Below are 242365 nucleotides of genomic sequence, written 5' to 3'. Positions count from 1 at the left end.
CATATTAAAACTCACAATTAATCAGCCACTACAATGTTACTATCCATAAAAAATATATTGAAAGTTCTGAATACACTGAAAAAAGTATGTCTTAATCCTGTTAGTTCAAGCTACCTCCCTTAAGCACTACGGAGATGGGTCTTCGCTGATGTTTTGCTGTTTGCTTTGGTGTTGTCTTTTCTTTCATATTTTCTCTAGAATTCACTTCTTTGAGCAAGGAACTTTGTATATTAAATTTTAATGTAAGCCTGTGTAGAAGCTCAGCTCGGCTGTGTAGAAAGGTAAGGGAATGGAGGATTAGGACTGTAACTACAGACTTATCCTTCCAAAACATTAATGGATGTGTTTGTCAGTATTCCCACCAGTGGTCCCAAAGACTCTAGTGAGACTGTTTACCTGCCTGAAGTCAAACAAATGCCGAAGTGGATAGATTCTACTACTCGTTGGAAAGCAATGCTAAAACAGAGGAGAAATCCTTAAAGTCTGACTTCCTGAAGAATTCAAAAATCACATTTTCTCTGCATGGTTAGGAATAATGTGGGTGAGCTCCATGTTCTTGAACACAAAGTCTTCTATTCACACAACTTGAGTTGGCATTTTTTGTGTTCATAAACATCCATATGCTCAGTTTTCTGTTCTGAAATTTTATTTCTTGATTACAACCACATTAAAGCAATATTTAGATATATTAAAATTTAAATGTCTTGAGAGCATTCCATATAGACTCGATTTGAAGCTTTGGTTACTAAAGTTTTGTTTAGAAGAAAGATAAAGGTTACTGGAAGCATTCTTTAAAAGCAGGTAATAAAGTTTTATACACTTAAGTTTTGCAATAATCAGCTTAGAGGTTTATTATTTAAGGTTGAAGTATTCTATAAAAATTTTCTGTGATGAAAAATAAGGTTTTTTTAAATCCTCATGGAAAGGAGATGTCTTACTGAGCACATGAACCTTAAAAGCTTGACCTAAAGGCTGCAGTGTCAATACCCTGAGGGAGAAAAAGTTGTCATGAAAGCTAGCTTAACAGACTATCAAACTTAAAGCATCCATCTCATCAGCTTGTGGAAAAATAGTAATAGTGGTTTTCTGTGGTTTTGTTGGTCACATATTTTGGGCCAAACTGTCATCTGATCGGTATATGCAGGTCTATGGAAGGCTGTGGGGGTGCAGAGGTGCAAGTGGAAGCTGGAAGAGGGATATTCCCTAAAAACGGTGCTTCTGCATGGAGTGGGCAGAGACGCTGTCAGCGGGGGATTAACTTGCCTGCTGCAGAGTGTTGAACTGGGGCAGCGACCACTGCATTCCCCGGGGTCTGCTGGTTCTTCTCTAACAGGCTGGGGCTGCCCCGGGCGCTTACAGGTTGTTACCGTGTCCTGACCCACTGCTGTTTGCAGCGTGGTTGTGTTAGAGTAACTGCCAGACTGACCTGTCCTCCCTCCTAAGTCGAGCTGGCAGGACAGGTACACACACACAAAAACTTTCTGCCTGAGGGTTTCTAACCCATCAAGATTATTTCCACTGTCACCATGAAACTCCATTTGACAATCTTTCATTTATAATTCAAAAAAGCTTTTTGTGCTATGAGAAACGGCTGATAGTCTGCCTTACCCTGTCCCATTCTTTTCAGTTAAGAGGTTGCTAGCTAATCAAAAATTCCTCTTCATTAAGAAGTTGTAGATCTCTTTTAAAATGCGCACTTTTTGTTAGTCAGAGGAAACCTATTTTTTGTCGTGATGTCTAAGGGCCTAATTAATGATTTAAATTTCCAGGCTGATTATTAGAAAATTTTGAAATATGAGAGGTTTTAGATTATTTCCTATTTCTAATCAAATGGATGATAAAAAATAAATTAGGTAAGTTGAGTGAAAGTTTAGAAAAATTATGAAGCATTATATTTCATTCTGACCTTCTTATTTTTGACTCTTTAAAGCATAAGTCCAATAAAGTTTAGGAATAGAAAGGCATTAATAAAACACTTTTCCTTTAAAAAAAACAAGTAGAATGGATTGACAATATTGACATTTTCCCCAGGTTTTTCTTGAGTAAAGAAATAAATTGAAACAAACCTTCTCTACAGTCTTACTTCTGAAAAAAATTACTTTCCAAAGCAAAATGTCTAACCGGACATTCCTAACTAGCTCCAGGAAGAAGTGCCTGGTTTGTTGATTTTTCCAGATCAACAATACGTTTAAAGGTGAGCAAAGCTGGTTTTGTTCCTGTAGCCAAAAAGGCAACTGAATACATTAAAGATTTATTTGAAGGGCAGCATCTACATGATGCCAAGTTGAACGGAGTAAAACAGAACAATTCCTAATCTGCAAAGGTCACAGTTCATTCCAATCATACTGTTACATATGGAAAAAGTATTCCACTTACATGTGTATATTTGAGAGAGAGATCAGATTAAAAGGAAAAATTATCAATGACTGAACAACAAGATTCATAAGGAAATATAAATATGTTTCATTTTTAGCTTAGTAATTATCAAGGGGACAGCTGAACATTAGAGCAAATAAATGTTCACTCTCAGGAACTGGATTAATTACATTGCACCTACCTGCAGGACGCCATAATTTTAATTTCCCCTTTCTGTTCTAGGAGTTGAACGGTGATGCCATGTGTAAAATACCTGTCCCTTCCCATTTCCATGGCTGCACTGGGGGTTGATGAGTGTTGCAGCTGATATTTTTAAACCTGTTTTTCTGAAGTATCTATTAATTAGGATAGCTCATCTGCATCATTTTATCTTCAAGTACCTATTCCACAAAACAGCTCCCACTGCTATCTGTTGGTGTTGTGAAGTCTGAGTATCACTGGAAACCAAACTTCTTGGAGCAGGAATTATTTGAAACTGGACCAGCAGAAATCAAAACATCCAAAGCAAATGAATAGTTTAGAAAATGTTGATAGTAAAATCGTTTGGAATCTTTCAGCGCAGTAGGAAAGCCTGGCACCTTCAACGCTTGCTCATACGTGTTTTTAGAATACAGTAGAATAAGTCATTATATTAAAATAATGGTTGTAATATACTTTGTTTTTATATGGTCTTACTTGATAGCCTCAAAGCAACACATGATTCCCCAAAGAAATTAAACTTCATAGTATTGTAGAAGGCAAGTAGGTGAAGGAGATTACCTCGATCTTATCATCAAACAGCTGAAGTGAAATTACACCTCACTTAGTGTAAGCGATATCAGAAGTACCCCATTGACTCTGGTGGCAAATGCATTCCCCAAAGCGATGACAAAATTTGGCCCTAAGGGTTCCAATGAGTGAAATCAGTGTAAGATTGAAGTGGCATCCTAAATCCGACTAAAAGTGAGTGTAAAAATAAAATGCCTTTCTCCATGTTTTTGAAACAGTCATTGGCAAAATACTAGGTATTCTGTGACTTATTAGCTCTAGTATTTCTGTAAGAAAAAGTCCTTTAGTACTTCAGCAGCGAGCAAAGAACTATGTTGCTATGGTGACTTTTTGTTGTATGGCAGGCAAATGTAATAATCAGTTGATTTGTTCATAATTTCTAACATATTTGCCAATCTATATTTTGTAGGGGTTTTGGTAGCTCTATGAAAGCTAATACAAAGGACTACTGGCAGAGGAAATTACTAAATCTGGGGAAAGCAAAAAATAGAACTGATGAAATATGAAGGTAAGTAAACTAACCAGAACACAGAGTTCCTCACCTGGCCTATTGCTGATGTTGGAAAGGTGCCAGCACTCCACACTCCTCAGATTCAACCCCTTGATACACTTTTAGTCTAGGATGGTTTTAACAAACTGAATACTTCTTCATTAATTACATCAACATCCACATAAATTGAGTTTGTTCCAGAGCCACTTTGCACGACCCAGTTAATTGATGAACAGAGGCACTGAAATAATTTTCATGGCAAGAGGAAAACATGAAATCTTCTTTTCCCTCATTTCGCAGAATGTGGTATTTCTAAAGACACATATGAATGCTTTCTAAAAATTATATCAACTACTCAGGCTGTGAGTATGAAATTCTTAGACAGTAATAGCTGTTTGCCAAGTCAGTGTGCTCCATTTAATTATTAACTACTAATGATGTGTATGTTTTTTTCCCATGAAAGGGCAGAGTTGTTGTAATTACTTATCTAATGCTGTAAGTGCTCATGCTTTGCAAAATTCAAGTAAGGCGTTGTGCCTGCTCCACAGGGCTTATATCCTCACGGTCTGTATGGTTACAGGAGGGAGGACGGAGGGCAAAGCACATCAGCACAGAAACACCAGCAAAGGATTCATTAAAGACAGCAGTTTTGAGAAGAGGCTTGAAGTCAGAGAGCGCTTAGGGACAGTCCCAAAGCCCATTGAACCAGATGGAAAGAAAGGCTGAATCTAATAATGAATAGCGTAAGTGGACTGAATGCACCAGGGTGCATTAAAGAGAAGCAGAAAGAGGAGAGAATGGAGAGAACTACAGCTGGTGTAGTAAAATGGGAAGGCATTGTCTGAGACATCAAAAAAACAAGCGCAATAATCTTAATGTCTCTTATATCTAGGAGTCAGTAATTTCACCACCTTGCCACTGTAATTAAGCTGAAAATATGTTGGTTTTAATTGCTGCTCACTGAAGCACTGGTTCTGCATTAATCTGCTGGCTATAATATAATCACTCCTGTCTGTCATTTCCTGCAACATTGTAATCTAATACCACACAAGCATCTCACCATGTTCACATCCTCTATTGAATAATTGTGGCTTCAGTTTCATGATGCATAGTCTGTTCAATCAATCTCTAATTGCAGTGCCATCTGAAGCTATGTTTGATACACCTATGTAATTATGTTTACTGTTAATAATGCAAATGGAATCTGAGTTAGTCAAATCAGCCATCCTCGCTTGCTAGCAACAGTTTCCACAGCTGATTTTTTCAGCTGCTGGGAAACTGTTTTTTCTAGTTCTACTTTGCTCACTCACACAAAGGATACTCTTATTGAAGGAAATCTGTGAAAACAGGAGCTAAGAACCCAGTGTGGAAATGTCCACACTTACTATAGCGGCTGCGCAGAACTTCTTGCCTATCTAAAACAGCTGGAAGAGGCCCTGAATTCAGTGAAATTAATGTGGTCCTGCTGTGTGTAGTGAGAGATCAGAAGTACATGAATTCCTGTTTGCTTTGGATATTGCCTAATTTGGGCTCTTCTAATAATGGGCAGGATAATTAATCCAAGAATGGGCGGAGATGCCAGTCTCCTCTGGAAAAGCTCAAGAGGAACAGAAGAAGTAGGCAGGGGGGTACTGCGGCTCTGAAGCTGTACTATCTTTTACAAAGAAGTCTGTTGAAAAACCTTTGTCCCTCCCTGAGGCAGATTCTCTCCTGTACCAATCCCATTTAAAGTTAGCCTTGGCAAAGGATTTCAGATTTTCAGAATCCTTATTTTGTCCTGTAAAAATAGCTTTCCGCTTCAGTTTCCTTCTTTTTCATCCACAGCAGTTTCCTTCATACTGTATTACTCAAATATTACATCTATCAGGATGATATAGTCTATAAATTAGTGTAGTATGAAGTGTTTAGAGACACACATAAGTTTGATTTTTAGGATTTTAATTTTCACTGTTTTTCATCAACATCAAAGTACGCTGGGGTCATATTATGGCATTTTGTGTATCACCCTTTTCTTTCAGAATATTTTGCTTTGGAAGCTGTGCAATTTATTCTTAATTTTATTTGAAACATGTAGAATTACCTGTTGTGTTAATGACTTGTTGAACAGCAACATGAAGAGGTTGTAGTGCTTTGGCAACAGGCTGATGTGCATAGTTCTTCACGTGCAAAAGTATTACACCACATCACCCAAGGAATGCAACAGTTTGTGCTGTGATCATTTTGTAGGATTTGTGTATTTCTCCTCTAGCAAAAGAGAAGGCTTAAGCCAGACGTATATAGAGTTATACAAGTTAGAGGTAGAAGAGACCTCACTTTTTGCAGAAGAGGTTTCTCAATTTGCAGAAAGAGCTAAATGTGGTTGGTAACCCATTAGCAGTAGGTATGGTGTAGCCTATGAGAGTGCCCAGGCTGAAGTGACCAATCTCACTGGAGCCTAGGACTCCTGGAGGCTACTCCTAGCGCTCCAGCTACAACCTGTTGCAGCAGGCTATTGTTTTTGTTATCTGGACACAGGGAAATGTATATTACAATTAATTTCAAACCAGCATCTTTTTGTGAAATCTTTCACCCCTTACTGACATAAGCTACATGTGAATCAACAGCAAGATGCAAAGTTCTCTAGTCTGTTGTCCTGCTCCTTTCATCACTCTCTTAACACCAAAAGACAACTTTCTGCAGCTGCTGTATATTACCAGGTCTCACATCCAAATAATGATCTAGCCCAGGCACATTTACATGTGAAATGTGATGGGATCACAGTACAACCATAGCTGCAGACACCTCATGGAAAGATTCCAGTTAATTAAACATGAAACAGGGATAATAGTTTATAACAATGTCAACATATTCTGCTGTCAGCTCTCAAAAGGGGAGCTCTTTAGCCCTTGGTAAACCAAGCCTCCCCAGCCTGAGAATGGAAAAAGCAGATGCCCACTCAAAGGAGCAACGATCCTTTGCAGAACTAAAAGAATACCAGCTCAAATGGTTAAACACAAGTGTTGCAGCATTGGCAATAATTATACAGCACTATATCTATCATTGGATCTAAGAGTATAATTTAATTTGGAAAATTAATGTCTTTCCTTCACCAAATGTATTTTTATCAATATCTGTCTTTGTGAGTGTGTGTGTGCTCCATCCACCTCTGCTTCCCTGTGATTAGTTTTAGAGATAACATGGTGTTTAACATATATCACCAGCCTAGTGATGAAGGATTCAGAATAGAAAAGCATTTGCCATTTTGAAAACTGTCTGGTTTTGAATGTCAGGTTTAATTAAGTTGTTTCTGTTGAATTTCCTGAAGGTCTGGCTCCAAACTCAGCTCAGGGCCAAAAGTAAAATAAGTATCATGTCTCTCCACATCTCTCCCAAATCCAGTATGTCACAAAAGCCTTAATTAACTCCAAATACATTTTCAGTTTATGCTGTAGAAAAAAAAACAAGATCTGGAAGTATCAAGGACAGGGTCTGCCTGTAAGATTAGTTTTCTACTTTCACCAGATGGAGTTGAAAGACAGCAACATTTTATACTTAGCATACTAAAGACAATTCTGACAAAAGAAACAAATACTTGATTTGAAGAAAGTTTAACAACTCAGTTCCTACAGATACGCTACATGTGTGCAAACACATGCAAAGGGTAAGATAACTGTGCAACTGTGAGTCCAGAGATGGAATTTGAGAAGGGGCTCCTGGCAGGCAGGTAGGGGGAAAAATGGTAGCAATGAGTAGGCTCTGTATTGCTAGGGAAGCAGTGGAAAAAAACTGCCTAGACTTTTAAAATTAGATTAGCAGTATATTATGGTAGAAAAACAACATTAAGAACAAATAATGCACTGTAAGAAAGAGTGCCATGACAACCTGACAATATTGCTCCAACACAGACAGACACGCAGGTGAGATTTTTTTTTTTTTTTTGGTTAGAACTAAAATTCCTTAAATGGTTTAAAAGTTTTAGGCTCTCATTCTAATTTCAGTGATTCTTGAGTAGAGCTTGCCAGCAGAGACCTTGTGTGTATGTGTATTTTTGTCCTCATGAAGAGATGTGCTTTCCTCTAGGTCATCATGTATTTCCTCATTATTACTCATTTATTGTTTGATGTGCTCTTACTGACAATGCAGACCTATGCAGCAGTCATACAATCTAAGTAAATTGTCTCCCTAAACAGAAAAGTCACAGCTGCACAGAAAAGTAAGTGAGACCCCTATAAAATATAGGTCAGCTTTGGACTGTCCTAGCTACATGATAAAGTGAGAGAGACTAAACAATGACTGGCGATGTGATAATACAAATCAACAAGGAAGAAATATTTAACACTGCAAAACCCAATAACAGAGAAATAGAAAAGAAGAAATATCTAAGCAGTGTCTGTTGTATGTCTGGGTATCTGTATGGCAGGGGCTTGGGAAGAGCAGAATAATAGTTCGTAAACACTTGAAAAATATACCACAAAGAAGGGAGAGGTAATACGTAATTAGAAATAGTGACATGACAGAAAGAAGAACATAATCTTACTACCAGAAAAAAATAGGCAGAGATGAGTCTTATACACAGAGTATTGGAAATCTATATCCTAAAGACACTTAAAAGGATAATGAGCCAAATTTTAGGGCACATGCTGTTAGTCACATTCTTGGTCTGGCAGTGAGTGGCTCAGGGTGCGGGGTAGGTACTTTCTGCCTTCCAAGCAGTACGTGGCACGTCGCTTCATCCTGCAGAAGCCTGCTTGGCTGGTGCTTCCACATTTAGAAGAATTATTCACTTTGGGGTCTTTTTACCTAAGAATGTTCTTTTCTAAATGCAGAGTTGGTCATAAAGTATGAATAACATTTGAAAATGGATCTCTCAAGTGCACGTTTAATTGAGACTGAATACAGCACTGTTACAGTAACATAAAGTCAGTTTTGCCTCCGATTGCTGGCAACACTGCACGGTTTATGACGAACAGTCTTAGAGTTCTCCTCCCTTTTCTGTATTTAGGTGGTTGTAGGAAACTGTAAATGCTATATTTTAGTTATTTCTGGGCAACTGTATAGCCTAAGACTCTGTATACTCCCTGAAAACAATTATTAACCACTCTGAGTATAGTTATTTGCACAATGACTGTGGAGTTTTCTCAAGAACTGCCCTTTGAATATGTAAATCTCTCTTTATGATGGCTATATGATACCCCTGCTCTGACTGACTCCAAACATTGCTTCAGGTTCTCATGTGAGGCAAAACTACATAAAGGAAGAACTGCCGAAAATGCAGCTTTCAAAGAGTAGTGTTTTTTTTTTTAAACAAAATTTGTAAGCACCCCTCACGCCATTTTCCCTCCATCCTCCAATTTCACAGCAAGCCAGCAAGGTCCACTTGTTTAGGATCGTGGCCAGACCGAAAAGTCCCTACCTTTCTGGTTGCAGTTGTCCCTGGCTATGCAGCAGCTCTGCCAGGGAGAAGAGCTGGGCTGGCTTGAATGGAGCGGGAGAGGGTCAAAGAACAACAGTCAAGAGGAACCTATTGGATTTTGTATTTGTTGCTTATTAACACTGTCAACCTGTTTCATACTTCATTCTTGTGTCCAATATAAGCTTTGAAGCTTCACTGTACTAGTAAGAACTACTTTGTAAATTAGAAGTACTTTCAAGTTAGTATTATAGCAATTAAATGGGAACTATTGCTGTTTCCCTAGAAGCTAGACAAGAGCCCTCTCCAATTGCTTCTGATTTCCATCTCCACTCTACTCGGAAAGTGGGACTTCCTCTGGAGATGAACTGTTTTTGTCTACAATATGGGTGACAAATAACATTGTTATCTCTTCATTACATCTCCTTGATAATGAGACGTTGTTTGCCTTTATTCTCCTGACATGAGTGTAACTCCTCTGGACCAATACTGGATTTCCAGGTCCTTGGAAGCGAGCATCCAGCAGAGGAGAAATCCCCATGTCAGGGCTTAGGTAAGTGCATATCATATCATCTACAAACAAATCAACTCCACAACAGAGGTGGGTAAGCAGGGCACTTCTCTGAAACCTAAACACCAAAGGTGTGTTTCCAGAAAGCCAGTAAGCCTTAGGAATCAGCTCTGATCAAAGAGAGTAAAAGCTTTTCCTTTTTATGTACTGATCTGTCATTTAAAGATGTGTAACCTCTTCTGTCATACACAGCATGTCTTCTTAAACACAGCCAGACATTTGTGAATTCTGTTCTGAAGGTCCTGACTTCTCTAAGCACTGCCCAGGGGAGTCCACACACATAATTCAAGGTCATGATTTCCAGTAGATGACTAGAAAAGGACATCACAATGATGTCGTTCCTGAAAATTTTGGTGGATGTCTGAACCCCAGCTTGGCATTTCCCTCTGTGCTCCTCTGTGGATCTAGGTTTATGGCCTTCATCTCTACAGTGACTACAAATTGCCCTTTACAAGCACAAACAATATCCAGGCAGAGAAGAACTGGAAATGTTATTGTAGGTAATTATGATAATTAGCTAAAATTCTTAATATGGGATGCGTGTTCTTTAGTCAGAATAATCTGTAGCCTGTATAGCCATAGTCCTTTTCACTGATACTTGATCCCCAACTACTAATATGCTCTCTTTAAAATATAAGAAATTTTTTATAGAATCTAACATGATTCATTGCTTTGCATGGAGACTGTGTATGTTTTTATTAACTAACTGCACTCCCTGTCTCCCCAAGGTAATTGGCGCTGATTTGTCTTTGACCTCATGACTAAGTTTACAAAGATTATTGGTTATATCACAACTGGATAAATGGTGTCAAAATAAAAACTATACAAATGATAAATTCATATAGTGAATGGTAGCACTGCCAATTATGGCTTGCATGGATTTCATCGAAAGTCTGGAAATTGTTCAACATCACACAAGACAAACTAGAAGCAGGAATTTCTAGGGGAGGTGGATTTACTCCCCCAACCAGATGCATTTTTTAGAGATCCTACTGCCAGTTAAAAAGTGATTGGCCTATGTAATTATGGATATGATTACGAATATTAGATAAAGGGCTGACAACAATTATGGTAGCCAGATTTCAGTCTCTGGCACAAATGAGATTAACAATTGAGAAGTCCACTCATGGACACTAACCAGATTTCCTGTACAACATAAGCTTTCTTATTAAGCTTTTCAAATGAAAAGGCCACAAGGCACCCCAAAATAGCAGTTCCAAGAAAACTATCATTTCGCCTATTCTTCTTTCTCTGAATAGGTCAGTGTCTGCTGTTCCCTCATCAGTTTGTTCTATGTTCCGCTGTGCAGAGTGACAGACTCGGTGAACAGTCCAGACCCAGCAGGTAAGGTAGCAGAGCTGGATTATTGCTAAGTGAGGTATCTGGCCTGAATCTGGAGTAAAATAACTCAGTTACTGGACAAGCAGTGGGAGGCTGGTGCAACGGCTGTTCTGGGCAGCAACCAGACTTCATTTGCAGTATCCAGAAGTCACCAAAGTCCCATGCCAAACAGGCAAAGGTTTTGGCCAAGGGCAGCGCAGTCCCTAGTGAGGGCAGCCAGCAGCATTCACTCCAGACTCTACATGATCATAGCACGGGGTACCTTCCCTTCCTGCCAATTTGCAGAGTCCAAACTCCCTCCCCTTAGGCAAGCTTGTACAGGGCTCTTCCCAGAGTTTTCTGTTCCCTCCTCCTGATGATTTGTCTGTGGAGGCTGCTGACAGCCCAACCCCACACTAACAGCTGCAGACTGCAGTGCTTGGGTATAACATTCACAGCACTGCCAACTGAAAATCCCAAAGCGAGGCTGTAAAAACCAAAATGAGAATCATGATTTTTTCTATGACTTTTAAAAACACATCTTAATGGTCTCTCTGCCTTCTGCTTTGTGACCCTATAGAGTGCACCAGAGCCTTCTGTTCAAGCTTTTCTTCGCATGACAGCATACTTTCTTTTATAAAAGAAAGCTGAGGTGCTACTGGATCACAGTAATGCAGGGGCTGGGAGTTCCAAGGAAAGTGTTCAATATCCTCAATACATAATAACAGTGGTGACAGCAGTGACAATTATTGATCACTGATGAGCGTGACAATCACTCCAGGAGAAAAGTAGTGACCTTGCAAAGCATGGATGAAACAATAAGAAAAGCATGGCTAGACCCAGGGCAGCAATAGCTGAAGTGATGAAACAAGAGGCAGGAGCGGAGCTTTATAGCAGCGCGCTGCCTGGCTGCTGGCTGAAGCAGGAGGGGGTTTCAACTGATTCCTGTCACCAACCGCCAGAGAAGGAATTTCCAGAAGAAGAAAGTGATGGTCTGAAGGTGATGCATAACAGCGAATAAAACAAACATAGTTTATTTTCCATCACTTGCTTGTGGAAGGAACCTTGGAAAGACACAGTTTGCATGTACCCCAAATAAAAAAGGGGTGTTGGGCAGGCAGAGATCTGACATGTCCTAAAAGGAAAAAAAAAAATCAGGGATATAATGTCACTGTCTGGCTATGCTGACAGACTCCTTGGAGGAGGATAAAATTGCTGGGGGAAGCTTTAACCTTTAACTAGTGTCATAATGTCTTGAGTCTGCAAACAATTTTATTCCTCCTCTGGTAAAATAGAAGTCAAAGGAGGAAAAGGAGCTGCCAGGTTTCAGTTCTGAGGTGAGCTGTCCTGATGGCACCACACACCTGTCTGAGTCCAATGGCAACAACCCCTCTGGAGCCAGCCCAGGCACCATCCCAGGGACATGGGCCCTCTGAGGAGCTCTGGCACTCACTTCTGGCAGCTGAAAGGCAAGGTTACACAGAAAAGTGAGTGGCCAAATGAGTAGGAAGACCAGGAAGGCTTCTTTCCTTCTCCTTTCCATTCTCCGTGCATCATTACTGAACATATTCACTGGTCTGATGACCTGATGACTGAAGATTTCTATGTGTGCAGAAGACAGCCTGGATTTCATCCCTACTGTGCTACCTGGGAGCTAGGCTACATCTACAAACATGAGGAAGAGTTTGGTTTTCATGACCCTATCCCTCTTTAACCTTTCTGCTCAGCTCATGTGGTGGCCAAGCATCCCAGCTGCAAAATAGCCTGTAGTAGGAATAACAGCCCCAGAGGACCTGGGCACAGAGCGACAGCTCACTGCACAGAAAGGCACAACCTAGGAACAACCAGCTAGTGAAGACACCCAGACCCAACAGCCACGTGGAAACTTGTAGTGACTGGCCAACAGGGAAAGTCACCAGCTCCCACCCTCGTGCTCCCAGCCCTCCAGAACGGACAAGCAATAACGAGTAATGCAAATGCACACACAACAACATATGGTGTGTCAGGAAACTCCCTGTGCACACTGTCCGATAATACACATATATATACACATATGCACAGTTGGACCATTCGCTGCACGAAGGCACCAGCTCACTGATTCACATTTTAATTGGTGCACTGTGGAGAAAAGAAGAGATGAGCTTTCCTCCTGATATCAATTCCCATGCGAATTGTTAGAACTGATTATTATAGCCCCTAACTGGGAGACCATAGAAAGTGTCAGATTAACATCTTTTTTATATTTAAACACAATACCTGCTTGTAACGTGATCTGTTTGTCAGTTGTCTTTTCTGCCACCTCCAGATTACCCCAGGCACTGCAGAGAGGCTCTCAAGTCCTTTCTCTACACAGGATAATTGAAAATAAACCACCACTGTCTGAGCATGAGCACAACACTTGGGACCAGAGCTGTTTTTAGCCATTAGGATAATTAAACTTGCTGAAAGCAAATCTAAACCAGGGCTGACTGTAAGAGGTCTGTCTGCAAGTTGTGGCCAGGGCTAAGAACTCAGATGAAAGTCCAGAAGCAGCACTAATACCAATATTTGATGTTTCCTCACTTAAAAAAAGTAGACATTCATTACATGCATGTAAATTGTTTTTGCTAGGCTTAGGTGCATGGGACCAGAAGCATTTCATGCTGCTTGAAGACTGTGCTATTGAACAGCTATTGTTACAATTAGCCTTAATAGAAAAATTCTCTTTAAAGTTTATTTCAGTTCATCGTCTGAACTCTGCCTTTAGCTCAGTTATTCATTTCCTATCTAATTACCAAGTCATATTTCCTGTTTGTTACAAATCTCCTTCTATTTTATCCCCAATAAAGAGCTAGTATGAACTTTCACTTCCTTACTGCTATATACCTAATGTGTAAATTGCTCCAGAAATTCACTTGGGGCAGTTTGTTAAGCAAAGCTCATTAATTTACTTTCTTGGATTGCCTGCACACTATTCTACAGCTGGGAGTACAGGTGCAAACAAAACACCAGTAACATTGGTGACCCCAAGCCTATGAGATGCTAGATATTACTTTCCAGCATGCAGCCCTTGCTTTCATTGCAACCAACCTGGTGCCACTCAGCAAACACCAGCACAGTGAGCACCTGCATTAGCAGCCTCTTCAGAGAAGGAAAATACCAAGTTAGCTTTGAGATGGGATCCATTTAGCAGTGATACAGGTGTCTCCTGACTGCAAGATGCTACAGTGTTGGGGAACTACAGAAGGATTTGCAGGGCTGACTTCAATCTGCAGGCCAACAAATGTCATCTGGCACTTTCCCTTCCTTCCATTGCTCATCCTCCCCATAACTTATGCTGTTGGATTCCATTTCATTGCACCTTTTTTGAATAATGTGGACACATGGTGTTTCTTTGTGGCTTCTTGTTTCTCACAGTCACCACAGGAAATCCTTAGGTAGAAAAATCACTGGAGGCTGAAAGGCTGCACAGAGGAGACACTGCTAGCATGATCCCTTGGCTTCTGCTGTTGATTGCTGTTGGAAACAGGGCTGGACCTTTGACTTGATCTGGTAAAGCTTCATTAGGACATCTTTTATGAGTGGGTTTCCCTTAGTTTTTAGTGCACTGTAATATAGAAGCTGTTTTTTATACAGGGGACTGTTGAAATTAGCATGCATTGCTACCACAGGACAATTGCATGTGTTGTTTGGTGCTGCAGGAGGAACAAAAGCTCATTTCTAGCCACAGAAAAGCATAGCACTGCGCAAGGAAGGAGCCTTTTTGGTTTCTCAGCAGCTTTGTTTTAGGAAGGTTACTAGGGATCAATGTTTGAGTGAGACCTCTTTAGCAGAAGCATACCAAGGAAAACTTCAGGAGGCCTTTGGTTTGCAAGTTGCCTTTCGAGGTGCAAAGCAACTTGTGAGGCAGGAGGCAACAAAGCACTTTTGTGGAACATGCTCAGTGGCCTGGTTTCATACTAAAAGCCTATACTTACATAAAAGGAGGGAGGAAAAACAATACTTACTCATAATGTGCAGGTTTACGAGGAGAAGGGGCTAAAGTGGTCTAGTCCCTGTTAGCATTCATTGACCAATGAAGCACGTGCTCCCTTATGTCATGACAGCATCTGTTCAGAGCAGAGCTGCGCTCCCTTCTCCCGTGCTGGCGGCCACAGAAACCGTCTGTCCTGTGTCAGATACAGCCAGGGCTGCCTGCCTCTCTCCTCAGGAAATTTAATTTAGAATCAATCAACTCTGTGTACTTTTGATACTTTTGTGTATCAAAATCAAAGAACTACCAAGCAAGTAACGTATTCCAATAAGCTCGAAAAAGTGAAAGGGACCACTTCAGTCATGAAACCCAGTCCCTACAGTCCCAGGCAACTACATAATAGACATTTAATTCACTGTATTCTCCAGAGCATTCCCTCCTGCCATAGCTCTGGGCTGCAAAACATTTCCCCACAGCATGTGATAAATTAAACCTCTTTAGTACAAAAGGCCCAAAGTCCACAAGACTGTAACATGCCACGGCAAAAAGGCACAGGAGATACGCAGGGAGTCACCGCAGGCCAAGGTCACTGTAGCAGTGGGGCTTGCTCAGGTGAGCATGCCAGCCTGACCTGAGAAACTAACTGCAGCTCCTCGCATCAACCTTTCAGTTTGGGTTTTCATCTACAGATTCTTCCTTTTATCACTCGAGGACAAGGGATTCCAGTGATTGTTTTCTCCCTGCAAATTGCACCTATCCTGCATAACATACGGTTTGGTGGCTGTGGCATGTCTTGCCCTGCCTTTGCGCTGCTGGTTGGTTCTAACAGATTCTTCCCTAAGCACTTCTGACTGTAAACTCCAGATTGTTTACTTGCATTTAATCTGGTTTCTCTTACAAAGCCACAGCCAGAAGCCACATCCACAAGTGAGTGAACAGGGCTGTGTTGCTAATTAATACCCTGCCAATTTATCCTATTCTACTAAGCCTACAGCTCCCAGCACAAGTGGTGCGTGTTACGCTCTGCTCTAAATTTGCCCAAGAGATCAAATGAAAACTACACTAGTTCTTTTTTAAAAATGGAAAATTAAAATTAAAGCAAATGTCAAAGACAGTCTGAGGCTCTGTCGCACTTAACAATACTTTACTCCTATTGATTTATCTGGAGCTCATGAAGGACGTTTAAACCAAGGCACGGAGCAAATGCTGCAGCTTCTGCTATCTATTCTTGATTCCAAAGAACAACTTCCCACCCCCGCCCAGAAAACCCCACCACCAGCTCCTTGCAATCAGATGAGTGGGTTTAAAATGTTCCCTCTGCATCTCATACAGTCTGTCAGGAGGGAACTGAACCGTGCAAAGAAAAATGATGGAAAGATGAGCAGCAATCCCCAAATTCCCCTGCACTGCAAGCAAACCACAGGGGCACCCATTGCACAGGCAGAAGTATCCATAAAACTGGCCATCCAAAGGAAAGTAATCCTAAGACAATGCTGGAGCACAGGACAATGCCAACACTCCCAAACTTTCTGTTGCCTTTCTGCTTTATGTGTTAACCCCACAGAGATCAGCCTGAGCTGCACAGATAACCCTCTCTTCCTACAACCAGGGCTGGGGTGGCCACTTGTCTCCCTGCAGTGGCTGGGAGTTGTCTTCTCATTAGGACAAAAAGCACTGCTGTGATAATACCAGGATTTTTTACATTTGGTTGTCCCCTGACTTTGCACTCCTAGCACTGAGGTGTGAACTTGGAGCTAGAAACACAAGCTGAAAGAATAACTCCTTCCCATAGCAACGATCCCGAAGCCTTCAACACAGAGTGAGACCCACAGGAAAGCTGCATGGCAGCAGAGCGGCTCCTAGCATTATGCAGCACACGATGGTGGTATGGCTGCCCATCTGAGGGAGATGAGAGAGTGCTTTGAGGTTAACCGCAGTGAAGCCCCTTACGTCTTTTCCATACCTCTGGAAATCGCTCCGAGGAGTTAGCACAAGTACAGCCATATGTGCTGCTACTGCTCACAATGCCAGCTGGGGAGAGCATTTGGGTAAGAAACCCACGGGATGGACTGAACAGACTCACAAAACTGGGACAGCCATGCCTTGAACATCTTGCACCCCAGGCCACCAGCTGTTCTACAACATCTGTTAAACCTCACAACATGCTACAATGCACATTTTTATTGCTTTGTTTTTATAGAGATTAAACTGCTCAAAAATAGGCAATTGATGCCTGAAAGACAGCTCTGTTCTACATAATTTTACCAAGTTTCTAGATCCCCTTCTTAAACTTTGGAGAAAATTTTACATTCCGCTGCAGAGCTCTGGAGCTGGGGTGGGGGCCGGCATGCCAAAAGGGATCAGCAGGGGCCAACTGCCGTGCCCCCCTTCCCCACCCCCCAAATGTAGCTACATCGCAGTTGGCAGCTAATGGGGCCATCCATTGGCACAACGTGGAGAATGGAGGCTTTTAGAGAGAGGATTCCCCTGCTCAAAGGCAATAGCACTTACTTAGATAAGTAAAAAGCGCATTCATGTCAATCTGATGCCATTATGTTTAATGGAGCTGAATCTGTGACTTCTGCTAAAATAGAATAGTCTTACAGCAGTGGGAGGAGAGAGACACACATTTTACATTGTAGCAGCCTTATGGGAAAGAGAACAAGGCTATAGATGCTGCGAGGCTAATCACAGAAGTGTAGTCATTTTGTGCTTGCAAAAGTGAACACAGGATTGTTATTTACATAAATCCCATAGGAAAGCTGAGCAAAGGCACAGTGACTGACTTCCCCATTAGTACAGCCTAACAGGCACATGCTTTTCTGGTGGCCTCTTTCCTCCTTTGTGATTTCTGTTTGCTTCCCATGTCCTTCCATTACATAGGATATCAGAGCATATATGAGGATTTGGGAAAAATTAACCTTCCCAGCAAAACAGCTTCTCTCCTAAAAGATAGAATTTTAAAAATAAATAAGATTCGCTGGTCAGAGAGGAAAATATAAATCTTCCTTTTCCATCCCCATACACAGTCTACGTTGGACTAACGCACATAGGAAAACTGTGCCCAAATTCATGCAAATGGGCATAGCATGACAATATAGAAAGCCTGAGATGCTAAACTTTAAATACAGTCACTGCCAAGCCCTGGAGATGCCTGAAGTCATATCTATTTTCTACATCCTTACCGGTGACGTCCTTAAAGCAGGCCCCAAACAGCTGCATTTTGGCTGGGCACCTGGCTTATACCATAGGGCATTTAGATGCTGCTCCAGCTACTTTGCCTGCAGATATTTTTGAAGCGTATTTGATTGGGCTCAGGCCAGAGTGAACCTGGAAGCAACGGGACGTCTGAACTACCCTTCCTCCAGTTGTGGCAGTGGCTACAGCACTCTATACACATGCCATTAATGTGGATTTGCCTCAGATGTCAAACAGATATGTCCTTTTTCTGCCCACTCCCAAGAGCAGAAAGAAATCTATATTCACAGATATAGGAGATGGTGAGGTAAGAACAGCTGAAAAGAGTCTCTCACAAAAGTTACCCTGGTTTTCTTTTGATGGTTAATTAGAGGAAGTAGAGTCCTGATGTTTATGGTCTTCTGCAAATTATGGATATGCTGCTACTCCCCTAGATCAAAGTCCCATTCATAGACCACTTAGTGATCGTGGCCTTTTTTTAACTGCCATGTATATGGGCAGATCAGTGATGATGGGAGTACAGGGCAAGAAACATCCCAAACTAAATGCAAAAGAGAAATTTCCCACAGGTCTTCTTCCAAGGTTGGGCAGCTGAAATCAAATCACATGATTCTGGACTGTTCTCAGAGGAAATAACATAGCTGCCATCTGGCTTTGTAACATGGCTCACTGCAATCACTCTTTTCTCAGTGTATTTTTTGCATGTACTATTCAAATACATTTTGGAACAATAGATGGTAATGCGACTGCCAGTCAGTTTTTTCCCCCACCTCTTCTGTTATAATTATGGATCTCTGTTCAGTTCCTTATTACTAAAGGAATCTTTGGTTTTACATGACTATTTAATTAATCCAATTATTTTCAGAATTACAAATCACATTTTCAATTTCTGCATTTATCAGTGTTGCAAACTACTCAATTAGTTTTACAGTACAGAATTCCCATAATGTCTGACAGTCATAGATCAGCTCTGCATCACTGTGTTGCATCTATCACTTGAGGCTCATTCATTTCAATAACAGCAGGAAAAGAAAACATTTGCATTTAAATGACATCATTTTGGTCCCAGTTCAGCAGAGCATTTGAATCCATGCTTGTGGCCCAGGAGGTCACCAAGACTCAGCAAGTGTTTCAGCAAAAAGAACAATGCGTTGCTGTGCCAGGGAGGCCCTGAAGGAGATCAGCTGTACAAAACCAGCATATCTGCACCTTACAGCACATGCCACATAGGTGAGCAATGATGCACCTCCAGCAAAACTGCTGATCTCCCAAGTATTACACAGCTGCTCTCTGCAGGAGTTAAGGGACACTGGTATAGTCAGCAGCAACATTTTCATCTCCAATTCATGTTTCTAAGGGTTTGGCCCCAGGTCAGTACAGCAAAACCACACACTTAAATCCCACTGCGGATAATTGGGCTGAAAGCCATGCCGAACTGAAGGTCCGTGCTAGCAGGTACTGCTGCCTCCCACTGCAAACCCTGAGGGGCTGCATTTGCTGTCCTGCACACTGCAGTGGGAGCTGCCAGAGGCCTGCAGTGCTGCAGTTGCTCGCTCCGACCATAACACTGACAATCCTAACATATTTTTTCAGAAAAACGTTTGTTTCTTTGCTGGCTTTTGTTTCAAAGAAAGAAGAACAAGCCATAAAAAGTGGCTTAGAGTGAATCCCACACAGCACCATTTTGTCCAAGCGGGGTGTGCCATGGACACCGCTAATGCTGATCTCAGGGGCAGGAGATCAGCTGAGGGCTGGCAAAGTCTGTGAAAACTCATCGGTGCAAAAGGCAGCAAATGCCATGCAAAACCTACATCTGACTTTGTGGCAAGCTGTGAAAGACTCAAGGCTGCCAGCTTAATTAACTCACCATTTGAGAGACTGAGATCTTTCTTTCTTTTTTTTTTTTCCCTTCAATGAACTCCTCGCTCAAACTTGCCCACAGATACTGTATTGGTAAAGCATTTAAAATTAGGTTATATTTGATGAGATATCCTCAATTCTTCAGTGATGAAAATTCAACTACAGCTGAGTATCCTATCAAAGGAAGGAAACTGTACTTTTTTCCCCTAACTCATTAGTGACCTGACTTACCATAGCTATAAAAGCAGACCACCCCCTGGCGTCCTGGAGTGAAGACCAATTTAAACATTTAATTTGTACAGTCAGTGGTTTCACCCCTATGGATCACAGCTTGACCTTTCCTGTGAAATTTTGTTGGCTCCAAGGACCACACTGTGTTCTGCCTGGGAGCTTGTTGCTTCCATGCAGTGCATTTGATCTTGAAGATTACAGTCAGATGCAGGCAATATTCATTTAACAGTATCCTGAGCCAAATCCTGCAAGAGCACCAAGTGCTCCCACAGCTTGCTGAGATTCTTATTTTCCAATACCCTCAAAGAAATCAAATGACAGCTACAAATTTAGGAAAAAATGTCTCGTCATTTGGGCTCCACTGTAAGCCTTTGCAGGTCTTGGCTTTATATGTCTGACTTAACCCCCCTTGTCTGATGAATCAGAGCATTCACTTTATAAAGGGAGGATCCCCAGCACTGCACAGGCAAAACAGCGAGGTGTATTTGGGGAAGAAGCAGCTGGGAGCAAAGTGCTCTGACTTCTGCTTGGTTATAGTTAGCAAGTCTGCGTGCAGCTCCTGTAATTCAGAATAGCCTCTCCTGAAAAGCTTTGGTTTTGTTCAGGGACTTTCAAAATTAACAACATTAAAGTAGCTGCTACTATGAGACGTACTTCAACCACTAAGCACACTGATTCCCGAGTGACATGCACTCTGCTTGTTGAATCACATAGTCTGTATAAACAGGGTTTCTCTCAGGAGAGACTGCATTTCCTATTCCCGCTTTTGTATTTATTAGTTTTAAGAGACTCAAAGTCTTCAAATAGAGTACATGCTGCAATGGAGTAGAAAATATACTGTCTTGACAATTATGTTCATTTGGGAAGATAATTTTCCTGTCTCAGAATTTGTAATTATTTTCAGGTCCATAAAGATAAATCAAAAGCACTTAGTGCACAACTGCTGTGCATAAATGCTGTTTATTACCAGTGCTTTTCTTCTGTAGGTTTCAATGCACCTTAGAAAAGTAAGATATCACAAACCAATCTGCAGATGGGAAAATTTAATAACAAAGAAGTTAAGTGACTTTCCCAAACCACTGCTCTGAACATCATCCAGACAAAGTCCAGGCTTCATAATTCCATATCTGACACAGCATAGGGCACGAAGCAGTAATCACATACAGAAAAGCATTAGAGTCGTGCTCCGAGCCACAGATTTCAGATCTGAGTTTGGAGCCCAGCCTACCCAGTTCCCAAGCCTTGGGGGGCATTGGTGTGTTTGTGTGCAGGTGTGCTGGGAGTTCCCAACTAAAGGCCACTAAATACAAAATGGAGAGTTGCTTGGATGTTGAGGTCCAATTTTTCTGAGGTCCAAGAGAAAATGAGTGAAATAAGTAGTTTGAGTCCCAGCTTGGATCTGCACATCTAGAAATGATCAACACCTAAAACATCCATAGGACTCAAGATTCATGTTGAATTGACTGTGGGTGAGCTGGGATCAGAAGATAAATCTAAAGGTGTGGTTTTGCATCATATCCAGAGGAAGCTGAGCGTGGGCTGACAGTGCTCTCCCTGCTGCCAGGTGTGTTCCCGTTCCCTCGTTTGTTCTTAGCAGTCCTGTGGCTGCAGGGTGAGCGGCTGCATGTGCTTACTGCATCAATGAAACTATTAACTGTTCTCTTTTTGGAGGGTTAGTTTTCTATCACGAAAATCCAGTGCAGCTTCTGGCTTTACAATTGCTCTTCTGCTGTGAGAACAGGCAGGTTGGTGTGAGGGAGGTGGGAGAGCAGGGCCCTGTTTCTGAGCAGTGGGCCCTGAGCTGCTCTGCCCTATCCCCCCTGCCGAACGGGGGGTCCCTCCCTCTCCCCTCCACCGCTCCTGCACCTCCCCTGCTCCATCAGCCTTGTCTCGTCCCTCCTTCACCAAAGCTCTGGCTCTTGCTAGACCTTCCCATGACAGCTAGCTGAGATTTATGTTGTTCTAGTGCTGTTCTACCTTTTTTCCCCACTTTGCTTGGAGGATGGACATAAGCCCTCCCTTTCCCTGACAGCAAGCTGTTGTTCCAGTCCGAGCCGTCTTGTTGAGCTGTATCCCGAGACAGTCTGCAGTTAGACTGACTGTGGTTTGACAATCTAAAGCTGGATTTAGCGACTCATAATGCAGATTCAAACACAAAACAGATCATTGATCTGGTAAGAATTCACTCAAATAGCTGTAGTTTCTTCAAAATATTTTCCCAAGTAAAATTTGCACTGGCAGGCTTTATGCCAACCCAGAATGTGTCGTCCATGAAAGCATGAAGCTGCCATGAGCTCCTTATTCTGCACTTTGGCTAATTCAATAGAAGGGCAGTTGCATGTCTGTGCCTGATCTGGATCAGTCCTGGACTGAAGTATTATTGATACATGGATTTAATGTTAATAATCACAGACCATGATAGTGGGTCTGATCACAGTAATATTTCCTACAGTCTCTTCCAGTTGCTCAGTAAGGAAGGTTATTCAACAAATAGTTAAACTAGAATAGCTATTATGAACTCAGACAACCACCTAAAGCATAACATGCTGTGGCACCCTCACTGAGTGGGTGCCACAAATAACACAAAGAGAACCATGAAAAAGCCACATAGCCAGAAGATGCATATTGATTTCTTCATTGTATGGTGGGAAGATAAACACTCATCTGCTTTTACATCTCAAGCACAACAAGCCTCATTAGAAGTCTTTTCACAGCTCATTGCAAGCTATAGACTCAAAAAGAGTCAGTGTACTTCAAGGGAGCTGTAAAGACCATTGTCAGTCAGCAAAGCTATAATTATCCTGATCATATTCTCTGCTGACTAACTGGGAATTAAATTATGATATTATTCTTGTTTTTCAAACAAACCATGGTATCTTTAAACTGCTGAACGGAAATATTAGCTATAATCTGAAGGTATTGAAATGCTCTGATATATTCTAGATTTAAATGGTGTTATCATTTGTTTGAAATCATTTACTGTGTATAGCTCGCTCTTGAACAGATGGCAGGAATTTTTGTTTCTGAATATTGCTCTGACAGTGGAGGGTCAAAATCCCTCAGTTACAGCAAACCATTGCAAAGGTTAACAAGGAATGGAAAGCAGGCAGGGCTGCTTTCCTTTTCTGCAAAGGCAACCAACCAGCCTCTGCACAAGCCAGAGCGTGAGCGTATGGCGAGACAGCCACCCATTGCCGCTGGCCACCCACATCCCTGTTTCCCAGTGGTAAAGGGAGAAGACGGAAGTAAACAGAGAGTCGACAGGATAAATATGTTTTGGCTACACAAGCAAGAGGTCAGTTCCAAAGCTACTGGCTTGATTAGAGATATCTTGCTGGGCAACACTTGTTTTTACAATTGGAGATTAACTCTGTCAGTCACAATAAAATCTTGACTCAGCCATGGATGTGCCTAAACATAAATCTCGAGAACAGGACCTAAGGCTTATAAAATGAGACCCAAAGGTGACTCATTTGTGTATTTGTTAGAAAGAATTGAACATTTCTTTTTAAAGAACATCCAGTATTATCGGTATTGTAGGAAATAATTGCCCAGACAGGCCCAGTGGGATATAGGTGCAATAGGAAGTAATTTATTAGAAGTGAAAATGTATTTCCCCTGTGAATATGGAAGGCAGGATAACAGGCAAACCAGTGGAAGTTTTCTGGGTCAGCTGAAATATCCCCAAATGAGAGTGAAGATGGTTCAGTGCTTAAGACACTGGAGAATTTTGATCAGGAAACTTTTCTCCAGAAACGTCCTGGTCACATAACAGCTACATGTCCCAGATAATGTCACCCCATTATCTTCCCATCTAAAGTGGGAATAGTAGTATTGCCTTAATTAGCAGGGCAAAAATAAATATGCAAAGAGCTCTCAAACAGCAGAAAAAAAAAGGGGAGGAGGTTTATATATAAAAGAGAGAGATACTTACTAAAAGCACAGAATAACAAACATCTATTTTCCACTAGATGTGGTGATAAGAGATGCTTCTGCTTCCCAAACCTGTTGCTCTTCTGTTAAAGTTGTTATTTAAATCCTGATGCCCACCCAACTCAGGAGATGCTTGTAGCAGTTCTGTCTGTACCATCAGGGCCAGAAATGTTTGCATGCAGGAGATCCTGTGAAAACTTGGTTCCTGAAAGAGCTGGTGCCATAAGAAATGCAAACTCAGAAGTCACAAAGGCTGTACGAGAGGTACATGGACTGGATCCTGCAGCATGCTCCTACTGGCCCGAGTCCTGCTGGGGCAGATGGAGAAAGCCAGCTGGCTGCTCAGGAAAAGAGCTATTGGACTGAAAGTTTGTCTCTTGTTTGGGAAGTCATATCAGAAGAATCAATGTTCAAATTTTAAGATACTGAAGATCTTGATTTCTGAACCACTTGGCTAAAGTTAATCCCCACTGCCATGTGAAGTTACCTATGATCACCTGCAAATAATCCTGTAATCCTATAGAACATTTGGAAGCAGTTGCAATACTGGTGCCTTGTCTGTTGCTGCATTTATGCATGAAAGCATGTGTTTCTCCCTTTTGACTAGTACATTCAGCTCTTGCAAGGAGATTGTCATCGTCCCCCCCCCAACCCGATCACAGAAGCACATGAAAGAAAACATACAGGAAAGGCAGATAAAATAGCCAGTTTCAGTACCATTGGCCTTATTCTCCACTGCTTTCCTCTTATGAACTTTGCATGCATGCTTAAAGTGCTACACTCAACCCATAAAAGTCAGATGAAGGATTTCTTCCACACAGAAGAAAGCAAGACAACAACATCCATGTTGACAGGATCATTCAATATTAGACATGCTTATTTTATAAGTAATATAAACGTTAATGTTTCTCAACACAAGCTACATTCTAAGTGAAAGACATTAAAGAGAAGTTTTCCAGATAAGCAGATTATTTCCTAATTATCCATTAACAGAATTCAGACACCTTTAAAGCATCTTGCACTGTATACTGCCAGACACAGATCTAAATGCACCATTCATCTGATCCAGTATTATATTCCCCTCCTCCCATAAAGATAGAGTGAAAGTCCTAGGGGGTTATTTGGGATGAGATAGAGGTAGAGGATTTATGTTTCTGAAGGTTTTGCCTCATGATTCTTCCTACCACCTCTTTACTTCAAATATGTTACTTTTAAAATAAAAATAGTTTAAAGACATTAATGACACTTCAAAAAAGGTTTTGAAGAATTGAGATATAAGGTGAAGCATCAAGTGATAGGTCAGTGTGGCAAGAACACCAGGCGTTGGTGTTGAACAGAGGCAGGCTGAGGAAGAGCGCTCACCCAGGAGGAGCGACACAGAGAAAGCACACACACACACAGCTGCAGATGTGGCCACACGGGCAATGAAGCTGGCAGGGCTGAGGGCTCTATATGACAAATAGGGATAGTGCAACACACCTGACAGCCAGCAACACGACATCTAAGTCTGGCATACTGGCTTCCCGGTAGGGACAGAGAAGGATAGAGAAAGGACTCAGGGGAAGGGATATGGTGAGAACAGAGCTGGACTAAAGTGCTTCTGTAGCTCCTGTCTGTACTTGGTAAGGTCAAGGGAGTTTTGTTTACCTCTGTATAATCTCCAGTTTGAAGACATCGTGCTAAGCTCAAGCATTGCAGAAGTGTATTCCTGTCCATTACAAAATATTGGCACAATGTGTAGAGCACTGAAAGGAGAGAAGATGAGATGTTGTGTCTATCCATTGGAGCAAGTCTGAACTGAAGCAGACAACTGCTACTGTTTCACCACAGGTAGCTGGAGAAGGGGTTTCCAAGTGACAGGGAAAAAAAAACATTATTGCTCACTAAAACAGATTTTCAAACCCACTCTTCCAAGTAGCCAGTGTTAACTACAGACAGTGTGGCACTAATCACCATATTTCAGCTGTCTGTATATGAATGAATATTTGAAGAGTCCAGTTAGTTAACAGGACATCCATAGGCACGCAGAAGAGGCAGGCAATATGGTGTATAATCTAACAGTTTCCTTCTGAAGTGTTTATCTGTGGGACAGAGAACACAGTTGAGTGATTAGTGAGAAATGGAATTACTTCCCTCCCCTTATGGGCCCCATTTTGTAATTGTCAGAGTCAGGCTGCACTCCGAAGGCTCAAAGTACCATTGTGTCTTTCTCTGAACTCAGATAATTTTTGCCAAGCAAATATTCAGAGGAGCCACTTGAGATTGATGAGATTTCTGAGTCTTGTCATGGAGGGATGCAGCTGCTATACTTGGTGGACAGAAATTGCAGGGTCTTACTCTAATAAACAAAGACAGTCCAAGCTGCTGGAAAAAAAAAATCTATAATTCAGTGGCTCCAAAACACTTCATTAATAAATAGTTTTGAATTACATGTCGTTTCACATTCATAACAGATGGCCTGGCAAGGTCTAAGGATGTTTAACCAGGCTCTGTCTTTATCACATTTGCACTAGTGTAACTATTAGTGCAGAGCCACTTGGCTGTTTTGAGTCAGATTCTGGCAGAAGTGACCTTTCCTTTCAGTGTCCTAGGAGGATTTTCCTCTTCTCTGTCCACAACCCAAAATATGGAACCTTGGTCAGTGTCCCTACCCATAACCCAAATTCACTATGTCCACTAGAACTGGGGTAAGTCTGATCTAATTTCTCCTTTTCTTAGATTGATCGGTTTGTTGGCTGAATGATTCCTTACCAAATCTGAGTCCAGGACTCTCCAGGGAAGCACCACTAAGTGTATGACAAATACAAAACACTTAATACACTTTATCCAAATACGAATGTAACCCATTACTACTCATGGTTAAATTTAATTCCCCTCCCCCAGAACTGCAAGACACAGAGGAGTGGAAGCCAATGTTCTCAGAAGAGATTTATCAAGATAATCACCAGTGATAATAAAAGAAATGTCTTAAATACACCAGGGAACTGCCTGCACTGTGGTGCTTTATTACAGTAAAGTGCTAAAGTAAGTACCTAAACCAACTTAGCAAGAATCAGAATATCTACAAATTATCTTGCAGCTTTATGACATATCCTCAAAATATTAGAGCTGTTATAGATCAAAGCTTTTTAACAAAATGTGTGCTTAAAGTAGTGCTGCTCCAGTGGTAATTGTACAGGTACAATAAGTATATCTGATTAGATACATAATATTAGATGTGTATTTGGCTTAAGTCTTCTTTCAAGTACGTTGTGCTGCAAATAAAATTGCTCAACTTTGTGCCATATTGCTAAAGTTGGGGCAAAAGTTACCTTTTGTTCAAGCAATAGGAGTCAAGTGCTCTTGAAGCGAGATGATCAGATTTGTCCACTGTCACTGAGAAGTTACAGATGACCATGACATGCTCTATGGCAGCAACCACAAAAGTGCTAGGCGAATATGGGCTCACAGGTAAATGAAATGTTCAGCCATTTTCCTACTACAGATACTTCCGTTACTTAAAACTACTTGCTCTACCATTTCATCTACTGAAGATGGGAAGTATTTTTTACCATAGAACTTGTCTGCTACCAAGTCATTAAAAGGCAAACATTTCTGAAGGTCAGGAGAAGAGCTACATTGCAGTAAAAACAGCACAAGCTTGAAAAAGGAGTAGGCAAACTGGACACATTAAGATTTGGTTAAAGCTAATATGAGGTACACACAGACAGGTGCAAAAAGAAAAAGCCATGCAGTTTTCAAAGAAGTAAAGTCGAATATACCTCTGGGACATATATCCAGCACTCCTCTTGCATAGCCTGGACTGTGAATTTTTACCAGGAATTGCAGTTCAACCTCATTTCCTAGGCTGCTACAGATGCAATATGAAAAAAAGTATAGCCTTACATAGTGCTGCCTTCTAATCAGTGAAGTGTTATCATTCTCTTAACATTTGGCTAAGAAAAAAAAAAAAACAGAAAAGCACATAGCTAAGGGAAACAGGTTTGCAAAATAAAGAAGTATTTTAGGAGTTAATTCAAATAAGTTAAACTGGATTCTCATCTGTGCAAATCTTATAAAATTGGGTTGCATAAATTTAGGCAGCTTTAACATCTAGGAGCAGGTTAGATGTTTTTACTTTAGGTAAAACTGCAGCATGTGCAGATAAATCCAGGGCTAGTTTCCAATTAGCTCTCTCAACAGGGGCAATGAAAACACAACCTTTAAAATACACTAGCAGATTGCCTGCACATACTGAACGGCATGGGCAGAATCTAGGCACTTTGTGCTCTGGTTCTCAGCTCACAATAAACCCAGACTGTCAGATCTTTACTCTACTGTTACCCCTACTGCAGTCATGCCTGAGGTTTCTTATCTGAACAGACTGTGGATCTCCTCGGTGTTGTTATTTTTACAGTAACTGTTTCTTGTACAGCAAATAAAAATATCTAGTGCTTTGACAGCTGTTGGCTCACAGACTTGCAAAGCTGGGCACTCCAACACCCAAAGGTTTTCACAGAGATCCTCTCTTGGGGAGCAGGGAAGGCCTGCAAATAATCAGGTTATTTTCTATTGCTTTGTACATGCACTAATTTCAGTGGAATTATATGGACATGAATTTAGACTGACCATTTTTTTCTAAAAGAGAAAGTCCACCCCCCTGCCAACTTTTGCTTAAGAGCCACTTAAGATTTTTGCTGCATTTTTGTGAAGACTGTTACTAAAGTTTACACCATCATCTCCAGGCTCACCAGGGAGAGAAGCCTGAATGAAAACTTGCACCCAGTTTTTGGGTGCTGGAAAGCGTGACCTGCTATCCTGGGTGGCTGCAGAGGCAGTGACATTGCCCAGATCTCCTACCACAGCGTCACTGGCTCCTGGGACTCCCTGACTCCTGCAGCAGGGAGCTAGAGCTCCATTTGGGAGCATATTCTGGACAAAGCCTTTCCAGATGCTGCTTGCAGCCAGGGTCCAAGAGCTTGAGAAATTGTATACAGAGGTCCAATCCCTTCAAAATCAAAGGCCCTTGCCTGTCAGAGAGGCCTTAGGGGAGGATGATGGAGGAGAGCATCTGCTAAGACTGCATACACATCCTCACCTATAAAGTGTGCAACTCCAAAGAAAGATGCTAGACTTTTGTCTAAGACAAAAGACTTGACGGAAGAGCATATGATTCAACACCACTTTTTCCTGTTGTTACCAGAGAAGACAGAATGAACTATTCTGTATTTTCTTCAAACAAAGAACAGAGGAGCAGAATGTTTCTTTGTTCTTTTCGAGGTCATCTGCCCCATTGCAAATCCCATTTAAACAGGCTATCAGAAAGAAACAGAACCTACAATCATCTCAATTTCAATCAGACATTTTAATCTAGTAGTAGAAGAATGTAGTACAGGAAGATATGAAAACTCATTTTGCCTCTCAGTATCGGATGATTAACTCATAAGGGGGGTTACATCTGCTATATGCAGGGAAAGGATAAGGAGGGCCATAAATGCAGAGGAAACTGCAAGCATGCTAAGCGACAAATTTCCATGAGCATCCACAGATTTCTATCAATCTGCATATGCAGACTTCCTCTGAGCAGAGCTTCTGATATCCAGATCCAAAATAATGGTCAAGAAAGGTAAATGAGACCACTTACATTTATTTTCATCAGCAACAAGCAGCTTTAAATTATCAGTGGCACTGGCATGAAATGAAAGCCTGAGTCAATCAGGAAGTAACCAGTAAATTCTGTGAAACTTAAAAATAGAAAAGGACAAGTTTAGCAGGAGGGTCCAGGACAGGAACGTTACATGGCAAAGGATTATATTCTTCCCCCAGCTGCTCTCATTATTGGTACAAAATGCATTGTCCAAAATCAATTTACCATCCTTGGCTACCTCTTAGAGTCTGAACAAGACTTTCAGAAGTCATTAGAGTAACTAGACACAAACCAGAATATATACAACAATTCATAAAATGGCTAAAATCTATCTCACCACTTCAATGCAACTATACTAAGAAGCACTGAGAAAAGCAAGTCACCCAATAAATGTCAGAAGTAACACTTAATTGAAAAAAAAATGGAAAAACTTGTGGTCATTTCATTTGAGGACTGAGATTCTTAGAATTCAAAAATGAACCAAACAAAAAAGGTTCTTACTCATGAAAGAAAGCCAATTTAGAGTTAAAACAAAACAAATTCAGAATCCAAAAGCTATTGCATAACCTCTTCTATTATCTTGCTAGTGCACCAGCCTTGTCCCAAGCTTTCTACTCTAATCTTTTGGGACGGGCTTTCATTCCCACTCTAACTTTCATCAGATTTGACAGTGGTTGTTGGAAGACAGGATCCTAAACTCAGGATTTGAAGGCTCCCCAAAAAGGAGCACTAGCTTTTGATACCCATAGAGTCCCAGAAGCTCTTCTAGCCTCCTTGGCATTGATGTGAACCAAGGATAATACTAGGTAACAACAAGTCAGTGTCATGTACTCAAAGTTATTAACATCAAACAACTCTGCTGCTCAATGTAAAGCACAACAGATTCCTAGCAGATTACTTGTTGGTTGGTATCAGTTGAATTGGAAATGAGGAACAGCGAAGGGAAATTAAAAAGATAAAGTTCAAAGATACTGACAAGCAGTGAACAAAGAACAACCAGATTCATACTGACATTTATATGCACTTCTCCTTCTGTCTCAGCTTGGTAAGTATTTATCACGCCTGCTCCAGCATGTCAAAGACAGTGGGCTACAGTCAAGATGAAAGTGGTTCTTTTCTTTTTTTCAGCTAGCACAGCAGAATCCCTCACCACCTCAGCTATTCTCTAAAATAGATCCCACAGAATTTAATGCCTTTGAACAAACACTCTCTTGGCCAGAAAGACAGTGAGTAATGTCTCAGCTGTAAAGAGGAGCTGCAATAATTCATCTCAAGTGTGCTAGGAAGATGAAGACAGCGTAGGTGTGAAACACGCTGAGTCCAGGCTGCAGGACAGAGGTTTTCTGTACTGCAGTTCTGGTCCCCAAGTTTTCTCTGGCCATAACTGGTCACGGCCTGTAATAACATTTTTCTATGATAATATACCCCAAAGAAAACAGTCCATGAGCCAGTGACTGGAACACCTAGCTAGGATGTAGGAGACTCCTCTTTAGAGCAAAAATCAGGTCTGATCATTTGTTTCCAAAAGGGATATCTATTAGAACATTTGTCCTGCACTCACGCAAAACTAATACATTTTCCTGCAACATTTCTTCTCTTATGCGAAGCACTGCAACAAGAGAAACGTTCAGGAATTTCTCAAACAAAAGCCCCAGGTTATACACTGAGGGCAATGTAGCTCCTTTATTTCACATGTGGGAACTGAGTTCTCCCTCACCCAACATGGATCCCATATTTGTCAGGAACGTAAACACAGCCACAGGAATAGCTTCCTAAAAATAGAACTGAAACGAAGATGCAAAAGTCATCTTAATTACAGGCAATGAATTTCAATGAATAGAAATATCTGCCTTCCAGCAAGTGGCATACACGGGAGCTACATGCACAGATTTGATACACTGCATTAGAAGGGACAAGTACCTAATTTAGCTGTTTGCCGTCATTGCCTCAACGCTCTGTTTAAATCACAAGTGCGTTTTGACAAGCTGTGTTAACACAGTAATAGACCGGGTTAGACACGCTCTCACACAGAATGGCCTGGGTCAGCGACAGGCAAATTAAATTAGAGAGCATTTAATTGCTACGCGAGGCGAGCTGTGGCGCCCCCCGCCACGAGGAGACGCTGGCTGGGCCGCGTAGCGCTGCCCGGACGCAGCGGCGCGGCGTGGCTCTCCCCCCTCAGCGCGAGGGGCTCCTGCCCGAAATGGCTTCGTCGCCGCTCGGCCAGCTCGGCACCCCGGCGCAGAGCAAGCCTTTCCCTCGCAGCGTTTCCACCCCGGGGCCCGGAGGCAGCCCCGGCCGCCCCGCGGGACCGCGCGCGCTTGCCCAGGCAAACCCCACGTGTCGGGCACCGCCAGCCCTCCCGGCCGCTGCCCACCCCCGGCCACCTCCCCAGCCCCCAGCCCCCAGCCCGCGTTAACGCTCACAAAATGTCCCCCGGCCGGCCCTGGGGGCCCCGGTCATTCCCCTCTCCCGCCTGCGTGATTTTGCATAGCATATTGTTTCTCCACACCCGCGTTATTTTAGGCGTTCCCCCAGCCTTCACTCACCGCACTTACCGTGTCTCCAGCCCCTCCGGCCGCCCGGGCAGGTCTCGCACACGGCTCTGCCAAGGTGCCAGGCGAATTCGGGTTTCTCCCCCGCCATGCCTGCTAAGCGCCACGCCGCAGCCCCCACTGCAGCCTGCCCACGGCCATTCCCCCGGGCAGCTGGGTTTACCAGCTGGGTTTCGTCCTCTGTGTCCATCAGGGGTTCGCTGGCTCCCTCCGGCCGCCCCGAAACCCCCGGCAGCTGCGGGGCAGCAAGGCCCACGGGGGAGGGAGCAAGGCCCGCGGGGGAGCAGGGCCCATGGCAGAGGCAAGGCCCATGAGGGGAGCAAGGCCCACGGGGGAGCAGGGCCCACGGCGGTCTGGTGGGCTGAGAGCATCCCTGCCCCATTTGGGGGCTGCCATGGGGGACCAGAGCGTCCCCGTTGCAACACAGGAGCAAGGAAAAGCTCATTCACCTGAAAGGTTTAAAAAGTTGGCAGTGACTTGAACAGTTTAAAAAGTGGGTGCTAAGTGCTGAGGAGCAGCCGCCACTTGCAAGGAGGAGCGAGGAGCGAGGGCGAGCGCTGAAGATCTTGGTGGATAGTTACGCAGGGTGGGGGGAGGAAAGAGCATGGGTCACCCGTGAGTCAGGGGCTGCCTCACCCCTGGAGCGTCCCTCCAGCGTGCGGCAGCTGCTTTTCTTTCCGTTCTCCTCAAATCGGCTATTTTTACCTTCTCTCAAAACCAAAATGATTGATTGATCTGTGTTTGTACAGTGCATTTACCACAGTCTTCTGACCTGTGCGAACACTTTTATTTTTCATTTCAAGCTGTAATCTCCTGTCTTCGCTCCCAAGTTTCTATGCCTTGTAACAGTGCTGTTCTTTCTGCCCTATACAAACTCCAAACTGGCATTTGAAAAAAAAGCCCAGTTTGCTAATGGCTGCTTGTTTGTAAGGTTAAGCAAGTAGCCACTTTGATCAGTGTTATCTGAAAAAAAACAAAAAAACAAAAAGCCCTTACGCACATACGATTGCCATCTTTTATTGAATAGAAAAATATCAGTATCTTAATTTTTAAATAACTTACAAACCATTTCTGGCCATGAAAATAAATGGATTGCATGCTATCAGATACTTTCATAGCTTTTCTTGTTTGACAGCCAAACTTGGTGACAATAGTTCTTCTATAGAGTCAGATTTTATACTTTCTTACTGCTTTTCAGCATAATGCACCAATCTGTCTAATAGCTGGTCAGTAACTGAACATCTCTCAATGAGAAAGTGCCATCTAATGAATAGGTAATTCATAAAATGGTGGAAAAAACACTTCAAAAGACTTGAATATGATAAAATGTGAGTTTTAAATGATATCTTATGACAGTCGCCTATCTTCATGGAATATTAGCCTCATCCTCCATGCTAAGCCTATGTGCCAGTTGCCAAACACTGCAAAAAGTAAATAGATGTTAAAGTAGAATAGGATGAAGGAATACAACACCTAAAATGTAGTCCAAAAGATTCATACAGATATATATATAAAGCACGCTAGTATTTATTTCCTTACAGGTCTTTTAACGTAAGTGTACTTCTGCATTGTACCTCTACTGTCACTGTAATATCTAACTGCTGCAAGATTCAGAAATGTGGGCACTACAGAAGTCTTCAGAGAAATCAGTACATTACTTTAATAGGAAAGAGCTGGCCTAATACTTGCGCCGTGTAGTGCCAAAGGCCAAATCCTTCTCTGGTGTAAATCTGAGTTAATGGAGTATTGTCAGTTTACCACCAGCTGAAAAATCTCCCTTTATGTAACTACTTCTCCCTTAAACGGGGCACAGCATTTACCAAAGCTGAAAAGGAACTTGGTCATTTGCATAAAATTCTTACCAGCCTGCTGCTTTCTTGGCCATTCTTTAGCAAAGAAGAAAATCTTTAAATGCATGATATGGCTGCAGTATATGAAGATACATTCTGCTGTTTCAATAAATACTTCACTCTGCTATGGGATCTATACTGCTTTACCAGAGATATATTTCTAAAGTAAATTTGCTTTGCTCATGTGTTTCCTGAGCAGTTTTAGTAACATGGGAAACAGGATTCAGGAGAACTGTAGGGGTTTATTGGTCTGGTTACAAGTCTTTAATGTCATCTGCTAAAGGGAAAAGTGTAAAACCTTCATATAAGTTTTGTGCAAAAATTTGTGTGTTGCAGGGGAAGACTATTTTTGCTTAACATTATCTGCCCAGAGGAATGAGGATTCAGAAGCCTTCTTCTATATCAGCTAGCACAATTATCATTTATGTAAATATCCATCTTTTAAATTCTACTACATGCTTTACATGATTAATGTTCTGCATTAACTAAATACAATGTTGAAAGTCTATTTTTTCCTTTTATTTGCCTTTTTATCCAAATCAATTCTTTTTAATTCTTTCAATGGGAATGGCCAAATGGGACCTAATATTTACCTGCTCTGTTCTTTTTATTCTGCAAGTGGTCATTCTGCCAGACACCCCAGGACTTCTGTGAGATGTGTGAGACTTGCTCATGTTGTGACTGGACAGGAGAGAAATAAATGCCCCCCTTAGTACCCAGCAGAGCTAATACTGAAGAACTGACTCTATCAGTGTGCACACTTCCCATGCACCTTGTTTTTCCTCTCCTGTCCAGTCATAATAAGCAAGGATCAAACCTATTTAATGACTAGGATCTGCAAATAGGTCTGATATTTTTGTTCTTTATATGCATGTGCCTCTTTCTCTTAGACCTTAGCATTTAGGGACCTCTGATTTCAATATTTTTATTTATTTGCTCTTCCTTTGGCCTTTTTTTCAGCTTTTGTAATCATCTTTTTGTCAGACAAAATTATTATTATTATTACAGTAATAAGGATGAGGACTTATATCCGATCTATATAGCACAATAGCACAGATTCTTAATATGGCTTCACATTCTGCTTGTTTTTCACTTATTCCGCACCTTGAGCAGATGTCATGATGCAGCTACCTTTGGAGATACAGGCAATAGCTTTTTAACTTGCCTATATAAATATCATTCAGAACACATCTTGTGCAATTCCATATTTTCCCTTTGAAATAGAATATACTGAAGTGGTTTGTGATATTACATCTACTAATTAGCAGTGTTTCTGGAGTGCCTCAAAATTATCTCTAGCTCTGTGTATGTGAAATATTTTACTTTCTTCAGATTTTCCACTGACTCTTCACCCTGGAATACTCTGATATTCTTTCCTGGAACACTCTGACTGATTAGTTGTTAGATTATTTGCGCTGGCAGCTGGACCAAGTCAGACACAGATTCCTTTCCCTCCTTCACAAGCTCGTCACTCTTGTGCTTGTTAACCTACCTGGTTAGTGTTAGAGATTTGTCATAGTTAAGTCTCCTGCTGAGACTTTTTACTAATAACAGCTAGGAACACAACTGTTTGGACTCTTTGAGTATAAGGCCAGTCCTGCTTATAGAGCTTTTCAAATACATTATTTCAATGGGAGTTTGGTACCAAGACCTTTTTGAACTGCCAGGGTCTTATATGCAAAGGTATCAAAATACCTTTGAAAATCTGATTTGCCAATAATTAAAGACCCACAGTCTGAAAGCAGACAACTGAAAGTGTAGAAATGCAGCTCCCTTGAGAAGCAAGCAGGCTTCTAGTATTGTGGTCAATATAATCCTATAGTTTTGCTAGCTACCTTTTCATCTGTTTATCTGTCAGTTTGTCAGTCTTCCTGAAATAACATTTGCACCTCTTGGCTACTTTCAATCACATTTGAAGCAGGGGTAGAAATCTGAAAGATATTAAATTTCTGCAAGTTTCATGAGGATAAGTGACTAGGGAGAGAGGCGTCCCCGGGAGAAAGAGGGGGCAGGTTGCTACTGGGGCTGCTAGCAGCCTGTTCCGCTGCCTCCAGCTTAGGACACGCTGGCCAGGGAGCAGGTGCAATGCAGGAGATGGGGCATTAAAAATATGGAAAGAAACCAGGGGCTTACACAGGGATGCAGGAGGGCTTACAATGGGCGCCCTGGGACTCGGCATGTGCAAGGGACCCAGCACGCAGGCTGCTGTTTGGAAAGACAGTCACTGTTTCAAAGCAGTCTGCTGGCATGAGAGTCTGACCGAAAATAACCATTATATCGAGACCCAGCGTCCTAAATCACCCAGATATTTTGAAAGTTTTACTATTTGGGAGGAACCTGATGTGTTTAAGAAACTTATGTCCTTCTCTTCCCTTTGATACTCTGTTTCTGTAATAATAACACAAACATGCTTTCACTATCACATGTTCCCTCTGCTACAGTTCACCATTGCAGTAGAATCACCAAGATGCTGTATGCAGCAGACACTTTTGCTAACAAATTCAGGACAACTTCTTGAAAAAGCAACCCTACAAAACTTCCCACTTTACCATGAATATGAAAAGAGACCAACACTTCCCTGGGCTAGAAGTCCCAACCTTTATCCAGTCCTCATCTATATCCAATGTCACTTCCTAATGGTAGTAAGAAAATAAGAAGTATGTTTTGTGAGATCTCATAACTTTGCTCTCTGAGGTCTTGCTCTACATTGTCTCTGTTATTTGCTGTTATTATTAATTTATATTATGCTTGCTTCCAGAGACCCCACTCAGGTCTGTGCTCCTCTGTGCTGGAAACTGCTTATTTCAGTTATTACCACTGACAAACAGCCATAACATGACTCTTCTCAGAGGCCCATTCAAAATTTATCAAAATCAAGAGACGGATGAGTTCACTGTATTGACCTACTTCCTGCAACATAAATATATTTCATATATTTAATATGTAATTCTCCATGGTTCTGAGAAGGATTGGCACAATTTCCCTTTAGCAAGTCTTTGCAAAGCCAGACTTCACTGCAAGGATAATTTCCTTAAAAGGGTATCCAATGGAAAGGCAAAGTATATTTTACACATTTTTTTTCTTGTCAGTCAAGCATTTTCTACAGGTCTAGGGGCTGAGGTGCCTTAGATGAATGAATAATGAACTCCCTCACATTCATCGCATTCATTATAGATCTACAAGGCTAATCTGGGAAATGAAGCAAGGATGTTTCTATGATCTGCTGGTCACATGGCTCTTTTTCTGCTATCCACCACAGAGATCACTGGTTCAAAATGGTAATCAGCAGTCTCACACATGAAGGGAAAATGGTTCTGGAAAAACATTTTTGTCACAAAAAAATAGTTGTTCCGTATTTCAGTACTTTTAGCCAATCAGGTTAAATATGTCTAACATAATCTCACCTAAAATGGGATTTGATGTACAAACTTAAATTAAAATTGAACTTCTGCTTCTAAGAAAGATTTTTCATGCTCATATATGACTTTGTTTTTATGGATTTTAACCTTTAGAATAGAGATGTGTGGTGTGGAGAAAAAAACAACCAAACAAACCCTATCATGTATTGCCAAAGTACTTTTTTATTTTTCAGATTGAATTCTTCCAGGTGATCTTTCAAATAGTTTCATCTACTTCACTAGCTTTTGGAAAGCAGTTATTTTACAAATTACTCTAAAAGGACAGAGTGTAGGTTGTGTTTGAGGCTAAGTAAATCAAGATTTACTTTTGTTTGATTTTAAATTAAAACTACTTTTTTTTCTTAATAATCAGCTGTGCAAATTCACTCAGGGATCTGAGTGAATTTTTTTCACTAAAAGCTAGATATAAGACAAAAGCGTAGTTGTGTGATCACTGGAACACATGAAGCTGTTTCCCCTTTGGATCTGCGCTGAGAGTCTGAGGAGGTGTAAGCTCTGTTTGAAGCTTTTTCTGTTGACAGGCCCTTCGAAACATCATTCTCTCTTTTGTCTCACTCCCTCTTCCTCCTGACCTGCTTTATGTGGATTTTCTAGAATATAATCAGTTGTGAGCCTGCCTCTCAGACTTTCTCTCAGGCGGGTGCTAACATTTCACAAAATGTGTAGGAAGTTGATTCTGTTTGAGACCTCTCTCCCTTCGGCAATTTTGGTTGAAACTGGCCACTGTTTAAAAGTTACTGGGGAGGAGCAGAGGCACACAGCCACGTGTACAGCCTGATCTCATATATTTTGTTTCCCTAAGGCATCAGGCAAAACCTTTTTAAGAATGTCTTATTATTGCCCCTGGTATTGGTGGGAGCAATTCCACTCAAATGTCAGTGAGATCATGGCAGAGAAGCTGATGAGATAAAATCTGTGACATCTATAACATGGCTGCATTTCCTATCAGCCTTGAAGGTTAGTCCTTACCAAAGAGGAAGGTTGAAGTCAAGGCTGTTGTTTCTCTGATACCTGGGGAAGTCTGGCCTGTTACTGACTGTTACTGTGCTGACAGAGCAGCACAGACGTATTCATTTATTAAAAATGTAGTAAACCAAAAGCAACAAATACTGACTGCATGAGGCTGAATGAACTCAGCAGCCTCTTCTACTGAAAGTGTGTTTAGGTTACAGAAGCATCTGTGTAAATCAGATGCTAAGTGTAAATCGGTACAGCAAGAGGCAGATTACCCCCTCCAGCTGCCAAGGAGCCCAAGACACTTGTGCCGCTCTCCATCCTGTGCGAGTCTGAGGACTTGAGCTGCATCTTCTGATTTGCTGCTTTTTTCTGGCACTGAACCAGAACTGTCATATGTGTTGGAGCTGAGCCTAACTCAGCTGAAACAGTGGTGGAGAGGATGTTGCCCCTCTCAAAATACACCCACGCCTGCTTTGTCAGCTCTGGCTCCATGAAACTCTGCTGTCTGGATGCTATTGCTCTATCCAGGCCCTTCACAGAGGACTGCAGAAGGGTGGCTCTACAATAGCCAACAGTCTCTTACCCTGTGTCCTGCTGTGTTTTATTTGCATTAGTTTTTGATTTAAAAGACACTTGGGAAGAGATGGAAGAGTCTCAGAAGTCAGACCGTGACAGCAGGAGACAGATCCTGACATCAGACACACGACTTGGGGAAAACTGCCATCATTTGGGTGAAGAAAATGAAGGCCTGCGATCCAAATACCTGTATGTGAAATCTTTTTTCCAACTTCCTAATAACTGTCTTGCTTTTCTCACTGGAAGTCAGAATGAAAAATAGTAAAAACAAATTTGTATCAGTAAATGGAATGCATGAGGTATAGCTCTGAATCCATACTGAATAAAGACGTGTTTGTTTTACAAGAATCTTATTTTTGACAATGAGTCCGCTTTAAAGTGCAATGTTCAAGACAGGGAATACCCCATGGTATCTTTGGCTAAGGGTTTGATGAAGTGAGACTAAGATGAGTGGAAAGAAAAAAAGAAGGCAAGAGGATCTGGCACATGTAGAATGAGTGAAGAAAGTTGAGGGAAAGAAGAGGCTCACAGAGGCCGGCAGCGCAGATCAAAACCGGCCCTTGCAGAACTGCAGTCAGTTCCAGGGAAACTTCCACTTCCAGCACAATTCCATCTGAGCAGTGGCAATTCCAGCCTTTTTAACTCTAACAGAGCTGGTAAGCTACCATCGACTATTCAGACCATCAAGTCATTTCCAGCATTTGGAACAAAAGAAGAAATACAATTTTAAAGTTATTTAATTTGAACTGTAATTATTCACTAATAAGACCAAACCTCTTCTGTGAGCTGGAGAAATTAAACTCTAATGCAAACTTTGAATTAGAAGAAAGGAAAGGATTTGAGCAGCACCAAGCAGGAACATTCTCTATTAAGGCTAATAAGGCTTTTTTCATTTTGCTTCATGTGCATCTTTTTTTTCTAAAGGTAACAAAGAGCAATGCTGAGTTGTCTCACCTAAGACACAAGCAGAAAACACTGGCAGTGTTCCATTGCTTTGAAAGCAGGGATAGCTTTGAAAGGCATTTCAAAAGATAAAGTTTGAAAACTAGGCCACCTTGCCTTTCTCTAACAGCTTCTGTATGGGCACCTAAAGGGAAAGCTGTTAGGAATCCAGGCATTGGCACACACAGGAAAGCAACCCCATTAACTCTGCCCTTACTAAAACTTTCCCTTTATAAAAAGTGAGGCAGACTGAGGAGAGAAAAAGGATATTGCATTTTAAACAAATCCCCCTAGTACACCTCTCAAAATCTTTGCAAATTTATGGATTCTTTTATGTAATCACAAATAATTTCGAATTATGAAAACTGTATGAAAATATTAGAGCAGAAATGTAGAAAAAACAAAATATAAAATAGCATATATATTCCACAGGATTCTTCTTATGTTTACTAACACTTTTAAATGTCTGCAGTGCCAGGGTTTTTCTCTGGTTTGATATGAAACAGCTCTATAAACATGGGCTGTACCAAAAAGCTTCTGACTATTTGGACCTGAAGTGCCATTCTTTTTGTTCACACCATATTTCTATTGAGGCTGATAGAGAATAGTACTGGGCTGGTCCACCTAGATGAGCAAAGGTTTTAATTTTCCAAGTGAAGTGTGATCTTTTAGGCAGTAAGCACATAGCATTATAAAGGCATTGCTGTCAAGTGATGTATGGAAAATAGGAAAGAGGGAAGTGAGTGTATTCTTATTTTCTGGATTAAGCAAAACACTCCTGCGAAAATTCTCAGATAGACAGGTTGTACTGGTATGTTTAACAGTATTTTCTGCCAATGGAAAGCCTTCACTTAGTGATTTTCCACAGCTTCACATGGAATTATACAAAAGAACTTTACTCCTTCTTAAAGGAGTCCAAGAAATTATGGCATTTGTCAAATTTTGGTAAATTAAATCAAAATAACAAAAGATGCAAACTGGACTGGTTGAAATTTCAACCCTTTTCTCAGCTAAGGCTCACTGTGCTGCTCTTCCAACAGAGGAGGGCACTGGCAGGTCACAGCAAGTGGTCCCGCTTGCCCAGCCACTGCAGAGCAGCCGTGCAAACAACTTCACACCCTCCACCTTCAACTGAAATTTATTCAAATATAATGTTAATCAGAAAGCTCTTTCCCCAGTATGGCCTCTTTCTCTTGATTAATTCAATCTGAGAAATGGAGCCAGTTTGTTTTTCATGCCCAGCCCAACCTTCTATCACTATTCAATTTCTAAATGTGTAAAATATAATTAAAACAGGTGGAGGGCAAGATTAAATGAAAGAAGGAAAGTGTAAACATTGCTTTTGCTATTCAGTTGATGCAAAGCTTTCACCATAAAAGGCTTTTAAATATATGAATTCAGCTATTATGCTGCAGCACTGAAACCCTGCTCCAAGTGCTTGAGCTTTTCAGGGACACTGTCAGGTCAGCTTAAATTCAAAACAGAAAACTTGGCTGCACTTCTGCGGTTGCCTAAGGGAATTAGGTACCTAACTTCTACTGAAAGTCCATGTGTGGTAGGAAGTGAATTGACTTTCAGGAGGCATTAGATGCCTTTGAAAAGCCTGTTCCTATCCTCATAAACACAGGACCGTGTCCTTGGCAGAGATTAATGTAATGCCTTTGACACCTCCTTATCCAGCAAAGATTTTACAAAATCTAAGACTAGCCAAAAATACCTAAAAACTACTTTTAGTTAATCTATGTGATCGTATTTTGTTTAGCATTAAATATTTCTTTTCAAAATACAATAATTATATTGTAGAATAATGATATTATTACAGTGTGGAATAACTTCCAGGAAACTAGTCCATTAAAACTTTCAGTTTTAGTCCGACAGCCTGCAATTCACTATTTAATCCACTGATTTTAGTGGTACTCCTGACCTGTTAATTGCAGATTTAGAGCTGCAGTATATTAAAATTTCACAGAAACATGTTTCCATTTAAAAAAAAAAGAAAGACACGCACATCTCATTAGCCATAATGCAAATTTATAGCAGGCAATGGGGAAATTCAGTAATATAAAAAGCAGGTTTCAGTCTTGTTGACTGAGATTGCAGTGCTATCTAAGCAATATGGAATAAAAAATCATATTAGTCAGCTTTGAAAAATACATCCCTGACTTTAATTTGACAGCGTTTCCTTTAATTCCTCACCACTGCTTAAAAAAGGCATTTACAAGAAATACGTTGCTGTCTGTTGTATTTTTGCCGTGGCCTATTTTTCACACAGGATGGGCATTTGGCACTCCTATGATAAATTCTGGGTTTTTTTGGCACATATATGCTTATATCCCTCATGTTCTAAGACTTTAGTAATGTGCTGCAACATTATGAACTGAGCTCTTTGGGATTTCTCTGTCCAATTCTTTAAGAAAAACAACTATGGTAGTATCACTGGACTAGAGATAGAGTTTTCCCTTTCCAATCCTAAAGATTTCTTTTCAAATCTACAAATATTTTCTGTAAGAATTCTTCTAGCCTTCCAGGTTAAGCTACCTCATTCAACGGTCAGCATGGCTTCTAGAGGTGGGACTCCAATTACCAAGCCAGAGGTGTTTTGGGGATAGTATCACCTCCTGAGGCAAGATGACACAGTCATAAAATGTGCTGCCCCTTCATCTTTGGAACTGCAATTCAAATCTGAATAGAGTTGACTAGACAAAATTAGTGCACTTATTCCCTTTATGTCCCCTTCAGTGGACGTGCAATCAGACCACAAAAGCACTGCAGAGTGCCTTGGGCCCGACAGGCTTGGGTCATGGAGAAGCCAGCGCTTGGGAGAGTGGAAGGCCCAGTGAATGAAGGCAGAGCTAGTGTACACAGAAAATCTCATACAGCTCGATAAATCCATTTCTTTTGGTCCAGACTACGTGTTAGTCCTTTGCTTTCATAGCCAGGATGTCTTCAGATCTACTGAAAATAGCTGATAAAGATTCCTCTCTGATGATTAACCGAGGGTTAGTATCACAAAGACTGGAAAGGAGTAATGTAGTTGTATCATATCTTGGGAACAGCAGAAACAACCCAAAGACCATCTTAATGATCTGATACTTGGATATGACATATTCTAAAAGCTAAATAATCTCTGCTGAACTGACTTTATAGATTGTAATGTTTTACCAGTTTCCATCAGTGTATATATGTTTTTCTCTATATTTTTTTTCTCATCTATTCTCCTCAAATCATATTTCAACTGTCTCCTTTGTGCTGTATTTAGACTTCCAAAACCAAATTTTGAAGACTAACTAGGTATGGAAGGATCTGGGTGCAAAATCTAGATGGAAGCCAGAACCTTCATTAATGATGATACAGAACTACATAATAAATGGACTAATAAAACTTGCATGTTTTGGTTATTTATTTAAGATTATAATGTGGCATTGCCTTACTTATCTGGAAAAGGAGGTATTGTTGGATAACTTCTTGTCTTCACTGCTCAGCAAAGTCTGTCATTTGCAACTCAGAGTTAATAACTAATACAAATGGCAAAGTAAGCCTCACTTTTCAAGATTGTGGCTATTCTGTCTAGGATGAAAGCCCTGCTTAAACAAAGGGTCAAGTCCTAGACTGTTTCTGATAGTTGGCAACATGAGGATTACTTTAATTACAGTGAAATCTTAGGGTTACAGGCAGTGAACAGAGGCACTGCTGAATGAATTTGGAAAGAAGGCTACAGAGCGGTACTCTTCTCTTTTTATATCCATGTATTTTAACATTCAGTAAGGATGAAATGAAGTTATTGGGAGAAAAAAAAAAGCACAACAATGTAATGGAGCTTGGGTATTATAATATCTTCTAAAATATCTCAGTGGCAATTTTTGCTAATACTTAAGAACACCAGAAACAAATCAGACTGCTTTGCTCACCAAAGTTAGGGTTTGCGAGATGATTCTGATTTTACATGAATGCAAATGTGGAGGGATCCCCCCAGGGACATTTTGCTGCTGCACAGCTGAGTGATATCAGAATCTGGATTAATGACTTCAGCTTGAAGCTGTCCTTGTAAGCAAGGACAGCAGGATTTGACTTTTAATCAGGACTTCTTAGCTGTAAAATGTCAGAAAGAGCTTGCAATTCTTTTCACTAGTTAAGTAGAGTTGTTTAATCTAACGTGTAGGTTTTATTCTGTTATATGAAAGGATTCCGTGAGGTACATTTTTCTTTTTAAATACAAATAATGTTTAAAATGGGTATTAAAATATTATCCTATAGTATTAGGAACCCTAAACACAAGAACTTTCGGCCGGGTGTAAGAAAAAGGATATAAAATCTATTCCTACTACAAATTAAACTGAAGAGGCTATCTGCATTGTTCCTTATAAGAGAAATTAAGAACTGCACGCTGGTGTTGTACATTCCCTAAAACTGTAGTATTCAAAAAGTTTTTCTAGCTGTCAGAAGTGAGAAAATATTTAATCCTGATTCACTTGCTGTTCTCTTCAGGGGGAATTGGATCAGGTCCTTTGTGACCAATTCTGCTTATTTTCACCCTCATATACTGTTTAGCTTTAATGCACTGCACAATTAGAGGAGAACCAGGAATTCAGCCCAGGCTTCCTTAAATTCTTACTGAACTTTATATTAATTTAATCCCTTATTTCTCCAGTTACCTAATATAAAGCATCATTTCACTGTCATTAAAGATCATCTAGTTTCCTGTTTTCATATTCTTCTCACTGTTATTACAGTTCTCCTTGAAGTCTCCTTTCTATTCATAATGAACATTCATAGCATTTCATTGAGAAGAATGAGGAGTTATACATTTTCTATTTCCCTAATCAAGACCTTGTCATTATCACCACTGAATACCAGAAAAGAGGTGAAGAATAACAGAATTACATAAAAGGTAAAAAGGACATTGCCAAAGTGATTTTGTGATCTTAGTTGCTTATAATAATACACTGGAAAGTTGGCATGGCAATCTAATTGCATGATAAAACCTGTTGTATAAACACAGTTATTAGTTGCGTTACATAATGTTGATGCTCAATTGCTACAGTCACAATTGAGCATAATATGAGCACACATTTGGAAAGGTCTCTGATTGTTACTGTGGAATTGTTCATACAACTTGTCAGTATGGCGATTTTCAATTTAATTTGATCTTTTTGAAACAGAAAACTGGAGTGATTCAATTCTAGAGGAAAAAATAGCCTAGGAAAAAAATCACATGTGTTTTGAAAACAGGCAGGAGAAAACAAATGTAGGATATATTTTGATTCTATCACTTTTGACAGTGTCCTTTTAATGGGAAGACTAAATTAAATTCTAATGGCCAAATTCTCCTCTCATTTATATCACAATAGTTCCAGAGTAGTTCTACCAACTTTAATAGAATTACTCCAGATTTATACAAACATTAATTGCAGCAGAACTTGGCTTCTCATGCATAGCTGTTTCACAAGAGGAATACATTTTAAGATGTGAGATTTAAAAGAAAATAGTTTGTTTTTCTATTCTATTAAACTAGATCTGCATTATCACAGAGAAAGGCTTATAATGATTCCTCTTTTGGTCTCAGATAAGCTGCATTTGGAAAACAGGTCTGAAGAGAATAAGACAGAAAGGTCAAAACAATCTTTGAATTAAGAATGTGTTCAGCAGACACTCTCCATTTCTTCCAATACCATCTATTTCTTATCCTGAAGCCTGTGTTTCACATAAACGGAGGAAAACAGGGCATGGAAAATTGATCTGAAGGCCAAATGAAATTTCTCCTGCAGTAGTCTGTTTGAGGAACGGAAGGAAGGGTAAGAAGGAAGGCTGAGACTGGTGCAATTCAAAGAACAAAGATATTAACCGACAGCCCAAAGAAAGAGTGGGAGATCTTCAAGCAGAAGGTATGCTGGCCATGTCACTCTCCCCCGCCGGTGGCACGCTGCCCCTAGCTCTTTCCACTTGCTGCATGTTATTTCTATACTTGTTGAAATGCTTCACACGGTTTCATTGTTATTATTGTTAATTTTACCTATCCACACTTGTCTCTGCCAGTCTGTTATTCATAATTGCTAGGGCTCCAACCCCACCAGAAAATCCATTTTGCTTTGAATTAGAGCTCATTTGCCTTGGATAGCCATTGGCGGTTTCTGACAACTGTTTCTGCATGATGGCCAGTGAAACTTTGTTGGAGGCCAGGAAGTCTTTCATCGAGATCATCTCGCCTGACAGCCGGCGTCCATCTGTGTCGCTCTCATTGATAATGTCAGTCTCGATGGAGATGTTTCTCCGGCTGCGCACATTGCCCGGCATTACCACGTTCCTCCGTGACCTAAATAATTTTCTTTGGCATCTATGGCAGCACCTGCAGTCCAGCTTCTTTAATATCCAGTTTATGGATTGTTTGATGACAATAGAGATCACATTAAATAAGGAATAGATACAGCAAACCCCCATGAGTATGAAGACAAAATTGCCAAAGCGGTAAAGGCCTTGGCTCTCGTACTGGACGTTCTGGCTACTGACCAGATCACCAAAACCGATGGTGCTGAAGGCCACAAAGCAAAAATAAAGTGAGTCAAAGTAACTCCACCCTTCAATCGGTGTGTACATGGCAGAGGCACAGCAGGAAATGATGAGTGATGCTACACATAAAATGAGCATGACGTAGTACACAGAGGGCTTCCAGCCCGCCAAGCTGTCCACCTCAGAGCCCCCTGAGCCCCGCCGGCTGTCGTGAGGAAGGACTCCTTTCCTCCTCAGCTGTCTCTCGTGGCAGGATTTCATGACATAAGCTATGACTGTGATCAACCGCTCCAGGAACAGGTTAAAGAATAAAATGGTCCCCGCACATCCTATAAGGCCGTAAAAGATCAGAAAAATTTTGCCTCCAACAGTGGCTGGGGTGGTCATGCCAAACCCTGGAAGACAAAACAGAATAGTTGAAAAAAAGAGAAACCATTAGTTATTACATCAAAGTCTTGTCACATGCAAACCGGAAGAAATGGCAGCAAATCTCTATGGCATAGTTCAGCTCTGGAAAAAATGAGGACACTCTCCCAGACTTTTACCTACTTATGTCTCACCTTGTCCCAGGCCTGGAAATAAGGGGAAGGAAATTCATGCCAGCATTTCCTCCAAAATCAGAACAAAACAAAAAACAAAAGAAAACACCCTGGAAAGAAAACATAGTTTACTGAAGGCTTGAATTTTGGTCTGCTTCTTAGGCTCGCTCTGTCCCTCTTTGTGCCTTGGTTCATTTCTAGGCTTCAGGGTTACTGCACTAACTCCTTACTCTCTTAGCTCTGCATCATGGGTCTGATCCAGGGGTGGCTCTTACCTCACAGGCAGTCGGGTCCATCCCCACCAGATCTTTACAGTGCGTGGCAAAATCTTTCCGAGTCCACTTCCCTGCTGCTGTAAGTGCAGATGGCCCCTACGCCCAGCAGCAGCGCCCCGGCCTTGGCAGCCGGCGCTGGCAGAGCACACCAGGGCAGCGGCTTGGCAGCCATCCTTCGCGGGGATCCCAAAATGCGTTAGAGCAGCCCCTCGTCTGACCCCTCTGTGGGTCGCACATTATTTGACCTATTTGAAATCAGCATTGCTGCAGTTTTCCTTCTTTCTTATTTCTCCATGTCCTACTCCAGAGCTCAAAATTGTATTTGAGCCTTAATGCTTGCCCCCTCTGGTCTCCTTCCCTGCCCATGGCATTTCTCAGGTCAGGGATGTTTCAGTTTTCCCTCATCTCCCACCCTTCCTAAAGCCTGCAAATACGAATTTTGTTGCAGTTAAAGCTATCAGTAAGACCATCTTGCTTTAATAAGGTATGACTAAAGAATGAAAAGTGAGTCATGTCCAGAATATGACTGAACAAATTAGAGTAATATGCCTGATGAATATATTTGCTGCTGCTTGAACAGGGCCTGAAGAAGATTAATAAAGGATTAAATAACTGATCAATTAAGCCAAAACAATCTTGCTGAGAGGACAGAAATATCATGCTGGACAAGACATGCAGTTGCTAGTTTCCCTCTCTTTGTAACGGTGAAATATTAACTTTGAAATAAAGAAACTAGGCTATGGCAAATAAGGGAAATTGTATTCAAAGTGTGATAGATTTCTGCTTGGAAGACAGACAAATGCACTGTGAAGAGACCATCATGTTTCCAACAGAGCTAAATTACATTCATTTTCCTTTCATTAGAAAACCTGCTATGAGCAGGGCTTCATGTCTCTCTAGCGCTGCTCAGTTATACATGAGCCCTTGCCTCAGCCCTGCTGGCACAACTCCCTCCTGCCCCAGCTGCGGCTGCTCAGGTGGCAGCGCCCGAGTGCAGCCTCCTGAGCGTTGCCACGGCCTCGGCAGCAGCCACCACCAAACTGCAGCTTCCCGACAACGCAGAGCTCAAATCTCGTCAATGCTGTTGGCTAGAAAGAGCTGGACTGCAGCTCTGTGTCATGGGGCACGGCGCAACCAGGTACCTTTAAAGAAATCACATAGACAAAATGCTCTTCGCGACAACTTTTTTGCTGGTGTTCCTCTCAGCACAGAAATATTTCCGTTCACGTTCTACCTTCCCCTTCTTCTCTATGAACTGATTCCCTTATAATCCTAATTTTGATGCTGACTTATTTGCTGTGCAGTCTGTTTTATATGCAAGTAATGACCTCCACCCTGTGGACAGACACGTAAAGACCAACAGACAAGGGGGAGCCTCTGGGCAGCCGGTGGGGACGAGCACTGAGACGACCTGCAGCCTCCCGGGCACTCTGTTCCTTAAAAAGGAGAAGGACCTGCAGGCTGGGCAGAGGCAGAGCAGGGGAGCCTCAGGCCAGGGAGGAAGGAAGCAGGTGCTGGCACAAAGTCCTGCCACCATGCAAAGCTCGTTGTCTAGCAGGAGGAACAAAGCGATGGCAAATGCTGCATGGGCCTGTGCTCATGCCTAGCACAGCGTGATGTCTCCGGGCTGCCTCCTCCTCACCCATGACACCACTCAAGATCATGGCCAGCACCAGAGCTCACCACCTTCGTGGGTCTGGTCTATTAGGATTTGTCTCTGAGCTCAGATTTGCATGGGCAAAACCCCACTAGCAAAGACATGCTGGGAAAAGCAGGGTGAACCACAAATGCTAAAAAACGCAGAATATTGAACCAGAAAGGTAGTGAGCCCTGAATCTATTCCTTGTCAGTTCAGTGCGGGCAGTGTGAACCTTTTGGAGAAAATGGAATTTTTTGTTTGTTTTTCTCTTTACAAAACTCAATATGTAGCAATCAATACTAACATTCCCAAAGAAGCACTAAAATGGAAAACCTCAAAGTATTATAGAATAAAGATATTAATTTAACAATTTTCCTTTTGAGATTGTCTGTCAAAAATGAGCTATAAGCTTTTAATCCCAGAAATAGTCTTAATTCTTGAAATGTCTTGTATTTCCATGTATTGGGCCACACTGAGCCTGGTTAACTCTGATCATCATGGTATTACACCACGGATTAATTTGACACATAGTGTTACAGAGTAAGACTTTTCTGACAGTAGGTAAATTTGCCTTCAAAGGGAGTTTTAGGAGGTTTGAAATTATTCACAAATTCATGTACTTGGTGAATTGTTTCACCCAAGAAATGCAAGAGGGAAAATTTATAAAAGGCTGAAACACGTGAAATGAAATTAAATGTTTTCCTTTGTTTTTTTGTGATAAAACTTTTCATTTCAAAATATCAATCAGCTGTTGGTTAAAACCAGTCAGACTGAAGTAAAAAGAATGGAATAGTCTTAAAATAGAATGCAACATTTCATTAATATTCAAATCAAACCAATCAAAACTTTCATTATATTTTGTCTTTCTGAAAGACCTATAAAAAGAATCTGTTCCAATATGACTTCAAGTTTCTTTTTTTTCCCTAACTTTTCCTCCTAGCCATCAAAGAAGCACACTGTTCAGTAGTCTCTGCTGAAGAAGAAAACTTTTTCAGAAACCTTCTCATATAAAAGCCCTGCAAACACTGTCTGGCAGTAATTTTTTTCCTTGTTTTTCTTCTTTTTTTCTCCCCCAGAATTTGTATAAGGAAAAATGTAGATCATTCACTGACTAAAAAGCAGATCAATAGGACTCTTTCTTGTTTTAGTAAAATTACAGACAATTTTGTGCTGTGCAAAAATGATGATCACAGAAGATCTATGACTTAGCCACAGATGATCTATGGCTAAAATCAGATCCTTCATGAGGTCAGAGAAAGCTCTCGCACCAAAACTCTGCCTGCTAACCAAAAACCAACAAAACAAGCCCGTTGTTTACTTTCTGGGTTCACGAACACTCCTCAGACATGCACCTGTGCCCCCCTACCCAGACACCGCATTAGTGTCTCACCCTGCTATCTTCAAGGAGCTCAGTGAGACGCTAGCAAAACCAACATTTACTGCCACTCTTTGGATTCAGATGCCCTACAGTGCAATGGTCCAAAGACATGGAGTCCCTACTTTGCCAGTAAAATGCCCCTTTTTTTGGCAAAATATCTACATTTTTCAATTCGATAACGCAATTCTCAACTGTGGGCTAAGCTCTGTGGTGGACCTACAACCCACAAACCTTCCTTCATCACCAGGAGAGACTATCTTCCATTATCTATAAGGAGAATGGGGCCTTCGGTGCCATTACAGCATTTAAAACTTGAACGATTGCAGTGTTTAATTTTTTTGCAAAAATTTAACATGAAAACCTGCCTGGCAGGTCTCTCCATAGCAACTGAGGCTTCCTCTGGTGTGCCCTGTGAGGTGCTGTCTATCTGACAAACTGAACCAGAGAGGAATAGGCCAGGAGGTATCTGAATTACAACTGACATGCTTGACTGAAGCAGCATTTCTAAGCCAAAATATTTATTTTTTTGCAGCTGAAATACTTCAGTTTTAACACAAAGTCTGAGCACATGTTAGGACACCCATTGCTCTGCCTGTTGACTTTCTCCTGTCCCCACAGTATCCTGGGAAATTCACACTTCTGCTGTTTCCTGGTGTGGTACCAGCAGGCAGCCAGCATTGCCAGGCCTGTGACCACACAGGCAGAACTGCCCTCCACCTGCCCTCTCTTGGTAACAAAAAGTACAGCCCTACAAACAGCAGATTCTTCATTTCTAATTTCTTAAAACCGTAACTGAAGACAGAGCCCTTATACCTTTAATGTTTCCTGCAGAGTCCAGATAAAAGACTGTATGTATAGACTTGCCAATTTATTTTTTGTTGTCTGCTTGAGATGGCTAAGATTTGTGCATGCAAGTATTCCTCCACTGTAATTAAATATCAAATATATTCACACACTGGACCTACATAGTGTTCATAGCTGCAAATCATGTTTGCCAGCACATGTAGGTCTTGGTATTGTCATCGTCAAAGCAAGTATCCACATATATTCTATTCTTCAGTTTTGTACCTAAGCTTTCCGTAGTGGCTTAGTGTTTCTTACAGCAAAAATGATGTGTTCAGGAGCAGTTGCCCTGCGTTTTCTTTCCAGCTTCCTTGCAGGAAGCAGTCATCTGCGCTCTGTGCAGCAGCTGGGGCTGTCAGTGGGGCTGGGGCCAGCGCCGCGGCCGGAGCCTGGGCGAGCAGGACGCAGGCGCCGCATTGCCCCTTGGTGCCAGGCTGCTGCCTCTGGCAGTGCCAGGTGGCTGGTGCACAGAGAAACAATATAAGAAAGTATGGATAGGGAAGGAAATAAGAACAGGGCGATCTTTCCCCAGCATGTCCTCCCAGCTTCCAGAAATCAGCAGTTTAGGGGCTTTCTGGACATCACGTTTAATACTTCTGCCATCAATCTTGTCAAATTCCTTTCCAAACCATAGGTTGGGTCTCCACTAAGCCTGAGGCAATACGTTCCTCAATTTTACACTTTGTGGAAAAGAAGTCTTGTTTGTTCCTTCAGACCTGCTACCTGACAGTTCATTTGTGCTTCCTACCTTCTGCACTGTTAGTTGCAACCATAATCACTCTCCCTTCACCTTCCCCCTTTCCGATTTTATAGACTTCTTTCATTTCTTTCTTATTTTTTTTCCAGTCTGAAGAGTCCTAGAACATTTAGCCTGTAGCTTTTAGTCTGCTAAGACATACTTCTGACCACCTCTATTTCCTTTCTTTATTTCCTTTCTTGTGTCTTTTCTAGTTTTAATATAATCTTTCAGAGATGAAGGAGCAGGACAAGAATGACAAACTGTATTTGCAATGCAGAAGCACTATGAATTTACACAGGGCATACTGATGGGTTCTGCTTTCCCCTCTATTTCATAATAATAATGGTTTGTCTTTTTAATTGCTACTGACCACTGAACTGACATTTTCAGAGACTTATCCACAGTGAATCTTACATCCTTTGCCCAATGTTTGTTAGCTATTTGATAGCTATTTTGAGCTTGGCAATGTGTGGGTGTATTTAGGTCTATTTTTTCCATGTGCATTATTCTGCATTTGTCACCACTGAATTTCATCTATTATCTTATTACTTAGTTATTCAATATTATAAGACCCTTCTGCAATTCTTTATAGTCAGGTTTCTATTTGACTATCCTGAATACTTCTCCATCCTATATAAACATTAGTATCTCTCTATTCATCTCTTTTTTATGTTATTTATGATGATGTTGAACTGCACAGGTCTCAGCATAGAGCCTCAGTGAACCCTGTTGAATGTCCTCTCATTTTGAAAACTGAACACTGAGACCTAGGCTTTTTCTTCCGTCTTTTAAACAGTTATTTACCAATGACAGAACTCCAGTTTTTATCCTATTAGAGTTTTATTTCTTTAGAGGTTTTGATGAGGGCATTTGTGAAAAAGCCTGTTGAAAGTCCAGGTATGCTGTAATTTTTGTGAGACTGCAATGATTTCCCTCTGCAAAAGCTGTATTATCTTTATGAATGTCCCTACTAATTCTATTCTTGTTTACAGTCTCCTAATGTGCCTGTATGGAAGACAGACTTACTAGCCTATGGTATACCCAGGAACAGGTGTGCAGTCCTTTTTAAAAATTGGTGTTACATTTGCCACATTTTATTCTCCTTGCACCAAAACTGATTTTAGATTATAAACCACACTTAGTTAAGAAGCAATTTCATTTCTGAGTTCCTTTATAAGCCCTATGTGAAAACCTTCAGTCCTGGCAGTTTGAAATGGATTACTCAAATATGAGAAATAGATGAGAAGCCAACAGCCAAATATAGAAAGGAAATGACTTAGTGAGCAATTAGAACAGCAGTCTGATCCATACGGCATAATAGTGAAAGAACAAGAAGTTAAACAGCAGCCAGAGAAGCAAATGAACAGAATGAACTTACAAAATCACATGAAAGAAGAAATAAAAGCAGTGGCTGACACCTGGAGATTATTTGAACATACAAGATTACTTCTTGTGATGAAGCAATAAAAACAGGAAACAACTGCAGGGAAAAAAAAACCTGCTAGTGAGAAACATTTTTTTATGGTATGAGTGAATACGACTGAATTTTATTTTGCAAGTAAGGTGACATTTCTTGAAAAACAATTATTTCAGGGCAAAATATGCAAAAATCAAGATTATATTTAACAAAGTGGGAATCAGATCATTTTAAGTTGCAAAAATTGAATGTTTTCAAGCTGCTGGAAAGTATTTCAACTGACTTGTTGGATATCTCTGTGAATATGACACTATATTATTGACATTGATAGACATGCATGACAAATCTTAACTATACCAGCACAGAGGTTTCCAGTGATGAACAAGACCTTCAGAGTAGAAATTTCAGATTTTTATTCTGAAATCAGAATGATACTGATTTGCCTGTGTCCCATGATCCATTGATTAATGTAACCTGGTATTACATTTCATAATATCCAGCTGTACTAAGCTACTACATTCCTTATACTTTCAATTTTCCTGCATCTCTTGTCTTTTTTCCCCCACTCACTGCTTAAACAAGAATTCAAAATGGTTTGCTGAATGTTCATACTGATTCCGAATTTTTCTTCTCCTCTGCTCTCCTCTCTAGCAGTGTCTTATTTTTCTCCAGAAAATTCTGCCAACTTCTTAAAATCAGAAAAGGGAAAACTGGATCTAAGCAAGCACAAACTTCTAAAGACAAGCCATTACAAGGCAAGGCTATATGGCAGTCCCACTCATCTGCTTTCATCCTGCCCTAGTCTCCCAAGCCCATCACATCGCTCTCCCCAACACAGTCAATGGAACACAGCCTGGGACTGCAGAATGCGACAGACTGCAGAAGGCAAAAGGGCAGAACAATTGGACCTCACGAATCCAGCTGCCTACTCCAGGTCAATATTAGGTCATTTCATCTTTTCTGCTATAAACTACTCCAGAGTTACCAGATTGCTTGATCCTTGCTGTAAGAATTTCTCCTGGATCACTACCCACACCTATCTCCCTCTGCCAGGTGGTACATGGTATGGCACGTATCTTAATTCTGGATTTCCTGACATTCAGAGGTTAAATTAATTAAACCTTCAGTCTTCATTTTATGGTATACTCGATGCCATGAAAGCGTATGAAAAAACATTCATCAAACCTAATCCTGCATGAAAGAAGCACTGAATATAATGTGTTTGTAGGAAGATTAGGACAGACATATAGATTTTACAGTTAATTTTTGGATCATGAATATCAGGTCTTTTTACTGTGCTGCAAAATATCTCTCTTTTCTAAGAGGTTTCATTTCCTTTTTGAAACGTGTGAGTTCTGTGCTATCAGTATTACGGTTAGCTGCTCCTGCCCTTTTCCACAAAGAGGAAGTGGGTAGAAAGAGAGGGTAACACTATAACAACAATAATGTATCACTGTGATGTTACAAATGTAAATATCATCAGGAAATGGCTTTCCAGTTTAACATACAACCAAAGCTCTTTGTCTGTGATGATGTGGCTATGTTCCTAATACCTTTTCTATTTATTTGATTAACTGTTTGCCTTGTTTTTATCTATCAGCTCTTCTTCTGTCATGACTAACTGGGGAAATCATGAATTTCACCAGTGGAACAATCACAGGAAAACAATTGGGGATCATGGAAGGTGGGAACCAAAGGACCAAGACATTCAACTGCACTGAAAAGATCATCAAGAAAATAGCAATTATTTAAAAGAGAAATATCTGTCTCTTTCCTTTCTTGTTACCTGCAGGAAGCCCTGGTTATCTGCAAAGATGCCGATCCTTTTTCCCTGAGTATAAGTTCTACACTGAACTATCTGCTAGAAAGAAGAGAGGCAGAAAAAACAGTCTAAGAGAAGCTGTACTTGAAAGACTTTTCTGAGTAAAGGTACTGTACTGTGTACTGTTCATACAGTGTACAGATGCTCATGATCTGGCAAAATTCACTTCTGCCATGATAACTTATTCTGGTGCTCTCTGAGCAGAATAAGTTGTCCTAGCAAAACTCTAGTTCTGCTTGAGTAACTCTGTCTATGGTAGGAATTCTTGCCTGAACAGCAGAAGCACCCTCAAATCACGTCACATCACTCCCCTTATGACACTCCTATGCCAGCAAGCTTATAACAGAGATCTAATTTAAAAAAGAAAGAGGACACTGAATCCTTCCCAAGAATAGAAGAAAAAGACACATTTCTGTGGAGGCATTCATTGTGGAAGAGGACATGTCCATGGATGCAGGCATAGTACTGTCACAACTACCCGACAGCAGTAAACCTGGACTTGGGTCCAACTTCTGATGGAGGAAAAAAGTGTCTAGCATGGTCCATAGCTGTGCACAGAAAATAAGACACACACACACACACACAAACACACAGAGTCCTTTGATTTCATATCAGTGGAAACTCTACATCTGCACTTACTGGTTTCCTGGTGAGATGGTTATGTTCATACACATGGACAGAACCATTCAGTTCTGCATCTTGACCTTTTCTCTGACTTGTAAGGGGAGAAGGAGCTAGCCAAGTCCTGAAACTCTGCTTTACTGTAGTAATTATTTGACAAAACAGTATTTTATCAGGGACAACCTGGTGTGCAGTAGCATTTATGTCATTGGCTAATGCTACTTATTCTTTTTTTCAAAAAGCTATGTGGTGGAGAAGGGCTCAGGCTGCCTGGGAACACTGGGAATGTATGCATATAAGATCGCTCCTTTGTGCTATATTGCTATTCTGTTTCTAGATCTGCCTGCCTGAGTTCTGCGCCTCCCTCCCTGCAGTCAGAGAACCCTGCGAAGCTGTAAAAGCTGGAAACTTCTCCAGGGCTATTACAGTTGAGTCATAACTGCAGATATACTGCTATGCTGAGTGATCTACTGCTCGGTGACCTGGGACCCTGGCCTTGACAAGCACTGCTGCTACTTCATTCTGTGCCATTCTACATCTGTAATGTCATGCATGATGCTTAGACAGACCTAGAGAGATTGTAACCTTCTGTAGAGCTCCTAGTGGGGTTAAATCCATTCCTTAAGTGCAATATTGGTGTTGAAACTAATGGCATAAGATGTTCTGCTGAAACAATAAATATAGTTCCCTTGATACAATCAACACTTTCTCATATACTTTGAGATTTTATTCTCTCTCTAACTTCAGAAATCTGCTGTTTGGAGAGTCTTCAAATCTGGCATACACCACTATATCCACTGTTTCAAAGACTGTTAAATTACTTCCAAAGAAGTGAGACCAAACCATAATGCAGAAAAGTTTTTCCTTCAGCTAATGGTAGCCAAGTGCTCAACCAGTGAAAGTTCGCCTCATTCCAGCAACTGGAACATCCTATCTCATTTACATGTCAATCTTAACTATCAACAGTCACAAAAAATTACTACAGGAAAGAATTATAGTATTGGAGTTCGGTATTTACAGTCCTTCTGTGGTAGAACCACATATATACTTTGGTTGGTCCATATATACTTTTGAGCTACTTGTGGCATGCAGGAAGGTCTGGTGTGACTCTCATGCTGAGCTAGGGAGACTCTGCTGGCATGGAGATCTTGGGTGACCTGAGTCCTTGGTTCTGCAAAGCCAACAATGCCATATTGTCCTGGGCCCTACCTACATGCCCAACCTGGCCCCATCCTACAAAGGAATGTTGGGATCCTGAAATACCCCATCATCTCCCAGGTGAACTAGTCCCTGAGCTCTCTCTCTTCAGCTTCGCATCTCCCTGAAGGTGGTAGGAGTGTCCTGGCCCTCCACCATATGAACCTGTCGGTAGGATCAGCACAGTCAGCCATTCCTGCTGAAATGTTTGGGAACTTCACAATTTTTAATGTCTTCCCCCTCAACATGCCTTCAAGAGATGGAGGCAACAGTCCCACCTTTGAGTGACTCTGCTTCCCCAAGATGCATGCTCAGTGGGGATTCCACTCCAGGCACACATGTGTGTGCATATGGACACATATGCACATGTACACATGTGCACACACTTAGAAACCTTCCCGAGTGGCAGTGTCAGGGCTGCTCTGCCCTTTATACCCAGGCACAAGAGCACAAGGAGACACAGGAGATGAGCTTGACCCAGGGAACCAATGTCCTGAGCCTGTGTGTCCCTCACATAACACCCACACTGATGCATATTTTAAAGAGGAAATGAGGCTCAGAAGAATTAAAACTGTGTTAAAGCAGGGACTTTTAGACTTCACTCTCTGGAGTCCTGGGTGAATGGCCCGAGCCATACTTTCTTCAGCTTAGTAACTCCTCATCTTTCCCAATCCACACACCAAATGTCAACACAGCTATTCTTCAAGCTATGCCTTCCCTAGCCACCCTTTTGGGCAAACAGATGGATCTTGGTGTCTTGGTCTCTCCCCTTGACCAGTCATACCAAAATGGAAAGATGATCACCCAAATTCTGGGTTACTATGAAATGAGAACAAGTACATTAAATGAGTCAAAATACAGAAAGGAATTTCATGTAAATAAACTGAAAAATGTTGGCTGGTTTGGATAATATAGGAGAGAGAAAATGGAAACAGAAATTGCCTGTGACTACATAAAACCCTAAAATCATGATTTACTGGTCTTTCTTTTTTTGACATCTTTTAACAATTGAGCGATGCTTTATTGAGTGATCCCAGACCGTCTGGAGAAACACAATAGCAGCAGTTGTCCTGCAGTCAGAGATGGATGGGGCCAAGATGCTTGGGCTTAAGCTAAGTGCCAGAGTGTGCAAGAAACCACAGACGCTGGAGCAGAGGGAGATGCTGCTTCGAGAAACGTGCCAGTCATATGGTCAGCCTGTGCCACACTGGGAGCAAAAAAGAGTGCGAGAGGCTGTGCATAACATTTCCTTGTCTTTGAGTAAAAGCCTTCAGAAAACTGAATCTTGTAACACGGATGTAGAAAATTAGTATTATGATGAGTGTGTGAATGGGACTTTGAGGGTATAAATAGCAAAATCTCAGGGCTCTCAGTGTTTTGTGTTTGGAGAGCTTTAGGAAAGCTGTTACTGTGTTAGTGCATGCAATGCAATATCTGTATTCAACACAGTGAAGTTTAACTCAGTGAGTCACTGTTAAAAACTGTCTAGAGAGCAGGATACCTGTTATTGCCACTCTGTTTTCATTTCAAATATATAAACTGCCATGTTTTGCATTGAATTTATGAAACTTAGCTGAAGAAAAGCTTCCAGTTTTAAGAAATCTAAAAGGCTTAAATCAAAAAATGCTAAAGGGACAATACTGGCTGTTAATATAATAAAAATTCAATATTAATAGAAAAACACCTTTATGTGTCTGTTGATACCTCTAATACAAAGACTAGGTCGCCCTTAAATAAAACATCAATCTTTGGGATGGAGTGCCTATGTAATTTTTATTATTGCAAGTCTTTTGCATAAGATAATTTATGGGAACCATGCCATCTGGTTTTATACAATTAAGCTTATATTTTATTTAAGTTTCATGACAGGTTTTGTGTAAGATATGCACAAGCTTATCACAGCTCCATTGCCATCATATATACTATGCATAAATATTTTATGCATACCTTCTAGTTTCCCATTATAAATTTTGTGTAGTTCTTGGAGCCTGAGGTGTCATGCACCTCCACCCTGCTTCCCCTCAGCCCTACATATATCTGTAAGCATGCATGTGTTACCACGGGGATAGAACAGGGCTGAGCTTTGAAAACACATTATTATTGTTAAAATTTTTCTAACTTGCTGAACAGTCATTTAAAGGTTCATGCAATTTTTATTTAATTTTAAAACATGAGGGTGCTGGTGGTGCCTCCGGGGGTGCCAAGGCCTTGCGGGCAGGGTTGAGGGGGACGCTGGGGTCGGCTGTGCCGCTGCACACGGCTGCCCGCGCTCGGCCCCTGCTGCCTCCCGAGCCACGGCACACCAGTGCGGGTGTCATCCACCACACCAGCAAGTGCTCCTGAAGTGCTAAGGCGTTCCTAAAGCCTTAAGCATACTATAACGCCCCTTAGAGCCTCCCCAGCTGCGGAGAGCTGCCTTTGACGAGCGCTCGGTCTGGACCAAACGTGCTGTCAGAGCTGTATATAGGGTTCTGTACCTGTCAATATGAAATGCTAATTTTAATATTTAATTCAATGTCCACTTTAATAATATTTGCATTATTTCTAAATATTACAAATTTGAGTGTATTTTAGGGCTATTCAGAGGTTAGTTTAAATTTGGTTGTTGTGAATTGTATTCTTGGCATGTATATAAAAGGTAACTTATTTCTCTTGGAGAAGAAAAAGATTTATGTGTCTCCTGGAAGGAATTTTTCACCTAATGTTGTAAGAAAGCAACATATGTGTGCTTCTGTGATTTGCTTTTTCAATGCAAGACATTAATACAGCTTTTCTCTGGTGTACAGCTTTAGTGTTTCTTCTCATTTCAGGGTAAACCTACAGAAAGCAAGAGAGGTTTTTTGGTTTCCTACCATGGAAAAAAACAAGTGGGAATATGTGGTATGTGTTTTTATCCTCTTGATAATATGAGTGTAAGGAAACAATGTTGGTGGTGTTTTAGAGAGAAGTGGATTTTGTAAAATAACGCTCTTCCATACCTTCAAATACCGACAAAATAACAGCAATTTTATGTATGCAGCAGGGTCACTTGCAGTTCTGCTAAGAAGAAAGACCTCTGTTTTATGTACTAATAAGCTCAAAAAAGAAAAGAGAGGAATAAAAATCTCCTTCACTATAGGCTGGCAGGAAGCTGGCCACAGACAAGGAAAGCTAATTTTTGGTAACTAAATGAAAAAATAGTATGTGTGCACGTGTGATTACGTTTTCCTAAACAAGTTTGAGCTTTGTGTTGATGCCCAAGAGGAAGTTCGGGAGACACCAGGACCAGAATCACCAAGTGCCAAGGGCCATCAGCATTTCTACCTCAAAGTAACAGAAATCCTCACCTGATGCTTGGATACATCAAACTGAAGGACAGATCAAAGGAGCATAGTAAAAAAGACAGCACAAACACTGCTCTAGTTCCTCAGAGACTGACACCACAATAAAGCCTCCAAGAACTAAGAATAAGGACAAAAAAATCGCAGTTCCAAAGCAGGTGCTTCATAGACTTCAAATAAAAAACAAGGACTAAGAGCTCCCACCATATAGAAAAGGTTGTTGGTACAGCTTCCAGTAAGATTTTTGAAATAAAAGGGGAAACAGACATTATTATTGTCATTAAAACTATGAAACTGGTAGACAATTCTCATAGTTAATGTTATTAAAAACTGCAATGAATATTTACCATTGGAGAAGTGGCAATGTGGAGCTGACAATTCTGTGAACACGTCTATGAGCATATGATAAGGAACTTGAACACCTGTTTTAACAACTTTGAATTTCTTACCTGTTAATCTTTGTAAGGTATCATCTCAAAAGCTAGAAGTTACGAAGGGAGCAAAGGCTATTTCCTACCCTTTTTAACATTTTAAAAGCAAGAACTTATGCTGGGGGGACTCATAGTTGGACACTTGGGAATAAAAGGTGAATTTGTGAAATAACGTCAGGCTAATCCAAAGAACATATCACCTAGAAAAGATGCATTTGTTGCCACCAGGAGTAAAAATGTCAAGACAAACTTGGAACTCTATATAGAAAAAAATATCAAAGAAATGTTACTGATAGTGATAGAGAACACAGTGAATTTTGGTTTGGAGAAAAGTAAGTCCTTGCCAAAACAGTGTGCTGGGTTCCATGTGCATAATAACAAACAAGTGTATAATTTTGTATTGTAAATGCAATTTATGTCTGGCTTTTTCGTCAGGCCAGGATCTGAGTCAGAATCCTGTTGAAGCATGAATGGACGGCAGCGGGACAATCTGGCATGCATCTCCCGGATTTCCTAGGCAAAATGTAACTGCCCCTTCCTGTGAAGCCAGAGACACTCTTTTAGTGACAGGACTAGTGCTATATACCTGTATGACAAACCTTAGTCCAGTGACTCATCCCACTTACATGATTTTACAAGTCTGAACCTTTCTGTAAAAATGGACAGGGAATTTCACATTGAACTACTCCAGATCTTCCCAGATCTACCAGATAATAACTTCGGCTTGCTGTCAAAGTATTGTGCAATTGTAAATGTTAAAACAAACAGTGTAACATCTACTGCAAGGACTGTTTCTCTCTCCTGTTATCTATCTGGGTGATGACAAACTCCTGCTCTTGGTTCATCAGGAATACTCAAATCTAAGCCAGATGCCTTAACCATGTAAACAATTATGAAGGAACAACACATGCATACAGGGGAGGGTAGAGTTGAATGAGATTATAACAAGATATTAAAGGGTGGTCAAGAGCTACAAAGCTGGGCATTTTCTGCTTTAACTAGACAAGTGGTGTACTGAAGCCATCATGGAGTGGTTGGGGTCGTAAGGGACCTCTGGAGAGCTTCTAGTCCTACCCCCCAGCTCAAAGCGGGGACACCTAGAGCAGGTTGCTCAGGGCCATGTCCAGTTGGATGTGAAATTATCTAGAGGACACAGGAGATGTCAGGCTTTCCAGGCAGTTGTTTATGGGTTCATGGAATCAAAAATCACACTTCAATGATGTCTGCAAGAAAGGGAGGTGTTCATTTATGCAAAGATAAAATAGAAGTGAATCCTATTAGAAGAAAAATGTGAAACTGCTGCTGAAACACTTTTGATCAAAGGTTTAAACACACCTAATAGTAGCCTTTGAGAGAGCCAGAGAAACTCTTTATTTTGCTTTTTCTCCCCTTTATGAGGTTTTTCTCTGCAAGTTTGCTAACTGAATTAACAGCTTTTGTTTGTGAGAAGAGCATGACAGAGCACTGCACTGTCTTTGGAAACATAAAGCATTTCAGAAGGGCTTTCACCTCTGCTCACATGTATATATAGCTACGTGGTCCAACAAATTAGATTCCTATCAATCAGAGTTTGATATTCATGAACCCCAAGGAAAACTAAACCCTCCTCTGAGTGACTACTTGAATAGTTAACAATCTCAAGTCGAAATCATAAGGGTGAAAAATGTAAGAGTAAAAACTTTGGGGGGAAATGCCTGCCTGAACACTAAAGGGATTAAACTGAACTCAGGGTACAGCACATGAAGTAACTTTGAAAGTTTGAAAGATCTAATCTGGGGCTATTTCCTGGTCTCTGTGCTAGACTTGGCTGAAGAAACAGCCACATAAGAAAGGTTCATCATTTCAAACATTGGTGTCTAATGGAGAAAAAAGCATTTCAAAAAGCAGAAAATGAAGTCTGTCACAAGAATCACCCTAGAGATTTCAGATTTTTTTGGAAGATAGAAGATAGCTTTTTCCAGCCTTTCAGAAACTGTTATATCTAGAAGTAGAGAGTTTCTTTGCTTTATAAATATTTTTTTTGCAGATGTGTGGTGGTTACCTTGTATTTTCAATGCTGACCAATTGAATAGCTATGGTTAATGAAAATGATTTCACAGATTCTGGCTATGAAAATGGTGAAGCTGGGAAAGCTGTTACTACATACGTTTATGACAAGAACTGAATTATCACATATTTAACTCATAAAGTATTCAGCCAGGGGAGGAAGAAATGCATGAATACCTCTTAATACAAAGTGCATGGTTCATTTTAAAACCATTGGAAAAAAGTTATCATGAAACAGCAAAGTCCTAGCTCTTTCTAGAAAATTTGAAGATGCCACCTGTTCTGAGTAAATGGTGGTAGATTTAAATGTTTTTGACCTCATCATTCACAGTTCTTATTCTGCAGCTGAATAGCTCTTCATATCTTGGAAAAGAAGCATAGAATTAAATAAAGTAATTTCTCAGCAGTGCAAGTGACCAATACCTTGGCTAACTACACGCAAACAAATCTGGCAGTATTGAAGCTATTTATCAAATCCTTTCCACACTACAAGAAATCTGTACAGTCTGTGGTCTCTCTGTGACGGCTTACTGGCAGCCATATCCAAAACAGGTTGCCATACTTGAAAAGGAAATAGTGCTTTGATACAGAATATAATGCACATACTGAATAACAGGCGAAAAAGCCCATGTCATAAAAGAATCTCTCTTAAACTAAAAAGGCTGTCAGTGAAGTAGCTGAAGGGAGGGCGTTTACTAGACTTCCATTACAGGCCAGTTTTCCTCTGAAAACAAGGCCTGTGAACTACATGAAACAAAATACCTTTGTTTGGTATGCAGCCAGGTGCTGAAGAAATTAATGGTTTCAAAATCACAGCAACTTTCTTAACAGGTACTGAAATAAATTACATTCTCCAAAGGACAGGTTTTAACTGAATGGGAAAAGATTAAGCTTTTATGTTGCTACATTTTGAAAAAGTTCTCAACATTCATAATGCAGAATGATGTAGATAGAGAAAAATTAACCCTGTTTCAAAAGAATAGGCAGACCATAACTGCCAAACTCCAAAAAAGGCCAAAAAAGCCCATTCTGTTGTTGAGGACTACAGTATAGTTCGAATATGTACTATCAGAAAAATGCTGAAAGAGCAAGTTAGTTGGGACACTATAAAAATATTTCATGAAATAACAAAGGGGAGTTGTAAACCCGCAGGTGCTAAAGAGATTTCTTTTAGCCAGGAATTTCCCTCTTTCACCCAGGCATCCTCTTAGGCTTTCCTTAATGGCAGTTATAGCATTTAAAGGATTCAGAAAAAAACCAGGTGTCAGCATCCACTTAGCCCAGTTCCTTCGTGTTATTCGAAAAAGACTGGGCAAAGTGACATACTATATCCTTGACTATTTTGGGGATGCTGTTTTTTACGTGTTTCCCGCTCTCAAAAGAACTCTAATATTGAAAGGAGGTACTGAATATTCCTACAAAATGCACTGATTCCAGGCAGCACAGGTGGAGGACATGCCCAGCCCCTTAGTTGTCCATACAGTATAATCACTACAGATTTTTAGGATCTCCAGTCTTTTGTTTTTAAAATCCTACTGCACTGGAGCAACTTGGCTAAAGCAAACGGAGGTGTGCCTGTTCTAGTCTTTTCTGAATGGTGATTGTGTCAGGGTCATGTTTAGTTACAGACATGAGCCAGTTTGCCATAAAAGTTTATTATGCAGTCTGATAATATATTTATTATTTATTCTTTAGCTGGGGAGGTGATGCAGTAGGATACCAAAAATTCCTCTATAAGCTGTTGTTACTTGATTGTGTACAGGAACAATCAGTTTAAATGTGCATTCATTTGTACTGAAAATAAAATGTTGAATAATCCCAATAAATAAAAGCAATAGATAATTCTGAACTACTGGCTAATAACCCACTGTATAAGAAGCATCAAAGGATTGGAGTCTGACTCTATGAACTCTGGGTTTTCTTTCATACATATAATAATGCAGTGTTGAAAGGCTTTCCCCCAAATGGTATATTTATTGGATCATTCAGAATAATTAATTAGGAGGCACTTTTAAAGTGCCTTTTCTTCTCACCTGGAACATTTTAATCCCTGTGCTCTGTGGGGCTAAGTAATTCCTCAGTCAGAAACAAGAATTCTCTTATTCCTATAATCTTTGAACCTGCATTCAGGTCTCTGTCTCCTGCTGCGGCTATCATCTGTGATAAATATTTCAGCAGTAAACATTTGTTCAGGACACTGATTACAGGAAAAAGTCTCAGATGCTCTGCTTTTCAACATGGGTAACAGATAGGACAATCTGTTCTCACAAACCATTTCCACTCTCGCAGACAATTTGTAAGGCAATGTCAGTATATGTGTGAAAGGTGGTTTGACAAACTTCATATTAAAAGTTTTACACAGTTCTGGGGTCGAGCCAGCGTGCATGCGCATTGCGTAAAACACTGCCAGAAACATGCCCAGGGAGGGAAGCGGCACGGCTTCAGGTCCTGCTTCTTCCCAGCACTCGCCCGGCCTCAGTGCGGCCACCCACCCCTCCCAGCCGAGGCCGTGAGCACCGCTCACGCCTGCACTGATCCTCTGCAAGCTGGATCAGGTATAGTTTCACAGACTGAATTAATTTAAAAACTTACAACCTCAGTTAACTGCTTTGAGTAGGAAGGTATCCATGAGTATTTGAACTTTTTTGCTCATTGCACTGGCTATGGAAAATCTAGGTTCCTGCTATAGTTTCCATAAGCTTCTCATCTAGGTTTTACACATATACCAGGTATTTTCCTAGCATCTCCAAACCACAGGCTATACATAACAAACAGAAATTCACTTTCAGTTTGAAAGGCTGTAAGATACTTCCATTTTATCATATTTGCTAGAAGTCTGCCACATGCATTTCTTTCCTAATTTGTATTTGGACATGAGAATAGCCATTGCTGTAAAAACAGAAATAATAATCTCCCTCAGCAAATCATTACCTGTGAAGATAAATCCAGTGTAACAAACACAAAATAGGAAAAATAAGGCATTATTAGCATTGACCAAGGGCAGGCCTGAGGACCCTGAAGCTTCCTTATCAAGTTCTGAGCTGCACCACTGCTCTGAGCTGCAGCATGTTAGCTTCAATAGTTCTCGCTCAGAGACCTGACCATGTCGAGCCATGCTAAACGTTGTCGTATTTTGTTATTTGAGTAAATGGAATTCGTGTAATTTGATGGATTAACAGCTACAGATCCACAGTTTCACACAGCTGGCAGTTGGTGGCATACATTGCAAGGAAGTTGGAAGCACAGGGAGGCAGAAGGAGCTTAGCTGTGAAGATGAAGACCTGATGCAGACAGCTTAGATCTGAGTCCAGCCATCCCCAAAACTGAGCCTGGAGAGCCTGGAAGCCACCCCAAGCCACAGACATGACAGATGCTGGAACCATGTTGGCACTGGGAATCTTTTACCAAGTCATTTATACTTTCAGGTGATGGGAGATGCGAGTGCAGGACTCCGGTGCAGGTTGGTCCGACACTACCAGGTTCTGTACGACCTCTGTTGCAGTAGTTACGCCAGCTCTGGCAGCATAAGTACGTGAATGCTCAGCTATACTGACAAGAAAGGTAGGTTTCTCGGTTTACATCAAAATCTGACACACATTTACTTCAGTGGCAATGGCAGCAGAAGCAGCTCTCGCCCACCAACTCCAGCATCAGCTTTCTAGTTGTACCAGTGCGATTTTCTGTGGCCACACATTGATCCAGAGGAGTGATTAAGAATAACCTTTTTTGTCAGGTTAGTTTTAACTGGATCAGTTTCTTGACCCAATTAACTGCATAGCACCACAAGAAGGAAGTAGGTGGGAGAAGAGAGGTGGTGCTGAGTATTGGACGTGGCAGGGATTAGGGGCTACCAGGTGCACCACTGCCTCTGAAGAAAACTGCACAACATTAGGGAGGTAGTGTTTCCACCAGAAAACTGCCAGTGTAGCTCTACTGTCTTATGACTACGTGATTTGTCAAATGGTTTCACTTTTTTGATATGTGGTCCTACCACTCTTGGAAACTCCTGTTTTCTGAAAGTTTGTTTCCTTTGATCCCTGCTCACCAGGGAAGGTCCAGACCGCTGAGTGCATTCTGCTGTTTCTGCTGGCGCCAGCAGAGCTCCTCTGTGGAGGACCTGAGTGATAGCACCAGGGGCCATTTCAAATGGGTGTTGCTATGGGCAACTGTATATAGGAGAACATATGCCAAAGGCAGAGAAAGCCAGAGGGATGGAGTAGAAACAACATCCAAGCAGGAACAGCTCTCTCAGAGCTGATATAACTGCTAGCTGATCTAACAGCAATGCAAGCAGTCTGCCAGCAGCTGCAAAAAATTGCAGCCGAAACACCAATGGACTTGAGGTCATCACTCCACCCTGACAGCACCTGTGAGTTTTCATGCTTCCCAAAACAAGGGCATGCAGGCATCTGTCCCTCTGAAGATAGGGAGCAGGTGGGCAGGTGGAGACACAGCAAAGCAGCCAGCTCAGCATGTGCCTCCCCTGTCTTCTCCCCTCTCCTGAAAGGCATGGAGGAGCTGAAATCTGCTGAGGGAGAGCTGTCCATTGTGGTTGGTTTATTACCTTCCTCAAGTCTCGCTAAGCACCATTAATTTTTTCTATTTTAATTTGGAACCACCCAGGAAATTTGTGTTTTGTTTCTTTTAAGGCACTTGCAATGTTTGGCAGGCAGTTACACAAGCTAGTTTAGCCTTAGTAATTTACCTGTCCAGGAAAAAAACAGGTATCCCTCTGTGTAACCCTCCATTGAAAAAAAAATTAGTTCTTTACATTAACATATAAAGTAGCAGAAACAGCTACTATACACCTGAGTTAAAGACCTGACTTTCACCTCCAGTTGCTTTGCAATTGCATTTAAGATTCTAAGACGGACAACTCCATACACGCCACCATGCCTCCGTTTTGGAAACCTTCCTATGACTGTACAGCACCAAGCCAGAAAGCACCGGGAAAGCAAGATATCACATATATTCACGCTACTTCTGGAAACATGTGAAAGAGCTCTTTTTCCTCTGCCTCCTCCGGGTTGCCTTCCCCTGCTGCCATTGCCTCTCTCTTGGACACTGCTCAGGCTGTAATAGTGCGGGTGGGGAGCCAGGGTGCAGCACTGCAGCTTGGATCTCAAAGGCCGCCTGGACAATCAGGTCATTCATTTTTCTTACTTTAGTGTTTCATGCTGTTGATGTTGCCTTTCTCTTCCAGAGGAAGCATTACTTTGTATGTTCTGATTTTCCTTACACGCTTCATTGACAGAGGTCCTGTCAGCTCAGGAGGAGAAGGATGAACTACAACGTGGTACAGCCAGGGTCCTTCTTCAGGACACAGAGTTGTGCAGAGTAGATTACACCCACCTCTTTTTATATTAAAGCAGTTTGCCTGAATCAATCTTTTTTTTTCAAATATAGCAACTTACTTACTTTTTAACACTAACCCAAATCAGACTAAGGTCTACTGGGATCTCATTCAGTCAAACTCTATTCATGTGTAGCTTTGAGATTCATCCATCATGACACTTATTTCTAAGGCAAGAAATCAATTGCAAAGATACACAAGAACTTACTCTGATATTCCCAAGCAACTTTATAATTTCATACAATTTATTTTATTCTTCTCTTTCCCAGAGGATATAGCCAAGCTCTACAGAGAAATATGCATTCCCAATTTACACTTCATTGCAGTTTTTTTCAATGAAGGATGATTTTATGCAAGCCCAAATTTAATAAATAATTTAATTTACATGATTTAATACAAGTAAGTCATGTTGGCAACTTTGACATCTTCAGGTCTCTAATTATTCTCTTGCATCACTAAACAAGGATAGTAAGAAGTCTGCTACCACCTCTTGGAAAACCCTGAGAAGTCATCTCATTAGACATGATTCTACTTAAGGACAACATTCAGCTTTCCTGCCTGTATTTTTTTCTCTTTTCACATTTGATACATAGTTCACTGTGAATCAAGAATCTCCCATTCTTAAGATTTTAAGCTTCTCTTCCCTTCTATTTATGTGCATGTAAACTAACTGGAACATTGCAAGTAAGGATTATGGCTTTATACAGGATATACAGTACAGGAGAAAACTACACTTTAAAGCATATGTGCAACACATTCACATGTACTGTGTTTATGAAATATTCTGCTCCACCAACATGAGAAAGTACTGAGGAAATTCACTGATTGAAATTAAAGTACAACAACAAGGGAATCTGAAGTTTCACACTGCGTGATGTGTGAACAATTTCATTAATACAAGCTGAGTTTTGAGAATTCAAAATAACAGGATTCAGGCAACTGCCATGTTTTCTCCTCATGGAAAACTAAACACAACTCCATGGGTTAATGGACACTTTTATTATTATTTAAGTTCCCACAGCCTAAAAGTCCTCTTTTTCTGACAATGTTTTTTCTGTCTCCTAGGTTGAATCCCACTGCATGTCAATGAAGGATATTGAATTGCTTCCTTTTAGCATGACAGATAGAATTTAAAGTCTTGTGAAACGTGCACAGATGGTGTGGGGTTTATGCCTTGACAAAAGTGAAGTGGTGACAGGAAACAGGAACTTCAACTTTTTTAAAAGGAAAACAGTTGTTGATGGCACATTCAGATAATAATTGAGTGTGCCATGTGGGCAATGAAGCTGATCCTCCAATACGCAGTCTTCCCCTTGAGTTTCTCACCAAAAGGTGAATGACTGAAAATATTGTGATTGCTTTCAAATATTTATACATTTGCTTAAGTTAGCCCATGGTGAGCACCTACTGGCTTTAAGTCACAACAAATTGAAGTGCATGCGTATACCTTTGAAAGACAGGGGAGTAAATGATAAATGGCTATTCAGGCTCACTAATGATTTTCAGTGCACTTCCAACTGCAATGAATGGGTCTGGAATTTCCTTTCGGTGATCCAGAAACCTGACGTTTTGTGCTTTTTGTTTTTAAGGGGTTAAACTGATCCTGATAAAATCCTATGTAAATCACCATTGGTTTGATCAGAGATAAATTTTGCCTTTACAATTCAAATCAAAAAGCAATTTGAAAGTCAAGCATTTCTATTTCTTCTTCAATGTTAATAATATAGTCATGCAAAACTGAAAGTAAGAGAAAACCCATCAGCAAAGCATTTCAGTAATTGCCACTTGTGCCCCCCCCTTTTTTTTGCTATTTTCCACTTAGTGAAAAGAAGTATGAGTTCTGCTTTTTATATATGAACAAATTCTCAGGCAGCAATATATAACGCCATGATATTTTGACTGCAAACACTACGGAAGAATGATCATTTAAAAATATTTCCATTAAATAATCACCATGTTTGACACAATATGTGTTCATCAGCATATGGAATGATAACTAAAGGACCCTGAAGAAAACATTAAATTAGCTTCCTTTCTAAGATTTAGACTGTCTCTGGAGACAAACATCTTCCACAGAGCATCTCCTCATATACTTTGATACCCAGAATGCAGAGAAATATAGGAGGAGTCACCTTTCTCCCCTATATCACATGAAATTCAGAAAACATGATAAATAAAAAAAGTTTGAACTTTCTAAGTGTATTACCTTGCTCTTCATGTCTGAAAAGGAGCATATTATGCAACACAGAAGACTGTGTTTAAAGCAATAAAATTGTTTAAATTAAGAGAATATAATACCTAGTAGTTTACTTTCAGTTATATTGATATTCTTGATAGTAATTATTCTTTCCACGGAAAGGCAATGAAATCTTCAGCAGGCAAAAATTCCTTCCTCACAAATGCTGAATGTAAGAATCCTCCACTGTGAATGCTGCTGGACAAATCCTGTGCCAACTCCAGCTGTCAAAAAGACCATGCAGAGGCTGAGGTGGCCAAAACACACTACCGCTGGTTAACCAGGCTTTCCCAGGAGCGGCTTGGACACAGCCAGAGTGCTCATGTGCTCCCGAGCCAGCTCAGGGGCACCTGGTCCAGCCCCACGGGCACTGCACCAGGCCCAGTTTCTAGCTTGGATGCTAAGAGCAAGGGAGTTGCTAACGAGAAAGGGCGATCTAGAGATGGTGAAGGGAGGAGGATGAGGAGGGAGTACAACCCCGACAAGGCTCTTGCTTTGCTATCTGCTAGATGGGCTATCTCTATAATCAATTTTCTGTTCCTCATGTGGTTATACAAGCATCACACCCTTTCTTTAGGGAAACTAGACAGAATGAGCTCAAGATTTCTCTTAGAAAACAAGTTTCTCGATACTCTACTTGTTGCCATGACTCTTTTCTAAAACTTTATCTCCCCTCTTTGCGCTCCAGAATAACATAGTGGCATGGCTGGAGGGACTATAACATCCCTACTTTGTCTCAGTATCTCCCTGCTAAGACAGTTAAAAACCTTAGCGCTTTCAGCCACAGACCCACACTTGGGCTGTACGCTGAGCTGCTGACCTGCGCTAATCCCCAAAACATCTTTGGGTCATCTCCCATTCTGTGAATGTGAGCTGCAACCTTGGCTGTGAAATGCACACACTCTGCCTTTAGCCCTGTTGCAAAGCGTGCTGCCTGCTGGGACACATTAGCCACCGGGAGCATCGGCTTCCCGGGAATTCATCAAGTTTCCAGCTCCTTTCAGGAACATGCTTTTTTTCTCCACCAAAGGAGTAGCCTGTTTTCTCTTGCAATTTCTCTATTCTTTAATGTATTTTTGAAGCAAGAAGGACAGAGCAAAGACTTGACCATGAGACAGAAACCCAGAGAAGAGTTTACTAGTACACTTCAGGTGTTCTATTAAAAAAAAAAAAAAGAAAAAAAAAGAAAGAAAACCCCAAGCAATGCACAGGACATTAAAGAGAGCTTGTCGTAACAAATGGCTATCAGTTCCCCAACATTACTTACTTTCTATCCATGTGAGGCTATTGGAGGGGAACTTATAAAAATACTTCTCTATAATCATAAAGCTATATGGGATAATCTAAAGAAACTGTTCTGTTAGGTCAAAATGCACAAGAAAACTGCATTTGGAGTGAAACCCTGGCTAGACTGAAAGCAAAGGCAAAGCATCACCTTGAAAACCAAAGAAGCTGATGAAAATTATGATTAGCAAGTCTTAAACACTGTTATTTACTTGTACTTTTCAGAACTCATAAAATTAAATATTACATATGTATGTAGTTAAACTGAATCTCACTGTACTTGTGTTATAGTTAAGCATTTTCACATAATCTTCCAGATGTTTAAACTGAGGCAGAGGAGAGGCAAAAACCTGCCTATCAGTTAGTGGCAGAACCTCAATTAGACTCCAAAAGTTTTTGACCACCAGTTCTCTTCTTTAAACAATCTATAGCACTAACTCCTTGGATAAGCAGCTTTCACATGAATATAAAATGAATGCATAGGAGGCAAACATATTAAAATACTAACTGCAACAAAAAGACTCTGCAACTCCTATCACCTGACTGATTAATCATATTGAAAAAGGTCTGGACGTATGTCTTTCCACTTAGAACATACATTTGTGTGTCTCTATACTTGATTACAAAGGAGAATTATGCCTCTTTAAATTAAGTTCAGTTTGCATGGTGTCTGTCCTGTGAGTTAAGGAAACTGTCACCCTTTAAAAACAGACATTTTTATTATGGCATATAAGGGAACTCATGGCAGAGCATAACTGACCTTTAACTGACTTCCTACAGACAAGTTATTCGATATTTGACTCCGCACAGGACTTGCATCCCTAAACCTGTAGTACTTTGTCAATCTCGCAGAAAGGATGAACTGCAAAAGAGCCAAAAGCAGCAATGGTCTTTCCAGTCTCTACAGTGCAATATTGCTGCGTTCCCAGCTTCCCTGACAAGGTGGCATGTTGACCCTGTAGCACAGTTAAGATTTATGCCTGTTCAGGTTTGGAAGACAGTTTCGTTGGCTGCCATCAGCCTTGTGTGCTGTTCCCCTGTGTTAGTACTCCTTAACTACATCTACAGTCTTAAAACAGACACAGGCATTGATATTCAAATATTCTGCCTGTTACACAGTATAAAGCACTATACTTACTGTGGGAGCCCTGCACTAGGTCACAAGCTGGAAGAGATTGTAGATGGCATTAAATAAGGAGGAGACCATTGTTTAAAATTGCACCCACTTCACTACTCTTGTGCTTCCCTGTGAAAATAGTTACGGCATCACAACATCTACATGTCTAACACTGTGTATCATCTCTGAAAAAAACCCAAATGTCAGTCTTCAGAAAGACTGCTGATGACTTGTTAGTAGGAAGTTTCCTTCTATCTAGGCCAGTTAGAGATCAGTTTAGACCCTACAGCATAATGACTTACATATCTTATGAAAAACAACTCTTGAAAAATCCTCTCTTTATATTTGCGGATACTCTCATTAGCCATGTACAGATAGTCACATGGGAAAATCTTACACTAGTCAAAGAATTTGGTCTAGTGCCATGTTACTGCATTTTTATGCCTTTGTAACTCCATTACAAAAAAATCTGTTCACACTGGGGCAACACAATGATGAGTCAAACAACAGGAAAGCAAATTCAATGACATATAAATGTGCTGTAAACAACAGATGTAAAACTTTGCACAAATGACTCAGAATCTATGAACAAAATAAATATTATCTGGTAGGGATGACTAATATTGGGGGCAAAAAACACCAAAGTCCCCAAGTCATTTTGATAGCATAGTTGATGAGTAATTAGCTATATAATACTTCAGCTATATTATTTTTACTTTACATAGAAAAAAATGAAAAGATTCAGTATTCTGAAACCTAATTGTTGGGCATAACTTTTGTATTAAAATGAAGTTAGATGGTATAGCACAATTTAAAGTGGGACACTTTCTAAATCAAGAATTTGAATCCACTGAAGTTATTGAGCTGGTTAAAACATATCAGTAGAAGCATTCTCATAATTTCTAATAAAATACTCCTCATAGACTCATAACAGATTGTAAAATCTTTTCCTATGCAAGAACAACATTGTACTAGAAGTGATTTTCCATAGACACCTCTGCTACCTGTGACTGAGCGCATCAATTCCCTTTGCATTTGCAATCACAGACCATCCCTGTGCCAAGCTTGGTGCAGCTGCAAACTTGGAAGGAGATAAGAAAGATTCAGAGTACTTTTAACTATCTTTAACACCACTTAACAGATTGAAACAGATAAAACACCACCAAACATCTTGTAGACCACTACTGATTCAAAACCACAGTTTGACAGCTAATGGTTAATACTACTTAATTTCCAACACTTTTTTCCTGATACTCATCCTAAATTATTCCTTGCTTAATTTCAATGCAATACTGTTTATCATACTCTTTTTATTATGCTAAGTAATTCGTCTCCTCCCATATATCTACATTTTTCAAATATTTGTAATTACTATGAGTTTATCCTGTATTATCCAATATCTGCAGGCTGTTCCTTAACTGCCTCTTACCATGGTATTAATACTTGCCTTTCTTCATCCTCCCTCATCTATCCGTACCTCCACCCCCTGAAAATTTGCGTGGGTCTCCTCGAAACTTCTTTTATTTTGCCAAAATGACACTTGAAATAGAAAAAAATACAGAACGGCTGCGGGAAGCTGGGCCTGCTTCCCCCGGATGAAGCTGTGGGTCAGCAGCTTTAACTGGCTCCTGCTGGGCTGCCTTGCTACTGAAGTAACAGAGAGCAAAGAGGTGCTCTAGGAAGAGCTCTTGACTGAAGAAATCTGCAGAGCGGGGAGGAAGATATCTTTCCTTCCGTTCCTCAGAGCTTTGTCACCTCCACACAACTCTGTGAATTGACTACAGGACAGCTGAGTTGTCCAGTTTCTCAAAGTACAACAGAACTACATAATCTGCCTTGCAAAAAACAGTGCATTTTCCTTGGTCCCAAAGCATTTATTATGAGTATTATTATGGATTATTATCGTTTTTAGTGTTGACAGCTTGAGGGAAGGGAAATTTTTTCTTTAAGGAAATATTTGCTGGAAGGACGAGTTTCTTAGAAGAGAGAGATTTTATTTAAAAAAAAAAAAATCATGTAAAACTCAGTTAGATTCCTCACAGTTCCTTCAAAATTACTGAGAACTGTGATATCTTTGTACCCAGAACAGTCAATCACATTGATTGGGAGACTCCTGCTGTTTGCAGACAAATACTGCCGTCTGCTCGAAGACTCAGTTTCCCCTGCCGCTTGAGTTGGGACAATCAGCTACCCGCAGAGTTACCTCAGAGCAGCTTCAGCTAGCACTTAGGAGAGGAGCTGAATGCAGATCCCTGTCAAGTCTGTGATGACTCTCCAAAATCTAAATACAGCCTCGGTGATAAAATGCACAGTTAGCAGTAAAATTATCCTAAACTCAAGATGGCCTGTGTTTTAGACTGAATTGCATTTTTTCCCCCATTTTTCTTAGGTGAAGACATGCTCTGAATCAAAACTTTATTTCCAAGCATTGACTTTAAACCACCATTCACATGTATGCCCTGCAACCAGCATTAAGGGCTAATTTATAGCCTGTGGCATTTCTGATTCCATTATATGATCTGGCCATGGGCAAAGTAAAAAGCCATACCAAGTGCTAAAATGGCAAAAATCCAAAATATACATAGACTAAGTTAATTTTACCACTCTCAGTTTTGCTGTTACTATGGCAAGTGTGAAAGCATTCACATTATTTAAGGCAGAATATTTCTATGCTCTAAGTACTCACGCTGTTATCCACCCAGTTATGTAGGTGCAAACTATCTCGGAGATACTTAAAGTCCCTTTTCCATATACAGATCACTTCTACACCTACTCCTGGGTCTTTCCTTCTGAAAAATATTGTCAGCCCGTGCTCTTGTGTATGAGTCAGAGCGCTGAGGCTTTCCTGATAATTTCAACACAGAACCTGGCCCCAATTCTTTCTGAAACTTTGTAGGTAGCACCTCTACCCCGATTTAATCCACACTGAGTAAGACCTGAATCAGGCATTGTCTTTTTGCCCAGAGAGTAGGCAAATACCAAACTATTTTATCATTAAAAAAACCTCATAGCTCAGCAACAGTCGAAATAGCCAACAAATGCTAGAACATGAGGAATAAGAGATAGAATTGTTCTAAAAATACAGCAGCTAAGGTATTATGTATATAATTAAAGTTAAGCACATATTCTGTTCAGGTCAGAGTGTGCAGCACGGTGCAAGATCATACTCTGGATCAGTGGTGTGATCTTCTCACTGTTATTATCTTCAGCTGCAGGCTGCTCTCAGTGTGGGAGAAAAAGGAGTCTGGGTAAATAACAATAATGATGAAAAGTACAGGAAAAGTGCTGAATGAAGAGAGACTGAAAAGGCTCTGACTTTTGAATTTAAAGGGAAGATACATTATGAAAGAGTGAAAAAACATTAAATGGTGTAAAGAAAGTAAGTGAAGCATTCTTGCGTATGCCTTCCTCTAACCGAAGAACAAGAGGATACTTGTTTAAATAGAAATACATCCTCAAATACTGATGAAGAAGAAAAAATATTGCCATGTAAATCACCTGGGACAGGGGTTGGACTTTACCACACACTTGCACAGCACAACCCAGAGGTGGGCGTCTTCTGGGTACGAGAACTCTATTGCCATATAAATATAAACAAAACTAATCAGCAGAAATATCAATAGCATATCATGGAGCAGTATCATTAAAATAAATAACAGTCATTCTGGTAATACTGCCGCAGGACTTGCTGCTTTATGATAACATGAGTTTAGCAAGGATCCAAAAACGATATTTGCACTAAAACTAATACTCACATCTTCATAAAAGATGATAAAAATGTATAAGATGCATAAACTTCAATGCTTCGACGTGTGAGCAAAGTCATAGACTCACCGAAGCAGAGAAAATAGGGGTGGAAGGACCGAAAAGGTCATCTCCTCCATCACTCCATCACACATGCAAAGCAAGGCAAACTAAGATTGTTTAACTGCTTAGTAAGCTCCAAATGTCACTGGATTACTTTTTTCCTAATATCTTATTTGAATCTTTCTTAATATGATTTGTGCCTAGCACATCACGCCCTGCTCACCCAGACAGAGAACAGAATATTCCCTCTGCCTTTGCAGTGTTCAATACCATCTTAAATCTTCAGTTCTTGGTAACAGGACAAGTTTTAAGGCTTTGCCTGTTCTCCGTGACCTCCTCTGGTCTCTCTCCAGGCTAGGTCCCCCTCTTCGTTGCAGTGCGGTGCCCAGAACCACCCTGGGAACCCAGACAGGCGGCAGAGGTTGCTTCACATGCTTCATAGGCTGTATTCCTGCTTACACCCTCCTGAGCCTTCCTTTCCTTTGCAGCATGATGTTCTTAACTCTCGGTCACCTTGAGATCCTCTATTACTCCCAGATGTGTCTACTGAAGGACTCTATCTCACCCGCTGTCCAGCATTTGCATAGCTGGGAATCTCTAGGGCAGGATTGTGCATTTCCATCTATTAGATTTCATCCCATTTTTGCAGATCCTTCCTCCGATTTGAATTTTAATCCTATCATTCAATAGGCTTGTACCCCTCTTGCATTTAGGACAACTGTGATTTCAGTAAGTTCACTCTCTCCTTCTTCACAGAAAAACTTCTAGTACAAATAATGAATAGTGTTGGCACCAGGCTACTCTGCCTTAGGTACACCACTTCAAATATTTATACATATTCATAGTGCTAACTTCTGTCTGAACGCAGTTTTGCAAGCAGCTTATACTCATTTTATAGTAATTTCATCTAGACCAAGTTTATTCAGGATGCACATGAAAAGCCATGTGAGGTAATATCAAAATGTATGCTAAAATGATGACCTCTGGCATCTCCCTGGAAAGGCCTATTACCTTGTCACAGAAAGAAATTAGGTTTGTGACAATCCATGAGGCCCTTCCTCATATATTGTTTTCCTGTGTTTTTGCCTCTCATTTCTTTCCTTCCCCAGGTTTGTCAGCTACAGGAAATAAAATGATTTTATTTCGTTTCCATTTACTGTCGGTATATCAGTATATATACGTCTAGCTTAAAATGCATTTCTGCTCTTCTCTATTCCATATTTAAAAAAAAGAGGAAGAAAAAAAACATCTGGTGTTTAGAGAAGAGATTCTGACTGTAACTGCAGTCCCTGTAGACACAGGGATCCAAACTTCAAGCTGCCTTTTTTTTCCTGACATAATTACAGGAGACGAGAAACTGGCAAAATATTTTCCTGAAATGATCTAAAATTGGACTTATCTAAAATTAAAAATACAAAAGTGTGACCAGGCGGGAATTTCCAGGAAAAAATAAGTTTTGAGATGCAAAATACAAATACTCACAAAAAGGAAAAGAAAAAACAAAAGCAGTTAACTAGGAGAATTGCCGCAGGATGCCCATCTCACTTTTCTAGTTCTCAGACATATTCTTTCTTCTCCCTGGCTGAGATTTGTTTTCTGTAAAATATCCAGCAATTTTTTTTCTACAGGAAATCCTTATTTTTTTAAAAGGACATCTCCTAATCATTTTAATGGAACATTTTCAAAAAAAACCTACATAATATCAGTAATAAACAGCTGTAACTTTTTAACAGCCGTAACTCAATGCCACGTCATTCAAATCAATGACCATATGCCAATTTATTTCAAATGTCTTATCACTCAATCCAAAAATGTTCCTGCAAATTTGCTTTGTTATTTAAATGGCTTATTTTTTGATATTTTGGTTATCATTGGGAAAACGTACTTTTTACCTAGTTTCTTTTTATTCCAAGGGGACAATAAACATCAGAGGTTTCTTTTTCCAAATCAAAAATCCAGATCTGGAAAAAACATCAAGTGATACTCTTGTGCAGTTTATAACATCTCCTGAACTAGCTGGCTAATGATTATTTTCTATAACTATCATGAATTAGTTTTATTTGCATTAATAGGAGCTGGCCAGCTCGAGTCAGCTTGCATTTGCCACAGCTTAACTCGTCAAGGATTGCACAAACGCTCCTAAGAGCTTCCTTGCCGGAGAAGGCAACCAGCTGCTCCGTGTTTCACTGCTCAGACAACAGCAACTCCGCAGCTGCCTGGCACTGCGGCACTCATGGGTTGGCTCCCAGTCTGCCTTTGGACCTGTTAGTAATGTTTTGGCATCTTTATCTCAATATTCTTCGTAACTCCTACTACGTATTTATGTAATCTGGTTGTTGTGTGTCTCAACTGTCTAACGATTTCCTTTGTAAACTGCGTCCAGCTGCTCGCTGCCAGCTTGTTCAGTCGGACTCCAGCCCTCCTCTTCTAGGAAAGCCGTAGCAAAACATTTTTCCTGTGGTTTCATGGTTTCCTTCTACTTGATCATTTTTAGCAGATAACTATTTGCTCTTTTATGGTCCATCTATTGTATTTATGTTCCAAGTGAGTAAAAGTGGTTATTCCATGCCAGGAAAGCAATAAAGTCTTCACATGAGGTAATAAATATTTAAATATTGGTAAATGGCAAGCCCCAGATGGCCCGCTTTGTTTGTGTACCTGCCACTTAAGGGTATACTGTGAAGCAAACAGTTTCATCGCTGCATATGAAGATGTATGAAGACAAGCTTGTAAATGGGAGCATTTTTCTCCTGATTTTCTTTTTACCCTAGCAGACTATCAGAAATGATTTCTCTTCTTTTTGGTTAGCGAAGAGCTCAGCGAAGCAGGGACAGACAACATCAGCAGACTGTTTTTCAGCAAAGGCCTAGAGGCCCCAAATCAACAGCATTTATGCAAGTGAGATATTTGTATAAACAAACGTAACACCACATTTCATGAACAATTTTTGAACACGGCTTTTGGTCTACACTGAAGATCTTATGTATAACATGAAGGTTCAACTTCATGAATACCTCATAAACACTCCATTTGTATATAAAAAAATTACATATATATAAAAATATACAATAATATTACATATAAATAAAATATACTATGTGTATCTATACACACTACGTGTGTGTGTGTGTGTGTGGTTTTTTATATATATAGTTAAGCCAAATGTATCTTAGAAGCATGTAAGCATTTTTTCTTTGTATTTGTATTACATACTGGGTTGATTCATAAAACGCACCCGCTGACAACGTGCGAGGCGGTTTCCTCAGGGCGCGGGACCTGTCCACGAGCCTCCCCGGCGGCCCAGCAGCGCCCCAGGGTCTGACGCGGTGCAGCACCGGACCGGCCCGGAGCTGGAGGTGCTTCCCCGCCAGCAGCTCAGGCACGGCCTGCCTGGGCCCTCCAGGAGACTAAAACTCCCCAAATCAGAAGGCTGCCAAAATACTTGGGTGATGGTGGGCCATATGAAGACCATAAAGAAAATGACTTTCTTTAGTTTTACCAGGAGCAAGAAGTATATCTGAGAATAGTTCCTGGTTTTCACTTGTAGCAAAACGTTGTGTTATGTCTGCTTAAATTTCTAAGGCATATCCTTTTGCAAACTCAGCTTTGCCTCCCACTGACAACGGACTTTGCACTTGCTTCTCCTCAGTGTATTTAACCCTTTGGGATACCATGCTAGCCAAACTTTGCATTAAAGATTTTGTTTCATTGGTATTAGCAAGATATAATTGCTGAATATTTTGGCTTTCTTGTAATTCGTAATTCCAGGATCACTTTCCTAATATACTCTTTATTTTGAATTATTCCTACGAGGAAAGATGAGCAGTGCTTACGTAAGACCAGAAGGCATCAAGCATTTCTTCTCATGCTGAGACATTATGCCAGCGTTGCTTCTATCTGTGCACGGTGGCTGTGAAGGTGGAATGTAAAGACCCCATAGCATTTAATAGGCATAGGGGGAAGTCCTGCAGTCCTAACCAATATATTTTCCCTCATCTCTTTTTCCATATGCATATCTGCTGAGACACAGATCACTTTCATTCTTAGAAGGGGAAGCATAATATTGCTATTGAGTTCTGAATTAAGTACGATATTAAATTCTGAAGACAGAAAGATCTACAGGAAAATGACAGTTCAGAGAACTGACATTCACAAACTTTCAGTGCTTTGCAAATCATCCCTGATGTTACATCAGTGGGAACTCTGAGGTATCTGAAACTCAGATCATAGCAGTAATCCACTTCAATTTTAATGTTCAAGACTATCTGTAAGCAGTAGATGATAACACATTGGCTGCCACATCTGTCCAAGTGTGAAAAATAATTTCAGGCTCTTGTTTCTTGCACTGAGATAACCGCGTCCACATAGTCCACAAGGACAATTCTATTCTAATTTTCTACTTCAAATATCTTGTCAAGGGAGGTTCCTTTGAAAGAGGACACTGCTTTCAGGAGAAGATCTCAATCAAGTCATACCTTTTAGCACTACCTGCCAAGTGCAGCCTGCTGATTTTGGGGCACATTTCCCATTCCATTGCACAGATCCAATCCTATGATATTGCAGGATTAAGTACAAGTCATTACAGCTAACACATGGATTAGGATCATCATGAATGATGCATCCTCATGAAACAGATGATGATGAAGGATGCATCATCATGAAAACCTGAAATCATCCCTTCCTCAAGGACATTTCTTTCCTTCCAGATCACATATTTATTTATAAGAACAAAGCACCACTTTTCAAAGAATAAATCCAATAATGTAGAGTTTGAAACAAAGAAAAAATATATAATGCAAATTTGTGTAGGTAGGAAACTGTGATGCTATTTCCTTTTCCTTTCTTCTTTCCCATATTGCTATTTGACTACTAAGAAATAAAAGCACGGTTGAGTTTCCAAGTTCAGGACTTTCTAGGCACAGATAATTGCCATCAAGCTCTGACCTAAGACAGTAGACCTGTGGCTCAGAGCACATTCAGCTCTCAGCAAAGATCAGTGGCAGAGCCTCTTTCAGTGAAGAACTGAAATCAATGTAACAGTGAGTTTCATATCCCAATGTGCTACATACGCTAGCATTGCAAAATGAATATGCAATGACCATTTTTTTCCTAATGTGCAGAGATACTACTTTCATTGCTATATGGCTCCTGAAGCGAGAACAGAAGTAACGTCTCAGGATGATTTGTATTTCAATATGGAAACTTGAGGTAATTGAGAGCTGCAAGCTCAGATTCATAAAGTCATATTGCCATGGGCATAGGATGGCATTAGCAGTAATAATTCCTAGTAACCAACGAACATTATCAGGAAATAGGCTTTCCTTCCCTGTGCCTGTGTTATGATTCTTCCAGATGGTACTATGCGTTGGTTCTGAATGATGAGGATGCAAATATCTAGGTGAATCAATCAACGGTTTCCATTCTTTGAATTTCAAGGCTGATAATTTGTCTTGGATTTTCCTTAGTGGGCACTGAGGACTCTGATAATCTGCAAGTCCATGATTATATTGGTGGAAGGAAGAGTGAAAATGCCTACAGAGTTCTCTTAGTGCCTTTCATCAGCTCACTCAAAGGTTGTTTTGTCCAGTAACTCTCATCTTACGGCTGCTGAGGAAGATCCTTTGGGCTCTTGTTTTTCATTTAATGTGTTAATGAGCAATCTGAAAGAGTCCAAGATGATTCACTGCACTTCACTGAGGGAAAAAAAATACAGTCGTTCCATTTTTACCCAGCAAGTTTTCTCATAGTCCCCTAGCAAAGAGGAGAAATGGAATTCCTCCTCAGTAGAAAAACAGTGGAGGCAGCAATAATGATTTCAAATGACAGTATTTAAAAGATGAAAGTAAAGTTTTGTCTTACTCATTTTCATAAAAGATTGCAGCTTTGTCTTACTCATCTTCATTCGTTGCTCAAAAGCAGTTCAAATTTTAATCCATACGTGTACAGGGACTCCCACATCCTATGTACTTCCTGCTAATTTCTTGCATTCTAGTTTATTAAGAGGTGATTTACAAAGCAAAATACTTGTTAGACAAAGATTATGTTACTTTGTAAAGATCTAGTACTCATGGCTTCCATGCCTAATTCTGCTATGAAAAGTCGTCTATCTCTGTAGCACCTACGTATGTACATACAGAATATGTAAATACAAAGACATTCTTACCATACCTAGCCATGAATTAATAGCAAAATGATTACACCCACAGATGTGTTGTGAAACTCAAAGCCTTCATAAATCTAAAGAAAAGTTTGATGTAGGAAAGTCCAGTAGTGATAGCAACTGAAAACATAAGCACATATATATTTTTAGTTGGGTTCTGCAACAAAATAGAGCTGTGTGCCCATCTGCCCCCCTCTCTGATCTGTCAGTCGTACCCTGCTCGAGTAATTTTTGGAGCTGCTGATCAGTCTCAGCCAAATCTGAAACAGAGCTAGAAGATAATTATGCTCCTATAGCTTTTCTGACAATAAGAGGTTGAGTAGCAGAGAGACTGTAACTCATGCTGTGCTGAAACAAAGGCAGTCTGAAAAGAGCTTCTATACATTTTGTTTGACAGCAATCACCATATACATATTGGCCAACCATTTAGCAATGTAGCTGGTGATAAGACATAGATTGTGCTGGCTTTTGCCAAGGGGAGGGGGCCACAAGATATGTGGGGACAGTTGGAACTACTGGAGAGTGGGTTGGCTTATGGAACAAGAACACAGACCAAATGAAACTGAGTTAAAATAAAAAATAAAAATAAAAAATGGACTTCACAGTCACCACTAGTCTAGGATCTTGGTAAGACAGACAAATTTGAGGGTTCAGTAAAGGAATAATTGGATGCCTTTCAGTTGTCTATGAAATGCAGAAGTCAGCTAGATGATATATGGTTTCTATCGGTCTGAAAACATGAAAATCCCAAATCAAACACTGATAAACTTGAGGAAAACTTTGCGGGTTTGGCTTGTTTCTGTCTCTTAATGCACATACATGTGTGTAGACGTGTATATGAATGAAAGGCGTTCTGTGGCATGGCATGTGTCAAATTTATTCATGTAGGGTTGTCCAAAGAGTCTAGGCAGCCCTTCTCTGAAAGGAAGCATTTTTATAAGCTGAAGGTTTCTAAATGCTGATGCACTAAAAAAGTGATTTTTACCAAGTCTGAGGTAATATCACAGCTTTTTACTTGTGGATTAGCGTGGTTCATATGCACAATGGCACTGGCAGTCAGGCTCCAGGCTGCGTCAAGGAAGTCTTTGGCACTGTGGCCTCTTGTGCTGAGAGCTGGTGATTTAAAAGCAAAAAGCCATGCATTTTAGTCTTCACACTTCATGTATACAGTTGACTAATGACCATGAAACTGTTATTGCCATGGTTCATTATATTATGTCAAAGGGGACAATAATTGTTTACCCAACAAAATGCTCTTAATTTAGTGAAACTAAACTGGTATCAATTACAATCCAGAAAGGTTTAATGGAGATGATCATCTCTAAAATGTGAAAGGGTTGTTGTTTTTTATTACTAATTTGTGCATGTTTTGACAGTAATCACTGAACCCTTTGAAGATTCCAGAGGTTCCCATGGTGCTGTTATGAGAAGTTTTGTCAGATTTTGCAGTGCTCAGATCAACAGCAGGAGGATTTATTCAACAGCAAATATTTCTAGAACTGCATTGGATTTATTCTTTCACTTCACACATCAGAATTTCAGGGCTATGTATTTTTGTCAAAATAACTTTACATTTTTAAAAATATAAATGTAAATGGACACTAAAATCTTGAAATCTAATCAATTTTAAAAATAAAGGTCTTTTTTCCTTCTGACATTTTTTTTGGTCATTTTACAGAAGCCTTCGCTTGCTCTTTTGTTTCATCTTACTATAAGAAATGCCATTGCAAAGGAAACTACCTATACTATGCTATCCTGTGAGGAATTAAAGTGAAAAAAGCAATTTCAGCCACATTAATTATATGCTTTATGTGTAATTGCAGAAGGTAAATTTAAAACTCATTTTTGAAGAAACCTGTTTATACATATTACTTGCACAGAATGAAAAAGTGAGCAGTGTCTGTTACTTCGGGGAGATTACTGAGGATGTGTAAGGTTGAGCATCTGTAAACATCTGGACTGTCTCAGACACCTGCCTACAACATCATCTATTTCAGCCACATTTTCTCCACAAAATCTCAAGAGCACTGTTCAGACTCTCTCCACTTTGCAGATACCTGATTTTTGGAATTCCTAAAGCCTAACTGTTCCTCCACAAAGTTCCCTAAGCATCTACACGAGTGATGATGCATACTCTACAGTGTCTTGACCTGACCATCTAAACTTCATTGTGTTTCAGAGTCTTGTAGAGAGATGTCTAAACTCTAAGTCTCTTGACAAACATCTTCTGACCTTACCAGGCACTGGCAACTGTGAGCAGTGTTCAGCATCACTTGTGGTGGTACCTTATTATATGGGACACAACAGGCAGTGCTTGAAGCACTCACCTAGGAAGTGAGAAACTTCAACTCTAAATCCCGCACAGCCACAGGGAGGCTTCAGGCATTGCTTCCCTTCCCCAGAATGGTACCTAATCCAACCATCTGAAGACAAGGCTGTGACAGGGCCCGTCTTTTGCCCTCTTTGCATGGTGGCAAACTGAGCCACCATGCAGCAAAGATATAACAGAATGAGAAGGAGAGTGAGCAAGTAGAGCCACCGAGGAGATATTCCCCTTGGCTAAGGAAGTGGCAGAGAAGATTCAAAGAGATGTAATAGCTATTTTTAAAACTCTGTGATTCTGATTATTGGACAAGAAACAGTTGACAAAGCAGCCAAAGTCATCTGCTACAGCCAGGAAAATGTACCCACAGAGCAAGGATCCTGAAGGATGAATTAAGATTAGACATAACCAGCAGAGAAAAAGAATATTACCTCCCTTTCACCCGATTATCTGGCTTCTGCTATGAACCTCCTTTATTAACTGTTATGTTGCTATTTCAATCAATTAACTTTGTCATGACCAAATGCTAACTGCCTAATGCAACTGGCTTTTGAACAGAAAGCAGCCAGATCCAGACTAACAGCAGCCAGAAAGTCTGGGTTGAGCCTGGGTTGTCATCAAGAACAAGGTAATGGTCACTTACAACAACAATAAAAAAAAAAGAGGAGGGAAGGGGGGAAGAGGGGAAGGGGGGCGAGTGGAAAGTCCATGGTTGATGAAAGCAGCTTTATATAAAGTGGAAAAAACATAAGAATGAAACCATTTGTAGCAGTGGCTGTTGGACTCTTCTGGTCATCAGATACCAACCACAGCTTTACTGCGTTCTGACACAAAAACCAACTTCCAAAGAGACTGTTGAGGGATTTACTTCTCTGACCAGACTAGTTGTAGGCATTACATTCCCCATCCAAAAATTAAACTTCTGAAATCAAAAGCCCCACTGCTACTGTTTCTATTCGGCCAAAACCAAATTCATGATTTTAGAAAATGAAACCAAACCAGTACATGGTATTTCAAGGTCTGACCCATCCTATAGCATTAATTTTTCAATGTTCAACTCTGCATCTGCTCTGCTGAGTACCTCTTTCTCTTACATTGCTTAGTTTTGTGTGATCTTGCGTAGAGTTACTTTTTTTGGACCTATTATGAAAGGGCAAGGACATTGGTGGTAAATGAGTGGTCCCATTTGAAGATGGTACAGTTAAAAAAAAATCTCTGCCCCTTCTTTGAAACAGCTGTTATTCTACATATTTAAAAGTTGTATTTGGTGTCATTGGTGCTTTTGCTTCTATCTGTTGGTCCTTCGATCACCTCCTAACTAGTGAAATAATGATAGCCAATTAAATTTACATCTAATACAAGGCATATTGTTAAAGGCTGTCATATCCACTCAATTTTCCTGTCTTGCCTACTAACAATGTTGTAATCTGAAACATTTCTCATTGCTGCATGGTGCATTAATCAGCAAAGTTATTTCATTTTAATATTTTAATTAAATGACAGTTAAATACGATTAAGCTGAAATGTTTGCGTAACTCGCTTCTCCCAGTGTGGCTCCTTCCCAGTGAAGCCTACAAAACACTTCAAATGCATTAGGATGCTGTTGTTTTGCTATGGTCAGAGCCTCATTAAGGCCTTGAAAGGGAGCTACCTATACACCTCTGCGTCAGAGAGCCCTGGCTCCCAGGAAGGCACAGTTAGTATTTTCACAGTCATCAATAAAACAGAAAAAGAAAATCAAGGGGGATAATTGAACATGTATGAACACACTTTTTTCATGTTTACAGCCATACCATTACCACCAGCATGTGAATACTGTATAGTACAAAAGAATATGAGAAATCAAACCAGATTCCTGGACATACACATTGCCACAGCAATGTATAAAGTACGTACACTTGTTTGCATTCATGCACTCCTCCAGCTTCAGATAAATAAATGAGAAAAAAATTATATAGTTCCTGAAAATTTGGAGAGCCTGTAAAGTTCTGCCATAGGCAACTCAAACCAAGCTGATTAAACTCGTCTGCCTAAAGTTAAGAGTCTAAACACACGGTTTAGCACAGGTTTGAGTTACCTGTTCACTGAGCCCGAGCACTGCAAGAACACAAGGCTCAGAAACAGTGGGAAAGCCCCGTACACTTTCCTCTGTTCATATCCTTTAGCACTCTAGGGTCTTTTGTCAAGGAGAATTGAATTTGGCCTGTGGCTAGGGTAGAGGTTTCTGACACCCTCTACGAAACAAAAAAGTTTGTTTGTTTTCTCTGGATTCAAGCAAAATTCTATTGGCCACCACAGCTTAACTTCACAGGGCAGAGCAAACTGACCTTCTACCAAGTCCCATAATAGTTACTTGACAGGAAAAAAAGCCCTTGTTGCCAGATGCCAGATTCATTTCTAATTTTAAAAATAGAATATCTTGAGAAAAAAAAACAATAAGGGAACAAACAAAGAAAATGACTTACATCCTAATTGTTTCTATGAAGTAGAATCAACTAGGAATTTTCTATCAAAACATTTTTTCACGGGGAAATGCCAAAACATCAAACCCAAGTGCTTCATAGGAACATTTGGTTTTGGCATATTTTTTTCCCAAAACACAGATGGGATTCTGACAATTGCGAAGCCATCTGCTGCCCTGCATGCCTGCTTCATGGTCTGCTGGAGAGCCCTGGTTTCCACCTGTGTAGCTGCGAGACAGCCCTGCGTGCGGGCTCTCCGGTGACGAGCATCACACTCCCAAAACGCCCTGGCACAGGGGCAGAGGTTCGTGAAGCCCCAGCAGCACTGGAGGCCCCCAGGCTCACGGTGCCCCTCAGACTCCCTTTGGCATGGGCAGGATCAGTCCTTGCTCTGGGAGAGGGCTCCACTTCTCCCAGTGCCACAAACTTCCCAGAAACCAGTCTCCTGTTTAGATCCAGCAAGTGGAGTCCCTGGTGCACTTGGCAGTGTGCAAAACCCCTGAGGTTGCATAGCTGGCTGCTTCATGTTGTTTTGAAAGACAAAAAGAAAAAAATATACTTCTGCAGAAAAATTTATGCAGGTGAATTGCAGAAAGTTTTGGAATCTCTATTCAAATGGTATCGCCTGGATAATGGAAATCCTGAGTCTGAACCAGCTCCAATTCACCTGGTTCCCTTAACTCCTTTAAACTGGCTTCCTGATTCTCTTTTATTGCATACTGTCCTCTAGAAATCCAACTGAGCATTAAAGCTGTGTCCTGGGACAGTTCCTGAGATCAAGTGATAGAGGATCTATTGCTAATTACTAGCTAGCACCTTTCTAATAAAGTAGAATATCTATTTTGTAAATAGTTCTGCTAAGAAATGCTTTTTCATTTTATAACTGAGTCTGTAATTCTGAATTATCCACTAGCATTGAAGAAAAGCACTGCAAACTCAGATATCCTACATGCCTAAATTAGCATTAAAGGGTAGATAAAATTACAACCAAATGTCTGTATTTACAAGAGCTCAGAAAAAGAGGAATACTCATCATTCCTGGTCAGAAGCTGATACTCAGCTGGAATCAGGTAGAGATTGCACCCTGTAATATCCATGTCTACATAGCTGCTTAGAAGCCCTCCATGATTTTGGCATTACAACAGAACACAGGGTCAGGGCCCACTGGGCGCTACACAGGGAAAAACTGTCTGGAAGAACGGAACAGAAGAATGTTTTTGCAGAAAATAAGCCCTTCCCCTGCTCTTAGGGGCAGTATTCTCTGGCAGTGGTGGTGTAATGGGCTTGGTATCGTGTGCCAGTAAGACAGATCCCCCCTTCCTGGCTACAGGACACCTGCCCAGCAGCCAGGAGTAGACATGGGTTTCTGCGTGCTGCCTTGCTGGGAGCACCTGCCTTCCCCCAGCCACATGTGTCCGCCTCTACAGTAGGAGCCTGCAGTTTCCAGTTACGTGACTTGGACACTGCTCCAGTTCACAGATAGGACAACAGTCAAAATGCGGGGGGAGAAAAAGGGACTGCGTTTGGAAGCAAGATGCTGTTTTAGATGAAAGGGAAATAACTGATGTGGTTTTAATGTTTCAGCCCAAACGATTGAGTCCCCCCTGCTGTGGATGACTTTTTAGTTTTCCTGTAAATTCACATCCCTTCACATTTATTCCTTTCTTCCACAGCTGTTTTGACCTACAGCTTAGTTACCCGATCTTTCCAATAGGACAGTGAGGCAAAAGCTAGTCTTCTGAACATCGCAGCCTCCTCAGCTCAGACAGCTGCATCTCAGACGCTCGCCCGCATTAGCAACAAGGCTAGCGCAAGCGCTCTGAAGTGCTCACAGAGTTCAAAATAGCTCTTGTTCTGATTTTTCTCCATGCTGAACAGGCACTGATTCTCTAGCAACTCTAAGACACCTCAAACTCCTACTTAAATGAATTTCACACCATTGTTTTTCTTTATTGCTCATGATGTCAAGAGCTGCTGTAATTTTGTCAGGATTGCAAGCACTTGCTGATGCTCCACCTTTAACCTGAGGGGACGGCAACTCTAGGTTTGAGCCTGTTGTATCTCTCAGCTCTAGCAGCAAATAAACACAGCAGAAGCTGAGCTAATGTTTTTGCATGCTTCTGATCTGTTCATTTTCATGCTAGATTTGGGCTACTCCCTATGACTTCCTTCTTGTGCAACATCTTCTGTCATGGAAAAAATGATGTGCTGCTGATATAATGCATTGCTCTAAGAAAAAAACATAGATGAAGAAATACTGTTTTAGGCTATTCATTCCGGCCAGCACTTGATTTATTCTAGTGGGGGACAGAGGGGGCAGCTCAGCGCAGGTGACCAGAGGGACTGCTCTACCTCCAGGGAGTTTTCTCCCGAGCGGCTGCAGCGGGGGAGGCTGCAACAGGATCACCCCGGGGGTCCCACTGGATTGAGGCACTTTTGATTTCCAGCTAGGATTGCACAAGAGACTTTCTGAGAAAGGATGCCCAAAAAGGATGAAAAAATCAGTGACATTTAACACACTTGTTCTACCCTTCCCTCAGTCAACTTCAGTGACTGCTTGAATACCAACCTCACTGTCTCAGACCAATGCAAATAGCAGCCACTGTCTCCCCTTTTCCTGCAGGAAAATTTTTTGCCACCCAGGGTCTCTAAGGCAGGTCCTGCCAGCAGCACTCACGGAGCAGCTATAGCTCTGTGACCTAGGTCTCTGGAGCCAGGATTGTGCAGAAATCCATGTAACATTTTAAATATGTAGGAAGGTTCCTGCCAGGCTGGGACAGTCCTGGGGAAGGGCCTCAGCAGGACTGCCAGGCTGCAGCTGAGAAAGAGAGAAGCTTAGAGGGGAGAGATTATTTGTACTCTAATTAGGTTCCTGGTTCACGTTAATTCCTTGTTCATGAAACCCTTAAAATGGTCATATGACTGGTCCCATCCCTACCCATACCTATACAGGAAGTTTTACCTCCTGTGCTCTTGATTAGGATGAGATTATGCAAATTTTAAGCCTTTGCCTTAGGTAAGAAAAACAGCCAACCGTACCTACTCCAAGTGACTACATTTTCTACAAATGCTCTAAGTGATTAAAACACTTTCCACTGAAGCCTTGTGAAGAAAAACAGACTTTCCATGTATGAAATAAATGGATAGACATAATTAATGAACGGATCCTTTCATTATGTTAAAGGTCTTTCCCCTCCAGGAACTACAGATTTGCCACTTAACAAGAAAGTCTCAAGCTCTAAGTCTCTAATGAAGAAATGAAACGATGCAGGACCAAGCGCCAGTGTGATGCAGGAATTGTCATGCACATGGAGCAAAATCTGTCTTAGGACTCATTATAGCAGGCACTCTAGGAAAGGCTCTGGGAACATGCAAGCCAAAAGATTTTGGAGCATAACTTTGTTGCTGGAAAAGGAAGTGTCTAAGTTAAACATGCTCTTTTGCCAGCCAGACCTGTGTCTTCATAACATCTGGAATATCTGCAAATGAGGGGGAAAGGCATTTAGCACAGGTAATACTCAGTGCCACTGAAAGGCAGCTGGATCAATCCAGCTTGAGCAGAGGGCAGCAAGTACCCGTGCTGCTGCTGAAGCTCAGCAGCTGACGCTAACCCTGTGATCCCAGCCCTAAACACTTGCCTTCCCACTGGGGAGCCCCTTCTGCTCTGCAGTTTCCTTCACCATTTCTGCTGGCAACCTCCTCCTCCTTTCTGCCTGCTCCCTGCCCATGCACCCACTAAAAAAAGAGTGTTGACACCCAGGTGACGGCAGCTCTTCCTTGGAGCACAGACAGCTGCCACAGATTACAAGTAGGATTTCAGTCTTCTTTTCTGATGTGGTCATGTAGGTGAATGAGCCCCAGAATTAACAGGAAAGAGCTTTAGGAAGTACAAATAAATAAACTAGCAACAATAAGTAGTGTTTGACGTTTTTAAAAATCAATTTTGCTTCCATTGAATAAAGTGCACGTCTGCTCGGAAACATGACTGTAAAATCATCTAGTAAACTGAGCAGACCTGGTCTGTGTGTATTTTGAGTAAGGGCAATATTTTCTTTAGGGCTAGAAGGCTCTACAAACAGCTTGTGTAAAACATATTGAAATTACTTTCTTGAATTCTGGTAAGATAAAAAATTAATCTGAAAATTATTTGCCCTTCAGTGTAACAGCCTCTCCAAGATATGACATAGACTTGTAGACTAAATAAAATGTTATTTCAAAAAACAGTACTCTGTCTTTGATTTGAGGATCTCAGCACTTTAAAATCTGCATAGAAGTACACTATAAAATGTGGCTTTTAAACTGATTGCAAGCTCACCCACCCCATTATTTACATGCTCAACTTTAAACACATTGGGAAATCAGCTCCAAAGTTTCCACAATAAAACCTCATCCTGGTAATTTGCTCTCTCCAGTACCCTCCTGAATCAGTTCTCTAAAGAACAGATAATTCTTTCTAGGGGACTGGCAGAGAAAAAACATTGCAAACAGGAGCATTTCCCTTTATGAAAGGACAATTTGCAAAGCAATAACCCAGTTCTCACTGCATAAATTACAAAATATTTAATATCTAGTTATGACAAAACTATTATATACTACCTCCTATTCTTCTGCTTTTTTGGATTCCAAACAAAGAAGTTGGAAGGAACAACTCTAGGGAACCTTGAAAGCATCTTCAATGGGATCAAAACTTGACCCTTAACAGTAAATGCTGTATTTGTTTGCAATATTAGTAATACTAATAACTTCTGAAACACATTTCTTAACAAAATGTTTTTAGACTTTATACTGGTGTCTTGTTACCTGCACTGCACTATAGCAGCGTTGTCACGAGACAAGGCTGTGATGCAATGTGATAGCAAACAAAAAACCGCTGGGTATCAGACAGCAGCCAGAATACAGCATTCATTTGAAAACGTGAGGACAATTCCTGTTAAGTACACGTACTGAAAGTGCCCAAATCAAAACATGGGAGAGGCTAAAATCTTACACTCACACAGAGTGCCAGGAGAAGTCTAATGACATGGGGGCTTGGTCTACAGCTCCTCTGAAAGGCAATGCCTCTTGCAGCACAACTATGTTTAAATCTGTGGTGAAACAGTATTTCAGAGGAAAGAACAGCCAATATGGCTCAGTGAAAGACATTGGATGGTCTAAAATGATTTCTCGTTAAACTACAAACCAGCCTTGTACCTACTTAGTCTATAAATTAGAAATATTGAAGCCTGAGATGGACAATGGAGGCTCTAGCATTTTGGGCAGACAAAAATTCCTATTTACAGCATTATGCATAAACAATGACAGGAGAAAGGACAGCATGTGCAACAAAAGTAACTCTTACTTCTAAAAAGAGAGAAACTGGCCATTACAGAACATTTTTCTGACAATAAACAGCACCACAGTACCACTGCATAGTGTATAAAGAATGGAAAAGGAATGTGATGTAGGAGGAATGCAAAAGGAACAAAAAAGTGGAAGGAATCAAAAAATGTAATTACATTTGCAATATAAAAGAAAAGTTGCATTTAAAGACAAAGTTCTACACTAACAGCACTATCACATTTATATTTTTATAGAAAGATCTTCAGGAAAAAAAATCAGTTTTTGCTTCTAATTGAACTGCAACGTTTCCTTATTTTCAAGGCAATTCATGGAGCATGACTGCTTTGCTCTAATTGGCTTTAAAAGACATGTTTAGAAGAGGATTTTTGAGCTCAACTATAAGTAACTGCATGTGTGTGCTCAAGAAAGAGAAATTCAATTTCATGCCTGTTTGATAGGTGCTTTCCTCTATTAGAGAGAATCAGCAAAGCTCAGGTGTGTGTCACAGGCTGTACACACACTGCTGACAGGTAACAGGATCACGGGGGTGCAGATGTATACAAGGAATATTCTGTTTCGCAGGAAGGCTGCACGGCTCTTGCTGTGAAGTTCTGAGTAATTACTGTAGGCAAAAAAAAAGTGCAAAATGAATGCAAATGTATGCTTAAAATAGAAAACCTTTTTTTAGTTTATATCTTTATTACATTTAAATTCAACATTTTACCACCTCTTGCTGCTACTTCGCTTTTTTACAATGTTGCAGTCTTAAACTGACACAATAAGTACTTTCCACTTCTGAGTTTTCTAATGACTGAACTGAAGACTAACAGATTTTAAACAGGACAGCTTTCTACTAAGAAGTGTCACACTGAAAATGCTTATAATTTCTTCTGTGTGAATAGAAACAAATATAGGGTCTAATTAACATTCTTACTGTGAGAACAAAACTACTTCAAACTCAAAATTTGTATACAAGAAGCCTGGGCTATATTTGCAATCAACACTACCTTCTGATATATTGAATTTTCACAAACCAAGAAAACTGAAACGCTTCCACCAGCTATGTTCTGCCATCAGGGATGGCAGGGTGAAACAGTGGAACACCTCAGCCTCCTGAATGCTGTAAAAATCCCATCCTTACAACCCTAAATATGTTCCTGGCAATCTAAAATAATGTAATAATAGTTCCAAGAATACTGCTACTATATGAAAGGATTTTTTTCAGTTTTAACACTGAAACAATTTTGTTCTGAAGTGAAAATATTTTATACTGCTCTAAAAAGCTTTAACATAATATAGTAACTGCTCACGCCTCAATCATCTGAACAAATGCTTCACTTAAAGTGCAGAAGTAATTACTCTGTACTAAGCTGTACTATTCATATGAGAAAAGATAAACTTTCACCAAAATCTTTATTTTCAGTACATCTTGACTAAACTGTTGTAAAATTCAGTTAAGACAGTAAGATAATATTGCAATTTGAATTTGCAACCCTTCCTCCTGCAGCATTTATGATTTATGAACTCGCAATAGCACAACTTTCTTATTCTTTTTACACAAGTGCATTCAATCCAAATTAAAATAATTATTTTATATTAATGTAATAGCTATAATATAAATAATTATTTGAACTGATTTGTTTTTAATCACTTACTTTAAGCCGGGAGAGTCTCTCTCCTATTTTTTTGGAACACTCTATTTCAGATACCTGGACCCTCTTTCCTCCTAGCACTGATCCACTGCACAAATTAAAACTACTCCAATAACCAGCATACAATCTGTCTAAATTAGCGTTTTTCTTTTCTCCATCCAACTCATCCCACTTCATGGCATGTCTAATGTTCTCAGCTCTGATTAGGCTTTTGCTTTCAATTAAAAAAGTAATTTTCCCTCCAGGAAATAGGAAAACTTGGTACCACATGTGTCACCAGCTCCAGAAAGAAAGCCCTCATTTGCAGCATGCTCTAATATGTGGCATTAATCCCCAGCACAGCTTGCAGCATGCTCCTCAGGATGCTTCCAGCTTGGAACATTACAGATGCCTTACAATTAAGTATTAGGCAGAAGTAGTGCTTGCTCGGATATCTATTTTTCAGGTCACCATATAGTGAGCAAGTTAATCACCGTTAGATCAGAAAGTGCGGAGAGCCAAAGCCTCCGGTCTTTCAGGGGGCATCCCGCCAGAGTCGAACCCGTGGACTAGATGGCACAGCGAGGCAAGGCTTTCCTTGCTCTTCTTAGCTACCCCATCGTGCCTACAGCAGTGAAGGACACCCATGGCTCCCTGCACCACCTGAGCCAGTGCGACTGCCCGGGAAAGGCAGGAAGGAGCCTTTCTAGCACGGAAAAGATCTTTGCACATGGCGAACAGACGGGAGAGCGGAGGGTCTACCCAGAGAGAGCCAGAAGCAAACTATAAATATTTAAAACCTCTAGCTCTAACCTGCAGTTACAAATTCATGTAGGGCCAGAAGCAGGCCATACTTAGGGCAACCGTCCCTTACATTTTGCATCATTTGAAGAGGATATCATTTTCGCTGCTCCAGATGTTTTTTCTGTTTAATACTTATACAAAAGGTAATCTAAAAACCAACCAAATAAGCCACATAGGTGAAATATAATGTTAACCCAAAGCTCATCACTTAAATGGTGTATGTATTACATTGCTCATGGGTAGATCCATTAGAATGACTAAAGTCACCCACGCTCGTTCAAATGAAACAGCCCAGATCTACCAACAGAGCATAGGTATAGCATGTTAAAGCAGGAGCATTTTTGGGTGCTTACTCACCTAGTGAACTCACAACACTCCCCTTGGACAGACAGACTTCCTACCAAGCTCACTGCTGCAAGCCATTGGAAAGGCTACGTACGTCCCATCTTCAGCAGTGGCTGTGCAGAAATGCCTTGGCTTGGGAGTTAGGTATACTGACTTTTAGAAAGTGCAATTGTGTTAAATCACTTCTGAATAAAGGATGTGGCCACCCAAATCCTTTAAGCCTTCCAACACTTTCAAATATTTGAGATTTATTGTCTGTGGGTGTCTGATGGGTGAGGTCTCTCAAGGGTGACCTCGGCCATGTGTCACCACCACATGCAGGCAAGACCTGGGCATCTCCAGCCCTCCTTCCTCTGCATATTTCCACCATGCCTGGCTGTCTGAAGGAAAAGCCTCAAAGTGAACAGACCAGAAGTGAACTATGGGTTATTCCATCATGTTCCCTCTTCTGATCAAGTGGGAGACTAAGACCCTGAAGGGCACAATGGAGCATATCCACTGCTCAGATAAAATGGAATTTCACTGCCTTAATTCTTCATCTGTTGAATAAGAATAACAGTACTTTCCTCCCACTCTTCGTCTCTACATCCTACTAGTATATGTAACATGAGGAGAAGGAGGCAAAATAAGTAACAGCTGCCAAAATAGAGACTTCCAGCAAAGTACTTAGTACTTACAGGAGCAAGTTCTTCAAAGTAAAGATCTGTTTATTTTAAGTTGTGTTTTTGATTAATCTTTTTCTATCCAGGTTTTTCCATTCTAGCAGCAGTAAAGATATTGTTTTATCTGGTTTCACTGCTCTAATTAAATGCCTCTCAGTGCATGATCAATTCTATTTTTAGGTTGTTTTAAAGTTTATTTAATTTGAGACGTACACTTAGCAAGATAGCATAATTGCACATGTCAAAGACTGCTTCATTCTAATATTAAAATGTTGCTTTGATTTCCTGAAAGTTTAAAACAAAATTTTAAATAACCTGTGAGTTCCCTGTAAGCTTGTGACAAAATGCCTTATCTGCATTCTAAAAATACAAGTGAAAATTTCCACAGAACAAAATACTATATGTGCTGTGGTGAACACCCAACCTTCATTTTTGGAAGATAACAGGGATAACAAATATATATTACCATACAACCAGAGACAAATAGCTCTGTAGAAGGCATAAAAAGATCACCTCACCAGCGACAATGACAGAATTAAAGATTCCAAAGTCATTCTTGAGAGAGTCTGGTTAACCTGTTTTTAACAGCCTGTGATGGTGGAGTCTCTATGGCATCCCAAGGGAGGCTATTATACAACTGCTTCACTTTACTTAGTGTTAGGAAACTTCTCCAATGTATAACCTGAATCTTCTTTGTTACAGTTGAAGCCCATTAACTTCCCTTCTATCTGCCATGCACTTAGAGAATACAGTAATAACATCTTCTTGCATTAGATTTTCATATATTATGTTCTTCCTCACTATTCCTTTCTACCAACTATGCAGGTTCCTTGATTTCTTCCAATTTTTGCATAATTTATGTTTTCTAGATGTCTGATCATACATTTACTTCCTTATAGTCCCTATTTTTAGAAGTGCAGCAGTCCAAACCTGAACACTGCATTCCAGATAATGCTTCTCAGTACTGAATATAGTGGAAATATTACACTTGGGCTATAATCTTCTTTATAAATTTCAGTGAAATGTTTCCTTTTTTTCTTTTTTTCTTAAAAAAAAAGAACAAACCCAAAGGCAGACTCCTGTAGAACCCCATTTGCTACATCCTTCTATTTCGACACTGACCCATTGATAACTATTCAAGGAGTACAATTTCCAACCGATTCCATAGTTATTTTCAAGACCACATTTCTTCAGGTTGCTTATAAAATGTGAGACAATGTCAAAAGTCATGCTAAAGTCAAGACACCCAATATCAATTGCTCCTTTCTTATCTACAGGGCTCTTTACCTTATCATAGAACAAAATAGACTGATTTGACAAGGCTGACTTTTGGAAATTTCATGCTGCTCATTACTTGTCTCCTTGTTTCTATTTTGATGTTTACAAATAGTTTGTAAAGATATGATTATCCATTCACATATTTTTTAGTGAATTAAGGTTAACCTTATTAGCCTTAAGGGCTATAATTTCCTATTATAATTCCTTCCCATCATTATCCCCTTTTTAAAGACCAGCAAAATGTTTGCCATTACAAGTTGTCCAGATTTGCAGCCTCTAATGTGAGTTCCCAAAGGGTTCTTTATTGCTTTAGTCATTTCTTCGAATATTCTAGGATAAAGCTGAGCTGTCTCAAATGATTTGAAAACATCTGATATACTTAAGTATTCCAACCCATTCTTTTACTTTCTCTTCATCATAAGTGTTAATCGTACCATGCCTCCGTTCAGAGTTGACTTTTTAGTAGACTGATGCAGAAAAAGACATGAAACATTTCAACTTCCTGAAGTCTGTTGAGAGCTCTTGCTCTTTTTTGTGCAGCAGGCCAATATCTTGCTTTGCCTTTATGATCAGTATTGTACTTATGAATGATTTCATGTCACCCTTGATATTGCTTGCCATCAGCACCACATTTTGAAAGCTGGACTTTCTATTCTGTCCCTGTATTTGCATATTATTCCTTTTATTTGTCTTACTGATCTGACCTTCTACTCATATTCTACATGCTTCCTTCAATAACAAACTTAAATCTCAGTCATGTTGGTCTTCTATTGTAATTCCTGTCCTTCCTCTACACTTGGATCCCTTGAGCTTGCGTCATTAGCACCTTTAACCTGAGAAACTGCTCACGCTCCTTAACTCATTTTTTCTTTAGTTTTGGTTCCTATGAGATTGCACACTCCAAATCTCTGAGCTTATTAAAAGTTGTGTTCTTGAAACCCCCTGGTTTTCTGTTCTTCCTCCTTCTCCTCTAAAGGATAATGAACTCTGCCACTTTGTGGTCACAGCAGTTTCCTTCTACATTTACATTTCAACTAGCCTGGAGTCAAATCTAGATGGGTTTCCTCTTTAGCTACTTAAATGTTTCGAAAGCTTGTTAGAGAATTTGTGCTCTGCTCTATTAATCTCCCAGCACATAAACCTGCAAGTAGATAAATCTCCTATTATGACCAAGTCCTATGGTCTGGAGGATCTTGCCAGTTGTTCACAAAAAGCCTCATCCCAATCTTCCTGAGAGGGGGCAAATGATAAAATTACTTCCTCTGCATATTTCAGAGTGCTTTTAGCTACTTACTGACCTCATTTAAGAGACAGAGAGCCTGTGGCGCAGAAGTAATATTCAGTGTTTCCAGCAGTGGCATATTATTTTGCTCTGCTACTTCCTGGGTGCCCACGTTCATATTGCTAGAGTGGGATTTATTTCACCTAACTTTCAACACCAAAAGTATAAATATCTGCTTTTGCACTTGGCACCTCAGCTGTTTTTTCTAGTCAGGGAAGAGAAATAAACACATCAGGACCTGTTGATTCATTTGACCTATTTTAGATATCTTGTTTAAATTTGGATGACTTGAAGGACACTTGAAGACTCTGGCACTAACTGAAGTAATAAGACTCACCCAGGAGAACTGACCTGACTTTTCCCCGAAACTTGTGGGTTACAACCATGAGGTTTAACCTTACGCTTTAACCAGAGCCCAAGAGAGAAAAGGCCAGGCTACCATTCCTGTATTTTTTGAGATCTTCCTTGTAAATGGCACAAAAAAGGATTTCCAGTTTGATTTAATTTCCCATTTCATCTCTATTACATGGTTTACTCTGCTTGAAAAGTTCTGCTTTGTTCTGCATATAGCAGAGACTGGTGGTCAGTCTGTCATTATAACTGACAGATGTTTTCCTTCTCACCTTTTTCTCTACATCTTTGCTTTATGCAAATCTCTCATATATTACGGAAGCCTTTCAGTAAGAGATGTAGTGAGCTGTTCACTTAGTTGGGCAAATTAGTCCTTCAAACATTGGCAATATTCTAGTTTTACTACTAGATGCAGTCCTGGGCTGGTAGTAACTAAAAGTTAACTGAGTTGATGACTCCTCTCTAGCCTCTGTAGAGCAAGTAAATAGCATTAGTCTACCTGCAGCGTCCCCAATGGTTCAGCCTAAGTGCTCTTATTGGCAACACCGAACAGAGAGAGAGAGAGGACGGATGGGAATGGGAAGTGCATTTTGCGCTGGAGATGCCTTTCTCGAACCCCCTTCCAAGCCCAGTGGAAGGGGATCAGTCCCACAGTCATTCTTGGAGGCTGCAGGTCTCCTAGGCCCCCAGGACTATCAATTAGAATCCATTTTTAAGGATTACCTATAACTAATAAAAGAAAAAGGCTAGGCGCTGTCACTATTTTTTTATATGCTAGAAAAAACTTTCTCCTCGGAAAGTATCAAAATGAAAGAGTAATGATTCTTCCCTTTTTCTCTCTGCCAGTTGCCTGCGTGTCAAATAAACCTCCTTGTTTTTCACTGCTTCTAATTTCATGTTTTCTGGCTGCTATCTGTTTCCTTTTGTTGGCACTGAGCAAGCCATGTTGTTCCTCTTTCTTTTGCAGCTCAGTTTTTAAGACATCTATTGAGCAAGATATTTTTTACCTTTAATTAAAATCCTCTTTGTAGTCCTCTAAATTGAACTGCTACATTATTTGAAAAAAAATGTTCTGCTCTATTTACACAGTAAAGGCCAACAGATTTGTCTCCATAGCTTCTGAAAAAAACAGCCTCCAAAGCAATCAGTGCAAGTTTTTTTGCATTTTTGTTTCTTGTGTATATGTAAAATATTTCCTGAGCAAAATGTTCCCTTCTCAATTTCAGCTCCTTGCTCAATTTTATTTGCTTAGCCAGACCCACTTTTCACTTCTAAATTATCACCATACAGTTATTGATACACTGCTAATTACTGCAATGACGTTTTTACGAAGCCCTTTCTTTTATACTATTTCCAGTAATCAGAATTCCTGGTTTTCTGCACTGAAAGTATGAGATCTTCAAATATCTACCATACTTCATTATCATGAAAACTAATTATAATTTGTAAAGTATGCCACAAGGAAAGGAGCAATCAGACCTGATATTCATCAACCTATCTTCCACTTTTTCAGGGTACAAGTGCAATGTGCTTGTCAAGTCACAGGATGCAGGATGTTGTAGATTCGGAAGGAATGAGAGAGGGGGTGTCACAATAACTCAAGCAGTCATGACCTACACTGATATTTTGGGTATTCCTGTCCTTCAGGCCACTCTACATTAGAAGAAAGCAGGGAAACCGTCAATATGCTACCCTTTATCAGAGCCTGTTGGACCTAAAACTTGAATTTCTAATTTTTTAACTGAAAGAGAATCTGAACAGCCTGGCGCAATTTGTTGGGCTTCTGCTGATGAATATGGCAAGATGACAAAAAGCACTTTAGATCCAGTGAAGGACTTAGACACTTAGTGTCTTAGACACTCGCACACCAGTGCTGTGGTTGCAGGAGTGTAATGAAGCCTCCTATGTGCTCTGGTCCTATACAGTACATGGGAGTCTTCCACATGGAAGACTCTCCACAGTACGTGGGAGAAGTTAGGCACAGGAATATCTCCATAGCCAAGAGGAGCCTTGGTGAAAAGTATCTTCAAATCAGTAAAAGATCTAGGCAGCTGAAAATTACCCTTCATTAAATACAGCTGAAAGGCATGTGGACCATGCCCTCGTCGAGAATAGCCAGAATGCAAAAGACACTGACAAAGCAGGGAACTGAAACCCAAACTTCACTTCTTGTGTCAGAGCTTTAATCACTAAGCTGTTATCTAACAGCTACATACCACCATTTTTGAGGAAAAGAGCAAACCCAACTGAATTCTTTAAAAGAAAATATATAGGGGGTTTCATTCAGGACAGGATTCAAAGTCTGATGATGCCTTCCAAAGTTCATGATGAAGCACCTGTCATTCAGGAACAAGAACCACAACACAGTTTATGTGCATAAAAATAAGCTTAGCCTCTCTCAGAGTCAAAGAATAGTTTTATTCTCTTTTCTAGGCTGGATAAAGTGAAGCAGAGAGATGATGTTCATGCTTTATTAATGAATGAGGAGCAGAGATAGGAGCAACACTAAAAACACTGACTTCCTTTGGTTTCCTCTAAATAGAAGGACACACTTCCTGCAAACGCACAACTTCTCTTGAAGGGGCAGCTCACCAAGAAGAAAAGAGTACTCCAGAATCTAAGATCAGAAAAATTCAGAAACTGAAAGAATCTATTAAAAAAAAAAAAAAGATAGCTCCTGTGAGCTTAGTTCATCATCCCACCTGGGATTACTGAGCCTTGGTTATAACTCAATGGCTAAAGAAGGCCCTATTTTGAATTATTAGGACTGTCTGCAGTCTAAGCAATATTCAAAGAAGAAAAAAACTAGCTTGGAGAACAATGCGCTTTGTGTTGCGCAAGTCTGGACAGGTTAGGCAGGCAGATCAGGTATGGGCAGCTAAGGGTGCATCCGTGCATCCTCAGGAGTTTAGCCGCCAGCGCCAGAGGGAGCAGTCAGCGCAGGTGCCACCCTCCGCGCGTTCTGGGTATGGCAAAGACAGGGTGATTGGCAGGCTGCAGCACAGTAGCCCAACTCTCTGGTTCCTAATGGGCTTTAACGACCTTACTGCTTTGCTGGGCAGTATTCCCTCCAACCCCCCTCTTCTTTTTTTTTTGCAGTGCAGCAACTCCACTCAGCAGCAGGTACTGCAGGTAAGTGAAAATGAGAAAACCAGCACTCCCCCGACATTCACCCGCACCCCCTCCTTCACACTGCGACAGGCTGCTGCATCATGGACCCGTCTCTGCCTCACTCTATGTGAACGACGACATTTCTCTCTGCAGCTGCTTAAAGAAGACGCCGTGACCCCTTTTTACAATACGCTGTGTTGTTGCTGGTGGCTCTCTACTTCAAAAGCGCCCCCTTCCCGGAAACGTTACCTCCTGGAGCCTCAGGTAATGTATGTGGTGCACAAAAATCTTTTCTCACCTTGCACCAAGACTTTACACCTCCAGAACAACCTGCTGCAGCTGCTTGCAGAGGGGAAGGATGCAAATTTTGAAGATTTCTCCAGAAAATGTAACCTCATTTTATGCAAGTGGTATAATTTCCTCCTGCTCATAAACAGTTCACACAGAAAAGACAAGAGGCAATGGGCACAAATTGCAATATAGAAAATTCCGTTTAAACATAAGAAGAAAAACTTTTTTACTGTGAGGGTGGTCAAACACTGGAGCAGGTTCCTGGGGAGGAATGTCTCCATCCTTGGAGACATTCAAAACCTGACTGGACACAGCCCTGAGCAAGCTGCTCTAGCTGACCCTGCGTGGGCCGGGGGTTGCACTAGATGCTCTCCAGAGGTCCTTTCCGGGCCTGACCATGCTGCGATTCTGGGAAAAGGGCAGCCATCTCAGGCAATACATCAGTCCGATGAGTTACTTCCTTCAGGCTATGCCTTTATGACAAGATACATTTTTATTTCATTTACAGTTACAATAACACCTTGTAATCAAGATTAAGATACTGGCTGGGATGGGCATTTTGTTTGTGTGTGTGCGTATTTGTAGGAACACAGTCCTTTAGATTTTGCCAAGCGATATTACTCAAAGAGAAACTGAGCTGTACATAAGCAATTTCTCCATTTGATGCAGCTGAAGTCAGGAACTGTTTTTTTCCAATGGCTGCAAAGGGCAGAGGAGGATCGAGACACTGCAAATATGTATGCCGACCCTCTGCCTTGCTCAAGGATAGTATCGTCCACCTACTTCAACTGGAATTGCAGTGCTCAGGTGTCTATCACGAATCCAGTGTGCGGATCCAGGGCACCTGGGCAGCTGCTGCCTAAATCTCAGAGGCGCCATCGCCCAAAGGTACCAGGGAGGCCCATAGATATCGGAGCACCTGCTGATGACTGCGACCTTATAACCTAACACTGCCAAGCACCTGTGGCCTACCAAACACTATACCACTTTGTATAAAAGGCATAAATATTCATTGAAGTGTGAACTGAGACCTAAATTTTGTTTTACTTTCTGGCCTACAGAATTTTTTATTACTCTATGCAAAGAGATTGCCTCCTGGCTCGGTTAGGTAGCCTCCCAAATGGACAGGTATTTGTGGCTACCTTCTTACATTTCCAGTGTTTCCATGCATTGTATGGGTAACCTTAACACTGGGTCACACTAAGTAAAAGACACATCAAAATTAGGAGTTACAGGCTGAGCAGTGATATGAATCCTTTTATGGATCCTGTTATGGAACAAACTCTAAATTATTAAACTAAAAAAAGACAAATTATTTATTTTGTATTAGTTAGGCTCTGTTTTGTATTTGCTTGACAAATGAAAAGAGGTTTGTTATATTTAGTTCAACCTCTTGACTCAATGCACTCATATGATGCTCTGATATCAGTGACAAACATTTTATGTGAATCTTAATTAAAAAGACAGTATTATTCCCTTAGATATTGTAAAACTGTCTTCTTTCCTCTCCAAGCCAAAAATACATGATAATATTTCTTCTTAGCTAAAGCACAGGTAGGCAGCTGATGCTACAGATAATGCTTCAGTGATGCTTTAGCAGTACATCAAAGTGGCCAGGTTTGCCTTATTTATTACAGAAGAAATACATTTACTTGAGTAGCAAAACAATTTGTTCTATGGAAAAGTGAACAACGTAACACTATATAAAGTTTATAAGAGAAATAACAGAGACCTGTTAGTACAATAATTCACCTGCTAAATCAATAGCTTCTACACCAGCACTTAGTACTGAGTGTGATAGGTTAGCTGATAATAGCAATGTGAGATAAAAGCAGAATGGGTATTCCTGGAAAAATGCATGTAAGTGAAGATATCAAATTTTATTTAGCTCTAGAAATGTATATAGCTATCAGAAGTATAGACTGGAAAACACACGTAACAATCCTTCCACTTTCCTCTGAACAGTAAGGTTGCAGCTAGAGCAATACATTAATTTTGGAGCGCTGCACTGGGGCATGAAAAAGATGTGGACCAATCCAGAGAGGGCCCAGAAGATAGCAAAACGATGGATCGGAGAGGTGTAAAACATGACCTGTCACCAGGACCACATTATGGTCAATGAGAGCGAGTGTGTGCTTGCAGAGCGCGGGGGAGAGCTCCTGCACGGCAGGGAACAGCTCCAGCCTCGAGGTCCAGCCAGGCAGCAATAACCTCCTGGGCACCCGCACAGTCCGACCCTCAACACTGACTAAGAGAAAGAGCTGAAACACACAGTCGGTCTCACGTAACAGCAAAGAGACTGAGAAACTGAGAAAGCAACACCACTGATAAGACTAAGGAAGAGCGCTGCCACTCGAGGGCAAAGGACGTCAACCTGCAGAGGCTGCAGCCATCCATAGCTGAAGGAGGAAAGGGTCTCAAGATGTTCTCTACAGAAACATTGGCGGAGCAACTACAGGCAACAGAAATCGGTAGACCAGACAAATTACCAGCAAGTGTGAGCGGATGAGTGGATGTTTGTGCTTGCAAGCAATTTCAGCTAATAATGTAATTGCTCTTCTCCCTTAACAACCTCATTTGAATAAGATAAAATAAATATTAACATTGAGAACTTCTGGCAGTAGTTATTACATGTAAAGGGTGACTTTAATGCCGCAAAGGAGGGTTACAATAATGAGGCTTTTTGAACTGAAAGAAGACTGAAGGCACACATGATAATAGTCTTTGAATACCTAGGAGGCTGTTACAAAGCCACTATTCTCTGCGCCTGAAGGATGATAAGACAAAAATAATGAAAGTGATTAAATTGCAGTAAGGTAGACATCAGGAAAACCTCTTTTTCTGGTGAGGATAATAAGGCACTAGACAGGATTCCTTGTGGAATCTGTGGAATCTCCCACAGTGCAGGTTTGAAACATCTATCACAAAAAATTGCATATAATTGATTTTATCTTGCAACACAAATGGACGAAGGAAACTTTTGCACTCTTTTCCCAGCTCTGTTTTCTATGACTTTATGGCAGTAGGGAAGGTTAGGATCAACACAGTATTCTGATCATGCAAGAAACATACACCTTAAAGAAGATATTACAACAGTCAGCAAACTACAGCAGTTCTCGAAAATAGGCTTAACAACGTTATAAGTTAAAGTACCAGTTAAGCAGAACATTTAAACATAGCTCTTCAGTCTTACAGACTTGAGGTCTAAGGACGCAAAGCACCCAAACCTTGATGCTCTGAGGTATACCAAAACCAGCCTGATTACACCTTGCACAACAAAAATCAATCTTAAAACCAAAGAAACTCAGTATCAGGAAAAGATTCAGCAGAACCATCTGAAAGCGTCAAATATCCTCAAACAGCAGGACAACACAAAGTCTCAAGTGCCCAACATAAAGCAAGACTTCTCAAAACTGCTGTTCGGGGAGAAAGTGTTAATGGAGATTTCTTGAAGAATCGCTGTTAATTATTAAAGTAGCCATTCCACAGCGTATCTCAACACATGCAGAATAAACTGACTTGAGTTGGAGATACCATTATAAAGATTTAGTGTCCCCATTTGTCACAGGAGTAAACGCATCCGAGACTGTCTGTGTTTAACTAAAGCAAGCTCAGTTTCTTCAGGGCTTTTAGCTGTGGGCAGCAACCTGAAAGCAGCTTCTGTTGACACCCACAGGCTCCCTGGGGTACTTATGTCAGTTCCTGGTGCCGTCCCTTCTCATCTTAACGTACTCTCCTCTGCTCCTCCAGAATTGCTATTCAGTATCACCTTCCCCTGAAGGCTCCTCCAACCTGAACAAACTTGGTTTATTCACAAACGGAACATGCAATACACACCGACTTGTTGATTCTGCCGGAGAAAGCCAGGACCAACCAAAAGCTGAGCGGCCTGAAATCCCACCTGTTAAAGTCAATTCCAGATACTATATTTTGCAGCTGGACACGACAAAAATCGTTTTATGACCCCTGTTATGACAAGATCAGATTAGATCATCGGAAAGCTCTCTTCCGAACTCACAGCCTATGAAACCTACCTCAGTCCAGATCTACCTTTTGCTCTGATAAGAGTTTACAGAATTTAAAAACACAGAAGTGCTCGTTAAAAAGCTTTCGTCTGGGTGTGACTGGTATCCCCGAGTGTGCCGCCACGTACCGCGGCTATGTTCCTCTGTGCAGACAAGTGAAACTCGGGAGGAAAAGCAGAGCTGCTCGCCTCCCTTCCCCCGCTGGCTGTAATGCCCAGAAAAAAGGCGGGGAGCAGGGCTGCCTGCAGCGGGATTTTACAGCTCGCTATATCCGAGGCGCTTAACAGAAAAGCACTTTTTTACGAATGAGGTGTTTCCCGCGGCTGCACCTTTTAGACAGGAGAAAGAAAAAAAAAAAAAGGAAGGAGAAGCGAGGACAAGGAGCAACTTCGGCGCCGCCAGGAGCCCGCCGAAAGCCGCCCGCACCGGGCGCGCAGGGGGCCGGCGCTCGCTCCCCGCGGCCGCGGCCGGTCCCGGGGTGCCCCGGCGCCCGGCGTCGGCGCTCACCTATAGTTGACACCACGGTGCCCACGAAGTAGAAAGCGCCGGTGAAGTCCCAGCGGGGGCGGACGTCGTCGACGCGGATGCCGGCCACGCTGGCCTCCTCGTAGGCGCGCAGGAAGCGGCGCAGCTCGGCGCGGCTCAGGTTGTGGCGGCGGGCGAAGCCCTCCAGCCGCTGCGCCCAGCGCGCCTTGGCCGCCCGCTCCGAGGGCAGCTCGATGGCCGAGAAGACGGCGGCGCCGCACAGCATGTACAGCACGATCAGCACCGCCAGCAGGAGGAACCGCGCGTTGTCCGCGTTCAGGTGACCCGCGCCGGAGCAGCAGCCGCCGCCGCGCGCCATCCTCCGCCGCCGCGCCGGGCCGCCGCGCAGCGCCGCTACGTCGGGGCCCCGCCGCCGCCGCCGCCGGGCATCACGGCGCCGCCGCCCGGCGAGCGCGGGGCCGCGGACGCGGGGTCAGGGCGCCGCGGGCGGCGTCCCCGGGCGCCGGCCGGCACCTCGGCCCCGGCGGCAGTGCGCCGCGGGCGGCGGAGCCGCGCTGGTGCCGCCCCGCCGGGGCCGCGGCCGGCGCCGGGGTCAGGGCCGGGACCGGGGCTGCGGCGCCGGGGTCGGGACCGCGGCGCATGGCGGGGGCGCGGCCGCCCCGCCCGGCCCCGCCGCCCGCGGAGCCGCCGCCCGGGGGGCGCCCTCGGCCCGGCCCGGCCCGGCCCGCCTCGCTCAAGGGAGCCGAGGGGCCGCCGAGGGGCCGCCGCGGGCGGGGGCTGCCCCCGCGGCGGGACGGGGCGGATCGGCGGCCCCCGCACCCGCCGAGCGGCCCCCGGGACCAGGCCGCAGCCCGCTGCCCTCGGCGCTCCGCGGGGCGGGAGCCGCCGCCGCCGCGCGCCCTGCCGCCTCCTCGCTGCGCGCCGCGCAAGTGCTGCCCCTCACCGCACCTGCGGCTGCGCCCCCCGACCAGCCCCGGCTGCGCCCCCCGCGGAGGCAGAGCCGCGGGTTCATCCCTCAAACGCAGAACTCGCGGGACGCTCTGGGGCCGAGGTGCTGCAGGCTCTGCGACGCCCGGGTGCCCGGGCCCCTCGCTGGCCACAGCCCCACGGCAACCGGCGTCTAAAGTTAATGATACGCCCGTTATGTCAAAGCAAGAAAAATTACTCCATTTTGCCAAAAGAGGGCACCGCTTTCTTTACAGGCCCCATTACAAAGTCTTTTCTCAACAAGTTGTTAAATCTCCCTTCTCCAACACCGAACAATTAAAGGGAAATCGTGTTTGAAAGACAGGTGCAGTTCTCCAGTTGCAATGTCATTTAAAATAAATTATTTTCAGTGTCAAAGTGCTCTCCATCAAAGCCTTCTGGAAAGATAATTGTTACTATAAAAAGAAAAAGCCAAACTCAGCAATATCTGGCAGTTATTACAGTGCTGAACTATACTTTAAAATGATTAAGGATTAAATTCATACTATATTAGTATATAAACACTCTTTCCAATGAAATACAAGTTAAATATATATTATTTTTAAAAGGAGCTTAATAAAGTATTACTACAACATTTACTTTTTTCATTTTGTATGAATTATGTTGCAGCTAAAATGCAGTAGCAACTAATACTAACTATTATGAATCTTAGTGGCAGATAATCATGCACTTAATATGAAACTCATCAATCATCTCAGAGTCTGAGATGCATTTGTGTCTTGGGTATTCGTTCAAGTCCTTGGAGTGGACTGTGCAAATCTGCAGCAGGTTTCCGGAGAGGATTGCAAAGGACTTGCCAGAGGATCTGCTTGGGGAGGCTGGCACAGAGAGGGGACAAGTCCTTTTCCCAAGTAGCAGAGCAAGCCAATAGCAGCCGAATATGAATGAGAGTCAGGCTTCCTGTTTGTTTTTCCTTCCTAGTTATTGCTACTCATAGGTGATAAGTAACACATTATGTTGCAGGATTTTATTCCTTCTTTACTCTTCTTCACCATAGACTGACATATGGCAATTAATATTAGCAGAGATGGAGGAAGACATTAGTTAGCCAAAAAAAATTAAAAGATTAGATGCTAGTCATACTCTGTGCTAAGTGCAAAAAGACAACCACATGCTTCCATAAACACACACTGGTATATCTTTAAAGTTATTGACAGTTTCTATTAAAGGAAAAAAAAAAAAACCCACACTATTTCCCTGCTAGTCTTTGCCAGGCAGAGAGACCATGGATCCAAATCAATACTCTCCCAGCACGCATGGGTACTGACTGAACACTCTTGGCCTACAGTGAAGTTTCTGCCCACCAAAATAGGGCTTCTGTGGCTTGGATTAGCACAAGGTGAACAACAGCCTTTAATTGCTTGTGACCATGATATCCACGTGATCGCCCAAAGAAATGTGAAGTGTGATCCAGGGATAATCATCCATGAATACTGAGTCTTCCCTATTATTTTTTTTTATATATATATATATATATATATATATATATTTTTTTTTTTAAAGTGAGAAATAGTTACTTTTGTGTTGGCTTTATCTATATTAATGTGGCGGTCCCTCCGTACACAAGAGCATCTGGCACATGTCTGAAAGACAAAGAACTACTATCATTAAGCATCAAAAATTGCAAGTTACCTTGTCAAATCTGATCTTTATTAAAATATTATAAAGGACATGAAGCGATTTAATCTCTTGAGACAGATGTCCAAAAGGCCCAGTCAGCTCTAAGGGCATGTTCCCTATTAAGGGATAGAGTGAATGTGAGCTTATATTGAGGGAAATCCTTAAGGGGAAAAATGAAAAGATAGCTGACAAATATCACGCGTATGGTACCATTTTATTGATTTAAGAACCCTTTGTCTCTTGATTTCCCTTGTTTAAATTAAGGTGCTTATTCTAAATAATACATTCCTGTAAAAAGGTCACTATTCCCATTGCTCTTGGGTAGATAGCTGGGAAAACTTGAGCATGCAAAGAACAGAGGGTAAAGATGCAGTCGATTATCCAGAGCATTTAAGCTGGGCTGAATAACCTCCATTTGATGTCACACTGTACTGTGCAATGCATGAAATTCAGCTGTGTATCCTCTATTAGCACTCTGCTTCCCAAAAGGCACATTCCTATTGCAATATGGCTAGGGTTCAAGTGTTTCCTCCCAGAGAAAATAAGTTATTTTTCAGTCCAACATAATTCTATATTGCTCCACAACACAGTCAGCCATTTTCTTACTCAATTATTGGGCATGGAGTTCAATAAATGTTTCAAGAAATGCAACGTGTTCACTAGTGTAAGAACACAAGTTAGCTTTTAGTTTTGGGGAGGGTGAGGAAAAAAGGGTTAAACATCTTGCTGACATTTTAATTAACAAGAAATCCAAATTAACATCTTGTGAGCCTGAACTCTGAATACACTACCATTAACTTCAGTACATTCATTTGTGGTACTATATCAAATTAGCAACACATGCCTTACCTCAGCAGCACAAGCACACAGTTCCATCGTGTTTATATATGCCGATATTGAGTGATGAAAAAAAATCAGTGGTGGTGAGGTTTAGAACAATTGTAAGTAATACAAAAAACCCATTGAGTTTACTAGTTCTGTTTCTATTGTTAAATTATAAGCCCTATAATTAGGAAAGCCAGTCATCCAGTATTCTAATAACAATTAGCAACAAATGTCTGGCTGGAACAGAGCTGCTATTAATGCACCAGCAAATAATGTGGAAGACTCTCAGAGATTTGGTTACTGTATCTCATTGATAGTGTCAGTGCTTTTCAATTGAACAGCACATTTGGAAGTGTTAACCTGGTACACTTAACTAAAATGCACTGCTTGTCTTTGGAGAAGCTACAGAAGAGCTCAGTATACTGCCAGACAAGATTTACATCTAATGAAACATCTTGCCAGAACAACCAAGAAACCAGCATTCTATCACCTTTTTCAGCTGAACAAAAATTTTTCAAACTTAACCTCAATGTTACCAAACTAATCTGAAAAAAAAAAAAAAATCACTTCATAAACACGTGGCACTTGGGGCATCTAGACTCATCTGTTGCATTAAGAGTTTCAGAGAGGTTACATCCATCAGGGAGTCACACTGAATGCAAAGTAAGGAACACAGTTTCTTGCCTTTATCTAGTGAACTCATTTCGCACAAACCAGAAGACCATTCAACAGACATTTTCATGGTAGTTGTCTCCAAAGTAATAAGACTTTTTTTTAAACTGAAAGACAATTTTTTTACTCTGATTAATACATCTGGGTCATAGCACCTTGAAAACACTGCAGCAACATATGGAAAACCATAACTGGTGATTAGTTTGTGTGAGCAGAGATAAAGTTTTCATAAATGAAGAAACAGAAAAGCTAGAATATTACAAAAAATAGTCAAGGACAGACTGTAGGATAAAATAGAAAATTATTTCTTTAAACTTACAGCTCTTTTCAACCTCATTAGTACTTTTTGCTATGTTCCTTTTGCCCTTCAGGATGCCAGTTACAGCTGTTCATATTAAAAGAAACTCTGAGGTCACAGAGATGGCATGGTGTGAGGTAACGTCAGTCTTGGGGCTAAATTCTGACATCCTGGGTCATAGTGATTAATTCTATAGCAGGAAAATGACATAAATTTTATTGATGTCAACAAAAAAGTCTGTGGGATTAGGTAGTATCCAGCATAACAAAGAACATTAAAATCTTTTCTGGCTTGTTCCAGTATGCACATTGGGTAGCTGGAATATGTCAAAGTGAATACATTACATTAATCTACTGACCTCAATGTTCAGTTTTCAATACTGTATCTGTATTTATTCATTTTTATTTACTTGGAATTTTGAGTACAGATATTTTTCCCTATTACTTGTTCATATTTGATGACTGGAAGACAGGTTGAAATATCAAAACTGTAGAAAGCTTTAACAGAAGAAAGCACCAGGAATTAGCATATCACTAATTACTCAAAAAAGCACAGTAACACATTTAGGAAAGCCACCAAATGAGTCAACTACAATATTGTGCGTTTTTGTAATCACAACATGTGAAACAAAACACATCGTACCTTTTGCACCTTTTTACCTTATACAATGCTGGATTTCATCTCAACTGCAGTGAAAGTTCTCCAGATAGATTCACTGGATCATGGCCTTAAAGAAACCAAGATTAGATCACTGCTTTACTATGTGACTTTAGTAAGAAACTGCACAGTGTTGCACTGCCCCAGATTGAAGATAAAGTCTTTGCAGAATCACAAGCAACCACCAACTCTCCTTTCTTGTTCCAGAACAGAGTAAACTGGTATTATCACATTATGTTAATGGCTACAGCAATGCAGTCCAGTACTGAAGTGCAATTACGAAACCAAAGCTCCAGTCCTCCACCTCGCTCTCTCCTTCTGCAGCGCGAGTGGCAGCTCTGCAGAGTTTTCTCCCCATCTATGCTGTGACCTCTGTGATGGACAGATGGCTTATAAAAATCAGTATGGGACCTGGACAGCCAGGTTAAGAGTCAGTTAAGCTTTTAGGAAAGGTAACCAATTGCATTAGCCACTGAAATTGGCTAGAGCCTGGTCAAATCATTTTAGCCATTTAGCCAGAGAAAAATGCTTTACTTTTTTTCTTTACAACCTAATTAGCAACACTGCAGAAATGTATGTGCATTATTTGCACTGGCATATATTGATGAACATTACCAATGAATCCTTTCACTGATGTTGTAATGAAAAGCACTCAATTCTGAAGGGGCACCAGATCAGATTCATTCTCAGCAGGAAGAGAAAATTCATCAGCAATTTATTGAATAAAAAAGATGTGCTGAATTCTAATTACTTCTACAGACAGCACTCTTGCCCCCCCCCTTTTTTTTTAACCCGCTCCAAGCAAACCATCTTTTAAAAATAAAGGAGAAGCACATGAGTCTAACAGATCTAAATATCACTTTAACCAAAGACCACACACTGAGTGCAACCTGAATTACCCAATTACCCATTCAGCTGTGGGTTAGACTAGGTTGCCTGTTTCCTCCTTTGCCTTTTTCATAGGTTCACTTTTGAAATGTGAGGACCCCTACGTTACCCCAGACAAAATTCTGACACAAATGATCATGTATGGTTTAACTAGTTACCAGAATCAAATGAAATGCAAGTGAAAACAGGAACACTGTGAAATAATGACATGTAACAAAAACAGTAGTAGGAAAAATGGAATTTTAAAAGTACCCTGCACAAGAGGAGTTCTAAATTTTTATTCTAACACTTAGGGAATGTACTTAAGTCTGTCCTGGCACCTGAGAGGCTGCACATCTTAAGAATGCCTGTAGAAACTTTCAATTAAACAGCATTTTCTGGCTGTTGATGTTCTGTCAGTAGCTTTCTGGACAGCTCTAATACATCATCAAGCCCAGCTGTGTTGGGGTTCTGTTATAGGCTTGACTGCAAGACTGTTGCCAGCCTGAAATTTTAGCATCTTTGGACAATTTCTTCAAAACAAGTTTTCCTTATTCTTCTGGAAGAGCAGAAGTTTAAATAGAACTACATGCATACCTGTTTAAATCAAGCCCAACCTTTGTTTGAAACATGAATTCACCTCACCTGCATATTGCTAAGCAAGTCAAACTAACAGCCTCTATTCTTTCCTTCTAACTCTGCCACCCAGCAGTGCCTCACTTCACAGGCTTATACCATAGTAAAAGTTGCTTTGAGTCACAGCTTTGTGCTGAAAAATTTCCCAAGTTTTCTAGAAGAATGAATCACTCTATTTGTTCCCACAATGGACTTTGGAATGATCTTCTGACAGTGGATTAATCTGAGTGCTGGAAAACTGAAATAAAATCATGCTAAGTTCCTGGAGACCAAAAAATTCCATCTGGAATTCAAGCATGAATGCCTCGCAGCCGGTCAAACCACTGTGTGCAAAACCAGAAATGTTCATATATGTAACATTAATAAATCACAACATTCTTCAAATTCATGATCAATGTCTATTAATTATTAGCCTAACTTCCAGGAGTCCTAAAGTTTTCTTTGTATGAAGACATCTGTATACTTAGAACTTCTTTAATTCTCAGGCTGAATCATGAAAATAATTAAAGTGAGAACATGCTCTGTAAAAAAAGAATATAACAATGGCTAGGAAGTTGTTTATCATCTGTTTTCAGAGCACACTTCTCCGTTTACCAGTTACTTTCCCTGATCCCCATCTCTTCAAGCTCATCAGGGACAGAACCAATTATTGCATGCAGTATAAATAGTAAAGTTTATGCTTATGGAACTGAGGAGAGATGGAAACCAGAAAGCAATCTTCTAGTCTGTTCCACTGACAACCCAACAGCATCCTGCCCTCACTCTGCTTGCATTTTTTGCAAAGTTCTCAAAACTGGATAAAGAAGTAATAACAATTACAGGGACCACCTCTGAATTGCCAACACTGGCTAAGAACTGAACAACCTAAGTTACTGGTATTTGCTGTGAAGAACGAGTGTAAAACTGTTATAGGCAAGGCTATCTACCTCTACGCTCTGTAAAAAAGAGACTGTAAAATAAAGCTTCCCAACCATGACCCAAAGCCATAAGCTTTTTGATTTGAGAGATCATCTCAAAACTGCAGAGAAGTTAATTTAACAGAATTTAACTAGAGAGGGCACGAAAGGGAAAGAATATGAAAGACCGAAAAGAAGCAATACTTTTTAATGTTGCTCTGTCGATTGGTATGTGACAATGTAGGAAAACAACAAAAAACTACTCATTTCTAGGCAGACGCTGTGACAATTTCATGAAGACCTACCTTTTCTAAGGTAGCTTTTCAATAAAACAAGGATAGAATTGCAAAATAAAACAACATTAAATAAACATTAGGCAGAAGTACACTCCCAGCATATGCCAAACCATCTTGGAGAATGAGACTGCAAAATGAAAGATGTAGCACTAGAACAGTTACCCAGTCGGATTATTTGGGAACCAGAGGGAAGTACGAATAAAATACTGCATTGTACAATAAGACTTTCAGAACACAGGACCATACATCCTATAAGCACTATTAAGACTACTCCTCAGCATCCAAGTCTATCCACTCGAACTGTTTTGGACAGTACTTGGACATCTGCTGCAAAGAGAAAAAGAAAAAAAAAGAAAAGGATCGGGAAATAATTGACATGACATACTGCAAAAAGCCAAAACAGCAAGTAGCATCAGATCTTGTATTAGAAGTGATAATTACCAAAGCAAGGTTCAATGCAATTTGAAATGTGCACACACTTAGAAGATAGAACAAACAAGATATATCAACAAGATTGACTTTATTTGTACTTTAAATATTACATTAAAAAAAAAAACTTTTATTAGAACTAGCAGGGGCCAAATGACAGTCTCGTAGCACAGCAAGTTTTAAATCCATTACAGCTAAAAATGCAGAGGGAATCTCTGAGAACAGTCTATGCTCATTTCAACCTTGTAAAGCATATTGGGAACCACAGTAAGGAAAAAAAAATACAAAAGGTATTTAAAAATGCAGTGTTATGAGTTATTATATAAAATAACAGAGTCACAAATTCTCCAAAAATCTCATTATCAATATTTAAGTAATTCTTCCGAGCTAGCCATTACAGCTTAAAAACAGAAATAGGCAGTCTCACATCTAGTGTGGAAGGCTCAGTGTCGGCAGATGAAGTATCACAGAGCACCGGAAACTTTCATGATGGAACCCACATATTCCCATGTGTATCAGGGGCGTTAGTGTAAGGAATATTCCAAATCCATGGGCGATCTGTAAACCAAACCAAGAACATGTTCATGAAAAATTCACTTATTAAATATGAAATGTTGATCCTCCTCCTCCTTCTCCCCCTTGGGAGGAAGAGGAAGGTTAAAACTCCCACTGGTTATCACATCACTACGCGCAATTTCAGCTTACTGAAAATATTTATCCAGCTTTTTTGTTGTTTTTTAAAAGGTAAGATTTAATTATAGACTTTTTATAAAAGGCTTTGCTTTTCCCCTAAATGTTATTTTAAATGTAAATATCACAACCTGACATCATCGCCCCAGCTGTAAGAGAAGTTTATTTCAAACAGCATACAAGAACTGTAATGCAACCAAAATTGCTTTGGCCCAGAGGCAATAAGTTTTGTGCTGCATATCTCTTAACTCAATGGAATTATAAATAAGGATTATAGTATTTTTTCCACAGGGACAATAAGAATTTAGTTTTTAAGAATGACCCTGCACAAACTCAGAAATGTTCAAGTTCTCACCTCACTTCTCCAAACATTACATCTTTAGATGAGCAATAGGTTTGCAGCAGATGGTTCCCTCCCTCCACTTCTGCGAGTACAGAAGATATTCCCACTTTCACACTCTTGGGAAACAGAAAAGGCAAAGCAGCATGAGCTAACCGATAGCTCTGTAACCTACTCTAGGCTCTTCCTCCCACCATATACATGTTGCAGAAGATCAGCTTGTTTAGGAAGCCAAACTATTATTCTACTTCTCTCAGGCTACTGATATACAGAAAAAATTCCTTGATTCCTTTCAGAATGATCTGTCTCAAATAAGTTTACATAAATCTAGCCTGGTTCATTTCTCTATCTACAAAATGAGCCCTGAAGGAAGACAGTAACAGTAATCTGTACAGTGGATAGATTCAACTGAATTTACGGAAGATGACAGTACTTCATTTATCAAAACCAGGCTTTTCTATATATGATATACGTGTATTCTAGATAAGGAAGATTGGCTACATGCTTGTCAATCTAAGTTTTAGGTAATCTATTGACTATGGTTATTACTGTGCAAATTCCAAGTTTATGGGATCCAATACCAGTTCTCACAAAATACAAAGTGAGAATTACTGGTAGAGAGAATAGGAATAAGAAAGTGACAGGAGCAATAACGAATGGATCACATTATACAACAGTATGCTCTGCCACAGACACCAAGCCAGCTAAACATGTGGCTGGGAGAGCATTTCTGCAAAGCACCCCTTTTTCACACGCTGCTAGAGTAAGTTCAATTCTAGGAGTACTGTTGTTCTGTATGTTGCAGCAAAACATATCCCAACCATGAAAGTGTTTTACAAATGTGTCCATTTATAGTGGTAAGAGGGTAAGATAGAATAAAAACTTTAGATTACAACAAAATTGAATCTGCTTGACATGGAGAAAAAAGTCTCTACATTTAGATTTTATAAAGACTGATAGGGAAGTTACAAGTCACAGAAGCATAATCACTAGAGAAAGCACAGCCTACGCAACAAATGCCATCTTTCACATAATGTTATAAAAGGACAACAAACAAAGCAAGCATTGATCTCTTCCCCTGTTTTAAAACCATGATATAGTTTCTGGATGGAATAAGTAGTTGTCTGGCTTTTGGTAACCCTGGATAGGTGATTTCCAAGAAAAAAGAATTAAGAGGCTTTAGAGAGTTGATGGAACTTTAGCATCCAATTGACAGTGCATTGCCAAAAACTCTCTCTGGTTTCTGGGATACCTAGACCAAGTGATCCCTTAGAAGAAGTAGCACCATTATCTCCCTAAGCTTCTTTTATCCGCCTCTTGCCTGAAAGCCATGTGTACCTTTTCTATTTTAGGTGAATACCTTACTACAGAGCAAATGTTACCTTTCCAATCCCACTATAGTAAACAACAATCCTGAAATTAAGCCCAGAAGTCTGGGCACAAAATAAAGTTAATGTTGGAAGAAGCATTAAGGCTTACATATTTTCAGATTTGATTACTAACCTTTATATATGACATCAGAATAAATCCAGTCCCACTCAAGCACTGAAATCTGGGATCGGGAGTACATTATGCAGCTTAGACCTATCCATCTTCACTACAATTTGCAGTTACTCTTTAATTCAGCAGAATATACAGACAGAGGGAGACTCAGAGGTACAAAAATAACACAAGTCACCCTTTAAAGCACTCAGAGGCTTCAATACCTAATTCAATAATCGAGTTCTATTCTACTGTGCCAATCCTAAAAAATTAAGTTCTTCTTAGGATAGCTAAGAATGTACTTAGCAACTTGTTCTATTAATGGGGTGCTGTTGGCTTTATAAAAAACATCTGATGCTACTATAACAAGGTATGTGTAAAATTATTACTGAAACAGATTAAAATTCAGTTTAGAACACATCAATTGAGGCTTCCCACATAAAGTGGTTGCCATATTTAAAGTGTACAGCCTGCTACCTCCATATACACACTTAAAAATAGTCACAGATCCTCCTGTTCCTTGTGCCTCTTCCCCCTTTGTGCAGCTCTGGACCTTGGAAATTCACCAGTCACTGGAAGAGGTCCTCTGCTAGGATGGGAACTGAACTTTAAGAGGGTGCTTGAGTTATTGAGGGAACTAGTAGCAGAACGGCTTGTACAGCTGTATATGTTGTATTGCAATTTAAAAGCAGAATTTGCTTTGTTTTTCAAAGTGTTGATGTGATGACAAAAGAGTCCTTTGCACGTCTGTCAGACCTTTCCCAAACTATGCTAAAAACTTAATGACTGTGTATTCAAGTTCCTCTTAGTACAGCAGATTTTCTCAATCAGTAAAGTGTGTGATACCTAAAAACCACAAATTACATTATATTCCCTGACTACAGTGAGCAGCTTGCTCCTTTGCCAGTACTAAAAACTGGAGCTATATCCATTTGTATAATATGAGTCTGTTGAAAAACTTCTCAAGGGGGTGAAACCAAAATGACATGAGAATCAATTCTCAAGCCTTCCAAATGAAAGGCTGTGCTTTCTCAAGATCAGGCCAAGCTGTATAGGCAAGAGATGTACTAGCAATAGTGCAAGTGAGATGTGACAATGGAGCTGTAGGAAAAGAGAACTTTATATGATAAAATAGCAGTACTCATCTGAAAGATTCTAAAGGGAAATAAAAATCTAAATATTACCAGCAAAACACAAGGAAATTTTCATTATAAATATCTAGCTAAGATAGGCTGTTGTCTCCATATCTCCCAAATACTAGGCTGAATCATTATTTGTTTTACTTCCAAGGAACTCTTGAATTATATACATGATCTATAGATTTTGATTGGCTTTCTCTCATCTTAGTACTATCAATACAAACATTCAGTTTTTTCATAGTCTTTTTTGCTGTGGCATCCTGAAACAAGTCTGACCTGTTAGTAAACTAGAGAGGAGTTCAGGAAATTATAGTATCAATATAGTTTATCTGTCAAGATATTAAACAGTTCTATCGTCTACCAGATAAATTCTTTTTCTAAGTTCCATAACTGTTCTGTACTGAAGATGTATCTGCTGCCCTCAAATGGGTTTCTGCTGTTCAACCAACAAGTGGAAGTGAACAACTACAGTTGTTCAAAGCAGCAATTTGCAAAGAGTTTGTAACATACAAGCTGTATACAACAAATGTTATCTGCTAAAAATTAATGAGGTCCTGTGTCACTTCAGAGTGGGAATGATCTTTGTTTTAAAACTGCCAAATATAAAATGTGCATGTTATTCCCTGCAGCAAGAGAAAGATGTAAGCTACATATATCACGCATAATAAAATTGATAGTTTCCTCCTGCAACTCCATTTCTCTCATTTTGTGCTGGTTATTTAAAACAGTTTGGAAGAAACAGTCTAAAGGAAAAATGCCAAAGATTTTATGTGCAACCTTAATTTTAATCTCTTAGGATAACTACTTATTGTTACATTTCCTCAAATTTTAACTACAGATTTTGCACTCTGCAGAAGATGAATCAAAACACATGCAAGATGTGCAAAAACTAAACTGTACATCATACACCTGCCCTGAAAAAGAATAACCAAAATAGGGTGCTTTTTTAAACTCTTGGGTTGACTAACTGTTCACGCAAAATATTAAGTGGTGAATTTGTCATCTCATGATGCCCTCAGCTAATGATCTGAAGCATATTCTAGAAGACCTCTCTTAGCCCAGAGAGTCTAGTGATCTTCAAGTCTGTGACTCTACTAAAACAATACATGGAAGTGGTAAAGCTAAATGGTGATTTTGTGACTCAAATTTCCTCTGGTACAAAATGCTAATTTCTTCATGACTGTTATAAACTATAATAATAATTTGGGTTACACCTAAGAAGGAAACTGATGCCAACACAGATCTAGATTTGTCCCAAAAAAATCCTGGTATGTGAACTACAGTGACACTGTTTACTTGCTGCTTCATACATTCAAAATTAGACTTCTAAACATATTTATAATGTATGTTTACTAGACTGAACACTCAAAGCAAGGGTAAGTGAAATATTTTCTATTGGAAATATTAGTATTGCTAGAAAAAGGACAGGCTTCTAATTGTCGTCATCTCAGAAGGAAGGGTGTTCTCTTAGGGTTTCTACCATATTAAACATGCTGAGAAGTTCTCTAATAATTCAAATACAACACTTCGCAAGTCAAGTTCTTTCAAACTTTAAAAAGTACACAAGTTCCATGTAGCTATGCAATATCAATTAGAAAAAAAAAAAGGAAGTTACTGAAAAATACGAGTGACTTCCCCACAGGTCATCTTCCCTAATTTTAATTCCTTCACAAATATTTTAATTGCATGGTAGAGGAAGTAGAGAATTCTAGGACTTTTGGAAGAGAAGCAAAGGAGGGAGAAAGGTAGAGACAAAGGGCAGTAACATTTTTCCAGGGCTTTTCTGACCTCCCAAGGATACAGCAGGTCCCTGTAGGGATGCTCAGGGCAATAAAAAATTCCTTTAGCTTAGCTGGACAAAACACTAATTTTTTTTAGGCACTCAGTCACTAGAACAAAGAAAGACAAATGAAAGTTATCCCAAGTCATTAAGTAATTTGTTTCTAGTCATAGGATAAAACCAAATATCTGAACACACCAGAACTGCAGACAAACTTACAACACCCTGAAGTTTTTCCTGTTTTAGTCCACACTGAACACCTGCTTGAATGTAAAAAAAAAAAAAAAAAAAAAAAAAAGTTACTGGTTTCCTGAAATCACTACAAATATCTCCTAAATGTAATTTCACCATACTCTCAATTCCAACTCATTGAAAAACTGGACAGAATACCAAGCGCGGAATATCTGAAGTTACAAGGAAAAGGTCAATTTGCTCTTCATTGCAGCATGGCAATGGAATATTGAAGTGAGCAGGGCTCTTCACAAAGGAGAGAGACCTGTTCATGTGAGACATGTTACAGATCCTTTTGTACATTCTTAAAAAAACTGAAATAATGGCTGTCATAGGCTGCAAACATTAGCTAGTGTGTAACTAATAAATTGCTAAGTGAACTGCTCATTTTTTCCAAAATGCTTTAACTTGTATTAAAGCAAATTTCCATCTTATTTGACCATTGTTCTTCAAGTCTCTCATGGCATGGGATTATACAGTTTTATCCCACACTTAAGGGTAAAATTGATTTCTACTGGGAGATAATGAAATGCATTTTCATACGTTTTCAGAAATTGTTAGAATGGCTGAGGAAAAACCCTCTATAGTTGCTGTGTATATATAGTATACGTAGTTCCACTCTACCTTTAGGTTCATCTGAAGTCAGCTGGAACACATCTTGACTTCTTGTATGAACATATATTTTCTGTATGCTATTAAGTCAACTGAATAGCCAGGTTCTTTCCTTGATTTGAATACATACACTGAAGAGAAAACTGAACTGGAAGTAACTGTTTATCAGAAACTACTTAGCCCCTACTTTGTAGGTTCTTTCAGAGGGTTTCAACAGTTCCTGAACAATTTTTTAACAGCTTAGAAAATGCTTATATGAATTCCTATCTTGTAACCCAGTCACAATTTAAAGAACTACCCATAAGTATATTATTTTAGCTCATCCCTTTTTCAGTAACACTGTAAGAGAGTTCCATAACATGTGTACAAGATTAATAAACCTGAAATCTGGCAGACCAATAATGCAGAGAAACTGTTGCAGAAGTGTTTCATCTGCTGAGGTCCTCCTAAAAGAGCAGAGCCACTAAAGCAAAATCTAATTGCACTTAAACATACCTTTAAAGTTAAGTGTAACTCACTACAAAAACCAACCAAACAAAAAATATATATATAGGGCAAGCAGCCCCAAATACTTAAGCTTACTATAATAGAGCAAGAAGCACAGATTCACTGATTCATTGGGCTAGTTAAACTTATAACCTCAGTTTTCCAACAATTTTTAGGTCCAAAACCCAATTTCTCAAGCTTGTCCCCCCCCTTTCCCCCAAGCAAAATGTCATCCTAGGTAGTTAGAATCAGCCACCACTTGATACTAAAATATTCCTGATCTGATTGCTCTGACAGACAGCTTAAACTTCTCACCTCAACTTGAAGCAATTATACTACTGCCAGCAATGGTTTGAGACAGAGTTTAATGTTATTCCATCTTCCCTTCAGAAAGATCTAAGGACTTCAGCTGACACAAGCAGGTGGAATTTACCTGCACATGTATTATAAAACATGGCCTTCCATGAGAGTACATAGGAGGCAAAAGTTAGAAATACAACTGCAAACTATGTGAAAGCCACAGGAAAATTTTAAATATGCTACGTGCCACAGAGAGGATAAAGCATGATTACCATATCAGAAGCATCTTAAAGCACATCAATACATCTTTCAGTGAATAAAGCAACAGCTTAGCCTACAATTGTATTTCAGTGGAGGATAACCCATCCTTCTGGGAGAAAAAAAAAGTGCAAAACCAAGAAGTTATCTGTCTCACAACAATCTCAATTTATATTGTTTAAAATTTTTGGAAGAAAAGGAGAAGGAAGGAGGAAGAAAATCTTCATAATTGTTCCTCCAAAAGATCCTATCCTTCTGTTTTGCCTAAACCTGGGATTTAGAATGAAACCCACTCTCTGACTCATGAGGCAGATGAGACCTACAGGCAAAGGTAGAAAAGATCTTCCATAATTTTTTTCTCCTTGCAATATGGGGTAAAGAAAAAGTAGGACAGGGATTAAATTATTTCACTGTTATTGAACTTAATAAAAGATGTTGGATCAAACCCATGAATTATCATCACTGAAATCAGACAGACTATTTAATCATTTATTGATGAGTTTACCAGTGTATCTCCTGAAAAGCATTTTATTGCTTTTCAAGATTCAAGATACATTTATTTCACTGTAACAGTTTTCACACTGGAGCCCAGGTCCCATCTGATGAATAGTAGTTCATATGACAGATAAAGGCATTGTGGCAGGATAACAAAGAAGAATCTGCTCAAGTAAAAACATTTTCACAAATTAAGGACCAGCTTTTCTTTCACTTTGTCTGTTACCGTTTTATGTGCAATCTAGACTTCTGTTACACTGAGTATGTCTCATCTAAGATTTGAATTTGCACAAGTACAGCAAAATTGATTTTGGTATACCTAACTTATACTTGGAACATTCATGGCAAATGTATGGCCCTGTTCCTGACCATCTGTTCCTCATTCTCTCCATTTCTCTTCCATCCTGCTGCTGAAAGGGATTTTCTGATTATATGAAAATGTGCTGCTTGCTTTCCCATGTTTAGAGAATCTGAGTTCGTGGAAAATCCCCTGGAGCATTCTCTCCTTCAATTATAGGGATCAGTCAATATGGTTTCTTTAGGGAAAGGATAATTACTTGTATTTCTGCTTCTCAAGGCTTCATTAAAATGAATCTATTTATATCACTGTCTAGAGACTTTGGGAGTTGATAACCATACTGTTAAGGATAGATTATTTTATGATAACTCCATCCCATAACATAGACATTCTTTAAACATCTTTTCCACCAGGAGGTTTAAGAACTGAAAGAGAATATTCAGAAAAGATATGTGAAAAGGTATAGGTAGCTGACTTTGCTTCCACTGAAAGGAATGCCTTTCAACTCCATTCCTTTCAAACACTGAATTCTGTCCTTTTCATGGGAGAAAGCAGAGACCCAAAAGCTGAGCTACAACCAAATTCTCTCCTCAAAGAAGCTTTCCATACAAAAGGGAAAGAGGGGGAAAAAAAGTATCTTTCATGTATATTTTGACCAAATGGAATGTCACCAATGCAGTAGATAAAAATGCCAGAATTAAAACAGAAACAATGTTAATTATATTGCTAAATTTTAGTAGGAAGAAGACAGTGTATGTAGCAGATCTGAGAATACACACATATGGATTCTTATTTTTAGTTTTGGATTTTTGGAAATTTTAAATCAAAGTATGGCAATTTAGAAAAACCTTTCAAAAAGCATCAGTTTGGGCATTAGCTACCAACCAGACATCAGTGCTTACATGTCCCAGAGTGCAACAGTTACAACTGGCAGTATATAAGGATTCATCCACCAGTACAGATGTTCACAGTACTCACTGGAATATCAGCTAATATATGACCACTTACAGCATATTTATAAGAAGAATTGAAAGCCAACTCGGTAATAACGGTAGTATGGAATATAGTCTTCCCCTTTAATTAGCAAGTAATCCAAGCACAGAAAAAAAAAAACACCCCCACCCCTCCCCCCAAACAATACTAACAGTATTTAAGCAGACAATGTGTTTTTACCTGGTAAGTGGTAATGATACATTGAATCAGCATTTCTATATTGAGCCAGTATTTTTTCACTGGGAAAACTGAAATATCATATATGAATTCTTTTAGATGGCTTAAGAGAATGCAGTAAGCTCTTAAAGCATCGTTGCAAGTTATAAAAGTAACATGTATTACATCCTGCAGACTCAAAGTCTTGTTGAAGCTGCTATAAAAGTATATAATATATATACTTTTAACTTTCTGAAGTCATGCCTTACCTTTGCTTCCATACTGTTCTGGGGGCAAGTCATAAGGTACAGGAAAAGATGTTGCTGGATCATTACTTTCCGAAAGCAGCTTCCCTTTTACATGAAAGTAACCTTTGTCCAGTCCCTATAGAGGAAGGGTAATATAAAGGAAAGGACTTATTAGTTGAGGGGGGGGGGCGACCCAAAAACCAAAAACCTTAGTTCATTGTGGATTCTCTTTCAACAAAAAGTTATTTTATAAACAAAATACTTTGCTTTCCTTACTGAGACACAAGATACTTACTAAAGCATCTTTCTGTCTTAAGAATTCAGCCTCTCTTATCTCTACTACTTCAGTCTCTTCTTTCTTTCACGTTCATTGGTTTGGCCCCATAGGTAGGTCCACATGGAACATGTTCTACCTTCCCAGTCCCTTACACATCTACCCACCTATTTCCATATTCAGGTGGAAGACAGGCTTGTGGTCTTGTTTCTGTGAGCAACAGAACTGAGCACAGCAACGCGTGAGCACAGACCTCTATTGCTCACAGAAGCCAGACCAAAATTGCCTAAGGTCTTTGCTAGTACCATATAGGCAGCGTATCCTAATACAACAAGCCGTTGCTTCTTTTGCATAAACACCTAGGGACACTGGAATCAAATTTTAATTATGACTATTAAACATAGTGTTTAATATTTAACTAATGGGAAAAGCTTTAAAAAAATTCTGTTTAATTTCATCTTGACCATATTAGATCTAAGTGTGTTTTGTGAACTGAATTAAACTTGTAATACACAAGCAAATCTTCAAAGCCATATTTTTCAGATAATTTAGGTAATGCCATGTATACTAAAAAAATCATATATAGATTTGAAAGTGCTTGAATTTAGAGTTTGACAGTGAATTTCAAGAGTGAAAGAGTACAAGTTAAGGACTGCAAAAAAAGATATGCTACAACACAATGCAATACAAGGGCAGATGAATTTGATGCAATTCAAGTAGCTTTGGCAAATAATATTGCTTAGCCATTTCTCCAAAGGAATGGGACCCCATTTGTAAGTTTTAACAAGTTTTTCAGAAGCAATCTCCAATGCTGAGATGCTATGGTGGTGGACATGACAGCAACATAAGTCCATTCTGATTCAAATATAGTTTGATTAGAATAGACTACAGATTTAAAATCCATAAGTTTTTTTTATTCCAAAAGCATTCCTAAACTCAAGGGTAGTTTTCCAATCCTGAACATACAGACCCCTAAAAAAAGTCTGAACAGTAATTTATATTTTCATCCATGCTGTAGCACCCATCAGTCCGAGTTTTACTAGTCTACTGTTCTGTGACAGTAGAAGTAAGCTTCATTACCACTAAATTAAATCAGTTTGAAACGTAAGTGTCGATTGAATAAATAGCACCATTTATAGACATTATTTTTACAACACTACAAGTTTTTCTTTACTGAATGTTCACTTCATCAAAATGTTAGCGTTGTAAATAAGTCAGGAGAGGAGACAGCCATCTGACCACACAGTGCACAAGAGGCTATGGAGCCTCACACCTTTCCTTTGATATTCTGGAAACAACATAGCAGAGAAAAGGGAGAGCTACTAAAGACAATGTCAATCTATATTAGAGCAGCTCTAGCTAGCCAGCCCATGATGCTCCTTTAGAATATAGGACCTTAACTTATCTCATGACCCAAAGTAAAAGGAGATTAGTGTTTATGAAGTAGGAGATAGCACATATTACTTCAAGGACTAGGTAAAAATGCAGCCTTTTAAATGAAAGAAGAGGAAGGGTGTGTGGGGGGTGGGTTTTTTTTTTTGGGGGGGGGGGGGTCCATGCTAGAGGACTGTCTGTACCAGTGATCTGCTCTGAATGTCACTTTCTTATACCTTTAAGGTTAGTGGGATTTTGATAAAACTTCATTAAAACCAAGCTACAGTCCCTTGTAGAAACTAGCGTTTAGAGTAACAAATAATGATATTCAAAACATCAATGCAGAGATATAGAAGATTATTTTAAAAGTTCATAGTTGACTGAATAGGAAAATACAAAATTCAGAATTACTTAGAAAAAGATGTGACAATCAAGTTGTACAACTTCACTTCCAATGATCTTGAAGCACTCAGATTGATAGAAATTTCATATTAAAATGCAAATAACCATACTTAGGTCAGTAGCAGAAAGAACACATGAAATATCCCAGGGATGCTAATGCTCAAACAACAGGAAGTATATAAATGTGGGATGATGGATGGGGAAAAAAAAATGAGCTGCTTTTTGCAGAAAAAGTAGTAGTAGCTCAGCTTCATTTGGTGGGGGGCAGGGGATGTGCATGACACTGGATACTGCTTATCGGGTAACATTTTTAGTTACAAGCTAAAATGGGGACATCGAACCTCATACAAGCCAACTGTCTGCAAGCTTTTCACTTGTCTTCCATGTGCAGTCAGTGACAGATGTGGAATATCAGAAGATGCTTGTCTGGTGTATCATGAATTATATACATACTGTATACTACACAGTAGTATACACACACATCTATAAAACAAGCATGACCAAGACCAAAGTTATACAATTATTGCCTTACATGATCTGAGTTTGAAATTTGTAAAATCATTGCTATTAAAGCACACAGTGTATGTACAAACTGCCACTCTGGACTCTAAATAACATAATCTCAGTGAATTTAATTCAAATATCAAAAACTATTTCACATCTATTCCCCTCTGAAGTTCAAAGCTATGGGTGCTTTTCAGACAACATGAAAGAACAGGCACCACAGAGTACAGAGTATAGAAATTTGCAGGATCTTTTTTCAACCCATTAACCTTTTCCTTTTCGTCTCCATTTCATTTCTGCTACCCACCCTGTCCCATGACTATTTCAGTGCATTTTCTTTTCAGGCTTTTTGCTTCCCTCTCTTGCCCTACACCTTGCTTTTGTCTTTTCCCTGTTCTTTCTCAGTAGTTACACAATTACATTTTCTTCTCCTCTGAGCGTCTTATTCTCTGCTGCTGCCTCCCCACCCCACCACCATTGGACTCTATCATTTGATCCCAAGAATGTCCCATTTGTCCTTCAGTATTTAACTTTTTCAGATTTTCTACTTGGGAAACATCCCCCAAAAAATATTTGTAACTTTTCCTCAAAACATGCTGGTGTAATAAAGTCTAGGTTATGGAATACATTCTTTAACAAGGCTCTCTAAAGAGATTCACATGCTTTTAAAAATAACTTTCATATGGCTATCTTTACACAGAAGATCACACACAAATTGAAACTAGTCACACACTTTGTCTGTTTTGAGCATTTTCTGGATGTTGACAGCTCTCACTGTTTCCAAAAACAAGTCAGCAGGGTCTTGCCTAAAAAATGCTGCCTTACTTCTAAATTTTCCTCTGCAGCTATATTCTTTCTTCCAGAATTTTTCCTCTACAGACATATTTTGTTCTTTAACATTGCTGTTCACAGCAATGCATTTTGAAATGTTATAAAAGATATACTTCCTCAAGTGAGAAGTGCAAAATTTTTGTACTTAGGAAGGTTCAGATGCTGTCATGACCTTTTCTAGTACTTTAGCATGATCCATTGTAGAAGTAGGCATGATTGGGAAGGAGAATGGGAAGAGAGGGAAGGAGGGAGGACAGCTTTTAAAATCCTGCTTTCTCTCATTCTTTGCCTCAAATACCAGGTAGGCTGCAGATTTAAAACCAAAAAAACCACACACACACCCCCCACACAAATAATAAGGTACAGCTAAATATTGCTATCTTTACTAGAGTGGGAATTAACACTGGTGTCACTACAATATTTGGATACTACTGAAATAACTCCAACAGGAGCCTGCTGACTTAGTTACCAGATGACAATGGGATTCCCCATTCTTCCCCATTTCAAAAAAAAAAAAAAAAGTGCCATTCTTTAGCAACAGTATCTAAAACCCCACTGGTATGAGAAGTAAAAAATTAGGGACCCCCACAAGTTTCACAGTGACCATGCTACTCTGGCCAAGAGAAAACACAATGAAATCCTCCCTCAACATTTTGAGAGTCATTTATTCAAAACACAGCTTTATTCAACTGTATCAGTAAGTTTTTTGTAAGAAGCCCACAGTGACAAATTCAGGTATCTACACTCAAAGTTCCTGGGCCTGGAAACTGTGCCTCCGGATGCCTTTACCACCAGAATTTTAAGATCTTGTAGCAGTCTATAAACACCAAAAGCAAGTTTTAATATCCTGAAGTCCCTACATAAAAATTCTAGTTCATCCACAGTGTATTTATCTTTTCCCACTCAATTCTATATGGGATCACAGAATCGCTGAGGTTGGAAGGGACCTCTAGAGATCATCTAGTCCAACCCCCCTGCTCAAGCAGGGTCACCTAGAGCACATTGCACAGGATTGCATCCAGGCATGTTTTGAATATCTCCAGAGAAGGAGACTCCACCACCTCTCGGGGCAACCTGTTCCAGTGCTCTGTCACCCTCACAGTGAAAAAGTTTTTCCTCATGTTCAGATGGAACTGTCTGTGTTTCAGTTTGTGCCCATTGCCTCGCGTCCTGTCGCTCGGCACCACTGAAAAGAGTCTGGTCCCATCCTCTCGACACCCTCCCTTCAGATACTTGTACATGTTAATAAGATCTCCTCTCAGCCTTCTCTTCTCCAGGCTAAACAGGCCAAGCTCTCTCAGCCTTTCCTCATAAGAGAGATGCTCCAGTCCCCTAATCATCTTTGTGGCCCTTCGCTGGACTTGCTCCAGTAGTGCCACATCCCTCTTGTACTGGGGAGCCCAGAACTGGACGCAGTACTCCAGATGGGGCCTCACCAGGGCTGAGTAGAGGGGGAGAATCACCTCCCTCGACCTGCTGGCAACACTCTTCCTGATGCACCCCATGATACCATTGGCCTTCTTGGCCACAAGGGCACCTTGCTGCCTCATGCTTAACTTGGTGTCCACCAGCACTCCCAGGTCCTTCTCCGCACAGCTGCTTTCCAGCAGGTCAACCCCCAACCTGTACTGGTGCAGGGGGTTATTCCTCCCTAGGTGCAGGACCCTGCACTTGCCTTTGTTGAACTTCATGAGGTTCCTCTCCGCCCACCTCTCCAGCCTGTCCAGGTCTCTCTGAATGGCAGCACAGCCCTCTGGTGCATCCGCCACTCCTCCCAGTTTTGTATCGTCAGCAAACTTGCTGAGGGTGCACTCTGTCCCTTCATCCAGGTCACTGATGAAGAAGTTGAACAAGACTGGAGCCAGTACTGACCCCTGGGGGACACCGCTAGCTACAGGCCTCCAACTAGACTCTGTGCCACTGATCACAACTCTCTGAGCTCTGCCATTCAGCCAGTTCTCAATCCACCTCACTGTCCACTCATCTAACCCACACTTCCTGAGCTTGTCTATGAGGATGCTATGGGAGACAGTGTCAAAAGCCTTGCTGAAGTCTAGGTAGACAACATCCACTGCTCTCCCCTCATCTACCCAGCCAGTCATTCCATCATAGAAGGCTATCAGACTGGTTAGGCATGATTTCCCCTTGGTGAAGCCATGCTGACTACTCCTGATCACCTTCTCGTCCTCCACATGCTTGGAGATGGCTTCCAGGATGAGCTGCTCCATCACCTCTCTAGGGATGCAGGTGAGGCTGACTGGCCTGTAGTTCCCTGGGTCCTCCTTCTTGCCCTTTTTGAAGACTGGGGTGACACTGGCTTTCTTCCAGGCTTCAGGCACCTCTCCTGTCCTCCAGGACCTTTCAAAGATGATGGAGAGTGGCTTAGCAATAATGTCCGCCAGCTCCCTCAGCACTCGTGGGTGCATCCCATCAGGGCCCATGGATTTGTGGGTGTCAAGTTTGCTTAAATGATCTCTAACCCACTCCTCCTCCACCAAGGGAAAGTCTTCCTTCCTCCAGACTTTCTCTCTTGCCTCCAGGATCTGGGGTTCCTGACAGCTGGCCTGAGCAGTAAAGACTGAAGCAAAGAAGGCATTCAGTAACTCTGCCTTCTCTGCATCCTTCGTCACCAGGGCACCCACCCCATTCAGCAATGGGCCCACATTTTCCCTAGTCTTCCTCTTGCTGCTGATGTATTTGAAGAAGCCCTTCTTGCTGTCCTTGACATCTCTCGCCAGATTTAATTCCAAACGGGCCTTAGCCTTCCTCGTCGCATCCCTGCATACTCTGACAACGTTCCTATATTCCTCCCAAGTGGCCTGTCCCCCTTTCCACTTTCTGTATACTTCCTTCTTCAGGTTGAGTTTTGCCAGGAGCTCCTTGCTCATCCATGCAGGTCTCCTACCTCCTTTGCCTGACTTCCTACTCATAGGGATGCACCGCTCTTGAGCCTGGAGGAAGTGATGTTTGAATATTAACCAGCTCTCTTGAACACTCCTTCCTTCTAGGGCCCTAACCCATGGGATTCCTCCAAGTAGGTCCCTGAAGAGGCCAAAGTTTGCTCTCCTGAAGTCCAGGGTTGCGATCTTACTTGGTGCCCTGCTGCCTCCTCGCAGGATCCTGAACTCCACCATCTCATGGTCACTGCAGCCAAGGCAGCCCCCAACCTTCACATCTTCCACCAGTCCTTCTTTGTTTGTTAGTACGAGGTCCAGCAGCACACCTCTCCTTGTTGGCTCCTCCACCACCTGGGTCAAGAAGTTGTCACCAATGCTCTGCAGGAACCTCCAGGACTGTTTGTGCCTAGTTGTGTTGTCTCTCCAGCAGATATCGGGGTGGTTGAAGTCCCCCATGAGAACCAGGGCCTGGGATCGTGAGGCTACTTCCAGCTGTCTGTAGAAGGCCTCATCGACTTCCTCTTCCTGATCAGGTGGCCTGTAGTAAACACCCACAACAGTGTCACCCATGCTAGCCTGCCCTTTGATCCTTACCCATAAGCTCTCGACTCGCTCTTCATCCACCCCTAGGCACAGCTCAATACATTCCAGTTGCTCTCTCACATAAAGAGCAACTCCGCCACCTCGCTTTCCTGGCCTGTCTTTCCTAAAAAGCACGTAGCCATCCATTACAGCACTCCAGTCATGAGAGCTATCCCACCATGTCTCTGTAATGGCAATGAGATCATGGCCCTGCGACTGCACACACATCTCTAGTTCTTCCTGTTTGTTCCCCAAGCTGCGTGCATTGGTGTACAGGCATTTCAGGGAGGTGATCGAGCATGCAGGTTTCCCAGGATATAAGACCTCATCTGAAACTAGATAAATCAAAGAGGAAAATGCTACTACATCACTTTGCAAGTTAAGGTTCCAGTCAAGAAGCAGAATCTACTTTGCTTTGGTTTTGGTCTAAGTTAACGGCTGGCCACCATCTTGACACAGATTCAGTTCATACCCCTCTCTCCGCAGGCAACTAAGCAACAGTGTTTTACTCTTTACCAGTGATCAACTATCTACCAAAATGCAGCCTTTCAGAACCTGAAATACTCATTAGATGTCTGTGACTGATTTTCTAGAATAACTGTAGCATCTGATACCACTAGGTAGCAATATCTGATTAAGTGCTCAGTTTGGTAGCAACTACAATATTCCTCTGACTTTGTATTTCCAAACGTTCACTGGCTATTATCATATTCTTCATTAGGCCTTTTAAAAGTTAAGTATTTCACAAACATTTTCATGCCATTTTTACAAATCAGTCTCAGCTTATCCTACAACCTTATCAGACACAGCAGCTGTGATGGTGGAAGGTTCTGCTTCAGCTGCTTAGAGGAACCATTTACTTCAAGAGCTTTCCATTAGACACTCCAGGCTCTTTCAAACATGGAATAATTATTACTTTAATGCGGTTCCCAGAACAACTCCATACTGTTAAGGTCATTGTTGTCTCAACACGTTCTAGGTGCTAAAGATACAATTTATGTTAGCCTCTGGAAAGGAATCCCCAGCAGCTAAAAGAGTGAGCTGAACATGAGTGAGAGTGAAGACGTAGGAGGTGAGAAGTAGAAATGGCAATAGAAAGGGAAATGCAGTTCAAACACAGGACACAACCATTTTTTAAACATTGCTTTTTAATCAAGAGAAGCTTGTGATCTAATGTCAGCATCAGCTGATTTTTCCCTAAGCACTAAAATTGTAAACGATGACAGCTGCTGCTATGTTGAGAACAACCATTCAACATAATTCTGAGAGTCTGCATTAGTGCACCAGGCCAAGACCCAACCTCAAAGAATAAGTTTTGGAAAGCATTTAAAAAAAAAAAAAAAAAACAGAAAAACTGGCAAACAATGGCAAGTGAGAAGTGATCCATTTCCAAACTTTTATTCAGCAGAAAATAGAAGGCACACAGATGATCATGACTAGTGAAGTTATTTCACTATGATATAGTAAGTATGTACTATGCCAGTCTTAACTTTGACAAAAAAAACAAACAACCCACATCAATAACTGATCAAACCACATGAAACAAATCAGAAAAAACAGAACTATTAGGAATTGAGTTGGCATTCCAACAGCTAGAATGTACTGAGTCTCTCCTGAGATGCAGGAATGCTTCAGTTATGTTTTAAAGCACTTCATCTACTCTGTATTCTGTGTATTTCTAATGGTAAATATGCATTTAAAAAAATTCAGTTTACAAAATAAGTTAGTCTATTCCTAGCTCTCCATTACCCTTCACCTAACTAAGTCTATTCTGCAATATGTTAAAATCATACTGAAGAAATAAATGGTATAAACATGGTACAGTCTTTACATCAGACTAAATTACCTAAAAAACTTTATGGAGAGTGAACTACATGGCATATGCATAAGAGATTCACAAGTTAAGCACTGCAGCTTGAATACTGGATGACAGCATATATGCAAAGCAAGTATTTGCCATTGGTCTCTACAACTACCTCCTCAATATCAGATGCCTCTGCAGGCACTTTCCACTAAAGAAAGGAAAGAGCTGCAGTCCTCCTCCCCACTTTACTCCCATAAGCACCATATCATGCAGCTCCTGAAGGTGACTTGTTTTCTTTCCTGGTTGCCACAGACTTCACAATTAAGTATCAATATTTAGGAAGCTGGGAGTAAAAAATAAAAACAAGTATTCACTTAAAAATTTTGTATTATTGTTAAATATTCTTGCATGCTTTAGATGAGCTTCATTAAGTTGTGTTCTGAGAGATCTGAAACTTGAACATGAGACTCATGCACCTTCACAGTGAATTTTAGTACAGCGACTCGTACGGGAGCACATGTTTGCATGCATTCTGTAATTCATGTAAGGAAAAAACCCTCAAAGTTAAAAGGACTGTAGAGAAAGCACTGAATTTACTTACAGGAAGCATCTTTATATTGCACACATTTTAATCACTAGTCAACATAAAAATCTAATTAAACTGTTTTATCATGAACTGTGATATATTAGGAGTTAAGTTTCTCACATGCACACATTTCTGGTAATTCTGGACAAACACCCTTCTCATTCACTTGTTGATCAGAAATTAAAGGCTAACCTATTACATAGCACTTCGTATAAACACAGCAGACCAAACTGACTCAGTGAGAAGAACCTTGATAAATTGTGTCATCTACTGTCTTTCCTGTAAAAATGATCCTAAAACATATGTTAGTAACCTTGATAGTGTGACAATAAAAATAGCTGTTTTTACAGTGGTTGCATTTTTATATCATTGAATATCAGCAAAAACCAAGCACCTTCTACATACAGGCAAGTGAACAATGGCAAAATCGTTAATGTCATTTTTAAACTGCTACATTAAATAGGACCATAGAGTAGGCTTGAGCCCTGGGATCTGACTGTCCATGCTGTCTAATTTTTTGTGCAACTCTTTGTTACTCCATTGTTAAGTTATTAAAATAAGCCAACCTCACTTTAGAGTCCACTGATAGCAAAATCAATGTTTTCTACTATAAGAAGTTGTAGAATTTTCTTGTTACATTCTCTGATCAACCCATTTTCTCTGAATATTTTCTTCCACATAAACCATACTGAAGAACGACGTCTGAGATTAGTATCATGAACCTTATAGAGACGAAGACCACATTACTACATAAACTGCTTAATAAATGTCAAGAGTGAGATACAGGAGCTCTTTTTTGATAAGAAACTACAGACAAACTATCAATCCTAATGTTGCAATCAGAGACTGAAGTTATATAATTATGGTAGGTAAACATTTTCATGTCAAAATATTCCATTCATTTGGGATTACATTATTAACCAATAGAAGTGCTGAAACATTATGTAAACACTTCTGTGAACATTACCTAGGAGAGAGATGTATTCTTCCTCAGAAAAAAAAAATATTTCTAATGATTTTTAACAATTTTTTTTCTAGACAGACTTGCAATTCCTTCTCTGGAAGGGACACTCTCAGAGGAAGACATTTGACTGCATGCTCATTGGAAACTAATTGCTATTAATAGCATCTTAGTACCAATAGATCCACCATAGGAAGAAACCCAACAGCAGGGACAAGAAATACTGATCTCCTCACGATTAGACAGCAGATGTAAACAAAACAAAACAACCTAAGCAAAAAAGAAAGCTATTTCTTCTTAAACACAGTGCACAATTTTTTCATGGAACTCTACCACGGGATTCTGTGGGGGTTACAAACAGACAAATTAGTTCAAAAAGAAAACTTGACAAGTCAATTGGAGTAAGTCCAGCTGTGGCCCCTAACACACTGGTCTGATACAACTTGCAACCTGCGAAGTCCTTAAAAAATATCATAGGGAACATACAGAAGAGATGACCATATACATGCTCATTCCCACAGCATCTGCTGGAATTGCACTCAGATGAGCTAGATGGCCCTTACATCGCACTAAGTAATTCATGTCTCCCAGTACTCTGCTGCACACACTAGAATAACAGACTTTCTAGATAAAAACTTGTCTTCTCTATACAGAGATTGTCACAACAGTTTAGAAAAAATACATTCCTTCAGCTTTTAAACTGTCTTTGATGAAGAGATTCTCAGACTTGTATCCCAGATTTTAGAGGATGCATTCAAGAACTTGTTCTCAAAGCAGAAACTATGAGACGAGACAGTCATGTGGCCTTATAAGCATATTTCAGGGAAAGAACAAAGACGGCAATCAGTGGTAAATTAGGAATTGTTTTTCAAGTTACAACTCATATACATCACTTCAATACAATCTGTACTCACAGCTTTTTTTAAAAAGTATGAAAGATTTAATCATCTTTGCAAGCAACATTTAATTTATGTTAACACATTAAAATATTATTGTTTCAATAACATGATAAAACATCTTATCAAGGCCAAATCCATACTTGCTGGGTGGGTAAACAGACTATATCTATTTTGAAAGAATAGCTTGCGTAAACTCCACTTGCTATAAAGTCTCTAAACGGGAAATGCAAACTAGTAACTAGATTATTCAATCACATTTGTATTTACGAAAGTTTGCAGATTCTCAGAGTATCCCAGGATTGGAAGATGAACCATGAACTTACAAACGCTGAAGGCAAGAAAAGGACTCCAAGTTCATAAGAACGGATCATCAGTTGGGTGCCATTTTTCTCCAGAGCTCCCCAAGCTGCTTTAGATAGATTGGCACTGCAAAGAGACAGAAAGCATTTCAGTGAGGCATAACTTCACAGCAGCAAATGCTGATGTACTACAGTTGTAGCAGTGCACTTTAGTAGGAGAACTTGACTTCAATCAGAACAGTCTTTTCACAAAAAGCAATTTGGCCATTCTTCCTTATTGCTATTTTTACAGCACAGTGGGAACAGTAGAGGCACTATTTAGAAGGGCATTCATACAACACATGTGGATAATTATAAAAGTCTGCAAGTATCAGTTCTACAAGATTAGTTCAACCTTTCGAAACTCATCTGCACATTTCAGAAAGATACAGGGTAAAATAGCTTTAACCTTATGATTTAGGAAGATTAAAGGCTTACACAATTATGACTATAAGATGTTTAGTATTGAACATTTTTGGAAGTATTAAAAGTAAAGGAAGTATCTCCTGCTTCCAACATTTTGTTCTTTGATGCATTTATAAAAAACAAATATTTAAGAAACTTTTTTTTTTTTTTTTTAAACGAGCCATTCTGCACCATACTGTAGTTAAACCTTCAGCTGCTATCTGCTATGAAGTAGATCAAGTTGGAGTCAAAAAGTGAATGCAATGCTATGGTCAAAACCTACAGAAAAATACAAAGCTTAAACATTAAGTTTTAACTGACAGACATACTGGATGTTTTCTTGATAGTAGCATATGGTAGAAGAAAAGAACATGAGAAAAAAAACCTCTAGTATTTCAATCAGATCATGTTTTCTCATGTTAGCTGACTTCAAAGAATGCTAATAGGCAAAGTTTCCCTATTAATTTGTAGATTAATGTCAATTTGAAGTGTGCCAGGACACAGTAAAGGCAAGAGTTAATGACATAACCACTTCTAAAGCAGTCTAGCATGTCTTTTGCCCCATAGAATATCTATGAATGATATAATTTCTAAAAAAATATGAGTTAACTCATCTGTGTTCCACGTAGTGTTGCAATACTGGCATCTGCTGCTGCTTCCAGAAACTAGAACCTCAAAATTCTACAAAGACTTGTAGCAAACACAGCAAACTCAGTAAACAAGACAATTTTGCAACAGTTAACTATGAAGAACGGAGCTGAGTCACACAGCTTCTTTCTTTACATATGCACTATTTGTATAGCAACATGGATGTTTCAGATTGCAACTCCCCAAAAGAATCTTAATTAAAATTGAAATACTTCAGATGTGAAAAATGGAAAGGTTCACCACTGTATACCATCCTTATCAAGCAGGGATGTCCAATATTACAGATTAGCAAGTGCAGATATCCAGATTAATTTCAATATTCACATCTACCATAAGTGGTATCAGTCCTAGTTAGCTTCACACTTCTTAGTATGCTTGAAAGTAGTTCCATATATGTTGTGCAAGTTTTACTGTTGCATAAGGAATGATCACCTGAAACAGAAAAAAACTTGCTTCTTAATTGTCCCATCCCCACCCCCCACTTGTCATACTGGCGTTATATCCTCTCAATCTCATCATGTAGATGATAAACAAAGAACAGGAGCTGTATAAAACTCTTATCTTTCTGCTTAGTACTGTGTAAGAACTTAAGAGCAGACATACTGAGGCACACCAAAGGTCCAGTTAATCCACCTTCTAATCTCTGACAATGGTCAGTAGCAGCTCCCTCTATAAAAAGCATTACTATATTCTTGCCCTGGTTTTATAACTCCTCTAACATACCCTCCTAGCTTTCTTCCATCTGCAGTTCAAGGATTCTGGGCCAGATGAGGTACCTTTGTCAGTTTACCACCACTAAGTCACAGTTTCTTAAAACTAAGAGCACATCGCAGAGTGTCATATAAAGTTGTGTAGAGGTTCCTAAGTCAAAGGCGGGTGTGTGCACCTGCCCTAGAACAGTATCAAGTTGAAAGCCTAGGTCAGGTCTTGTGTCAATGTCTGCCTTGTGTAACTGTGTACAAAGAAACTGTATAGCACAGAGACTGCTTTTAGGCAAAAGAGCCCTTCCAATAGATGAAATCGGTAACTGCCTAGTTAACAGCTGTTTTAATTTTCAGTGGTGGTGCCAGGTTACACTTTGACAGGTGGTCAACACTAAGGGTTCTCAGAGGTACGAGTGCTGAAGCCCACCGCCTTCATGCTCCTCATACAAAAGAGGACTGAAAAACTACTTCAGTCTTAGTTTCTTCTTATCCATGTAACAAAAACAGGAAAGAAGCATATTAGGCTCAAAGATATTGAACAAAGTTGCGGGCTTCTCAGAAACCCATCCAGGCTTCACAGAAAAGTATTTCAAGTGAAACAGGAAACACATCTTTCCTTCTGTCTCTGATTTTTCTTGACAATTCTTCACTCTGAAATCTGCAGGATAACACTTCACTAAGAACAAAAAGCAGATCTGTAATGCTTTCATCCCACACACACACACACACAAAAAAAAAGCCTCCATGGGTATGCCTGGAAATTGGATAAGTAAAGGCAGCCAAACTATACAGTCAAACCCAAGCTCAGCTTTTCCCTCAGAAAAGTTCTCCAGCAAAAAGATTTGGCTTATCCTTCAGCAACAGTATTAGTAGGAGCATGAGAAGGAAGAGACATCTTCCTTGACATTTTCATTTTACTAGTAGCAAAGACAATTTGGTTCTGGTCCCCAAAGTATAATCCTACTGAAGCACCATAGTAAAAGTGCAGAACAATGAGCAGAACTGATTTTTGATTTACACACCTATAAGCAGGTGAATCTGATCTGCAGAGTCAAATCAAACCCTGATACACCCACACCTTGAGTTCTGTTTTCAATTCTGCTTTTCACAACTTGAATAGGACCTATGGAATTTAGATATATAGAGAATGGCAACTAAAACAATTAAGAAGCTGGAGCAGCTCCTTTCAAGGAGAGATTAAAGAAGCAGAGAGTTCAGTCTGGGGAGAAGGCTAAAGGTGGATCACAATCAAGTTTATAGAAGTTATTAAGACAGTTTAACATGTTGGAATATTCTAACGTAGAAGGTATTGAACTTCTGGAACTTGTCACAGGAGTTTGCAGAGGCAGATGTTATCAGCAGGTTTAAGAAAGGATTAGACAAGTTAATGGACAACAGCTCCATAAATAAATTCAAAATAACAGGCAGAGATGTACTCTAACACCTCAAACCCGGTGATCATGGCTGCTGAGGAAGTACAAAGAAAACAGATTGCAGAAACTGGACAAGCTTACATACTCTTCCCAAATAACACCTCCTTTTTGCCACTACAAGAAAGAGTACTGGGCTAGTCTATTGTGAAGTTGAATATACGTAAATGTGAGATATTACAGAAGAGAAAACTTTATTAAGTCTAGAATTTTTGATAACTTCAAAATATACCACTACCATTCCATTTCCTCTCCTAAAGAGAATTAAGAATTTGCTTTGTGCAAACAGCAACATATTTCCACAATAATAGAAGTTTTAAACTGTAATTACAAGGTCATCTGTCTAAAGAGATAAACAAACATAAGATGGTTTAAGAGACGGAGTTCCATGAAACTCAAAGTGAACTAGGTATAGCAGGAATAAATATCTGCCCCTTCCACTACCCTTCCCTTCCATACACTCCTTATTGACAATATACAGAAAAGTAGGTTGTACCGTGTCACTCTGCAAGTTCAAAGACAAAGACTTCTGAGTAGACTATTTCTGTTCATCTAAAGAATTCTGAATAAATATGAATAACCTGCAAGAGAATTAAAGAAGCGCTGCTTCTCATCTTACATAGGTGAGCTCTTGGTTGCTACATTCAGCAGTCAAAACACATACCAGCTTACGGGGAGCAATCTTGTATGGGGAGCACAAGCTTAACTTGTATGTTATACCTGTTTTCCTGCCTTAGGCTGCACATTCTTTGCAACCATCCTATCATTTCATGCCTGTGAATCTGATGCCAAGAATAGGATTCCAAAATGAATTTGCGATTATTTTTAATAGGTTATTAAAGTTAACATTCAAGTCTCCAAGAGATGTTAGTAATATCTGCAAGGAAAACATCTGGCCATACACCACAGAAAGTTATTTTCTCTTGCATTTAAGCTCTCGCAATGTACAACTGACTGATTCTGTTTGCTATTTAGAGGATCTAGAATATCTTGCTGCTTGCGAGTTTTCTAACAACGGAAAATTTATAATCTTAAGGTTTGTTTTTGTTTAACTACTCTCTAGGGCCAATTCAGTTTCCACTAAACAGAAAATTCAGTAAAAGGATCAAACTTTCTAGAGAGATCACAAAGTCCCCAAAAATGCAACGGAAAAAAATCAAGTACGGACTAGAATTCACATCACTAGTTTTGGTATTATAAGGAGTACAGAGGTAACTCACCTGGGCCAACAACTAATGAGAACTTTACACATTACAGCTTTGAGAGGTATATAGTTAGCTGTTTACCTTGTAACTAAAAACCATGCAATCTTCTGGAAATCAGGAGATGGTCTCATGTATGTCTTGATATGAGGCATGGCATGACTTCGACCGGAGACTTCCGCTGACCATTTACTAGGAAGAAGAGAAAAGGAATGTTTCAGATAAGGTTTTGTTATGATGTCTAAAAAAAGAATCACCATACTACAGTACCATGTTTTTGGTAATACTACCCTTCTTTACTCGGCACTCTTAATATTTGTGTAGTCTACAGAAAGGCTAAAATACTGTAATAAACTGAATTTTTATCTTGAAATCCAATCTTACTAGAAGCCAGAAGGGCAGGGATGTTTTCTTAAAAAACAAACCAGACGTTCTCAGTTTATCATGATCCTCTAGCAAGTTTTCCATTCCTCTACTCCAGCTAGCACTTGAGAAACCAAGTCTAAACTTCTAGCCAATTTTTCTTGTCTGAAGACAGTCAATGGTTATGGCTTTAAGCAAATGAGCTTTGTCTCACCACCAAAGTAAGCCCTGCAAAATTCCCCAAGCTTATTAAAAATTAATTTCCCATGAAGCCAAGGCAGGGAGCAACTGATAGACTGCTGATACTACCTGCTCTCGTCCTTTTATCTGTGCCCCTAAGTCATTGAGAAATTTGAAGGCTTAAGACAGTAGAGGTCAGATATATAAATCATCTTGAAACAACAAGCCATTGCTGGAATAATTCAGCAACACTGTTACAGAACATGAACAGTAATCCTGGTACACAGAAGCACTTTCCACTCAAAGCTGTTAGTCCTCACTAAAAAATAGAAAGTGAAAGGGCTTCCTCCATCTAGAGACTTGACTTTTCTGTGTTTGGATTGTAACAGGCTCTGGTTTGGGTTGTCACAACCTTGTCTCCCTAATTTAGCATCCTTTTCTAAGAGGCAGATCAAAATGAATCAATCAGCTCTGAAAAAAATCTCTTAAGTGAACTGTGCTCATTTAAAAGGCTAATAAGATGAAAAAAGTGAAAGGTCTGGAGTTATAGGTTTACCCAAGCTGACTTTCAAGACTAACTTTCACATGAGTAAGTCCAGAGACTTTGCAGTTCAGGAGTCAAGACATGGTTACTTTAACATCCCTACCCTCAGATGAAGGGCAGAAAATACCCTTTTTGAGAACTGGTGCTGCATTCCCAAACAGCAAGAGCTGAAACGCTGTACTCATGTTTTGAGCAAACCAGATGTCTTTATGTTTAGATGCAAGCCACACCGAAGGCAGTTTCTGAAGAGTAGGCTAAGCATGTATGATACAGACGCAGCTAACTAAGCTCATGTTCCCCTGTAGGAATGCTACAGTTTGCATATTTACATACAGACTGTAAGGCTATACTGCAACTCAACAATTCTCATTAACAGCTTCATCTCAATTGTGTTTAGGCATCTCTATCTTATCTCTAACTAATCAGAAGAAAAATTAAGGCACAGAAAAGTTAACTTCAATAAGGTTGTCAAAAAAAAAAAGTCAACTGAATACAGATCTGTAAAGTGTCTCACTGCCTTACAAGAACAAACTCCCCCCCCCCCCACTATTAGCTGCAGTTATTTTGAAATACCATATCTACTTTCTTTTTGTCTCCCAATCATTGTTGATGGATACAATTAAATATCGCATTTCAACAAGAATATTACCACTCTTCTTCCATTTCCATACCACAGTAAACTAAATGCAGTTAGTTTCAACTATAGAAGATTGAAACTAGTACTCCAGAAAGTTACAATCAGGAAGAGGAATGTATGTTTTGGCCATATTTCCTTTAACAGGGCAGCATAAATATGTAAGGACAGAAAGAAGTGATCATGCTCTATCAGATATTTTCTTCTAAATTTTTTTAAAAACAACCTTATTACCTCATTCAAAACTCAAATGATTTTAGTAAAAGCATTATTAAAGAGGCATTTAAGAGATGTTTCTCCTTCAGCCGCAAAAATCAGCACATTCCTCTGGACTGCATAACAAACATATAACCAAAAGAACTAGAAGGGATTTCAGACAGGTACAATATCTGATTAATCCATTCTTAAATCAGCTAAATTTCAACTTTATCATGGATCTGTTCTGACATATTTTAGAAAAAAAAAAGTAGATTGTAAAAAGCCTACTGTAAAATATAAGAGCAGTTGCTTCGCACAGTAAGAATGAGAGCATATGTCAATGTAACACCTTGAGGGTACTTCCAGTCAAACTGGCTTAACACATTTTAAACTGTAAACTTTTCATCAGAATGCAACTGGCAGAGGATGCGCTAAGTACTGATCCCATGCTGCAGTAAAACTTCAGGCATGTTCAATGTCTTAGGAGTTCAACGAAATTAGCTTTGCAAAATTTTATGGATGTAAATAACCACAGCTTGAAGTAGTTATTTTGTTGACAGTTAAATAGGTCATGATATCATGTAACCTCAATCCTCAAGTGTGGGATGAGGAAAAGTAGTAATGTGAATAATTATCAAAAACAGCTGTTTGAACAGTAAAACATGAAGCATTTTTGCTGTCCCCCCACCCCTTTTTTAAACTCCTAGGACTAGGATTCCTTATCATTAATACTGCTTTACTCTGACACTAGACCACTATCCCTGATATTTTCATCAATAACTTGCAGCTACCTTCTCCCCCCCTCCAACTTTTGCAGCATCTCCATCAGCACCTTGCCCCCCCCCCTTTTTTTTTTTTTTTTTTTTAAAGTTATGCAGCCTCTAATGTGAGGATAGTCACTTTTAGGTGCGACTCCACGATGATGCAAAGCACCGAATTAAATAGCCCATCTGCTTTCTCACCCTGGTAAAACAGGATTTTTGCCTCTCCTGCCCCTCCAGTTCTACAATAGCTGCTTTAGAGTTTAATTTAACTTGTTGCCCCTACCGGCCCCGCCCCAGACATTACGTACTGTGAATAAGGTATCTTTTGCAGTACAGAAAGTACTTCCACACACACTCACTTGCACTACAAATGAGAATTCTAATGAACTGTCGCTTTTATATCCACTTTAATCACTTGCAAAGTTTTAGAAGGTTTTTTTTTATTACGTATTTGATAAACACTTTCTAATCTTCACTGAATTTGGGGGTTTGAAAATAGAACTGCAATCACTAAATTTAAAAGGGCACTTAGAGACATACAGTAAGTCATTCACCACTAACACATTGCTTTTTTGGCACAAATGAGACAAAGAAGCAAATGTCGGCCCCTTTACAAGTGGAGCTACTGAGACAGGGAAGCCAAGTGATCGTAACACTGAAAATTAATCCAGGCAAACACACACAACACATAAGCAGAGCCAGGAATAACTCATTTTCTACAACACCATCTCTTTCATCATTTAGTTCTTACTTCAAACAGTCAATGGGCTTTCCATTTCAAGATAGCAGCAACATATCTTGAGTGTGGTTAAAACAACTGCTGCCATTGGTCTCAGCCATAAGAGAACAGTAGGTCTTTGTGCAAGTGCTCTGTATCTCTGATTTTTAGATCCATAGAACTTTGTTTTTTATGAAGTTAGGGGAACAACACTGTAGTTCAAGGTGAGAAGCCAGTTAATTCTTCTTCAGAGGACTAAATTCTTCTTCAAGAGGACTAAAGCCCAGACAATGCTTTAATACAATTAAGCTTACGGACTTGAGAGACACCAATGCCAATCAAAGAAGGTCTTGTCAAAGCAATCCCTTTCATTCTTTGAAAAAAATTTTACAAGGTAACTGCATAAGACACATGGTATTACATGGCAATTGATTAAAATTAGCATTAAAAATACATTATACGCACTGTTAGAGTTCATCAGATGTTTCATAAAGTAACAATTAAACCACTGTGCACTGCAAATTTCTTATCAATAACTGGTAGTACTTACTGAATACTGAACCAAAAAACCCTACTCTATAAGAGAAAACTGAGCAAATTGTACTATCTACACAACAGCTAATTTAACAGAGTAGCCTAGTATTCACTTGCTGTGACCAGAAAAGTGAAACCGATATTAAGTTTAGTCATCTTATTCTTTTGAAAAGTTACTTTAAGAGTTATTTCAGTTCAAATGTGCATTACAGAGTAGTTGAATACATTCAACTGACAGAAGAGTTAGACAAGCCACCCACAAAATGCCAGGGATGCTATAAAATTAGCATGCCTGGGGTAGAGGTTCTACCTCTGAGTGGGAATATAGGACACCATTTTCCTATCCATTAATCTCTCCCTGCTTCTAAAAGGAGCTATTCCTTCTCCTTCACTGTAAGCATCATCTACCACTAACCGTACATGTTCTCTGATGCAACGTATCAAACTTGGGGCCGGTAGAGTCTAATTGGCAGATGTCTTGAGCATGGCACATTTCAATGCCTGAAAGTAAAAGCCATACTTTGAGTACAATAGTAGTGTCAGCAATACAACAATGAATGAGCACAGCAATGGCAATATTCTGGAATCTATACTACAGACTCTGTAAATAGATTTGTCAGTGTTTGTAGACTTGAATGCTTCAATACTGATGACTGTTACAGTTACCATATTCACCCAAATCCAAAAGGCCCTTATTTTCTATAACAATATCCCAAAAGAATATGTAAGGTTAAGACCTGGCATGTGGTCACTATGGAGAAGCTGATATAAATGAACCTACCATTTTCTCTCTCTCTCAGGTTACCAGGGACAAGAAGTTGCTGTATGTCAACTGCTCTATGGTAACAGCTTACACACAGGCTCTCTTTGAGGGCTAATGCCTTGCATTATTGCAGGATAAGAATCTGCATCTGGCTAGTCCCTACAAAGCAGATGCAGGGCCACTTGTCATCTGCAACTACTTCTTGATAGACGAATTTAAAACAGTCCTTTTGTTGTCAGAGAAGGACATGAATATGCTCATTGAGACAGGTATGAAAGTGGTTTCCCATTAAACAGGAATAAAAAATTGAACGGTCTCATTAACAAGTCAAATTCCAGGCACTAAATAAAAGACTAACTTGGAAGCGGGGGGGCGAGGGAGCCACCACACACACCCCACAAAAGTTACATTTTTCTTCCAATAAAGTTGTCATAAGGTATTATGATTACAGAAGCTGAATTAAAGCTGCACAAACATCCCCTTTTGAATCTTGACTGAGCGATCTTAAAGCATTCAAGGTCATTTAACTTCTGTTTGTAGCTTTCTTCCTTTGCTGAATGTGCTCAGAGGGCACACTTAAAAGGCAGGAGACACAAAACCCCATGCTTTCTGTTCCAGTTCTATTCCTTGGATGTTGACCAGCAACGCTCACAGCAGCAGTCACAGGACTATTCACTCCAGAATGGAGGATGCTCTCTGCAACTAGCAACTGTATTCTTGGCCATCTGAATATGAACACAACTTTGTCAACTCTGACCATGCTTAGAGATGGGCAGAGTCAAAGCACAGAGCAGCTTTCACCTGGAACAGTTAAAAGTTGCTGGTGAAAGGAATGGGTGGCTGTGGTCTTGAAAGGTTACCAGAATTTTCTTGATCTGTGCAAAACAACTTTTCCCATTGTTCTCAAAAAATGCTTAAATTTTTAAAAAGATTCAGCCTGAGGGAGACATCTGGCATGGAATGTGTCAGATGGTTAGAATCTGGCAAAATTAGAAGCAAGTGAAAATAGAAACTCCTAATAGAAAACGTCAGGCACCTTTAACAAAAGATAGTATTAACATAGGGGACTGGCAGAGGTTTTGCAACAGAATTGCTGCACTCCAGAGGAGAAAAACAAACATGAAAAACCACCCACAACCCACTGTCCTAACATCACTTCCTAACACTAACCCTGCTATGAGAAAGTAATAAGCTTGGCTGAAACATTGAACACTGAGGCAGAAGCGGGAAAGTGAAATGTAAAAAAACAAAAATAACAATAAATAAATACAAAGGAATAACATGATGCCATTACAAAGAAGAAAAGCTTAAATAGAAGTTTAGAGAGCCCCAAATCTGACACAGTCTTCCATTAGCAGTAGTAGCCCTTGTCATTTTAACAGGTTGAAAACAAAGAAAAGCTCACCACGTTTTGACTATGTTCTGGACACAAGACCACCAGATTTGGAACTAAAGGCATTTATTTTAAGGAGCTGAAGAGTATCGTGTCCCACCACTACCCCTTAACATGCTATTAACACTAAAACATTACAGCAGTATAAGTTTAAACACGCAGTCTGAGAAAAAGCAAAGAACTGAGTTTTACTTACTGAAAATAGGAATGCAACCACAACTGTTTCTGCGCTGTTTGTATACTGTATGGAAGCGAGCCACCAGCTTAAAGAGAAAAAAATTACAGAATATTTACATTTGCTTTTTGAAAGACATTCTGAAGGCAGCAAGGGGCTTGGGGAATAGGTTATCTGTACTATCATCATGACTTATTTTTGGAAAACAATCAAATGTTACAGTGGTATAAAACGGTATACAGTTTTTTCATTCTGACAATTAAACAAGTTCCCAAACTAGGTAACAGATTTACACTGGGATAAAGAGAATCATTATACAGGCTCTGGAAGTAAGCCCTCTTTTAAAGAAAGATGTCTATGGATATTTTTGATTACAATATCACTTCATAGCTACAGATTACAATTATTACTCACAAGCTAGCAGGAATAAAACAGCATCCAGCAAGACAGCCATTTTATTTAAAAAAAAAAAGAGAACTTCTGTGATGAAATTGTATGCGGCTCTCATCTGGTCTTTGGCTAATGTATATTATGATTTCTTGAAATGGATTCTAACTAAGAAGAATCAGCAACAGTATACTGAGTTATATCAGTGCTGTGTATTAAAAACATGATGCAAGACCTGTTCTAGAAGAAGCCGTAAAGGATTATCACAAAAGCTTTACTACTCTAAAGGATGCGCTAGCTACAGAAATCCATGGAGCTGTTCACTTGTACAGATAGTTACATAATTCACTGAGTTACTTCACAAAATGAAATAAATCACAGCAACAGTCACACAGATTGCACTTCCTACTTTGGAAAGCAAGAACTTTGCTACACAGATGCTGTAGACAACCAGGTGCATTTTAAAAGAGCCTAACTTACTTGCTGAAACCATAAAGACCTATAAACTCACTGGTCACAGTTTATATATATATGATCAAACACTGCTCAGTTCAGATGAAAGATCAAGACAGCTGGTAACAGTCCTGCTAGCCTTGTGTTCAAAGTTCCACTTATGGTTAGAAGACTTCAACAGCTACTCTAATTCATACTATATAGGAGCAGAGATACCTGGCCTGGAATGGAAACACATATTCATGGATTCAACAGTGCCTGAGGCTCAGAGTCACAGAGGTTGGAAGGGACTTCTAGAGATAGTCTAGCCCAACTCTCACTCTCAAAGCAGGGTCAACTAGAACAGGTGGAAGGGACCATGTCCTATGGGGTTTTGAATATCTCCAAGGATGGAGACTCTACAACTTCTCTGGACAACCTGTTCTAGCGTACCCTTACAGCAAAGTTTTTTTCTTACATTTAAACGGAATTTCCTATATTTTAATTTATGCCCGTTGCCTCTTGTTCTTTCACTGAACACCACCAAGAAGAGTCTGGCTTCATCTTCTTTACTGCTTCCAATCAGGTATTTACACACATTGATAAGATCCTCCGTGAGCCTCCTCTTCTCCAAACTGAAGAATTCCAGCTCTCTCAGCATTTCACCATGTGCCAGATGCTCCAATCTGTTAATCATCTTAGTGGCCCTTCATTGGGCTTGCTCCAATATGTCCAATGTCTGTCTTGTATTGCAAAGCCTAGAACTGGACACAATACTCCACGTGCGGCCTTACCAGGGCTCAGTAGAGAGGAAGCATCACCTCCCTCAGCCTACTGGCAATGCTCTACCTAACACAGCCCAGGATACCGTTAGCCTACTTGGTCACAAGAGTGCACTGCTGGCTCACGGACAACTTGTTGTCTACCAGGACTCCCAGGTCTTTTTCTGCAAAGCTGCTCTCCAGCCTCAGTCTGTCCTGGCGCTTGGGGCTATTCCTCCCCAGGTGCTGGACTGCAGGACTTGCATTTCCCTTTGTTGAACTTAAGGTTCCTGTTCGCCCATTTCTCCAGCCAAAGTCCCTTTAAATAGCAGCACAACCACCTGGTGCATCAACCACTTCTCCCAGTTTTGTACTGTCAGCCAGCTTGCTGAGGGTGCAGTCTGTCCCATCATCCACAATGTTAATGAGTTAAACGGTGTTGGATGCAGCAGCAGCCCCTGGCATACAACACTGGTGACTGGCCTCCAGCTGAACTTCATGCCGTTGATCACAACCCTTTCAGCCTGACAGCTCAGCCAGTTTCCTATCCACCTCACTGTCCGCTTATCTAGCCTGCACTTCATCAGCTTTTCTAGGAGGATGTTATGGGAGACAGTACTGGAAGCCTTACTAAAGTCAAGATAAGCAACATCCACTGCATTCCCCTCATCCATCAAGTCAGCCACATCATCACAAAAGACTATAAGGTTGGTTAAGCATGATTTCCCTTTCCTAAATCCTGCCAGCTACTCCCAATCACTTTGTCCTTCATATGTCCAGAAATTGTTTACAAGATTTTTTGCTCCATCAGTTTCCCAAGGATCAAGATGAAACTGACCAGCCTGTAGTTCCCCAAATCCTCCTTCTTGCCCTTCTGGAAGATAGGGATGGCATTTGCTTTCTTCCAGTCCTCTGGTCCCTGATCACCTTGACTTTTCAGAGACCATCCAGAGTGGCCTTGCAACGACATTGGCCAGCTTCCTCCACACTCATGGTTATTTCCCGGATAAGTGCTTGCTTTTGTAAAAATAAAAGCTTCACTGCATTAAACAAGATATTACAGTATCTCCTCTTCTCCAAGGTTGGTCTGGGTCATGCTTTTACACATGTACACTGACCTCATGAATACAAACCTAGGAAGATTGAACTGACCAATTGTACTGTGCAGTACTAAAAAAAAAAGACACAAAAACAACACACACACAACCCACTAGTGAGTACTGAAACTAACATTGTCCATTACTTCTGGCACACAGAACAACACTGCAAGGAAAACACAAAGATAATTTGGCATAAGCACAAACACTCAAACCTGAGTTTTCTGCCAAAATGAACATATGACTCAAGTTAGAGTTTTTCTCCTCTCCTATACAGTGACATATGAACATGACTCTGCAGGCTTGTACATTACATACCAATGCCCACAAAGCTTTTCCTATTTGGTCACACAACAGGAGAGCTAGAGCCAGAATATCAGTAACAGAAATAAAAGGACTCTACTGCCACCTATTCAGAGCTCCACACAAGATGACAGCTCCAGGCTGATGCAACAGCAACCACTGAAATGAGTCTGCAGGACATTATGATCACAAAGAGCCAATAAGGTTCCCCCTGCCCTTCATTCCTTTGCTTACCAGGATAGCCTTCCAGACTTTGTCTCACATTGTCCACAGTTGGATAAACCTGCAGGGAAAACAAACAAAACCCCACAAAACCCACAACTTTAATAATGCAGCTCTAAATACACAGCTGACAATTTTCAAACAAAAATCCCTTTAAAAAAAGAAAATTCTTGAGGGGAAAAAACCCAAAACACTAAAAGCTTCATTTTTCAGAATGAACAGAACTACACAGCAGTTTAAACTAGACATGGAAAAATCAGTCCTGTACCAGTAACAAAGAAAGCCTTTAATGTTTTTAGCTGTCTTACATAGCTTAACAAAAGTCAGCAGGCAAAAGGTAGGAACTGAAAGAACCATGGTTTAGCTAATTTCACTTTGATCCTAGTAAGTTCTTAACATTTATTATATAAAATTTTAGATTGCATTTCAAATATGACTATGTGGGGCAGTTGGTGCACAGTGAGGGCACAATTTGGCAACATTTTCTTTGATTTAACAAGCTCCTGCCACAAACTCTTGTTTCTACTCATCCCCTTAGTTGTGCTGATAACTCCACCAAAATAATCAGTTTAGAAAATAATTTGTTTTAAGTATGAATCACTTGGTGGTTCAGTTACACCTCAGCATCACAAACAGCTGCTTCTACTAAACTCAATGGAAGACAAACTATAGAATGAGGATGAGAATATTGTAATTTTTTTGTCACTAGAGGAAAATATAACCAATCATACAGATGGAATTTATAGTACATCAAGTTTCTATGAATACACTGTTCAAACATGAGGCTAGTGTTACTTTAAGTAGCTTTCATAATATAATAATAATCTACCATAATCTGCTGCATAATACTTATGTCAAGTAGAGAAGTTAAACATTTGTGAAAATAATTCAGATGGTAAAAGCTAGAGTAAGAGCTAAAATATACTTGCACAGCAAGCATCTGGGTTTCAACATTCAGAAGGAAAAACAGATCAGGGAACTACAAAAACTTAAATCTTCTAAAGTATACATCCAGGAAGCTGCTAAACTAGAATATATCTTTCAATCACACATGACACAGAAGACCATGTCCAACAGCAATAGTAAAAACAGGTTTTAGGAAATATTAAAAACATTGTTCTGCTCTTGGTTTCTCCCATCTGCCATTAAATTCAATGAAGTTATTTAAGACCCAGATAAGCAGACAGCATCTGGGTAAGTGATAGGGAGTTAGCATCTTGCTTAACTTCAAATGTCCACAAGACAGAATCCACATCTACTCTACTGTCAGCAGACATCTTGAGCGATATTTATCTCATCCTAAAATGGGTCAGATGACTCATTACCTGGAAGTGAATCTCTCTTCCCAATGACCATAAAGGAAGCATAAGTGACTGGTTCCAATGATGACATTTAAGGCAAAGTGAAATGAATTCCCCTTAGCTTTCTTCACTCAACTCTAGCAGATTTTTTTTTTTTTAAATTACATTACACTGTTACAGTGCAACAAGTATTTCGTACTTTCAGCACTGATGAACTGAAGGGGAAAGATTCTTCCACTGATTGCAAGATGAAAACTAGGTTAGCTTCTTCCAAAAGAAAAAAGAAAACCAGTGACTATGAGATTAAAGAATAAACGAATAAACATTAAATGGAGGCCACCAGCACCTAAAAGCATACCAGGTGAATCGGAACACCATATTTAAGGAGAGTTGTCACACTGCTGCCCGTGGCCACCAGGCTCTCCTGGAACTCTGAGCACAGCCACTTGGACTCATCCACTCCCATTGAGCCAATGCTTGAGAACTGTCCAACAACAGGCCAAGATTCCTGTGCTGGTACCGATGAGGCATGCTCTTTCAAAAGCTATTGAGGAAGAATTAAAACATTGTTAGATTTCAACAGGAGAAGACAACCTTAATTACAGGTTTGATATTGCTTCTGTCAAAAATGAATTGGGGAATGTGTCAAAGAAAGATTAACACTCAGGCTATGTATTTAACTAGGCAATATTAATAAATCATTAATTAATAAATTAATTATCATTAGGATCTCCCCAAAGCCCACTACTCCTTCAAGAGAAGTCACAAGACAAGAGTCACAAGACAATCAGACAGCCATTAATTAGATAATGGGTAAAAAGAACTCTAGAAAGTCTTCCTAAAAGAAGAAACACAGAACATGGGTTTAAGGAGCCAAAAGAAATTAAACGATTAAACTCTTTAATATTAGATAGTTGTTAACCATCCAATTCCTTTCATATCCCCAAACCCCAGCTACAGTAGAACCCTACAGTAAGTGGAAAAAGTGAGCAATTAAAAGAATTTTCAGTTGTATTTTTTACAAGTTCTTAAGCTGTGAATGGAATTTAAAGTCCAATTAAAAAGAGAAAACAGAAAAACACAGACACTCCTTAAATTATATGTAGTAGCTACCTTTTCTCCCCTCTTGGGAGGGCTCTAATTGGCTTCAGTCATGAGAGTGTAGTGTCACTGGGTTTATCTGCATTTACACTAAAAAAAAAATCTAAGCTTTTTAATCACAGAAGCATCTGCCACAAGACAGTCCATAGCCTTTATAGGTTTTTCTCTTTTGGTTTGTTTTCATTGAATGTCTTACTGGACAAAAAACACTATACAGTAGACATCTACATCAGAGATAGGATATGCTGCTTACATGCAATGTGAGATCTAAAAGAATAACTTTGTATTGAAAAGTAGCGTGATAAACAGACACTTTACATGTCACTGACATTTGCAATGGACTGCATTAGAATTTCTGGATCACATCATATAACATTCATTGTGGAATTTGAAATAATACCACTTTACCAAGTGATACAGGTTGAAAAATTCTACAATGGTGAAAGGAATTTAAAAGATGATATGAAATAACTTATTTAGAATTAAGTACTGAAACAGAGGGGACCCTACAGTAACCCAAGACGTGCATTTTTGTACAGACCTTTACCAGTGTAGCTTATCTAAATAATGGAGAAAAATTAGTATTCCTAATTATTCTGTTAATTAAGGTCACTAAATAATCTTAGAAATACAGTAGAACAACAAAAAGTGTGACTGAATGACATTAACTATGAGCAAGCTGTTGTTTAATTCAATTATTTTTACTGGCTCATTAGGGAAAAGAAACTGTAATAGTCCTTAATAGTTAAGTAAATTTAATAAGCCTATTTCCTATGTGTAAAAAAGTCTACATCAACACCCTTTTCCTCAGTGAGTGTCTTTGAAAAAGGCTGTTTGGCTCTCAGTCACAGAAGACTGGATTGTGAGCATCAGATTCATTAGAAACATCAACAGCAGACAAGAAGTCATTTTAGCAGTGGCGACTTCTCACATATCTGTAAACATATGACAATTCAGAATACAAGCTGACCTTGGTAATAGGGCCCAGGAATATTACACGCAGCCTCTGTACTCTGAGTTGCAAGTTTATGCTTTTGCCAACTGTAACAATACATTAGAAGATTGTGAGAATAGCAGGAAGAACTGAAAGGAACTAAAGAATGCTCCCCAAAATGGTACAGCTAAGAGGATATTGACAGAAAAACCCTATAGTTATAGTACCTTTCTGAGTCTAAGATGACCCCACTTTTCTTTATCAATACCTTGATATCGTCCAGGGGTAGAACCAAGTAGATACACTCTACAGAAACAAAAAATACCACCAAGAGATTATTTGGAGCTCTGCTACTCAAAAGTACACAGTCAGTGGAAATCAAGTCAATCTGAAAAGTTACTTTATGATGACCAAGAAGTGTAAGGTCATGCACTTTATATCAGCATGCCATATCTTCCATTTAGCATCAGAATAACAAAAGCAGCACATAAAACACCATGCATAATTTTTGGAATGTTTTAGTTTGTAAATTATTAAGACATGCAAGTAAAAACCTATCATCATGGTTTATACACACAAGTGCAACCATTAAATATTTAATCTTTTGCACTTAAAGCTTGCAATATACAGAAAAGTGGATTTTCCCCTGTATAATTTATTATCAGGATCTCATATGGTTGTCATATACCATCAGGCTGTTCTATAGCATCAACAGGAACTATCTATTTCAGTGCACAAAAATGCAGGAGACAGATGTTGTTAGCAATAAGTGTAAGTAATTCTTGTTTGGCACAGAACTGGGCATGTGATTTTGGGTGAAGCAAAACTCCCAATCTATTGCTATATCCAAATCAACAGATCCAGGTATGAGATTTTATTTGGCTGCCTAATAGCTCAGAGGCAGCAAGGAGCAAGTTTTCAACTGTAATGGTTTAGTTGTCTGTTTTCAGAGCAAAGTCAAACAGATAAGAAACTTGCCGAGAGACTCTGCTGATGGATGGTTTAAGAAGCTCTTCCTCACTGCATTTTATGCCTAGTTTCATCCATGAATGAGTGTCCCCTAGACATTACATATAGGACAGAATTGATGCTCATCCTAACTAGCAGCTCTCCCCTAACCTATGCATAAACTCACATCAGCTAGGGCTTACCCAACTGACCAAGCTCAGGTTATAGAAACCAGGCAGATGATCAAGTGAGTAAGAGCATAAGCTCAAGCCAGCTCACCACAAGCTACATCATCTTTTTATATATAATCTTGTAGGACTCCATGTGAAGAAAAAGGCACATTTTTCTATTTTGTATTATCAAACCAGGCAAGGTTTCAGTCTCTATTTCCACCACAGTTTATCACTTTTTTCAGCTTTTCTTTTCAATGAATTTGTTGCCAGCTTATAAAATTGCTATTAAGTAGCCAAGGAGATTTACACTTTTTGAAGTAAATACCCTATTTCAGTAGAAATGCAAGATGAATCTATTAGAAATTACTTAGCATTTCATTCAGGATGTTTAACTGATATCAAAGTGATATTAGAGAAGATTATTTCAAGACAAATTATATTATTACATAACTGCATTTTTATTATACCACATACCTTGCTATAGAATACTACACATGACCCATGCTTGTAATAGGCCGAATTCTGTACACATATAAATGGATGAAGCTCTGACTTAAAGCGTAGAGGCCTATTCTTAATGCAATCCCACTACAATAACCTTTGCTTGTATGACCCACTCATACATGACAAACCCAGCACAACTCAGATTCTTCAATGGTGATTTTACTGAAGCAAATTTTTAAGCCAGACTGACTTAAAGTCAGTGCCCCCAACACTCCTTACAGCTACCTCTATCAAATTACTGCTAAGAGACTTTTTTCGTTCCTTTAAATCATATGCTTGTAAAACTAGAAATTGCTCAATTCACCATAATCTCCATAAGACTATTAATGTTCAATTTAAATGAAACTCATTTTTTTACACAGCAGAATGCCAAAAGCATTATTGCAAATATAAAAGTGATCATTTATCAAGATACAAAGGCAGCTCATTACTTAGAACTTTAAGAAAAATCTGCAAGAGGTTACAGTTTATTTAAGCAGGCCGATTTCTGCTTTAAGTTTAACCCAAAGCATATGACAGTTCAAAAGCATCAGCTTTGGACTACTGCGAAGTATTCAGTTTCCTGAGCAACTAGCCCAAGAAGTCAGCCCCACTGAAAACTGCCTAAAGTTAGAATCACATTTGAATGCTGTTAGTCTGCAACAGGGTAAGCTTAAGAAACAAATCCATGACTTAATGGATCCTGACAACAGAGATGTTTAATTTTTTGGAAAAAAGCATGCAAGTTATTATAAACACATGATAGTATATACCTTGTCTCTGACAAATCATGTTCTTGAATCTTATCTATCCATTCCTTGAGTGTAGGAGAATTGTAAGCCATCAAGTAGCTTATTAGGTCAGATTTAAAATTAGTTTCAGATTCACCAGAAGAATCAGTTGGTCCCTGAGGTAGTCTTGGATATAAAGGGCTTATCCATATTCTAAAAACAAAACAAAACCATAAAACAAACAAAACAAAAAAACACACCACACATTAACACAATGTTTCAGTAAGTGATTAAAGCAGATCTGGAGGTCCTAAATAAATACTGGACAGATACAGTTTTACTGTGATGCTACTAACTACAAAGTAACTTGCCTTTACTTTACAATTACAGAGTCATTGCAAGTCTCATACTCAAGATAAGAGCATAAAACTAATACTCTCAAATCAAGAAGACAACGTACATATTTATCCATGCATATGTTTACAGCTTTACATCACTGTTAAACAAGCCAGACTTGGACTTACCAACTAATGGTCTTTTCATTAAGATTCTCGGTGTAAATAGGAAAAAAGTTACACTGCAACACATTCTGCTGAGCTACTAGTTTGCGTAATGACATAGAAAAATTCAAACTATAGATTTTGAAAGTTCTGCATAATTTGAAGGGTAGAGTACAATGATATTTCACTTCTCCACAACTTCCATCAAAATAAAGTAGGGTGAGCTCTACACAGCAAAAACAGCTGGTAACCTCCACAAATCTTTCACTGAAAAAACCCAAGCCAACAACTTTAAAAGATCACATAGCTCCCAAAATGAGAAAGCAACTGGTGAACCATGACAAGACAATATTTCAGTACTCAGAATTATACAGGTTGGTATAAAAGGATGAAGCTTTCATAACATCACGCAGGTCTAACATGGCACATGAAGTTCATATCCCAGGATGCAATAGCATCCTAGTATGTCAGCAAAGGGCAGTTGAGATAAAGCGATAAGATTAGTAGGCCTTAATTTGCTTTTCTGCTAAGTCAAGATGGACAAATCCCAGAGGTTTCCCTTGCTTTCTCATTTGACTAAGTCATCTTTGACGATGACTAATAAACTCTCATACTTTCTTCTTCTGCTATCACTGATTTTGGGTCCACCTCCTTCAGCCCTCCACTATCATAAATTCCTTAAGCAGCAAAATACGGTCTACTGAGTATCTAGCATACTGCCCAATTTTCACTGCCTTCATGCCTCCATTGCCCTTTCTCCAAGACAGAAGAGAAAAATAGCAGGGAACTGAATGATCTTTCTTATACTATTCTTTCATCAAGGTAGGATAAAGATTATATTTGCTAAAATCCTATTTGCTTTATGCAAGCAATAAAAGAAAGAAAATATGCTACGTACTGTCTATCATGCTAGCACTCTGCTCTTAAGTTATAGCTTCCCTCTAGTCCATCATTTCAAAATTTTGAGAGAAACCTTATAAACACCACAGGAATAGGCCAAACTTTATAAATGTTCATTTATTTCAACTGAGCTCAGCCACAAAGAACACTAGCAGCTAAGTGGAAAGAAAGAAAAAAAACAAAACAAAAAAAACATACTAGTTTATTCCAGTTTCATTAAAGCTTACTAAAGGGGATGAAAATTAAAGCTTTACATTGACATTTACAAACTAGAAGTCCTATGCCTTTTAAATTCAGGAATAACTGCATCACACACACATAAACATGTTTTGCTTTTGCAAAGCTATCTTTAAAAAAAGAAATCTTGGACAAAGATCAGCATGGTTTACTGCCAATTCAAACTACTACCAGTACCATAAATTGCCAGTAAACAAGATCAAGCAGTCATAAGTATTGTAAAACCAAAAAGAGTTTGAGGTATTATTCCCTTCTCAACTGAAAACAACCAACCTAGAGGTTAATCTGCATTCTGAGCAAACTGACCTGAACAATCATTTTCAATCTACCATCTAGCAGTTCTTTCCATTCATACATTATGTAGCTATAGTAACCAAAGCATCTGCATTAACAATTTTACATAAAGTTCATACTATCCTTTGCAATTCAGAGGCCTACAGAACATACAGAAACCTATGAGCCATCATACCAGTAAAACTGCATATTACTACCGCAAAGTTAAAAAGAAGAAATATTTTTTCATGTTTGACAAGTATGGCAACTTGTCAAGCATCGCAAATGGGTATTTTCACACCCCCTTGGTCTTCTAAAAGATTATCTGCCAAAAGATACTAAAGCCATCTCTTAGTAAAAGATCTCAAAGTAAGAAACTAGCAGTTGCATTTCTGCCACTCAGCCTCATGAGAGGTTGCTTCAGACAAGTGCAAAGGTTCAGAACCATGCCATGTTTAACAGCAATGAGATGCGTGTCCAGAAGACAGCAACTTCTGAACAGCCACTTTCAAGTAGTTTGACAAAGAACTCTAATATCATAAGTTACTGTGGAGAGCTAACTAAAAAATTCTCACGGGGGGGTGGGGGGGAGAGGGTTAGCAGCAGGTGTGTGTGGGGGGTGTTATTATTAACATGCCACTTTTAGTACTGTTTTTCAGGAAAGCCTTGTAAAAATCTCTATAAAAAACCATGCATTGTTTCCTTGGACACTGGGTCATTATTGACTGTATTAATACATACTGCAATCAGGAAATGTATTAAGGAACCATGTTTCCCACAAATTGGTTTAAGGAGATTTTAAGTATTATTTCAGTTTGTCAGGCAAACACTTCAGTCCTGTCCATCATCAAGTTACACTCTAGATACAGTTACAGCAGAAACAGAACATCTGCCCAGTCACATTATTCTTGCAACATTAAGGTAATCTTTAAATAGTTGCTTGAGCTTTTACAAAGAGCACCTCACAGTTAGTCTTTTCATAAAGAGATAGCGTGGCGTAATAAAAGAGCTGAAATTAGTCAGAACAGGTTTAAGGTAATGGCCAGCTCAAAATGAAGTTTTGTTTAAAGTAGAAAGCAACTAGAGTTCAGGCCTAGACAGCTATCACCTTTCTAGGTGTAGTTTTTTGCCGCACAGCACTATCTTAAGAACACAAGACTTGCAGCACCGGATAAATGAAAAGGCCCATTTTGTATCCTTGTACTAGCAGTACCTTGTATCCTGTCTCCAGCAGTGACAGTAAGCAGATGCCCAAGTATTGAAGTAAGGTGAACACACACAATACTTCCTCCTAGGACTCTCCCAGACTCCAGCTGTTCTCAGCTGAGCAACTACCCCAACTCAGGAAGTTTCCACCTATTTTGCAACCCTCAGTGGACCTTGCCCCCATACCCTTTGAATCCTTTTAGCATCCAGAACACCCTTTTGCAAGGAGTTCACAGATCAACTGCATACTTCACAGAGAAAAATTCCCTCTGTTTATCTTGAATATATCTTCTGACAGTCCCATTTCATGAAACCTAGTTTTTTATTTGAAATTAGAGCAATCTATCATCATTCTTCTCCATGACATTCAGTTCTTTAGACCCTGTAATCTATTTGTACAGCACCTAACAAAAAAAAGGAGTGCTAAGGCTTTAGCTGTTATATATTATGTTTTTATTATATTATTAGAACTAACCTCAGTCGACTTTGCTGAACAGCTGTTTATTCAAGCTAAAAAAATAGCTGGGTTTCAAAACTGAATCTGTAAGAGAAACCCCTAACCCTGAAGCTGTGGCTCATGTAACACTAGCAATACATGTGCCACTTCAAAACAACGTAGAGCCTGGCACAGAGCTAAGAATTTTTGTTGCCAGTGATAGTAACAAGCAAAGAAAGCTTACAAGTGTCTGCTGTAGGCATTTCATTTTCCAGACAGACATCTTTGATTCCTCAAAACAGTCATGTCATTAAATACACAGGTATTCCCCTAATCTGTATCAGTCATTGGAGAATTTCTGTTACTGTTGTGTCCTGCATCTCCACACACACTCAGAGCTCTCGGGGGAGAAGTCCTTATTGCCTGCTTGCATAGATTTGTAACAGGTCTTTGCGCAGTTGCAAGCGCAAGAAGGATCTCCACATGCTTATTATCTCATCATGCCAATTAATGTTGATACATTCCAAATGCTTATTATTTTCCAGTGAAGACAGTCAGGCCCAAATTATATTTTTCTAATTGTTTTAACACCCTGAGATCCCAACAGACACATCACAAGCCTTAGAAAACAGTATCTGTGCCCAATTTGTTTAATTCCCACCAAAATAATGAAAATTAAGTCTCTAACCTGCTTTAATGATTTTTAAATTCTCATTAATGCTTATTTAAAGCCTGATTTTCAAACATATTTGGGTGCTTAATGACAGAAAGAGTTGCATGCCTAGTGCAGTAAAAAAACCCACACAGATTTAAAACAGATTAGAAAGTGTCACTGAGATAAGTCACAGTATTTAAAGATAAGTTTTCAACAAGTCATTTTTCAAAGTAGAAGCAGCTTCACAGGTTTTATCATTTTTTTCCTCAGTTATTTCCATACTGAGTTTGTTCCATGCACAGTTCAGAAAAATATTAGCCCACCTCAGGTTTTAGCTTGGCTGTATTACAGCTATATATGCAGGTTAGCATCTAGGCATCTAATGTAGGTCAGCACAATTTTGAAAGTTGAGACACCTAGTCCTCCAAAAAGGTCACTTACACATAACATGAGCTAGATCTAAAAATGGTTAATATCAAATGCTGAGAATGTTAAAAACAGTTATTTTTTGCAATTCAAACCAAGCAAGTTCTTATTTCAAATACTTTTCCCATTTATCTGATAAAACATAACTAGCATAATCCAGCTCTTCAAATGCAGATAATCAATTCTGCTGACAATTCAAAAAATTAAGTCCAGCTTCTGATTTAGTACAGCACAGTCAATATACTTAGTAAAAAAAAAAAAAACTGTACCATACACCATCTATACATTCTCTTATCAAATCTCTGTTGTTCACCACAAGGCAAATGAAAAAAACAGATCTATCATTACTTACACCTATCTTTCAGATCAACGTATATAACCCAGAACAACGCATGGGCTAACTACTTAACAAATCTCGTTTCCCTACTAGTAGTTTAAGAGATTTTTGCTTACCCCTGAGTTTTCTGGTGCCAATCTTCAGCAATAAGATTAGATGTATGTATCACAACTCGAAGACCTTCTTCATATAACAGTAACATCATTTTCCTTAAAAATAGTGTGTGTATATATATATTATACTTTATTTTCTACTCTCAGGATACTTAAAACAAATGAATTAATAATCCATTACAATGCTCTATTAAGAGAATTCCTTTCATATCATTTGTTCAGTTCTGCATAGCACAAACAATTAGACTTCAATTTATGTGCATACTATTCCAAACTCACATGGCAGTCATCAGAATACGCACATACATGTTTAGTAGTGGCATCATACAATCTATTTCAGGTTACCTCTTAACATCTCATGCTACTGACTTCCAAGAGCGACAATGAATACTTGCAGAACACTTTCTACGTTTCAAATAGACTCATTCTTTTGTTGTTTGTTAAAAAAGAAATTAAGGTATACCAAAAGGTATTTGCTTATAGTTGAATTTATTAAAATCTAGTTCTTCTCTCAAACTAACAACTTTAAAACAGAAAAGGTACCTAGATAGCTCTTAGGGTGGTGAAGAGGTATTCATATGAGTTATCCCTAAGTCTAAACTTGAGCTACAGGACAAAGGAGTTTTAAAACTAGTAATTGAGTTCCAGAAAAAAATATATACATATACTGAAATGTATATTTTAACATAAGCGACTAAGTTTCCATATACAAGTTTTTACAGTTGTGTCAAGACAACATATACATGACCTTGAGGAAAGAGCACAGTTGCCAGAGAAACCAATGATCAAGAATTAAAGTCATAAGGAAAAATATTCCTATTTTCATTGCTGTCTCATGGCAAGATCAATACTAAGCAAACATCAGGCTCAAATTCAGGCAATGACTTACTCAGAAATCTGTTTTTAATGTTAGAATTTAGCAAACTAGGATTTAAGTACCTTGCACTGAAAAGAGACAAATTTTCTGTTCTTACTGAAAAGTAATATGCAATGCCTCTAACTATAATCAAAACAAATCTGGAAGCTATTTTGACTTGTTTCAAGCACAGACTGAGTTGACAGCAAAGCAAGAATTTTACAGCAAAATAATACATTAAGATTAAGGTATATAAAAGTGATAACACTGACCAAAATACCACTTCCTCAAAATTGCTGGCATGTAATTAAGTTTTACATCATGCAACATGAATAAAGTTTAAATATTTATATTTATGTGGTAAAAATCTGTTAAGTTTCTCTTGGAACAAACGTGTTCTGTTACCTACCTTCTTTAAATTGCTAAAGGTTTAAAAATGTTAAATATAAAGGACTTCCAGCATTTAAAGGGGTTGTTTTGGGTACTCTACCTCTGAATGCATGTTCCAGTGCACCTGATTTACTGTTCTGCTGTGTCCCCACTTGCTGTGTTCCATCTACACTAGAATATGCATTCAGAGGTACACTACCCAAAACCCCATCACTGTCACTTATTAACCTCAAATACTGGGGCGGAAGAAGAAATTTAAAATGGAGCATATGGAGAATAAGACAGCTGGTGCTTACACTACTTAAAAGAAAGCAAGCTGAAGCTTTAAAAATGATCAATCTAACAAATCAACCTTAATACCCTCAGTATCCCTCACTTACATGAAGGGACTGGTAGAGAAGCCAGATTCATTGTTAAAAATGTTGATTTCTCCCCCCCTCCCCCATTTGCATGTATTCTTCTCCAAACAGGTGAAGATAAGGTCACTATGCATTCTACCATAAATAGAAGAGTGCCTTAAATGAGCATTTCAGATCTATGTTTTAATTTAATGTCACCTTTTATAAAGGCTTATAGAAAAAGATTAATTGATAGGAAAATTTGAGTGCCTTGAAACCAAAGACTTTTGCTGTATGAAACAAAAGATTACATCTCTCCTTGTCTGTAGCTTACAAGCTACAAAATTCCCTTCACGGCACTTCTGTGATATCCAATTCAAGCTTTTCTTTGAAAATAATTAAAAATGCAGCTACTGTTTCCAGATTTTCCATATTAACTGCAAAAACAGAGCAGCAAATCAGTGTTCTGTCCAATCTGTCAGTGACTAATAAAGTCTGCATATCGTTTTGGTATGAGTTACTGACAACCAGTATCTGCAGTTCACTGATTCCAGTTATCTAACTTGCACATCTCCCATGTAGTTAATAGCTGATTTGTTTCCTTAAACTAGAATAATTCTATAATCAATAGATAGAAAATAATGAAAGAAATTTGTCTTTAAGACCCAGCAATTTCTATAAAATCCAGTTTTATGGTCTTAAAACAACTTGCAGATACATGAAACAGATGCATGTAGAATACAAAAAGACAATACTACTTTTAGGTTTGACCTCAATGCATAGTAGACCTTTCCTTCCTAATCATGTCTTCAGACAGTAACAATCTAGCTTCCTGTCCTATAAATTAAGGCATTAGACGCTAGTTACTACTCCAAACATGGTAATTGCACACACCAACTCTATGGTCATCTTTAGAGGCGTAGCTTTCTGCTTCACAACAGTTACTTACGTATGGTGAGTTCCAAATGCAATATCCAGTTTAGCCTATAAAATGAAAGAGTTGATCATCATTAGAAATTTCTATTGTGCATTTTTACATGTAACAATGTTAATGGGAGGAAGGTGCTCTATGTTCATTTTGTTTCATTTCACTGCTCTCTAGTGGAGAGATCATGAACCATATACAACTTTTTTCTCTTATTATCTTTAAATATACTTTTCAATTGCCAAAAGTTATACTTTAACTTGCAATGCAACTTTTTTGCTGCTGCAACTGCTACAACAGACTTTCTAGTCTCTTGCCAGCAATATTTTCAGAAACAGTCAGTCTTCTGAAACTTATAAGCTGCTTGTAAGAGCTGACAATGGCCAACACTGCAAAGAAAAGAACCAGAGGAACCAGAGACAGAACTGCCTTTTTCTATTCAGTGCTTTCCTCTTATTAAAATCGGTATTTGCAACAATTTCTAGAAAAAGGATGAAATACTTTCAGACCATTTAAAAGCCTTCCCTTTAGAAAAAAAAAGTACTTCAGCTTCATATATGGGATGGTCATAACCACGATAATGTAATTAAACTTGATAGCTTTTATCAGACACGAGTTACAGATGCTGTTAAGTAATTTCATACAGAGATGGCTCCAACATTGTGCCTAGTTAATATTGGGGGGGCATATAAGATGAAAACATTAAAGTTTCATTTTAGGATACTGAAATAATGGAACGCACACAGACTACTAGAAGACTCCGAAGCAGTATAGCTGAGTAAGAAACCCATCACCAATATCACCTTCCCCACAACGTTATGATCCGACTATTAACTACACTGACAGACAAGGCTATCATATGGGAGATAATTACACTTAAATTCTTGTTATGCATGAAAAAGAAATACCTTACATACAAAAACATGAATTTACTGTTAGTGCAACCAAAATCTTAACAGTCAAATCAAAGCATTGTTGTTAGTCCACAACTTAGTGCAAACACCTGATTAGTATAGCATAATGCAGCCCAAAAATCCTGGCCTTGGGAACTCACTAAGTTTTGCACCAATATGATTATTCCTGGGGAGTTCAGTGTCACCAGTTTGCTGAGGAGGAAGAAAACTTCAGCATCAAGCTTCTCCCAAAAAGGAAGAAGAAATCCTCAGCACTGAGGACATACTTCTCCCAATAAAACCCCGGAGCATGGGCACCTTGCCATTAACACTTCCCTCCTCCATGCTGGAGCCAGTTACCTTAAGACTCAGTGACAGCAAAAGAGCGAGTGTAACAGGGAAAATGGCAGACGCTAGCAAGTGCATGCATAGTGATTTCAACTGTATTGTTGAAATTCGCTCCAACAGTACTTTCTTGTAACACATATCCAATCTAATAACAACTTTGACGAGCCTGAAGATTACAATTACACTAACAACAACAATAATAAAATTTTTCGCTTTGTATATAAACACGGCTTCTTTTCATCCACAAAAAGAATTTGAGTGTAATAAATTTGTGGAGAAGGTAGGCAGCTCTTCTACAAGCCCTACAGCATTTCTGTGGGTAGCTATTCTGTGCAAACTTTTTGTGGGTGACAGCCTACAGTAATCATAAAAGACCAGGAACACAGTTAATCTGTTCCTATAGTCCTGGGAAGTATCCTGCTTAAAGTATAACAGTAAGTTTTTTGGACTTCCCATATAACACGTATAAAATACTCTTCTTTTTGTCCATAACAAGGTTTGGAGCACACAGATTGCTTAATTTCAACTGAAAGATGATGCAAAAGTTAATTACCTGACAAAAGCTAATGTTCTCATAAGGGCGCGCTTGTGCGAGCAGTTCAGCTTTGGATTCTCTCTTTTCACCATGAACTATCAATAATGGCTTCTTCCTTAAATAAAAGGAGATTATTTTTAAAACATCCAGTGAATTAGTCATTAGTCCAAACCACTCTCCCACACAGCTATGACTTCTGGCTCCTAAATCCAATGGCCCAGCAGGATGATGGCACTAGAGTCTGTACGGCTTATTAACTTAGAATCTGTATGGCTTATTAGCTATCTCAAAAAAAAACAAAAAACAAAAAACAACAACAACAACAACAAACAAACAGCTACTGGGATACAGACCTCTAAGATGAAGATGCTAGAAAACGTTGACGGAAAAGAAAAACAGGAAGTGTGTGGAGAAAAATCCAACACGGAAATAAAAGCTAGTAATACACAGACAAGTGTTCCTTACCAGAAGTTTTATCTGGAAACAGACAGATAATCACTTACAAGTATTGATATAGACAGTGTTGGCCTGTAAGTCAATTTAATTATTGATTTGTTATGGAGGAAATGGGGAGAGGAGAGGGAAAGGAGAGGGCAAGGTTTATTCTTGTGATAGTTTCAGGTTCACTTCCTAATACTCAGTCTACTGCACTTTTAGTAAAATGAAAAAAAAACCCAAACAAACAAAAAAAACAAAAAAACCCCTCACACACCACACAAAAAACCCCACACCAACCCAAAAGAAACTCAGTTATAATAAAAGTTTCCTTCATGTATGGTAGAGTTGCAATTATCAGAATGGAGCGTCAAAGAAACATGAAAAAACTGCTATCATGACAACCCCCAGCAACTCAAACCGCTCCATATCATCCTGATCATTTTCACGCATTTTTCTTGTGCTCTTCCTATATTCCCTCCTCTCTCTTGCATTATTTTGCTCTTAGCTCTGTAAACTATACAGCCTAAAAACTTGCTGTTCTGTCTTTAATATCCTCTAGCACATTGCTGTTTTGGCCCATGATGGGGCCTTCTAGAAGTTAATTAATAAAATCAGAAACCAACCATACTGAACTCTGAGCAGCTAACACTGCCTCAAAAAGATGCAAGAAATCGATGGCGAGCTAAAACTGTAGAAAAAGTGTACAAGGAAAACCAAGAGCCTACACATACACAATCCGGAAAAATAATTTGCAAGTGCAAACAAATGTTTATCACTTGATTATAAAACTTGCAAGAAATGTACGAGTCGGAAACTGTATCACTTCATCTATGTAAATAAACATACCTGAATTCTTGTGGATACTGTCTTACAAGCCATTCCACATCTATACAGTAATTAAACTTGCACATAAGAAAAAGAAAACAGACTCATTAAAAAGAAAAAGCAGAGTTTGTCAAAGCAATGACTACAGCTAAAAACATTTCCTACACAAAGGTATTGATCAATACTTCTTATAACATATGAACAAGTATTACTAAACTGCAAATAGCATGTTTTAAAAATAGGTATATTTTTGAACTTCACATGCTTTCTTTAATGTTTCTTTTAATAATTGAAGGATGAATTTAAATTATTCAATACTAAATATTTCATAGTCAAACTAATTCATAGTTTGACAGGCAGACAAAGGAGTCACGTATGCATAATGTAAAAGCTTTGCTGCAAGAACCATTTCTTGCTCTGTGTTTGTACTGCGGATGATAGCTAGAGCTGCCATGCAATAACAAAAATATCATCCTAGATTGCACTGTATACTACTCATTTCCACCATCACCTACATGCACACAAATATGCATTTTTCAGTTGCCCATTCCCAGAAAACAGGGAAAAGAAAGCAGTCTAATAATATCTGCCCTAATTCAGGGCAGGACATGGGATGATTTCCTTTTTATACTTCAGTAAGCTGTTACATAGTTGAAAACAGTGGGGACCCTAACTGTATTTTAACAGAAGCTAGTTATCAGGTACATGACAAAAACATGGAATAGCAGGCTTGAGGTCAGAGTTACATTAGGAAGTGAAATTGATTCAGCAAAAAGGAAACTCACCTGAGCAGAAGACAGGAGAGTCCCAAAAAGAGGAGACAAAATATCTATCAAAAATATTAAAGCACAACAGAGTTATTAAAAAAAGTAAACATTTCACATCTTGAACAGTTTGACAACTACTATAACACAAGTGCTGCACTGTTCACAGGCTTGGTGGAATAGACACATTCACGATTAAATCTAATGGTTTGAATATTCAAGTCACTGATGCTGCTGTGAAGCAATTCAGGTCTTATGGTCCTAAAAAGAGTAACCCCTCTCAAAGTAGAAAAATCAAGTTAAAAACTCATTAGGAAGAGAGACCAATAGCATACAGAGAAATGGACAAACTACTCTTTCCCTTAGAGAGATTGCTTAAGGAAGAGTGGGGGGTAGAAGCAATGAGAATATAGTTAATGCTTATCTGTTAGAGGCTGTACAGACAGAAGCCCCCAATCTTCCCCTTTTCCCCATGTTTTTCTTCCCCCCCATTTTGAGGTGGAAAGGTGAAGTGCCCACAGTTTTGTCCAAGAACTTGCTGATCAACACAGGCTGAGGGCAGATAGTAACTCAAACCGTAACTAAAATGAGGAGGGACACACAGCAAATTGATAAAGGACGATGCATATCCTTAGTCTATTTTATTGTTGGGAACACAAAACACTAACTAACTCAAGAACTTAAAACGTCGGTAACTGAAGAGCAACAGCTTCTTAAAAATACATTCTGCATATATGTTCCAGCATAGACACCGTATTTTATGCCCTTTCTCTACAAAAATCTAGTTTGGCCAGTTACAAAACCCAGCCTCTCCCCAAGCTGAAAGGATCACCTAGCAAGATAAGTACTCCTAAGAAGGGAGGAAAGCTCAAAAGCCACAATGCAATCACAGGGTAGGCAAAGGCATACAGCACAATGCAACTGATGCCTCTGACACAGGTTGTCCTCAATAACAAAAGCTCATAGGAAGCATATCAGGTAGAGAAAGAGTCACAACTAACTGCATGGGTCTTCAATCGTTTGTTCTCACAACACTACAGAAATTTATACTCCATTTCACTAAATTTCTGTGCACAAATCCTCTACTAATGCTTGTTTTTGATTCTGTCTTGTGATGCATGAGATTTCTTTTCTGAAAGTGTGGATGTTTATAGGTGGGCAGAGCTTTTCCCCCCTTCAGATGAGCTACGACTAACTTCAGTTACAAAGTATTCTTGAAACATTGCTGTTGTACACTGAAGACTTCACTTCCTATTGCACTGAAGAGGGACCACAAATTCCAGCAGCAGAACTCTAGAAAGTTCTCGCACAGACCTTGTACAGTATAAAGTAACAGTAAATTACTAGGTCCAAACCAATCAGCAGCACAGACAAGTGCAAACCACCAACGTGGGAGGGTGGTCAGGCACCCAAGAAAAGCATCCCTTTAAGATGACAAAGGGAAGTGCACTTCCCCAAATGAACTCATGTTGAGAGCAGCAATAAGCATCATATATCTGCCTTGGATAAGTGAACAGTAAGTTTGTGCAGCATAACTCAGAAGTTAAGAAAATCAATATCAACAGGTTTATGCCATAAAATATACTTTTAAAAGAAAAAGGTGAAGATAACAGAACCAATTCTTACAACTTGCACATTTAGAAGTTGAAGCCTCAGTTACACCAAGGAATAAATGCATTAAAAAAAAAAAAAAAGGGCATTTTCTTGCCCACAAGCCTCCCAAAAGTTCATTTCTGTACAACTCACTTGTTCACCTTTTATGTGTAGGGCTCCAGAATTATAATTCTGCTTGATTCCTCTGACTTTAGTGAGGAAAAATCTGAAAGGGTTCCCTCCATTCAACAGATCCCAGGTATCTTGGGCTTCACTGGGTGCTTCACAACACTCCTCTGCCTTCTGATTCTCTGAGAGTTCATTATCTTTGTGAAAATTCAGAGGATGCTCTTTGGGTGCATCGTTCTTCTCTTCTTTCACTGTTTCTTTGTGTGCTTGCTTTTCCTGATCTTCAGGCTCTTCATCACTACTAGAAAGACACCAACCCAAGCCTTCTTGGCTAGGTCTCTGTTTCTCTGCCAGACGTGTTTCTGCAGGAAAACTTTTATCACTGAACTTCAAGGGAGAGGCCTTTCTCTTGTGAGCAGCTTTCCTAGCCTCAGAGCACGGATACTGTGGCCCACTTGCTCTACCACATGCAGCATGCAATAACGAAGATGTAGATGGTTTCTCATTATCAGAATTTTCTTCAGTACTTTCGTCACTGCTAGATACCGTCCATTTTCCATGTGCTCCTTCTTGAAGCATGTTCCTGGAGGGAGGAAGAAAACACAAAAAAACCACGAAATTGTACCATGATTGCTGTGCTTCAGGCCATTTTCCTTCCTAGCATCCTTTCACTCATCCCTACAACTTTTATGATTTTCTTATTTGACAGGATCTTCAGATTTCTGACAAGGAGATATCTCATAGCATACAAAGCTTATTTGTTTCTGCACCCTGGTGATGAAGAAACGCTGATAATGGAAGTGACCATCCCAGAAGAAGCATTTAGTGTGCAAATCTGCACGCTCCAGACTAGTTGGGATAGGAGAACATGCACAAAAGCACTTAAAAAATAAAAAGAATGACCTTCATCACATAAATATTCGATATACTAAGTTTAACTACTAAGCCCAGAACACTACATTGTAGAAACACAGAAGCAAGAAGGGAAACACAGCTGCAGCAGTTTATTAACGCTCCACCCACAGCGAGAAGCTAAAGTTACCGTATCGAAAGAAAGACCACGGGCAAGCGAGCTCGATTTAGAAACGAAATTGCTCCGCGGCCTGCAATAACCCAGTCGGTTCCGGCCCGAGGCCCCCCGCTCCCAGCTGCCCCTGCGGGACCGGCCTGCCCCCGCCGCCCCCGGCCGCGCCGCCACCGCGCCAGGCCCAGCGGCGCCCGCCAGGGGCGGGGCCAGCGGAGAGCGCGGGAGCCACCAGCCCGCCCGCCCCAGGGCGGAGGGGCGCGAGGCCGCGGCACTAGGAGCCCCAACGGCCGCTCCCGCCCCCCCAGCCGGGCCGCGACATCCCCCGTAACCACCCACCTGCGCGCGCGCGCGCAGGCACCCCGCGAGCCCCCGCGCGAGCCGCGCCGCTCACCTCAGCCGCTGTACAGCACGCCGCTGGCAGCCAGCGCCCGCCCCTTCCCGTTCCGGGAGGGCGGCGGCTTCCCCCGGGCCCTAGCGCCCGCGCGGCCCCAAGCTAAGAGGAGGCCGCGGCCCGGCTCCACCCGAGCTGCCCCGCCCCACCCCCTCCTAGCCGATGGCGCGCTTCAAGTCTCAGCCAATAGGCGCCGGCGCTGCGGTTGCCGGACGGGAGCCGATGGCGGCCCTGCGGGTTGCTAGGCAGCGCGCGGGGCCCGCTGCCACGCGCGGGTGCGTGACGGGCACCGCCGGGCTGGGCCCCTTCTCGCCTCCCCGCCGGCTCCGGGTGCGCGGGGCCTGGCGGCCGCGGGGCCCTGCCCGCGCGCCGCTCCCTGGTGGGCTGTGGCGCGGAGGGCGCCCGCCGCCGGGCTCTGAGGGGGCCTTCGCCTTCCGCGGCGGGGTCCTGCTGGGCCCCCCCGTTCCGCCGGTGGCTCCCGAAGAGCTTTTCCGTCCCCTCAAAGGGGCAGGGGGCACCGAGAGGCGTTAAAGCAAAACAGTCACGTCCTGGGGATCGGAATTAATCCAGTAACTCTTTATTTGACCCTAATGTTAGTTTACGGCAGGTGTAGCATTTGCATAATCATTCCTTCAGCTCAGTGTTAATTACTGTGTCTGAAGCGCCCTGCTAACGAGTTAACTGCATGACAAACTCAAGAAGGGAGTGAGAGGAAAACAGGTGTAAAATTAATCTAAGTAGGAGCACAGACTACATCAAAGCTGGCTCTAGCTAACAAAGTGAACTGTCAGCATTTGAGTCTCATTATTTCAATTTATTACCTGCTTGTGGCTGCAGTTAACAAATAATGCAAGTGTCTCGTAGCAGAGTGTAATAAAATCAGCAAGCTACACCTAGCAACATCTTAATGAAACTTGTTCATGTAATTTCCTTAGTACTTTTCTGCAGGGTTCTCATATAATATTGCATGTAATGCTTCTTCCTGAAACAACTTTACAGATACACTCTTCGATGCTGCAAGATAAATGTGAAAACATTTAATGGTTTTTCAGTGCTTGCTGAAGCTCTTTTGAGGCTGAAAGCCTCTTATGAGAATTAGGTATTTCTGTATATTATGTGCTTAATCTCTTATTCAGATCTAGAGTGTGGAAAGTTTATTTTCTTCTAAAAATAGCTGAGAAAATTTGCTGGCTTTTCCTGTCTGTAGAGTGAGAACTAAATATGCCAGGCATCTTTCAAGAAAAAAAAATTAAGATCTGGTAGAAACAAAATGTAGTGTCATTTGGTTTCTAGAATTCTGTACCAGGTATACTGGTACAGAGTATATACACAGAAGGCATCCTTTGTTAAGTGCATAAAACACAGAAATAGAATAAATTATATTGTAACTTATCAAAAATCTAAAATTAAATGGACTAATCATAGTAGTTTCAGCTGGTCTAAGACAAGGTGTCTGACTGAAATAGGACTAATCTTCTGTAGCTTGTTTTAAATAGCATAGCTCATTCTGTAAATATCTGTTTTATTTTTCCCTTAACTAATATTCTAAGTAAAAATTTGTATTTCAAATCAGATTTGTTTTTTAATGTAAATATTTTTTATAGGTTTTTGAAGCATGTGATGAAGATAACAAAGGCTATTTAAGCAGAGAGGACTTTAAAGTTGCCTTAGTAATGTTGTTTGGTTACAAACCCTCAAAGGTATATATTTTTATCATTTATGTTCTGAAGATTCAGCATATGTGGATGACTCATTGAGAACACTCTTTACAGACTGGTCTGTACTGATTGGAGTGAACTACACTAGGTTTGTTAAACAGAAATACTTGTAGATTCTTAAAGAAATTTTGTTATCTGGGAGCATTTATTTCAAAAGAAAACAATCAAACCACTACCTTTCCTGCTGAGAAGTTATTGCTCTAGACTGTGATTAGCAGAAGGATGCACTGTGCAGGTATGAAATAATTGATATACTGAGCTTATTGTAAAGCTGGAGATGAGATCCAAATTATTTTTTCTTACTAGTGATGCACTCTGTTTACTTTGAGGTACCATTTGGCAAGAAACTACTGCATGTCATAATAACAAATGCATATTCATAAAAGCATAGATATTTTTGGTTTTAAGTGAATGTTGGGCTTTTTCAGTCATGAAAATATAAATCAATAGCTGTATGAAGACATTAAGAAAAGAAAGGTTTATTGAAAGAAACCATGTGTTGCATACTCACAGGAAGATAAAGGATAAATCATGTGGCTCAATGCAGTTTTGTAAACTATGTTTCTACTGTAGTAGTGTAAGTGATCTCAAAAAGAGCATAAAGAACACATCAGTTAAATGTTAAAGTGCAAAAAACACTTTTACTGAAGTGTAAAAATAGTCATCTCTGATGTATTTTAGCTGTGGGTAAACTTTTTCCAAATGAGTTAGGGCCAGACCTAAAAATAATTTAAGCTTCTAAATTGTGTGTTAACTGCTGAATTTTGAACATGAAAATGCTCAGCTTCCCTTCACCCTAGATACTGCACTGAATGGCAGACCTCATCCTAAACTGCACCCTAAACTATATGCAAGCCTTGCTTTTGATATTAATATGCCTACATGTTAAAGCTTGGTTCCCAGACAGGCTCTGAACTGTATTAGTCTATCTGGCTTATACCCGTGTGTAGTCAGTATCTGAGAATTAGCTTGTTCTGTTTAAATTCTCTGAATTTTTCTTCCAGTAGGAGCTCTTAAAGCATGCTTACAGCATTCACACGAGACCTAGTTCTGTGTGTAAGCCACTGATGTCTCCTGCTTGGGAAGAGCATAAAAGTGAAGGACTCCCTGGAGGCAAGGGGATTCAAGTTTAGATATTTCTTCCTGAAAAGGTGCCAAGTCACACCTGCTGTCTCTCAAGGCAGGGCTGTGACCACCTGGCTGTAGACCATTCTGTCTGTGCAGCTGCACAAAAACTAATTAATGATATTGGTTCCCAGAGCAATTCTGTGTTCTTGTGGTTTTGCTAGCTCCTTAAGTGGTCCCAATTCCAGGAACTGTTACTTTCTCCAATGACTGACTACTCACTGTGAAATACTGAGAGTGCACTGGATTGACAGACACTTTTCTTTGCAGCTTTGATTAATGTGTATTAACTGTGGGGTATGACACATCCACATCTTTTGTGTTTCACTATTGGTTAGGCCTTGCAAGTGTTTTCTTCAACATTTTGGTGGTTTTAATCCAGTTCTGAGAAACATAACTTTCTCCATGCACCGGATAGGAACCAAATGCAGGAGTTAAGTTTTGATTGATAGTATCCAGCTCTTAAGTATTTTAATGTCAATTTTACTTTGTTGTCAAAATGACTAAAATCAAAGACTATAGTAACAGCACTTGTATTTCTTCAGAAGTCACTAAAACCAGTCCTGACATAGCGCTTTGAGGAGCTTTTCCAAGAAATAGGAAATGGTGTGTATATGGTACTAATTAAGTTAAGGCAAAAGTGTTTCCTAAACCACAGTACACACTAACATATATTTGTTAGTAGAAGTGGCAGTTGCTTAGCATTACCTGCGTTTTTAGTAAATTGAAGATATGTCATTTTTATAGCTCAGGTTTTTGTTTCTTCTTTAAATAAAAAGTAATACTAACTTTTCCCACAAGATGTCACCAAAAAACTCTTTACTGGAAGAAATGCAAACTAAGAATTTGAATCACATCCTACTCCACTTGCTTTTTCAAAATCATTTGATGAAATTTAACAAAATTCTATTCTCATTTTTTATAAAATACTATTTTCATATGGTTATTCTTAGCAGTTCGGAACTTGCTACTGTTTAAAACTAAGCCTTCTGAGACAGGTAACTAGGAAAGCATGAAAATGGAAAGAGATAAACCTGATTTTTGGACTGATACTGTATGTACATCCAATACATTTATCAGCACATACAAGTCATCATTTCTGGAAACTAACAGCACTGTGGGATCATGTTAGTGGGAGATAATATATTTTTCTTCTAAAAGTTTGATTCTATGGTTCCCTTTGCGCCCAAAGTATTAGAACTGATCTAAAATACTCTTATATATCAATAACCATTCAGCTTGCTAAATGCACATTCAGATCTTAAGTGTTTCAAACAAAAAGGGTACTGCAGGAATAGTAGTTTAAGGTAGAAAAATCTGTTGGCTGATGTAAACTCTATCAAAAATACCTCGAAAGTCATCTCATTCAGATGTTTTCATGTCATTGTCCCAGCCAAAGTTTCACTCTGAATACTCAGTGCAACATTTAGATCTAAACAAAAGCACTGTCTACACTGTACTTAGAAAGCTACACTGTGCCAGGCCAAAAAGCATGTCCAGCGTTTTCCCTGACCCAGCTCCGTGTGTTCATATCAGGACACTGGTAGCTTGGCATCTGCTGCTGAATGAGATGCCAGCGGCTTGGCATCCACAGTACAGAAGGGCACCCTGAGCTCAGAGTTGCTTATAAATTCCAGCTGCTCTTCTGGCATACCTTACTAAAGCCGTCTGAAAAGGACTCCCTAGTCTATTTGTCTGGCCACCACAGTCTATGTGAAAAGTGCTGCAGGCCAAATAGATTTTGTGGTGTTAGGCTAACTGGTCACAGCATGTTTGGCTGGTCCATCCTCCAGAAAAGGGTATGCTTAGATTTGCACTAAGAGCTGCTAACGTGTCATCTCCTCCCACGTCACTTGTCTCAGTGCTACAAGTATGTGTGGTCTTGTATTCTAACAGCATAGATGCAAGAGTTTGGGCTCAGGAGCGTGTACTCAGTCATGCTAAAAAGCACTATAAATATAGCCCTAGGTGAACCTCTGTGCTTTCTTGGACATACACTCCCATTCTGTTTAATAAATTGGTCAAAGACCTTTTCTAGTAATCTCTTGGTTAGCTACTAATTCAGTTCTGAAAATTACAATTTTGTTTTCCTCACCTCATTTAGCTTTTTTTTCTTTGCACAAAAATGTTAGTGAATGTCAGTAACACACTAATCAACATGTAAGTGTCACTCCCATGTTCCTATCAGAAAAAAATGTGAGTTAAGATCCTAATGAAGGACGGTAAAGGAGCTACGTAGTACATAACTTCAAACAGGAATGGACTGGTTTCAGGTTGGTTGTAGGAGAAATTGGATGATGCAAACATTTTATTGTTTCATTTTCCATTTTTTTAATCTCTATCTCTTTTAAAAAAAACTACTGTTTTACACAGTTTTACCATATGAATTTTGATCAAACTAGTTTTCAGGAAATACTTTGTTTCCAATCTGACTATTGAAACAGAAACTTCTTTCTTTGTTTCAAGGAAGTCACAAATTTGGATGCTGATTCTCAAAAAAATAATTTTGCATATTATCTTTTTTTTGTGCAATTGGGCTCCAATCTGTGTAAAGTTAACCATATTTGTTTAAGCATACTGAGTTTAAGATTGGGCTCCTGATTAGGATTTTGTTAGGACCTCTGATATATCTAATTTACTTGGCATGGAAGAGTTTTTGTAAAATTAAAATAAAATCTTTTCTTTCTTAAATGCCACGGATGATTTTGCAATATAACATGTAATATTATGATATCAAAATTTAGTTAAGTCACAGACTATTAATACAAAATGGAAATCATGTAGGAGTTCAAATTGATCACTTCTGGAAAAAAAAACAAAAAAAAAACCCGTGGTATGTTTCCTCTGTTCCAGGTGCAAGTGGATTCAGTAATGTCTTCTGTGCAATGAGAAAATTCAGATAATACACAAGCATGGAGCTGTCAATGATTTCAACTCCTTTTTCATTCATAATTTTAATAAATCAATAGCTTAGACGCTAAAGAGTTTTGAAGAACCTGGTATAGATTACTGATAAATGAGATACCCAAGGCTATGAAAGAGGATCATATGATTTCATTTAGTTTTGGAATACTTATAATGGTTTTGTGTTTAGTTTAGTTTGGAATTCACTTTTGAACTTATTCTTGCTCCTCAAAGTGGCGTTTCTTAATAGCAACATTATATAATTAGTGGTGATGATACAGAGAAGTAATTAGTAATTTCCAGTGTTCAAGTTGTTAAGTAATTAAAAAAGGTTTATCAGTTTTTTGATACTGTTCCACTGCTTAGCTGGATGAATACTGGAGTCTTACAACACAGTTCAATAAACATTTCTTTCTGCGACAACCCTTCCATTTATACAGTTCTGCTTGTTTTTTCCTGTCCTTGTGCTGCCCTCTCAATTGTACCAGTACATCTGTTTATGGGGCCATGTGGCAAATCATATTGTAGAACTGATTCATGTAAAAAAATAATGTGGCAAAAATTTGGTTATTTTTAACAGTAAGTTCCCTGATCCTCTTTGCCACATGACTTCACAAACATTTCTGTTGATACAGTTGAAGGGTGCTGTGAAGGCTGGGTCTGTTTTTTCTAGCACTGATGCCAAAAAAAATTCATTAAACCACACCCTTACTTGTAAATCTTTCATTTAGGCAAAAATACAGACTGAGCACTTTACTTGGATTTTTTCAAGAGAGCAACCACATATGAATATCTGATCTAAAAATAGTGAACTAACATATAAAGTTATCTTATGGATTTGTTACTGTCTAATTGGTTTGATTTTTTTTTTAAGATTATCTTTTTGTGTGTTTAGATGGCTTTACAGTCTGTACTAGTAGCACATAAATCACCAACTCTCAAAGATCAATGAAGAGGCGGCACTGTATTACAGGAGTCACTCTAGAAAAGGAAAATGGTATACTATAATTTTCTAGGCTCATATGTTACTCTGAAAGAGAAAAATAAATGGATGGAAAGCTTGTATTGCTTTTTATGGTTTCTCTTCCATAGTTATCCAATTGAATGGAAAGCTGTTCATGCAGGCAAGTTCAGTATGTTTAAGCAACCTCTGTTATTAAAGAAATTGTGCGTGTACAGAGCCTAGCAGTTGAAATCAGCATGTCTTTGTAATTCTGGAAACTGAGAGTGTAACAGTTCTTAATATGTGATTTTTTTCAAGAAGAAATAAGGAAAGAAACACTGGAAATCCGTAAGCTTGCATTTTAAGATTTGAATTGAGACAGCAGGTGGAGCTGAAGGAGCTGTGCTTTTGAACCACTGCAAAAAGAACAGAATATGAATAAATCAAAAGAAAGAGAAATGCAAATTATGTTATTTGATAAAGAAAAATTCCTACAGGATACAGTCACATTGCCTTCCAAAGAATATTAAATTGTTTAAAATGAGCATAAAGCACATATTAGAAAGACATAAGGAAAAATATTAGAGTCTGTTTAAATTTTGAACTAAAGTTACATTTATTTTTGCCAAAAAGTTTCTATCTTCAGAAATTTTTATATCAAGATTTTTGCACATTTCATGGGGAGGCCTGAAGTTTTGGGAGCAGGTTTTTCTTTCTTAATTTTTGCATTTTGCTTTGTTTTTAGAAGAACCAAATGGTCAATTAGGACAGAACTTACAAACTGTGTTTGTATTTCAAGTTCTTTCATTTTCAGTTCATTAAAAAGATGAGATAAATGTACATATGAAGAGTTTCATACAGTACACAAGAGAAATAACTAACCCAGTTTTACCAATCAGTTTTATTAGGAAACTGTATCTGAGGCTATAGAGCATCTTGGAGCCTTCACTCACTGCTGGGAATGATGCTAGATATGTTGTTTATGCAGTATCCTGTGTGTCTTTATCCATGACATGCAAGTGCTATTGACTTAGGAAAGTTCATGTTCCTCTCCAGTCTAAAGAAAGATGAGATGGCAGCTAGCAAGAAGTAAAAGTAAACAGAAGCATTATACTCAAGTTTAAAAGATATTGAAAGGTTTCTGTGATCTTCCATTTTTATTTCTGTGTTTATTTATAAAATTAAAATTATTCATAGTTATTTGACCACAGTTATGCATATTTTTAAGGAGAAAAAATAAATGAGCTTTTTTTTGCAGAGAGATTTATTTATATTTTCCATTTTCTAGGTATATTACTTGAAAAGTTTTTAAATCTCATGAGCACAAAGAAGGCTGTGCAGCTCTTCGATAGTGAAACAAGGCACATATTCACAGCTTTTGACATGCAAGGTAACTTTTTTCTCCTCTGCTCAATATTTTGAGTATTAATTTAAATCTGAAACAAATAAATAGAATACTTAAAGGAAATAAAATGAGGTTAAAGAGTGTCCCAGTTGCTGCAAAGTGAAGTAACAAAGTAGGAGAGTAACAAAGACCTTGATGATATTTCTATTAGCAAAGTCAGGGTCAGTAAGCTGCAGGGTTCTGGACAGCAGTTTTGGGCTGTCCGTTGTGCTGTTAGCTCCTCCAGCTATTAAAACAAATTTCTAGCCATTCGCCATACCTATTTGCTGTTACCACCTCTCATTATTTCTGTTATTCATACTCAGCTATCTCCTCTCATTAATTTAGGCCACATACTCTGCAGATTTCTGTCCCTGGTGACAGCTATAGATCTTTTTACCCATCATGATAGACCAAGGAAGGGAAACCAAAGCAACAAGGATTTTCTTTAGTTCTCGGTGAGAAATAGATGGGGTGATTCTTTTTCATTCCTGCTAGACAGCAAAGAGGATCTCTCTTTCAAAATGAAAAAAGGAGAACTACATCAAGAGCCTCTGAGCCAATGGACATGCACCATTCAGATGATCCTTTCTGTGTTTTTCCCTGACATGAAATAGGTCTATGGCCCACAGAAAGTGAAGTGCAACACATGGCAGATCAGATATTGGGATGATCAGATAAGCATCCATTGCAGTTTTTTGCCATAAACCAAAAATAACTTTTTAAGTGTTATCTTTTCAGTGAGTTATTTCAAGGAACTTAACCATTTCAAGTGCTGTAAGTGCTTTTGTTTGTCTTGCTGTCTGTTGCACGCAAGATGTGATAGCCCTTTTTGAGGTGCTTTATTTTTCAGTTGGATCTGGAAATGAATTGATAGATAAAGTGATCAGTTGATATCATTCTGATGTAACGTATTTAGGAGCTTAAGTTTGCAGCAGGATTAATCAGAAGGAAAAATACGTTATGAAAGGAAGTTTTTTGAAACAGTGCTCAGAGTAGCTAACAAAGATCTCAGTAAAAATGATAGATTTGGAACACAATTTTACATATTGTAGAGTCTATATTTTGAAAGTTTCACATGTGTAAAATTTTCTATTCAGTATCACCATTTTTAAAACTAAAGCTTTTAAATATGAGAGTTGTAGATGTTGTAGGCACAGTACTTTTGAACAGAGTTCACAATGGCACAAAGGAATTGCTAGTATAAAGTCCTTCTTAGATCCTTCATCCACCCCCCCCTTTTAATATAGCCGTTTCCTAAAATATTTTGCAAGTACAGTAACTTTAAAGCGTGTATAAGCATATCAGAAATGTGAATTGATTAGATAGCAAATAAACATAATTGTATTAAGTAGTCAGTTTTTAAAGAAACCATTTATATTATTTTTTTCTTTTCTAATCTTGATTTAAAAGACAGAGGATTTTTGACTTTGGAAGACTTCAAGAAAGCCTTCAATTCCATTTCTCCAAAATTATTTGAAAGAATCGTAGTTGAAGCCTTCAGGTAAGATTGACAGAAAGTTCCTTGTTGTTAGATAGCAGTCTTTTTGTTGTGTATATTTCAGTTAATTGAAATGATTAGATTCTATCATGCAACAAAAGACACAAGCTTCAGCACATTACTGTGTCAATGTCCTTATATGCTTTACATAAAATCCAAGAAAAGGAATATGCCCAGCATCTTGAATATATATTGCAAAATTCAATAAATATTACCAAATACAGAACAGCCTGCACTGTTTCTTGAGAAGCCTAAAATTATTTACTTTCACATTTTCCTGATGTAGTCAAGAAATCAGCATTTAAGAGCTATCTCTTGAAAAATTCAGAGATACAACTGTAATGCTTATTGTAATAGACAGTAGTGGTGAGATTTCCTATAAGCTAAATTTGGCTCAGGATTGAAAGGGTAAAATTTGAAGGAGTAATTTGTAGATTGTAAAAAATTTGATCTTACTCTGCAGTTGCAAGTGGACACTGTTTCAAACACTGCCTTGAAAGGTATTAAACTTTCTTTTGGTGATGTAAATGACTTGTCTGAAAGCAACTTGGTCATTGAAAGAATTCCCTCACTATTGCAGGCAAGACATCAGACAGCTGTTTGAGCACCATCTTTAAAAGATGTTAGTTTTCATGCAATTTTCAAGAATACAATTGTGTGAGGGATGTTAACCTCCATTTGAACTCATATAAACAATCTATGTGTTCAGCTTCAAGGCTGGGAAATTGTTTACTGACGACTGAATAATTTTCTGATTTTATAGGCTATATATTAATAAGCACCTTCATGTTACTCAGTAATAACAACAAAAGAGTCGTGTGGCATCATATAATATGAAACTGAGATTACAGGCAGTATCTGGTCTGAACTTTATTGATATACTACAGATTAGGTGAAGATGACCTGTAATGATGTGGTGTTGGTTTTGTGTGCTTGGGTTTTTGGGGAGCTTTGGGAAGGTTTTCTTTCTTGTATATGTCACAGTACAGTGCATATTTAAGCATTATAGCAGAACAGGAATAGGTATGTGCATCTTTTAGGCCACTAACGTGGGATAACAAAATCAAAGTGTAGACTGACTAATGTCTTAGATGATCCTCTTGTCTTTTTGCACTAAAGATGTAATACATTTTGAGGAAAGTAATTATTTTAAGAAGGTTGTTTTAGGACTTTTGAAAGCAAGGGAGCTTGTTGCAGCAAAGTCTATAAAGTGATACTTAATAATCATGTTATCAGACTAAAGTGAGGTGTAAAGATTTTGATAAACGTAAACACAGTTTACAGTGCACACTGTATTACAAAAAGAGTAAAATTCTACAACTCATATTATTCGAAAAGAGAAGAGAAATGCTGGTGTTTATGCCCTCCACAGGTTTGAAAAGTTGTGTAATATATTTTTCTTATGATCTCCAAGCGATTTTGCTATCATTTTGGGGTACATTGTCCGGAAACGTAAATGTAAGCAGAATAGCTTGAGGCACTACCCTTTTAAAGCATTTTATTTTAAGAACTTTTATGAAGGGCCTAATGTTCAGTTTTTCTGTCCTGAGATTAGTTAATGCTTTTTAGGTCAGGAAAGCATACGCAATTGCTGTTCATGTTGTTTTATTTTGTGTTTTTAATATATTGCTTTATTATTTTTCTTATTTTAAGAATTATCAAATAAATTTAGCCTTAGCTTCATATTGGAAAAGAGTTCTCAAAACCTATGTCTACATTAGCAATTAATACAACATGTACTGGTCAAGTCTATAGAGCAGAAAGTTTATGCTGAGGACCCAACGTCTATGCAGCATTCACTGAAGGGATTACTTGGACTAATTTGAATCTGGTGGATAGACTGAATGCCCACTAGGAGTTGGAGTGCTTTGGGTGCGTGCCTGGAGCACATCTTTCAGTTTAATTTCCTCTGCAAGGAATGCAGTTTGCATACTCAGAGATCACTCTGTGATGTGAGCCATAGTACAATCAGCAGGGAGGACTGGGAAACTCAATTCAAAAAGGCTCTCCAAATCTTAGGTAAAAAATAGTGACACATTATTGAGACAAGAAAAAGCTTAATAGCTATATTTCAGAGCTTTATGAAATTGTCATATGAATAACTTCTTCTGTTTATTTATAAAATTTTCAGTTTAATGGAGATGCTATCTCCAAACCACTTCATGTACTGGTACTGGTGGGCTCCTTTAATTTTTGATAGCTTTGTATTGAACTGTTGGATATATTATTTTATTATACTTTAAAAAAAGTAAAATGTTACAGCCAATGCTAAACCTTTGGTTAGCACTACACAGGTTTAAGGGAAAGGAAAGAGAAGGAAAGAGGAAAAAAAAGTTAAAAGCACGTACTTAATTCTAACTTCTGTATTTACCATATAGAGTAAGAAATTATTTTCTGCTACTGAGCATAATTCTCAATGTATTCTTTGACATAAAAATGAAAATAAAGGTATTTGCACTGTGCAAAACTCAAGGAGGGGAGAACATCAGTAATTGATATGCATTAAGAATGAAGGACCCTGCTGAAATCGTTTAACTTTCAGTAGATTCACCCTAAATATTTAAAACTTACATAATTGTAATTTGAGATACTAATACATGCCAAACTCTAAAATACTTTTGAATGAATCACTTTTCAAAGTCATCTCTTCCATCTGACCACGAGTTACCTACTTTCATTTGCTTATAATTTGTATGAAAGTAAGGTCCTACTGTAAATTTAATATTCAGGATAAAATATTCAAATCCACTTGCAACCCTTGAGCTCTGAATATCTCACGTAATACATATACAAGCAAAATCCAAGAGTCCTATGCCAAGGTTAGAATAGTACAGGTTTTGGATATGTAATTACTTCATTTGTAGGTGTGCAAAATGCTCTTAATGAGGCATCCATACACTTTGCATCGATTTTACCAAACTTGAGACTTTAAAATGAAATTCTTTTATTTACCATTCATATATTTTATTAATGCTAAAATAGACTTAAAATGTTTAATATAATATAGTAAGAAGCCGGGTAAAGAGTAAGGAATATTTTTCTAACCTACTTGTACAACAACTGTTATGCAAAAAATCTTGTTATGACTACAGAGAAGACACACTGATATGTAAACTCAAGAATTTATTGCTAGTAAAACTGAAATATCAACAGTCTAATCAAAAAAATATTATTAGTCCAAATCTAATTATTGCAGAAAAAGAAAGAAAAAGAAAACAATACAATATTACAAAAAAGGTCTCAGTAATAATACAGTTAAATTTGTTATGCACACACTTCCTAGTATCTACCCCTTTTTCTGGTGTTATTCTCAGTCTTCCTTCCATTGCACCTCTGGGTCCTGAAGTTGACAGCTTCAATCTCAGGGGCAGAGTATGGTGAATTGCCACTATCCCGAGTCTTTTAAGAGGAGGAGTATGATGTTCATATTGATGATTTCATCTTTCTCATGCTAGGATCCACGTACATCCAAATTTACTATATATGGCATGTATGTAATATGTTAGATACTTTGTTCTCTTTGATATTCCTAAAACTAGCTTTGTCCAATTCCCAGAGCTGCAATTCTTTAACTGACCATTGGTGAGTTGTTTATGGCCTTGGTCTGCAAGTGTTAGCCTGTGCCTATATCTTATCATCCCATGCCTGTACTCCTCTACCCTATATGCACTCTCTCTCTACTTCTCAAGGCCCCTGTTATCATACTAGGCCTGTATTTCTCTACACTAAGTCATTATCTTGAAGTCATAAATATTTCATTTTGCATAGAACAAATTCTTATTGCTCCTATCTATATAAAACTGTTTGCATTGTATAAAAATAAGCAAAACAAATTAGGCATAGCCACCTGGTCTTTAGAAGAACTGCTGTTACAGCTAAACCAAGTAAAAAGCTCCAGACCAGTGAAGCAAGCTCAGACAAACCAAGTCTGACAAGCCTCAGGCCTTGCAAACTCAGTACAAAGCTTGTGGCCTGTTACAAGCAATAGCTATATTGTGTTTATTGGAATACAGGGCTACAAAACGTACAGTTGCTATCTCTGCTTCACTTTAATACTGTATATTCTTTTACAAATGTATAAAGATGTATTGAATTAATTTGAATTAGTAATAGGGACTTTGGTTTGGGGTGGTGTTAAATGCTCTGTTTTATGAAAGAAAAGATACCTGATTTAGCAGTTTTTCTTAGTATGGTAAGTGGGCAGTTTTTTTCTGTATTTTATGCCATGAAAATAGGACCAGTGCAAATACATTTTCATCTCATACTGTTAAAATAATATTTAATGTAGATGATGTTTCTCCTGATGTATTGTTTTCTTACAGACATTAGTAGTATCCTGCATAGTTAGTTGTTGCTAAAGTTTTCCAAAATGCAAGTGTTTTCAATTTAGATTTGATTGTATTAACTGACCATAATCCTGGCTGATTTTATATTTACAGTATTGTAACTTTTTAGTGTTTCTGAGCTAATATTGCAGTTATATTGAACAAAATGCTCAAATGCTTATCGTGTATCTGGTGTGCATCTGATTAAAATGCCACTGTACCATAAAAACCCAACTCATGCCCGACACAGAAATTGCAGAAGTACTTAGTATGGTAAATGGTTTGATGATATGCTCTTTCTTGGTGTGGCTTTTTTAAATGGATACCATACAAAAGAATTTCTTTATAATAAGGCTGTTGTTCTGCATTTGGGAACATAGATATGGAATGTGACATATCCTTCGCAATAAGGATTTGTAATTTCTTGTTCTCTGTAAATGAACATGTTTTTTAAAGTGGGATTCAAATTCTTGAAGAAAAAATATCAAGTAATATTTTGTTCCGTTGTGAATATGAATGTGTCATCTAAATGGAATTACACAATATTATTAATTACTGCTGCTAAGAAAATATTTGTCTTAGCTGTATCATTTCTATAGAAAGATAGATATTTGTATGTTAAATCCTTAGACTAGAATAATGGAAGTGGTAACAGAAATAAACTGAAAACCAATCACATGTGAATGAACTAACAAATGATGAAAAATGCCTTAAAAAACAAAAGTGGACAGATAAGTCTCATACAGTTTTTAAAGCTAGCAAGCCTACATCAGATCTTAAGGAAGAAAAGAAGGCATTCATGATCTGCATGTTATGCTGCTATATTCTTAGATTGATAGGATCACACACTAGATGTATTTTAGTACTTTTGTATATATTAGTTCTTTCCATACTAAAAATGATCTAATTGTTTCATTTTTTTTTTCATATAATTATCTAGTAACAAGAAAATAACCTGGTTTGGAGAGCCACCCCACAGAAGACATCTTAGGCTCTTTTATGCAAGTTTGATTTATAGACATGTACTGCAGAGCACAGTGAATATGAAACATTCATCTTCCTATGGCTAGTTGCCATGGGAACATCGTACACAGTACAATGTCATTCCAGCTCCGGTGATGCCTGCGGTAGTTTATTCCTTTGTTGTTTTTGTTTCTTAAGCAACTGTCTTGCAGCCTTTCATATTATCACACTTAATCACCTACACAAGTCTGTTTTCTTATCTCTTGAGAACCATCTCTAACAGAAAAGATCCATTTTTGTCTGCGCGTGCATATGTGTGTAGGTACATTTCTTTTTTCCTAGTCATTGGTTAAAAGCTGGTCCCATGCCCACAGATAATATACTGTTGCCCTAAAACTGGTAAAAGAAGATGGTAAACCAGACTGAATATCAGAATTCCCCAGGAGTCCAGATAAAGTCAATGTCATCTAAAAATGTTTGGCTGACCTGGCCCAGCATCTTTATTTACTATCTCCTGTCATGGACTGGACTTCGACTATTTTTCCATAACCAATATCTCACTCCAGGAAGACAGGAAGAAAAATAATCCAATAGATTCTCCTACCTGTCCTTAGATGGCATTCATGAGGTGAAGAATCCAGCAGCTGTCATAGTACCCACTCCATTTCACCCTTATGAGATAAGAAATGAGAGGAGCTGAAAAAAAAAAGGCCCTCTTAATTAATCTAAAAGAATACTAATGATGTTCGAGGCAATAAGAGGAGCAAAACAGTTCCTCCTTAGGTAGAACAGGTCTAGAGATTATAGTGTTTGTCTAGGAACCCAAGGCTCTGTTTGATACAGACTTGAAAACAGGTCAGTAGGCCTGATCTTGCATCTGTCACTCGTAAGAGCCTAGTTTAAAGGATAAAGCCTCATATTTATAATACCTGCATGGTAGTAGTGTGTGTTTGTGCATAGCAATGCCACTTCGTAACTAACTAATAATAAAGGAAAAGAGAATGCTCCTCTTGGGAAAGTTACTTCCTACAAAGCAGTTCATTTAATTATTTTTGTTAAGAATTTTTCCTGGACTTTAATGTTTGATCTGTGTGACTCCTCCATAGAATTTCTCCTAAATAATAGGATGTGGAAACCTCTCCCAATTTTGTAACTGATTATATTTCTATTTCATATTAGATCTCTGTGAAATACTATCATAAGCTAATTGTGGTGTTAATAAGGTTTTTTAATAATTGTTTTTTACAATGTGGGGTTTTGTAATGAATTAAAGGGATCTGCCTAAGCCTAAACTGGATAGTTAAAACACTAGAGAATGGACTAGTTAAAATACTAGAGCGCAGCACTAATACTCTATTTGCATTACAGAGAAATTAAATAATTTTTATACTGAGAAACAGTTACGCTAACACAAGTTCATGTTTTTCAAGGCAGTACCTATTTGATGCTTCATTACACAGGGAACTGATCCACAGTTCACAATTAAGACTGTAAGTGTCTCAAGCTCAGGTAAGTGAGGTGATGTTCTGGGAGAAAACACGCATGGTTGAAAACCTTTAGTAGAAAATCCTGAATTAACACCTAAAGATAGATATATCTTATGGGTTATTATTGATAATGTATTTGGTTTGGTTTTCCTTTCCATAACTCTGTTTCCAAATTTGTAAACTGATTATTTAACTACATATTTTGCTACTATAAGTTCAAATTATTCATTAGCACTAATGCTGGTCTAATAAAAAACATCTCCAGGTAAATCTACCAGGAATTGGGCATACAATTCCTTTTGGAGCAATAAATCAATGCACTTTTCAGTGCATGGAGCTTTCATTATAAATAAATCTGACACCAGACCATCTTACGAAAAATTTGAAACTGAATTTTTAGCAGACATAACCTACATCTGTTTTCCCAGTCTTCCAGAAAAGTCACTTTTGTGTATATCGGTTTAACTGAATGTAAAAGAACTGCTAGTACACTTGGATTAAGCACACACATGAATTTTTGCAGGTTTGAGACCTGGCATGTGAATGCTGTATGAAGTCCCACATGTTTACACATTCATTCTTTCTAAATAATTCAGCATATTTTTTTCTAATTTGGGAAAAAATGACTGCATAAAACAAATTTTGAAATAATTTTTTAAAAGCTAAACCTCTGGCATAAAGATAGTATTTAAATGATTTTTTTGTCTATTTTTGAGGGTCTGGCAAAACAAGCATTAGCAATTATGTTAGCAAATTTTAGTAAGTCACTGCCTCATGCCTCTTACTTATGACTCCTGCCATTCACACTGGCCTTCTTTCATTGGTCCTTGAAGTGCAAAGTAAATTGCCTTAGCATAAACCATTCTCAGTGGCAGTTTATGTGAATCCACTTCATTTTGCATTACCATGAAGTAGGAGTACGCACATGGTCAGTTACCATATTACGGCTACGGTGCTATAACTTATTAAAATGTTCTAAAGCCACCATAAATGCTCAGCATGTCATGTCCTCAGGGCTCTCTTTCAAAGACAGTTTCTTTCAGATAGGATAAAACTGTAAGATATAATTAAAAGGATGAGAAGGTAGCACTATAAAATAGACCAAATTCACAACATCAAAGATTGAATTTTTTTTTTACTATGAATAACATCTGGTATAGTAGCAGTGCAGATATCTTTTGTCTCACCTGCCAAAATGCTACAACTATGAAGCAGTTGCTTTTAGCAGTGTAAAAGTAGCTTATATTTATTCAGTCTAGTGATCTCTTTAGAGGGACTACCTATGCAGATGCTGATTATTTTTTAACGATGTTGGATGGTAGAAACTGGGAAAAAGACAGACCCCACCAAACTGATTTCAAATCAACTATTAAACAGCCATTAGAAGAGAACAATTCTTGTTCATTTTCTTCCAGAGCTGAACCTCTACCCTAAAGGGGAAAATGTTTCTTAATCTCCTTCAGAGCATGCTTTTTATTAAAACTAGGATTTTCCTTAACACCAAAAAAAGGATGATTTTAAGCAAAATAAACTGTACCTTTTATTTGAAGTGTAATCTGTGATGTATGCTGCTAGCCTCGAATGCAGGTATGTTTGGAATTTTTTTTACTTTAATCAATAGAGAATAATATCAATAGCAACAACTCTTTGCAGTAGCAAAAATATGTTTGCAAAGTCTAGGGTCCCTTTATGGTGGATGAAAACTGTGACAAAAATCAAAATGAGCCAGTCTATAACATATTAGAACAGCCTTCCTGTCAAATTATTGGCCAGTTGTGTTTTAAGATTTTAGATATTGTTCTTTTTTCTTACAATCTTTGCTGCATTTTGAGAATGCTAATCAGCTTCAGAACTGCAGCACAATTGAAAAGAGGATATTGTAATAATACATGTTAACAAATTAATACCTAGTTTAAAGAGATACCTGATGACAGCACATGTTTTTAACACAACAGACTAAGTCATTACTTGATTTAATAAATACTCTCAAGTTAACTGGCAGCATGTATTGTTTATGAGATAGCTACACAGTGACCATTTACTTCCTCTTTTTTTTTTTTAATTAAGAATCAAATATTATTAATAGCATTTAAATAATACGTCTATTCTTAGCAATCCCTATATGCACCCATTTGGCAATGTTTATAGAATTATTCATGTTTCAGTTTTAGTAATATTTCTGTGGATTTTTTAACTGACTTCTTACAAAGTAAGGCATTTAAGATATTGTGTGTCTTCTTGCTGATACCTTTGGAACGTACAGACAGGTTTCAATGAAATATCGCAAAGTAATGAGGTCTTATAAATAATTGGATTTCTGAAATATTCATAAAAATAGAGGAACCAAGCAGAAGAGAGCGATGCTGTAAGTGTCCCAGCAGAGGAAAGGGCTGTTATGTGAGTTAGTGAATCTTAATGGACACCAGAGAATCTGCATGGAAGAAAGACCTTATAAACACCCAACTACAGAAAAGCTTCAGACAAAGATTTCATCTTAGACTCTAAAGTCAGTCAATCATAAGACACAAATCTGTAGGAAATCAGGTGTCATTAATTCCACTATTCACAGAAGTATTTGTTTAGTCAGGTTTATAACTACTGTATTCTTGTGTTGTAATATTTCCCTCAGAAGTTTGAAAAACATAATGCCATAAATTCTGAAGGATTTAATAGTCTAAGATGATTTCTAAAGTTTTAAAATGTGTCTACTGAAATTTTTCCCCAAATCTTTCATATATTGTACACATTTTCTTAAAATACGTATGATAAGGGGAGAAGATCACCTTTTAATCATAGAATCATAGAAGAATTAAGATTGCAGATACCCTTGACCATGTGCTTTGTCTTGTGTTTTGGTAATGATACACAAAATCCTACTATCATAAAAAAGGCCACAGCATAGCACAGAGATGTGTGGTGACAAGAGGCAATGGACATAAGTTGTTTCAGGGGAAAATCTGTCTGAATATAGGAAAAAAGTTCTTCACCACTGAGAATAATTAAATGTTGGAATAGGTTACCCAGAGAAGTGGTGGAATTTCCCTTGCTGGAAAGATTCAAGGCTCAGTCTGACAGGGCCCTGGATAACCTAATCTTATGCCCTGCTTTCAACATAAGGTTGGACCAGATGATCTCCAGAGGTCCCTTTCAATCCAGATTTGTGTATCATTGCGTGCTTCTGTGATTTTTGTGATAGCACAAGAACCTCAGAAGTCGCATGATACTCAGTAGCACTTGAGAGACTTAGTTAAGGACTAGGGTCATGTAGTACTAACCAGTATATTCCAGTAGTAAACTTGGCAGCAAATTCTATTCTTACTTCTATTGGTCTTTATCTGCTGGTTTATTCCATATATATATATATGGTATATGCACTGTAATGCCAAATGCAATGTTAATTCCTTACATAAGTTAGTGAATATAAATACACAGCAGCATTGTCCTCTGCTTATGTCTAAATATATATAATAAGCTGTCACTAGAGTTTTGGAGCATAAGTGTTATTCCAGTATCAGGAGCTAATAAATTGTTCCTTATATTAATTGTATATTGAAAAGTAATAACTCTGTAATCTTTTAAACAGTTTAGTGTAATTTAAAGGACTTTTGAAGCTTTATTTGAAAGAATTACATCAACTATTTACTCTTTCTCTTGGCATATTATGTTGGAAGGTTAATAAAGTCTTCAAGCTAACTTTTTAATGCTGACAAACTGCTTCATAAACACTTAAAATGGACTCTAATATAGAGTCATCTAGTGAAAAAGGTCAGTAAGGAGTCACTGCTTCACTTAATTAACAAGACTATAATTAAGTAATTTGTTCTCCTGCCCTGAGCTATGTGGTGTTCTTTTTCCTGAGGATTGATTTTAGAAAATTAGTGTATTATATTTATTTTCATGTATGTGCAGAGCACAGCAATTCTGTTGTGCAGACCCATTCCTCTGTTTTTCACACTTTAAATCTTGACTGTTCAGGACTGGAAGTTTCTCATAGTCAGCTCCTTCTGGTAGTGAATTTTCCTGTTCATGTGCTGATGTCCTTCATTTAGAAGAAAGTAAACAATCATCATACCTCACATGTAGGCATGAAAATAGCTGAAGAGCAAATGAATTTTAGAGACTATATGTTCTGAAGTTAAGTGATTAGGTATTCAGTGATCATGAATTTCCCCCTGAGCAGTAGCAGTATTTAGAATTTAATGTGCTTGGAAAATATTGTGCTTGGATGTTAACTGTGCTCCAGACCAGTGGGTTGTAAAAGCTTGGACATTTTCATCTTTTATATTGTTTTATATTTTCAATATTAGGGGTGGAAAACCTAAGTAGTTACATAGAAGTTGGGAAAAAATTCATCCTGTTCTTCAGTTGTTGTAGTCCTTGGCAGCAACAAATAATAATACAAGTCCACAGCTCAACTCAGCAGCTTTAATGGGGAATCAGTTTTGTATCACAAAGCATTCTTGACAGTCTTTAGGGTTATTCAGGTTAAATTGTTTTAAACATCTGAAATATCAGGAAAATCCAGCATGGTTGCAGGTGTCCATCCACAACCAGGAACAAATGTGATTTACCTCGGTGACCAGGGAGAGATGCATTCTCTGATCTGACTGGCTTGATTGCTGAGGTCAGTGCTGCCTACTCCAGGCTTTCAGGTATTTCCTGATGGTCTGGGAACAGTTTGCTGGCCAGGATGTGCAGGGTCTGCTTTGCAGGGAATAATAGTGAATAAAAGTACACGTTTATTTTCATTTGAGATGTAGTCCTCAAATAGGTAGAGGGGAGAAGTTGGCAAAAGTCCTAGGAAACAGTGAAGAATAGTGTGAACAAACAGAGTCCTATTTAAACAGGATGCAGAGAAATAATAATAGTAAAAAAAAACAAAAAACCCCACTTACATGCGTGCTTTTTTAACAAGTGCCAGAAGCCTAACATATAAGATGGGAGAGTAGAATGCTTTGCTTTATACAAAGATTATTAACATTACAGATTTAGTGAAAACTTGGTGAAAGGAGGTAGGTCAGTAAAACATGGACTAAATCATGCTAATGCAGGAATGAAACTATATATTAAAGAAAACTTAGAGTCAAATCAGATTAAGAACTTAATTGTGCCAGCATAATCAAATACCTATGGACTAAAATTCAAGACCTAAGCAGGAGAAGCAGAATATTATGACTATATTATTGATTATCCAAATAAGATAGTGGCAGAGACTGTTACACAAGGAGGGAGACAAAATAGATTGCAGAAATGGGAAGCATGGTAGTAACAGGAGACTTCAGTTAACCCAAGGCTAGGTGAGCTTCTGGGATTAAATTTCTAGATGCTGTTAGTGAATCCTTCAGGGAAGTCACAAAAATAGAAGCAACTCTTGACGTCATCCTAAGCAATAGGCAAACCTGGTTCAAAATATTATTGCCAAAGGGCTCCCCTATGGCCCAAAGACCATAATGGCATTAAGCTCAGCGTCTATGCAGGAATAAAGAAAAGCTATGAAATCCACTACTTTTTTCTTGAATTTGAACAGGAGCTACATAAACACAAGTGAGGAAGTTTGCTAAGAGTAAAAATAAAGCAGCAGCAAATAAGTAATCCTTTGCAAGCAGCGTGCAGATTATTTAACAACATAGTATTGGAGCTTTGGAGCAAATGCATAACACCTGTCAAAAAGAATAGAAAAATAGAATAGAAAGAAACCTAACAAAAGAGGGTAGGGAAAGCTGTTAAAAATAAGAAGACATTCTTTAAAAAGTTGAAGCTTTGTCCAAATGAAGAAAGTAGGAAGGACTGTAAATTCTGTTAGACTAAATGTAAAATCATAAGCAGGCAAAAAAAGTCTGAGGAACAACTCATAAAAGACATAAAGACATAATAATCTTTTCCATATATATCAGAAGACAGAATCCCACCAGAGTTTTAAACTATGCAAACACACAGTGAAAGCACACAAGGATTCACGGAAAAGTTAAGGCAATAACAGAAGAACTGAAAAATTTTTGGTATTGTGTTCCACATCAGGAACCATGGGGAAGGTTCCCATTCCAGAATCCTTATCATATCATATATGTGCTGATGTTTAGAAGAAAGATCTAAGAACAAGGTTATCTGAAGCAAATTACAAAATGCGCCCTACTGTGGAATAGGGAGGCACCTTGACTCCTCATTTTATATTCTGACTTTTGTACAAAACTGCCTCTATTTTTTATTTCATCATTTATCATTCTGGTTTTCTAGGGAAACAAGTCTTATGCAGTCACACTTTGTCAATCCCATCTTAATTATTTTTAATACACTGGCCCATTTCAACCAAACTGGATACAAATAAAATCACAAAAATCCTGAGTTTTTAGAACTTAGATTTTTGGCAGCCTACATTGTTTTCTGGCTGAAGCAGAGAACATACTACTTATTCATTCTGAGAAACAGAAGCAGGTTATCTGTTAATGGTATTTACTCATTTCTTACACTTATGTGGTTTTTCAACATACATACAGTTTCAGTTAGCTGCCTCTTATTCAGCCATACAACTAGGGAATAGATCCTGAAAACACAGAAGCTGTGAAAGGAGAAGGAAGAGGGTGAGAAGCATGAAGAGAACTGGAAGTATTGTAAAGGGAAAAGTCACTAGGGAATTGAGTTATTCTGGTAGGGAGATGTAGGAAATCTATAGTAGGCTAGATTTCATTATTTCTCTACTCATTAAACATCTTGTTTCTGTTCCTCTAAGTAATTTTTTTCTAAAAGAGAAAATTGGATTGATGCTGACAGCATCTGTTATTTGGCAAGGCTAATTCCTTATGACACTATTAAACCCTTTTTACCCTGCCATAACCCTGTCAGGGTTTTTGAAGAGAATATTTTTTGTGCTTATGAAAGACAGCAAGAAAACCAAAATGGACAGAATAATGGGAGGCTGGAGCATGACAGGTGGTTGGATTTCTTGCATACTCTGTAATAGTTTAGAACCAAACTTTTTCAAGTTTTTATATTATTATGTAGCCTTTCAGGTAGACAATGTGATATCTATATGTTAAGTCTTAAAAATCTTTCAGAGAATGCTTACTAAAGTTAACCTGTTTGCTATTCTGTGCAGCTTTCAAGACATGAAGCCAGGACTAAAGCTTTCCGCCTCCTGATTGCTTAAGTAATTGTTTTGTCCATGGCATTCTGCTTTTTAAGTCCCACATTAGCTCCTTTTTCTTAACTGCATCAAATTTGCACTTTTCTCTGCCTCCAAGACCCTGACACATTTATGAAGCAATGTGTATCTTAGATGCTAACTCATTTTGTCTTTTGGCCTTCCAGCAAGACCATTCTTGGTAGCCTCACTCTCTTCTCCATTCTTGACTTCATACCTCTGCCCAAGTTAACACATGCCTTTATTTTTACTTTGGAATATTTTCTGCATCATCTAATTTTTTGTAAATAGTGATAAAAATAGTTGAATATTAAAACTATACTGGCTGTTTAGAAATTATATTAAAAATTGTATAGTTATTAGTAGGCAAGTTACTGTGGGCAAGGTGTGAAAGAATGGAAATCAAGGATGAAACTGAATGGGATAAAGTATTGGAAAGGAATGACACAAATAGGAAGTAGAAGTTGTTCAAAGATAAATGAATGTATGTCCTAATGTTATGCATGTTGCTTAGCAACAAGCAGTAAAAATGTGGATGAAGAAGTAAGTACAAAAAGTAATTAAAGGAAAGAGGCATATGCATGGCATGGTACAGTATAATAATCAGGAATACAAAAAAGATGAAAAAGCAAAATGGAGAAAAAACGGATTTAAAGAATGTTAAGATAAATATTGAAACACTTCTTATTCTTTGTAGATTGATTTTTTCCCTGTAACATTAGGTAGCAAAAATAGACAGCAACTTCCTCTGTAATAATGCCTTAATATAATATATTGACCCTAAGGGAAACATAAATTTCAAAACATGAATTCACTATAAAGAAAAATGTAAAAGATTCTAAAATAATAAACTGAAAAAACATGATAAAAGTTTATTTTTCAACCTAGAATTAACATAGATTTTTAATTATCTTAGTTACTTAGAATATGAGCATCTGAAATAATACCACTCTCTTTCAGCAAGAATCCAGTTTGCTGGCGGCTTCTGCCTCTGAATCACTTCTAGAAAGAGTGTTTTCTTGTGGTTGCTTTTAAAGATTCATGTTCTAATGCTTCACATAGATAAAATTCCCTATAGTACAGTTTTGCACTTGACTGTTTTCAAATATGATTTTTAATTTATGGAGGATTTATTATCAAAATGTATCAAAACAAATTTCAGGGATTTTTTTCTTCAGCACTCTTGAATAAGAAAGTTACACTATGGGTGTCCAACATGAACAGATCAATGAATATTTTTAGAATGGTTGTCTTGTAAGAAGAGTGAGAGGACCTGTTTTATTTACCTGCCAAAGTTACTGCATACTCTTCAGCAAATTGCTGTGCTATTTGTACCACAGTTTCCTCATTGCAAAGTGACATTTCTCACCAGTCACAATGAGCACCTTAGTATCATAATCGTTAATGCTTTTACAAAGTTTCAGTATTCATACAGTGATCATACCTTAATGTAGGACCACAAAATATTATTATAAAGTATGCCAGTTATTACATGAATCTTATAATGGTCATAAGGAATAAAAATTACTGAAAAACAGGCTACTTAACAATTGAGACCACTTTAAATTAAGTTCTTGTCTGTTTTTCAGCTGTAGTTTCTAAATTTGTTATGAATATTGTAATTTGAATAATAACTTGAATAAAACCATGTGGTAACAAGGTCCTGAAATCTAAAATTAGGAGGGAGGACTCTGTAGATGATGTTTGGAAATTTGCATATAAAAATATGGAATAATTTTTTGCATTGATAAAATATTTTATAGAAAGAGATCAACCAGAAAAATATACACAAATGATGTTGAGGAAAATTTTCCATAATTTTAATAAATTATTCATATTTTAACAATGCTTTAATTTTTTAGCATTTAATAGTTATTATAGACAAATACTTTTTCTGTGGTTGGGCTGCCCATTATTGTTTTCTGTTATCTCTAAGAGTTTCAGTTGAAAATGGTGTGCAACCATTGCAATACATGGGCAAACTCCTACTTCAAACCCCCTCAGGGTATTGGTCCCGAAGGGAACATGTGTCCGGTTGAAAAGGAGACTGGAACTGTGGAAGTGGAATAAGGGAGATGAAAAGGTGGATCAGAACCAGTTTGATGAGAAGGGATTTGATGAAGAGAGGAGCAGGACTGACTGGGCAAACTATGAAGGAGAAGAGATTCACTAGAATGGGCAAGAAGCTTGGACACAAAGATTGGGTCTGCAAACTATGGGAAATAGCTGGAAGAGGTGGCAGATATGAGCGAGAGAGAGATGCTGTAAGGAGCTGGGACGCAAAAGGTCTGATTAGGAGCTGGGCAGAGAATTGGAAAGGATTCCAAAGAGTTGAGACTATGACTTGATATGTATAGTAAGGACAACTGGAATGAAGAAGACTGAAAAGAAGAAACTGTCTCTATGTAGGCAATAAGAATAGGGCTAGGATGAGAAGATGGTGAGAAAAAAAGGGCAAGTCTACAGAGTTTGGAGGGAAAGAGAAGAGATTCCTGTTTTCTAGAGCTCAACCCCTCCAGATACTGGAATCCCAAGAGTCCTAAGATTCTGTATTCCCCTACTCCCAGCAGGAATTTGTAACAACTAGTGTTACAGTGCTCCAATTCCATAAACAAGGTGGAAGGTTGTTAATGTGTATATGTGCTCTGTTAGCTCAAGTGACTGTAAGATAGATTCCAACTCTAACCAGAAGTCATTTGAATGCTAATACATGTCTACTTGATTTTTTTTAACTGTCTGCTTATAAAATTTATTTTAAAAGAATTATAAGGTTGCAGAATCAAGCAATCAGAAGTGGATTTGCTGCATGTTTTTATCTGAGCCAATCTGAGAACATGAATTTTGAAAGAGTTGTTTAGTTATGTGACCTCATATTGTTTTCTTTTTTGTTTTTAACAAAGGAATTCCTGTTTCATTGTTTCATTCAGAGCTATCAAGGGACATTGTTCAATTAATGAGCATCTGTTCAGTAGTCTGTTTCATCCTTACTGTTGAGTATGTGGCCTTGTGCTTTATTTACTCCACACCTTTGGAACTCTGCAAAGATAGTTCAGCTGCGATTAATCAAACTGTAAAGCCATTTTCATATTGCTGTATCCTCTGCTACTGCACCACCAGTAAGTATTGAGACTTCCAGAGTCCTAGATGGTGGTTCTTGCACTACAATAAAGAGATCTGCTCTGTGTGTCTTTCCTAATGAAGAGTAAGAGATCTTGTCTCTCCTGGACATGTTGGAAGAATGTATGTGTGATTGTTTAAGACTATCAATGCCTGAGTGATTTACTTGGTTCCTCAGAACCATAAATGGGTGACTATGAGCCACAGTAGAACAATTTTGCATCACCAAAGCTTGTTAAGAAGGTTTTGTGTATGCTTGGGGGAAAAGTAAAAGACGGTTTATGAGTAACAGCCCAAGCCCAACTGAAATCTGCAAGGAAGGTGTACTGTACAATTATTAGGGCAGTGATTGGAATGCAAAACATTGCTACCAAGACACGGGACTGAAAAACACAGTCAAACTTCTACTTAAATATATTGTGAACATTGTTTTACTTATAAGACCAGATATTTTTGCCAATCTTTGCTTGGTTCACATTGGTCATCAAGTCTCCTTTATATGTTATGCCTAAGAAATCATATAAAATATACATTAACATTAAACACATGATGCGAAGTTTATTTCTGAGCAAGATACATACAGCATATAACATGCAAAATGTATGTATATCTTCCCATTATCCAATTTAATTCATGTGAAACAAGTTATCTCTTTTTCAGAAAACAAGATTTTCTTTGTGCTTTACAACTTCAACTTTAAATTCTGTAGTGCGTAAAGGCACATGTAATGAATGGAAAATAAAAGTTTGTCTTGTGTTAGACAAAATTCTTATTCCCCCAAAATACTTGTATAAGATCACAAGCAACTGTTTGATGTTAAAACATATACAAACAGTTGGGGAGGACCTTGAGGGCAGAGTAAGTTTAAAACTTGTTGCAAACACAAAAATGACTGAAGTGTGGAAATAATTCTAATTTGCAGGAACTGATTAGCAGCAAAGCTTCAAATAAAATGTTAACACTAAAAGTGGTCAGATCATAAAGACCAGTTATCTGGTACTGGTGGTGCTGAATCATTTCCCCCTGAATACATGGATGTTAGCTGCATTTTTCCTGTGTTTTTGTTTTGCCATTCTTTAACAGTACAGAACAACAATCTGACACTTTAGGTTTCAGTATTTCTTGTTCTGTTGGTTGTTTTAGTAATTTCTTTAAAAACTTGCGTTCGTAAGTCCATTATTTATTTCCATTACTTCATGAGATATTTGTTCTGCCATGATGAATCTTTGGTGTTCCTAAACTCCTGAGTCAGCATTCCTCAGGCTGACTTCACTGATAACTTTGCATGAAAGAGGAATAAACTCAGGGATATTTAACAATATAAATGTTAAAGTGTTTGTAATAAAAACTAGCATTTCTTGTCATTTTTGTAAGTATTATATGTCTGCTAGACTGCTTGAATGTCTAAAATGTACCAGATTTGCCATATAAGCATGGCCAATGCATTCCTGATCCCATAAGTGGTATGAACTGTTGACTGATGTTAAAGAAACAAAAGATAGTGTGTGGTACCAGGTCTTTTTCCTTTGTTCTCTTGGGTGATAGATCTAGAAAGGTTTTTCTCTGAAGAATGCTCCCCTCTGCTTTGTAGAAATCAGTGTGTCATCCTAGAAACCAACTAAGTGATGGAAGCTTCTTTGTGACAGCAAAAGATAATAGAAGGATATTCAAGCCTCAATTTTCAGGACGGTCCTGTTAACTAGGTCATTTAAAAGCTTAGTCCCAAGGTGCATATGGACTTCTTTACTTGACAACTTCTTGTGGCTGTTTCAGTGGTTTCTTAACTCCCTTGTCTTCCACTTAGCCGGGTCAGGGTGAACAATTTTCCAGAGTACTGATGTACGAGAAAGTTACTCTCAGGACAGTTAGGATATAACAGCTTTAAGTGTGAAGATGACATTTATTTAAGCAAAAGAGTTTTATTATTATCTTCTTTGATTTTATTGGCTATAACTTCATGTGCTGTTACTAACACAGAAACAAAAATCTGCTTTAACTGAAAACAGTGTTAAACTATATAATACTATGCCAAACTGAGTTGAGTGCTATGTTAAAAGGAAAGCCCCCCCCAAATCAGTGAAAAAAATACATTTACTCCTGTTGCCTAGAACACACCATTTTCTAAAACCAAAAGAAAATCCTTTGTGACTAATACTGCTTGCTTTCCTCCTTTATTCTTGATACTTTTTGCATAGTCATTGATGCTTCCTCTTCTGCAATCAAGGCAAGTGCCTGCAATTCTATTTGTTAATGCCTGCAAATATCTCTGCTACCCCTTTATACGTGGAGCATCTATTCTGTAAGCTGGTCAGGAACAGAAGAGTTCAGCAACAGCAAGGTTGTAGGATTGTTTCTCTGTTCTGCCATGAAGACAGAAGAGTAAAGAATGGAAAACCAAGCTGAAGAAGGTCCAAGCCCTTTTAGTCACAGTCCACAGCTGATTTACAGAGATAAAACAAATTTAAATAAACATTTAAAACCTCCTGAAGTTCTTTAGTGTATCAGTGCTTTAACAAAAATCACTGTGAATATATATCATATTAACTTCTGCAAAGAGCAAAAAATAAGTAATAAGTAGCTTTCCACAGTTACTGTTTCTGTTCCTCTTTTTAAAGGTGCAGTATCAGTAAATGAGTGTCATTTCCTTCATATTTTATAATTGGTCCCTATGAGGAAAATTAGCTACTTTGTGTGAAATGTGCTCTAGAAGTGTAAAGTATTTTTATTCTTACAAGATGCAGGCCTGCCTTGATTCAGCAACAGTGAAATAAACAAAATGAATACTTTAATCTGACTTGCACAGCACTTGAAACAGTAGACTGGATATATAAACAGAGCAACAATATATCTCCCGGAGGAGACACCTCAGGCTTGCAGAGTGACTGGATAAGAATGCTTAGAAAAAAGAAAAATTAGATCCAGTATACTTCAAAATATTTTTCGACAGAAAATTATTGAATTTTGCACCAAGATATTGTTGAGATTAATCTTAGCTTATACTTTCCTTTTATTTATATATTTTTTATTTATAAGGAAGTTATTTTAATATGCAACTTGCCTTCTAAGGTGTTGCTGTTTAAAGGCTGGTGGTGACATTGAATTAAAAGGGAGGTGTGCCTAGTCTCAAGAAAGAGTGTGGTTTCAAAATACTGCGTAAATATTGACTGAATTCAAGCTTCCAAGATTTTCTGAAGGCTTTTTAGAAAAACCTTTTTGAGAAGCTTTAAGGAAATGAGCTATCTATTAAAATGTACTTTAGTACAATGGTGGATGAGAAGAAAAGAGGAAGAAAAATTAGGCCATTTTTATCATCAAAAAATTTTTAAGGAAGAGCCTAAGGATTGTAAAATCCAATATAGGAGATGAACAAAGTAGCAATACTTACAGATGACATAATGTTATTTACCTTAATCACAAGTAGACAAAGTTTTGAGGTGTGTCAGAGGCTCCCAGTAAAGCTAGGATAATAGACAGCACAGTGATGGAAAAGGGATGTGTTCAACAATAAAGCTAATACAAATTGGAATGAATAATTACTATTCAGTTTTGAATATCTTTATATCAAATCAGGAGTGCTTTTGTTGAGATGTCACTGGAAATGCACTCTTAATTTGAAGAAGTACTAGAATATACACAGAGACTGGGATAGAGAAATATACTACAAACAAGTATAGAAATGTATAAATCAAAGGCGTGGTCTGCCTTTGAACACTAGGTTTCTTCAACTTACAGTAGAAGAACTTAAAAAACAGGAACAAACCTTGTTAGAATTCCACATGAGAAGACACTGTAAATTTGGGATTCTCTAATTTAGGAAGCAGGTAAATAGTGAGATACATAATATCAATTGCTAAGAAAAAGTAAAATGGTATATTTCAACATACCATTTGATGAGGTAGGAAAGCAAAGGGGTAATAATAGAATTGAGTGGCAAGAAATTTCATTTTGCTGAAAGAAAATACTTTTTGATTGTTGTTTCAACCCAGAGGATAATTGTATTTAAAATACATTCCATAAAATAGAATCCAAGGTCTAAAGCTTAGCAATATTCAAGAAGTTGAGACAGTTATATTAATTATAAGGATATTCACAGTTACATTAGTTATTTGCAGTGACATTGGCAAGCAATCAGGATTCCTACTTTGCAATTACAAGATGATCACCAGCTGCAGATGGATTAGATTAAGAAGAAAATTTATCTATGAACAATCCATTTAATGATTTGCTGCTATGGAGTTTCATGTACCTTTCTCTGAAGGAACAGAAGGAGCCATTGCAAGAGAACAGAAACTGAACTAAACAGATTTTTGATTCTGATATTTCAAGACCAACACCATAGAAGATCTGTTGGAAACAGTTGACTGTTACAACCACCACATTACAAACAGGAAGCTGAGAGTAAAGAAGAGAAAGATGTACTGTAAATTTGAAAATCAGATTTCATTCTGAAAATGATCCAGCCTCTGTTATTATAAAGAATTCTCTTTTAAAAAGCTTAGAAACTTTCTTCAGCCTGCCTCTGTCATTTCTTAGCACTGTCTGTGTGTTATTGGCTTCAGAAAATAGCAAGCAGAGAAACATTCTACCATAGTGAATGTATAGGTTGAATTGCGCCTTTGTTCTTGACTCTTCAAACGTTCTTTTTCTATCTTTAAATCTTCTACAAATGTTTATTCAAATAAATTAAAGACCCCAAATCAGTGATGCACGTAGACCTGACTGAGTTCTGTTGACTTTAATGGGTATACCGGTACTTCAGCATATGCACAAAAATAATTGATTAACAAATACTGCCCTGAATTGGGAGTATACATGGAATATACATGGGACTCCATTGTCACAGGTACACAATAAAATATGTAAGACTTTGATTTAGATTTAATGTAAAAGTTCTGCAAGATATTAATGCTATAAAGCAGGTAAGAGCAATTTAGATTTAAAGCACTTTTCAAATCCTCAGACCCTAAAATATTTTCATTTTGCATGCTTTTTGTTGGTAATGCTTTTTCTTTCTAGTAAAAGATCTTCCCTGTGGTAACAAGCAACCTGTTGTAGAAACAGAAGATTCTATCCTGAGGCAAAAGAAATTCCTAAAAATACATGTGTTAAGGCAGACACAAGTGTAGTGTGCTTTGTTTGGAGGGTGTAAGAGGGAAGAATCAATCATGTGATAGCAGCTGCTAATAAAAGTCCTGAACAAAGGCAGAATAGGTAGCGCTGTGGTGCTTTGGCAGTGTGCACCTACCACTGTAATTATTCCTGGCCATTTTCCTTGGAGCTACCCAGGATGCTGATCTCATCCTCAGATGTTGGGTAGGATACTGGCCAATAAAATGTTGTGTTTTGGATGGAGGCCCAACTTTATGATACTGTCTGAGAGTGATTTTTTTAAATAATTGTTATCATAAAGACCTTTACCATGTGCATGTGTTATATACTTGTCTAAATGACATGCACTGCCACGAGATACTTGTAGTGTTAACTGATCTCCTTTGCTACCCCAAAATAAATTGTATGCTTTACAGTTACAGTGCTATTTCCAATCTTATTGCAGTTTATATCGTTCTCTTGCTTAGCATTAATTGTTGTTCCTCTCACAACAGCACTTTTCTCATGAATATTAAAAGAACTGTATCTATTCTTCTACCTCCACTAGAGATAGAAAAAATTCTGGAAAGGAATAACGGGTTTTTGTTCCTTTTTTAATACTCTCAACTTACTATTTTTTATCAACCAGTTTCTTATGTTGTGTTTGTATTGTTTAGAAGCGGAAGGCTGGCAGTTGCAAAGATAGAGTAGAAGTGGTGAAATGTCTTTATAAGCACAGTATTCAATTATATCCCGTAAATATAATAGAAAAATGATCTGGTAGTTTCCATCCCTGATACAAGTAACTAAAAAAAAAATTCAAATGATGTAAGGTCCCCTAGAGTTACTAGATCTAACTTAATTATCTTTTTGAAGATATTATTATATTGAAATGCATACTGTCATATTGGCATCTACTGTTTGTTAATGTTTTATATTGAATAGTTTTTTGTTCCAACGTCTCTGAGAAAGATTGTTTTTAAGGATGAGGTAAATGTGGCTCTCACTGTAATGTATGTGCTGATCACGACACATACACACTCAAGAACTTCTGTCAGCAATGATGTGCTAAGCTATGAGTTCCCTGGGCCTTGTAGGGTCCTATCTGATGGTATAAATGAGCAGATGTGACCTAGTCTCTGCTGGTTTTCCCTTACTGCCCCCAACAAAGCAGAACTTGGACAATGCCTAATTTAATTCTTGTGAGATTTAAGGTTTGGCGATAAAGATGGTTGTGGAGACATAACATACTTAGGATATTGTACAGCATGTAATTTACATGACATTCTGATATAAAACATAGTATTATAAAAGTGTTATAGATTGAGAACTGACTGAATGGATTTCAGAAAGTCATTGGAAATTATCACTGAATGGAGGTGTTTCCACATGAGTTTTGCAGTTATGAATACGAGGCTTGATTTTATTGAATATTTTTGTGAGTGATTTGCCAGTACTACTGAAATATATGGATGACACTAAGATGAGCAAAATAGCAAAGAATGATCGCGACAAGGTAGTTATGGAAAGTGGCTTAGATAGTTTGGTAGTCACTCAGAGGTGTATGTTTTAATGCAACCAAATGGAATCAAGTATCTAGAACCAGGGATTCCAGGCTGTGTCTGAATAACAAGGACTATATCCTCAAAAGCTGCTACTTAGAAAAAGTGGTTGGGGTCATAGTGGGCAAGCAATCAAACATGAGATTCCAGTGGAGCAACGTGACAAAGAATGCAAATGCAGTCCTTGGATAAAATAATTGAAGTAGGTAATGAGGGTCTATGGGAAGGTTATTTTCTCATTCTCCTTGCATGGCATTGATGAGACTGATATTGAAATATGGTGTGGAATATTGATGTCCAAATTCTTTAAAATTTGGAGAGGGTATAGAAAGCAACCCCAAAGATGGGATGAGGTCTAGAATTATTTCTTATATTAAGAGACTTTGAGCTCACCAAGTTCAGTCTATTATAAAGCTTGAGAGCCACCTGGTTACAGTGTATTAATGCCTCCACTGGGAGAAAATACTAGGTAGTAAATATATTCTAATCAAGGAGAAAAGCATTACAAGCACTACACTATCTGGAAACTGAAGCCAGGGAAAAGAAAATTAGAAATGCAGTACTGATACTTAACAGTGATGGTGATTAACCATTGGAACAAATTGTTAAGAGAAATAGTGGACTATCGCATGTTATTTTTAAATAAATATTGGATACTTTAAATACATAGGAGTTATTTGACTCAATACAGCCAACTAACAGAAAAATTCAAGAGTCATTGGAGTACAGGAGGTCACAGTAGGTTTGCTAATAATTCCTTTTAACTTTAAAATTTATGAGTTCATGGAAAACTATCTCAATAATCTGTTCCCATAGCAAAAGATGACTAATTCTGTTTGTATTGCTTTTAAGAACAGTTGTGAATGTGGTGTGATCAGTCTGATAAGCATGTTAATCTATATGATAGCCTTAAAACAGTCTGTATGGGTAAGCCTAATAATGTACCCAGCCACTAAGCATATTCATATACGTGGTCCACCATTCTCAGAGGATGTATTCAGGCTGCTTCTGGGGCCATGGCTGCAGGCTCAAAGGATGGTATAGACATAGATAGCCATAGATATAGCCATACATAGACCTTTATTAGCAATAGCACTGTAAATGACTCTGGTGAATGAGATGCAGATTTTGTTATTTCTAGGTGTGGGTCAAGAACATCCATGTGCTCTAGATTCAAAGTCCCTCACCAACAGTGAAGCATAACTGCCGCTCAGAGTTCCCATTGGCACGTTCCATTAAGAAGTTGCCAGGCACTTCTTTAAAAGCTTTTGAAACTCTCTACCAGAGGCAGGTGAATACTTGGGAAATCACAGTGCCAGTTCTGGTGTTATCACGGAAATCTATTTCAGTACCAGTAGTGGAGCCAACCAACGATGTCTTACCAATACTATGCCTTCAAGGATCTGTTATTTCTAGAAATATTTCTTTTTCCTCAGAAGCTCCTACTTCTCTCCATCTATGAACAAGTAATCCTTTCAGAGTCTAGTTCTCTACATAGAGCACTGCAGGATTCTGCACTGCTGTGTGACAGCAGTGGAGTAGTTAGCCTGTTCCTGGACAACTTACTTCGTTGGTCCTACTGGACTATCCCATAAATTCCACAGTGAAGCCCTATTGCAGATTTCAGAACATGAAGGTCTTCTGTCATGAAGGGTTTCAGTCTTTGTCAGCGCTGGTAGACATTTCCTGTTCAATGGAATTGGGCAAGTTCTGTGTTTTCCACGCTACTTTTGCTCTCTGGCAATCACTGTTATTGCTGATTGTAGAAAAACACGAAATTTTAGTGTGAAGTTTATTTACATTACTATCTGCTCAGAAAGGAGCTGCACAGTTATAGATCATCTTCTCATCTAGTTTGGACAGAAGGAGTGAAATTCACTGACAGTTTTAATAATGCTGTTCAGTTAATGAGTTTCTTAAGCGGCTGGTATTATTGTTTGGCTGAAAACTGAGCTTTCTAAACCATTGCAAAGTCCTGTTAGGGTTTCTTTGTAAGTTACAGTAGAGAAAGTGCTTTTTATGGCCACCATTTAGAGGCAATCTGAACTATCAAACAATATATCCAGGCTTTTCACATTGCTATACTTTCACATAGAATTCTGCTGGAGTTGAGGAAATAAATAGCAAGTGAAATAATTATGGTTTTTAATCCCTATTTATCAAAAACTGAGTCACAGAGGGTGAGACTTAGAGAAGATAACACACAAGATCTGTGGGTAAGACAGAAACTGAATCCAGAGTTTATGAGTCTAGGCAGGTGCAGTTACCCCAAAGTCATTCTCCTTTCCCTGGACAGTTTTTTTTCCCACTCATTCCTGTTGCAACTGTTTTACCAACCATTTCAACTTCTGTTTTCCAATATATTATGTAGAAGACATTCCACATCATAGTTCTCTTACTGGATGTCTATAGGTTTATTTACTCTAGCAAAAGAAAACAAATTTGGAGCCACTTCATGGCTACTGCCATCTTTCTGAAATAATTGTCTTATTTACCATATGAAGAACTGTGCAAAAGAACAGCCTGAGTGTTTGCTATTTTTTTTAGTTTTATATTTAGTTTTATTTTTTTTAGTTTATATATACATATATATATATATATTTTGCCCAGGATATGTTTGTACTTCACCTTTATTACCTCTGCTCACACCTTTATTACCTCTGCTCAGAAAGCAAGTTAAAAGTCCCAATTGAAATTACTGCACCATATCTGCTAAAATTAGGCAAGGATTGTAGTATTTTCATTGGAGACCCAGTATTAACCTGCAGTTAATCTTGCTACCCGGTTGCATATAGGTGACCATAGAACAAACATAGAAATACCAAGGACCAGCATAAAAAGAAATAATTACCTGCTTGTTATGCTAACATTGAAGAAGTAGAGTTAAAGCTAGCTCCCTCTTCTTCTATCTTCTCTACTCATCCCCAATTAGTAATAGAACACAGTTTTCTCCAGGGAGCCCTGAGTCTTGAAACATGTTTCAGCAGGGTTATAGGTCATATGGTAATTATTTAAAGATGAATCAATTATGGACACTGGGGCTGTAGGCAACACATCACTTTGACTCATACTTCAGTATTTGCCAAATTTGGATTAAAACAATTGTTCACATAATGCCCACAATATGAATAGATTTCAGAGATTTTTGACAAGAAATAAGACTGTGATATCTTGATCTTTGAGCTCCAGAGGTCAAAGATGTAACCTCTGTCTTGAGCTCATTAAAATGAACATGATAGATAAATGTGCAACTGTATAAGAAGTTGGGAAGACTCCCTTGGCAAAGAGACTTTCTTTAAACAGAGGTCTTCTTCCTACCTAAATGTTTATTTATTTTATGATTACTGGCCAGTAGTAATTATCTTATCCAACTCTTCTCATTAAAAAGCATATATAAACAGTTGTAACAGTTCTGCAGGCTGTCTAAGAAAAATACAAATCTAAAAGCAGTTTCTTTTACATGCGCTGGGTGTGACCAAGGATCTTAATATGTGAAATTCCTAGTCCACATAACCCCATTAATATCTTGTCTTTCTACTCCTTTATATAAAATAAATACTGTGAATGTTAAGGTTTCCCAGTAACACTGCCTTCAAAATCTTTGGAGGTAGTTAAAACTGAAGAACTCATATGGAATCTACAGGCCTCAATGATGATTTAAAAATCCCTTCTTCAGTTTTGAAAACTAACAATATAACATTATTGAAGATCAAAAGAATGTCAATGTTTAAAATGTATACATCTAGTATATTTTCCCTTTGATAATATGCAAAAGTTCTACTGAATAATAATTTAAATCAAGAAATATTTAACTGGAAAATGTGTAGTGCAAATGAAGGAGAAATAATTCACAACTCTCTTTTTTTCTAATCAAATAAAATATTTGTTCCAAAATAATACCTTAATCTCAAATTATCCAGACCAGGACATTTCCTTATCTTAGATATTTAGGATTTTGCATGAACATACAGAGAGAATGTATTTAAACTTAGATGAAATCATGTTCTGAAATTTTATAACTGAATGATCTGAAATATGTACAGTTCCATGGTGTGCTTTTCTCCGCTGCCTATTTTTTGTGCTTCAAGCCTAGGATGGAGGAGCCCACTCTAACGGTAAGAAAATCATTCCATTTCATGCCCATTTTACCGATGGATTCCTGTATTTAAATAATAACTTTCAAGTCCTAGTCTCTTTTATAAGACTTCCAGTTGAAGCTGTTGTAGGTGGTTTATGGCATAGACAATAATTTACAGGGAACTAGACTAACACTAGCACTAAGTAATCATTGGTTTAACAATTTCCTTTTAGAAACAACTTGGATTAGAGGTGATCTAGCAAATTGAAGGTGGAGAAATCTCTTCCAAACCCATCCAAATGTAGAATTATTCATAGCATTTGCCAGTATGAAGAGAGTGGAAAAGAGAGAAATTCCATATCTGATTATATTTTGTAAGGGTTTTTTTTGCAGAGTGGCATTTTTATACACAGTGAGGAATTTGGGAGGTATTTTTGTTTGTGGAATAGATTCTGTTTGAATATGATCACTAACATGTTATGCATGAAGAAAGGTAAAGAGTTACATGTGCATGTTCTCTTTCAGTTTTGGATTATATTTTATGAAGTGATTGCACTGAAGTGATATGTTTTATGCTGTTTCACTTTAATACAAATGAATATAAAATTAAAACTTTGAAGATGACTGAAATTGCAGAATGTTTACATTTCGAATTGATCATTTATATACTTCAGTAGATTTTAAATATCCTTTTAAAGTCTTAAACCAATGTTATAGTCAAAATATTTGTTAGTAATTGTAATCCCCCCCGCCAAAACAGCATCTACATTAAGATCAACATAATAGGTGGATTATTTTATAAATCATCAATTCAGTTCAGAAAACTGCAGTAGTTTTCAGCTTTGCTCGTATAACCTATTATTTTAATTCAAAATCTTAAATTTTGTGTAAATAGCAAACGTCATAACTGGCCAAAGTCAGTTGCTGTCTGAGGCTTATTTGTTTTTTCTTAATATACCAGCTTTTTTAATGTGTTTGTTAAGAGCTGTGTTTCTGACTAACCTTAAATACTAGTAACTTAAAAAATATAAGCTGTTTGTTATTACTTTGCTCGTTTCACCACGAATGTGTCAGCTCCAAGCATGGATTTACTAGGGAGGTCTCCCCTGTAACATCCCTAGCCAGTAGACTGAATCACCACCATCTACATATATCCTTGGTCAGACCATAATTCCAGCACAATAATGAATTCCTATTGACTTCATGGGACAGGATTTCGTCTTAAGAGGTTAAATGGAGTTTTATTCTGGTCACTTGTGTCCTCAGTAACATTCCTTTAGATTAACTTGGAGAGATCCCTACAATTTAATTTTGTTTCAATCTCTGTGGCAGGTTCTTGTGCTTGAGAGGTCAGCTTACAAGAGTCTCTTTCATGTAAAAATTACTTTCTTCAGGTATTAAATCCATGGTTAGTGGGGGCAAAGAATAGTGTGTTCTAAACAGAGTCTGTAAGTTGTTTTGTGGACCTTACATTTGCCAAAAATGAAAATGATGTTTCCTCAGGTGCTTCCTTTTGGTCCACGTTCCTGTTACACTTTTCCTTATGTGAGTCTGGATTAATAAAATAATTCTGTATATTTTACTGTGCAGTTCCAATCAGTTGGTTTAATTTCCTCCACCTTTCACTCCCTTTCTGTTCTATTGTTTATGTTTTCCCATAGATTGATTGAAGTGTAACAAGTCTCTTCCTTGAAAATTAATCTTAACTATTACTGTACTGTTATTGAGTGGTCTTCTGTCAGTGTAGCTAGCTCTGAAGAGCTAAGGATACATGCCTACAAAGATAAATTTGGCTACTCTCCTCTTCAAAGGCAAGAAGCTTATACTCCTGAGCTTGCCTGCCATGTTTATAGGAAGATATCTACCAAACAGGTCCATGAGCAATAAGACACAAATTCTGTTTCTTCCTCGATTTGACATTTCTCTATGCCTATGGATTTGTAAAAGGCATTTATGCTTATATAACATGGGTTTATTATATAGCATACTAGCAAGGGTAGTCTACTTAAATACTTTTCTTAAAAAGCTGCCTCAACAATATTTGAAACCAGATCCTTGCTTAGTTGTTAAAACCTCTCAATACGTTTGCAATTCCACAAAATTCCTAAAATCCTTATCAAATGAAGTTACCTTGTTGAATTATTGTTTATTATAAAATCAGTGAAATTTATTTTTGGTGAAACACAATTATCTAAACATTACAAAGATAAACTGGTATGTAGTATATACAGATATGCTACAATTTGATTCTTTTCCCGAGGAAGTAGGTAGAAGCTTTGTCAGTGACTACAGGAAGGAAACATTCCTAAAGATGGCCCACTTTCTCCTATAACTGATCAAAGAAATTTTTTCTTTTATGCCAATATTAACGTCACCTTAATTTACATAAATGAATACAAGTGTTCTAGATCTTACCACTGCATTTGTAATTTTGATGATCTTTTCTGTTATTTCAAATGCATATAAGAGAATAATATTGAAGTGTTAATTTTTATTTGTACTTGTTCAAAACTCACTGTTGAAAGCTAACCTGGAATTCAGTTTTTGATATGTTAGTTATTTGAAATTATTTGTGTGTTATTTATGTATAATTCACTGCCAGTAGCCCACTGTTTTTCTTCTCTGAACTGTTTTGTTACATATTCTGTTACACACTTCGAATATATTTTTTGGGTGTATGATTATTGAAGGATGCTACCTTCCATGCTTTGCTAATATTTACATCAAAAGTTGCCCCTTACTTGGGTGTAGCAACCGTTTATCACTATTTTTTTCTTTGTACTTAGTTGAATCCACAAGCAACATGTTTCTCCTAGAAAGCATACTCAGTGAAATTATAGACTTGTTTGCCATATGGTGCTTCATACAGATGGATGATTATTATGCAAATCTTTTGATTAGTGAGTTTCTGCTATTCTAGGAATCATTTTCTTTATATATGTTGGCTCTACATATTTCGTTCCATTCTTAGACCTGTGACTGTGCCAAATCTTTGATAATCTTGGTGATACAGTTTTTTACAAATTTAAATTTTTTCTTATATTCCTGGTTTATTCCATTTTCTTTGTTAATTAAATTTTACTTCAATTTGCCATATGAGAAACATAATGTAAGAAGCCTTATTCCCTACCTAAAGAAATCAATAACAAAATGTGAGTCTTTTCATCACAGACCTTGCCTCCCTGCTTCTAGACATGTGAGATTGGTGAGGGATTCTGTCAAATAAAATATTTAATTCAGATGCAACATTTCATATGGAACCAGAATGCAGTCTGATGTTTCCTACCAACTTTTCTCCAATTAGCAAGTCTTGCTATTGAGTACCAGACAGATTGATGTAATGCTATTATTTTTTATTTTAACTTGGTTCATTAAGATTTTTGAATAGGAATTGTATCTTCAGCTCTTCAACAGGGAACATGGAATTTGAAAACTGTATATGAAAAGAAAATGTTATTTTTATAACTAGCCCTTCTGTTAACTTTACATTCCTTAGACACAAGGGGGCAAGGTCTGTGACTGATGGAAAGCATTGCATCTGAAGTCTCTTGTTAACAGGTATATATACGCTTTATTGTGATTTATTTGGACTCACGTTAAAATCAAACCTCTTCCATTACCTTGAGCAGACCTGTTGGTCAGGCCTAATATTCATAAAATTGAAGCACTCTTAAATGATGTTGTTGGAGTGGGTGGACAGGAGTGCCAGACTTCTACTTATTCCTTCAGTGAGATAAAAATTAGACCTTAATACTGCTGAGGCCCAGGGAGATAAGAGAGATGTCGTTTAGGCTCTCCCACAGAATGGTAATGCTGCATATCAGATTAAGTGTTCCAAGAATGGATTTTTGTAAAGTACACTAATCTTTTATCTTTGTCACAAAGCATTCCAATGAATGAACCTCCTAAATCATAATTTTGTTAAAAAAAATTTTTTTCATGTAGTGTTTTGGTGTTGTGCAAATTCAGACATAAATAGTCTAAAATGATACCGTAATTTTCCTTAACTATGTTTGATTCAGGGATATAGCAAAGGAGACGATTTCCAAGAAAAAAATAGTATTTTATGATCAAAGCTGTTGCCTTTTATCCATTTATCTAAATCAGCTCATTAGAATGTTTAATGCGTATATAGATACCTATCCCATAGAATAAAGTTCTTATTTCTTCAAAGATTGCTGAAAATAAAGCATTTTATCTATATCTAAGTTAAATAACTAGATTGACTAGCTGTAAAGCAGAATTGAATAATTTACTTCATATGAGAAGTTATTGGAAATTTTTTGGCTTCTTATGCAGAAAGACAGACTAGATGATTACAACAACTTCAGTTTTAATCCTATGAATTTATTAGTCATTTGTCTGCAATCAGTTGAATTTCATATTTTTAAGCCACCAAAAGGTAAAATAACAATTTCACTGTTGTCAGATGGAGAATCATTTGAAACACTATGTTTCCGTATTTTGAAAAATGCTCTTTTTGCTTCTCGCTAGTTAAGACATTCATGTAGCAAGACATGTTTTTTTGCCATCTGTCAACCATTGCACCTATGTGAAATAACTCTTTTAATTCACTTTTGAAAATGCATTTAAATACGTGATGATCTAAATAGTAGAGATGTTCCAGAAATGACTCCTACTTCAAGAGACTATAAAGCCATCTTTGGACCTGTTTCTTCAGTATAATTTTGCATATGAAGAATTTTAATGTTTAATATTAAATATTTAACACTTTGCTCTCTCTTACTTGAATTTTTGTGCTGTGTCAAAATGAGATGTTCCTTTCAGTATGAACCTTCTAATAGCCTGTTCACAAAGGTAAGCAGATAGGGCAACATCCAAAAGATAAAGAAACCAAATTACCTGCTGAATGGTGCAGAAAGGTTCAATATCAAACCAAAGTTAGAATTCAGAGTATAGCTTCCTTCAGTAGTGAGATGAACTACAAAAGCTGGATGATTCAGTTCCTCAGTTTCCTATTTGAGCCTTTTACATAGAGGATTCCTTATCTCTCTTGGTTATAAGTCTCAGTTCTGCCATCAGTTTCTCTTTCACGTGCTTGACAATCCTATATGTAAGTGTTATGACCCTCAGTTCTAGCATAGCATGTGTCCTAGGCTGAGATACCATAGCACTGTTCTTTAGTTCTTGCTAAGACTTACATATAATATTGTGTACTGAGTGTTTAGTCTGTATTAATGATTTTTATGAATTGCGTTAGTAAATGATACTTTTCCCAATATTAAAATCCTTAAAATACATCCTTCATCAGAATCTTCTGATATGGAAATATCCAGTTTGTATTGCTTCTGTAACAGTTTACTTGGGATAGTGTTAATGTCAATCCACATAAGCTGCTTTGGCAATTTCTCACTTGCTCTGAAGACATTGTGCAAGAAAATTGCAGCTCTATGTCCAAAATGTCATCATTTGACTCTGCCATACTATTTAGTTATAATTGTTTTCCAACCAGTACATATATTAATTTAATTACATCATCATTTTGTTAATATGATTTCAACTGCGGTATCAAAAGAAAATGGATCTAGGTGCTACTGTTCATGAATATCTTTTTTTTTTTAGGAATTTAGGAAGGAGCTGGCAACCAAGAAAGAGAGCAATAAAGAGGGATATATTTTCTGTAATAGCACTGAAGATCTAAGCGATAGGAGGAATGGTAGGGTAGTCTGGAAAGATAACTATGAACTTTGAGTTTCTGTTAAAAGGAAAAATTCAAGAATGATAAGAGGGGAACAAGGCTGCAAATTGCACTGTGTTAATAGAGGAGAAGTAGATAGTATGTAGATTCAGACTACGCTGAGACATCAAACTGATCTCTTCTTTTTTCCTTAGTTTGCAAATCTGCTTTGTCACCCGCTTCTACGTGAGAAAGATGGTTTGCTTTCCTTAAAATAGTTTATACAAAAAAGACAAACACAAAAATCGTTATTAAAACAGAATATTATTTGCATGGAAGTATTTAATACCTACTTTAAAGTATGATGACCTTATGACCTGTGAACTTTCTACTAATCAGAAAAGGCATATTCAGGATTAACAGTACTTTGTACCTATCAGAACTGTATTTTCTTTACAGATGTTAGCTCCTATAGGAGTTTGGTTTACTGTTCTCTTTCACAGTTATCAGGTTAAATCCACATTTTGATGTCACTATCATTAAAATTTCAACAGGCAGAAATATTCCTTCATTACAAACAAATTTATTGCTTCATTGGTTTGCATAGTAAAAATATGAAGAGCTACAAATTAAAAGTATGACTTTCCTCTGTAACAGAAAAATGGTTGGATGGAAGGAAGGTAAATACCACTTACTACAAATGTATAATGTTTGTCTTGCATAATTACCCATCAGAATTCACAGACAGTTATACACTTTTCAGCACTTAACTTTAATATTTTGTTCTATGGGACTGGTGATGATTGAAAGTGTAATTTCTAAAACACTAAATGCGCTATGTTATGCACCAATGAATAAAGCTGGTCAGATGCAATGAAGAAAATTACTTTTGGAGAATGATGGTCAGCAAAGATTTTTCCTTCCAAAATACCATCACTATGGTCAGATATCAACAAAACAAGAATTAAAATATGATTTCTTCATAGAAATTGTGAAGTAATATCTTTACTGACTCCAGTAAGAGTTGAATAAATCAAATATACATTATTTCTCACTGATTTTCACTGTAACTAAGAGCTTTATGTACCCTCGCTATTTTGATGTTATATGGAAAAGAAATTTCTGTGGTGGCATCCAAATGTGGTAAAATATTAGCATATGATATTTTTCTTTTTAAAAATTCTTATTTTCATTATAATTGCCTATATCTTCATTCTATTTAAACTGCAATAGCTGAAAATAACTTTAATGTATTGTTTCCACCAAAAAAACATTTAGAAGATGCAAGAACTGAAGAACTTGTATGCTCAGAATCTTACCTGATTTATCCAGCTGTCTCAGCTGTTCAAATGAAAGATATTACTTCATCTCACAAATTTTTCAGTTCTTGGACTATCACAATTTTGACAACATTACACTGATTTTATCATAACTGATACTCTGAGCTTAAAAAATACTTGGGCCTGCAAAAGCTGGATGTTGGAACTTCAAATTAAAGAAAGATCTTCTCATTTGGAAGTACATGTGTAACTATTCTTATCTCCATATAAAAAGCAGTGAAATTCCTTTCATAGCATGTCTCATAATCTTTAAAGTAAGAGAATTGAACAGTCTGAGGCCATGTGGTATTGGCATTTTCTACCTTTTTGCAACCGATAAGCACTGAAGAGAAAGGTTAGGATAAAGAGAAGCTGCATTAATTGCTTTCCTAAAATCTCTCTCCTTTAGTCATTGAAAATAATGATGAGCAGCTTCTTTTGTGATTCCAGACAACTTGTCCACGGAATTCAGAAGGTTAGTTTTTCTGTCATTTTTAATGCTAAGATTAGGCTAATATGGGATATTGAGACACAGCAGTCCAAACTTCCAGCTTCACGCAGTCTTCATCTGGCTCTACATCTCCTTTACACTTGTCACAGATAGTGCTGTCTTCCAGTTCTTTATCTGTCTGGATGAGATTAAGCCTGGCTAAAACATCTCTGAAAGAAAAAGACCAGGTGAGACACACATAGTATTCATAGGAAGAAAGAAGCACTTTAACTTAGTAATATTTGTTTAGTTTCAAGTGTAGATTAGAGGGACTTTTTCTTCAGATTGTCCTTTCAGATTGCTGTTTGGGTCCTTTCAGAATTACTGGGTGAGCCAGGAACAGGCAAAAACAACTGTGTTTTTTTTGTGCATATACAAATAGAAGACTGCATTCTGTCTTACAACATATGGGCTGTGTTACAGCTTGCCTCCATGAACTAATGAAAACATTTGCTACAATTCCAATCTGTTAGTCCTTGCTGTAGCAATCTGTGTGCTCAGATAAGCTGTTTGAGACCATCAGTCTGATGTTTCCTACCCAACAGTGACTTTTCTGTTACGCTTACGAATTCAGTGTCTTAATGTTCATCTTAAAGGCCTTTTACAGTATTGATACAACATGCTGGAGGCAGTACTTCTCAAATTCCGGTAATGGCTTTTCAACACTTAAGTCTTGTAGGAACTACAAAGCTGAGTTTCCTCAATCATAGATGAATGTCTTTAAAGTTCTTACCAGAAGACAGAAGGTGACCTAGTCTTCTTGTCTTAAGGACCAAAATATAAATTCCTTGCCTCAACTCTTTTTTGACAGCTGCAACCAAAAAACAGCAAAAAGAAAGAAAATAGAGAAAAGAAGGGAAGGTAGGAATGCAAAGAGAAAAAAATCCTTACCTGTGATTGACTCAGAGTTAAATTACTAACCTGCTGTGATTTTATCTATGCGTTGGACAAAATGGAAAGGTCTTCTTGTGTGGACATCATAATAGGAAATTATAAATTACCTTAATGATGAGTGTAGTAAATTTCTTAGGAACTTTTATGTCCTCACACTAGCACCTAAGCATCTTGCAACCATTAACAGTGTATTATCAAAGCTTTTCAGGGAATGAAGGGGTATGTTCTCTCCATGCTGTAAATAGGAAAACTGAAGCTCAAGGTAGATGAAACGACTTGGCTGGTGTCATACATGGAACTAGTAGAAGCACAAATAACTGAACGCAGGCCTCCAATTCTAGACTAAACCATCTGTCTGTCATCCATATTTCTTCTTTATGATTCTGTCTATGATTGGTTATTAAATTCATATATCAGTTCTTTAAGTGGAATGACACATTCCACTGTTTATATAGTGCCTTTCCAACTGCATATGATTTCCTTTGAGAAAAAGAAATGTAACTTATTTACAGAGCAAATACAAGCCTTCATGGGAAAGAATATAGTATTTATATCTAAATAGTAAAATAGACATTTCTCACTGCTCTGCTTTCATTTGTCTTTCTGTTTTGCTTGTATAGCTGTTGACAGTGTATCTGCAGTATTTCAGCATAAAATAAGGAGTTGCATCTGATCACAGACGTTTTCTGTCATTGCATAAACAGAATTCTAAGAAATAAAGATTAATTATAAGTAAATTTACCTATAAAGTAATAATATCATTTGGTAGAAAGACTTACCATTGCAGGCTGACTGTCTCTTTTTTCACATAATCTTTTTACATGATCTACATTGCTAAATAATGGGATCTCATTACTTTCCTTGGGATTTATGGGTAAAAGGGATCCTGTATACATTTCTCTCCAAATGCATTTCTCTCCAAAAAAGACACTATGGATGCTCTGTGGAGACTTTACTTTTGTTTCCATATGAGCTTTCGTACCAACTGGAGCTTTTGGCACTTCAAGATTAGGACTGGATCACTCTATGGGTCTGTCTGAACAGCAGAATAGTAAATGTGTAAGATAAAGGGTAAACTGCAAACAGGGGACTTTAATAGTAGGATGTCCCCTAACTCTAAGCTCCAAATTTTTAAATAAATTTGTTAATTATCCAAAAGGCTCTGAATAATGAAGTTACTAGTCTATAAAGAATGTCAGATTATTTATGTTAGTAGAAAGTGAGAATGCTTATCAGGGTCTTTAATGGAACCTTCAATGCTAAGTAAATTGGTAGCTCAATAGGAAATGAACACCATTACCTAAAGAATTGAGCTAATACACATCCAGAGAAATAGTTTGTAATGCTCACATGCATTCTCAATTCTAAATTAACTCTAACTACTCAAGGAAATGACCTGAATAGCCTCATGGCCAGTTCAATGAAAGCTCAGCTCATATTCAGCAATAGTTGAAAACATATGGGGATAGTGTTGGGAAGTAAAAGGAATGAGAAGGAAAACAATACTGGAAAATTTGTAATGTACTGATGTAAGTTGCTGGTATCCCATTTCCTTGGATACTCCATGTGATTCAGTGGAAACTGATAGTCTCATCTTCCTCTAAGGATTTCTTATAGGGGATGATTCATCCCACCTATCTTAGATAAATGTCTGTGGTAGGATGGGATGACTTTGTCTCAGAAAGTGCCTCTCCCTCTCTCCATTGGCTAGAGGGAACCAAGATAACTAGTTTAAACTAGACAGAACTTTTAGATGACAAGTTATACTACATAAATTCTACCTCCTGACTCAGAAAGGCTTTGTTTTTAATGGAAAAAATCCAGAAATGGGCAAAAAGTATTACAGATAAGGGCAAACTTGCACATAAGAAGAAATTGGAAAGATTGGGATCAGTTAGCTCAGACAAGAGATGAATAAGAACATACATGATGGAAAGAAACAAAGAGGATGGTAAAAAGACACAGAACTAGAAACTGCTACTTATCTTCTATTGTAATAGAAGAATAAACACCATAGAAAAAATGCAATTAGGATTGTGTGAACATAGAACATGTTACCTAAATCCTAATATTCAGGAATATTCAGAAAAAAAATTTAAGCATTTATATGAAGACTAAAAATATGCAAAGTTATATTAAATAGATTTTTTAGGATCAGAAAATATGAACACTTAGAGTGTAAGGCAGCCATATATCAATAACCTTTGGGAAGAACATTCCTCTGTGAAAGCCTTCGTTCAATACTTAGGACTATGGGCAAATACTAGTGTAATAGTAAATACTGAAGTAGCTGCTATTGATAGCTGTCAAAGGCTGATACAAGATAAAAACAATGGTTTCATCCAGTATGGCAAATTTTGTGCTTATATGGGGGTGGGGGATTGATTATTTCTAACTTATAGGGGTAATGTTAAAGGGAAAGCTAGTTCATTTCAAATGCTATGCAAATGGATTACGCTCTGCATTAAATCCTCTTATGCTGTTAGAGGGTGCAGTTGTAACAAAACATTTTTCCATAAAATGTGTAGTGGCATTCTATAGATTGCTGTAGGAATGTATGAATTCTGAAAAAATATGAAGTGCCAGTGAAAAATTATATTCTCTGAGCCTAATCAGATTCTTGTTTTGGGAATATAATCTTGTTGTTTTTACTGTTTCCCGCTACCTTTCTTATCTATTATAGTTATACCTGAGTAGCAGAGAGAAAACTATAGGACTGATTCATGAAAGAAAACAGAATTTTACCAGTGAGTAAAAGAATTTCAGTGTAAATTCTCCAATTTTCTCATTTCCTTAAGGCTTTTTTTAATTAATCCATCAGTGGAGGTCCCCTAAGACAGGCAGGTGCATAGCTCTTAATGAAATGCTGTATGGAATTTTGTATTCATGATGGAGCAGACGCCTGGCTCATTGACCTCTGGTTTCAACAGTGAAAGCATGCCCTTCCTAATAGTGGGGATTTGCAGGAACAGAATACTCAAGCTCCATATACTGGTAAATAACCTTCATTTCCTTTAAGAATTTTGAATATAAATGTCTGGCCTCTCTCTCTGAAGCATAACATGCTGATATGGTACATCTTTGAAGAAGTTTAAATTTATTTTAGTAAAATAAAATTATTATCCTTCAGTACTTTTAGAAAAAAGTCTTTTTATAATATAAATAAAAAGTTTAATGAAAATATAAATTCACCAGTGTAGAATAATGGGTTATATAAAACATATTTATTTAGAAATTTTATTAAACAACTAGCATTTCTTTTAAATCTATGATTTCTATAAATCTGAAGAGAAATGTTTTTACCTCTACTGATTTCTTTATGAACCTGCTTGAAACACATACCTGTATTTTTTGCTTTGATGCATATCTTCACTTATTACTGAATACAGTACTTCTATACAGGAACCCAGCTAATGATGCATGCAGGTTTAATGATAGTTTAGTTGAATGTTTAAAGTATATAACAAAATACCTTTTTATCAAAAAGTCTAGCTAGCTGGCATGGTTTTCTTTAAATAAATACTAAAGGTTCCCTTTTTTAAAGAAAAAGTATAGGTTCAGTAATTGCACATTTAAAGATAATGTTTGTATGATTCCATCTGTTTTTATCAAGGCAGATTTGAGGCAATCTATGTTATCTAGCTCTATGCTACCCTTATGTGTTGTTTCATACTGAAACAGATGGTAAATCCAGTTGCTGATCAGGGAGAAAGATGAGAAGAATTAATCAGAAGGCTTAAATATCTGAAAACATCAAAGTGAAAATCATTTGACCCACACTTAATGCTATTTTAACCTCTTGTACAGTCAATTTTTTTGAATCATATTTAGTAAATAGAAAAAAGGAAGCAGAAAAGCAATTTCAGCTTCATTGTAACTAGCACTGCTTTTTTCAGGTTCATTTGTTTTTAAAGTAGTTTCCTAAAAGAATTTCCAAAGCCCCCCTCTTTCTATCTAGAAAACTTAATTTACCATGATCCCAAATTGAGAATAAGGTACATAAAATAGAAAACTTTAAGTCAAAATGTTTAAGTATCAACTTTTTTCTTAAATTACTAGCTGGTTCATACATTTTTGTCGTAGATATCTAAAGTGCTTGAAAGCACTCCCTTAGAGGTTCACAGGAATATTAAAATGTGGGAGAAAATAGAAAACTCACTTTGAATAAAAATATTTATTTTAAGATGTTCTTCATGTGAAGTACTCGTACCTGGGTGCAAATAGTATCTTTGAAAAGCATAAATTCCTGATACCATTTTCAGAATTTTGTACTGATTGATGTTCATTGAGATTTCTGCTTCAAAACAAAGAACATAATCTGGCCCATTGGTAGTAGAGGAAAATTTATGATATACAGAGTAGAATACAGATAGTCTTAGAAACTTACATTTTTATATCACTTTACATGTTTTACAATCATCTATGCAAATTAATTCACCCACCACTGGAATAAAACCACCTCTGAGGAGAAATGTGGCAGAAATGTATAGTAATGCAAGAAATAAGTGGGAATCGAAGTAAAGCTTACTATATGCAGTTACAAAGAGTTGTTTAGGTAGGCAGAATGTAATAATCAAAGGTATAGGGCTGACCGCATTCTTCAGTAATTCTGATTTATCTAACAAAGGATTTATGTAAGGCTACTCACAGAAACCATAGTATTTGTATTTCGAAAGTACACAGAGGGATAAGAAGTGTGTTCTGGTTAATTAATAATGCTATATCAATAGGTGATCGCAGGAGAACTCCTCATGAAAACAAAAGGAACTGAGAGATGCCCATTTTTCACTGAAGTGTATTTTAGAAAACATTCTCATTAAAAGCCAAATACATACAAAGTACAGAATCTCGTATGGATGCCAATGTTTTAAAAAGAGGTCTTTTTAACATTTTACTTTTTTCCAATCATGAAATGGCCATATTCTTCCTTTTTGCTATAAAATATTATGGAAAAGTTGTGTATCTGAAGTTTACCTCAAAAATTTAATCTTTAAAATAATATTACAGTTGAATCTACTCATGACAATGGGGAGCATAGTTTAAGAGATGAATTAAAGTAGAAGATTCAGTGTGATAGCTCTACCTGTGAAGTATTAATACAAATCTATTATAACTGTATCTCTGTGCTTCAGTAAGTGAAGGGATATGTTCCAGTTCCAGTTGCTATTAACATATGGCAATATTAAGAATCAGAGCTCTATGATGTATACTAATATGCAGAAACTTTTCTGTACCTTTTGCATACTGTATATGCCATCAGTTGTGTTTGACCCATTAAGTTCACATATCAACAGATTTATGTTTTACTGCAACCTTTTTAGTGAATAATGTTAATTCTTTCAAAAAAAAGTTATAGTGAGGTTCCTTATAAAAGATTATTTTACTCAAAGTATGAGTGTCTCATTTTCTTGTGTTATAACTTATGCTGCACATTAATTATGCACAGATACCTTCCACTTTTCCAGACATATGCATCCATTTAACAGTTTGCTGAACTATTCTAGATTTTTGGGGTTGCACCAGTTTTGTTTACAAGTAGATGATATATATAGACATATGAAGAGGTAGTGTTGTTTTTATTGAAATTTTAAATAGAATTGACCATATATTATCACTGAGTAAGAAAACTCAGCATACTTTTTCCTAAAAAAATGTATAACGTTATATAAGCTAGATTTTCCATAAGGTTGTTAAAATTTTAATTTTACTTGCTGCCCAAACATTTGTTTTTAAGTTTTCCAAGGGACAAAAGTTGACCCACACTTACTGAAACATCCTGACATTATCAGAGAAAGTAAACTCTGAAGTATTCTCAGTTTTGTTTTTAATGGCTAAAGAGTTGTTTTCAAATCTTACTGTATTGGAATGTTTGGCTACCTCAGTATATGATAGCATGATAGCTATTACAAGATAAAAGTTTCTTACTGCAAGGTTTTGTTTCACATGTTGCTAGATCAAATTGATTCTCTTCCTGTTTACTGAATTTCTCAAAGTGTTAAAAATGAGCACTCTGTAAACTGTTCCCTTTATGTAGCATAATAACTGATATTAGTTAGTTCTTATTTTTCCTTGTTTTTTTTTTTTATGGAAAACATATCGTGGTTTGAGAAGAAAATGTGTATTAGATGCTGTACCCCCTAGACCACATATGATATTATAAAAAGAAATTATATTAGTCATAAATACTGGGTAACCTGTATGCAAAACAGGACTTACAGATCAAGTTTCCTGAAATATTACTGTGTGGGCTGCTTTTGTGGTATTTTAATAGTTTCTTTTCTCAAACTGGTTTTTTTAGACTGCATTCAAGTTTGATTTACATCACAACACAATGTTAGTTTTGTCTTTACTCAGTCACCAAGGAACATCTGGTTATATCAGACTGATAGCCCATTTAAAAACTTTTCATAATAATAGACAAGCTTCTCCAAAGTATTTCAAATGTTAGGGTAATTGAAAAGGTAAAAGTGGTCTCAGCAAAAATTAGATGATAAGAAGGTTATACAACTGTCTTCATGTTCTTTTAAATATATCATAGAAAGGGAACTCTTGTAGTGAGTTATCTTTGAGATGGCATTTTTCTGCTTACCCTGGAGGAATATGGTGTTAATGTTCCATGGGAACAACACAAACAGTTCCTGCAGATCTCGGGACATCCACTTCAAACGTGCCTGTTCTTTCTCTTATCTTTGTACTCCATTGCTGTCTGTTTGCAGCAAAGAACTCAAACAAGTTGACAAATAGGTTGTACTTGGTCAAATATGTCCTTAAGGGGTCCTTGAAACACCCTCTTGAGCAATCACACTTCCTTTTCCACAGTCCCTGTAGGAGCTGCTTGGATATTTGTATGTCATCCATCTGAACCCTCTGTTTGCTAATTATGGCTAGGATTTCGCTTGGAGTATCTAGTGAACGTACAGTGAGAACCATGCAGTCTCTCTTCTCCTCCAGTCCTATGTGAATATCTGCTTGGCATCCAGAATTGGCAAATGTGTGAAATCTCTTTTACATTACTTCTGAAATTACAAATTCTTACCAAATCTTATGGTATGAACTAGTCACCTTCAAAGATTACATCTGTGCACTCATCTATGATACTATCTGTTAAAGTGATCAGATTTCCTTCACTGAGTCTTTTGTAGAAGTTCCCGTTAGAAAACTCTGTGTTACTGGAAACATAATTTTCCTCATCATTATACTTCTTTTCTAGCTGGATCATAACATACTAGGAGACTGTTGAGCACAAAGTGAAAAGCTCTTAAGAATAGCTGTTCTTAAGGGATTAAATGGTTATCATCTCCATCCCATTTCTTTCATCTCATAATCAAGTTCAAGATGGTACTAGATAGCTCAGTTGAAGTGATTATATATTTGAAATAGAAATTATTTGATCTCCTTTTTGGTACCATAGTGTTTAAGACAGACTCATTTCTTTCCCTAATGTTAATGTATTTATGGTTCCTTGCAAATGTCCCTTTACTTGAAGACTTGAGTTACATTTAGAGCACAGATCTGTTTAACAGAAACTGATATGATAGAGATAAAATTTCAAGCTTTTTATATACATTGATACTAATAAATACCATTAGGAAAAATTACATTGTATTTAATGTATTTCTGTACCTAAATTAGATGGCGAGAATGGGAACTTATTGCGTCAGAGAAGGCATAATGGGAGAACAGGACCTTTCATTTGAATAGCCATCAGTTTTTTAGCATTTTACTACCTGATGATTACATAACTGTTAATAATCATGATTTCAGAATGGTTTCTGTTGATAAAAACAGTATTTTAGTTAGTATTTTATGGCATCCTTTTTGGTAATTTTTACAGAGAGACTGAGATCAGTATTTTCATGAAGCAATTTTCATTTATATTCATCCTTTGCTGAATAGAGTGTTTCTGGATTTTCTTTTTTTTTTTTCATTTAATCTTTGCTTGTGAGAAAAAGTTTAAATGAAATTATTAAAAATGCCTAAGTCCTACTTTCAGGGTCTGTTAGGCACCTACAAGTCTGTTTCACTGAAAATAAATTACACTTACGTCCTCAAACTTTTTAAGTGCTTTGGAAAACTTTACCTTGCATCTTAATATTATGCTTTTTTCCTAAAGGTTTCTCAAGCACATTGCTGAAGCACATGTAATTTTTTTAACAATTGGATTAATCATCATTGACATGGAATATCCTGGTTCATGTAAAACATGCAGTGCCACTATGTTTGGAAGAAAAAGTGAATGTTCTTCTACTCAGATATTTATACCTTCCTCATTATCATGATAGCTGGGTCACTTCCAGAACAAACGTGGGTAACACTGAAGTGTGATTGGTTCTATTATCATTCATTTTCTCCTTGTTAGATTTTTATAAATTTGTTTCAAAACTGCTGTGTTGTCATTACAAAAGAGCTTGTTATTAAGATCCAGAAAGTATGTCTTGTACTTTCAATAGCAAGTGATGATGCTTTAAATGCTATGTCAGTGTGTTCAACATCTCTGTGAAAGCTCTGTCTCTAACACAAAATCAGGTTTGCCCTTAAGGGGACAGAGCTGCAGGTTCTCAGTGTTAGGTATTCTGTGCCTAAACTATTGGACACCTTAAAGACAATGATAAAGATACAGAACTTAGCTCAGCATTTTACAGGAGCAAGTGTAGAAAATGGAAGCAGATTTGGTGTGCTTACACTACCCTGTGTTGCAGAGGAAATGTGCTGCTGTGTTCTGTACTATTTTGAGTTTCCTAAGGGCTAATGGCTTCAGGCCCAGGGTATTGCATTGCTGTAGTCCAGCTGAGAGGTGACAAAGACATGTATTACAGAGGCCAAATTATCATCAGCAAAGATGGGATGAATTCTCATAACTCTTTTAGAGTTATTGTCAAAAATAAGTCCAGCATCAATTCTAAAATGTAGACTGACTTGCCTAAATGAGGTTGTGTAACATCAGCCAAAAGATACTTCACTGTACCACAAGCTTTTAAAGTGCTTCTTCCTGCCACCAAGTGTAACCTCTTTTTTTCTGTTTCTGCATCCACCTTCTGTTTTTAATCTGTGAGCTCAAGTACTGAGGCAGTTTGGTGACACTGTGTTATTGTATGCAATACAGTATGATAAAAGGGTAGGATTTTGTGATATCTACCTGGTGTTTTCACTGGAGTTCGTGACCCCTTACCAGTTCTTTCAGTGTCTGCATGTGTACTTTAAAATTGGTTTGGAGAAAAGGGGAAGTGTGTGTTACATTTTTCTACTGAGCCTCTCTGGATATGAGTCTATTGGAGTAACTCAAGCTATTTCAAAAAATCAGCCTCTTTTACATATAGTTTGTAGTGCATTAGCTATGCCAAATACTACAGAGATGCTAAAAGAAATAAGAAGAGATGTCTGCCCTGTTCATAGTGTGGATTATCTGACAGAGACAATAACACTCTTTCTATCCCACGTCCTGCAATAAATTTGGATTATGACAGGTCTGACTGATTGGTAATATCCAGTTTAAAATGTAGGTAACAAGAATATATAATAATCAAAATATAGCAAGAATATCTTTTGAATGTGACATAGGGTTCAGATTTGTGCAGACAGTGCTACCACCTCCAGTTGTTGTCTTAAGTTGTGAAGCTCAAACCATGAACTTAGAGCAAACTGTTCTACGGCAGCTGCACACAAATGAGCAGATGTGCACTTGAAAGGCTGAGAAGCAAGAAGGCTGTTCATGAAAGGTAAACAGTTAAGAGTGTGAGAAAACTGCGCAGTTCAAGGAGAATGTTTGCCACTACTTTCATAGTTTACATCATGAGTTTGCAGCTTTGGACAACCAGGAGACTTTAACTTGCCGCCTGGTAGCCCATTCATGTGTCCATGACCTTCAATACTCAACTTTTAATCTGTTTAAAAGGATAACATCTCATATCACAGAGTATCTTCTTCATCCATGCTAGAACATTGTTTCAAGAATTGCTTAGAAGAATGAATATCAGAACACAAGTACAAGTCTACTCTTCAAACCTGTACATTTTATTTGAAACTTTTCAGATCTGATCCTGCCTATCTTGCAAGATCTGAGTGTGCAGTTTTAGATTCTAAGAAAAAATATGAAATCACAGAATCACAGAATCGCTGAAGTTGGAAGGGACCTCTGGAGATCATCTAGTCCAACCCCCCTGCTCAAGCAGGGTCACCTAGAGCACATTGCACAGGATTGCATTCAGGCGCGTTTTGAATATCTCCAGAGAAGGAGACTCCACCACCTCTCGGGGCAACCTGTTCCAGTGCTCTGTCACCCTCACAGTGAAAAAGTTTTTCCTCATGTTCAGATGGAAGTGTCTGTGTTTCAGTTTGTGCCCATTGCCTCGCGTCCTGTCGCTCGGCACCACTGAAAAGAGTCTGGTCCCATCCTCTCGACACCCTCCCTTCAGATACTTGTACACGTTAATAAGATCTCCTCTCAGCCTTCTCTTCTCCAGGCTAAACAGGCCCAGCTCTCTCAGCCTTTCCTCATAAGAGAGATGCTCCAGTCCCCTAATCATCTTTGTAGCCCTTTGCTGGACTCACTCCAGTAGTGCCATGTCTCTCTTGTTTGGGGAAGCCTAGAACTGGACACAGTACTCCAGATGTGGCCTCACCAGGGCTGAGTAGAGGGGGAGGATCACCTCCCTCGACCTGCTGGCAACACTCTTCCTGATGCACCCCACGATACCATTGGCCTTCTTGGCCACAAGGGCACATTGCTGCCTCATGCTTAACTTGGTGTCCACCAGCACTCCCAGGTCCTTCTCCGCACAGCTGCTTTCCAGCAGGTCAACCCCCAGCCTGTATTGGTGCATGGGGTTATTCCTCCCCAGGTGCAGGACCCTGCACTTGCCTTTGTTGAACTTCATGAGGTTCCTCTCTGCCCACCTCTCCAGCCTGTCCAGGTCTCTCTGAATGGCAGCACAGCCCTCTGGTGCATCCGCCACTCCTCCCAGTTTTGTATCGTCGGCAAACTTGCTGAAGGTGCACTCTGTCCTTCATCCAGGTCATTGATGAAGAAGTTGAACAAGACTGGACCCAGTACTGACCCCTGGGGGACACTGCTAGCTGCAGGCCTCCAACTAGACTCTGTGCCACTGATCACAACTCTCTGAGCTCTGCCATTCAGCCAGTTCTCAATCCACCTCACTGTCCATTCATCTAACCCACACTTCCTGAGCTTGTCTATGAGGATGCTATGGGAGACAGTGTCAAAAGCCTTGCTGAAGTCAAGGTAGACAACATCCACTGCTCTCCCCTCATCTACCCAGCCAGTCATTCCATCATAGAAGGCTATCAGATTGGTTAGGCATGATTTCCCCTTGGTGAAGCCATGCTGACTACTCCTGATCACCTTCTCGTCCTCCACATGCTTGGAGATGGCCTCCAGGATGAGCTGCTCCATCACCTTTCCAGGGATGCAGGTGAGGCTGACTGGCCTGTAGTTCCCTGGGTCCTCCTTCTTGCCCTTTTTGAAGACTGGGGTGACACTGGCTTTCTTCCAGGCTTCAGGCATCTCTCCTGTTCTCCAGGACCTTTCAAAGATGATGGAGAGTGGCTTAGCAAAGACATCTGCCAGCTCCCTCAGCACTCGTGGGTGCATCCCATCAGGGCCCATGGATTTGTGGGTGTCAAGTTTGCTTAAATGATCTCTAACCCAATCCTCCTCCACCAAGGGAAAGTCTTCCTTTCTCCAGACTTTCTCTCTTGCCTCCAGGATCTGGGGTTCCTGACGGCTGGCCTGAGCAGTAAAGACTGAAGCAAAGAAGGCATTCAGTAACTCTGCCTTCTCTGCATCCTTTGTCACCAGGGCACCCACCCCATTCAGCAAAGGGCCCACATTTTCCCTAGTCTTCCTCTTGCTACTGATGTATTTGAAGAAGCCCTTCTTGTTGTCCTTGACATCTCTAGCCAGATTTAATTCCAAACGGGCCTTAGCCTTCCTCGTCGCATCCCTGCATACTCTGACAACGTTCCTATATTCCTCCCAAGTGGCCTGTCCCCCTTTCCACTTTCTGTATACTTCCTTCTTCAGGTTGAGTTTTGCCAGGAGCTCCTTGCTCATCCATGCAGGTCTCCTACCTCCTTTGCTTGACTTCCTACTCATAGGGATGCTCTGATCTTGAGCCTGGAGGAGGTGATGTTTGAATATTAACCAGCTCTCTTGAACACCCCTTCCTTCTATGGCCCTAACCCATGGGATTCCTCCAAGTAGGTCCCTGAAGAGGCCAAAGTTTGCTCTCCTGAAGTCCAGGGTTGCGATCCTACTTAGTGCCCTGCCTCCTCCTCGCAGGATCCTGAACTCCACCATCTCATGGTCACTGCAGCCAAGGCTGCCCCCAACCTTCACATCTTCCACCAGTCCTTCTTTGTTTGTTAGTACGAGGTCCAGCAGCACACCTCTCCTTGTTGGCTCCTCCACCACCTGGGTCAAGAAGTTGTCACCAATGCTCTGCAGGAACCTCCAGGACTGTTTGTGCCTAGCTGTGTTGTCTTTCCAGCAGATATCGGGGTGGTTGAAGTCCCCCATGAGAACCAGGGCCTGGGATCGTGAGGCTACTTCCAGCTGTCTGTAGAAGGCCTCATCGACTTCCTCTTCCTGATCAGGTGGCCTGTAGTAAACACCCACAACAGTGTCACCCATGCTAGCCTGCCCTTTAATCCTTACCCATAAGCTCTCGACTCGCTCTTCATCCACCCCTAGGCACAGCTCAATACATTCCAGTTGCTCTCTCACATAAAGAGCAACTCCACCACCTCGCCTTCCTGGCCTGTCTTTCCTAAAAAGCACGTAGCCATCCATGACAGCACTCCAGTCATGCGAGCTATCCCACCATGTCTCTGTAATGGCATATATATATGGCACATATATAATGGCACATATATATATGTGTTTTTTCTGCAGTCTGCAAGTTTTCTATAGTATTGCTCTTTCAGTATTACAATCAAGTAATGTTAAGAAATGGAGGAGGTTGGCTGGGGAGATGGGTGTAATATAAATAGGAAACTTAAGAGCATGATCATATATTTTAAAAATTTGCATCTGTTTACAAATCAGACGTTACCTCACTTACAAAAGTGCTACAATCTACCTAAAAAAAACATCTGAATTTGGGGAAAAGTAACTCATTCCTTTTCAGTCAGATGTTTATTTTTCCCTTTGGTTTCTTGTATTCTCAGTGGAACAGACCAATGTGAAGAAGCAAATAGAATGTTAGGAATTTCCATCCATTCAGTTCCCATCCTCCTAGAGCTCTGCTGAGTGGGAATTCAGCTGGAAAGGGGAAGACCTGATCCCTGCTTTTGGTTATATCTAGTGACTGTCACATGAGGCACACCCATCACAGGCAGCTGGCTCTGGAGTCAGGGTTTGTTTCTTTTACAGTGGAGCACCTTATTTATTTAGGAAGAATTAGACTCCTTCTTGCCTGTTTTCTAATTGTTTTGATGACTCTTACATTGTGATTGTCACTGGCACGAGCCTTAGAAAGAGGGGTGAGACAAATTCTGCCCCAGAATAATCCGAAGCCTAGCAGTGTGTGAACCCAGTCGTCTGCAGGGCCCTCAGGCATTGAGTGATGCTATAAGCAATAAAATACAGGCAAAAATTGGACACCATCTTGTTACATTGAATTTTGTTGCTTGCTGATGTTTATTTACGCTTCTCCAGGGAACATGGGGAGAGTGCAGGTGACCATCTGCTTGAACAAGAGCTTTGTGTGGGTACAAGCTCTCTTCTGCTTCTCTTGCATATGGGAGAGCAACAGTAAGCACTTGTCACACAGGGAATTCTTGGCTTGGCAGGGTGATACCTAACAAGCCATCTCAAAGACTGGCAGCTCTGGAAAGCAGGCTGACCAGTTGACACCTGGAGTTTAAGGAAGTTTTAATACCTAAATTCCAATTTAGGCAGGATTTAGGTGAACTAGAGCTCATCTACTTTGATTTGTTTTCTTAAGCTGTCTTCTTTTTTAGGTGTCATTTTTGAAGGCTTTGCCTTCTATATTTTATAGTGCCTTATGAAATGAGACCTTGAGCCTGATTGAGGCTCTTAGGCAACAGAAGATGAATATGAATGATAATAATAGATATTATGTTAGCATGAAGGAAAGTATTATGTGCTTTCAAATAAAACTATTCAAGCTACAAGAATGAGGCAGAAGGATGAAAATCTTAAATATATTATATTTATCTAGACTTACAAATCAAGATTTGCAAAACAGGAGACTTCCAGAAGATGCATTTAAACTTCTTAACATAATCTTTATTTTGGGTTACAGATTTTTCCAATAGAAAATTTAGTAGTGTAAATATTGATTAGGGAAATTACAAATAAATAAAAATTAACCTTCATGTGCACTTCTTTGATGATACCAGAGTTATCATGACATTGAAGACACATTTGATTTTTAAATTCACTTTTTTCCTCGGCTGATGATAGTTAGTATTATGGGGACAACAGTCAATCTCTGAGTCAATCTCAGTACTTTTACTGAGTAATGTAAGGCAAAATCAGTAGGCTCTAAAGTTAGGTATCTAGTCCTCAGCACAGATGATGGTTTTAATTCAGTACTAAGTTACACTTTGTAAAATGGGAAGAGGTGAGGGAGTATCTGAGCTCTTTCAGTAGAAGTATGGTGACTAACAATTAAAAAATAAAACTGGCCACACTATTTGTACATTACAGGCTGTTTATGTGCATTATATGTATATATAATTTGACCCAGCTGACCAGTAATGTACCCAATAATACACGTTTTCCATAAAGAATTCTGTTCAGTCTGAAAATACCAAGAAGTGGAATACCAGGATTTCAATTAGTAATTAGTCATAATGATTAATCACCTTCATTCCTAAATATATTTGTGTTATTCTTCATTTTCTCTCTTTAGCCTCTGTCATTGGCTCTTGTTGCCAAGCCCTTTGATATGAAGTATTCTCTCTACAAAAGTATGCTATGGTCATGTCAGCAGCATATGATGAAAAGTGAAGAAACTGAATTCTTTAGGGCAATTTTTCTATTGGCAGGGGAAGTTTCTGCATCATCCAGAATTTTAAGTATTCTTTTCAAAACACAGTCACAAAAATTGAATGCAATATTCCAGTATTGGTGTCATCATGTCATTTTTCATCTGCAGCATAAATAACACATTCTCCCTTATTTATGTAACCAAAAACAAGTTCACTCTTTGTCTTGACTGCTCATTTAAAGCTCATTCTGACTTGCTTTTCCACTAAGATTCCCAAGTCCTTTATGATTTTATTTCTATGATAAGCCTGCTATTGCAGATGTAATCTGTATTTCTTTTTCTGAGGTATATGGCTTCTAGTTATGACTCTGTAAAACCTGATTTTGTTTGAACAGGCAAGCTTAATAGACTATTTAGACTGTTGTATCCAAATGTCATGTCTTCCACATTATATACTATTGCATCCTTGTCTGAATCATCCATAAAATGTACCTGCAGTTGTTTTAATACTTACTTATGAATCATGGATAAAAGTATTTATTAATGTTGTTCCTAAAACTGCTTGTTAAGGAATTCCAACAGAAACACACACAGTTGATAATGATTCCCAGTGGCAATTAATTCTTGAGCTATGTACGTCATTTCTTAATTCATTTATAGAACCCATAGATCCTTGTAAACTTCAGTGGATTTTTTATAAGGAGCAGAAGCTGAAGAACAATAAAAAGCAGTAAAAAAGATTGATGTAAGCTGGGACATTTACATTCAAGGGGTAAATTGTTTTTCCTAAGTGAAAGAGAATTTTTATTGTTATCAGTCTTTAGCTTGGTGGCTCATTGGTTGTATTTTGCAGTTTACAAAAGTTCTGATTTGACTGTAGCTTATTGTATGCAGAGGTTTCCTGGGGCTTTGTGTGATGGACAGGGCAAAGGTCTTGCAAGCGGCATTGAGAGGAAGTTAACTGTGAAGCTTGAACTGGGTAAAGTCTGATAAAATACTTTAATGACAAGCAGCCAGTGAGTAGGAAAGCCAGAATTCAAAAAGCAGTAAAGAGGAATTTCCGTGGTAATTCGTACATATAGTGGAAGTGAAGGAAAGGTTTCTCCCTTTTTTGCTAAAAGACTGAGACAGGAAAGAGAAGACTAAAATGGCTACTTAGGGAACTCTAGGGGTGACCTGAAAAATGGAAAAGATAAATAAGAATGATATGCAGAAGCTGCGTGGTGTATCTTATTATGTAATAGTTAAGCAAAAGACGCTATTTATGCATAAGGTATCACTTAATAGAGTTTGTGAAAGAGAATACCCAAGGAACAGCCGGAAAAGATGGTACAGAAATATGAAGACATAAGCAATGAGGAGAGATAAGGCTGCACTGACAGCTGCATATTTGCAGATACCTACTGCCAAGAGGGTTTGGGAGGCTCATCTAAAAATGTAATCTATGAAAGTAAGTGAACATAAAGATAAGACAAAAGATAGTGGCAGGAAACAGAATTGAGGAACGTATGTATTGCATTGGAGAACACAGAAAAGGAAGAGATAGTGGGATAGCAAAGAAGTATAGAAAGGCATGTAGTTCTTCCTGACAAGGTAATGAAGTAAGACAAGTACCAGCATTCAAAAGGAAGAAAGAATCATATATGGTAGAAGAAAAAATGACTTGCAGATAGATGAGAAAAATCAGAATTTCATACTAACACCAAGACCTATGTAATTCCTTGGTATAAGGGATCGAGAGGCAAGTCAGCAGGGTGAATATAGAAAACAGAAGACAGTGTTATCTGCCATAGGCAAGGATATATGATATGACCTAAAGCTGAAAAGGATCCTAATGAGGCCTAAAGTATGCATCTAATTAGCCTACATGAGAAGACAAGTTACAGTTCCATTTACACATCAAAAAAGTTCAAGAACAACTGGGAAACATACAGAAAGAAGTAGGGTCTCAGAGGCTCTTCTGTGGAGTTCTTCTGGTCAGTAGAAAAGGAAGGTGGAAGTAAATAACAAGAGAAGAAGATTTGGAGTAGTTTTCTCTTTGGGAAGCAATCATAGAAATAAACTCTGAAGAATTATTCTACCTAGCCCTGTGGGGCATCAACCATGGCATGACTGATAAAAACTTGAGAACAGTTAAGAAAGAAGGGACAAAATCTGGTGAAGCTACTGTGGCATACAGCACTAGTTCCATTATTCAGGAAGAAGAAAATCAGGTAAAGCTTACATCAGTGGATAAATAATATGGCAGGCATAAGGTTGGATATCAAGTAGAAAGTATGTTACAGTTATTAAGAGCAGTAGTCAGGTAGTGCACTCAGAAAAAATGGGCTGTACTTAATCCAGCAGAGAAACAGCTGAATGTAGTATACTGTTGGTGCAGTCCTCTCCTCAGTTAGTAATCCATTTGTTCCCTACTTTAAAAGTAATTTTAAAAACTGAACAGTAGTGAAGGTTGTTTTAAGTAAAGCACATTTCTACCTTAATTGTAATATAATTTTATGATTATTTAAATACCTCATTAAGCTCTTCTACTTAACTGAAATTTCTAACTGCTAGTAATCGAATAGCATGTCCTGGTTTAGGCAGCAAAACAAGAGTTGTCTTCTTCATAATTCTTCTGTGTTTACTAATGATCAGAATGGCTTTTCTTAACACTTAGTTTTTTAAAGAAGTGAAATTAATACACATATTACTAACAAAACAGCTGTGGAGCTTTGTAGGAATCCCATCAACAAAGAGGCAAGGACTAAGAGTAGAGAGAACCAGCTGGTTAATCAGAAGAGAAGGTTGCTTGTTGAAGAAACTTTCATCCTTGAAACTTCAACTGGGGGTCATTTTATCCTTGGCAGGACTGCTTGCATGAGGTGTAATTTTTTATTCTCATTGCTCAATCAGTATGACGGCTTTGGTTCTAATGCAGTGCAAGTCTTGACTCTGGTTTAAATTATTCCCTGATGGTTTCTTTAAAAATAACAAATAAAAATAATAACAATAAAATCTGAATATAAAAGATATAATTAATTTAAATCTCTGTCTGGCTGTGAAAACTTTATTTATTATACTCAGTACTTGACAGTTATTCAGAAAAAACAAACAAACAATCCGATAGCAACTGCCAGAAACTGCAGAAGTTGACCACACATATATATCCTCAACAGTCAAAAGAAGAATAGTTTGTTTTTTTCTGAATAACTGTCAAGTACTGAGTTTCTTATTCAGAGCAATTCAAACTATGAAGTACAAGATTTCAGCTACTGTAGTCATCCAAGTCTATATCGCCATTGTATAGTTTAATGTACATTCAAGTGATGTTTCTGTTTATCCTCTGGAATTGTATTGTAATCACATAGAATATTTTTATGAATCTGTTTGTTCCACAGGCTGGTATTTTGGACAGTCTAAGAAAATATTCTGTTCTTTTCATAGTTGTTTCCATAAACAGTTTTCATAGAAGAAAAAAAAATGGCTTTTTTTCTAGTAAATATTCCTATTATCTAGTTTATAATAGTTGCCTATTGGAGCCAATATTTATTTGTAAAACCTGTGACTAGATAGTAGGAAAATAAATTGTTTTATTTTTAGAGTTTGTTTTAATTTGTATTATAATTCCCAAAGGAAAAGTTTAGGGTGGATGTTCTCGGTCAGACAGTCAAGAAAAAAAGAATTCTGAGTACAAAGTTCTTAAAATTTAATTTGAGGCAAAAGGCAATAAATCAATTATCTACAACTAGTGGTAGGCAGGCAGAATGTTGTCCTATAGATCTTTTAACATTTTTCAGGTCACAAGAAGCAAGTTAAAACAGGGGCCGACAGGAGGAGCACAGCATCATTTACCCATTTTGCATTAGAAGCTCAGTGTTGTTGCTTGCAGATCAAGAAGGGCTAGGAAAATAAGTAATAAGTGACTGTATAAAGCAAATGAAAGTGGAAGAAGAGGATGTGAATAATATATTTAAATATAATTTGAATACAGTAGGCAAACATAATTTGGAAATTTTTATCACTGGGGTACGTACAATAGCTGATTAACTTTTAATGGGAATGCTGGTTCCCTTGCAAATTGAATCCAGATTTTCTGACTGAGGCAAGGGAAGGATAGTGTCAAAAACAGTGCAGTTGTAAAGGAAATTTCTTGGATTACATTATAAGTTGCATTTCTTCAGTACTTCTGCTTCCTTGAAAACACAAATGAGATCAAAATTCGTTGTCTTGTGTTACTAGTGAAAAAGGCAGTGGGGTTCTTAGAGTGCTGTCTCCTTGTGAAGTCACTGGGGTTTCCTGACTAGGTGGCTCCCTATGAGATTTATATAGGATTTCCATAAAGAATGCAGTGAGAAAAATTATTTTAACAGATGAATGGGCTTTCCACTGTCACAGACAGGTCAGAAGAGCAAAGATAAGGCAGACAAGGTTTCATCTGAATGGTGCCAAGAACTTAAGCATAAAAGAACTATGTCCAGAAATACTTGCAAAAAAGGACTCCAGGCCTAAATCTTTCATAGCCAGCAATTCTGCTGGCCTCTGGTGTCTAACTATGATATAGCATTTGAAATTTAGAAATAATTAGTTGCAAGGCAATACTACTGAGTAGCTCATAGTACTGGATTGCAGTTTAGATACAATCTAGTATGGTAGTCCAGGAAACTGCACTCTTTATGACTTCTATGAGATAATTTAAAGAGAATGCACACTTTATCTTTACTAACAGTATACACCTAAATAATGAGCTCGCAGGGAAATTGATATAGGTAGATTTTAGAGACTCGTGATAGAAGTGTATATGAATATTTAATCTCATTTGTGGCATGCCTACAATAAATTGGGAAAAAAACACTGGTATTCTTGGTATGTCCTGAACCAGTGAAATGTAAATTGTAGAGAAATCTTGATTTGAAGTCAGTATGCACAGCCCTCTGCGCTTTATATGCTTCTGCCTCTAATTCAAGAAGACTAGTATATAATATTGCTAAGTCTTTCAGCTGGAAGAAGAAAAATAGGGACAATAGAAAAATCACAATAGTTCATGGACTATTACAGAAATAAATTACTTCTGCACACGGTATATCTCATTATATCTTCATCTGATCTGAGAAAGTTTTTTCCAGGTCAGATTTTGATAGCTATAATACTAAGAGTTGGTATTTTAGGTAGTGTACTACCCACTATGTGTATGGTTGTTGTATAGCAATGTATAAAAGGCCATGTATTATTAAGCCTACACGTGTAGGCATTTGATTAATGACAACTGTGCATGGGAAGTAGGGGCCTCTGTAACTTGTTGTTTCCCATAATACTTCAATTAACTATTAAGTGCCTGGTAAACTGATGAAACTAAAAATATATGGGAACAAGTGTTTAAGATTCCTATTCATGTAGACTGCTGTAAGAAGGAACCTGGGAGGTTTCATTTTCACTGGTACATCCTGTATGTTATATTTCTCATCCTAAATTTGATTTACATGACATATCTGCTGTTTTCTCCTCACTGATCTCTATCTGTGAAAACTTCTGCCTGCATAAAATGGATGAAATGAAAACTTCCTCCTCAAGGGATAACTTCAGTGCTTTCAAAGTCAAAGTGAGGTCCATGCATCTTTGGTAGTATAAATAATGTTATTTAAGTATGTTTGCATAGTGGAGAAATCCAGGATGGTTTTAAACCACCTACTTCACAGGCCACTTGGTGTATGGCCATGGCATGAGAGATCTGAGCAGAGTTTAATTTATCCTGTCTGACTTTTGGGGCTTGTCCTACCAAGCTAAGCAGATGAAAGCCAACTCAAGTGCAGTCTCTGCTGGCACTGCAGTATATTCACTACTCTTTGTTTTAAAAAATAGAAAAGATTGCTCAGCTTTCTGATTTACCTCTTGGGTTAGATATCTTGGGATAGTTATCTAGACAAATAAAAGGACAAGATTAAAATCTTTGACCTATATTTTTACACTTTTTGGATAGATATGTTGAATTACTGAGAAATGGTTTATAAATCACAGCATATTTCAAATTTAGTTCATGCTTTAAAAAATAATGCTTACATAAGAGTCTTCCCATACAAAAAGAAGAAATACTGTGGCCAAATTCAATATTTGCTACTTTTAGGGAATTTTATTCCCAAGAATTGCAAGAATTGGCCATATGAAAACTGTTTTGAGGATAGTGGGGAAAAAGTTGAAGTGTCTGATTAATATATACAGTTATTTATAAAATAAAAAGATAATCTGTCTTTACATCTAGATACTTTTTTGATAAGTACTCATTTCAGTGAATTAATAAACATGAAACTTCAAGAGATAAATTAGATCAAACGTTAGTCTTTTAGACTATTCATTTACTGTACTCATTGAGATTTACAGTTAAAATATTCCTGTCAAAAGAAAAGTACCATTTATCTAATCCAGTTTCCTATGAAAATACAATTAGGTGATTTTGGGAGTCTTCAATTACCTAATTGAATAAGAGAATAATTTATATCTCACAGTCAGTAACTTGCGATGCTGATTATTACTCAATTTTTGGTAAAAGAGCATGCAATCTACTCTAGCTACTACATACAATGAAATATCTATATATATTTTACTAAAGAATGTTAAATGCATAGTGGCCTCTACAACAAAGATTAATATGCTGTGACATATTCTTTTCATAATCAAAAGGTGAGTGTATCATTTGCTTCAGCTATATGAAAATGAAAATTTAACTCTCCAAGACCATTCTGGCTTTCAGACTACTTTTGGCAAGATTTCAAAAATCTGTAACATTTAAATTGAATCTAGTGTTTCTTAAAATTACTACTGCTAGCTACTTTCCAGTTTATTTGCCATTTAGTTATCAGTAAACATATGTTGCTAATCTATGCTGAAAGGTTGTTCAGAAAGTGATTCTTAATTTGAAGAGTCATTTAGAGGCTTTTATGATGTTGAACAAACGTCTCATAAAGTTGAGGGCCAGGTTTCAAGACCAGTTTCCAAATGGGCACACATAGTGAATATAAACATTATATATGTGATTTATGCTCATAACTCCGATATTTTGGGTAAAATCCCTCCCTCCTGAAAGTTAATGGCAAAACTCCTATGAACTTCAGTGTAGTCAGATTGTCAACACTGACTTCTAAAAAACTCATGAATTGATCTCTGGAATTATATTCTCAGAATACCTCATAATAACAAAAAAAAAAAAGATTTTGTCATCTGATTATTAGACATTCTTTCAGGAATTTCAATCTGTACATTGTCTTTGAATGAATTAATTTATTTGCAAATAGCTAGTGCAGGTTACAGTAATAATCACTATCATTAAAATAGGCTTTTTGTTTAAAAATGCCTCAATGGTTGATCTTTAAAAATAAGGTGCACCCTTTTATGCATATAGGCACTGAGAAGAGTGCTTAGATTATAGGAATATCAAATGACTTGCAGGTTTTAAACAAGTAAGAGGAGGTATTTATTCATAGAGCAAGTGTTCAAGCCATGAGCCTTATATTATGGGTTCACATTGGTTCAAAAAGCTGTTAGACAAATTCATGCAATAAATACAAACATACATCTCAGGCTTAGGAAACTCCTGAATGTAAGGAGAATAAACCAAAGGAGAGTAAACCAAGTATATCACTTGGTATAGTGTACCTCTGTACACTCATCCATTTCCTTCATGTGCATCCATTGTTGAATTCTGTCAGAGACAAAATGTTCAGGTAAATGAACCAATCATCTGGCTTGGTATCTTTTCTTTTTTCTTATGAGGTTCCTGTTTATCTGAAAAGCATCACTATACAAATATGGATGTGTAAGTGAAAATAAGAAGATGCAAGCATTGGCCAGCAATTGCCATCTACAGTATCTTTTTTATTAGGCCATATCAGTGGTTAAAGGTGGTGATATTATTCAGTCCAGAACTCATCAGATTCTTAAACTTTCCTAAAATTTCAGGCTGGGATTCATCTCACTTTATCTATATCCATTACTATCTAGATATGCCTTTTTTGCTCTATTTCCAGTGGAGGAAATTAAATAATATATTATATTAGATCCTTAATATACTTTAGAGACATTGTATTTCAATGGATAATGTTTCCCACCACAGTGCAATTCAGCAGTGAAATAATTAGACCTAGCATTCTTCTTTTGGACTAGAACGCATGTTGTAGAAAGTTATGTAGTCTTGATTTTCAAACACTAGAAAATCTCCCATATCCCTGGGTAAGTTACCTCAGTAGCTAATCAGCCTCATTAATAAAAAAAGTTAAACCTTATTTAAATTTTAAATTTTTCTAGCTTTGGCTTCCCACTCGTGCCTATCATAATGTCTTTTCATGTTCCCTTGAAAAGATGTTTACTATCCAAAATATTTTCCCAAGAAAGATACTTATGGTCTTGATTTGAATGAATCAGTTCTCCAATCTTTTTTTGAATTGAGTATTTTAATGTCTTATTATAAGGCGTGTTTTCCAGAACTCATGTAATTATTGCAGATATTCCCTCAATTCTTTCCACTTCCTTAGTGTCCTTTTTGAAGTGTGGGCACCAGAAATTAGATACAGTATTTCACTCATAATTTTGCTAATGCTCTATTCTGAGATAATATCAGTCTTGTATTTGTTTTAGATATTATCCTGGTCTAAGGATCATATTCACCCTCTTATGTAAAGCTTCACAGTAGGAGACAGTCTTCAGTTGATTACTTTCTATGACTCCCCAGCCCTTTTCAGTCACTGCTTTCCAGGACAGCAGCTCCATTTTGCAATTGTGACCTACATTCTTCCCTCACTGATGCATAAGTTTGCATTTGTTTGTATAATAACATATTATGTTTGAAAGGAGCCCTTTTGCCAAGTGATTTATCAGTCTGAGTAAATGGTTCATCTCCAGCTATCATGCTGTCCTTAAAGACTTGGCTAAGGCTGATCATCATCCCAAAGTTGTTACTAGCTGAAAAGCAATAGAATAGAATATCGTCATGTCTTAGGAATTAATTCCATTTAAATATTTCCATAAGGATTGGTTGTCATTTCATATGTTTGTGGGCATGTAAGATTCATCACTGCGTCATGCGGTCTCACCTTTGGCTGACCAAGTTAGGAAAGTGTTTTACTTCACAATAGGTTCATTTATAGTCTACTTAAGCACTAGGGCAGATTCTGTTTACTGCCAAGAGAAGAGGGGAATCTTACCAAATGATATTAACAGTTCCAAGGAGTTGGGGAGTCAGTAGTCTGGAGGATTCTTGAATAAGAAGAAGATTATTAATTCTTATTGAAGGGGAAAATGGTAAAATGTTAATCTAAATAGTACTTCTTCAGAGAAATGGGAATAAGGGGTGGCGCATATCCCAAACCAAGTCCCTTTTCTGTGAAGACAAACTTGAAGAGGTAGTATTTTCATCAGAAAAATTCTTCAGTACCATGATTTGATAGTTATTGATGTCTTGAAAGCTGGGTAATATAGAAAAGCTTCTTGAAACTGATGTAAGGATAGGCAGCTGTAAGCAGTTTTCTGTTTGTCAGCCTTTATAACCTTTGTAACTGTGTTTCTGTATTTGAAGACATCGTAAATAAATTATTTTCTTTTACCTTAACCTGGCTTTTCTCAAGAGCATTTTTAGAATAAACGTCAGTCACCACATTCCATCCCTATGTGTGAGGCTTTCTTTAAAACTGAGCTACTGTACTACTTTCTCGGGGTCTAGAATTCTTATGCAATTTCCAGGGCATTGAAAGGATAATAAGATATATCTCTGCTAAACAGCATGGTTTAATTTGGAATTTGCAATTTTATCTGTATAGAAAATGCATCCCATTGGTGTGCTGCAGAATAGTAGGGACCACTACCACTGAACACTGATGGTGATGACAGTTTGCAGCACTATAATGCCACCAATTTTTGTGTCATTTGCAAATTTTATCAGTAATAATTTTAGATTTGATTCCATGTTATTAATAAAATGAGGAACCATACACTGTTATAAACCAATCTGTATAGTTTAATAAAAACATTTTCCGAAATTATAAGGAAATTTTGAGATCCAACAGTTAACCATTTTTTAAATCATTTAATTTTTGTGTAATTCTCATATTTCTAGTAAGCAAGCTAGGCAGAACTAAGACAAACACTTTACAGAAGTCTATTTTGTCATCCAAATTTGTAATTGCATCAAATAATTTTATAAAGTGTATTTGACAAAACCTAGCCCTGTATGTTAATGGCAATGCTTGAATTGCTATCTTCTATCAGCTTGTATCACAGAGGTAAATATTAACAATTTTTACTTTTCAAAGACATTTCTTTGATTATTGGAATACCTACTAGAGTATATACTAGTCTATAAATTAACATTTTTTTTCTTACAACTACAAGAGTAGGCGTTTTGCTGGCATAATCAGTGTTCAAAATAAACTGTTTGCAACATGTGAAGGTCATGGGACAATTTGGGATAATTTAAATGTAAGCTTACAATATCCTAAGACTTAGAGGCCTTGGTTTGCTTATTGTTTTATGGAACCTGGAAGATCTCTGTCCCAGTAGATCGAATTTTGTTTTAGGGAGGGAATGGAAGAGCTAAATTTTTTCTAAAAGTGCTAAATTTGAGGAAGTCATATTACCTCTTTGTGATTCATTTTACCTCCTGTTGAATACAGATAATGATACTCTTTTTAAAAAGCTTTGAGATCCTCTTGTAAAATGTACTACATAAAAAGCATTTTTAGTTCATTAACTCTTTGCATAGAATTCCAATGGGTAGGACTCTTGAGGTCTTCAAGAATGATATTAGCACTGGATATCTTCAACTAAGTGTAATTTCTGTTTTACATAATGTCTTTTGGGTTTTAAATACCAAATCTCTTTTCTCTTATAGAGAAGTTGATCAGGATTCTGGTGGTCACATCAGCTTCAAAGAGTTTGAATCTACAGTGAAGTACGGACAAGATGAAGTATCAACAGTGTACTTTGCCTAAAGTATATTCTCTAGTGAAAGACAAAGTGAAAACTTTAGATCTCAAGATATTTAAAAAATCAATGAAACTTCATTTGTTTCAGTTAGCATTTTAAGAACTTTGACTATAAATGTAGTTCAGAAGAACAGCCTTTGAAGCTTTACTGTTGACAAGTAGGGTTTATTAATTTACATGTGTATGAATGTGTAGAATACTTAAAATATTTGAAATCTCTATTGATTTCCAATCACCCTGGTTAGGAACTGCAACTGTATGCTTTTTCATTTTGACTTAACAGATGAGAAAGGAGTGACTCTGATTTCCAGTTACTATGAAATGTTCACTTTTTCAACAGTCCTTTGTTGACAGAACAAAATATCTCACCCATGTACAAACTGAGTAAATATATGACTGATAATGCCTGGTCTTTTAGACTCAATAGTGTATTTGTCTTTCCTTTATTGTTTC

At 38.6% G+C, this 242365-nt stretch overlaps 3 protein-coding genes across 5 annotated transcripts; 1 reads left to right on the top strand and 2 right to left on the bottom strand.

The window, feature by feature from the left end:
* Positions 1-45995: 45995 nt before the first annotated feature.
* On the bottom strand, positions 45996-107469 carry KCNK13 (potassium two pore domain channel subfamily K member 13). The gene is made up of 2 exons (XM_067295613.1): positions 107133-107469; positions 45996-46912 (listed from the first exon to the last, which is right to left on the bottom strand). Exons 1-2 carry the CDS (start codon positions 107467-107469, stop codon positions 46020-46022), a joined length of 1230 nt encoding a protein of 409 aa, XP_067151714.1. The 3' UTR covers positions 45996-46019.
* Positions 107470-115368: 7899 nt separating this feature from the next.
* On the bottom strand, positions 115369-170389 carry TDP1 (tyrosyl-DNA phosphodiesterase 1). 3 transcript variants are annotated; one of them, XM_067296920.1, is made up of 16 exons: positions 170318-170389; positions 168932-169482; positions 167199-167242; positions 166435-166490; positions 165169-165265; positions 163399-163433; positions 160869-160961; positions 155825-155995; positions 153675-153753; positions 151771-151956; positions 150124-150172; positions 146931-146997; positions 140728-140835; positions 136240-136342; positions 124824-124938; positions 115369-115852 (listed from the first exon to the last, which is right to left on the bottom strand). In XM_067296920.1, exons 2-16 carry the CDS (start codon positions 169476-169478, stop codon positions 115779-115781), a joined length of 1824 nt encoding a protein of 607 aa, XP_067153021.1. In that variant the 5' UTR covers positions 169479-169482; positions 170318-170389; the 3' UTR covers positions 115369-115778. The 3 variants fall into 3 exon arrangements, with proteins under 3 accessions (XP_067153021.1, XP_013796106.1, XP_067153022.1); XM_013940652.2 differs by lacking the exon at positions 170318-170389 and adding an exon at positions 169942-170032; XM_067296921.1 differs by lacking the exon at positions 124824-124938.
* Positions 170390-171927: 1538 nt separating this feature from the next.
* On the top strand, positions 171928-241918 carry EFCAB11 (EF-hand calcium binding domain 11). The gene is given in 5 exon segments (XM_067295612.1): positions 171928-172017; positions 176014-176057; positions 178294-178397; positions 179805-179895; positions 241819-241918. Coding segments are annotated over 5 exon segments (366 nt in total). The 5' UTR covers positions 171928-171990.
* Positions 241919-242365: the final 447 nt, after the last annotated feature.

The sequence above is a fragment of the Apteryx mantelli genome, chromosome 4 (genome assembly GCF_036417845.1).
Source record: "Apteryx mantelli isolate bAptMan1 chromosome 4, bAptMan1.hap1, whole genome shotgun sequence".
In the NCBI taxonomy this organism is placed as follows: Eukaryota; Metazoa; Chordata; class Aves; order Apterygiformes; family Apterygidae; genus Apteryx; species Apteryx mantelli.
The sequence above is the reverse complement of the archived record's forward strand: the minus strand, read 5'-3'. Positions and strand labels throughout refer to the sequence as shown.

What these genes read in the sequence shown, in the direction of transcription:
- KCNK13 (XM_067295613.1), bottom strand. Translation starts at nt 107,469, where the DNA reads ATGGCGCGCGGCGGCGGCTGCTGCTCCGGCGCGGGTCACCTGAACGCG. An exon ending in CACCGTGGTGTCAACTATAG is followed by an intron (nt 46,913 to 107,132) that starts GTGAGCGCCGAC and finishes TTTGTCTTCCAG; the next exon opens with GGTTTGGCATGACCACCCCA.
- TDP1 (XM_067296920.1), bottom strand. Translation starts at nt 169,478, where the DNA reads ATGCTTCAAGAAGGAGCACATGGAAAATGGACGGTATCTAGCAGTGAC. An exon ending in ATGGTGTTCCGATTCACCTG is followed by an intron (nt 150,173 to 151,770) that starts GTATGCTTTTAG and finishes TTTTCCCTGCAG; the next exon opens with GTTTATCCAACTGTGGACAA. An exon ending in TGGTTGCATTCCTATTTTCA is followed by an intron (nt 140,836 to 146,930) that starts GTAAGTAAAACT and finishes TCTTCTTCCTAG; the next exon opens with TAAATGGTCAGCGGAAGTCT.